Genomic DNA, 237,048 nt, shown 5'->3' on the forward strand with positions numbered 1-237,048 from the left:
CTAATTGAATGAAAAGTAGTAGCCTCTCTTCTCATGAGCATGCATTTCCTGCATTTAAGATGATCACTGACCGCTGCCTTGGCGTATTTTAGTTACTACTTTTTATACCCAATCGTATCCACTTGACGCGTTATTAATTGTTTGTTTTTTTTTCTTTTCATCCCTGCGCTTCTCTTCGTTCGTTTGTAAGGGAGTCGCTGGTCGTCGACTTTCAGAGTTTCTTGTCTGTAAGATTGACAAAAAATTGTTGCGTTATATTTAATGGAATGACAGTTCGTCCGAGTAGTAGTATTAGAGCGACAATTTCTTTTGTAAAGAAAAGCGAGACTCTTGTGCTTGGTGACAATCAAATGAGAAAAAAAAAGTATTAGTCGATAACAAGCGGCTCTGAGACAAGCATAATGCAACTCTTATATTTAAACGCATAAGGCGGATGGAAAAAGGAAGTAGGGAAAGAAAGTTGAACCCCCCAGTATTACGCGCTCGTTCGACGTTTACTAAACTCTCTAGGCCCCTTTTGTTTCTATAATGCGCGACATTATTATTTTTTTGTATGTCTCATCAATATTAACTAATGCTATTACTTAGTATTTAATGAATTCAAGAGAAAGAGAATGAACGATCGTACGAATACTATTACTTTAATTTTTTTTAACGAGAATACATTGACTTAACGTGAATTTCTTGTCTTAACGAGATCGACGACGAAGCTCATCTTGTGTACGATCCTCTTCCTCGACATCCGTTGTGTTTTTTTTTTCTCTCAACTAATTCTATTAATATTTTTTTTGTAATGACTATTAGAAACACTTTTATTATGATTTTATAGTAGTTCTGTAGTCAAATAGTAGTAACAAATTGTACATCTTCACACGTAAGAGTTTATATATTTTCTCCTACGCCTTATTAATTTGTCTGTTATCTAGGATTTTCCTCTCTTTGTTCGATTTTGTGTTTTATTTTTAGTTTTTCTCATTTTTTTTCCGTTCATGTTTCTCAATGATTTTTGTTTTTTTGCCCAAAGTAGTAGATATACTAAAGTAATAATTAAAAACGAAATGAAATGACGACCAATGTCTGTCACTTGCATCTAGGCAAAAGTGGTCCCTTTTAGTTGTTCGAAATTATCTCACGCTCGCGCGTGCGCACACAAGTATTAACTACACGACAGTAAGATTCCTTTTCTTAGTTTTTTTTACTTATCGTACGATTACTATCACTATTGTTGGATGAATCACGCGGTGACTTGCACGCGCATGTGTTTTTTTTTCCTTTTATTAACACCGCTAATTATTTACTTACTCGTAACTACTTACTCATTTATCCACACACCAACTACTACAGCCCGTATGGTTTTTCTTGTAACTAAGAACTGAAGCGTCACTGCCCGCAGCCCTCCGAACTCGCGGGACTCGTTCGACAAAGTATCTCTCTTTTTCGTCGGCTCGCTCGATCGACGCGTTTACCATGTACTTATCCGCGCACACAGTTGGCGAATTCTTTTCTTGGACTTACAAACGCGTGCGCGCATACGCTCTCGATCGAGCCAGGCGAACAAAGTCGAGAAACTCGAGAGAGAGAAGAATCCCGAACAAGTCCCGTCGTCTACACGAAAATCAAAAAAGTATTTGCTCGTAAGTTTAGGTCTAGATCTCGCAGAGCTCTGAGCATACATTATAACGAGACTTTTCCTTCTCTTTCCTTTTTTGTATACAGTGGTAGATAAGATTTCGCCGAACTGATTTAACTCTTTGTACTATTATTATTTAACCATCGCGTGTTTCATATACTGTAGAAATAATAGAAAAAACACAAAAACGTGGCGAGTGCACAAAAAAATTTTCTCGAGAGCAGAACAAATAGTGTAATTGTCGTTGAGTAGTTAGTCGCGCAGTTTATGGATATAACGAGGAAATTTTGTATTTTTTATTGATTATGGTTATACTTCTTGTAAAAGAGAACGGGTAAAAGAAGAAAAAAGAAAGAATAGAAGCTCTTATCTTCAAACACCGACCAATCGATTGTACGATGGATTTTCCGATGTCGCGTTGTAAAGTCTCTTTCATATTTTTCCGTTCCGTAGATATACCTACATATACTTGAGAATGTAGAAAGAAAGAAAAATCAAACAATTCATTCCAGTCCTGCCGACTTCACGAACAAGCATACATACACAAAAAGCACACATATATAAGGTATATTTTTTTACTTGTCTGTTTCTTCTCGAAACCCCTCGCGAATCCCAATTTTTGTTTACGTGTATACTATTTAGTTGAATGCGCATGTCTGTGTTATGTTATAAATGAAAGTACAGAGAAGGGCGAGTTTCGAGAGAATCACATACGTATTTAAAATAAAAGAAAATTTGCGATAGAACAAGATTTCGATGAAAGTGCGACAGAGACAACGCGACACGTGTAATTGAAAAAAAAGGGAAAATGAACGCGAAACAGTACTGTCTCTCTTTTGTATGGTTTGTTATGTTATTATTTTAATTGATACAACCCAATTGTTCTTAATTTAATTGTAAAGCGTATTTTTGTTTGTTTTTTAGTTATTTTTTTGTTGTAAAATGCTTTTTAATAATATTTTCAGTTCACATTACTTCACCGACTGTGTTTTTATTTGGTTTTCTCTGCCTTATTACTTATATTTTGTATTTCACTATTTTTCTGCCTGCATCCTCTTGTTTGCCTCACACCATGTCCTTTAACCCTTTGAGTTCCTACATAATGGCTTGATAAAAGAGAAACGAAACCATCATGTCTTTAAAGAAAGAAGCAAATACTGAATCTCGGCAGTCAACGAACGAAAAAAGCCACATTCCACAGAGAACAGAAGCAGTTATTGTGGCCTCTCGAGATCGCGGCGCGATGTGCATACAATAAAATGATGACGATGAGATTGAGAAAACATCCTTCGTCCTATTAGCGAGAGCGAAATAAGAAAAGAGAAAAAGGTAAAAACATCGCATCTACACATTCCAGGTTCTATATAGTGATCGACGAGTAGCTGTGTTTTTCTATGTAAGCGTAAACAAATAATAATTAACGATATTCAAGCGAATTTTTAAACTAATTAATATTAATGAATGTAGCGATAGACTCTGGCGTCGTACGTGTTGATTTTCAAGCCGGGTGCGTATAACGACGAACGAGACTGTTTTTCACCCACGATTGTTACGCAAGCGAATCCAGTCCTCGCGGAAATTCCAAGGCGTCCTCCGATCAAGCACATCAAAAAAATTGTTTAGCGATGAAACGAAAACTATTTTAATTACTGGTAGATATGGGCGAAGAAAATGAATGAACTAGCAGATGACGATATAACTTTTATAATAAAAAGAAACGGAAGGCATGGACGATAAGGAATTTCGGCGTGGAGCAAAATCGCGAAACGCCGAGGGAGGACTGCGTTTCCAGCGAATCCGAGAAGGAAGGAAAAACGAGCGTTGCTTTTCATTTGGGGCTTGACTCCGAGCGCAGGCGAGTTTCGTTAAAACGAGAAAAAGCTTTTACTTTCACATATCACGGCTGCACACCTACATACAAGACGGAAACTCCCTGCGGGGGAGGATGACGATGCTGTGACACGCCGGAAGCGCAATCCACCTCGGATTTCGACGCACGCAACATTTTACGCTCGAAGGCCATTCGCGCATTTCACATATCAATTGTTAAAGGGCGAAGTACTTTCGTGGCCGACGCGAGGGGGAAAACAGTTCTCGGCGCAGTCGAAGGCAAAGACGCGACCGTCACGAGTGAGTATTAATCGAGGCAACAAACAAAAAACCAAGTCGTGATACGAATTGCTAGTCGTGCGATTTTATTATTAGACGAGCGAAGTGGGAGGAAGGAGAATAACGGTGTATTAACTTCGAAGCACTCACGTAATTAATGTATACACATGTAATTTTTAAGGATGATGATGACTAACAACAACAACAACAACAACAACAACTGGTCGCTGGTGGGAAGAAGATGAAGAGAAAAAAACGTACGCTCGGCTATTAACGATTACTGGTTATTATAAAAGTTGAGAAAAAAAAACAAGTTTTTAGGGTTTAGCGTTTGGATAGATGATTCATATATTTTTGTACGTTCGCCAATTGCGCGCGCTAAAAGAGAGATGAAAAAAAAAAAAAAAGAAAAAAGCAATTTTCGGAAGCGAGCGCTCAACGTTTTTTTCTCTTCGCGCGTCTTGACGACGATCGAGACTGGGGGAAAAAAATAATGCACACTATTCTTCCCGGGCCCAATTCTAACGTTAAACATTGTGAAAGCAAAGAAAAAAATGGCGAAAGGGAAGGAGTATTCGCATAGTTGATTACTATTTTTAATTATTATTAACATTAATAATACTTCGTACATTGTAATGTTGCATGCCTAGTTAACGTATTAAACAGTTAAGAGCGAGATAATAAGAAACAAGCCAAACAAACAAAGAAAATTGAAAGAAATCGCGGGCAGTCGGGGCTCTCGCGGCGGAATTAATTCTCAGGTGTTAAGGCTCTTAGTAGGTGTTAAGGAACAGACAAACCTCTTCGCTTATATCGCGAATAATCGTACTTGTTAATTTTCTATTAGTCGCGTGAGGTCGCGAGAGACTTGCGCGAGCACACACGTACCACGAGTCCAGAGAAGAGCAAAAGGAAAGCAAGAGAGCTTGGTCGCAATCGACGATCCGATACAATGCAGACGGAGACGCCGTTTCCGACGGGTAACTCGCAAGCGGTCAATGAGGGTTCCGCCCGTAAACGAGCGCACTCGCAGTCGCGAACGAGCACACACGACATCGAATCTTCTACTCCGACGACAAGAAGAAGAAAAAAAAAAAGGAACAAGCGAGTGAAGCGAATTTGTTGAAGCATCGAGCGCGCGCTTAGCAGCGGGTTTAGAAAATAAAAGTTGAACGCGAGGGTGCACTTGTTTTTTCCGGTAAGACTGACAAATCACACTGAACTTGGAACGGCGCCAGCCGCCCTCCACCCCGTCAATCAAACTCGATGGTATAGGCGATATTTTTCTCCGCGGCAGGACGGAAAGACGTACGAGAGAGACATGGGAGAAAAGCGGTCCGTCCATGGATGCGACTACACAAAAAGAAAGAGCATAATGAAAGAGAGGAGAGAGAGAGAGAGAGAGAGAGAGAGAGAGAGAGATAGAGAGATAGAGACGAGGAGCTGTTTGCAAGGATGGTATAATTCTTTTTTCGCTGTTTATCTCGTCCCGTGTTATAGGACGCCGTTATTGTATATCACACACATGTTGTTGCACAAAAAAATCTCATTTTAAACAAGGAGTTTTCTCGTCGTCAATGTATTTAACAAAAACGAGATGAGGCGCTACAGGTAAAAAAAACATAACGAGACGACAATATTAACCGAAAAAACCCTCGCGAGACTCGCTGTTAAACATACCAAAAAAAACACGTTGACGAGGTGAGGTAATCCCACAGTAAGTGTGTAAAAATAATTAAAAAAAAAACATTGGGTGTTAAAAACAAAAAAACATTAATGGTATAAAACTTTGTAGAGTTTAGGAGTTTTTTCGCTCGCACGTTGAAAATACTGAGGGCGCGGTATGTCGTTTTTTCGTACGTGTATAAAAAAACTAATAAATAAATAAATAATCGTTTTTTCGTGAAAAAAAAATGAAGCAACCAAGAGTCATTTTACTGAAAGTAAAACAAAGCAAACAGAAAAAAATGCTAAAAAACAGTAAAAAATATTAATAAACACACAGTAGCCTGAAGTTTAGAGACGTCGAGTGTTTTTTCGTCGGCCATTTCGTGGTGCCGCCCGCCATCTTGTTATTAAATTTTAAGTGTATACTTATATACATCAACATATTATTATATATAACGATTGAATGTCTAGTCATGGCCTCTTGAAGAACAAAAACTTTGCTACTTTATATTGTGTATGACAAGGGATACACATAAAATGATACATATTTAAAACTTACAAAACAATACAAACTAATTACTTAATATAATTACGATAGTCAGTAGGCGTAATCGGTATAAATGATGTATTCGAATATATCATCTTAACCATTTTTCTTATTATTAATTAATTATTAAGGTTTTATCATGACTATTTATCGTAATTGATTATGATTTTTTTTGTATTCGATGAAAAAAAGCATGGAAAGTGAACATTATTGTTTATGGTCGAGTTGCATTATAGTCCTACGAAATATTGCAAATTTTATCGCCAAAGTCACTATATATTAACTATTATCATTCGACAATTTATTATCATTATTATTATTATTGTCATTGCTATTATCATTATTGACATTATTATTAACATTATTGCGAGCTCTATTTTCATTGAGAGAGTGAGAGAGAGGAACGAATGCGATTGAAAGTGAGAATATAAGAAAAGAAGGAAAAAAAAGAAGCGAGATACGCGAAGTTACATTTAAATAATTTATTTTTTATTACCGATGTAAGCATTGTCGTGATTTGTTCCGTCAAAAACCTAATTCATATCTAATTGCTAACTTTGTATACATGTATTGAAATATTTATTATTATTGATAGCGTTTATTATTATTATTACTATTATCTACTATTATTATTATTGCGTGATGTACGCGAGGTACACGATAACATTATTATGTAAGATTAAGCAAGTTTGGTGCAGAAAAGCAACAGAAAAAAGAAAAAGACGAAGTAGAGCCGCAAGCGGACTTGAAACACAAAAAAAAACAAATTGAAAAAAAAGCGTGCGCGTTGTTTGATGAGTTTTGCATTCGAGGTGGAAAAGCAAAGCGGAGGAAAGTGCGTTTTTCAATTTCGGAGCAGCGCGCGCGCAATTTCCCCCCCCCCTGAAATTTTCACGCGCGAAGAGCGACGACGTTGCGCGTACAGGTGGAATTTCGCGCGCGACAGGAAGGCACGGATTGGCGAGGCTAATTGCGCGCGCGGCCGTAGCACAAGAAAGCCGTGGGAACGCGATCGATTGGTCGAGGCACGGCGCGCGAAGGAGAACGAGAGAGAACGAGCACCAACTCACACACCTCCGCCACTGTTTTCGCACTGGACGAATAATACCGATGTAAGTTTTATTTTTGTAAGCGAGAAACTCTTGTGGAGAACAATAAACTCAAGTTTTTTGCAGCAACTCCTCATTTTCATTTTTTTTTGTTTCCATTCATTGCTTTCTTGATCGTTCATTTATTTGTCGCATGCATACACCATGTATATCATATTACGCACCACACCTTTTCATCGCAAATCAGCGCTTCAACTACATAGTATTTATATCTTTTTTCTGCTTGGACGAAAACAATGAATAATACAGTAAATCCTGATGGAGTACGGCAGATAGAGATGTAACCACTTTTTTTTCTAGAAGCTAGTGGAAAAGACTCACGAAAGTATCGTGCGCGAGCATTTGGATTGCGGGCACGTGTCGCGACACACAACTATATATTTAAAAAAAGTATATATAAATAAATATATCTTCATGTCAATTACTTTAGGGAACATCACCAATGAAACAAATAACGGAAACATGCGCGTCGTTCACGCGCGACATGCATACCGATGAATTGATGAAAAGGGACTATAAAACTTGGAACAACCTCGAGACGTCTTTCGCGAGAGGCTGGTTTCTGCTGATACAATACAACTTAATCTTAGGGAGACGAACCAGACGCACTTTTCTCATCGGGCAAAATAATGAACTCGATATATATATGCACACAGCGAAAACTGCTCGTCGCTGCGCGGCCTCTGCACACGCATTCTTTCCTCGCACTTTTCCGATCGGCGCTGACTTCGGAACGCACAACGAGCGAAAGGCAGGGCGAGACTCGACACATTTTTACCCGTGGACCAACGGATAGAACGAGGGGCCCGTCGGCGAGCAGAGGACGAGCGTCGACGCGGCGAAAGCTTTCTCCGGCGTTTCCCGTCGAAGGCGCGTTCGCTCGGGCGACTTTTTGCAGCGTCGCTCTTTTCCACGCCCAGCGTGGAGCGTAGAGACGATCGAGCTGCAGGTCAATTCGCAGGGACGAAGTCGTCGGCGCGAGCCGCGATCGCGCCGTTCGATTGGCCCTGGCTTCGCGTCCCGACTCGATATTCGCGCGGCCGCGCGCCGTTACGCGCTCGGAATTTTCCCAGAGCGACCGAGTTATGCGCAGCGGCCGTGAAATCACGAGAGGTCGTTTGCTCGCTCGCTCGCTCGCTCTCCTCGTCGCGCATTTGCGTCTTGCTTCCTGCCCGCTCCGGAGCTTTCTCGCGCACGCCGTTGTCGTTTGAGTTTCTCGTTTTCGAACGGATTCCAAAAGAGAGAGAGAGAATGAGAACCCGCGCGGTCATCTTGCCGCAAATCGCACGATCGCTCGGGAAATCTCCAGAGCGGTCTTTTGTTGATCGATCCGGAGCAATCTCGCAAGCAAGATTGCCGCAGAGATATAGCCGAGAGATTCTTTTCTTTTTTCTTTTCATTTCTCGCGCGCGGCGTCACGGCTACTTCCTGCGATGCATCTCGCGCGGTAAAAAAGGCGGAGTCGCGCGCGTCGCCCCGAGAGAGTTCAAGAGCGCAGGAGTGACGCGCGAGCGCGAGCTGCGAAACGAGGAAGCGCGCGAACGAGCGTGTAGCGGAGCATTTACGAGGCGAAAGGGCCTTCCTCCATTGTCCGGACCCACCGAGCGAGACGAGCGCGTGCGCGCTTTTTACGAAAAGAAACTCGAAGGAGGAAGAAAAATAATCACGAGCCAGAGAGGAGAGAGAGAGAGAGAAGCCTCTTTTTTGGTCTCAGCGAAAAAGAAACACGGACTGATGGTTATTCGGAGTGTGTAAGCGTATATGTACGTACGCATATTATTCTTGTATAGGAATCGTAAGGTAACACATATATATTCGTACTTTTTAATCGGGAGGATAGAAGGCGGATTAAACGGAAAAGAAGAGGGCAGAAAAATAAGCCGGTCGTGTCTCTCGCATCCTTGTCGCTGAAAAATAAGCGAAGTTGGGAGTTCGAAAAAAAGAAAAACAATCTATTTTCTTCATTTTTATACGCTGCGTTTGTTGAGAAAATGAGCTCTGAATTTTTTTAAATGAATCTTTAATTATTTCGATAAGCATACATTGTTGGCGAAATATACACGTGTACGTATGTATATTCGGCATAATATATTTTATCTTTCTTACTGCAATGTCTTGGTAGGTTCGCGCGCGTATTTTGTTCACTTAAAAAAATTCGAGAGTGACAACGAGGAATAAAAAGAAAAAAAAACTAAATGCTTTTTTTTCGTTCAAAACGAAAAAAAGACCTGTTAATTATTGCGTAAGGTGGCCGGGAAAGGAGAGCGCGGACACGACCGATTTCATTGCTCTACGGCGTCGTTTGATCTTTGAGATTCTGCACCCTTAGAACACACGATCCACACAGACAGCAACACAACGTACACGTAGGCACGCACATAAAGTGAATAAAAACCAATGTTAAACGTGAAACGGACTGTGATCATTGCAATCGTTTTCTACTCTCACGCAGGCTGAATTATCAACCGGACAAATGAGACACTACTTGTTGCTTGTATCGAAAAAAAAAAAAAAAAAATAATCCACCGACTTAAGAAAAAAATCCCCTTTATATTGTTAAAGTTTGAACGAAGACTATTCTCAGGATTACATGATATTCAACTGCACATCGATACACTTACATGCGCTTACAGTCACACACACAAATAGAAGAACAGGTGAAAAAAGGGAACGCGTACAAAGACGAGCACAATGGTTAAAAAACTATGCAAGTTCATATAGAGACGATGTATGTAGCACTGACCGGAAAGAGGGAGAATTGGAGAGCCGAGAAAGTATAGAGGATAATAACGAGAGGGAGGACGTGAAAAATTACTCTTAAGATATTTATCGTATATGCTCAAATTGTTGGCCTGTTTTTTCTTTTTTTTCCTTTTTTTGCTAACCTTTTCTTTTTCTACGACTATACTCGTAATTATAATTGAAAATAACTGAAACTACTACAATAATTATTTCCAGGGCTTTGCATTCTCCTAGAAAAAAAAAGTTCGTCGTGTTCTATCCATTCGCACCTGCGAAATCAAATACTGTTATATAACGACACATTTTATATTTACTTACGATGGTTGATCATCTCAATCGAAGCTGTTGTTAACTTAGAGAAGACACTTCTTGTAATCGCCACTCGAATCTTTTTCATACTTGATATATAAAGAATTTAGAATTAGTTGAGTATTTTATAAGTGAAAATGAATACAATCAACGAAAGAAAAAAAGAAAATGAATAATACTGTTTAATTAAAAAATCTATAAGAGTTGTTGAGAGTAATGATACTTTGTCTTTAAAATTTAAAAAAAGAATGGAAAAATCTTTCCTGTTAATCCATTGTCTAATGCATAAATTTTGTTATTTGAACATAGACGAGGAAATAGTTTGCAGCCATTTCTCATGACTAAAAAAAATATACAAGCGAAATAAGATAATATTTTTCTTAAGGAGTATAATGGAATAAATAATATTTTACTACGAGTAAGAGGTTAATGAAATTTTAATCGCCTTCGAAAATATTTTTCTTCACAATTAATATTAACTTGGATAAAGGCTTATTTTTCTTAAGAGTAAACACTGTTTAATGAATACTTATATATAATATACACTGTTATATTAAAAGAAAAATGTATACACAATTTTAAGGATAAAAAAAGTGATAAAAAAGCTGATTCTGTTTCAAGACTATAAAAGAAAAAGAAATCAAAGGAAAAATTGCAACTGTTTCAGAGAGTAATTTTGTTCAATCTTTACGATAAATTTTTTAAAATCTTCGCAGGTGCGAAACACACGAACTCGCTTTTACCACGTAACTTACGTACGTAATATCCTATTTTTTTTTCACCAATATACTCTTTTTTTCGATTTCTCTCGTCAAGTAGCTTAGACGCGCAAGCAAGACGGAGAATGATTGAAGCTCAAGACGATAGCGCAGCTAAATAAGCTAATATACGATTAATTCATTAACCAATAAAAGGAAAATAAACAATAAACGACGATAATATATTTAGAGAAAAAAATCCGTGTCGAGCTATGGTCTACTTTAAAGTTTAACGTTGCGTACGTGTGATGATCGCGGAAGTGAGTTTTTTCTCGTGTATTACGTGTGAATGTGAAGATATAATACAAAGTGAGGATGAGCCCTTGTAAACGATAATAATGCTGTAACAATGTTATCAACGACTTATCGCACGTAATCCGTTAATGTCGTCTTTGTAGGTAGGCTTTTTTCTTCGAGTCGGATGAGGTAAAAACCAATTAAATCAAAAAATGATGAAGAGAACTGTAACTGAACACCAAAACTGTAATAATATTTTAAAAAGAAAAGAAAAAAAAACGCCTGTTGACGATTTAATCCGCATGTTTCTACAAGCTAAAGCATTGAAAAAAAAAATAATAAGTGAAAGGTAAACCTACTTATCGGTGTCCGTATTTAAACGAGTTGATGATTAATAAAAATTAAAAAAAAGTTGCGTATCGCTATGGAAAAAAAGAGGGAGGGAGCGCAGAGGGAAAGGGGTTTTCGTTAATTCGCGAGTTGCGACTTTCGACGCGTTAATTGTTGTTCGATGCAAATTTATTTTTTACGACACTTTTTTCCGCTTGTTCGCAGTTATTTGCACGCGCGCAGTTTTTTGACGGACCTACTACCGTGTTAATGTTTGCACAATGCTAAATTGAATGGGAAATAAGCGAGATGGTAGTTTGTTATTAAATAATGAAAATAAAAAATGATAAAAAATGATGAAAAATAGACGAACGCAAAATTGCACTTGTTTAAGTGGCGTTGGAAAGTTGATTAACGGACAAACTTAGCCCTCGGACAATTTTTTCGATATTTTAAGCTTTGATGGCCATCGCACACAATATAAGATATATTATACACACAATTAATTATATATACCGATATCATTACATATACGATGGACGGCGATGGGTGAGGAAATTTTTCTACTTGTGGCGTAGCTGTACGTACATACATAAGAGCAAAAATAACGGCTGATTGTTGTTTCTCGGATAAACAAACACAATACGTCAGGATTCTATCAAATAACCACACTTCCATACATAATAATATTATTATATACATACATATATACGATATATATGCTGTGTCAGTTGTGTAAAGAAAAAGTGTATTTTCAATATTGACAGTCTTACCAAGTCTCAAACTATTTCTACTGAAACACGTACAAAGATTAAAACAATATTCAATTGATTTACACCATGTTAAAACATACTTTACTTTTAAGCTTCTCTACACAAAAAAAAACAATAAGAGAAAAACAAGTGAAAAGAAAAAATACGAGACAAGCATTATACGAAAAAAAAATCATTGCAAAATGTTTTTAAAATATGTGTTGAATATTTTAAATATTGTGAAGACATTTTTTAAACAATAAAAAGTATTTCAAACAAAATATTACCACACTATTCTGACTTTTACTTTACTTTTTCTACGATTCCCTTGTTTCTTTCTTCGTTTGTTTCGTAATTGTCATTTCATTTCTACCGACCATACTCTACTTTCGTTCAAGTAATTTGTGCCAAATAACAAGCAAACTCTTCTCCTCTTTTCGTTCCGACTAAGCATTTTCCATTTCATTCATTTCTATCTCAACAACCAAAGCTCAATGACACAAAATAAGAGAAAACAAGCTAGAAATCGCTCGATCCGCGATCGACAAGCAACAACACAGCGAAAGAAGCGAAATATCCTGGGCGGAGTCGGAGCCGTGCGCGAAAAAAAAAGGATGAGGCGTCGCGAGCAGCCGTCGTAATATCGCGAGCCGCCGATAAGCTGTCGCGCTATCGGATGGATCGATAACACGAGCTGCGGCTGTTGGCTCGTAGACGTAGCCGCCGTGTAGCCGCTCGGGGGGTCGTCTCGCGAGGCGCCCGCCAAATCGATCCGCCAAGCTCCGCGGCCGTTTCCCGCGAATTTCTCGCCACCGGCTCACCTTCTTCTCGCGAGAATAACACACCGTCTCCGTAGGCCAGCGGGACGCACAGAAACACCGGCAACTCGCACACATCAACAATTAAAGCCATCTCCGTAACAATCAATTATTGTAAAGTGAGAAAAGAACAAAGCAAAGAGACAAACGAGAGAGAATCGTTCCGTTAAGCTTTGCGCGTGTAACTCAGTTTGTAATTGTAAGTGTTAAAAAACGAGGCGTTTTGTTATCGGGTGATCGAATTTCTTTTTTCCAACACAGACATACGCTCACACACACGCATACTCACGCACACGTAAGGGAATGTACAAGTCGCCTGTATATTTGGCGACGTAAGCTCAGTGAGGATTTTTACATGTATCGTCACGTAGCCGTTAAGCACGCGCGCGTGGCTTGTTATGCGACTCGCTCCTTTCGCACGCGCTGTACAGAGCTTCGAAGCACCCTTTCTTCAGTCTCTCGTTAGTGTTTTTTTTTTTTTGTTATTCGTTTGGGATTACGTGTCTGTTGCGTAGGCGACGCTGTCCGAGGCAAGGCGTGGCGTGATACGGCGATCGCGCGACGAAAAGATGTGTAGCTTAGCAATAGTGCTCGTAGAACGTAGTCCAATCGTATAGAGCTGACGAAGCAACTAGCAGGTCACGGTCCACCGTTGAGTAGCGCATGGCGCGGAGAAGTTTCAGAAGAGGAAAAAAAAAGGAAACAAAAGGAAACGACAAAAATAAAAAAAAAATGGAATAATGTAAAAAGCACGTTTAAGGGCAGCAGCTGGTGTTAAACTGCGAAAATTATAGGCTTTCTTTACTGTGGTGTAAAAAAATTCTATTAAAGTTATCAACATCATTTCATCGTGTAGTACTCGATAAATGCTTTTATTTTCTTCTCTTTAGATTTCAAAATCTTACACCTTATTTTTCGAAAAAAAATAGTTTGCCACGCTTTTCCGAGCGTTGAAGTGAACGAAAATTATTTTTAATGTGATTGTTTTCTTACTTTAGATCGGAACTCCAGATTAAGTGAAGGATTTTTCGAAATATTCAATTTCACTGTTTTTATGACAACTTTTTCACGTTTATTTAAAAAAAAATGTCGAATAAATGTTACAAAAGTTGTTATAAAAATGGTGAAATTGACTATTTCGAAAAATCCCTTACTTAATCTGGAGTAATGATACTAAAGGAAGAAAAGGAGCCCTTTAAAAGTGATTTTCCTGGACTGTAACGTTCAGAAAAGCGTGGCAGATCACTTTTTCTTTCTAAAAATAAGGTGTCACGGTTGAGGAGACTTTCTAGAGCACCTAATTGAAATTTTTGAAGTTACAAAGAAGAAAATGAAAGCATTTACCGAGTACTACGCGATGATAAGTTCAATAGAATTTCTTTTACGCGTGAATAGAGAAAACTTATAACTTTGGCAGTTTGACAGCAGCTAGTCCCCTTGAGCGCGTGGTTGATTATCTCTCTGTCTGTATGTGTGCTCGTACGCGTAAGAATAGTCATGCACCCGCGCATTGTGCGACAGCCCCTTTCGCGCGTTACTCACATTCCCTCGTTTTCTTCGCATACGAGACAATAAAATTCCGCATGAAAGAGAAGCTTTCGCTCGGGATGGCTAAAATCAAAAGCATTCGACGCAATCAAAAATAGACAGAGAAAGGATGAAAACGGATAGGTTCGTATAGGCGCGCAGAGGCATCGAAGGAGATTAATTTGCGAGAGCGACGCACGAGGCCAAGAGAGTCGTGGATTTTTTCCTTTTCGGCAGAACGAGAAGCATCGATTCGACGAAGCTCGCGTTCGGGCATAGCTTCAAACTATATCGTATTGTAATAAGTGTACGTGTAAGCTACTTAAGGATTAATAAGTGTACGTGTAGACTAGACGCTACTTAAGGAATTTCGAGGATAAAAATAAGCTCGTTGTTTGCTCTGTGTATCATATCCCGCACTCGATGGTCGTTAATCTCATGCGCGTTGTTGAGCATTGTTAAACCAACAGAACTATCTACTACGAACTCGTACTAGCAGCACCCTCCCCCGAGAAAAGCGAGCGACCTCTGGCCTCGTTCGGAGCCTCGTTGCAGCTCGACTGGGCCGCGAAGAGGAGCGACGAAGACGAACGGCTACTTTTGCACCCCCTTGACGAGCCAGAGCGTCGCCGATGCGCCGCGCCAAGGAGAGGAGAGCCTCTCCATCGCGGCGCTGAAAATCCCCACCCTCTCTAAGACTGACTAAACTTTTTCTCCGATCGGGCCTGCCTTCGCGGTGCCCCGCGCACCTTCGCGACGACGAGTCGAGCCTCGAACCAAGACTTTCTCGCTCGCGCCCTTCTACGCGGAGGGGACGGGACATCGCTAGAACGGCGTCTCGTCGCGCTAGTTTGTAGACGAATTAAAGAAAAAAAAAAAAACAAAGCGTAGAATAAGCGCGTCATTCTCGTGATAATAATCCATTGATCTCTCATAGAAATGCCCATCGCTCTTTTTTCAACGCGACACACTCGTCGAACTTGTTCGAGCTACAGCAACGATATTAATCCACTTTCCAAACGAAAACCAAGTTGTTACTGTCCAAACTTACCATTATTCACACACTTCTTCGCGTATACACTCCAATAAGACACCTATGATAATGTTATTAACCCTCGCACTGATCTCGACATTGTTGTCCTCAGCAGCAGGTTGGCTCGTGTTCCAATTTAATTAAACAAAGCAAAGACGATTAATGAATATTATTCTGATATAAGCTTTTTTAAGAAGTGAGACGATTAAGGTTTAAGGCGAATTTACTGTTATCCGATTCAGCACCAAAAATAAAATAAACAACTTAATTAAATTTAAAGAAAATAAATGATAATAAAAAAAATGACAAAAAAATATCGTAGTGATACGCTCTCGACTTGTTGAAGCGTTTCTCCTTTTGTACGAAGGACATAAGAACGGTAGAGAGAACTTTTTGGGGGGGGAGGGAAATACACGTGGAGAATTGATTTTTGTACTCATGTCACAAGAACCAAAGTGGGACGCAGGTTATATTGAGATTTTTTCTCTCTCGGGTATATATAATATCTCCGGTTATAAAGCTTTAGGACTTTTTAGCTTAACGTACATAGTAGAATATATAGGTATATATATATATATATATATATATATATATTATAATGTGAGAGGAAACCGTGAGAGGTGAACATCAAACACTAATGATAGTCGTGTGTTATAAGAAAAATGAATTTTTAGACATTCCAGTGTAATAATGCGATTTAAAGGACAACAAAAAATTTTAAAAATAATGATTAATAACTCTAACTCTATTCTATCTCTATATTCTTCTACCGATTATATTTTTCTATTATATTTGTACGTTGAATTATAAACTCTAATCGACCAAAAAAGTGTCGGAAAAGTTCGCGGAAAATAAAAAAAAATCGAAAAACAAGTGCATAGCGACTAAATTATAATTTCGACTGTTTTTTTTTTCGTTTCACGTGACCAATAACAGCAACAAAACTGTTTATGAATATTAATAACTTTCTTGCACAAGTACTTGATCCAAGCTCAAATGATGTTTTGACGTGATTTCTCGCGTGACGAATTGCTGGATAACTTTTACAGGCTCAATAATCTCGAAACATACTGTTATATGTGAGATTGCATCAAGCAAATAAACACCATTCGATTCATCATGACAAAAATCATATTGAATTCCATATATATATCTTAATAACAAAGTTCTTTCGGCGATGGAAAAGAAAGTATAAGTGAACTTTTCCAAACATTCATTCCTAATCCGTTCTAAAAAAATCATTTCACAGCATCAAAAAAAGGACGAACGTAGATATATAAGTGGTTAACACGAGATCTTGAGAGTTGCAATTTAGTATGAAGTTAATAATAAAAAAAAAAGAAAATAAAGAAATTGGCTACTGATAAAATCATTAAAATGAATCATAATTGAAATCTGCAGCTCTCAACAAATCTCAATTGACGTTTGTTTGGTTTTTTATCGTCAGAAGTTTCTATTTTTCCATGTAATACCGTAAGGAACCTATCGTGCGTTGTATGTATTTACCGCTATTACCAATTATTATTGTAATTGCATAAGGATCGAGCGAGAGAACGCGAGAGGAGTGTGCGAGCGGCAAGCGTGAGAGTGTGAGCGAACTTTTTTCTTGTTATTGAACTAAGTGTGCCTAGTCAATAGAAATATATCGGGTCAATTTTAATATTACATACATGAATATTATATATTATTACGATCGTATTATTTAAGGATAAACGTAAGCCAAAGAAAGAATGCAAAAAAAGAACAACAAAAAAATAGAAAAAAAATGAAAGAAAAATTGGAAGTAACGAACAATTTGAATTGTAAACGACGCGACAATGATTGCGTTGCGTTGTACCGCGAAATGTTGGCCTGTGACTTATATTTGTAGCTGTATACAATAAATTCGCTTACGGACGTGAGCGACAAGATCGCAGGTCGCGGATGACTTTCCACGCGCGCAAGCTGTTCGAGGAAAACCAAGAGAGGGCCAATGTTATTGCTTTTGTCGGCGCTGCAATTAACGCCGACAAAGACGCGTAATAGCACAGACACGACACAAGGATATTTTTTCTACGTTACGAGCGAGCAAAAAAAAGACAACCCTTTTTCACGCGCTCGAACCAACGACATTGGCACCCTGTTACATTGTGAAAAAAAAAAAAAAAGGAAATCAAAGACGTGTTGGCGCGCGCCCGGCGATGACGAAGAGTGTTTGCCACTGTCATATCAAGGTTATGGTTTTATTATTAATGATGTAAGACCGGGGCTATTTATTTAGGATACGTAATAAATGGTCTGTTTTCATGTGTCACGGGCTACGCGTACTTGTACTATAATATCTATACAATAAAGTATTTTGTTTGCTTCACTCCGATCGTTACGTTTCGTTCCTCCGCAACCTGCTCAATTTCCTCTCTCACTCTGTGTCTTCTCTTATCCCGTATAATCAATTTTACTTACAACGATCGCTTTGTTCACTTAATTCCACATCGATTTCCATTAATCTTACTCTCGCCTCGAGTATTCACTACAATATTTTATTCCATTCCGCTGACTCCAATCTAATGCATTTATACGGATTTTTTTCAGCCCTTCCGTGTTCAATTACAGTTCATACGTTTTTTTTTTGTCATTTCATTTTACTATTTGAATTTCAATGGCGTCGAACAACCGAAGAAAATGTTTCTATTTTTACATTAATTGCATTTCTGGCATTAGCCACGAGAGAAAATAATTATTATTTATGCAAAGGACAACACCGAACTATTTAAAAAGATACAAGAACGGCCAAGAGAGCAAGGTGCAGTCCAGAGGTAAGTATAATATGTATCCCGGCAATTAAAGGAAAGCACCACGGCCGTCTTGTTGGTCTTTCAGGGCAGCCTCGTCAAACGAGAATAAGACTCGAGAACGAAGAGGAGATGAGAGCGAGATTCACTTGCTCTCTGGATTACGCGCTTCTCCGCTGCCAAAGAGCGAAGCGGTATAATTCCAAATAAAAAGACGACGTCAAAGCCTCGGTGAGTTTGAAATGGCGAAAGAGCGGTCGTGGCATTTTCTTCTTCGTTGGTTTTATTGTAGGAATAGATTTCTCGCGGACAATAATAAGCGGATAGTCCGTATGGTATTTTCGTACGAGCCCGTCTGACGAAAAATTCCAATCCGCTTCCTTATCTTCCCCGTGAGGAAAAAAAACAATATCTTTCACCCTTACATTTGATTTATGCATTCTTATAGCAGTTGGCTTTTTCGTGAAGCTTCTATTGAAATGTTATGGATGAGATATCTGAGAAAACTGCATTTCAAGCATTGAAAATGAAAAATGCTAACAGATTAACTATGACTAATTTGATGTAGTTCATAGTTCACGCAATAATGATGATTAATGAGATTCGATTATTACCAAACAAGGTTATTATCGATCAGTCTATAAAGTTTTATTAATATTAATATTCTCGACGTTAGACGGATTTTCTTCGTGAACTCGCTGTATAACTAACTTTCTTAGCTTGCTGCTTAACTAGTTCACTGTTGCATCAACGAAGCATGCTACTGATATGTATATACGTCGAGTATATTTAAAGTTTAGCGTTAAATTCTTACGTAACTAATTTTCTTTGTTTTCCTTAAGAAAGTGAAATTCAACGAGATTGAACTATTTAATGAATTCCTTGATCACCACTTGAACATTGATAAGCGAAAATACTGTAGACGGTAAGCTTCTAGATGATAGCGTTCTCAACTAGTTTCACATGTGTACGTGGCTACATCGTGTAACGAATGGAGATTCGTTAGGGCGCGCGCGCGTGTATCAAAGAGCGACCACGACAGAGAATAGAGGAGAGCGGCACGCGCCGAACAAGCAGTGCAGCTTTGGACGGCAAGAAGCGAGAGGCTGTATTTTTTGTCTTTGTATTCGGTATCCGATATCAATCGATCGTTTTCGTTTCATTGGCTTCTCTGCGCGGAAACCTTCTTCCACGGGGTTACTTTTCGTATGTCGCGAAAATGTCGAGTGCCGTGCCGTGGGCTGCTCGTCCGGGGGAGCGGACCAGACAGGAGTTTGTCGCCCGGGCCATCGGTCTCCTTGGCACTCGTCCAGCAGCAGGCTCCCGTGCCTACCTGCGCCCACTTTGCATCCTGAGCGGCGACGTCTAAACGAAGACAGGCACAAGCTATTTGTCCGGCAGGCGAGCTTCGTTTGTTTTGCGTGTGGCATCAACAAGTGCGATCTCTTGCCGTTGTCTTGCCGAAGGATGCCATAAAACATCTCGCCTCTCTCGATTATTTCGTATCGCGTTTAATAGCTGTCTACGTTAGCGCTCTACCACTTCTCGCTCGCGGTAAGAACCCATAATCAAATTCAATTAATTTGTCGTTTTTAGCAACAGTTCACCAAGCACGATAGCAGTAACTCGGGCTTGGCAGCTAGCGGCATTAAGCGATTTATTCGTTTGATCCACCGTTACAATCGATATCCCGTCGCGACTGCCGAATCGACTCGCTAAGCCAAAAAATCTCTGAAAGTGTAATGAGCCATCCCTTAAAAGCAATAAAAAATTGACAAGCAGCTGTGTAGCCAACCCTCTTCAACGTTCGAAAAGCGCGCAGCTGACTGAGTATCGAGGCAAGCAGCAAATCAATCGTCCACGAACACACCACCCCGAAATTCCACTTTCTCTCTCTCTCTCTCTCTCTCTTGAAAAAAGCGACTCCCCAGAAGAGCAGCAGAAAAAAGTTACCCCCGTTGGCTTAGCGTAACTCGAGAAGAAAGAAGAAAGCTCGCACACTAATTTTATTCATCCACCGTGCGCGGCCAAAGAGAAAAAAGAGAGAGTAGCGAGAGATAAGAGGATAGCAGGTTCGATTTTCTTCTCGCGCCCTCGTACACCAGTGATTAATCAGCTAGAGAGAGAGAGAGAGAGAGAGAGAGAGAGAGAGAGAGAGAGAGAGAGAGAGAGAGAGAGAGAGAGAGAGAGAGAGAGAGAGAGGAGAGAGAGAGAGAGAGAGAGAGAGAGAGAGCTGTTCAGGGAAGGGTGAGTTAGTCTCTCGGGTCAATGGCACGTAGTCGTTGGGGGGATGTGTATTACGTGCGTGGTGGCTCCGCTGTTTATTGCCGGCAGGGATTATAGCCTGGTGAGCAGTTTGTTGATTGTGAAAGCATCGAGAGGTAACGCGCCAGCGGCCTTGCTCTGGGTTATAGTTCCGGGGTTATTGGTCGACGCCGAAAAAAAAATTTTCGGTTAGATTGATTTTTCGGATGTCTCTTGTTTTTTTTTTTCATAGAGACACACCTCGGCTGCCTGTTATTTTTTGTTACTTTACGTTCCGTTTTTAACGATCCGACTTATGGAATGGTACACGACCGTAACGAAAAATAGCATCACAAGCAATTAAACTGATAAACTTGTATCTATCGCGTAATTCTTCATTACTTATATTATTTACAATATGAACTATCTCTCTTTCATACTCGTGAAATTCAATTCCACTTACGATTCCGAAGGTCCGAGCGAGTCTCTGACGACGGGGACACAAGTGACATAGCCATATGTCCAGTGGACAGCAATATACCCGCAGCAGATTGACGAAGCACCGCGCGCCCATATCCAAGCGAAGACGCGCGGCGAGGATGCGCGAGCTCATAATCGAAGCGTCCCCCGCGAATGGATGCACTTGGGCCGTATCAATCGTGCGCCGAGCTGCGCGCACGGTTAACGCCCTTTGTGATCGCGATATCGCGCACCGGTTCGCGTGTCTGAACGCACGCCGAGCTGCGCTACTGACGCGCGACCAAACCTTCTTCCTCGATGCCGTTCGCGAAACTCGAGCTTCGAAGCCGGCAAGGCACACGATCGTTGAGTTTACTCATTCGACTCGCTCACGAGCTGCTGTCTCCGCGATCGCCGGGCATTTTCCTTTGCCAGGTGATACTTTTATGGGAATCGGACGATGCACGTCGATGTTTGAGTAGAGATAAAAGTAATCGCGTAGCTGCCTACCTTTACGACGATCGCGTAAATAACGGTTAATAACGCGAGCATTTAGAGGGAGAGAGATAATAGTAAAACACCCAGTCGCAAAAGTGAATACTGTCAAATGGTGGCAACAATTGTTCTCCCGCGGGGTCCAGCGGGACGCGCCGAAGAGAGTTGGCTAGTGCGCGGAAGGAAAGGTTGAACGGGAACCGCGGGCGCGATAAGTGGAGGCCACCTCTTGATTCCGAGCGTCAGCAAGCTTTCTAATTTTCAGACGACGCGATTAAGTATTCAGTGCTGTCCGTTGTCTGACAATTTATATAGCTCGCTCGCTCGCGACGATAATCCAGCGCAGTCCCGGCTCGCCGTAATCAAATATTTGTCGCTTGCAGCTTATCTCTCTCTCGCTCTCTCTCTCTCTGCTTGCAAGCTCGCGACAGTGAGCAAGCTTTATCACACAGGCACTCGCTCTACCTCGTTTCTCCTGGAAATTTAGCGAGTTCGTTAGCGAACGATCGTGTTTTCGAGGCTGAGGATATAATTCGTCGTCGAGCTAAATTTTCTTTTCTTTTTTCTTTTGCCTTCTCCTGAACTTCTGCTGGATTTTGAGAAAAAGTTACGCCGAATTGGAGTAGAACTGGAAATACTTTATGCTGCTGGTATATCGCCTGGAGGTCGACGACCGCCTCTCGCTACAAATGGTTATGCACTAATAGAACTGCGTTCAGTTGACAAACTGATCTAGCTTTTTCAAGCAACGACCATATCGGATTTATTATTAGGCGCAAACGATATTGATCGTGGGTACAAAAATTGAGCGCCATCTGAGCGTCGTCCGGAGCATGGCAGGAACGAGGTTCGAGTCGGATGCCTCCGCTCAACTCGATCGACGCAAAAAAAGAGCACTCGAGAGAGGGGCGGCGTAAAACACAAAGGGCTAGACTAAAATCATTAATGACAATGCAGAGCTCGATGAATAATCGAGTAGCAATTGCATATCGCGCGCAGAGCCTGGGGCTGGCGGACTTTCAATCGACAAAAATCATTTTGAGCGAAAGACTCTCCGCACTCGAGTGAGTAAGAGAGAGAGAGAGAGAGAGAGAGAGAGAGAGGGAATCAAGTGGTGGGCGCGTTAAATAACTCCGCCTCGGGGATCACTCGCTCCCCTTCGCCTCGAGGGCCGCTCGTCCCTCCTCGCGATATCATTCCCGGTCACGTGCGTTGCGCCGGCATACGCACGGTCGAGATCTCTCGCGAGAAATCGCGCGGACACAATCAAAGCCGAGGCAGCGCGAGCGCCGATGGACCGAGAGCTGCGATAAAGCGCTCGAGCTCGCCGATGCGCCATTGTCGGCGAATTGCCTCGGCGGACAAGTGGAAGTCGCGCTGGACGTGAAGTCTCACTCGGCGCCCGAGAGCCCGCGCCCGGCTCGGCCCTCGGCCCACGCGGCTATCAATCATGCTCGGCGTTCACCTGCCACGCCGCGCTCCCTCGCCCCGGCCCCTTGGCCCGCTTCCGCGAGGCTTGGCGCGGGACGCGCGCCCGGCCGTCGCCCGCGTTCGACGAGCTGCGCCGAGCAACTTGTTCTCATCGCGGGAGCGGCGCTGCGTGCTTTGCCGGATTCGCGCGCGCGCGTGCAATTTCGCACGAAAAGGAAAGCAAACGCTACTCTCCACGAACGCGACGAGCAATGCTGCAACGTCGAACCAAAGAAAACGTCACGATGGAGCGTGCGGCATCGAATCGTCGAGAATCACTGCAAGTTCTCTTGCTCTCTCTCTCTCTCTCTCTCTCTCTCTCTCTCTCTCTCTCTCTCTCTCTCTCTCTCTCTCTCTCTCTCTCTCGACTGCTGCCGATGCCATGGAAACTCTGCCGCGAAGGGACAGCAGATATAACGGATCGATGAGACGTGTGTTGTTGGCAAAAGTTTACAGCGCGACGTTATATTACGCCACTGCGGCGCAGCTCTCTAACGACGCCTCTCTAACTTCATTTTCTCTTTCTCCTCTTTTTTTCCCGAGTGCGCGTTTCAGGAAACGAGTCGCATTGAAATGCATGAGCTCGAAGTACTCTGACTCTTTGACGGGCTCGAGAGCGAAGAAGAGAGAGAGAGAGAGAGAGAGAGACAGACAGACAGAGTTTATCCTCTTTTTTTTTATTGCGAGATTGTAAACTTTTACGCGTGACTACGCTCCACACCGATGAATAAAGTTATACATACTCGTTAGCCATATGCACTGCGAGGGTGTTTTTACAGATTATAACAGCCTTTTTTCCGATTGAATACGTCAAGCTTGTCTTCCCTTCTTTTCATGGCTTGATGCGAAAATTATTTCATTCTCACTTTAGAGCTTATACACGTTTGTGAGCGTTACGATGAATTTGCCACATTTTAGAATTCTAGCTTTTTAATTTAAATTCTATAAAAGTGAAAGGTGAGAAATTGAATTTACGAATTCTCGAAATGAAATTTGCGAGCGTCATTCTCGAAATACGCATTTTGAAAAAAAGAAATTGACTTTTGATTATATTTCAATTATGAATTGAAAAGCGAACAGCGAAAGCCTTTTTTCACGCTATTACTTGTTGGCTTTCAATTGTTTCACAAAGGCAACGTTGAAACGATGTGTTTACGTTATTATGCAGTCATTTGTATTAATATGAAATGCAATCATTCATTTCAAATTCGAAATTTGTCTAGACATCAAATACTTCGGTAAGTACTCGGAACTTACGTTCGTTAAAAACGTCGTAAGCTTAAATATGTACCATTTCATTAACGCTCGCCAGCCTCAAAAGGAGAAGACTACGCTGCCTCTGCTCACTTAAACCTTAGTAGGTGTAATACTCGAGCGCCAAGTCGAAGAAAAAAGATGAAACGCGCGAGCGTCAAGGCAGCAGTCGTCGTTGATTTCTTTCCCATGACGCGTCCTTGCGCTACTGAACCTTCTCTGATTCACCCGGTGGGCTCGTCACCTACGCGCACGCTGAATCACTCGCTAATACCTGTCGAGGCGCGTTCCGCAAAAAAGAAAAATATTGATGAAACGAGGAATGCTAGTGGCGTGTAACCGTGACCTATTAGGAGGAAAAAGACTTGCATTCTTGCGGGCGATGTGGCACGAAATTTGACTAAAAATGCGGGGGTCGTCATTGAGACTACGACCGCTGAGATGTTTGTTTGATAGTTATCGCGCTGCTTTTACAAAGATACCCGAGATACCGTTTTTCCTTTCCTTGGACGCAGTATTCCTGAAATATCTGATTGAATTCAAAATGTTAGAGTTAATTTAAATTTCACGATTACGCAACATTGTGAGGAAAAATTATAACGTACCAGAAAGTATTAATGCTAATAATTTAAAATCAATTGAATACAAAATAAATACGTTATGCGCCAACACGTCCCATTTCTTAAAAATGAATTGAAATGAAATGCACGATTGTGAAGCAATCAAGCAAATAACAAGTTTCGGTAAAAAGACAAAAAAAAATATACAAGAAGCTTACGTTCTCTTGGTAAAGAAAAAGTATCCTTGTGAAGAAAATAAGGGTAGGAAAAGAAATCAGCATCGATAATATCTGAAAAGCTTGAAAATCTACGGCAAAATGAAAAATCTCGTCAGATATTTTTATGCACGTATCTACTCGAAAAATATTTGCTGTGAATTCACCGTAAAATATTCACGCTTGAAGTGTTCACGTTGCTCGAAATAGAACAACAAGCGCGGCGAAGCAAGAGGGAGAGAAGGGTATTGTAACTGAAGAAATAAAACCAAGGTGAATAGTATTTTCACGACAAGAATGAAAGAAAAATTTTTCGAATCAGGTAGGTATACACACACGCATACACGTATATGGTTTGGTGCGTCACCAGGGAAATCAGAATGCATCGTAACTCAAGCGTGGCTTACACACGATGTGTGATTTTTCAGAACAATACGCGTTACTATTGTTTGCCGCACCTGCGTCTCTTCAAATGAACATTACTGCTGCTATTGAATTAATTTTTAATCAACTCTGAATTGATGAAGCAAATTCAGGATCATATTCACAGGCTTTATTTAAGCGATTATTCGTAACAAAACTTGATAGTCATACACGATATAGCTTGCATTCTTCTCTCTTCGTAACTTAATCATTACGTACAGTACTATGACCTTCATAAATAAGAGTAATAATTATAATATAACAATGTTATTTACATCAAGTTGTCGAAGAAATTCATTTGTATCTAAATTATATCTCTTTTTAAAGGATTTCTAAATCACAATGACGTATATCTGGATATTTTTTCTGTAACAATCAAAGTAATTTATTAGCCATATGCGAAAATTGCATAATTTATCCACGCGGACTTCATTACCTTGAGTTTCAATTCTATTCGATCGATTTCCCCGCCAAGCATATCGACAATATTCTCGCCGTGCTTTAATAGAAATGCTTCAAGTTCGTCAATATTTTGCATGGCTTTGACATCCTAATTTGTGCAAATAAATAAAAAACTCGTTGATATCGATTCAAACTTATTCATGGAAGAAAATTAAAGTAAATCTTACTTCAAGCATCGTATTAAGATCATGCTTGTCCAAATAAGACCTTGTAAGCTCTCGTCCGTCAAAGTCCAGTTCTGCTTTATATCTCACTAGACTGTTGCCCATATCAATACCTTTGACGTCATGGATCGCTCTTACCTAAATAATCGAATAGTAATCATATTTTGCGTAGTTCCAATAATTTATGCGTATTACTATGCGTATTACTAATTACTCTTACCATAATATCAGACTCTAATTCGGCATTAATTTTGTCAAGGTATTCTTGCGGTATGCTCTGACCAACCAAAGCAGCTACATTTGTGTAAATGATGAACGATGCTACACCACCAAGAAGACCCCCGACGAGCAGGGAACCTACAGCGTCAAATATTGGACTACCCAAATAAGAAGTCAATCCCATGCAACCTGCTGCGGCCATAACTCCTAATACCTATATGTAAAAATTAATTAATTACCCAATAAAGTATCGTTTAAATAAATGTTATTTCAATGTTAAATTAAATTAAAACATACAGCGGCAAAATCTTCCATCAAAACAACGTTGACAGATGGATCATGGCCAGTCATGACATACTCTTTAAAAGTTTTTTTTTTCTCCATTGCCCCCTTCTTGATTGAATTGATTGCAACTAACAGTGTCGCACCTTCAGATACCAAAGAGCCACCAAGTATAAAGTAAGCCCAGTAAAAAGATTCTACTGGCTCTGGAAATAAAATCCCATGGATTCCATGGTAAACAGACAAACCTGTTCCCACACAGAAAATACCGACGCCCGATATTAGTGAAGAAACATATTTCATGTTTGTATAACCGTAAGGGTGATCGGGGTCTGGAGTCTACGAAAATATTTAGTTGTTAATCATATTTTTTTAAAGGAACAAGCAGTATATTGGCAAGCAGTATACCTGAACAGATTTGTGTATTCCATATGCTAAAATCAATTGATTAAAAGTATCTGCAGCTGAGTGAATACATTCTGAGAACATACTGTGTGATCCTGTGTGAATCCAGGCAAAAAGTTTGAAAAGAAAATTACTTCCGTTTCTGCAAATGAAAAACTTTTTCAATAAAACATAGTTAAATTATGAATATATTTTTCTGATGCATAAACTTACATCACAACAGCTGTCAAAACCACTTTACCTGATCTACCAAAGAGCCCTTCTTTCTCAACAGATTGTGCTTGACTACCAACTTCTCTTCTGTAATCACGTAATCGTTTTTTGACAGTAAATACATCTGAAATGCAAAATAAAAAAAATACATTGCAAAATGATACTTAAAAATTTATTACAAGTATAATTGAACTCACTTTGTTGATAAGTTTTACGTTCAAGTTCCTTTTTTATCAATTCTTTTAGCATTAATTCTCGTGATCCCCAAACTTCCAAAGCTCTGAAAGCAGCATATCCTCATTTCATTCAATCATACCCTGCAAAAAACAAAGTTTTATATCTATTATAAAAAACCCTTACTTTGCTTCTACATCTCTCCTCCAATATACTGTGATTGGTGGCTCAAATTCATAAGGAGACCTTCTCTTCGTTTTTGGCAAATTATCCAAATCAGATTGTTTCAGTAAAAAATCAGACATCGCTCTGATTGGAGTAATAAAATTTCGTTCCAGTGATGATGCTGTTAAGTCTACTCGCATTTTTTTCTTTGGAGCTGAGTAAATAAAATTTACATTAATTTCCAATAGAATAGCATTGATTCTTGAAAATAAAAAAATTATTAACGTTTTTTCACCACTGCTTCTTCAATTGGTGCTTTCTTTTCTTCTTTTTTTGACTTTTCCTTTGTAATGATTTTGACATCTTGTTTTACATCATCAGTTCTAGTAGCAGGAGCTGCAGCTTCAACATTTAGTACACGCTCTTTCAATTTTCCTAAATTTTCCACTTTTAATTCAACTACTCTTTGTGTAACATCAGCATCTTGTTTCTGTTCTGTTTTATTTAAAACTGCTTTGTCTTCTTTTTGAGACTTGGTTTTGGTATTGTTAAAGACCAATCTTGAGCTTGTATAGATCCACCTTGTATCAACATGTTTATTGTGGCAAACTTTTGAAGTACTTGATATCAAATGAATAAATTTTTGTCTTATAAAAGTACTTTTATGCCTTTTAGCAAATCCTACTTGTAAAATGTAAAATTTTCCAGTATGACAGCTACTTACACTCCGTTGAATAAAACTCAAAAGACTGTAAGAGCGATGAAGCATTTTCAACAACTTACTTTTCTCTGAAAGCGTAAAAATATTTTATAAGTAATATAGTCTAGAACGGATGCAAATTCGAAGTGTTAAATAGATGTCATCATTAAAATTTATTATACTTTACATAACCTAGAAACATATTTTAAGATTGCAAGGATAGAACGTATGTTTTTATTTTAAATGAAAATACATACTATCTGTAAATTATTACACAAAGCCTTTTTACGTAAATATAATATGGACTTTCCAGTATTTATTTAAAAAGTTAAAGTTAATGCAAATCGGCGTATCTACTGAACTTTACCTCATTTAATTTCTTCGTGGAGCATTATTAATTAAAGAATAGATTATCTATTTTTTGTCAAATTATCACTGTAAATAATACTAGTAAACCTAGAACAAATATAAAATTTCGCTTTATTAACCAGAAATCATGTTAAATACAATTATTCGTATTGTCAATAAAACAGACTTTGACCTTCGAACTACCAGCTGATTGTAAACTATGTATTTTCTCATAGATGTCTCTGCAATGTTGCGAAAGTGTTAAAATTATGTAAATTAAAAAAAATTAAAAACAATTGTTATTAAACTTTCTTTTAATTATTTATTATATTGAAATCGTAAAAAATTTTATAACGAGACAAATGGTTTTTTCAAAAAACAGTCAATTAAATTTCATTTTTATTTCATATTTTCTTGGCAGTTACATAATAATAAATTTTGTTATATATAATAATATAAATATATTTGTGCTTGAAATATATTTGATGTAATAAGATAGTGTGAGCAATCGTTTTTAAATAATCTTGGAACTCTCGAAGACAGTAACTTGTACAAAATAAACAAAAACAATATTTTAATTCGTGTTTATCAAACCGCATTGGAAAACTAGATTTTATTATACGCAATAATGATGTACAAATTTAACATTTATATTTTTTCTTCAGAAAATAGCATGAACTTCTACGTATTAAAAATCGTATAAATATAATTGGCGTGTTCTATAAACACTTTCTTGATTTCGAATTCATTTTAAATATCACTTAAACGTCATATTTACAAGTTGGATTTTTTATACATAGATAATTTTAAAGCTTAGTAGTTGGTTAATGCATTATAATTTCAACTCGATATAAAAAAATAAGTCTATTGACTCTGCCTATTTCATATCGAATCCCTTCTTTTCGATCAACACTGTCATGAGATTTCGTAGTTGTTTCAATTCGTTTACAATGACATTATTCCGAGCCTCATCGTGTTTACGCTGAATTTCAAATTGTTTCTCCATCCACATGTGATGTTTCTCTTGCAGGAATTCATCGTTTTTCATCATTGTTTGTACAGCATCCCTACAAAATGACCGTCAAAAGGAATATCTAAGAAAATAATGTAAAGAAAAAATACTCACTTGATAGTATCAGAAATTTTCAACTCTATATTCCTACTTAGTTTCTTTGAAACGCCAGTCTCACTATCAAATTGATGCATATCATAATCATCTTTCGACAAAACTTTCTCGGTTATCATCTTCAAGATATCAGTTCGGTCGATTGGTGGTGAGCTCATACCAGAACTTACAGAGTTGGCGGTATTAACGTTGAGTGGTTCTATATGAGCAGTAATATGATTAACTTGATTCTTGTTTGGCTCATTAGCGACAATCAGCCGTACAAACTTTGTGTTAATAACATTTCGGGACGATGGATCCATGGAATCGACAGGTTTCAAAAGAAACTTATTTTTACCCGGGATTCTTTCATCTTCAACAATCCTCGGCTTTTTAAGCAATGGTTGCACTTCTTCATCTAGCGATGAAGCACGCCTTTAAAAGAAGAATTATTAAAAAAAATTCTCTCAAATATTTAATTTTCTAATTAAATATGAAAGGTAAATTAAGTATACTTGGTTGTCGCAACAGAAGACGACCGACTATCAGCATCTTCAGGTTCAATAGAGTGGTGGTACCTGTAAAGCTTTGAATAATCTGGCTCCTTGTTGACAGCTGTCACTTCTTGATCTAAGGCAATGTCATCAATGATTGGCGGTATCTTATCCTCTAACGACGTATTCTTCGATTCCGAAAAAATAGTATCTGGTATCACAGGATTTATTTCAATTTTCGTATCGCTACTGTTAGGAAGGGTCGCGAGAAATGTATCTTCAATTACTTGTTCTTGTTCCTTGTTAGAAACTCCACTCAGGCTGAAGTTCAAAGTTGACGATGCACTGATGCCACAATCATTATCATCTAAAACAATATCAGTCTTGAAAATCATTAAACTTGCAAATTATATAATAACAATTTGTTGAAACTTACCAATAATACTTTCAACAGGAAACCAATTGTCAAGGCATTTGTTATTTGGAATGACAGTAACTTTGTCATTTAATTGGCTTTCGCCAGAAGAGTTTGCGAACTTGGTATTGGTATAACTATGGTCGGAGAATTTTGATTCATACAAATCGAGATTCTCTGTTAGTAAATTTTGTATAAACTCGTACCTTTCGTCGGATACAGAAGTGTGGAAAATATCATGCAATTCATTATAAAATGGACACTCAAAAATATCTTTCTCCGAACTATCATCTAAATTGCACTTCATGTATGAATTTTTTAGCAAAGCCAACTTATGTTTGATCTGTTCAATAGTCTTTCTATACCCAGATTCCTTTAGGACGCTTCTTAATCTTTGCAGTTTTTCATATTCTAGACTATTGTTCAACTTGGACTTGGATGTCATTTCTCTAACAGTCCTCAAAAGAAGTTTCACTTCAACTTTAGTCCAATAAACAGCTGAAAATGACGATTTGATCAATTTTTTATAAAAATAACAAGCAAAATAAAAGATTGCATGAAACAAACCTTTGCTTTCTTCTAGAGTTGAATCATTTATACTATCACCAAAGCTAAGATAATCTTGAGTATTTGTTTGAGAATTTAGAATTGGATCCAAATCTTCAGCAAATTGGTGCTCAAAAAGTTTTTTATAAACGGTATAAAAATGAAATTGTTCAATAGCATCTCCATCTGCATAATGTCTATGCACATTGAGAAAATTGGTTTTCAGTTCTTTTAATTTTTCCATAATTTGCTGAGTAGTCCTGGAGTACCCATTTTCTACCAAACTATTTCTCAATTTGTCAGCAGCTTTAATGGTATTCTTGTAAGCTTCTTCAGCAATGTTAAGATCCTTTATCAAAGTCAAAAGGACAATGGTCTCTTCTACAGACCAAATATTATCAGTCTTTTGGGAAGACCGTTTTAATCGGCACTTCCTATATTCCTTGTTCCAAAATAATTCCAAACTGGGAAGAAACATGCAGTCTCGAGGATTCTCATTCCTATCACACGCAACTTTATAATTTACGTACATCGTCCTTAAATTAATCAGTGCATTTTTAACTTGTTCAGCATTTCTCTTATGGCCAGAACTCTGCATGGACTCAGCGATCATTTTGATGGCCATAGGAGAGAAAAAAGTAAGAGTTAATTCAGTTTTCAGTTTCATAGCTTTAATAGCATTGAGCATCTTTTGGACTTCATTCTTCTGCCAGCCTATATTATCATTAGGGAACTTTATTAAGTAATCATCAGAGCTATCTGTTTCATAAATGTCATCCTCAACATCATTGGCAGTATTATTAATCTTGCTGTAAATATCATGAAGTTCTTTGTAAAAAGGGCACTCCTTGGTGTGGCCATATGGATTAGATATCTTCTGCTGCTGATAATTCAAATAATTTTTTCTTAATGTCATGAGTTTTTGGGTTATTTGTCTATCAGTTCGATGATAGCCTTTCTTGAGCATTAATTCACTTAGAATATTGGACATTCTAGTCATTGAGTACCTGTTAACTAAATTATTCTCTTTGATCAACTGGAGCATGTACAATGTCTCATCTTGATCCCAACGTTGCTTTTTCTTACTGTCTTCTTTAAGATCATAATCCACAGTCATGTTACCAATATCAGTTGGTTCCAGCATCCCAAAATCATTCATGCCAATTAGTGGTATGTTTACCATTTGTACTATTCCTAAAAAAAGTTAATAATGAAATAATAAATTACCTTGGTACAGGTTGTCATCGCGAAAATGTATCGTAAATGAAGGAACAATTGTGATTTAAGCCAGTTTCACTTGTGGACGCACAACTACACATGCAAACGCACGACATAAGGGAAAAAAACAAATAGGTAGCGCGGCCGCATGCTTTCCTCGACATGTCACGCATAACATTATAAACAATCGGGTGTTGCTTTTTTGCAAGCAACAATTAATTATTGCTTAATACTTACTGGTCAGCGGTTTTTGACCGCTTTTCCGTCTAGGACGTTAACGTTAATTATAATGACACTCCCGTAATGAAAAAGTGGCGTCTGACGCTGCGGATATGCGGACGATGTTTCGCGCATGGAAACAACGACTGACGGACCCGCTACACTTGCACGATATTCTATCAGCGTGAGCAGCGCGAGGCGTGTAAATCGAGAATTTTTGGCGCGCGAGAGACGAGGAAAGAGAGAGGAGAAAAAGAGAGCACCTCCGTTATGCTTGTACACTGCATTGAATTGAATGGTGTTTTTATTGGCTTCATAGATTTATACATCGCCATGATACATTTGTACACTGCACTTACCAAGACCTTGCTGGCTCCACCTCTCGCCGAAATCATATTGTTGCGCAAATGTTAGGGCATCGTTTCGAAATTACGCCGCGAAAAGCATTTTTTCTTTTACATGCGCTTCTTGGGAAAACGTTGCGTAGACATTACAATTTTGAATTCGTAAGTATAAAATTAGATATCTTTTCATCACTTTTCGTGCCTGACATACTAAGTTTGTACGAATATCGCGTTAAAAGTGAAAATTGAAGCAGTTGAATCGTTTTGCCGAGAAATTTATCAGGATGACAATTGCAGGTACAATTTTTCAAATTCTTGATCTTCAACTTTTTTTATTGCCGAAATAATTAATACAGATCTGAATGCAGACCCTAATGTGAATCTGCATATTTCACACAAAAGACTATCGCTAACGGCCGTGACACGAGTGTGAACAGTCAAATTCCCACTCCAAACAGAACGGGCGATTGCACATACACGCACGTAAAAGTAAATGTAAACAAATCGTTGAAGGAGAATCGAAAGAGAGTTCGGTTGGGGGCATTTATGCTAACTTGATTTTCTTATTCATGTAATAATTTTAGCATGCTCATGAAAGGGAAAGAAAACATGTTTTTTTTTCAAAATTTCGACGGTTCGTCAAGATCAAATGCAACGGTCGCGTGTTCCACGAATTCGCTGTAAGTTGATTCCTTGCTTTTCAAATGTATGTAAGTGCATTGGTCGAATAAATCGAGTGTATTTAAAAAAGATAATTGCTTTTAAACGGTCGAGTCCAATGTTAAAAGATGATGGTTGAGTTGATTTCAGGTCGAAACCAAATTTGAATATTGACGATACTGTCGTAAAAAGTGTAGATAAGTCTAATCTAAATACTGACTGCACTTCTATTGAAAGTAAATCTGATAATAAAACATCTATATTTGTTTTTGGGAAAAAGAATGAGAAAAATAACTCTGATTTAAATACTTCTGAAGGCTTCAATTTCGTTTTTTGCAGTAATTGCGTTGGTCCAAGTATTAATTATAATTTATAACAATAATAATATTTCTTATGAACTACTAATTGACACATGTAATTAAAAAAAATTTTTTTTTTATTTGAGGTTCTTGCAATTCTAACACAGACTCAAACATTGGTGAATCATCAAGAGTCAAGTATAATTTCTCCAATTTGTTTGATAATAAAAAAAAAATGGAACCAAAGTTAGAAAATGAAATTAAAGCACAATTAGATTTGGACAATAATGAGACTTCCATTGACAACCCAAAAGAAAATTTTATAAAAGATAAGGAATCAAATAATCAGGATCAAAGTATAGATGAAAATTCTTCGAACAGAGAAGTTGTGAAAATTATAGTGAAAGAATTCAAGAATGTGATTAGTAGTTTTATAAATGAAAGAATTGAGGGTGAGAAAAAATTTGCACAGGTAGAAGCTAGAATAACAATTCTTGAAGAACAAGTACAAAATTTGAGGACTACAGTTCCAAAAGAAAGGTTTATAAAGAAAATATTTAAAATGAATATAAATTTTATGTGGAAAAGGTTTATTACTTGTTATTGTTTTACAGTTCATCAATCAGCTTAGCTAATAATAATGACACAGCAAAGTCAATTACAAATTCAGCATCTCAGCAGCCTTTGTGTCAATCACCAGTACTTTTTTCGCATCAAACACTTTTACCTTTAGTACCATCACCAGCTGAATCTTCTACACTTCAAAATAGTGCTTTTGGATCTACAAGTTCATTATTTGGTTCAAGTAGTACTCCTTTTATTAATGGTACTTCAACTGGTACTTCAACTAATACATTCAGCTCTGCAGCAAGCTCTGTTCTTGATAATAGCAATACTACTTCATCTAATTTGGTTGTTGGATCATCAGCTTTCGATCCTACTATGGCTACTAAAATTCCAGGAGGTAGTCAATTATTTGGCATTTCTACTCAAACTGCAAAGCAGACTGGGAAGAGTATGGCCTGTGAACGTAAGAAAGTTCACAAACTTTTTTCCCATGAAGCAGTGACTGACTTTTTAAATGGTAATTAGTTTTTGTCAGTCATAATGTGTTACTTTATACTAATTATTTTTTAACCAATGGTAAAATGAATACAATAAATTATATTTAATATTATTTCAGCTCAAAAAGAATCTAGTATGAACGATTTTTCAACAAGAGCCAATAATGAAAAAACGTAAGATTAAGCTTTTAGTAGTCTGAAATTAATATCTTAAATATACAAAATGTATGTGAAAAACTTTATTTTAGTTTTAAAAAAGTAGCCAATGAACAGAATAATTTAGAACTAAAACAAGATGTGCCAAACAAAGAAGCATTTGAATTACACCTTCAAAGAACCATTCAAATGAGTGTTAAGAAAGCTATGGAAGAATATTGGGAACATTTGAAATCTAATACTTCTGAAAGTAATATTAAGAAATTTAATTCTGGAAACATGTTTTAATACCCTTACACATTTTTGAAGTTTGAAATAGTTTTCCTAAAATCAATAGAAAAATAAAATGAAAATGACTTGACATTTGAACAAAAATATTTTAAACTTTCAAACTTTCTACTTTTTAAATTAATTACAGTATTATTATATATTAGTTGAAAACAGTTTCATTACCGTCATTATTTTATATTGTCATGTATAGATCTAATAATAATTTATTCATACTATAATTTATTTTAAGATAATTACTTGATTTGCATTTTTCTACGTTTTGTATCCATTTTTAAAGTATTAAAAATTTCAATCTGAAATGTATATTTAATTTTAATAAATTTTCTAGACAAATTTATTGTATATTTTTATTATATTATCAATGTTATAAATTTCAAAACGAAAACTTGCATTTTGCTCAAAGTTTAAATTATATTGAAAAGGGTGGGGATTCCGCGTATATATATAGCGCTTGTTTAACCTCAAAATGTACAAAACACAACGTAAAAATATTCTTAAAAATGGCTGTAAGTAATAGTGTAAAACAATCATTAAAATATTTAATGGGGAAATGTGTGCCTTCACTAAAAACAAATGCGGCAAAAATAGGAATTCCTAGATATGAGTATGATGAAAATTTACACATGGTATGATGTGTTTCAATAAACTATTTATAATTTATTTAAAAGGTGACACGACTGATATTGTACATTAATTATTTTATTTAATTTTCAGTATTTTAAAAAACATGATTTTGTATATGCTCATGACCCACAAAAAATTTGCAAAACTGGAGATATGGTTTTGATACAAAGTTTACCAGAAAAAATGACACGACTCATTCAACACAAGGTAGGAGCAGCTTCCATTTTGACATAATTATTATACTTTAATATTTCTTGAATTCTCCAATTTCAAAATTTTAGTTCATTAAAAACTGAATGATTAATATAAGTTGAAATATAATATTCATTAGGCATGTTATAAAGTTCATTATCAATGACATTCATGTAAAAACAAAAACAAATATAATTGTTATACTTTTTTAAAATTAATTGTTTAAATTAATTAACAGGTCATTGAAGTTATATTCCCACTTGGAGATATAACTGATCCAATAACAGGTAAAAAGGTTGTTGCTGGACAATATCGAGAAAAAATCAAAGAGGTTAATGAAATGTTTGGAAAATCAGAAAAAGGTTTTGATTATGATAAGGCACCATCCAGAGGTTCTTTGGAAGACACACGAGATTTCACTCATAGACCTATGTTCCAAAAGTATCACGATGACCCAAATGACCCTCAACCATATCATGTTTAAATAAATATATTGTAGATAAATTTTATTATAAAATGTTTTATTGTTAATAGGTAAAATATCAAATTTCATTTTTATACACACTTTTAGTGTAGTAAACTTCAATAAATAAGTGTTTAGTCAAATGTTTTGTGAATATTTGACAACGTGACCTCAATTCAAGTGTGAATCCAAAATATTTTGTTTATATCTTTAAATATATTTCATTTTTGTATTTGCGTCACAAATGAACTATAAAGAAGCTATTTATCTGTTTTATTATATTTATTAAAATAAGCTAAATTATTAATTTTTTCTCTTTGCAATAATGAAACTTAAGACTAAATAAATATTTTAATCGTTGTTTTTGTACATTTTTGACAGATAAATAACATTCTTGGGAAATGTAATAATCTTTAATGTTCGTATCATTTAATGAATAATCTTACACTTGAATAATAAATACCAATGTATAGTATTTACAATGATCTTAATAACTTCAAGCTAACTACAATTTTTACTCAAAGGGAAAAAAATTACAAAATTATGTCACTATTGAAACTTATGCTCTTTGAAACAATGATAATCATTAAGAAACATTATTTTTCTTTACACATAACTGAAGTTCGGATAACTTAAATAATCAGAAATTTTACAAATAACTAAATAAAAAACCTATAGTTGTTCACAGTTTGAAAAAGAAAACGTTTTAACAGACCTCATATAAAAAAGTAAAGTTTTATAGTTCTCCCGTTACACTCAAAGTCTACCACAACACTGTTTACTCCGACATAAATTCCCTTTCGAGAGCAGCGCCCATAGCATTCCATTCACGCTCATCTTCCATATCTTCAGCTTCAAGATTTTCAACCGAATCTTGCGAGTTATCACCTAGATCAAGATCATCGGGTAAACCCTCGCCCCGACGAAATCGAGTCACTGGATCGTCTTCATCCTCATCTTCTGCGAAACAGCGCTGTCTTTTCCTCTCATTTTCCCCTGAACTACTGCTTTCTTCGTCACTGTCGCTCTTCCGTTTTTTGGATTTCAGAGACTCATCATAAATTTCATCATCTAAAATATACATACATTTAAAGCATTAAAATTTTACAAGTTCATATTTAAATATATTCTGAATATTATCCTTTCTTACAGCCGTAAACATCATTGGAATCCGAGTCAATTTCTCTTTTATGACTCATTTCTTCATGATTATCATCATCATCATCATCATCATCATCATCATCATCATCATCATCATCATCGTCATCATCATCGTCGTCGTCGTCGCCATCACCATAAATATCATCGAGATCGAGATCAGACATATCTTCTTCTACTTCTTTATCCATCTTATCAATTTCTTCTTGTGTGAAGGTCATTAGTGGATTTATACTATTAGCGAAATTATCTTCTATCTTTAGAGCATCTTCTTCTATGTGCTCGGGGGTGCTGCAGTGTGCTGGCGGCTTCCTGAATTCGCGAGCCTACGGTTACTCAATTATGGTTTGTGTGCATTAAACGAAAATAAACAAAAGGAACCAAAAACTTTCAGTAGATTATTTATTCATGAATGAAAACAGAAAATAACTTGAATAAATGATTCGATAACAAGGAAAATAAAAATTAGATGAATAGTATGTACAATAATTCTCAGACTTACCTTGTGCATAGGTACTTCTTTCAGTGGGTACAAGCGTTCGTCAACGTGTTCCCATCTTTCTGCACAAGTCCAAAGCCAATCAGGATTAACTATACAAATGTTTCCCTTCTTTTTTGCCTCTCTTACTTTGACTGTTCCAGGTTGAATGGCAACTAAATGTGTTGTTTTGTCCGTAAGATCCTAATATACCATTGAACGTAAACTCTGTTCATTGCAACTCTTTATTTATTGTAAGTCAGAATAATAGACAGTACCTGCGACACTTTTGCTCCGAATGCTCTGGCTACTTTATAAGCGCGACTTTGATGAATTTTTAGATTGTTTGGTATAAGACCACTAAAAGTCAAAGTTAATTCTTTCAAAACTTTCGACTTCACTCTTGGTATTATTTCTCTAAGAGTTTTCGCCCTTGCATCTGCCTCTGATGAATTGTAAAATTCTAAGTGTATCCTTTTTAAGATATCTTCTAAATATAATAAATAATCATCATGATCTTCTTTATGGAAAAGCTGTGACTCCTCCTGTTCAGTTTCTTTCTTTATGCTTTTTCCATCAACTACTTCATTTTTAATTTCACAACTACTAGAATTTTCTGAGCTATAATTAGGTTGATTATTCTGTTTACTAGTCTCTGGATTAGACTCATCATTACTTTCATTTTTGCTTATCGATGTTTTGTCAATTGTTTCATTGAACTTTTTTACATCCACTTCTTTTTCAGTACTTTTATCTCTATCAATAGCTTTTTCTTTATATTTATCACTGATATTTTCAGAGACTTCATCTGATCTATTTAATGCATCAGATTCTTCTTTCAAAGTTTGTGGAACAGGATCATCATGTTTTCCCAAACCCGGAGGTGAATGTATGTCTCCAGTATGCAAGAAAAAATGATAAGGTTTTACTTGAACTAAGTTTGCACAGCCTTGCCATACATCATCTCGGTCATCAATAATGCAAACCATATCAACTCCACAAGGAAACAACGCTCTGTAAACAGAAATTATATTAAAAATAAATTATAAATAATGACTTATTGGTACATACTTCAAATTAGCAGTTTTTGATTGAGGATCAAAACATTCATCTCTGGATAATATCCGATGTGAGAACAGTTTTCCATCTTCATCAAGAAGTGAAGCTACTTTATGAGCATACTGCCTTGCACCAAAAGTACAAATGTGCAATTCATATAACTTGCTTATTTCTGCCAAAAAATTTTTTGTATGAGGCCTCAATCTTGTATGATACCAAGGTGAATGTGGCCCATAAAGTTGATAGTGATAGACATCCTAAAAATACATTTCTATTATAGAAATATTCTCTTAGGATTCAATCACAATTTTTTGAAAGTTATTAAAAATATTTATAATAACCTCAATATTAGCTGGTATGTTATCATTTGTAGTATGAACAATAGTTTGATCAAGATCTACCAACAATACTAGCTGTTTGTCCTTCAACAACCTTTCTTTATCTTCTCGACCAATCTTTTCTGCTAATTCAGCTGTAACTTTGAGTTCTGGAACACTGTGAACCATAGGCACAGTGGCCTGTGATACCGATGACATATTTGGATTTGTTGCAAATTCTTCTCTCAAATCAGCTCCACACTCAGCACACAGATCTTTCATTACTGTTGGATGAGTACACCCTTTCATAATGGCAACTGGTTGACTGAAGAACAAATTTTTATGAGATAAATACAAGGAATTTTAACAGTACATAAAGACACTAATATTTACTTATGGTTAATGAAATGAATTACATTTTGTTCAATGTTAAGCTTCTATAAATGTAGTTAAATTTCATAACGTTAGTGTATAACTGTTTATAAGTATGTTTTAATTGAATACAAAGGAAAATTAGACATTGAATAGCAATTAATTACTATCACTGTTTAAAATGAGCAGAACAGAAGTTTTCATTTGACCAATACAATAAGTCTCAATCAATAATCTACCTCGCGCTTTTAAAGCAAAAATTACTGACATAAATAAAGAAGCCCCGCTAAAAAAGGGGAAAGCAAAACAAACAATGGAGCAAATCTTCATGTGAGGTTAGAACGGCATTAATTCCAATTTTTTAACTCACCCGGGATAAACGACCTCATTATCTTTGACAAGAAGTTTAACTAAGCGTCCAAATTGTGGTGCCTTGAGCTTTTTCTCGACGTCACCTGTATCGACATCCTGGTAGAGCATTAAAATCCTACCGGCAGTAACTGTTGTTCCTGCGGATACTTTCCACTTTTTCACTCTTAATGGCTCATCTTCATAAGGAAAAGTCACCTCGATGTTCGCCATTGTGACGATTACAATGTACTCCCGGTAATTTGGTGAAATAAGCCAGAGTTGTTGAACTGTATTTTTTTCTTTTGCGCGGGAGAGCCCAAATGTAAACACGCACACGCGCTCTGCAGGCTCTGAGCCTCTGGTTCTGCTCTGCCTGGCGCGGCTAACGGTTCGATGATTCGATCCTAAAGTATTGAGTAATAATAAGTACAGCGACGCGCGCAATTGCTATTTCGTTAATGGATGAGCGCAAGAATAATAGGAGTTAGAACCGCTAAAATGGTTCTCAGATTTTTAGAAAAATTGTTGTACGTTGTCTAATGGTCTCATATCACTGCAAATTTTTTTCTTGATTTGTCAAGAAGAAATGTGCAACATTTTTTTTCTTCTGAATTAAAAAAATGTCTGTTTACTGAATTATTCATTGGATAAATTTTCATTATCAAAACCAAAGATTCTAATTTACCTCATTATCCACCTTGCTATCATTTGTAATTACTCATTTTCTTATTTTATATAAATTTAATAATTAGGATGCCTGGAGTGGCGGGAAAGTGGAGAACCAGTAGATAATTTAGACCACCGCTCCCAACTTTAGATACCGACTGATTCCAGTTTAAAAAATGAGGCTCTGGTTGGCTCTCTCCACTTCAGATAAGATCTAAGGGCCGGAAAACCATACGGTATTTTCTTACAGTCCTCTGTTTCGCTCTGTTCAAATTCTGTACTTGTGACAGCAAAAACAATCTGGCAACAGTGTTGTGATATATGACATGTAAACACAGTTATATATATATATATATAGATAAATTATTGTTTAGTTTAATTATATATTTAATATTAGTAAAAATATTGTCCATCAATAAATATACCATGCGATATATCTGCTTCAAACATTTTGATAATTACAATATTTACATTGTTTAAAAATAAATGCAATTAAAAATATTAAATATATTATTAATATTATTAATAATTTATATACGATATAAATTCAACTATGTTTACATATCTCATAGGCCCTCGTCATGTAGCGCATACGCGCGCGTACGAGGGCGTACAAACACGTATGTACATACATACAAATCGCTAAAAATTTTGATAGTGCCAACAATAGAAAGTTACTACTATTTCTCGCATGCCCCAAACGAACACACTTACTCCCGGAACAAACGTATCATAACGCTATATTATTGAAGGTTATGATACGTTTGTTCCGGGAGTAAGTGTGTTCGTTTGGGGCATGCGAGAAATAGTAGTAACTTTCTATTGTTGGCACTATCAAAATTTTTAGCGATTTGTACGCGTTTGCACACCCTCGTACGCGCGCATATGTGGCGAGGGTCATATAAACACTGTTGCCAGATTATTTTTAATCACTGCAAATACAGAATTGGAAATTGGAACAGTGCTAAACTGAAGGAGTGTGGACAAAATACAGCCCGGTTTTCTGACCTGTGGAACTTATCTTCATACATATATAAATACATAGTGTTTATCACTGAGTGTATATAGTGAAACACTAAGTGTATAAATAATTATAAATAATTGTATTTCATGCACATCAAATTAATGATTGTTAAGAATATTTTGGATCGAGATTAACACATTATTATGGATGTAAACTTCAAACATAACCTGTTGATATTTTTGATATTTTTATTTGTACATTTTGAAATGAGCTTATTTTTAAAAAGTTATGCAGCTCACAAACATTTGCTTCAATTTTTCAATAAATATTAGAAATAGGTTAGTGTTTAATGTCAAGAGACAGTTTTCAAGAGATGCTAAACAATTAGACTTCCAAGAAATAACAACAATGAAAGTGCTGCATGTTGCTGAAAAAAATGATGCTGCCAAAAACATCTCAGCACATTTGTCCAGAAACACTTCTCGAAGAGTAAATAGCATTCAAGAATAACCTCTGTTTATCAATTTCAACGGTTATTGTAATTATTTCACTTTGATTCCAGAGAGAGGGCATCTCAAAGTTCAACAAGATTTATGAATGGGAAGCTCTGTTATTTAATCAGAATTGCAAGATGATTATGACCTCTGTTTCTGGTCACTTATTAACGTATGAATTTACTGGTGCTTATCGCAAATGGTACGGATGTCCTCCACTTAGTTTGTTTGATGCTCCAGTTGTAAAGCAATGTATTGAAGAATCTTCAGAGAAAATCAAGAGAACTTTGGAAAGAGAAGTGAAAACTTGTGGTGCTTTGATTATCTGGACTGATTGTGACAGAGAAGGTGAAAATATAGGCTTTGAAATTATCAAAGTTTGTCAAGCTGTTAAACCTAGCATTAATATCTACAGGTAACATTTCAAAACTTGTAATCAGAGCCTAAATTTTAAGTTATGTTTTGATACTCCACTTTTTTTTCAGGGCAAAATTCTCTGAAATTACGCAAATTTCAGTTGACAGAGCACTTCGCAATTTAGAACAACCAGATCAAAGACAGAGTGATGCTGTTGATGTAAGAAGTGAACTAGATTTAAGGATAGGTAAGTACATTTAATTTTTATTTTATTATTTGTGTATTTATAAAGTAGTTCTTTTATTTAAAAATAGGTGCAGCATTTACAAGGTTTCAAACATTGAGACTGCGGAAAAAATTTCCCCAGAATTTAGCAGATATGTTAATAAGTTATGGACCATGCCAATTCCCAACACTAGGTTTTGTAGTAGAAAGGTTTTTAGCTATTGAAAGATTTCAACCAGAGCCTTACTGGAAGCTTAAAGTAATTCATGAACAAAATGATCTTGCTGTTGAATTCAGGTATGTCATAATTTAAATTAAATGCTCATTAGGAAAAGAAATAGTTTAATGTATAAAACTGTTTTTCCATATAGATGGGCACGAAATAGGCTTTTTGAAAAGCTGCCTTGTGAAGTATTTTTGGATATTTGTCAAGAAAATCCACAAGCAACAGTAGAGAAAGTATCCAATAAACCAAAGAGCAAATGGAGACCATTGCCTTTAGATACCATAGTAAATTTCAATTTATATCATTAGCTTATGTCTATTTAATTATATAATAAAAAATAATTTCTAGGAATTGGAAAAACAAGGCTCACGCAAGTTGCGGTTAAGTGCTAAACAAACGATGCAGATTGCCGAAAAACTCTATACCCAAGGCTTTATCAGTTATCCACGTACTGAAACGAATATATTTCCTAAAGAAATGAATTTAACAACATTGGTCACCCAGCAATCAAATTGTAATGCTCCTTGGAGCATTTTCGCTCAACGAATTCTCGAGGAGGGTATCAGTCCGAGGCAAGGCAAGAAAAGTGATCAAGCTCACCCGCCTATTCATCCCACCAAGTATGCTGATTCGTTGCAGGGTAACTTATTTATATTTAAATAAATATTTACTTAGTACCTAAAGTATCATGTATGTTTGTCAATAATGTTTGTTAATTGTATAGGTGACGAAGCGCGTGTTTACGAATTTGTAGTACGACATTTTTTGGCCTGCATTTCAAAGAACGCTGAGGGTTTTGAAACCCTTGTAGAAATTGACATAGCCGGTGAGAAGTTTGCGACAACTGGTCTCCAGATCATTGCAAAGAATTACCTCGAAGTATACATCTATGAGAAATGGAATGCCAAAGAAATTCACATTTACGAAATGGGTCAAACTTTCATTCCTACTTCTATTGAAATGGTCGAAGAGACAACATCTGCACCGAATCTTCTTACCGAAGCTGATCTCATAGCTTTAATGGACAAACATGGCATTGGTACCGATGCTACCCATGCCGAACATATTGAGACTATAAAATCGAGACATTATGTTGGACTGAGGGATAATAAGTATCTGATTCCTGGGAAGCTTGGTATTGGTCTTGTTATGGGCTACGACAGGATGGGTTTCCATATGTCGAAACCTAATTTAAGAGCCGAGCTTGAAAGTGACTTGAAACTGTAAGTGTTATTGTATTCAATGTATTGAATGATTATTGTTATTTATTTAATTTTTATTTATTACTATTTCTTATTATTTATTTTATTGTATCCGTCGATTCTCATAATGAGGATCTTCCAATAACCAATTTGCATTTAATAATCAGAATCTGTGAAGGACAAAAACAGCCAGACGAAGTTCGCCAGCGGACAATCAACAAGTATCGCGAAGTTTTCCGCGAGGCTCTCGTCCGAGCGAATATGATCGACGAGGCATTAGCTGAGTATCTTAATGAACGTCCAGTCGAAGTTGCGGAAGAGGAAATATCAGTCCCAGATGAAAATGAGCCTATTCTGAAGTGCCCAAAATGCAACTCAAATATGGTTATCAAGACTAAAAGGCAAAACAATGGGAAATACATTGGCTGCATGGGATATCCTACGTGTAACAATGTTATTTGGCTACCAGAAACCGTCGAAAAAATTGAAGTTCTGGATGAGCGATGTTCTACAGTGAGTGAAATGTACTTATTTATGCAATTTCAATGCTTATGAAAATTTTCTTCATGAAAATTTTTCTTCCTAGTGCCCTGAAAATGTGTTAAAAAAAATTCGAGTAAAGCTAACGCGCAATGCTTTTTCGGTACTGGGTACATCATATGAGGCGTGTATAGGTGGCTGTGATGCAATGTTTAACGATTGCATGAATATTAGAAGAAATTCAGTACGACGACCAAACGCGGGTGATGACGGTTATGATAGCAATTCATCATCGAGTTCTAGTCGATCACAACAACGAAACCAGTCAACTAACCGAAATCAAACTTCATCAAACGGAAATAATGCAGGAAACCAATCGAATCAGAACTTTGGAGGTAATCGAAATAACGATGCATCATGGAACAACAATAGGAACCAATCGAACCGAAATAATGATACATCGTGGAATAGTAGTGGATACCATAGTAACAATCAAAGCCGATCGAATAATACGTGGAATCAAAGCTCAACCTCGACCTCTAATACTATTGTCACTGACGGAGCCAATAATTACAACTGGGCCAATGACAACAGCGGTGAGATTGTGTGCAATTGCCATGAACCAGCTAAGATACTGACCGTACGAAAAGAAGGACCCAATCAAGGTAAAATTGCGAATAAATTTCCTCGTTATTTATAGATTAAATTGACGTTAAATTGTTACAGGACGAACGTTCTATAAATGTGCCAAACCATCAAATCAAAGCTGCAACTTTTTCCTTTGGGGTACTGAGTCGGATGCAGCAGGTTCCAGTTCAGCAATACTAAGACCTGCCGCCAGTAACTGGAATCAGAATCAGAATAATAGGCAAAATTTTACTAACAATAGGCAGAATAATCAGAGCTCGACCAATATTTCTGGAAACTGGGACGACGACGCCGACGGCTGGCACAACGAGAACGAGGTCACATGTAATTGTGGACAGTCGGCGAAAAAGTAAGTTTATTTTTATATTTTATTCTACGATGTATAAAGAAGCTATTAAAAACAATATTGCTAGGAATAGTTCTTTTCGTATAAGTTCGCGAATAACGAATTGATTGTTAGTAGAAAACTATGAATCAATATAATTTTTCCTTTTTGTTATTCTCTGAATATGTCGCATTAAATTTATAAATAACTTTTAGGTTAACAGTTCACAAAGAAGGACCAAACAAGGGTCGACAGTTCTACAGTTGTCCTCAAGGCCCAAATTCCCCTTGTAACTTCTTTCAGTGGGCTGATGGAAACACTGGCGGTGGTGGTGGGCGTGGAAGGGGTGGTAGTAGTAGTTGGAATAACGGACAAGGAGGTGGAGATGCTGGAGGTGGTTACAGTAGAGGAGATAACAGCAACTGGGGTGGACCACCAGCTCGTGGTCGTGGAAGAGGACGAGGCGGTAGTGCAGGCACTGCTCCGAAGCGACCGAAAGCTTCAGCTGGAGGTGGAACTTCTAAACGCAAATGTGGAATTTGTGGTGTTGAAGGTAAATATACTTGATAATGCATTGGACGAATTTGAAAGTTAACGTAAATTATCTCTGTTGCAGGTCACACTAAACGAACGTGTCCTCAGAATAACTAAAGATGAACTATTCATTTGTTATTTCTCAATTGCAAATGAAAGAACCATCAGATTATTTATATTGTGATTAGACTACAAGTGCCTAATTAAAATAAGAGAAGCTTTTGTACTTTTATAAAAAAATAATTTATTTGTTTAGCATGTAAATACAATTAGAATCAAAACTCGTAGAAGTTTTCATTTCATTCAGATATTGAAGATCATTGTGATATAAAGAAAAGAGAACTAATTCTAAAATTAAATTTTTTTGATATGAACAATCATCATAGAATTATCGACTCTGGTATATATTTTTTAATTAAAACCGGTTGTCACTCGTTTGCCCGTATACAGTTTACTCCGTAACTTTTCCAATTCCTCTCTGTTCAGATTCGCCTCTGCCGTTGCTTGTGTCAACTAGAAGAATAAATACTTATTATATTCTGTAAGCTAGTGTATTAGTTTTTTTGTTCAACATTGATTCGTACATTTCGTAAGTATATTTGTAAAATTATTTATTAATTACCATATCTAATACAACTTCAAATTTTATTTTCAAGAGATGATTCTCTTCTTCTAGCCTTTTCACTTCCTTTTTTAGTTTCTCATTTTCCTTGTATGTGCCACCGGCTTTACCCGACTCTAAATATTATATATTTTTTAAATTATCTAAGGTATCTAAGGTAATAAAAAACAAAGAAAGAAAAAATGTTTTACCAGGAACCCATAATCCTCCATCAAATACAGCTTGTTGATCTCCAAGGCAAATTCGAATTTCTCCAATATTAGGACCAAGCTCTTTTTCAATCCTTTTTGGGCTTAAGTCTTTACTAGCTAGTGATATTGTTGCCTTTCTTGTTGGTGTTTTTTTTGGAGAAAATGTCGGCTTATTTAGCCAATTTGGCATCTTAATCATTTTTCTGAATTAGTTTGCTTGTAATCTGAGAAACGAAAAACTGAAATAAATATTTACTACTTCTTACATTTTTTAAATTACAAAAAAGTAAATGTTATAGTTTGTATTAAATATGTAACATTGTTATGGCTATTGCATTTTAAGTAATATTACTAGATTAACTAAACAAATAAGTTGGTAATTCGTTTTTCTAAACTTAAACTTTCACTGTTCTAACAAAACTGTAAAGTATTTCTAGTTGTATCATGAAAAACAATGCGCATGTTATTTAATTAATTTAACTTATCAACACCAAAAAAAATCTAAAATTAATTTGAAATGCTTGAAAAATTCTAAGTAGAATTGTGCATTTACTTTTTAGCTCAAATACGATAACTATCACTATTTCACTGTACCAATAGCCGTATAAACAAACGTCAACAGCGGAGAAATTAACAAGCCCCAACAAAACGGAGCAGAAGCGTCGACTGCTTTGTTTACGATATTGGAGTTGTTAAGTAACCTCATGGTGACAGTTTTCTTTGCTTATCGCGTTTAACTCGTAGCGCTAGCATCGCTGTTCGCAGAGATATGTTTTTTCTCGTATAGGTATACATAGTTTTAGTAAGGCAGCTCGCAGCAGTAGAGCAGCACTGGCAGCAGCAGTTGGCGATTGCAGTTTATGTGGACAGTCGTATCCCGCAAGCAACGTTTTCTCTCCCATTGTCGTGTTTCTTACATTCGGGAGTATATCCGAATCCACGCATCATTATTGTGGTTGTGTAAATTCGCGCGTAGAATAGTGCGTGGAAGAAAGTTGCCTTTGTGTTGCGTGGACTCGTGCTGGGGAGAAATTTGTTTAGATTATTTTTAAAATAACGACCAACGACGAGCTGGCAGTTCCCGTTTGTGCTGTCTTCTCTGGGAACATGATTGTTTCTTAGCTGCATCAGCGTGTTCTCTTCGTTTAGTATCTACATTTGTCTCGAGATAAATTTCCAATCTCGTGCTGCTCTGACTGTGCATGTGCTTAATTGTCTCATTATTGACAGACTTTCTAGTGCTTAAAGAATGATCATTGCTGGAATGCTTGCTTAAAACTTGAAAAAGGTAATTTTTTTATTGTTCATTCTTTGCCATTGTTGCTCATACAGTGGTGCTTAAAACTTGCTTTGCTGTTTCATAGCATTTTGAATATTCAAAACAATAATTTGAATAACAGCTGTGATGAGCTTTTTGTAATTGATGCATTACGTACTGTATTTCTTTCTGTAACTTCATAAAAACAGTCAATGTTCTTTTTTCAAAAGTAGATTTATCATTGAACAAGCTCAATTTATCGATTGTATGAGTTAATACTGATAAATAAAACACATTCAAATAAACATATAATAAACCATTTTCAAAATAAAAATTGCTCCAATTACTAATTACGGAATTTGATATACTGAAAATGATGTTTTCTATACATTTTTTTCAAATCTAGTGGCCCTCATACCTTAATATGATTAAAATTAATACTTTGTACCTTTTATCAGTCCTATAGACATACATATGTAGCATGACCTATCAAATCTTAGAAATAATAAGCAATGAGTATGAAAGAATTGTTATGAAAGAATAGTAATGAATCTGATATGCCTTTATGCATCAATTAGATAAATACCAAGTATTAATTAAATCAGATATTTAACTTGAAATGAAATAAAATTTTTTTCTGTAATCCGTTTTTATAGCTTCATTCATGAATATTACTAACGCTATATATAGAAGTAAATACTTGTAGTGTATTTAGAATATTTATATTTGCTCATTAGGTGCACTGGATTAGTAGATAGACGCAGCTTCTTTTTTGCTGTGCAAACATTTCTATAATGTTTTCGTCAGGTCTTGGCTGTAACTTGTCGTTTCCTAGCTGCCTTGGTTATACTCAAGAGAGTGAAGAGTTACTTCCCAGAATGGCACGTGAACCTATCACACTCAATGTTTATGATATGGTAAAAATACTCAATTTTATTACATATATTTATAATTTATTATGATACATTCATAATTTATTATGATAAATTCATAATTTGTTATTAAAAATTTCTTTTAGTAAGTTCTAATCTTATTTCAGTATTGGATCAATGAGTATACAACTCCAATGGGATTAGGAGTTTTCCACTCTGGTGTTGAAATTTATGGAACTGGTATGTTTATTTGATATTATCTTAATTTTACTAATCAACTACTTTTTGCAGTGGGACACAAATCAATTTAATTTAAAACAGTTTTTTCTTATTGGAGGGTTAGAAGATTTACTATGTATGAGTCATAGCTGACTACATTGAAATTGATGAATCATTCATGTTCTCACGAATTCTTATTGTTTTAATTGTATTCTGAAAATAAAGTAAAATTAACAGTAAAGTAATTGAATTCTTGTATTTGACAATTGTGTGATTACAAATTTTGATAAAACATCAGTAACTTTAAGTGTAGTCATTAATAATTGTAATTATAGAATATGCATATGGGGGCCATGCACTTCCAATGACTGGGATATTTGAGATACTTCCAAGAACTGCTGAAGAATTAGGAGAACAATTTAGATTTAGGTAAGTAAGAATTACAGGTGAGTATGTGAGAAACCGAATTTTTTGAGTTTATTCTTAATGGTTTTGTTTTTCTGATGGTTTGCAGACAATCAATTCACATTGGCTACACGGACTTTACCGAGGAAGACGTGGCTCGAATAATCAACGAGTTGGGCAAAGATTTCAGAGGCGATCGTTACCACTTAATGAACAAGAACTGCAATCACTTTAGCGGCCAATTTATCAATGTATATTTACCGCAGATCTTTAACACGTGAGAAAAAAGAAAATTTATGTACTAAAGTAATATCACTTTACAGATTCTATGCAACCAAGAAATTCCAGCTTGGGTAAATCGCCTTGCCTACTTCAGCTCGTGCGTACCGTTCCTACAGCGTTGTCTGCCAAAAGCATGGCTAACACCAGTAGCCTTGCAGCATTCATTGAGTACAGTAAGCAATCACGAGAGTACATCGCCATCAAATACGTCATTATAATATCAGGAGCAGCGTCATCGACGCTACCAAGGTGGCGATGATGACGACGCGACGGCTCAAGCTTCTGCCAGCAGGGATCAGAGCTTTTGAGTGAATGTATGTAAAGTGGCTATACAAGTGGCAGTAAGTTACTACCTATCACCGGTTAGATTGCGTTGTTTATAAAATATACGCGTTTATTACGGTGTACGAATTAATTTTACCCATTTGTTGTCAGGCTCAAATTTTATATGTGCATTTAAATGTAAAAATATTTGATTAATTTGTCTCTCGTTGTTTGTATGTGTATGGCTTAATTGATAATTTAGTCGCTAGTGCAGTGTTTATGTAGTTTTTTATTAAAGCCAGTGTCGCGTATTATTGATTGAGGTCCTTGAATGTTTAACAAACAGTTAAAGAGGGAAATCGAATAATACAACAAAAAAATAAGTAACTTACTGCCATTTGATTTTTTTTACGTATATAAATAAAAGAAAAACGCCAACAGTTCGAGAAGGCATTAGAGATCTTAAATTACGAGTGAGTGATTTATGAGTAAAATTTAGAGAAATTTGCCTTCCTTGTAACGTTACTCTTATACATTTAGACAATGAAGCGAGTAAAGGATATAAATATATACATATATGAATTTATAAATATTGCAATCAATTCGTTGGAAATATGCAATTTCACAGTTATAACAGTTAATGAGTAGCGATTTATGAAAAATAAAAAGTGTTGCCTAAAAAATCAAATTTTTATAAAGAGACTGATTAAAAAAAACAAAAAAAAACCAGTTTACTTACCAGACAACATGAACGTGCAATTGCCAATACGATACTGTCGAGTCCTAATTCACAAATAGGTATAAATAATTCAGATTTGTAAGATAACGTTACCAATCTACTTATTTGTTTATACTTCCGTAATTTTTTACTTATAAATACGTATAAATACGTACAAATATTTATGAATCCTAATTCTTTATTCGACTTTGAATGTAAATAAATGAATTTCAGTGTTGACCATGGTTTTCTATAAATTGAAAAAATTGCAGTACGTGTAAAAAAATCAATATTCTCAACTTAATTTCCTACAGCAGAATTATTTTTGGTAAACAAAAGTACTGTAGAAAAAATTCTGTGATGAAACCTTCAATAATTGCTTGGCAAAATTACTGTAACACCATCATATATGAGATTCAATGTTTCTATGTACGTTAACTATAATTGCCCATCCTGTCGTATCGATCGATTTGAAAAATTAATTACAAAGTGCATGTCTCAGTGTCGCGATAGCTGCCACTACATTGATTATCAATTTACCACAGCACTAACGCTACTCCTGTTGCATGATGACTCGCATTTAGAATATTATTTTAGAATAATTACTATCGAGAAATGTGTAGGTAAATGGACATTTTTTTACTTATCGTTCTACATAGTTCATATAACCAAAGTTATGCGAGGCGAAATTATAATAAAAAAGAAGTAATATGTCGTTGGTGATGCTATAATTGTTATGAGAGAGGGAGGGGGAAAAGCTTAGTAATGTATATTAAGTACAATCATGTCACCGAGTAGTCGACTCAAGTTCAGCATTTTCTAAGTACTTATATTTATATATTTCTTCAACGCTTGTTATTTACCGCTCGAGAAAAGATATATACTTAGGAAATGCCAAAGTCGATTTCTTTTTCTTGCTCCGAATTCGTTTATGCTAATCGAGGCAACTGCAATTTTATATGAAATTGCTTTAGAAAGACTCAAGTCACGAAGTGTTATTTTATATATATATACATCCATCTCTTTTATTGACCAATTTAATTTGTAATTTTATATAGAAAACAAACAGAAAAGCCAACGATGAATGAATTATACGCTTACTTTGCTTTTAACTCTAGAGCACAGATATGAGATGCCGATAATGTCATTGTTGACTTGTCGAGCGAAGTACAATTTATTGCACTTACACACAGCTATGTACGTACTGTTCGTTGTTCTCGAACGTTGGAAAATATATTAATAGAACACAGAATTAGACTCGTCGAAGGGATGAATTTTTATACTCTAATTTCTTACTTTCTTCACATAAATATGTAGTATTTTTCGTCGCTTCTTTAGAATCTCAATCCTGAGATACATAAATATGTAAGTGAATTTACGTTGAAACTTTTAAGTAAACATAAATTAAATAAATAGAAAAATTGTTAAAATCATAGTTAAAGCAATTAATGTTCAATATAAAAGTTAGTTATCTGCCTTCATAATGTTGCAACTTATGCTCAGTATTAACAAACAAAATGAACAAAATTCAATTAGTGATGTAACAAATTTTGATTCAGTATGAACGTTTCGGTTTCAGTTTCTCACTATACGCACGCACAGGAAAGAAAAATCAGATTTTAGCGACTAACTGAGTACTATATGATATATATTTATCTGAACTTTTGTTTTCTTACTGCATTGTATAAATGCATATATTTGCATTCGACGAGTGATGATGAAATAAAGTATAAGGCATGAGTTTTTTATTAAATTTAAAGTATACTTTTATTATATTGACCGTTCCTACCAATTGATCCATGATTTTTAGATGATCGGATGTGGAAAAAGTATGTAGGTAATGAAATGAAATCACAGTCGAATTTAAGAGAAATCAACTCTGTTTTTTATTATTCCAGCTAATTTTCTTTATAATCAGTTCAGATACATTGTTACAGTTCTTGCAAATGCGATTACAAGACATTATAAATGAAGCTCTATGTAGATTTTTTTTCTGTCGTACTGCGACATTTCGAAAGCGTATCATCGGTCTACGGTAAAATTAAATAATATATATTATTGAAAACATTACACGCGCTCATTGTCGATTCAATTTTTCAGTTGTAATAAATGCAAAATTGACCTGATTGACTATAACGTTTCTCTTACGTGTCTTTTTCCTTTTGCTGTTCGCTTACTTTGGAAATAAGTCCTTTGAAATTCTTTTAATAAATATACACGCCAACAATGCACGGGTTATCATAAATAAAACTTTTTTTATATCTCGTATTCTATTGTTGTTTTATTGCATTAATCAATAAGGTAAGTCTATAGGATAATAAAACTACTAGAAATTTATACAAAAAAAAACGGAGGGATGTAAAATAATATATAATAAAAGCACAAGTTTCTGAGTATAGTATTGTAAGGTAAACAAATGATTTTCGAAGCGCAAGAGAAAATCATCGAAATGACACTCGTGTATGTGCAGCTTGATTGTGAAACGTAAGGGGAGATAAGAAATTATTACAATAATATATTATGTGTACTAGTTTTTACAGTGAATCATAAATAATTATTATCATATAAGTATTCTGCAACATCGTATCTTCGGAGGGGGAAAGAGAATCTAATAAAATGAAGTAATGTAACTTGTTCGCCTATCTACCTTCTCCTGAGACACAGACAAGGACGATATCCCGAAGGTCATTAAACGATAATACGTCTAAAACGCACTTATGTATAAAAAGTATACAAAGTTTCTAAAAGTTATTACAAGGTACTAAAATTTGTACAAAAAGTGATTTGTTTATTCCCTTTTTATTCTTTTTCCTTTAGTTTATAAATCACCAGAAGGATAAACGTTTTTTTTTGTTTTTTCCGTGTAAACCGCATGTTTATATGTTTCCGTTAGTTAAGCAATATATTGACTTTTCAGTATATTGACGCGATACACTGCGATAACAATTTTTTTCTATGACACGTGTTAATATGCTTTTTTTGATTTTTAGAACCCTTTCATGTAGTAACAATTATTATGGAAGATAGATCGGCTAGTACTCGAGGGCGAGTACTCGATAAAGTGACATTCTTATTTCGAGTTTGCTAATATATCATATACGCATATAACCAATAATAATTTGTGAATAGTTACTTTTAAACCTTTGTTTCTTTATTTATTATGCTTAATTAATGCCGATGGCTAATACAGTATACTACTTCTTTCTTCGTTTCCCAGTTTACATCAAAATTTTTTCTTTACATTATTCATAATTTTCTACGTCGTATGTAGCTTATTGAAAAGAAAAACATTTTTTAGAAATAGTACATATAAAAAATAAGGCAACAAATATGTACACGATAAAACATCCTTCTGTTTATTATACCAAACGTACATGTTTTGGTAAGGTTTTTGTGTATAAAAAACTAGACAAAAAGCCGGTATAAATAACTTAAAAGTACTTTAGAACACAGGCAGAATGTTGGTAATTAAATTACCAATAAATTTTCATAATTTTCTTGTCGCATTAGTCATTTTTTTCTTTTTAAAATCTATAGTCTATAAGAAGCTTATCCTAAATGATCACACAATAATTAAAGTGCCTGTGTTTGATAACCGCTTGTTTCTGAACATACATGGATTTTAAATTTCCTTGGTTACAAAAATCGTAGACAATTTAAAAAATGATTATGCAATCTTATCACTTGTGTATTTCTTTCATTGCGCGGAAAGAAGAGAAACAATGAAAATAGCATAATTTCTATATGATGAAATCTCTTATGTCATGTATATCCCGCATGAATTTTCATAGTAAACATTGCACAATGTGTAAACTAAAAATATATTTGTATAATACATACGACGTATGCGAGATTATTATTCTTAATAAATTTGGACCAGCGTTACGACCAAAAAGTTGGTTATTTATACTTATTTTGTATCTATAAAAACAGAAAAGTTTGTCAATCATGCACATCATGAACAATACTCGTCATCGAAACTTCGTCGACGTCGATTAAAATACATTATCGGCCGTCTTGGACTAATTTATTCTTTCATATCTTGCTGAATAGATTAAGTAATTTTTTTTTGTTTATTGCTAAGTAATTTGACAGAGATTTTCCCTACATTTTCACCCTCGTTTCATTTCATAAATATATCAGATTCTCAATGATTAATAAGTCCTCGTTCTTACATAGAGCACACGCAAGTAAAGTAAAAATAAATTATTTGAAAAAACGAGGAGGAGGTAATGACAATTAATATTAATACAATATTTGCATCTATTAATATTCCGCAATCCCTTAATAAATATAAGCTTATATACAATTCATTCTCGAGACAGACAATAAATCTTTAAAATTTACTCTCTTATACGTATAATTAAAAACTTTACATTCGAGCGCCAAAGAAGAGAATAAGAAATAAAAAAATTATAGAATTGATCATTGCAACCATTGTCATTATCTAAAGCTCGGAGAAAAACTATTTATAAGGTAAATAATACTATCTGCATTAAACATGAAAAATCTTCATGATTTTCCATCGGTACGTCTGGTATATATATAATCTATTTCTATATAATGCACTAAAAGTAGAAAAAAATAATCTTTAAGGTGATAGACAGCGCAATGTATTTTTATACTATGCATACCTTAGTTGCTTTTTTTCTTTCTTTACACTCTTGCCATCTTCATCCATGATGAACGCAATAATTAATTAGCGAGCAGAAATGAAACAATAAAATTTACAAAAAGAAAATGCCGCTATGTTTGCGGGTGAGCGAAGCCAGTCTCACGATACTTTTTTAAATTTTTATAATAATTATAATATTCACTTGTCAAAAGATTATAGAAAAAATGTTACGCTGCTACAAGTGTATGTATATATAATATTTGTATAATCCTCGCGTTGTTGCCCCTACGAATTTGAGAAAAAAGCCGTGTAACTGCTTGGGTACCGTGTATATATATGTGTGTATATATATATATATATATATATATATATATACACATACACACATAGGCAATATAATAAAAATCTCGGTCGCACGCGCGTATATGTAGCTACTACAACATTACATCTCTTTCTCTTCTTCTGTAATCGTGTTCTCTAATTAAAAATCTGTATCAAGACTGTACATATAAGTTCAAAAAATTCTTATGGTAACTTCGTCGGGTAAAACGGTTCTTGTGTATATAACGCATATAATCCTCGAGGAAAATGTTACCAACGGCTACAAACATTGAGTTCACTTGATTTCCTTTTTTCTCTCTATGTACGCATGCATACATAAAATGTTTCTTTCATGGAGGGCAGGGTCTCATGCTATATAGTGTTTTTTTAGGAATCGTAAGATGATGATCCATGGTCATGCGCAGGGCTGGGTGGCGTCGATGGATTTGAGCTGTTGTTGGAGGCTATCGAGTGTCGCGGACTGCCTCCCGATACGTGCTCCTATTGTTTGAAATATCGATCGATCAGAAGGTTTTAATTTTGCGTACGCGTATGTGTGTATGTGTGTGCGTGAGTAGGATGTGGATTATTCAAAAATATAGTTGGTAACAGATACTTTGACAAGGTGAAATTAGAAACTTCTACGCGTTTATACGTCGTTAAATAAAGTTAATCAAGACTAGAATTACATATGATTTCTTACCTTATCTTGTAACGAAGCAATGCTGCCTAGAGAATGGGGCGTATGCGAGCGCATGTGTATAGAGGACGACTCTGAGTCAACTTGATCCACGGGAGTACGTGGCAACGACGGCGGTGTAGCAGTTGGTCGTGGTGGGGCTGGTCCTCTTCTTGAAGACGATGTTGAACCTGATAAACGGTAAACGGCGTTGATACATTGGAGCGTATTTACTTTGGAAATTATAAATTAAGTTATAAATATACCGTTGTGAGGCGAGAAACCAGAATTTCTAGGCATATGTGAACTCAGTCGTCGGGTATCAGAAGGCGGATGCCTGGGCGGCAGTGGTGCTGGCTTGTTTGGAGGCTGTACTGGTACACTGTAAAGCTGCAATAATTCATTCTTATAACACAATATTAGATTTTCTATGAAAAATGGTTAATCAGAAATTACGTACTCGTTGTGTGTTGCTGTAAATATGTTGGCTAGAATGTGATCCTAAGTATTGTTGATCGGCTGTTTCCAGAGTCGTTGGCAAGTCTAATAATCTTTGAACCTATGATTGAAAAAGAATATTAAGTATGGAACCCATGCAATATAAGGTTTTACATATAGATGAATTTATGATTATAATACTTACTTGAATACCATTTCCAGGGCCCATATGGGTAATGTGATTAAAATTAGTCGGAGCAGATATCATTTTAGAACGACGATCAGTTGGGCGAATAGCACGATTATTCTCGCGCAGCGAGAATCTTCTTCGAGGTCTTGACATTGATCTGCCACTTTGATCTAATGATCCCAGATTCAATACTTCCCCTGAAATCGGAAAAAAATTTATGATACTCATTTTCATACATTTATATTTAGGAAAGAAAAATATTTACGTTGTTGCATTTTGCTCAAATAAATAACATGTGGCATATCGTTAATGATACATGTTGTAAGCGATCCCGTCGTATTTAGTGGTTTGGCTTTCTTCACGTTAAGTGTTTGGAACCATTCACCATTCTCGCAGTCAAATACATCAATGTGCGTATCGGTGTACACCAATAAATAGCCTTCACAGTAACCTGTGAAGAGGATTCATTAAGTTTCTGATTTTATTGTAAAAATAATTTGGTAGCTATAAATAAAAATGATTATACTTACTGACTGCATTAGGATACGCGGTGTACATGATTTCTCTATCACGACTTTTTCTGCCCTGACTATCTACGTATACAGCTAAAGAATAAAATGCTAGCAGATATTCTCCGGACTTTTTCAATTCAATACACCTGAACGCATCGAGAGCATTGAAAGTTAGCAAGTTCAAGAGTGCATTTTCTGGATGAACCAAAGCTGTGATAGTTAAAGAAAAAATCAATAAATTATATAATTTATATATAAGTATTTGCAATAATCATTATTAAGTTACGGACATATTGGATGGTGGTCTCCTAAAATACTGTATATTGAGAATCCTGATGGATACCCAACGCAAAGGCGCCCTTCTCCTAAGACTTGCAACGTTTGTGCATGGCAGGGCAACATTAGTTCACGTATGCGTTTGTGCCGAGCTTTTGTCCGCGTTATTTCGTATATTATAACTTGCGAAGCATTCTAAAACGAAAAAGAATCACATAATATTAAATTAAAGTAATTCTAAATTGATGGTTCATTATTAAATAATGCCTAACCTGTTTCTTAATAGCCACACATAGGCAATAAATATTAGGATCTTTGCGCATTTTTCCTGTAGTAAGCGTGATGCATCCCTTGGTCTCTGCGACTTTAATCCACTCAACCTCGTCGCCATCCAAGGCTCGAACCGGCACAAGACGTACGTGCCGTTGCTTACCACTAAGTACGACTATCAACTGCTCTTCCGTTACGTATTCCAGCTGATATATCTTCTTACCCTCGCCAACTCTTGCGATTTCTACGAGTCAATTGAACAAGCCATTCGATCAGAACAAAACAAGCAATGAGAAAAAATATAGCTTTCGAGAAAATACTTACCACTACGATCTAAATCTAAACAAAACAGGCCTTCTTCGGTGCCAATGACTAGACGATCTGGATCAATGATAGATCCTGACAATACGTTTTTAACGACAATAAGGGACAGTGTGTTGTCCAGCAACTCTTTCGCGCGGAATACCTTCGTTAATAAGAGAAACAAGATTCATGTTATTGATTTAATAGATTAATGGTATTCGGTTATTCAATATTAAACATGGTATTAAAAACAAATAAGATAATTACAGTATTACTAGGGAGATTATTCCTTTTCAATATTCGATGTAGTTCGCTCAAGGCCACTACCCATTTAGCTTTTTCACTCTCGGTATCGGCAAGCATTAACGTGTGATTCCGCAAACCAGGTGGTTCCAACAAAGATGTTGTTATCTAGTATACAAATCATTTTATAAGAGCGATTACTTTCAAAGGTAAACTACACTATGTTTTTTAATCGAAATTGTAAAATTTTCGTAAAATAAGATTTCAAAATACTGCAATAGAATCTTTGATGAACTCGAAAAAAACGTTTATTAATATAATGAAAATTGAACATTTTGTGTAGTGTACCCTTAAGCGTTAATTTTTACAAAATTAATCGGACGTTATTTAATTTTTAGATATTTAATTAAACAAGATAACTTAATTATCATCACTCGTAGCGTTATTTGGCTGTTTTATTTTTATTATTTTGTTGTTGCTCTGTTACGAATTAATAAACAAACTCATCAGTATAATTATATTATCAATACAAGAAGATACCGTACTGTCTTAATAATTAAAATTGATAAGTTGATAATATTAGTAAAGCAAGAAACATTCATTTACGGTATCTTCTTAAAGATCTATCAATTTGTATCATTAAAAAAAGCACACACTAACATATTGGCACACTCACCCTAAATATACAAGGAATATCCTTTTTGGTGGCATGAATGACATCGGAGTCGCGTACAGAACTGACGCTAAACTCTTCGTCGCGCATGTCGAGTACCTGGGACACGTAGACCGATGGCATGGAGTTCCGGTCGGATAGGTCGTAGAGGAACAACTTGAAGTCGCACACTACCACGAATTGGCGCACCCAACCCTTTTTCACACCACCCATCTTAGGTACTTTGACGTAACCTTCATATGCCGTACCGATTCCGCGTGTTGGATCAATTCCTAGCGGTCGTTTCGCTGAAACGAGGTTAAAAGCAAATGAATATAAAGTTACACGTGCAGTAAGAAAAAAGCTGATATGCGAGCTACTCACTTTGATCATGAGGAACAGGACAGACGGAGGGCACTTTCTCACAGCACTGTACGTGGCAAGCAAAGCCGCAGACCTCACAGACGACACCCTGCCTGATCACACCAACCATGAGGGAAGTGCAGTGATTGCATTTGGTCGGCTGAGAGAAGGTGCGTACGAGGAACTGATGGGCCTTTGGCTTTGGTTGAAGATTCGCCGTCACGTGGCTCTGCGATATTGCTGACGACTTGTTCAGCAGCTCATGGGACAGTGGAGAAGTTGGATCCTGCAAATGTTCGGGACATTTTAGCATCTTTGCTTTGAAGGTAACGAATCTTGATTGTTAGAAATAAAATGATACTTACGATGCTAAGTTCGGATAGGTTGCTCTTGCTGCTGGTGATGCTCGGTGCTCGGTTGTCCTCAATATCACCCTCGACGCTGTCGACGCTGCCGTGTCGGGCGTTACTCGCGGTCTCTTTGAGAAAGTGCTCGAGATACGACATTTGCGAGGTTGGTCGTTCCAGAACTGAAAAATTCACAAATCACTCACATTAATAAATACGACCACGTTGACTTGTCTTTTGTAGCGCGCATCTCACAAAGTCGCTGTTAGGCAGAAAGAAACAAATAAAAAAGTCCTTATTGTGGACTGTAAGAGAAAAAAAAAAAGAGGCAGTCAAAGAAGAGAGAGTTATACATGATATAGGCACATGGGTCATCACTCTGCTCAAAAGTAAAAAAAATATATCCTTCGATTGTCGTCGCAACTATGGCGCTAACGCAAACATCACACTCTCACTCGGAGAAAGAGAGAGTATTCTGGTTCTGTCATGTGGGAAGCACAGCATCCTACATTGTCTAACGAAGAACAACACTGCACCCAACGCATTTTCCCGTAATCTGTGGGTCTTATCAGTGCCGGTGTATTTGTATACGCACGTCGCAACTGTGCTTTGCAAGTAATAACAAGAGAGCGAGCTCGAGAGTCAATGGAGTCAATCAATTATCTTCGACAGAGCTATGTTTCAGTAATTACGCGCGAGTGCTTTGGTACATCGCGATGATTAGTGGTCAAGCGAAAATTTCCACACGCAGTCGCAAACTTGCATGCAGCACACACACACGAGCGCAAGTCATCGCAAACAACTCTCCCCAAGAAAATCCACGCAACTTTAAGGATGCTTCACATGTCGTGTGTTTATATTGGCAAGGCAAATTTATAGTACGGTATTTTTATTCATTAAGGTCGTTATACGAATTGTATCGCACGAGATGCGAGAGCGGCTCGTGTTCATTTGGGGTTCGGTGTACTGAAAACATAGCGCTGCACCAAAAAATGCTTTTTTTCTTCTTTCATTTTTTTTTTCATTCTCTACTATAACTGAGATGTATGTCTCTGCTCTCGTCAACCTGTGATTTTTTATAATTCGAACAAAATATTATTAGTTTTTCTCGGACTCGCGTAAATGAGAAAAATAAAAACTTCGAGAAATACAAACAAAATTAAAACTGTCACGCAATTTTTGCAATATCTAAAATCTGTCGAGTTGTTCGAACAACGCGACAAAAGTAAGAGGGAACGCGTACGAACAGAACAAAAAATGAAAATAAAACTCTTTGTTATTCACAGGCTGACACTGGATCACCCGAAATGCGAAAGTGAGCGAAACAGAGACACATAGGAGATATCACCACAGCCGGGGATGATACCATCACGATCAATTACCGGGGCATCGGCCCATATGAGTGGTAGCTTTGGCGACGGTTGCGGCAGCGGCGGCGGCATCATCAACAAGAGCAAGCCTAGCTAATGGATGTGTGTGACGCATTACAGTTGCGACTCGGCCTTGGACGACGAGGACGCGTCTTGGTCGCTGCTCCCGACGATGCTGCTGCTGCTGACGTTGCTGTACTGATGATGATGATGATGATGATGATGATGCTGGTGGTTGTAGCTGTTTGCCGATGATGGCGGCGACTGTCACAAATACAGTTTGATGATGAGCAACAAGAGGCCCCAGACGCAGCCGGTTACGCCGATAAATAGAGGCACTTTGCAGTCTAGAAACATCAGAATGGCACAACGCAAATACCGCTTTATCGTTCTTTGCTTTTCAGAGTCGGTCGGCAGCAGGCTTCTTTCGCTCTTTCTCTCTCAGCTTCCATTTTTCCCCTACGCGTACATCACACTCTCTTTCATGGGCATTTTTTTATTCATTTCGTTGGTTTTTGCTTTTTTCGGGGGGATACTCTCGCATGGCGATGATGGTGATGGTGACGAGTATTCGTTTCAGCAGCACGCGATTACTGTCCATCGAGTATACGTCTGTTTTCATTGTACTTTTTTAGTGGATGCGTCATTGTACTTTTTTAGTGGAATTATTATTTAGCATTAATCAACGAAGGATGAAGTTGATTAACCGTAAATAGGCAAGCTGGTTAAATTGAAATATACCCTGCACGATTTACGAAACTTCTAGAAATTACAACACGCTTCAAATTACTCTTTTATAGCCAATTAGTCAAGCGACAAAAGTCTGAGCAATTTTCCTTTTTAAAGATTATATTACAAAATAAATTTTGACGATTGCAACCTCACATACTTTGCTCTGTTGCTCCATGAATACAACGATATACAACGCTAATTATTCGGATTCGGAATGGAATGTGCATGTCGGGCGTCCATCTCTTAAATGTACATGCTTGACCCTATAAATCAACGTTCACTTGTTGTTTTCTTTTTTCCTTTACAAATTCTTTTTTTTAGTGAGTGAGATGATGACGTATGATTCGTTAAGGTGATGATACTCAACTGATACTCAACGGCATATGCCTACCAAAGAGTCTTCGTAAAATAGCTAGAAAAGTTCTTAAAGATGAAGTTGTGGTTGTTTTTATAAAAGAAATTTTATTAATTCAGTCTTATCACAGATAGATATATAGAAGCAGTAAAAAGATGTACACATGCGCGATTTTTACGTTACGAAAGTAAAAAAATAAAAAGAAAAGTTAAAGAGTTATCATTTTAAGGGAAGTCAAAAGTTACATTTTTGAATAATACTTGGTTTAATAATTTATAAAAAAAATAGCAGCCAATTGAGCAATCAATTTGCGAAACTTCCGCCTTCCCTTAAACGCATACAATAACGATAAGACGGTGAGCGGAAGAACAAGTGTATTCTCCGTGTAATATAAAGTGCAAGATTACTACACAATACAGTGATGGAAAACTGGTTCATTAAGGTAAAATTCGTATAGGTATTTGCCAAGCACAGTTGGTGATCGACAACCATCTGTGAAAAATATTAGAATAGAAGAAAGACCGGAAAGAAGGATGTAAGAGAAAATTAAAAAATATAAAAAAAGTGCAAAGTAAGAAAGAGTGTCTACAATAAGTTTCTAAACAACCCATGGCACAGATTATAGTTTTTACATACTACAAAAACAGCGTGAATAATTGCAACCTGTACAACTACTATGGACATGATTTTTCCGTAAGATTGGGCTTGAACTATGATGGAAGGAGTTTCATCGCCGCTACTACTTGCAATTGCTTGGTACTTACAGCCGTCGCCGGAATCTAGCCGGCTTTGCAGATCTTTTATTTGAATCTCCTTGCGCTTCATCTCGTGCGACATCGAGTCCAATCGTTGACGGAAATCACGTAGTTCCCTAAATGACATGCATTTGCGTCATTAGCTATTATCCAAACTAATATGTGAGTTTTTATAACTCTGCGCTTACTTTTGTGCCGCAATAAGATCCGAACGCGTCTTCGTCAGTTCTTCCGAAATCGCTTGCTTCGCTTGGATTTCACTTTGCAATGAACTCTGTAAATTAAGCAGCTCCATCTTGTCAAGTTTCTGCGACCGTCTGTTACGCCAGTTTTTGTCTGTGATAGTCGAGCCACCTCCAACACCACCAGGACCTCCCGTGTGTTTCAAGAATTCGAGCTCCTCAGTCATTTTTGTCGCCAGAGCCTTGAAAAATAATAATTATCTTAGCCTTTTTTTTTATTATTAATCGAGGAATATAATTCTGTATAATGGAAAACAAGTTTCACCTGTAAATAGCCTCTTGCATCTTTTTCATCGGATACCCACTGAATAATCTCGGTGATCTGAGCCTCCCACTGCGCAATAGCCTCCTTCTTATTTCTAAGTTCTTCGTATTCATCTTCGAGTTGACGCCTCTCGCTTTGTATCCTGTTAACACTATCCGTAACAGAGTTCAGTTCAAGCATGAGTTTCTTATTTTCTTCGATGATCATCATTTTTTCGCGCTCATGTCTACGATTCAATTCGTTGATCGTCTCTTCGCTATCCGTGAGATTTTCCAACCTCGCGTTCTCAAGCTTTTCCTTCGTCAACTGCACTTCGCGTTCAAGTAACTCACGTCTCGTCTCAGCCTCGAGTAGCTGTTCTTGCAGCCCACGAATCTCTAAGTTGAAACGACTCTGTTGTTGATTAAGATTCTCGTTATATTGCACCTCGAGATTTTCTACTTCCGACTTTAGACGATTGATTTCTTGGGTAGCAAGTGCGTGATTCGTGCTTGTATCATTGCTGCTTTGCCGTTGCCTAATTTTTTCTGTTTCCTCTTGCATTTGTTTACAGTACTCTTCGCTTCTCTCGCGCAATTTACGTTCTTTGCTCGTTTCGGCCATGGCTTCTTCGATGCGACCCTCCAGTTCTCGACGGAGCTTCTCGGCTTTGCGAATGTCATGGCGCAAACTATCTACCTTCTGCATGACCACTTCAAGTTCTTCTTCCTTGTCACGTACTTGACGAGAAAGCTTTTGTTTTTGTTGGCGTAGCTCTGATAGTTTGTCCGTAACTTCCGTATATTCTTCCATAGCCAATTTTCTTTGCGTTAAAGCATCTTTTAGCTCTTTTTCCTGTAGCTTCAACCTTTCCAGAGCGTCAAGCTTGTCCTTTATTGCTTCATCTTTTTCGAGACGTAAAGTACGCACCAACTTTTCAAGTTCGCGTATTTTTGCCATGTCGCCGCTATCGATCGGGCGCAATTCCCTAGGCACCTCCAAAGATTTCAACTGAGATTCTAATTCTATTAAAGAATAATTGTATTAGTATATTGATATTTTAAAGTTCATGTATATTTTTAGAAGTTAATTATAGTGTTTCAAAATAAACATTTGAATTCTTATCGAAATAGTTACCGAGTTATATATAGCAAATTAGAATATCTGGTTATAAATAAAAGAACTGAGAATGCAATGCTACGTACCACAATTTCTTTTTGTAAGCGTATTGATTTCATCTTGGAGTTTTCTCGTTGCATTGTTCGAATCTGGTGATACAGTAGTCGGCGACGTATGACTAGCGGTCAACTGATTTTTTAGCTCAGCAATTGTTTGTGCCAACTGTGCATTCTCTTCTTCAAGCATCTTCAGGTTTTTGTCTTTTTGAGATTGCGATGAGAATGTGCTCAAGTCGGAAATGTAACTAAAGAACAAATAAGTGTGCATATCAATTTGCAATTGAAACATTGTTCACGTAGATAAAGAAACATTAATCAAGTGAACTAACCTTCCTTGCGTAAAACTAAAACCAACGAATGGAAGATGTAAGGCTGAAAATGCAGAATTAGCTGCCGGAGGCACCGCATCGGAACTTCGAACGTCATTATCGTCTACGTCGAAGTTGGACGTATCTGTTGGCGAGGAAACTTCGGGAATGTAAGGTGCTGTACTATCCCTTATAATGTCCCAACTGACTCCTTCGAACCAGGGATGTTTCTTCAAATATTAAACATAACATTAAAAATAATTAAGAATGTTATACTCAAACTATGTAACATACCTTAAAATCATCAATTCCATTTTGTCCTAATCTAAAATCAGAACTGCAAATAAGCTTTCGCATGAGGTCTTTAGCCTCTTCGGAAACTTCATAACAATCGTCCGTGGGGAAGTCAAAGCAATTCTATCAAGCGATAAAAAAACAAAACGTCAATTATTCAAACATTCAATGAGAATATATTAAGTAACAAACGCTTAACTTATAGATGAGCTCATACCTTATGATTCATAATTTTGCTATATGTTTCGACTAGAGATTCGGCATAGAATGGAGTCTCGCCGTAAAGCATTTCATACATACACACTCCTAAGGACCACCAATCGCACTCGGGACCGTATCTTCCTTGTCCATCTTCCATCGCCTAAAATAAAAGGACAAAAACTCCAGTTTATTTTCTTTCACAGAATTGATAGGAGAATAATTAACGCGTCGCTTACTCTAAGAATTTCGGGAGAAATATAATCGGGTGTGCCAACGGCAACGTTGCTCTGCACGGTACCGTCTTCAAAGAGTTTAAGGCAAGAGCCAAAGTCGGCGAGTCGAATATGGCCATTGGCGTCGAGTAGCACGTTGTCAGGCTTGATATCCCTGTGAACGTAGCGCAAGTCGTGAATTGAGCCAATAGCAAGCACCATCTCAGCAATGTAGAAGCGTGCCATATCCTCGGGCAGCCTATCTTCGAACTTGCTGAGTAAAGTTAACAAGTCACCACCGCAGTAGTAATCCATCACCAGGTACTTTAGAAAACAAAAACAGAAATAAACCATGAATTACGAGCCATACTTTATATGACCGTAACTTTCCATATTTTCAATGATATGCTCATGACAATGTAACTTTTCTTCCTTTACTAGCGACTGTGATTGAATTATCAATTTAGAGCATTTTGATTTTTTTGAATACGAAATGAACCTATTATTTTACACATTAATTTAAGTATCAATTAATCACGTCACGCACGGAGAAAGTGATAAGTCTCGCATCTGTTTTAATGGACATTATTTTGGAAAAAGAAATAACTCACCAGATTATTGTCATCCTGAAAGGCATAGTGAAGGTTGGTGATCCACCTACGATCGCCGTAGACGAGTACATCTCTCTCTTCACGGAAGCACGCCGTCTCCGCTCTCTTCAGCATTTCCCATTTGTTAAGTATTTTCATCGCAAATACTTTCTCGGAGCCGCGCATCCTTACGACGCACACTTCACCGAAAGCTCCTCGACCGATTACTTTCACTATCTCAAAATCTTCTCGTGCCAGCTGTAGACTCTTTATGCATGTTGCCACGGGTTTCACTGAAAATAGAAAAAACAATGTTATTTCTGTAAGTTATTATTTGCTGTTTTATTTTCGTTTGTCGATGCGTTTGCGTACTGTTTGCATCGCGAGTTGCTTGCGTTTTACATTGTGCAACTTTAGTAACGCTCTTGATTTCAGTTAACCGTGCACGAATTATTGCCAATTGAACGGTTTTCTAGGAGACAAAGCTAACGTATATCTGTATTGTTTATCCAGAAATACATTATGACTGACTGAGTGTTCTGATATTTTTTCGAACTTCGATTACGCATTTTTTTCCTTTATTTTATATATACATATATACATGCGTACAAATATAAATACACACAGACACACACACACACGCGCGCGCGCGCGGACACACACATAACGAAAGTTATATTCATAACTTGGTTATTCGAAAATATTGATTATTTTTGGATAACCAAAATTGTTAAACTATTCGAAAATTAAGAAGAGTTTGTTATCGAATTATTTTAAGAATTTGCCAGGAAAATTTCTGGAAATTTCAAAATTTTATAGTCTTCGTTCAAAATTACAACTATTTATAGTCATTACTTATTTTGCATGCTCATTCACTATACGTTCCACTTGCCTTACACTCGAGTACGCAAATTTATGTAAATAACGGTAACGAAGCTTCCGTAATTTTTCTGAAATCAACGTTATAAATCGTATCAACGTCTCTTCTTAAGAAAAAAGATCAGTTCTTTTATCTACATCAAAGTTAATTAATTAACACGATTAAAATTAATACTACGTTGAATAAAATCTGTTAGCAATTAAGAGCAAAAAATATCGATTTTGAAGTTTTTTCGGCAACCATTCTTTTAATAATTCGTTTTATCCACTGGATACTTTTTAACATCAACCTATTTATATAAAAGTCTCAAACTTTCGATATACAACAACATGTTTACTACAGCCGGAAAGACGTTAAAAGAAGTCAAACTAATTGGCGTAACATTAACAAAACTCACCGAACTCGATGAAATCCGAAACAGTCTTTTCGCGTCGTAGAGATGAGTTGCAGCATTCGTCGTACAAAACTAATAAAATGTCAATGAGCGTCTCAATAGAAAATGTGTGGCCCATCCTTCCACCCTGAACTGGCCCACCTACAAACAGGGCTTCTAACTGCCGCAGCCTTGACACCACACCTATTTGCAATAAAATAAATTATGAAATTCAGTGACTCTGAGGTTATTATTAAAAAAAATTTTGATAATCAGTGAGTTATTTCTGTAGAATTTGACATACCACATTAACATAAATAATTTTATCATGCATGGATAATACAAATTAATCCAAATTCAATTAATAATTACCATTGATTGCTAGTCCCTTAGGCATGATGTCAGGTGGTGGATTATTGTAGTGATGAATAGTACCTGCCATGATTATTGGTGGGTTGGATATACCCTCAACACGCTCCTTCAATGATACTTCTGTCATCTTTGTATATGATTCTAGAATACGGCTTCATCACTGACTTATAAAAATTCTAAAACACAACAGAAAAAACACCAACCTTTATTTATCTTTTTAATAAATATTCAATCACAAATAATATTTTGTTGCTCGCACAATAGACCTCACACGGGATTCTAAAAAATAGAAAAAGTAAACTTCAAATTTTTTGTTTAAAATAACAAATCCAAATTACAGACTTGATGTACTTCCAAATATCTGAAAATACCCAAGTCAAGACAGAGCTGTCTATTTTGAATTATTGAAAGGTATGTACGAAATCTTAGTGAATGGCCATCTAAAAATAACTGCTAGTCATCAAAAACTATAACGTATATCTGATTCTTTGTCATGAGTACGAAGGAAGCTAGATGAAAAGCAAAATGTCTCTAGTTTTATTTAATTTTAGCAGAATATGAAAATAGAATGGTTCACTGGCAGAACAAGATACAGGCAAGAACAAGAAAAAGTGTCTTTTGATCATTCTTTCTAAGAAACCCAGATACTTCATTTACAAAATTAACTTTCAACAAGTTCCTATACTAATTTCACAATCATAAATCTAAATGTGATGGTGGTGTTGAAGCACTGAAAGCAAAGCACACACACACACGCACGTAGATACACACACACACACACAGACTCTTGCGCATATCACGATATCACTTTTTCAATTTTTCTAACCGATGACTAACGACGAGTCCATAGATTTTTTCCTTCCTTTCTCTCTTTCACACTCGTGTGGCACACTATCACTTGACTATTTTTTCGAAACACATTCCTTATGCGATTAATTCCAATATTTATAAAGCACGGTATTCCCTATGGCAAATTGTAATCCCGTAAATTTCTCTCCGGTCTCTCTTGAGAGAGTCGAGAGAGCATTGTCTAGCCTGACCCCCCTGGCGAAGTGCCTTACATAAATAAGCATCCGCAGTACCGTGAGCTGCCAAGGCCAAAACCAATACTGCCTAGCTTATCTCTCTGGGCTGTCCAGTCTAAGGCCTGCTTACGTAACCTCACGTACGAAAGGCTGGGCACCAGCAGCAGCTCTGTGTGCCGCTCACAAATAAATATGTGCAGACTGCAAGCAGGGAGACAGAGACGCGCTAGTAAATAAAAAGTACAGAGAGCAGTAACACGCCAGCACGACGAAAATAGAGTACACACTCTCTCTCTCTCGCTCTTTCTCGCACAGACATACATACACACACGCGCGTACACTCGCACACAAGCTCACTGGTGCACACACACACACACATACATACCCACGGTCGAAACGCGCGAGGGGGCGTCGATCCTTGGGGTATGCCTATGTAATCGAGTGTATGCCTGTGTGTTTGCAAGCTATATGTGTGTAACGATACCTCCGGCGGTGGGCAATCAGCAGTACGTCGTCGAAGAAGTGCGCAAGCATTTGACAATTGGGAAGCTGGTGATGTTGCGGCTGCATCGCCGTCGGCGATGATCTTCCTGTGCGAGCTCTCCGCGCTGTTCGAGAACACACACTCACTCGCACACGAAAACGTTGCCGCTGAACGCTCCTACTACACCTCGTCGCTGCTCCTCGCTCTCGCTACTTCTGACTGATCCCCAGCCCACCCGACTGGCGCTGCGCTCTCGCTCGTTCGCGGACGAACTCTCGCTCCGCTCTCTGTGTGGGAGAAAATAAATATGGCATAGAGAGCCCGACGTTGTCCGCACACATGGGCCGAATCACCAATCGCTTTACTCCTCGCTCTTTCTCTCTATCTCGCTTCAGCTAGTGGCAATCTGTATATGCACTGCATCGCTTCGTCTTCCTCCCATCGTGGAGAGTTTAGTGTGTCGACTATGACGACGTGCGCTACTGCTTGCTTTGTTGCTTTTTTACATCAAGTGCATGACCGTCACACTACGCCACAGACTCATTGCGCCTTTCTCTCACTCTCTCTCTCTCTCTCTCTCTCTCTCTCTCTCTCTCTCACACTTTAGAAAAAAAATGAATTTTTTTTTGAGTGGCTGAAACAGAGATATTATGCCTTATGATAAGGAGTGTAAATTTTGATTTTAAAAAAGAAGCAATGAGCGTTCTAATTATACGATAAGACTGTTGACAATTGCAATTTCTGTGTGTTCGTTACCGATACTCTGCACACGAGACGCTGATACAAATGGTAACTCGCCAATTGCAATGTTTCGCGGTTTTTTGTATGCACATTTTACGAGAGTCTGTGAAAAGCACATGTGCTATTATTTTAGTTCATTATCAAATATTCTACACTGACTCCAAAGTAATTTCATTAGGAAAATATATGTTGAAGTATACTAATGAAAACTAACAGTAAAAAGTTAGTTGAGATCATAAAAGAATAAGCAGCTCATAAATGATTCCAGATTCAATAGTCACAATTCGGAGCTATAACGCAATGATGAATAATTCAAAAGAAAAAAACTTTTCCATCTCTATATAGATGTACGATATTGAGTCAAGGTCCAGTTTCTCTCTCGACTCGACAAAATCGATTGTCATTAGACGTACACCCGGAGCGAGACGAGATGTGTCGGTGAGTACAGGTAAGAAGGCGGCGCGGCGCGGACGAATCGCGCGCGCCGTAAATTATTCAAACGCGCGCCTTCCCTTTTCGTGCAGAAGGCGCCTCCGTTATCCTTGGAATTTCAATGTGAGACGTTTGTTACGAATTGCTCATACAGCTCTGCCCGCTGATATAAATTAGTTAATTGCGCTTGGTCGTCGTGCCATTTTTGGCTCTGATTCGACTAATTGAGCTGCGAGCTAGGAATTCGCCATTACACCTCGATCAATCCCTAGGTTTTGCGTCATTCCCGCAACTATTTTCGTTGAGTAATGTTATGTCAATGACTTTTAGTGCGCGCCAAGCGCTTCCTAGTTGCTTACCTCTGCATCGGTCAAGTAATCTATTGGATGGCGATAAATTGAAGACTTTTTTTAGCTTTCATCTTTGAACTTGCTTCTTGTATTTGTTTTGCGTACTTTAAAAATAAAGTAGCATTTTCCTGTAAATTTGTAATTCATAGGGTAGAGAATGTATGAAAATAAACGAATTTGCTGAATTTTTATGATCCTTTAGAACGTAAGAAAACAAATAAAAACGTCAAGAATACAGTCATCAATCTCTATTGCTGAATTCGTTGCGATTAACAAAGCAGCAAAATTAGCTACCAAATATCCTAATCAAAATGCAATTATTTTGACCGATTTTTTGAGTGCACTGCTATACCTAAAAACATTTGTCTTGATATTAAAACGAATTCTTTTATTCTTGAAATTAAACACGACATTCACTGCTTCCAGAATCTTGCTTCGAATAACAGGAGCACTCTACTCGTCTGGATTCCAGCGTACTCCGGCATTCCCCGAAATGACATAGCTGATAGCCTAACGAAATCTGCGACCGCTCTTACTGCTGATAGTAAGATACAAATACCTTTTACTGGTCTCAAAATGATTTTGCAAAGTGATGCTCGTAATAACACTTTCGATTTTCTTTGTGTGGATGAAACATTTCAAGGCAAACTCTACTTCAAACACTTTCATAATAATATCGCCAAAATGTGGTTCACGAAATCTAAACTCCTAAACAATGTTATTACTACTATCAGTTGCTGTAGGTCTGGCCATTACAATTTGAAGTCCTCTTTTTTCAAGATCGGTGAATGTAAAAAGTAACCATTTTTAATTGTAATTACGAGGTACAAGATTCTGTGGCAGTGCCTCAAGTTTTATAAGTAAATATCTAAATTTATTCTAAGTCTCAAATTCCTTAACATGTTTCTTCCACCTTCCAGTATACATTATTACTAAGTAATCTAAACGCCAAAATTGCTCGGATTTTATGTAAGTTTCTCGATGATTGTAATCTAGATATCTAGTTCAGACTAGTGTAATTTACTTGTATTTTCACTCATATTTTTCTCAGCAAAATAACCCTTCTTCTGGGTCGAAATTGATTAAATAAAACAAAATATAGGTTTGAATGGAAACGAGAAATTTCCTTTAGCATTAATATTCCACGCGTTTTTCCCAATAAAAAATTTAATTAGGTTTTTATAATTACATAGTATATCAATCTATCTGAATATGAGATAAGATAAGAGAAACATTACAATGGTAAATCTTTATTTTATAGTGAGATATAAAGAATGAAAAAGAATGGCGTTATGATGCATGATTACATTTATTGCGCATTCTGAAGTTTTTTTACAAGATTAACCAACAGTTTTTTACCGTAAGACACAATAAAACCAAGAAGACAAACGCCGTCGCAGAAGCGTAAATTCAAAAACTCGCGCCACAAGTCAAGCCTCTCGCGTGACCATCTGGCGATTGGTTAATAACCCACAGGTGTAGCAACTCCCTCTGTACTGAGAGCACATTGGCTGTTACTCCAACAACACAGGTGTAACAATCGCCTCTGTTTTTCTATATACACATTAGGGCGAGGGAGAGAGGTGTCAACTCTCTCCTCCGTTAGCGTGGGCGAAGTCGAAAGAGTACGCGCACTCGCGCGTGTGTGTATGTGTATGTGTGTGAGGGAGAGAGAGAGAGAGAGAAAGAGGAGGCAAGCGCGGAACGGTAATAGCTTGAGGCAACGAACGTGACGAAGAAGAGTATCTGCATGCAGCACCACAGCGGCACAAGATGGTCGCCGTAGCGGCAGTCTAAGGTTAGTGCGGACGTGGCCGCCCGCGGCAGTTGTTGCGTTCGCTGGTTCTGCTCTCGCCTCTTCTTTCTCTTTACCACCTTTCCGTCTACTTCTCTGCTTCTCTTTTTCTCGAAAATTGTCCGAACTGCTGTCTCCGACCCTCCGCCCGCGCACGCGCCTCAATCTGGCAACAAGTGGCTTCTTTCAGTTTAATCTTCTATTTTTGTTGTTGTTTGTGCTTTATTTCTACTCTCACATCGAAATATCATCTGTGCCTATGTGGTGAATGTGCTATTCTCAGAGTGCTTCGGAAAGAAAAAAAACCTGTTACCTGTAGGGTTTATTTTTTCGTAACCTCTAGCTGTAGCACTCTTGCCGTGGCAAACGTTAACTTTGTTAGAACCCATTGCAGGTGCGACTCGCGATTCTTAGGAGCAGACGCAGAAGACGTGGAGAAAAAATAAGATAGCAGCAGTAACATGGACAAACGTAAAGAGCAGGGACTCGCTCCGTTTTCCTCCGGTGAGTACACACATTCCATTATACATACAAAGAAAGCTATCGCGCAGCGATATATATTGTTTATAACGGATGTTCACCGCGCTCCTAAACATTGCCATGGCAATTGTACCGCGCGTCGCTGCTTTCTTTTTACGCGATGCCAGACGCTAGCGTGCTTATCAAATCAATTCGAACTCTACGCGATACGATAACGTGATATTTACAAACAGCTCGTTCAGCCGAACAATTAAAACCCATAAGTCCCGCTGATAAACTTCCGTGTGTGCGAAGGAGCAAAAAATGTATATAACAAACCAGTAGCGTTATCTGGCTATCGGCAGGCAATCGATGAGCCGCGGTCGGCTTTTTTTGTATTTGTCTCGGCTAATCGTTATCTCATTTAACCGGTGCAAATATATATATAGAAGCGGGCTTTTTTTCGGGGCTTCCCGGCTTTTATTTCGAGATCACGATAGCGACCCTATTGTGAGCACAACGATAATGCCTAACAATTAGGAGCGGGTTGGGGATGCTTATCGGTTTTATTCGCGCGTTGTTGAGGGACGACATATTTCTTCGTGGTTGACGAGGATCCAAACATCTTTTCGCGTGGTTTAGTGAATGGACGTGATTGTAATCGAGATGTGCATTGAATGATTTAAAATCCACTTATGAGAAAAAACAGTTTTGATTGTCAGCCGTGACGATACCTGTTTTAGTGCGAGGGTAAAAAATAGACGACGATTTTGAAGCTGCACGACTGGGCATCGTGAGCAAGATGACGCAATGTTTTCATTTTGAATTTAATTATTCATGCGAGCAACCGTGGAAAAGGGAAGAAAGAAGATTTTTTATTTTCGACGTCATGTCGTACGCATCCTTCGGCACAATCATTGCTGCGATTCGTTGAAACCGAGAACTACCTCGACAAAACTATTTTGTTAAAAAATTGATTATTCATAACGATGACACGAGCTTCGTAAACATTTATAGCTTGATTTTTTCATGCTCTTCGAATGGTCGTGAAATGAGCGGACAACGTGAAAAAAAAAAAACATTAACAACTTTTGCGCGCATGAAAAATTTATTACCGTCAGCAACACGTACGCGTGAAAACTTTTTTTATTTTTGCAACGTTGGCTAAAAACTTTTTAACTCGACGATTGCACGTAGATTAAAACTTTGCTGGATAGATAATTTTCCATTCAACACTGCACGTCGATTTTCTTTTTTAATAGAGTCGTTGAAGTTTACGCCGTTTTTTTTGTCGGGATTAGAGCCAAGTTGTCCCATCAAAATTCGCGCGACAATTTATTTAGGTCGCGTTTTAGGGCAACGCGAAAAGCGAAGGCAAAAGAGAACCTTTCTCTCGCGTCGGTAGTTGCATTATGTACGAAGGTAAAAACAGAAATAGTGGCGGCTGCATTGAATTACTGACAAAGCGGAGCTACGGAAAAGGATTGCTTTGTTTCGCGTTTTCGCCTGCCCCTTTCTTTCTTTTTTTTCTCTTTTTTTTTCCTTCAAATTGCTTATATTTTCGCTCGCTCGTGTTGCTCTCTCGAGCGCGGTTAATTACGCTGGGTTTATTGATTAAATGTTTAACGTTGAAAGAGCGTTTGCAACTTGGCGATTGAAGTCTCAAGCGCGTGCAATTTCATTTTACGGATTTCTAGCGTAGCGTTTACGCTTCGGCGAACCGGGCGGTTTGACCTTTCGGAAAAAATCTTGACATCCTTTGTTTGCGCAGACGGGCCATTACGCAGTGACAATTTGCATCTCGAGCAATAGGAAAACGCAGGCAGCTTCTCGAGGGGAAAAAGCTTCTTTTTTCTTTTTTTCTCTCTTTCTTTCGAGCCATTGTCTGGCCTACATAGCAGCGCGCACGCGTTGCTGCAAAGATGCGTGCGGCCGCGAAAAATTAAAGCGCGCGAGAAGATCGAAAGAGCATGACGGTCCACATTGCATGTGTGCCGCGAGTCGACCTGCGCTTGGTATACTCGCTCTATAAAATTCTCGCTACGAGAGTGCCAAGATTTTCGGAATGGTTGGCACAGGTGTCGGCGTTCTTGCTTATCTTTATTGCTGTTAAGTATAGCGTTGGTGAGATTGCGTAAGCGCACTGAAAATCGCTCTACATTCTCGCCGCCGATGATTATCTCTCTCGGCGACTTTTTTCATGTTTGAAGAAGGTCGCTTTTGTAGACTTGAAACCAATCGAAAACCGTGTCACGTCCCCGGGGATCGCTGCAAAAGGTGTAGGGCTGTATTATCTCGGCAAACGTTAATCGCGCGGGCGAGAACAAAGGCAGACGGAACTTGCGGCGGAGTTCGCGATCGGCGTTACACGACGACAGAGTTCGGCGCGATCGATTGTTATTCCGCGAGAGCGAGCTGCTTCCGGAGAATGCCCCGCGGAGGATCGCGTACGTCGCAAGGAGGAACCGTTGACTCTTCGGTGCACGGGACGATCAGTCAGCTGAAGGAGAGCGCAAGCCCCTCGCTCTTCTGCCGACAGAAAGATTGGCCAGATCCAGAGAATCCGGCTGTCGATAGGCTGCGCTTATTAATACATCTGCGCGCACGCACGGGAAGAAGCCTCCTCGGTCCGTGGTCACGCCGCGAGGCTCGCGTGCGCGCGCACGTGCGTGCGCTCGGCCGTGGCAGGCTCGCGCGTGTGGGAGAGAGAGAGAGAGAGAGAGAGAAAGGGAGCGCGCGCGCGCAGGCAAGCGGCGCGAGCAACAGTGTGCCAGAGCTTGCAGCAGTGGACGGTGAAGCTGCGATGGGGGTAGTTGCGTCGGCGGCTTGAACGTACCGCTGCGTGTTGTGCCAGAGTGCGCGCGTGCTCGTTTATGGACCTGCTCTGCGCTGTGCTCGTCGCATCCGGCTGCCGAGGAGGGCCAGCAGGTCGGTCACGCCACGAGCGCACGCGAGGCGCCCCAGCCGCCTCTGCCGTGCATCCCCGACTATTGATTCTCGCGCGGGCGCGCGATGTAAATAATAGAGACTCGCTGCGTGTACGTGTATCGCTGTCCGGGCAACTCCCTCCCTCCCATTCCCCCTCTTCGTTTGTCTTTTCCTTTCTTCGAACTTCGGCACAACCTGCACACCTTGGCGTTCGCCCCCGGCCCTCCCGACGCCCTCGTTCTTTATTGCTCGCTCGCACGAACGTTTCACGCCAAACGCGCCGCTTGAATAACGAGCTTCGCTCGTCCCTTCGTCGACACGTGCTACCACTTCTGCGCCCGCATCGCCGTTAGTTTTTCTCCCTCGCGATTCGGTCATGGCAATCGCTCAAACATCGATCTGGCTTGCGAGTCCGCGAGAGACAGTTAATGATCGGTCCAATTTTCGCGACGCAAGGTTCTCGCGCGATGGGGTGGGGGATGGAGGGCGGCGGGTTGGCGGTAAAAAAAGGCCGCGTGTCACGGACATCACCTTGGCACGCAGCGCGCGGCGGATAGATCGAAGGGATGCTGCCGCGAGCCGGATAAAGTCGGACCGACGTGCACCGAGCGCGACGAGCACGCCGACGATCGAGTTGTTGCTCGTCCTCGCGACTCCCGGCGGCTGATTGTCGCACGACGGGGCGGAGCGCTTTTTCGCGCGGGTGCACGGTCCGTCGCATCAGTGCGCTACGCAGACAGAAGAGTTGCGCGCTCGTCGCGGGTCCACGCCTCGAGAATCGTCTCCGGCAAAAGCAAAACGAACACTATCGATCAACGCGCGAGAAAGAGTACGCCCGCTTGTTCGACGTTCTGCCCCCCCCCCCCCCCCCCCCCCCCCCCCCCCCTCTGCCCCTCCCGCATCTGCTCTGCCGTTAAAGCTTCTCGCACGTGTATCTTGCACCCGATCAGGTAGTCTCTCCACGATAAATCCTGGGGCGCGCACGAAAACACAAGCGCGGGCGCTGCAGCCTATTTCGGTCGAGATTTTTTCGGCGCGCGTCAGTTCGCGTAAAGTCGACCTTGGCTGTGCTTGAACGTGTGACGCGCGCATGTCATAGTGGTCGTAGTAGCGGAGGAGGATGCGGCATTTTTAGGAAATTGATTTTCTTTTTTTTTTTTTTTTCTTTTTTTCCCTTTGCCTCCCACGCGCGCAATTTAGTCGGCTCGATGTGGGTCAAGCTCAAGTGTATGAACGCGCGAGCTCCGGCTGCCGAGCTTTCATCTCGGCTGAGTGTCGATTAGGTATTTGTTGTGCTCTCGTTTCTTTAGTGGGTAAGAGGGAAACACGGCCTTATTCTCCCATATGTGTATGTACACGCGCACGTGTGCGTGCTCTTGCTTGCTACTTGTTCTTCCTTCTTTCCCTTTTGTTAGAAGAGACCAGACTAAAGATGAGCCTGTTATTGTTCTTTCTTCTACGTTTATCGAGCAAGCTCGTGGTTTTTTACGAGCCGTTTTGGTTAATTAATTAATAAAAAGGAAAAAATGCTGGAAAAAAAGGTTATTAATAATTTTTCCATTCGCGTGTTTACAAAAAAAATAATAAAAAAATTTTTCGCCGATTAGTGAACGAAGCTTTTTTTTCAGGGGAAATGATCAGCTGAAGCAATGTTATGCGTCCGCTCTTGTTTTGTGTAGAATCGTATTTTTAGAATTGGTAAAAGAGCCGAGTGAATCATTCGCGCGTCTGAGTTCAACAACATTTAAATCTCCATTGACATGCCTCGAATAATTATATCTCCCCGTCGATACATCATCGGGCGCAGCTCTTTCTCGGAATAAAGTTTCGTTGGGAAATCGAAATGGACTTCCATCCGCAAAGTAAGACAGGGAGAGACGTCAGCGCAGCGTGACGGCACTGATAATGCGTCGTCTTTCACGCTGACGGCGCGTTAAGAAAAGGCGAATAGCCCCACCGAAGGAAAGCCGTATGCACGGCCGGAAGCATCCGCACCGGAAACGGCGCTTGCGCATATTTATATATACTTCTACCCCCCTCTCTCTCCCTATCTTGTGTATGTCCTTTACCTCGCAGTTCATCTCGGATTGTTTTCTCAAGAGAGCTAACGTAGGTGTAGTCTAATCATATGCAATCAGGTCGACATTGTATTGAGAACTTTTGGAGTCTTAATATTGCAACCAAGAGTTATATTTCACAGAAGAAAAAATCGCTTATATCGTATCAATAACCCAATATCTGAAATTTACTGCGCTTCGTCAATATGTATGTAGGTCAGGTGTAAAATTGCTCTACTAATTGCGTTTGCACTCCAGCGAACCCAATATATGCATGCTTTCTCTCTCTCTCTTTCTCTATAATATCAATTGGGTTGGTTTATTAAAAAAATAAAAATAAAAAAAAAAAGTAAACAGATTTTTTTCTTCTAGCTGCTTGAGAGAAAATGAATGTTTGATTGCTGCTTGAAGCGAGAGACAAAAGCAGGGCAAGCCATGCATACCGGATCATAGTTTTCGCACCGAGGGAAAAGGTGATGGATCTGACCTAGTTCTCTCTCTCCTCTCTCTCTCTCTCTCTCTCTCTCTCCTCTCTCCTCTCTCTCTCTCTCCTCTCTCTCCTCTCTCTCTCTCTCTCTCTCTCTCTCTCTCTCTCTCCTCTCTCTCTCCTCTCTCTCTCCTCTCTCTCTCTCTCTCCTCTCTCTCTCTCTCTCTCTCTCTCTCTCTCTCGCTGTCCCTCTCGATCACTCGGCTTTCGAGAGAGCGCGCAATCACGTAGAGGCCAATGTAGTTGCGACAAGCTCCAAAGGGTGTTGAAGGCGGACTACACGCAGAGTAACGCGAGTTTCGTAACTGCGTTGGGCACATTTACGCATGTACGTGTAAAGCGGGAAGAGAGGAGGAAATCGATTCGGGAATCGCTATCTCGCGAACGTCGCGTTTCAGAATCGACGAAGGCATCGCGCGGAAAAGCTCCCTTGGCGCACGACAATCGTCTTAAAAAAATAAAAGCGCGCGATAGAGAAGGGAATGGGAGTCCCTTGAGGCGTGGAGCTTGCCGCGACGAAAAAATCAATGAGAGGCTAAAAATAATGCGATGGCTTCGCGAAATCTGCTGCTTCCAGACGAGTGTCCAAACAGCGGCGAGGACAGCGATGAGGATGTAATAACGGACTACCTGGGCTGCTCCTCCGCGCAACCGGAGTGCGCCGCTATCGGCGTCGCTGGCGACGATACCAAAGACTCGCAGCACCAACAGCAGACGAACGACAAACCGATGGACAACAGCGCCGGCGGCGCGACGGCAACGATGGCCGATCAGGCACCGCCGCAACAGCAGCAAGTGCCAGCTGCCAATCCTCTCGTGCCCATCATCAGCGTGACGCCGCACTCGCCCGGCGTAGCGCGGCATTATCCCGTACTTGGTGAGTCGGCAAACTTTGCTTGTCCCTTGTTGGCCAAAGAGTTTACTCCGTATCTCTCTCTATCTATCAACCTCTTATTTAACCAACGCCGTTTTCCCGGCGCATCCTTCGAGCACGCCTCTTGGACGAGGTGGGCGCATCGCGTCGCAAAGGTACTTCGACGACGTGCCTTTGCGACGCGAGACTGTCTCGGCTCCGCGGCATTTCCGATGCGATGGACGCGACTTGTCTGCGCCGAACGAAAGGCGGCGTAAAAGTAACGCTTTGTTTATGAATAAATAGTAAGCACCGAACGAATCTGCGTCGCTTCAAAATAAATTTTAGCATCGATCGCCGACAGTTGACGAGAAAATTGCACGGAAGCGCTGGAAAAATGTATTCCCATTTCACAGAGGACCCGCTGCGTCATCTGCACGAGATCCACGACAAGATCAATCAGATGCGCGATCTGACGTTGGTTCTTGGGAACCGTGGAGATCACCTGCAACGTTTCAGCACTTCATGCCCGTCGCTGTGCCCGCTTATCTCGATTGACGGCGTCATACAGACTGGCGCGAGCGCTGCTGCTCAGCATCCTCATCCGCATCAGCATCAGCATCATCATCATGGCGAGCAAGACGGCTCGGATCCCGATCTGCTCACCAACTGCTCGACCAACAGCTCGCCCACGCACTATCATCCCACGCCAGGACACCAACAAGTCAGCCAGATTTTACAAGGAATCGACAGGCGAAAAAGCTGGACTGGCCTTGAAGACTCCAGGCAGCAAAGACGTGGTAGTGATCAGAATCACCTGCAGGCGCAGAATATTGTGAGTCGATACTCTCAGCTAAGAATAATTCTTTTAAAAGCGCGTTCGAAATACCTCCGACGAAAATCTCCCGCCGGAATTCCAATCAAGCTCCGTTAATTGGAGTTGAAAAGAGACAAAAAAATTAGCACATCACATTTCAGCCCTCCGTGCAGTCTATAAATAAAAAATCACGAAAGAAATAGGTTAATACACGGTGAGAGAGAGAGTGTGTGTGTGTATGTGTGTGTGTGTGCATGTGTGCGCGTGTCTAAAAATTGAAACTATCCTTTTTAGAAAAAGGCTGTTTCCATTTGCAAACCAGTTCATTTCTGAGGTAATTAAAAGACTACGGCGTGGGAATAAAAGTCTGCAGCTCACAATATAAATTACAGTGGAATTAAGATTTTTATTTCACTCACGTTAAGTCATTTTTTTCTTTTTTTTAACAAACGACGTATTCTATTGCAAAATACAGCTTGCAATCTGTAAGATTGTTTATTCATAAACAATTTTAATTATTTTATCAACTAAACTTTTTTTTTAAATAATTGGATGCAAAGTAGCACACATATTGATTTCCAATAAAATTTTGCAGCGACAAAGGAGTATAAGTCTGAGCAGCCTCGACAGCGACATGGACCTCGAGCTTGATGGTAAAACTCGTACGAGAGACCAAAGTGGTAAACCTAGGACATCAGTTTCACAATCAAGCACGCATTCCCTCAACGAAGCTGACTTTGTTCAAGTATGTATCATTCGCATTTTGATTTCTAAGTCACGCGACTTTCCAATTAATTTTCAACCGTAAATGGATGTTTTCGTTCTTTTTTCAGGGTGAATTCAAAAAGGTTGCGGTGAAACGTGGTGGTCAAAGGTTGGGTGAAAACGTGGGCCTGATGCCAGGAGTGACGGGTTCTCGTTTACCATTTCAAAAGTCAGTGTCAACACCGTCGATAGTTATTCCACCACCTGGTCAAAATCTCACGGATACAGGCTCATGTGGTGCCCCGTCGTTATCTGCGTGAGTGGGTTTTATGTCAAACTAAATTGCTTGTTTGTATAGGTTGCTTGTTGATTTGCAAAGGACTACGACAGCAATTTCTTGAGCGCTTTGCAGATCAACTCTTGCAAAGTTTAGATAACGAGCACACGAATACACCAAACATTAAGTATACACGTACTGATTTGACTTCTGAGAATCGATATTGTCACAGTTTTCTATTTAGACTGAGTGAGTTCTATATCTTTTGTACACCGCGCGCATACGTCACGGAGTTGATCCATGTTGCACTTGACGTTTTGACATTGATGGACGAGTTTATTCGCTTCTCAATCGGAAATAATTATATGTTTCATGCATCGATAAGTCATATATGTTGATCGAAGAAAGAAGGATCAACCCGTGTCGCCGTGCACGCGACAATGCACGAAGCAGTAAAAATTAAAAAATAATTAGCAGCACTAGCACACACGTTAAGAAATTCAGTTTTGCACTTTTATTTTTCATATATCTTAGCAAATAGCGCAAACGTAGTCTCTATTATGGCATGGCATTTTTTATTAAAAATTAGATTAAGGATAGCGTAATATTTTCTTTCATCAATTAATAATCAAAAACAGACTATTTTTCTTATAACAATGTAACATCAAGATGATAAAGGCAAGTTTTAGAGAGATTTTCCTTCTTTTATATATTTCTTGCACTCTTTTATTAACTGCTCGAAAAACACACACATACACGCACACACACACGCACACACAACAAACGGAAAAAATCTAAGTTGATATGCACGAAATAAACGAAAAAAAAAATACACGTACACACAACAGCAGTCGGCATGAAAAGGGTAGTGGAAGTGAGACCGAGACGGACGATCTCCACATGCAGCACGGAAACGAGTTTCACGAAGACTTGATGAGAGAGGGCACGCCGAGCACTCAGGCATCCCTCGACGAGCTCTTAACCGAGTGAGTACTCGATGTGTGGTGATTGTGTGTCAGTCAGTCTGAACCTCTCTAACAACAAGTCTGATATATATACAACACGTGCGCATGTATACATGTGTTCTATTACTCGACGCCCCCTCCCCACCAACCAACCATATCATCATTTACCACTACCATCATTTCTCCCGGCCGCCGACAGAGGTGTATAAACTTCGTACAGGGCTTTCGTTTGACTCTTATCTTCTTTAACAGCATGTTCCTCGTTGCTCCGATAATGCACACACTATACCAATAATTGCTCGTGGCTAACGCATAATATAATACCAATATTGGAACGGTTAGTATAAAAAATAAAACTTTCTGTTATCGTAGCTATCTAATTTCAATAATTGACTTTTTTTCTGTCTCATTCTAATTTTCTACTCGTTTTTGGCACCTTTTTCTTCTTTCTCTTTCGTACACGTTTTGTCGTTTTGTTGTATACGGCTTTCGCAGCTGAACACGCACGCGCATTATAGTTTACTGAATATGTGTATGTGTAGGAATGTCATTTTAAGTAGTAAATTGAATTACTTGCCTGCGCGGTGCGAAAACCTCTGTAGTTCTCAATGCTCTTTTCTGATTTTCAGCACGGCGTACGAGGATCGTCACTCGGAGAAGACCAAGCGAAAACGTGGCTCGCTGTTTTCACGCAAAAAAAAGGTTTGTCGGAGCATTCGTAAAGATAAGGCGCCGTGAGCGCGCGCATTCGGATTCGAGGAGCCACCGCGAGCGAACGAACGTTCGGTGGTCTTGCGACTCACGTTGTACGTGTTTGCAGGACAAGAGCGGCAAGAAGCCAGCTCAGCCGCACACCTGGGCGCAGATCAACGTCTCGTCGCAAGGCAACAACACCTGCGACTTTTGCATGAAATCTTTCGCCAACAAGCCGGCGCTGCATTGTGAGAGTACGTAGCCAAATTCGAGTGTGGTGCGCGAACGTGATTTCACGCGCGAAAGGTACATATATTAAAATGTGAATTGTTTATCGGTGCGCAGATTGCGGAGCAATAATCCACCAGAGCCAAGCGTGTAAAGATCACTACCAACAGGAATGCAAGCAGTCGAAACCACCGAGCAAGTCGTCCTTCAAGTCGCTGTCCAGTGTCTCGATATCGTCGAGCAGCAGCATCGTCAAGCGCGGCTCGACTGTTTCACTACCTCTGCCCGCGTCGATGAGTGGAAGGTAAGCTTTACTTTCTTATCTCGCGGTCTCTCTCTCTCTTTCTCTCTCTCTCTATCTCTCTATCTCTTGCTCTTTCTCTCTCTTTTTCTCTCGTCCCAATCTCCTGTTACGCATTATGGCCTCTTCGTCTTATTACTTTTTTTATCACTACGATGTGAGCATGGACAGACATTCCAATCAATTTCTTATATTGGTGCAAATGAAGTGTCTGACATGCGATCACGAATTTTTAAGATCAAATTATTTCCAGATTATATATAAGAGACGAATATTTCTATGTTTCATACGCAGTTTTTTTTCGCTTAGGCTGGCTCGGAAGCTTATTTGTTTAAAATGATTTGGCTACTTTAGCAAGGATAAACTTAGAGCGTCCAATTTTTTTGTCATATATACTGTTATCGTTCTTTCTTTTTTCATTACTTGTTATGTTTGGTTTTCTTTCTTTCCTTTATAACGGATGTTATGATCAATGGTGCTTATACATATGAGTTGAAGTTAATATTATCGGAACGACATGCACATCAATTATAGTTTTGTTTTTGATTTTTTGTTTTATTTAATTTATCTAATTGAAAATACTGCATAAGAGGGGCTTGAATTTTTTTGTTTCTGATAAGTGTCTGCTCAATTCAGTTGATATTCACATGACTTTTATACTGATATATTATTATCAAATTACGTAGCGATTATTTTTAGTCAAAAAATCGTGATCTGCTTTGCCAGTATAGATTAGTTTATATCTTACTCCAGTGATTTACTGCTGATAAACGACAGATAATAACCACAAAATTTATGACAATCAGGAAAATTGGACTTAGCAGCTTTTGCTACTCGAATAACGCTCCAATTTTACTGAGCTGCAGAACATTAATGACGAAACAGGCGAGCAAGACTGCGATTAAAAATAACAACAATGTCTTTATAATTCGCAATCTTGCCCAAATAACAATCAGCAATACAGACTGAAATATTCTTTCAAAAATACGTAGATTATTATATTAGCACGATATACACAAAGAAACTGCTAACAATGATATCACGACTCAAGTGAACAAAAGTCGAGAAACATTAATTCTGATATACCTGTTCTTGGCACCAATGAAGTTTACAAGTTTCTTCATCAAATATGACCGTGACGTAACTACTGTTACGCTTTGACCGTCTTCTTTCACAAACAAATTTTACTTTGATAGTAAACTTTAATTGCTAACTGAGAACAGGCCATACGACGCAAAAAAAGTGGCAACTGACGGGCTAATGCGATGTGTGCTTTTTCTCTCTCTCCTGTATTAAAAAAAAATCTCCCTCCCGTGGGGTTCGTGTAAAAGGGATAATAACAACAAGAAAGCGGTGACAAGCTACAGTCCTTGGCGGCGAGTTGCCACCAAGCTTGGAGTCAAGTAAGTCCTCAAAACTCTGCCCGAAAAAAAAAGAAATTCAGAAAAAAAACATTCTTTTTGAAGACCAGTTGTGTCTCTTTTATCTCCCTATTGTATATTTCTAAATATTTCTTTAAACGATCTAACATTTTACCAATCATACATTTGCATATCTATTTTGTTTTGTTTTCATCGTTACCTATATTTCTCTACTCTTATTTTTGTACATATACATGTGTTCTTCTCATTGTTAATCCCTGTACAGACTTTTTTTCTCTGTTGTCGTTATCTCTCGAAAGTAATTGTGTTCTTTTACTGCAAGTATTATAGCATTGGAATTTTGTGAAAAAATGTTGTAAATAGTGAATGGATTTTCTTTTTTCTTCAGTATTCTTGTAAAAATAAAGGTGCAATATATAAAATTTTTCAAATTATCACTTTACTTTTCCGTTTTGTTAACTACATTTTCGCCCTTAGAGTGTCTTTGATCAAACACACTAGATTTAACATTGATTTCTTCATCCATTGTGTTGTATTATACATCATCTGTGATAAAAAAAAAATAAGAAACAACTGGAAGTGAAACAGCCTGTATACACTTTACATTATGTAATTTTCACTGGACACTATTACGGCCTGATAATTAAATTGACATGTATTTGCTTGATCTTATCCTGCATTGCCTGTGCTTCTGAAAGGCTTGCTTTTAACTACGTTTGCTATCTATAAATATTGCAATCTGTCAGTTATCAAACACATCAATTGTTCAAATGATATTTGTAAGGGAATAACGAGTGTATTTAATGTCGGATAGATTGAGATTCCCATACAAATTGTCGATGTTCTTTTGACGGGTAAAAAAGGCGATCTTTTCATCTGTCTTCTCGACTCTCCTCGCCAACTCATCTCCTTTGTTCATAGCGGTGGCGAATCGATACACGACGCTGCTGCTGTCTCTGTTTCATCGTTTGTCGATCACCGCTCTCTTTCTGTCTTTATATGTCTATACAGATAACTCTTATTCTATTCTTTCACTTTTGTTGTCCTCCGCTAACATCTATATACATATACGGCTACCCCGCATTCAATCAAAGATTTTCTGAAAAAAATTTCTCTCCTTCACTCTCTACCCTGCATTTATCGCTCGCTTATTTTTAATCTTTGTATGTTATGTTTCTCTTTCTCTCTCTCTTTCTTTATCTGTCTTTTTTGACTATTCTTATATGCGTATACTTAAAGCTTCTCTTTAGCATCTTAGATCCGAATGCTGCCCAACACTTTTTTTTCACGTAGACGTTTTCGCTACGTTCCTTTTTTTCTGTTTTACATTTGTTCTCTTCTTTGCTCTAATTGTTGTATGTCGTTTTTACCAAAAAGTGGTACTCGTTATTTTGGTTTGCCTCGAGTTCTCTCTTTTCTCTCTATCTCTCTCTCTCTCACTCTCTCTCTCTCTCTAGATACGGGCGACATTTTCACTGAGAATTGTCATTTTTAACGGAATGCATGTCGCTTTTTCAGTCAAACGATCAATGAGGAAAGGGATGGCGGCGAACACAAAGACATTCCTAGGTATGCTTTTTTACCTTCCTTTACGCCCACTTGCAACATTTATTTTTGTGCACTTTCAAAGAATAAAGCTATTCGGTTTCTCGTTTCTGCAAATTATACGTGCTTCAACTGTTTTGATTTACCGAAAAAATTTCAAATGAGAAATCAATTTTACTAGTTGATTCGCATTTCGGTTAAAGTAAAAATGAAAAACTCATAACTTGCGATCACTAATGACAATTTTTCGCGAAACAATAGCGGCCAAGAGGAGTTCGAATTCGACGACTCGCATCAGTTTAACTTGGAAGAGTTCGATCGCGAGCATCCAGAATTGGGCCTTGGTTTCGAGGAACCGGAAACATGGGGTTCGGCCACGGGACTCAAGAAGCTTGTCAGCAAAAACGACCAAACGGGCAAGAAACATGACGAAGCCAAGCGCCAGGAGCACATTTACGAGTTTATACTCACCGAGAAACACCATTGCCTGGTGCTTGTTGCTATGCAGCGAATCTTCGTCGAGGGCCTCCAACGTTATTTCAACTTTAGCTCGTCGGTCCTCGATCGTATGTTTCCCAAGTTGCAGAGTCTCATGAACATTCACTTTGAGTTTTTGAGGAAGTTACGGCAAAGACAACGCGAGAACGTCGTTGTAGATACTATTGCGGATATTTTGATCGAGCAATTCAGTGGTGAGAATTCGAGTAACATGAAGAATGCATACGGTGAGTTTTGCAGTAGACACAGAGATGCCGTCGAGGTTTACAAGCATCATCAGCAAACCGATATGAGATTTGCTCGTTTCGTACGCCACTGTCAGGTATGCATGTCGCTTTTAATATTTCACGTATTACAGATTTACGTATGAACTTTGTTCCTCTTGCAGAATAATCCCCTGCTCAAGAAAAAAGGCGTACACGAGTGCATAACGTTTGTTACCCAGCGAGTAACAAAGTATCCATTGCTAATAGAGGCTCTGATCAAGACTGGAGTAACCAGTGAAGAAACTGATAATCTCTGCAAAGCCCTGAATCTCGTTAAAGATATCCTGAACGAAGTTAACGCTTGCGTTGCCGATAAGGAACGTACCGACAGAAAACTCGACATCTATCACAAGTATATTTGTGTTTACCTTTGAAAAAAGAAAACCTTTTTTGTCATTTCTTATAAATATTTATATTATAGGATCGATCCAAAATCTTATGCATGGTATCGAGGTCAAAAGTTCAAAAAATCCGACATTCTCGCGTCAAATCGTAACCTCAAGTTCGACGGCCAAGCTGTACTAATGCCAAATCGTGCTGGCAAAACAACAAGCAACAAGCCTGGCACTGAAGTCACCGTTGTTATTCTCACGGACGTACTATTCTTCCTCGCTGGCGATCAGAAGTACGTGTTCTTTTCGCCTGACAATAAGGTGCCCAGTATTGTCTCGCTGTCCAAGCTGCTCGTCCGAGAAATTGCGGGTACCGAAAAACGGTCCGAAAATCGGGGCATCTATCTCATTAGTAGCAATCCTAATGATCCGGAAATGTTTGAACTCAAGGTATATCTAATTTTCTATTAGTTTCTTTCACAACTCTTCTACTTAATTGTGTTTCTTGGTTACAGTTAAAGGAACCTCGCGACAAAAATACGTGGATCAAAGATATCAGAGCTGCTGTAGAAGCGTGTCCGCAGGAGCCTGACGCTGAAAACAATTTTATCGACAATAATTTTGCCAACGAGATTCGAGACGCGCGTTCCCTGTCGTTGTCGAAGTTGTCTTCCATCGATAAAATTAAACATGCCAAAGAAACTCATATTCAAAATTTAATCGGTAATAACAACATTTACAAAGTTATTTAGTTTTTTGTCATAGTTTTTCTGGTCACGTGAATCAAAAAATAATTAGAAAAATTCTACCGTTTTTTTATTATATACTATATTTAAATGATGTCTATGGAAAATATTTGTAATAGGCAGTTGAAAATAAAAGATCTAACTAAATGTAATTAAAAAAAATGTGACAATGTACAGTTATTAATGAGTGTACATATTTATTTCACAGAACAACTAAGAAAGAATGATGAGGGTTACATTGCTTTGTTTGAAGAAAAGTATAACATATACGTGGATCTAAACAAAGCATACGGTATTCCCACAGATCACGAGAATGACGCCCACAAGATGGATAAGGATGGTAGGGTTAATATAGAACCCTCAAGATACATGTATGGCAATATGGTAAAAACTGCGCTGATAACGAAGGATGTAAATATCGTTCTAATAATTCGAATAAAGTATGATAATAATTAAACTATACGGATTGTTTTACATTCAATTGCAGGCGTTAGATGCTTACCGTGAAATATCGGCATTCACAAATCTAATGTGGTCCGATATAGCAGGTGTACCCCTCTCGAGAAGTCTTAGTTCTGCTGGCGAAAGACATAGCGATGCTTACGTGCCACCTTCCCTTGCCGTTCCAAGGAGAGCTGAAACTTTTGCTGGATTCGACCATAATAAGGTATATTTTTTTCAAAAAAATCGTATTATCCTTTCTATAATATATCAATTTTTATTAAAATTTGATATTCGTTAAAAAGGAACGTTACCCGTGTCGAGATTCCATGCCATTGAACAGCTTAGCTATGTCTACAAAATCGAAGAGCGACGAAGTGACGGTTGGTGAGGCTGCCGGTGAGACCAAAGATGAAGATGAAACTGATCAGAAGGAGAAGCACGATATTCAAGTTCAATTGACACACAACGTTCACACACTAATAGATATCATTAACAGTCAGAATACGATTATAGAGAACATGCGTGCTCAACTATGTGAGTTTTTAAGAGAGGTTTGATTTTCAATGGAGAATTAAAAAATTTATATCATATTTTTTTCAAAACTGCAGCTGGTATCAAAGATGGCAATATAAGTAAATTGAACCACCGGCCTAACTCAACCCACCAGCTAGAAGAATTACGAAACTTACAAGATCAACTGAGTCGTGAACGTGCTGAATTTCGCGCTCATCAACAGCAAGAACGAACCCGGATGGATGAAGAACGCGCTGAGTTAAAAAGGTTACGAGCGAATCTCGCGAATGACCAGGAAGATGTGGCAAATCAACGCGAACAGTTGTATCGCAAGCTGGAGTATCTCGAAAAACTTAAGCAAAGTGTGTCGAATCCAGTTGTACCGGTAGTAGCACACATACCCAGTAGCGGTAGCAGTGAGACAAGTCAGACTTCGAGGAAAAAATCGCAAACAGATGAGAAGGGCATGATTCCGCAGAATCTTTTCAGTACGACCAATCAACAAAAAGTTCAACAGCTACCTGTTAAGCAGCAGTTGCCGCTCAAACTCGCTAGTGGAAATAATAATAGTAATTCCAGGTTGGTTTTTATTTGAACTCTTACTGATTTTACTTATACATAGAAAGTTATTTCAATATTTCAGTGTGACTATAGAGTTTTAACTATTTATTTTAGCAAAAACAAGATTTTCAGTTGAGCTGAAATAACGTTTCATTTACTATTTCGATCGTAATTAAAAATTACTGTTAGTATTTTGTAAGTCAATCAATATTAAATATTGTTTTATGGTCAATGTTATTGTTAACAGATTTCTATAATTTTGATTGATATTTTTCTCACGTCAATTAAATAATGATTTTAAATTATGCTTTCGTTTAAGAAATAACAGAAATTGAAAAGTATGTTAGTGTTTGACAATTATTAAAATTTTACTAATGTTCTTATTATAATCAAGTAATAATACCTAAAATTGGTACCAACATTTAATATTAATATTCAATATCACATACTATTGATGCTTGCCAGCTTTGAAACACTAATCAAAACACTGTGAAAGATCAAAAACTGATATTCGTAATTTACAGGAGCAGTATTATGAGCAACAACAGTCCAGATCGCCACTCTCGTACAGGCAGTAGTCCAGCGATGGTAGGCAGTTCGTCGGCATTGTCATCGCCCGAATTGGGTACAAGTAGCAACGGCTCAAGTTCGCTGAGTCACTTTTCCATGTCTAATCGTTCGCTACGAAATACTCGTATTCCCGAGCCTTACCCTCGAAGACACCATGTGCAACAACAACAAGCAACACCTCCGCCTCAACAACAGCAGCAGCAACAACAGAAGACGGATGAACCATTAGAGGAACAAGTACTGTTTTTGTGACGTATCTTGCGCTTCGGCAGAAAACATTTTAATCGGTCAACTCGAGGCTCCACAGGCGGTACTAACACTCCCAATGTCACACCAACGAGATCAAGTGTCTCAGGTGGTCAGGAGGAAACTCAACAGACACCGCGCAGTAGAGTAAAATCCTTCTGATTGTCGAATTTGCGTAGACAAAAATCCGAGTAAACGCGCCAGAGTTATGCTTTTTTGTACATTTGTAAAAAAAAACAAACAAATAACTATCCGACCGACGTTCGTTGTTCGATGGTAGATACGTATAATCCTGTACATACGTCAGATTAAATTCTTAACAGTGCTGTTAATTATATATATATCCCTTACCTCTTTTTTCGCCACCCGCTCCTCCCTCGAATTTATATATATACATACGTACGTAAACAAAAAGGTGTTTGTAGAAAAAATTTCGATGAACGAATTCGATGCTGTATTAATGTAGCGATTTATTCTTAAACGTGAATGATATTTTTTGCAAATAAGAACTATTCACACGAGTATTAACGAAATACAAAGGCAATAACAGTGGACAGATGATTTCCTAAGTGAAGTCGGTTAGATTTTTTCAAAACAATTTTAGTAGAGTAAAACTGAAGTGTGAAGCTTCAAAGTATTAGTGGCCAACTTAAAAAGTTAATAGGGGCCGTCGTTGTTGATACTTCGCTTGTTATTACACGATATAAAATTAACATATAAAAGCTGACTGACAGTTCTGGGTAATGTCGTTTTAGACAGTCTTTTAAGCAAAAAATGTACACTCACGTAATATAAACAATGTACATGAAAAAACACACTTATTACTCTTTGGTGATGATCGCAGGTACAATGTTAAATGCGATAATATGTATGGATATACATACACAGTATATTTTCGTTTTGTATGATTGTAAAATGAATTAGTGTAGCATACATGCAATTTGTTTCCGGAAGATTATGTTACTTTCTCTCTGTCATAAAAAAATGAATAAGCCTTTAACTGCCAATTTGAGATGATTATTTCATTCTTTTTCTGTAGACTATGTCATGTTCGCATAAGTCGAAGGCGAAATATGTAAAAATGTGAATAGTGTGAAATATTTAAGGGCCTAATGCGTATTTTATATATAATCACATTACAATTATCGACATTGTTATACAAACCAAATTTAGTATTGGATATGTAATGATTAAAAAACACTCTTTAAAATTTGTTATTTACTATACGATTTTATTATTCGATTTTTAGGTGCATTAAAAAATTCAAGATGTATTATTTTTACATCAAAATGTAAAGATTACATCTCGCCCAATAAAACGACATATGCACAATAGAAGATTTAGTTTAAACTTTCGGCCGGGTAGTTATTTTTTAAAATTTTTTGTAATATATAAGTAGTGGCCTTAAAAAATAATTTGATTGTTAAGTGAAAAAATGTATAAACAAATAAGAAACAGTTTTTTTTAAGTACTACATTAAATAATAAATTTTCATTTATGAAAGATAATCTTGTCGATAACTACTCTATGCGCTTTAGAATTTCTCTTTGTTATGATGTAAAAGTTCCGTTACTTGTACTTTTTACGACTGTTCAATGCATTTATAAAAACGCAAAAATCTAAACATACTTTTTACACGATAAATACATTATCGCATTAGTCCTTCGATGATAGTTAAGAACTAATTTATAGTCGGTTGTCGGAGGCGTAAAGCCAAAAATATAGGAAAGATTGCGCGATTCATTATTAATCATTTGCATCGACATTTCCGCATACTATGTACTTAATTGACCGCGGCAACCTTCCACTAAATTATGAGAATTTATTTCTCGGTAATTTGTATATATAATTTAATTTAATGTTACACAATGTATTCAGTAGCATTTAATTCAATTACCTGCGACAGGAACGTTGTATACTTGTTTTGAGTATACACGTACTTATACAAGTACGAAAGAATGGCTATGACTCATCGCACGTCTGTAAATGTAATGTTGAAGCAGAGCTGTATTATTTTCCTTATACGATGATATTTAAAGAGACATGTTATATTTACTCTGTATAACTGAAAAAAAATTAAAAAGAGGAAAAATGTAAAATGAAAAAATGTGTGCCAATTGATGGAAAGCGATACTTTAAGAAAAAAAATTTTATGTTTTTTAAGTAAATATTCTACTATATAATGTATACAAACAATATATATTCTGCAATGCAATATAGCTTAATGCTGATCGGGAAAAAATGCTGATTTACACATTGGTCCTTTACTTTAAACTCATCCACTGCCACTCTCTCATTACTTTCATAATTTCGAAAAATCCAGATACCACCACCTGTTGTATCGAGCTATTCATTGTGAAAGAGAAATCGTTATTAAATTAACTCTTTATTATTGCTCAGTACTTGAAATGCATTATCATTTTTTATTTCATTCTCACTTTGTCAACACACTGTCGACGTAATTTCTTACAAGTATTATCGAGGGAAGATAAATTAAACGAAACAATATACAAATAGTATTCTTAATGGGTATAGCTTCATCAAGAAAAGCGAGAATAAAAGTTGTCTTTCTGTACAGACATAATGTGAGACAAATCAATCTATCGAATAAGATACATATAGTTGTATAAGGTGCACATACGAGTGCAATAGGGTCAAATCAATTTTTTGTCAATCAACACGGCGTGTGCGATGCTAAATGAACTAACGAAAACATAGGATCTATTGTAATTGTAAGGTAAATACTTGATATGTAGAATGATATTTCTCAATCAATCACAATGACAATAGACTATAACTAATTCCAAGTAAAAAGGGAGTTAGCGAATATAAACGGAAAAAACACCTATAATTGTTACGTGTATACGTGTGTATACACACACACATGAGCGCGCGCGCGTAGAGCAAAAAGAAGAGATAACGAACAAAACCTTTTCGACGCTGCGTGCGCAAGAACTCGATTTACGCAGCCTTGAGAAAGCAAGCGTACTTCAAATCTCGTCTCCCACACGTCGTCTCGAAAAATTAAGTTACATACACGTGTGAGGAAGTGATCGGAACCTCGTGTAGCCTCTTCACTCGCGGTCTGCCCGGGCGCCAATATCCACACGAGCCTCCAACTACTCTCTCACGCTAGTATCAAAATGTACTATGTTGTTACTGCATCATTGCGCGTGCATCGGTGATAATGCATTTAATCGTTGTCTGACGATAATGCATGAAAAAACTCAGTTTTTAAATCCTTCGGGAAAACGAAGTCCTGTTCGATTATTCGTCACAATATACAAATATGAATCATAACGCTTAATTCGTTCTATTAGAATCGAGCATTAGTGTGCTACCACAAGCTTTTGTAAAATGAAAAATGTTTTCTATTTGTTGATCAGTGCACTGTCAAGTAATCGCTAGATTTGAAAAAACTCTGATAATAAATAATATCAATTCTTCGAACTGCTATAGTTAGCGAAAAGAACAAATAAATACTCTTTTTGTGTATTTCGATGAAAATGAAAGTAAATACGTAGTAGATACTTGGGGAAAAATTGTTTAACTTTTGTAAGTGAAGTTTCATGAAGTGTTGAAAGAGTCTTTTTTAAATTGATAATCACACACGCTGTTATGTAATTTATACATATAGAACAGGACTTTCTTTTTGACTTGTAATTATATACGTAACGTTCGAATCAAGTATTACTTATTTTCAAATCGTCATTCGTGATAATTATTCCTGTAATCACACGACAATTGCAGAAGTTTTTTTTAAATATAACATATAATATACTAACATCAACTTATCGCATACTTTGCTATTCGACGTAAAGTGAAAAAAGGAAAAAATGTAATTAGTATCTTTCATCTGTTTGAAATAACTCCAAAAAGTTCGAATTCTTGAAATACTTATAACTACTTGTTAACTATGGCCTATAATAGTCTTCTAATGTAAGGTTTCACGATGTAAACAGTTGAATAAAAATGAAACAACTTTGTCCCTCTCGATTTTGTTTTCGAGAGCAAAGTAATATTTTTTTCCCAAATGAAACACTGCTTATATTTTTTCCAAAGGACTGTTCGATAAGAGACCAAAACTGGGATCTTGTACCTTTAGTCTCACGGGTGATGCTCATAAAGAACTATTTTTATACATTATACTCTGTAAATTTTTTCAATCTACATGAGATAAAAATACGTAATTGTGATAACTGACTGTACTGTTCTTTTTTTCTCAGTGGTTTGGTAAAATAGTACTACTGTTTTTTGAGATTTTTATTCTGTCATTTTTTATACTTTTTCGTCTTTTCCAAACATGTCAATAAGTCCATTTACAAATTACGATTCGCACATCTTCATTGAAGCGCAAAACTGCAGTTGTTTAGACTTGTTTCAATATGTAATGTCAATAATAACTACTAGTATAATGTGAAGCATATTGTACTAAGTTATATATCGATTTTCAAATAACTTATTACAATCTTATTCTACTTTGAACTGATCTTTCACAGACTGATGACAGCGCATTTGAATTTTATTTAAATTATTATAGTATATTTTAAGTATCGTGATATTTACAAATAATTTAAAGAAATATTTAGTTGTAATTAGTAAAGCATAATGAATGACAGATAATAAATCTCGAAAATAATATATCCCTTTCATTACTGGTGAGAGTAATTCCTGATTCGGTGCAAAGATTCGGTATTATTTTTTCTGGTAATAAAATCAGCTAGAATTAGCGAAAAAAAATTTCACGTAGTTAAATTTATTCGAGTCTTGTTAGCATTTCGTTCACTGTTGCAAGTCGGTACCGAATTACGCATCGTCAAATACAATAAAAAAGAAAAAAAAAATAATAAAAAAATGATGTAACTAATCTGCGTCATGCTATACGTATATATTTTTTGGAAATATTACAAAAATAAAAAGCAAATGCCTTTTTTAAAAAACTTTATCCTTGTTGACTCTTGTATGATTGAAAAAATAGATATACTCGGTGAAAATTTTATGAGAATCAATGTGAGTAATGTTAATTGCCTCGAAGCCTCTGTAAGCATTAAGTCTGTTACGTACTTTGTACGATCGATCGTGAGAATCAAGATATATATACTCGGTACTTTTTTCCTTCCTTTCCTAGTAGACTTTGAAAAATATATATGATGAAACTAAAAAATAATAATGATATACTTTCTCCGTCATCCGTTGAAATAATGATCAACTTGCATTCCATTCTACACTTGTAATACATGCTACGTTTTCGATTGTTATGTCATACATTGTTCAGTAAAACTAGCCACGTAAGACACAAAAAATATAATACTTATTTATTATAAATGTAAATAAAAAAAACTGTTATTGTAATAAAGAAAACTATAAAAGGGTAATATACGAAAAAAGCGAATTATGTGTAAAGTGTGTTTTCATTTAATGTCCCTTTTTCAATTAAATAAATCGGCTTTTCGATCACATTATAATGACATCCTCTAACATTACAACATGAGTAAGAATTTGATTGTGAGACTTGATCAAATAGAACGTTATAAAATATATTTCTAATATCTTTATTTGTATAGATTATACAAAATTACATGCTCACAATGTGGGCGCACCATCACAATATTTACATGTGACTATAAAATTATTTACATGTTCATATTTCAAGTCTTATATATTTTTTTAATCTTTTACATTTCAAATAGCATATGATAAGCCTATTAAGTACCTATAAATTTTACATTAAAAATTGTTTTGGAAACTTATTAATGTGAAACTTAGTAGCACTTTAGAAATTATTAATCATTTTTTATGAAATTGAGCTTATTGTAATGACTATTATGAAAACGTAACATACAATATTAAAAATAGCATACAGTATCAAAGTAAGTCTAGATAAAAAAATTGTACTTTATATTTCTCAAAATTCAAGTCATTCTGATATACTTTATCGCTGATTTCATTAATAATCTGTGAAACTTTAATTTTACATCGAAATGATCTTCAAAAGACCTTGTGTAATTAACATATAAATCGGTAAATATAAAATCGACAATAAACTAATTCTAAAAAAATATTTCAACTATGGTTAAAAATGTCTTCAAAAATGGATTTTTTTCCTTCATTCATAAATGTTATTTATAATATAAAATATTAAAATATATTTGGTTTGCGGTACATATTTTAAAAATTTACAATTTCATACTACTTTACACACGATTGAACAGTATCAAATTAGGAACTTCTTAGATTAGAAAACATAATGAATTTGTCATCATTTTATTTATATATCAAAATACTTCCCGCACACTTTAAAGATGCTCATTCTTATAAAATATAGTTGTAATTTACGTTACATGATTATTTGTGGCTCTGTTACAGAGCTAGAAATGCTTTTATGTGGTAATACTTGTCCTCCGTTTATGTACAGCTCGTCTTTGACAATCACATCTTCTCCAAGAACAGTTGTATTTTCCATTCTTACCCAGCGCCCAACTATACTTTTCCACCCAACAATACATCTGAAAAAGCGTTTATTAGAAGTTCATGATTGAAAATTCACAAATTCAATTTAATTCTATTATGCATATACAGTCTAATGCACATACTTATCAAGCCAAGAGTGTTCACGGATAATAGCATCTCTTAAGATAGTAGTTCGTTTAACACAGCATCCATCAGAAAGTGTAACTCCAGGACCAATAGTAACATTTGGTCCAATTCTACAATCCTTTCCTATTTTAGCTGTAGGGTCAATTAAAACATTTCCCACCACTCCTGGTCCATTGTATAATTTTTCTGGTGATTTTTCTTGAAGAGATTCTAAATACATGCCCATTCCTGAGAATTATACATTATTTAGTAATAATTATTTGTCTATGCAACATTTCCCTGAATGTAAGCTTTAGAAAACAAACCCGTGAGAAAATCTTTGGGTTGGCCCACATCCATCCAGTAACCTGATAATTCCATAGCGTACAATTGGCCTTCTTCTGCCATTGCTGGAAAAACTTCCTTTTCAATACTCATAGGACGTAATTCTATTCTTTTTAAAACGTTTGGATTCAGTATATACATGCCTACAAATATTTCACATATGTAAAAGTTTTTAATACTCTGAACAAGTAAATTTCATAATAAATTCCTACCAGCATTGATCTTATTAGAAACGTATTCCACTGGTTTTTCAATGAAACTGTTAATTTGACCATTGTCGTTGCAAACTACAACACCATATTTAGATGGCTCTTCCACTTTCGTCACCACAATTGTGCCTTCCTTTCCATGATTTTTGTGAAATTGTAATAATTGCTTGAAAGGAAAATCACATATGATGTCAGAGTTGAGAACAAAAAATGGACTATCATCGGATGATAGAATTTCTCTTGCTAATGCTAATGGACCAGCTGTTCCTAGTGGTTGAGATTCATGAGAAAATATCAACTTGACTCCTAAACTTTTGGCTTTTTCAGTGAGCTCATCTTCCATCTGTTGAGCTCTGTACGATACGGCTAATATCACTTCTGTCACATTGATTTGTACCTTGAAATTGAATTGTTTAATGAACAATAAAAAAATAAAATTGTTAACAATTTAATAAAAAGAAAATTTTTATGAGAACTTACCAATGCTTCAATTTGGTGAAACAACATTGGTTTATTAGCAAATTCAACTAATGGTTTTGCTCGACTGAGAGTCAATGGGCGCAATCTGGTTCCATAACCTCCCACAAGTATAAGAGCACGCATGGTATTAGGCTTTTTTCTTTTCTCATGCATAGCAATCCAAAGCCCTTTTATTAAAATTCAATTAATTTACAAAAACCGTATTTTATAATTTTGTATATGCAAGCATCAAAACGATTCCGTAAGCAGACGAACAGATCTCACAAGAGTATAAATATAGTAGAAACGATTTACACTACAAATGTAATATTAACATCAATAAAAAATATATATCCTGTAGTAATTAGCTGTTTTTGGAAGCTATTAGTAGGCTTGAATGATAATATTAGATGCACTTGACGCAAAGGCAATACACTCAAGTTACTCAAGCTGCCACGTATTTACTAACCGCGCGGTCAAGCAGACGAATTTCATATTTTCACTGAGGCGAAGTACCAAAAACCAATAAAGTGTCACCATATAAGTCACAAACACTTTCAATATATAAATATATATTAATTTTTTTTAATTCTTTTCTCATTTTTTCTTTATTGAAATATGAAATACAAGAATATCAATTGCAGAACCACTCACACTATTTTCAGTGAATTTCTAACGTTATCAAAATAATTGCCGTGATAATAAAAAGTAAACAAATTATCTGTTTATAATTTATACTATTAGACACGTCAGACTTTTGCAAGGGAGTATTATAAAAATAACAATCGAAGCTAGACGACTTCAAAAACTCCTTTTTCTATAATTTTCAATTTTAATCGAACTAATAACCGGTTGATCGATAAAGATTCAAATTGTTATAGGGCTTGAGTAGACTGTAGGTTGATGTATTAAAATTATTTTGAAAGACCACACAAGCTTGACAATTAACAGAAGACGGGCAGCTACTGGTGTTATACTTGAGGTAACAACTCCAATAATTGATTTCTATATCAGTGGTTGTTCTCGTGTGTTTGCAAACATTATTGCATGAAACAACTTTGTAACTTGTTGGAGTTGATTAGATGGGTAAGGTATAGTCTTTCTCAAATCGATTTTCCGTACATATATGTATTTGTTGTCAAAATAGATTTTATATTTCTGTGATATTCAACTTTTAAGGATGCTATACTTTACTGCAATGCGAAAAAGCGTCAATAGTTAAATGTAAATAAGCGTACACAATATAAAATCACTCCATCACTATGTGAATCATTTACAATATTTTTTTGTGAATTTTATAAACACTTTTTATGTTAACTAATATAAATAATTCGTTGAGAATCAATGAACATAATCAAGACAAATCAAAGGTAATTTGCACGTAAAATGTATTTTAATTAAATTAATTTAGTTTTTTCATAAAATAGCATTCAATCATTTATAAAATATTATTCAAAGTCCTATAAATAATTACAATTTCATGCGGGTTTAGTACGGCTTAGTCCGATGATTTTTGTCATTACGACTTTTCTCCGCTCCAATTTTTGAGGGCCGCTTGTTACTTGTATTTCTGTGGATTAGGGGTGGCTCTGTTTGTCTCCAAATATTTAGGATACCAGCTTCGCCGCCAGTGACTAAACAACCACTCTGTGGAATAAATTAAATTTTAGCAATGTTGAAAAACGATTAACATGAAATTGTATCTATCATCTGTATAAGTTAATTTATTCTTAGTGGCAATATTTGCAAGCTCATTCCCAGAGGTAATGTACACATACCAATATAAAGCAGTAAGTGTTTTCGAAATCTTATAAAAAAAACAATTGGATATTACCTTTTCATGTAACCAGCTATCTCGAACCAATTGCTTATTTCCCGTTACATTATAATATAGCTCTAATTCATTTTTACCAAAACTAAGACATTGAAGAAACTCTCTGAAAAATAGTTTTGTCATCGTGTTAATTTTTATATTTGCTATTTGTAATTATGGATTTTCTATTCTATTTGATATAATTAATTCTCACCCTTTTGTTGAGCTCAAACCAGCAAGCAAATAAGGATTACCAAAGGTACTTGGGGCATGTATCCTTACCAAATAACAACTGTCTGGATCATCATTCTGTAGAAGAAATGTAAACAAAATTTATCAACAGTCCTAAATAATTGTTGCTCTTGATAAAAAGTATTTTTTACCTCTTCTAAAGGAAGATGATTTCTTTCATATTTGTTATAAGGTTCTGCATCTTCACAATTCCAAAGTTGAAGTTCATGAGTATGTGTAGTACACCACAAGTGGTCATTTGCAAGCCAACCTATTCGATCCTACAATTAAAAAGTCAGAATTAAGAAATTTTACTTTTAATTTTCATTACAGATCAATGCAGTAGTAAAGTATCTTACAACAGAGGATTCTGTATTTAAAGAGTAAGTCAAAGCAGCATCTTCTGTTGTTTGTGAAAGGTCAAAGACATTGATGAGACCGTCAGTACTACCAGATGCTAGGACATCCCTTTTAGTAGAATGAAATGCTAATGTCGTAATATCGTCCATATGTGACTCCCAATAACCACCTAACAAGCTATTTTTACCATTAAGCTTAGAGTTGCTATATCTAATATCCCAAAAGAGTATAAAAGCATCACCACCAATATGTTCAGTTCCACCTGCTATAAGCCTTTCATCGCAACTTATATCAAAACTGGCAAGGGGTTTGAGTTTTTCTTCTGAGTTATCTGTAAATAGTAAATAGAATACAAGTACATAAGTCATCTTATAATTGAAAATTAATGCACCTTGCAAAGTTAAAAAAAAAAATATTTACCTCTAAATTCTGCAACAACCTTCCCTTTGGCTCGCAAGTCACAGGCAGTAACATTACCATCATTGTAGGCAGTGTAAATTATATTTCGCGATGTAGGACTAAATTTAATACCTATAATGGGAGACTCATTGTGCTTGAGTGTAGCATTTTTGGTGATTTGCTCCCCAGCTGTGTATACTATACAGGAATGATCAGATAAAGCAGTGGCTAACCTGAATTCTGGATCATTACTGCAAAAATAACAAGCAATCGGCATTTGCTGCTATCATGCTTATATCATGAACATTCAATTGTTTACATACGTCTGAGTGCCACAGACGGATAGAATGTAGTTCTGGTTGTCCTTCGTTACAGTCTCCTCGATAGACACTACAAATTCTCCTTTGTACTGGTTTCCTCGGTTCTTATCTGGACCCTTTCGCCCATTTTCGACGCTCAGTCTCTTCAGCGACTCCACGATCTTCGCCATCCTTTACCGTGTGCTTTGTTTTTACATCTAAATACGTCGCAATCCGCAGAGATTGAATATGCAATTTTCTTTTTTAACCTCAACAACACGTGCATTTGCGCATGTAGTCCCAAAATTACACACCTACAAGTTAGTGACAGGTGCAATTTTTTTCACGGCAAGTATTTTTGACAATTTTATGGAAACTCATCAATTTTAAAAACTTAAATAATTTTTTTATAAACGTAATTCTTAAACACTTTCTCAAACCTTAAACACTTGTCGCTCACCGGTTGTTTTTATTGCTGATACGTATTGCGTCAAATGCGTGCTTTTATTAATACTATACTGGTCTCGCATCTCGCTTCTCAATGGTCTCTTAATTTCAGCCTTACGTGTTGGTAGCATTGCTTTTTTAAAGATTTGGACGTTACATTGTTACAAGTGTGAGTAGCAACATGGATGTTTACAAACGGTTTGGCTGAAAGTTTTCGTTGTGCCTATTTAGAATCATTTATTTTGATTATTTGAAAAAAGAGTTCGTGAAATGTCATTCAACAGGCGAAGGTGGTCGAACGAATTGCTTGATTCACTAATGGATTTTCAGAGTGAGTGCCGGAAATGACACTGTTTTTACGTTTGATTTATGAGTTTTGTCTTGATACTCATATTGAAAGTACATATTTGATTTTACTTCACTAATTGCCGTTAAAAACATTTACTCATAATTGCTATTTTACTTTTTCTTAATAATTTTGTTTGTCTGAGTACCCTTATACTGCTTCTTATATACAACTTCTTTTGTCAATAAATTTTATTTATTTTAGATAAAACTTCTTCAGAATTGAATGATTCTATGAACAAGGATAAAGAACAAGTATCTCCTGCAGATTTATTGAATGATAGATGTAGATGTTTAGATACAGAAAGTTTGGAAACTTCATCTTATAGACAAGTTGGAGATTTCAATTTCTTGAAGAATGATGAGAAAACAGATTGTGATAAAAAAAATGTTTATTCATATTTAAACAACAAGGTTGTAGAGAATATTAGTGTTAGTTCAGAGGAAACTGCCAATTTTTTTTCCTGTGATTCAAGTAATAATCAAAATACAATAGATACTCAATCTATCAAAAGTCAATCCACTCAGTACTCTTGTGAAATTTTCCATGAAGCTATAACATTTCATCATGAAAACATTATGAAGAACAATGAGAATCCAGGTAGTCAGTCTAATGAATCAAGTCAGATCGATAACATAATCTTAAAAGATGAAGTCACTACTGTAAAGAACCATTCTAGCACAAATTTAATGTTATTTGATAACGAAGGTAAGAAGTATGTCTTTTTAAGAATTATTGTAAAAAAAAAAGAATATTTATAAATATAATGATAACATTTTAATTTCTGACTTTTTAAACTAGAAAAATCTCGAACTACTATTATATCTTATGATCTATTCTTTAGCTTTGAAATATTCAGATTGTTATGTTATTTTAATGTATAAAAAATTATACTTAAAAGTATTTGGATGATCTGTAACTACTCATTAATATATTAATATTATTTAATAAGTGAATAAACTATTATCATATAATGATTTATATAATTAAATCTATGATTTTCAGGTGATATGACTAAGAGATTTTTCTCATCTCCAGTAGAATTCCCAAACCTGTGTAAAGAACAAATTGGAGAGGTGACTCAGCCTGATATATGGGATGCTTTACAAGAACTTGATCAAATTCTTTCACCATTTGGAGAAGAAGAAACTATTGCAAAAGAAAAGCAACCCACTCCTAATCTTCTGAGTAGACTGTCTCGGAAGTTCAAGAAAACACCTTCAAGATTCACTGAAAAATTGATATCAATACTTGAAGATTCAGTTATCTCCACTGAATCTCCAACTAAGCACAATGTAGCAAACAATTCTGGAATTAGCTTGCATCGAATGACTGGGGAATTCAGAAAACTCTGTAAATTCATTGAGGATGAGTCAATGCCTGAATTGGTTCCATCAATGGCAAATACCACTGCTTTATATACTGAGAAGACAGAAACATCAGAGAGTGATAAAGCTCTGGAAAATCATACTTTAGAAACTCCAAGAAATACAATCAGGTATATTCAAGATACACCAACACATAAATCCACACCACAAGCTTTAAGGGCACTTTTAACTCCAAAGAGCAAAGTCATATCGCGGAATCAAACTCCAATTAAACAGTTCACGCCGAGTGCGGATAAGTCTTTTGAATACTGGGAAAAAATTTGTAACATAATGTGTGACCCTAATAGCGCAGAAAAAATTAAAAGAAAAACTCCTCTCATTCAAGAAGGTGCAAAGCGTAGCATGGATGAGATGCTTACGATATGCGAACGTCAGATGGCTTCGTTAGACAATACTACAATAGACATTAGAACTTCAGAGCCTTGCAAAAAAACTGACAGCGAGATAAAGCTAAAGATCCTTCAAACGCCAAGATCAAAATCAGTTTCTAAAACATATGAAAGCTGTGGGAAAAACGTAAAGTCATTGTACAAGAAAAATGAAGTTGATAAAACTGATGGTAAACTAGATGAAAAGATAATTATACAAGTAGCTGGTAAAGAAGAAAATGTGGAAAAAGAAAAACCGATAAATCTTGACGATACTATCGATGATACCGTCATCATGACCGATTCAGACAATACATCAAGTGATTCGAGCTTTTTAAAAAGAAGAATGTTAAAATTAAACGACCAAGATTCCTTCAAAATTGACTCGAAGGATACAAGTGTTAATGAACAGAATTCCTATGATGGTCACGAACCTCTTAAAAAAGAGAAATCAGAGGAACAAAAGTTATTTGAAAATGATTTCAAGTTGATTTCTTATAGCCCTCAAGACACGCAGTCAAAAACGCAATCAGAACTGTCGTATGACCCCGACGATCCAGACTGCTCGCTCATAGCTGAATTGGCCTTGAGACGTCAGAGGTGTCTTGAAACTGCCAAGTTGATGATGGAGATAGACCAAGAAGATCCCATGACAAGTGACCAAGACAAGACATGTCTAGAAACGTTGTACAAGCTGGGTATACAAGATAAGACATTTGCTGAAGTTGAAGAGGACACCAAATTTCTTAATACGCTTAACGAGTGTCTCGAGTACAGAAATTATTTTAGTGAAAAGAAAAAGCCCATTATTAAGGCGTTACAGAAGTTCGATACTCCTGAGGAAATGAAGAAAAAGACCACCTCTATAATTCGCTCTCAGAGTCAAATGATTACGAAAAAACCAGCAGTTAAATCGACTTTGCAGAGGGCCAATTCAAACAAAACTTTGTATAATAGCAAGATGACACCAAGACTTGCCTCCAGTATCGCAGCTTCAAAAGTAACTCCGAGAATCACTAAAACCTCCTCAAATCTAAGAGCAATGCCGAGAACCTCAGCGACTACACCCAGCAGCTCGGCGATAGCACCAAGAGTTTCGGCGACAACGTCAAAAGTCCCATCAATAATTCAAAGAACCACGTCTACGACTACACCAAGAATAATGAATACGACACCCCGACCTATGCCGAGATCAACATCCAAAATAACTCCGCAGGTGACTAAGAGAACTTTGTATCCACAAACTGAGCAGAGCAAACTAGCACACAAGTTACCGATAAAGACGCCTCAGTCGTTGCAGAAGCCGATATTGAGACGACCAATTTTTAGATTGTCAGCGAATACTACTCAGAAACTTACACCACCATCAGAACTGAAACCATGTGCTTCTAAGGTAGTTGAAAAATCAACACCATCATCAGAATTGAAGTCAGACACTGCTAGGTTAGCTGAAAAATTACTATCGCCGCCGCCAACGGAAATTATTACTTCAAAACCTACACCAAAACGAGTAGCAGATCTCAAGAGTCCCACTAAAGTTACCACCTCGCCACCAATCACACCTCGACCTCGATTCTTCCTTTCGCCTGGAAAAAGCCCTAATAATGTAATTTTGGGAAGAAAAAAACCTGCATCATATTTTTCGGAAAAGGCTCCCAAAATACCTCTCACTCCACACAACTTCAATCGTGATATTAAATCACCCATTGGTTTATATATAAATAGTATTGATAATGACTTAATTAAAAATATACATGCAAAGACGAACGATCGCCTGCTGACGCCTGTGTCGTATGGAGAAAATGGCAAAAGTCCTCGGCTCAAAATTAGGCTTGCGTCAAAGGAGAATCAGGTTTATTTTTATTTTATGTAATTTTCAAACATGTCATCTTTTATGATTATTGAAAATTTTAAAAATTGAATTTTGTTTCAAGTCCCCACCTGTTTGCAACGAGAATATTGTGCTGCCAACGGTTCGATATCAGTCAGCCAAAAACATTTTCTTGGTAAGAAAAATAAATTATCTTCAATAATTATTACGTGTAACTTCAATACTGAATAGAACGTATTTTTCTTTGCATAGATTGATAATAAATCAAGCTATTCACCGAGCTCAATTACGCCAAACTCGAAAACAAAGAAATTGCTGGAATCTGTTGAGAATACCATTATTATTCGTCATGAAGGTATACATTGGTTTTATATTATTTCTAAAACAGCTACTAAAAGAAGTTCGTATCATCTTGTTCATTGCAGGTCGAATTTGCGAGCCTAATCAAAAAACAAATTACGATGATGTCGAAACGTCCATTCGCGTTCGGAAAGTGGCTGAAAAAACTACGCCTCTACGAAGAAAAGTTATGGAATGAAAAAAATATATCTTATAGATTTTTATTATATAGTTTAATTAATATCATAAAGTAGTGAGAGGATAATTTGAAAAACTAATATTTTCACGTCAAATAAGCTTTTAATAACATTTATTGTCATTTATCAAACAAAAAGCTATATGTATAAATATTTTGTTCCTAATTATGAAATTCTTTTGACCGTAGCATCCACGCAAATTTTTTAATTGTACATGAACTTATATAAATTATAATATTTATAGCAAAATAACTCGCTCTTTGGGCTATAAATTGCTCAAATAAATAAAAATTTTATAAAATTCAACTCTCATTTGAAAAATAAAAACCTTTCGAAATTGTCAGAATCATACTATTTATACTGGATGGTTTTGATTAATATCATAGAAAATTAAGTTTTTTTATTCGAGCATTTACAAACTCTCGGAAATGAAGTACGTTTATATTGTTTTATGAACTTACCAAGATGAAGAAGAAATCGACGAAAAGCTTATTAAAACTTGTTCTCTTACCTTTCAATTATAAAATGTTGAATTTTTCTGCATCACCAGCTGGAAAGCGATATCTTTAGCATCCCAATCCGGGCGCAACGTACTGCGATGCCGGTCATGGGTAGAAAGTGTTTCATACATGCGCAACTGGGCCTTTTTCAGCTCTCGGTTGCGCCTCGAGTAAACATGCGTCGTTGCGCACGTGGCGCGAAACACTTTCTAACCTTAACAGGAATGCAGAAATTACGCCCGGATTTCGGTGAAAAAAGCCAAACACTTTCCTTTCGGGTCGTCTCTTGGGGTCTGCGAAAAAATTGCATATGCTACATGGTAGCAACAAGGGCTGTGCCCTTGTCTTTGCCTCAAGTGGTGGCTTACCGTGGCAGAAATGGTCTACTTTAGTTACCGCTTAGCGTAACTTCCCGTTCCTCATCAGTATTTTTACGTCTACAAAATAGCTGTCCTCATGCAACAAGAGGATTCCTCATACCGCTAGAGGAGTACAACCATGTATCGGTATGAGATGCTTTGCCAATTTTAATAAAAATTAAAATGTTCTCTGTTCTGTACTGCATCTACAGTTTTTTTCTCTTTTCTTTCGCATGTACGTTTGGCATATCTCTTAAACAAGTTCAACCGAGGGGGGTGTGCTTATTTGAAAGGGTACACTATTAAGTTAGTCTTACTTTATTATCGGCTTGATTGACTTAATTGATAAATAACTTTGGAAGTTAGTGCAAAAAATTTTGAAGTCGGTTTTTACGAAAATCATTTGTATAATGAGTACTACTTTTGAAATTGTAATTTGAGGTTTTTTAAAAATGTCAGACAAATATGATTTTTCTATTAATATCAACACAGTAAGTATAATAATTTTGGTTCATTGACTTCATTTATTTGATAGATAAGGTACATTAATTTAGTTCAAAGTGCGTCATCATGCAAATCAACCAAAATATTACATCAAAACATACACCAGTAATGTATTGCTTTGATTTACAGAGTCGCAGTACGCAGTGTAGGCAGTTGTCTCTCTTGCCTTCTATAACTATTAGACACCACCAAATCCTTCAATACAAACAAATATCCAAGTAACGTCGAACCTTAGTTCCACAGTCACAGTCGTCAACTTATCTCCGTAAGGTTTAACGTGAGTATTACGTGTTGCGGCTTATTTTAGGACTTTTCACTCTTATATTCAGGAACTTGGTGAGTAATCATAGAAATTTTATTGGCGAATCAGAATTCAATCAATATTGTATTGATTGACACTTAAAATTATAATTAATAGTTTTATAGTTATGTCAACTCAAATAATTATACCGTTGCATCTTCAATTATAATTTTATCAAAGGACCAAAATTATACGCGATGGAATTAGTGATTTGTCAAGTAAAAGTCGGTTTAGTAAATATTTTATTTGCGAATACATTGATATTTGTAATAAATATTATTCTAAAATACAAGGAAGACGCAGACGTTTAAACTTTACGTTAATTCGTTTATTGTGCGGGCGAATTGTTAGGGATTGTTTGAGCGTCGTAAAGAAAATCGCGTGCACTCTTCGTTGTCACTTTACGGAAAACTTGCAATGAATTTATCGCAAAAATAAAGATTTGTAATCGTATTGAATATAACACATTAATTTTATTAAATTTATACCGCATATTAAAGTTCTCGGACCAGGTAAAGGATTCAGTTTTAAACAATTCATTGCGAGTTTTGTCGACTTTCCTCGGGAACAAAGTGACTATCCGAGTTTTCCAGACTCGCTTTCACTTTCTTTTATTAATAAAAAGCATTACTTAGAGTTTCGTGACGATAGGTGAATTTGTTGTGTAGGAAAGTTAACAATGCGACAGTGTTAGCAGTATTTGTCATAATTTTGGCAATTCGATTTCCTTCAAAATAACTTCACCAATCGTCACAGAACTTTAAAATCAACAAATTAAATACGAGCGAGTCCGGAAAAATATCTAATTTTTCATAAAATTTGTAAAAGCTTGCGAGTAAAGTTGGAATATGCCAGAAGTTTTTTTCGCTTCGATCTATTTTTTGGACCATAATATTTGGTTAACAGGAAGAAGATCCGCGTGGAATCGAAGTGAATCTTCATAAAATGAGTCAAGAGATTAAAGATGAGCTTACCCCTCCCATGACTCCGTTAGTCTCACCAGCCTCGCCGATTGTTCATTCGGCTCCCTCGAGATTTGCGTTCATCGATGAAAATCTTCGGATAGAAGACATAGAGAATATCTTCGCGGACGTAAGTATACACGGTGCAATAACTAACATTTACTGTCCATACTAGTTTATATAATTGCATATCACGTTTTTTACAGGATAGTAGTTCCGCAGCCTTCGACAATATCAAAGTAGAATCGCCGATCGCAGACATTGACCAGCTGACTAAAGTCGTCAGCTTTGATGGTTTGATCGACGTATCTACCGTCTCTAAACCAGAATCTGTGGCCGATGAGAATAAGAACGTGGCTGATGAGAATAAGAACGTGGCCGATGAGAATAAGAACGTGGCCGATGAGAATAAGAACGTGGCCGATACAGTCGACCCCAAAACTTTAGTTGGCGATGTCGTTCAGGAAGATATTGTGAATGGTGACAAAGTTATCGAGGACAAAAATGCTGAACAGCCAAATGACAATAATGATTGCGAGCCGGAAGATAACTGCGATGGCACCAGAAAAAAAACTTTTCCAAATTAAGAATGACAATTTTTGCTGGCAATTGATGTTGATTCTTGACGACACTACTTTTAGTAGTAGAACATCTTATGTTCTTTCACGATTTTAATGTGTTCATGCATTTTTTTTCGTTCAATTTTGATTGTTTATTGTCAGCATTTTGCATTTTAATGTGGCCTGTGCTTGGTTTTAGTCTAATTTTAACGACGTACTTTCGTCCCGAATAATTGTAACGAATATATCAATAATTGAATAAATTAGCGCTATTACACCAACGTTGATGAATGTTTTATCCCCCTCTCTTGTAAAGGTTATTTTTTATTATTATTAATAACTGATCGCCATTTAATCTTATTAACGTGATACTCATTTAAATGCCCAGCAATTTTAATATGCAGGTATCGACCACTTAATCGATGTTGTTTAAACTTGGCAGCCTTGTTTGTACCACTTTTAAGGTGGACTTATGAATTAGCCCAAAAGTTAATAACAACTGACAAAGATGGGAATAAATTTTGTTGAAAATACGCGGAGAGACTGGATTCAGCCGGTAACAAAGAGCGAAGAGTGAGAAAAACGAACGGAGATGAAAGTGCGAGCGAGAGAAATCTCGTCTGAGGAGAGCCGAACGCGGCATGCGCGGGTGCGAGTACAGGTGCGCGCGAGTGCGCGCTAAAAGTCGCTCGCTATGATACCCACAAAAGCCACGGAAAACGTCACCTCGTTTGTACTCAAAGATTCGCGAGCGAGCTACGAAGTTCTGTGTCTTGAATTTGGAGCGAAGCCGTGGATGGCTGGGTCTATGACGCGTGACGTTTGTTGCGACGTTTACGGCGCGTGATGCGCTCTGAAATGTTGCGTGCTCGTTCGTTCCCAACGCGTTACTCGCCGCCGCGTCCTCGGCTGGGTTGCAGCACTTGCACGGGCACAGCAAAATCCTCCGGGCTCGATCTCCGAATAGCGATGACGCACAAGGGCGCTCCCCCCCCCCCCCTGCGTTTCTATGTGCTTTCCCGAAAGTCTGCGACCTTAGTGACGTCACCGGATCCCTCTTGAACCGCGTATAAATCTCAATTATAAAGCGCAGGAAAGTTCAAATCCTTTATCAATTTTCAACTCAACAAAAACCAATGCGACATTTTTCTCAAAGCACCATAGTTCCGATTTCAAGATCTTTCATTAGGTTGTGTGAACTTTTCTATAGCTTTTATAATCACGGTCTTCAATTGCAAGTCTTCGCACGTAATATAATGAAAGTTCACTATCATTATTAGAATAGAATATTAGGCCGCTATCTTTATTAGAAACGGAATTATTGAGTATAAAAGCAAATTCCGGTTTTCATTTCTTCAATCGGCAATAAATTTTGAACTAATGTTTCGACTGGAAAATTGGTTATCACGTATAGACAATATAGAAATGTTCATCTGCACGTGCCAAGAGAAGAAACGGTTGAGTTTTGTACCACGGTGTCAATGTCTGCATGTTGAAACAGTCATATCATAACGCGATTCATTGTTATGAGTCACCGAAGGCGTTTCAAGCTGGCATCAACGACTTCTGTCGCCCCAACTCTTCTCGTCGATTGGACGTAGCGGCAATCGAGCAAGTCGTCGTCATTACGAACAACTTGGATGGGACGGGTCCAGTGAAAATCAGCGTCCACGAAAAGTCATCTCGAAACAAGGGCCGCGGGCGCACCGAGGAAGGGCTCGCGATCGTCGATCGAGAAAGCGCGGGGCAACCAAATCAGTCGTCACGGAGCTGACGTACATAGAAGAGGCGCATCCTTTGCACACGGCACGCGAGCGAGTCTGCACATGGCACTCGCTCTGCACACGCTTGGCCGTGCCGCGCCGGGGATAAATTCAAATGCGCGGCTCGTTCCCGACAAGTTCGACTTCGGATGAACCACGGGGAACCAGTTGGAATCTGACTTACCTACTCAACTTGGAAGGATGGAGAGCAAGAAGGAATGTGAGTATACGCTTTCATTGTTGCGCCGCTGGCATCGCTTCAATATCGACGTCGCACGCGCTCATCGCGACGGACGAGCGGATTTTCTTGCTTCTCGCTCGCGGAGAAAGTTGCGCGCTATTTTGGATTTGGCGAACGGCTGCTTGCCGAACAGGCCGCCTCGTCAATCAGCCGTAAGAACTTGCATACAGTTCGAATTTTAAAAATGCAGCGACAGCAGTGGCGGCGCTTTCGCGGCAATGCCACATTGAAGTTACGTTGCGCCGCCCTTCGACCAGAATGCCGCTCTCACTCGGACTTGAAATGAACGACGCGGGAGGGGTATTTTTTTTTTAATAAAAGTCGGAATTTGACTGCCGAGCGCGCGACGCCTCTTGCTTCCATCAGATCTATACGATAAATACGCTCGCTCGGATGGATGTCGTTGACCCTTATGCGGTTGCCGCGAAATTGTGCGCTCGTTCGAACGATGTACTCGAGGTGCATTCCAAAGAGAAAAAAAACCGAAAACGAATGCTTCGAAACCTATCGTTGAAAGGAACATTTGTTACGTAAGCACAGAGGAATTAAATTTTGACACGGCAGCTCATCGTTCGTAGAGATAAGCCGCTAGGCGAATACCATAGCAGCTATCTAAAAGGCGTGGTCCCTTATTTTTTCACGGTATCGATAAAAATACTTACGTAAACACATACAATTGTATAGAAAGAAAGAAGTGTCATTGTAAAGCTCGTATCCATCGATATAATGAGAGTGTTCTTTCGATGTGCGATACTTTGCGTCTAATAGTCCGTTCATGAGCAACTCTCGTGTACAGTTATCACTTGATTTCGTGAATTATCGATCGAAATACGTTCACCTTCGAAGGTATCTCTTATCAGTTGACTTTTACGATCGTCGACGTACAATGATGCAATGCCGACGATATGCTCCGAGGCGCTCGACTTGAAAGAAACGATCATCGAGTCTCGTTCCGTTTCAGGCAGCTGCACCGACTGCAAGTGCTGCGTCGATTGCGGCACTGGGAATTGCAAGTGCGGCGACAAATGCCAGTGCTGCGATTGTTGCGTCGGTGAGTTGAACTTCGTCGCCGCGAATGTTATAATGCTTTTGTTCCGAAGCTCGCCACCTATCTGCTCACCGCGACGCGCGAAACAAAGATCTCTGATGCTCGTACGGGTGATCAGTAGCGCTTCGTAGCTCGGTCTCAGCCGAGTATATCTCGGTAAGCATGAACAACTGACGGTAACGCAAGGTATATTTCGGTCGCAGGCAAAGCCGAAGCCAAGTGCTGCGCGAAGAGCAAGGCCAGCGGAGGTAAGGGCTGCGTTTGCTGCGAGAAGTGCAATTGCTGCGACGCTTGCGGAGGTGGGTATGGGTACCCTCGGCAATCCGGCCACGATCGGTATTTCGATAAGCGCTAATTCGAGATCTCGGTGCTTTCGTTCCGGCAGACGGGTCGGGGGCTTGCAAGTGCGGCGACGCGTGCAAGTGCTGCTGCTGCTGCCCCAAGCCGAAGCCGGACGCCCACGGTGCCGACGGCTGCAAGGATTCATGCGCGTGCTGCGACGCTTGCGGCAGTAAGTACAATGACGTTCCTCGGCCTCGGCTGCGTTCGCGCGTCGACCGACCGACTGACCGACGAACCTTCTAGCCGCGAGTGCCTGCAAGTGCGCGGGCAAGTGCGAGTGCTGCGAGTGCTGCAGCGTGAAGGTGATCGGCGACAGGGCCAGCAAGGTCGTCAAGTGTTGCTGCTCCGGGTCATTCGAGGCCGGCTCTTGCTGCGTTATCGTGAAGCTGCCCAAGTCCAGCGCGCGCAAGTGTCGCGCAGCGTCCGGGGCCAAAGACCGATGCTGCTGCGCCGAGAAAGAGGGCCGAGCTTGCGAGTGCTGCACCGCTTGCGGAGGTAATGTCGCGATTTTCAAATGCCCGTCGCGGCCGTCGAGAAGCTACTCCACGCGGTACGCTTGTCACACAGACGAGAGCAAGGCGTGCAAGTGCGAGGGGCCGTGCAAGTGTTGCTGCTGCTGCTGCGCCGCGCCGAAGGCTTGCGGCTGCGACAAGCCAACTGGTGACTGCAAGTGTTGCGCCGCGTGCGCCGGTGAGCTTTCCGTCTCCGGAAGATCATCATCCTTGAGTGCGCGCTTTTCCGAACGCTGCTCTCGTTTTTCAGATAAGAGTCGACAATGCCAGTGCAAAGGCCAATGCAAGTGCTGCGCCTCTTGTCAGCCAGAGGGAGCTAAGCGGGACGGCTGCTGTTGCAAGAAAGACGGCAAAGATTGCAAGTGCTGCGGTGCATGCGGAGGTAAGTCTAAGCTCCGTCCCCAATGCAATGAAACGTGTTTGCTTTGATGCCGTAAAGCCAAATGCTCGTATATCCTTTTTTCGATTGCAGACGAGTCTAAGGACTGCAAGTGCGAAGGAGAATGCAAATGTTGCTCTTGCTGCGCCGGCAAAGGACAGGGTGGCTGCAAATGCTGTGCAGCCTGCGGAGGTAACTGCGACCCATTACGATGTAGCGCGCTTTCCTCGCTCTAGCTCGGCCATCTCAAACGCCAACCTCCTTTCAGACAAATCGAAAGCGTGCGAGTGCGTGGCCGAATGTAGATGCTGCTCCGGATGCCGGAAGGACGAGCTCGCAGTTGGTGCCCCGTGTCGTGTCACAGTTGAGACTACCAAAGCTGGCACCACCGTCAAGTGCTACTGCGGCCCTTCCAAGTTCGCTGGCAAAGGATGCTGCGTCGTGGTTGACTTGACCGAATCGGGCGACGGATGCACGTGCTGTGCTGCTTGTGGAGGTAAAAATGGCGCTTCGAACCCAAATTCAAGCTGAATCTTTGTTGGAAAAAGTAACGCTGTTCGATATTGTTGTTTCAGATAAATCCAAGGTGTGTAAGTGCGAGGGAGGCTGTAAATGCTGCTCCAACTGTTCCGACAAAAAGAAATCCGATGCAGCTACCAAATCTAGCTCTGGATGTTGAATGGCGCAGTAGTATTCCATAGACTTATTCGCACAAGCATTCCTTTTATTTACTATTTTACTTGATTTTTTCATTGTATTTTAATTTTACTTATTAGAGGTGGTTGGGTGTATCATTATTGAAATAAAGTATATAAGACTGTAATCTTATCGTTAATTCATTTCTTCAAAACAAAAAACACAAAAAAAAGTAAAAAAAAAAACAAACCAGAAATTATTTATAAAAATCTTGAAATACGTTATTTTTTTCCGAGACAGTCGTTTCGAAATAAGCTCAACATCCAAAAACCACGAGACCATGAAAATAATGAAAGACAATACGCTCGCTAGAAAAAAAAGTGTCTACGCTCGGCTGTCTTTTTTTTATAATAGCACGCGAACACTGTACGTTCCGAATTCAACGCTCCCGTTGCTTCGCTGGCCTTGCCGTGGCTTTCCTTCTTCACCGCAGTCCTGCGTCTTTACTCGTGTTTGCTTGAATATGTTTTAACACGTTCGTTTGAAATGAAATACATTTTGCGCGCTAAGATTGTCCGAAACAGTTGCTCTCAGCGATGGCGCAAAGTGAAATTTGGTAGATCCAATTTTGGCATTCGCGTTTTGTAGAAGCGACTGAACATCGACAACGTTGAAATATCGTTACAATAATTTAAACAATTTTTTTTTTTAATTTTGTAAGTACAAAACGCCACTTTCTTTACTCCTCTACTTGCAACTGACCCATTAAATTTTCCATTAAATAAATTAAATGTGCTCGCATTTTTTTCAAATATTCCCGAAAAATCGACGGCGAGTCCTTTATAGCTACACGCAAAGCCTCGCAAAAAAAGCGTAAGTACGACGAGGCCGGATAAGAGAAACCTGCGAGTCTCGCGGATGTATGGAAGAGGGGGACGATCGATAAATTGGCGAGCGACGCAGTGCCAAGCCGAGTTCACCGTCAGCTGTCGTGCAAGCAGCATCGAATCGCAAGCTTTATTAAATTACTTATTCGACAACCGAAAAACATCAACATGCCGAAGCCAGATTGCGACAAGTGCACCGGTGAGTATATTTTTGATTAGTTTCAGTAATGGCGTGATGTTGCTGCGACGCCAACCGAGGGTGTGTGGAATGTAGGACAGTGTATTTTTTTAATTTGTTTGTTAAGGAAGGTGAATGACATAAATAGGAAACTTTCGTAGGTAGATTTTAATTCGTCAGTTTTCCATTGAGTAATTTGGTATTTTAATAGTTTGATTCAATGAAAATTGGATTTAATAATGCCGAGGAAGGTGCGATAGAACATCCTACGTATACCGTATATAGAGTGCGCGATACAGAACCTTCCTGATTATTACGCATTTGGAATTTGCCGGATCGTTTTGCTGCACGCTTTGGTATTTTTATTGAAATTGCAATGGAACTCGGTCAAATTTACTTGCAGGGTATTCATCAGAATAGTTGAATGATAAATGATAAAAGAACAATTTATATTAGAGGCATAAATTGAAACTCATCGACTGAAAGAATATTCGATAAGATACGACGTAAAATCCGGTTAAGAAATTTCGTGTGAACCCGATTGTTTGGTGTTTATAAACAAATTGCGCTTTCAAAGATTTATCTCTTATTTAGGATGAGACTATATTTTCATGTCACAAGTCAACTTTATGATTGCAAGTTCTTAACGAATGAAGATAAAATTTTAAAGGAGATACTAAAATCTAGTCATTAAAAGTCACTCGTTTGTTATTTTCGAACTGTGTGCATATTAAACTCGGAGTTTGCTTATTATCGACAATAAAATGTAAATTTGACTGTAACTTTAATTAGAAAGTAGCCATTTACATATAAATTTATCGATTACTTTTATATACTCGTCGAAAGATGGTGCAGCGTTTCTAATGAAACGATGCAAACGCATATTTTCGCAGCAAAAGTAAGCCTTCCGAGACTTTCTCACGGATGCTATTGCACTCGTGTCGCCCCATCAATCAAAACCTCGCGATACAGACGCTCAGCAAAACGAATTCGATTAAACCGGCCTTCAAGGCTGACGCGTCGACAAGTAGCTCGGATGTACTCGAAAGAAGCCGCGAGAAGACACTCGTAGAAACGAAATCGCCGCTGAAAAGCTGAACCAAGTGAGAAACGAGAACTTGCGATTTTTTTAATCATCGGCTCTTCAATTCTCTTTACATCAGCGCATGTATTACGGTTGTAACGAGATCTTGCCGGATGCGGTAGTTTTCCTTACAAGATTAAATTTCATTATCTTCTTCTTTTTAATTTGCGGATGATTAGTCGTTGCGCACACTGCGATGCATCAGGCGTAAGTGGTAAATAATCATGGCTAGAGGTTATTTTCACTGCTATGTCGCAATTGATATTCTTTCATATTCGAGCGTTTCATTATAGATTTAAATTGCAGTCATTTAGTTTTTATTGCCGCGTAAAATTGATCAATTACCCGCAGCAAATGAGCGGAAGGCAATGCATACAATATTTCAATTATCGTCAACTCTGATAGAGCGTGATTGAAACGCAACATCCAGCGACGTTCGAAGGAAGTTATTTACAAAGGTTGCTTCCATTTTCGCAGACAAATGCCAGGACTGCAAGTGCGGAGACAACTGCAAGTGCAGCTCGGGAGGCAGCTGCGGAGGTAAATAAATCGCTCATCAGAGCAATAGTTAACGATAACTCTGTGGCAATCGGCGCAAATGGACGATAGCTATAACAATAAAGTCTTGCGAATGAATATTCAAAAAGAGTTCCATCTAAGCCGAGCCGGAAGCAGTGCACTGACTTGAGAGAGGCAGAGGCGAGTCCTCTTCCTTTTGTCCCGTTGCGCAGTCAACGGCCGCTAGTGGCACGGAGAGATGCCTGTACTCGCGCTCGTGACTATCGTTAACTATCCATAAGATGAGCGAGCCTTTTCCTTTCTCGTCGCCGTGGCAAAAACTTTGTTAGCTCTGTGCGCTTCGAGCGACTTGACTGCTCGGAGAAACTTTTATGAACCACAATTGTCGAGCACTGCTCGTGTCGCTTTCGTTCTTACGGGATTTATTACTCCTAGCTTTTCCTCGACCGACTGATTTCGAGTGGAATATTTTAACTTCAGCTTAGTCATTTTCAAATTTTTATTTATACTTTGAATATTATGCTGAGCTAACGAGATGTTCTGTTTTCGTTTTCTTAGATAAATGCGGCTGCAAGTCTGGCGGGCAGTGCAAGTGCGATCCATGCCATTGCAAGTGATGATCCGAAGACGTTACTCTTCGCTAATGTGCACTATTACTTCAATTCCTACAACACTATCGATTAATCTCAGTCACAACAATTTTTTTCTATTCTTTTCGCGAAAGCACGTCTCAAAATGCATTACATGCTCTCTATACCTATATACAACAGACTATACTGCACATCAGCTGTTGAAGTGTTTGTTTTGCCATTGAAATGTTGAATTAATAAACCTGTATTGAACATCAATTGTTTAGTGTACTTATTCAATTTTCATTAGAAACTAGTTATTATTTTTATATACTTTTGTAATTACTTTTCTGTTTTTAAAAAGCTGATACTCATTTGTTATACTCCAAAAAAAATGCATTGAAAGTATTGTTGAAAATATAAGATTGGTTCGTACAGCTGGTATTTGATCAATCTACTTGTATACAAGTTTAATCAATATCCTAATTAAAATAAAATACTAGCTAATTCTAATTTAATGCAAAATTTCTTACAACAAATGTATTTATATTCTGTTAAATTTATTACATTTCCTTTGTTTGACAGGAAAAAAGTAAGACTAGTTATTGGTGAATAAAATTCTCTTAAAACTATACAAGAAATTGAGAAAAATGTACGAAATATAAGAATAAATTTGTTATATTCGCTAAGAATAAAAATAATTAATTAAAAGTTAAGATAGAAATAAGAACTCATAAAAATAATTTAACAGTTGCAATTACTGTTTGAAATTTCGTGTCATGTTGCCAACATGAGCGCACATCAATTTCTTTCACTGCGCATGCGCATAAGGACTTGCCGGGAATCCACTGTGCTAGAAACAACGGTAAACTATCCTACACCGTGATTGTAAGCGCGAAATCGTGATTCGTGTTTGATCCGGCGAGCGACTCGAGTTGTATGTACAAGGGCAGATTTATATTGGAAATTTCTTTCTTCGTTTGGTGAATAAATGGTGAGTGATTCTTTGTTACAATAAATAACTCTGGTTCAAGTATGGTTAAGGTATACGTGAGATGAATAGATCGCGAAATTCTACGAGTGGTTATGTGTAAAAAGACCGATCAAAAAATCATGGCGATTTCTTCGCGAGTTCTCTTTGTCTACTTGTTTCAACCGAGACTTTTAGAGTTCAACGAAATTTTGCATCAATTCTTATTGACTTAATTTGATCGATCAATTAATGAAGCAGTAGATATTCGATCTAGAGACAAATCATGACCGGTTAAATTCTATTTTTCTCGCATTTTTCGTTTGGAAGGAATACGGACATTTCTAAGAATCGCAATTTCGTCTTTCTCCGCTGAACAAAGGATGGCGTCGGCCACTTTAATACAACCGATCTAACGATAAGCTGACATAGAATATTTTGTATTTATTACAATTTTCTTATGTGATGATTGGCTTTCACGATTGATGACAGTTGTTTTCTTATTTGAAAAATGTATTAAGGTAAACGAACAGTTTTGATGAATTTTGTTTAGAATGTGATCTTTATGGGTGGGGGTAAAATTCAATTGCCTAAACATGAAATTTTCAGTAGCATACGCCGTTTAGGCAAATTGATAATTGATTAAGATAAGATATATCATAATATTACTTTTAAGCTTTCATTTGTGATACTTTTTAAAAATTATTAATTTTATCAAAGTATTTCAAAAATCAATGCATAATATGTTTTATTAATAATGTCACTATTTAGAGAATATATACTTGCAAAATGTTCCTGCATATGAATACTGTAAGTCAATTTATTTTTTTTTACAAAGTGGTGGTATTAAATGTATTAAAATACAATTTTATTTTGATTGAAATTGTCTTAATATCAGTTCTGTTATTTGAAAGTATTTATGTTTACAGTTCAAATATGTTATGGATTTTGAAATGAATTTTTTCTTTTCTGAGCATTTAAATTTTCAATTATTTTTTTATAAAATATATAATACTGTTGATTGAATATTATACTTTGCAAAACATCAAGGAAAGTATGCGAACACAGCTTTGATTCTTATTTCATAGAATTATTTAGCACAATAAACAATTTCAGATTTATAATACTGTAGTGATATATTATACTGATCTTGAATCTGATATTTTTTTGATCATTATTTATTGTTATTGTAATTTTGACTATAATTATAATATCAAATGTGTTAGATTCAATCTGTTTTAAATCTGCATGACATTTCTATGGTTGCACACAAAAATACCATGTCAAGCTTGCACTTAAGGGTTTGTACCGGTAGCTAGCAAGTTCATTATGTATTTCTAACTAGCAAGGTAAGTTTCAGGCTGACAAATGTCAGAAATCTGTGTTATCGATTCTGGCTATACAACTGCTAACAAAGGTTTATCTTTCGTTGTTACATAAACACTGACTTTTGAAGTGTTTTGATTAAATTTTATGAATTTAAAAATAATATTTTGGAAGTTCATGTAGTACATGTTGTTGATGTTTTTGAAATAAGTAAACAAAAAAAAGTATTGAATGCTGAAATGTAGCAATTAATGATAGTACTTTTGGTTTACTTTAATTAGCGTACTAAAATATTAATGATTAACACATCATTCAAAGTTTTTAATTTATAATGAACTGTAATATTTATTATAATAAACAAAATTTTGATGAAAATATATCAATAGTAATGTAAGATGTAATTAATTATGTATCATTTGAAATTATACTTTGAAATCACTTATATTGCAATTAAATTAATGACTCGTAGATAACAATTTAATGCTAATTAATTGAAGCAACGACCGCGTGTAGTTTATGTTATAATAAAACTTCATAGTTCAAATGTCAACACCACTGTGCGTTCTATGTAGAAGTGTTCTGAATTTAGAAAATAAATTAATCATGATTAATTTTTTGAATTTTACATTATTAATTAAAAAAATAATTTACAATTGTATTGAGTAATAGAATGAGTGATTAATAGCTGAAATTTGTCAATAAATGTAGTTGGTACATTTTTGCAGATTTCCAAAAGGATGAAATTCTGTATTCGATTTAATACAGTTTTATCCTTTTTATAAAGGGTATACCAGAGAGATGGTCTCGTATTATAATTTTCATTGAAGCATAACATAGAGAGTAATTTGCAAGAGAATTAAAGTTGGCTTTTGTTTTTTTTAAATAAATCCTGAGTGGCACAAGTATTACATATTAGGCCTACAATAATGTTCAAACTGTTTTGTGATTAATTAATTTGATGGATGATTAGGGGGTTCAATATATTCCCATGGTAATTCTTTGCAACATTCTTTGCAACTTTATTGTTCAACAATATTATTCAGAATTAACTTAATTTTTAAAAGTATTTTAACTGAAAAACTTGGCTTTACAGCTTTCTCATATATTTAGTCAGTCTATAGTCTCAGCTACTTGTTTGCAATGCGCGTACGTTACACGCTTGTTACCGTGAGTATTGGTGGTAAAGGGAATAGATTAGCACAGCTTCGTGCAACTTGAGTTTGCGCATATTTTATGGTGCGCACCTAACGCAGACTTTTATCCGTGCTAAATCTTTGGTGAAACGTTGAACTTTGACGTTACGGCGTGTTTTAGGTATTTATTTTCATGAAACGGTTGATTGACGTAGTTCGATGTGTAGTTATATTTTAGTAAATGTGAATGATTGCGCGGTGATAAACTTTTTGTATAAAAACAAACTTATAATGGATGACTGATTTTATATGCACCCTTTGAAAGAACGCTCGTAAATTATGCATAATGAACATCTCGGACCGTAAAGATATCAGATCAGGTTTTATCTCCGAGATATGACATAACAGAGCCTTTTAATTATTTCTTCAGTGTCATTTCTTCGCTTTTCCTTTATTTTCTTTTACACGCAGAAAACATAAAAAAGTCAAACAACTCGAAATGAACTTTCTTATTATCGCCGAGAGTTCCCACGAAGTGCAAAAACACCGAGAAAAGAAGACTGAGAATGCTTGTTGAATGACCTGAGGTGGGGTGGCAAGACCGAGAAAACTGTTTAAAGATTGAACAAGGTCTGAAAGGGGAAAAGGCTAACGATACTTTAGCTTGGCCTTTAAAAACTATGTTTTCATTTCAAGCGATTATTTAAATGAAGATTTTATTGTTTCTACTATTCTTTTTTTTGTATCAGTAGCTGCTTTTCTAATGTAAAATAAAACAAGTTTTTCAATAAATGCGGCTGTGTTTCATTACTTAGTTTTATTTTAAATTTTTAAATTTTTTAACCACTGATTCCGTTAAACGCGCGTCGCACACTCATTTCTTGTTTATATCGTTAATATGCAGTCTGATGCTTGAATTGAATTAAAATTGTTACGGGGTAAATTAAAAACTCTCAAATGCACTACAGATATAAAATAAGACTGAGTTGAATGCTTGACATCTGTCGATATTAATAATTATTCGGTTACGTTGATTATTACTTCCTCATAGAGGAAGCTTTTTTTATGATCTTAATCTTTTTATAGGATATCTCTATATTAATAAATATATTATTTTAACCAAAATACTATAAATCAGTTTGAGCTAATTCGGTACTGTTATTTTTCCAAAATTTTCATTTTCAACAATCAATATAACTATTCATATACTTAACTATCACTATAACATAACTATCATTTTTTAACATACTTAGTATAGTAAAACAGCGTAAGATATTAATACACGCTGATTCACGCCATATTACTGTACAAAATAATTTGTGCGTATAATAAAACCGTCACGTCTCCAGCAAATTAGTCTAGGTTATTAAAGTATCCGCGCCCATTCATAAGATCATTCAAGATATTAAATGCCGGTAACAAATAAGTTATTTCTAAGCAATGATTATTTGTCTATTAATTTAAATTAGAAAATTTTCTTTAAGAAATAAAAATAGTAATCTGCTCTAACAAATTAATTTTAAGTCTTAATATGTGTTTAGAATGCATAATTCAATACATTAGCATCAAGACGGATTATTGTAAAAAAAAAATGAATTTTCGCTTACTTTTTATTTTCTTCTAATATTTTGTTGTAATAAATATTCAGTTATTTATCGAATAAAAAAAAGAATCTCTCCAGCGGGGAATCGAACCCCGGTCTCCCGCGTGACAGGCGGGGATACTAACCACTATACTACTGAAGATTCGTGACGACTATGATGTTTGGAACAGTTTTCAACTTTGCTTTCATATAATTCATGGTTACTTAGTTCAAGAGATTATAGGTAAACCATTGGAAGTTTTATTCAGTCGAATATTGTATTCTTCCATAGTTTTTGTATTTTAATTATGTAATTCGGTAAAAAATCATACACGTTAAGATTGAAAAACTTATGTAAGACTCGCATAAGTATGATAGCGAAGCGTATATGATTAAAAATATTGCAGAACATTATAAAAGTGATCGATATTACGCTTGTTATTGCATAATATGAATTGATATTGTCATAGCAATAACTAAAACTGGAATGTTTACACGTATGCGATAGCCAGAAGCGTGCGCATGCGCAAGAATACGTTTTGCGCCTCGTCTATTTGAAAACAGCTCAGATGATTTCCTAAGAGCTTTAACTCATACAAAAACGTTCTGATAACGGGGAAACAATAATCTATCTAACTTTTACCGGATGGTAAAATGCTATCCCATAGAATTATCCTTTATTACATAAATTTATTAGAAAAGAAATTTTCTGTGTATGTCAATCTTGAGTACACGATACTGCGACTGAACGCCAAAAGCAAAGAAACTTTCATTCTGCACATTACAAAGAATTCCGTTGAGAGGCTGCTTGGCTGCCTGCGTTCCATAAGAAAGTGTGAGCAAAGATTGGAGAGTGTCTTAGAAGAGTGTGCGAGGCAAGTGGATCGTTAGCGCGCCACGCGTCTCGGCCATTGTCTCTGGAGGGCTGTCCTAATGTTAGTTTATTGTTACCCTCTGCCCGCTGGCCAAGGGACAATCATTTCTTACTCTCTCGCCTCTTGCATATTTAAGTCGCGCCTCCCATTAGGCCAGTCGCTCTGCAAAAATGAGTCTTCTTGCGTCTTTGCTGTCCCTCCTCCAATGCGCTCTGCGCTGCATTTGTTTTCTTATTTTCCTCGAGCAGTTTTCCGAGGGGATTGCCTTCGAGGGAAAAAGCGCGAGTTTTACTTTACAACTTCTTACAAGTTCGCTTTAACTGATCCTTTTAAAGCGTTGGCGATTCGTTTCTCGTTTACGTTCGTTGTCCAAACAATTGCAGTGCTTGGGCATAAAAGAAAAGTGGTTATTTTTAAGAACAGGGAATAATGCTTTGTTAAGTCATTTTCCCGAGTCACGCAATTCAAGTTTTTTAAGGAAAAAGTATGCCGTAGAAGAGTATTTTTAAGCACCTAAGTAAAATAACAACTAAAAATGAGCTTTTTCAAAAAATCTTTTTCGATGAAATTACCTTTGCTCGTGTACAGGTAAGGTCAACGTTTTACGAATTTGTGTGGATTTTTTTAACTTCAAGCCAATAATCGGATTCCATTTACCAATAATAATAAAACAAGAAAATTATTGTTCAACAGTGCCAAGCTGCAAGAGGAACGGCGTAGGTATCGCAGATTGGAGTTCGTTAAACTTTTCATCGTTTCATTATTCGCAGACTTGCCTAACGACTCCCACGGGACGTCGCGTCTTGCCTTGTGCTCCTAGGCCGATTACGCGACTGGTAGTAGTCAAAGGGTTGCCCACTTTACAGTTTTCCTTGTTTGTCTTTGTATTCTCTTGTTTGCTGCTCGAGTGCAAACAACTTCCGACGTAAAATTAATGAAATGGAATTTTTTCTTTGCCGGAATGATAGTTTTTCCGACGAGTTGTTTATTGCCAGACATCCCACATTAGAAAAAGTGTGGACTCGGGATATTTCTCGACAGACTTGCATGATATACTTGTTCGATGGAACGATATATCAAGATTCATCCACTGTCCAGCAAAAGTCGTTAGATAGAAGTCCATAATTGCTCATTGCTCTATCGCGGCGGTACTCCAGAGGAGAGTCGGAAGTTTTTCGCGCGCCATTCACCCAGTTCATCGAATTACACGCGCTCTCGCGCGGCGCAACGGCTGCGGAGGCGCCGCGGTGGCGTCGTCGGCCGTAACCGTAAATTCTTAATCCGAATCGGCGCGTAAAACTGAAAGTTAAGCAAGTTCGGCGGGTCTTTCGGGTCGAAAGACGTCGCGCGGAGGAGAGCAGGGGGCATTAGCCGTAACAATGCTGCCGCCGCCTACCGCTCTCCCGTAAGTTCTTACGGTAACGATGCTGTAACGGCGAGCGCGCAATTCCTCGCGATAAAGTTAGCCGAACGATTGGACCCGCCAAGAATTAAACTTGCCGGGAGGGCTTGCGTTTGTTCTCGCCGCCACGCCGCGGGACTAACCCCTTCTTGACGCCGCCGTGAATTCGTCGAATAAGAATTGCAATTGCCTCCCTCCTCCATTCTCTCTCTTTGTGCAACTCTTTGCTGTGTTACCTCGAATCTTCTCTTTTAATTGAGATGTCTGTATGACGAGAATTCTCTTTGTTTTCAAGTAGACGTGGTTAGCGAATTTTGCTATCTATTCTCAGAGCAGTTGCATTTGTTGACTTATGCCGCGCTCATAGTTTTTGTACAATGTGCTGCAAAGTCATCCGCTATATCAAAAGCTTATTGTCAAATTAACAAGTCGCATCAGTACGGTGAATGTGTTACATTTCATATTTCTTACAACAATATTTTACTTATTATTCCGAGGGCATCGTTGAAGTAAATAGAAAATTCTTATGATAAAATAAATTTTTAATTCTAGTCAGTTGTTTAGGTACAACGGATCAATATCTTTCCTCGAATTTTCATCGCAAAGGGTTAAATATTTAGAAACGAATCCGACAAAATAATTACCAGGGATTACCTGGCTGCATCAGTCAAAACGTAACAAAAGGTTCGGTATTCACTTGCTGCCGCCCCCCGCCCGAGCATTGAGAAGCCACAATCGTGGTGTGGGAAGCGCGATCCGCAATTCCGTAAATGGGGCTGTTTGAACCTCGAAACAAAAGATGTAATAATTCTACTCCGCTTTCCACCTCAGCCTTTACTTCACCCCTTTCCCTCGCAGTGCGTTTCTCTTCTTCCGTTATCTCTCTCTCTCTCTCTCTCTCTCTCTCTCTCTCTCTCTCTCCTCTCTCTCTCTCTCTCTCTCTCTCTCTCTCTCTCTCTCTCTCTCTCTCTCTCTCTCTCTCTCTCTCTCTCTCTCTCTCTCTCTCCTCTCTCTCTCTCTCTCCTCTCTCTCTCCCTCTCTCTCTCTCTCTCTCTCTCTCTCTCTCTCTCGTTGTCGCAGATTTGATGTTTTTATCTTGAATCTGTTAGTCTGTCTGCTTCATTCTTCAGATTCCGATTTCGAAACGCGGAAAAATGTATTATTATTTTTTTCTTCGCCGAACGGTCGTCATTGTTGGCAAAATGATTGAAACAACCCGAATGATACCGTGCGTCGTGTCGCTTTAAAACCTTGGCGAACGAAAGTGTATAGGAGTCAATAGCCGCGGTATGAATGAGCATCACATTGATAAATGGATTCTCATGGCTCATAATGAATTCATAGAATAAAATCTCCGCGGGGGGCGGGGAGGGAAACGTCAAGAGCTCGCGCCACGGCGGCCAAAAGGGAGTCGGCGGCATTGTAAACATTTTAATTAAAGCCCACGCAAGATATTTAATTTCGAATAATTAATGGTTCAACGGCAGCTTCCGAAATTTCCCTTGCCCCATCCGTACCTCTCTGTGTCTTTGTCGCCAGGACGGAAAGTCGCTTAGCGCGCTCTCTTTTTCTATCTCGATTATCCTTAATTTCATTACGGCGATTCAGCGTTATTTTCGTGCTTTGCTCGAATAATTTGATTAATTATACTTTCGCGCTCGTTCAAGATTCAACGCGATCGCGGGGGGAGCCTCTATTTTATTCCGGGTCGAGCCGCGGAAAAATTTTATTTCGGTATATATCGATTACGTTTGGAGGCGAGCCAACCGAGCGAAACAGTTATTCAATCGGCTCTCAATTACCTCTAGGGAAATGTCAATGCAGCGCAGACTGACAGTCGTGTATCGCGGGACTCGCTTAAACGTTTGACGTGACGCAAGCGAGCGTCACGGAGAGATAAAAGAAGGACTCGTCGACGTGGAAAACTGAAAAGCGGTCGCCACGACGCTCGCCTACACGAATGAAAAGGACTGGGCACGGCGACGCGATGCTCGATTTGCGCACGGCCTTGGCAGTTCTCCCGAAAACAGAAGGGAAGGAGGTCGCGGTTCTTGCGCGTGGCGCCACCTCCGAGGAGTGAGACAATGGGCTCACCGGATTCAATAAAACCGCAACAATGAGGGAGAAAATACCGAGGCAAGAGAAAGGTACGAGCACAGAAGAAAAGGGGGCGACTGCTGCATCTCGTCGCCAGGGTGATTTGAATGAAGAGATAGAAGACAATGAGAGAAAGTGAGGAGGAGGAAAGGAGGAGGAAAGGAGAATTGGCGCGCGCGTGCGAGAGAGAGAGAGAGAGAGAGAATGAGAGAGAAACAAACGTCGAATCGAATTAGCACTGAACACAGGGGGTGGTTCGGCTGTTTGTGTAATTATATTTACAAGTGGTGCCCCTCGCAAAACAAAGACTCGACCAAGAATGCTCAATTCATTGGGCTTATTATTGCGCGCGCACGGGAGAATGTCGGCCAGCGACGTTCGCCGCTCGCGCGTTCCCTCTACTTTTGTGCGCGCCCGTTGAAAGATGTTTTCCGAGCGGTGATGAAGAGCGGAACGATGATATTTCTGATTTATTGACGTTTGTACGGGTTGTCAAATGAACACCCGGGGAAACGGCGTCGGCCACTTTCTCGTTTTTTCGCGCTCTCGTCAAGGGCTTCCTGTATATCACTTTTTTCCGTTTTAATTTCTGAAGCCACGCAAGAGCGCAAACTCGTTCGCTCGTGTACCGTTTCGCGTTTTCGCCGCACGTGCGCAGGAGCATTTGAAAAACTGAAAACGTATTCTAATCTTGTAAATTTCGAATAAAATTGTCGCCTACTGAAACTTATTCGCATGTATTTCACGTTAGACCGGCTTCTTAGTAGGAAACCCTTCAAGCGAAACGGTACAAAGCGAAATGAAAAGATAACTCGAATGCTTTGACTACCTGCAAGATACATGGAAGCGTGCGCCGGTGTGTGTGCGTGTGCGTGTGCGTGTGCGTGTGTGCGCGTGTGCGCGTGCACGGGAGCAGAGCAGGGATGCGAGGGCCACTCTTCTGCCGCTGTCGTGTAATATCGCCGTGTATTATGACATTTTTGCCTCAAAGTCTCGGGGATGTGCATTGAAAGAGAAGTGACCGGTCAAAAGGACACGCGATGATATCGAATTTTCACGGTGGCGCACTGTCTATATTAGACTGCTATACTGCTTTCTCCCTTTGTTGCGCGAAATTTCTCAGTTTTGCTCGCGCATTTTCATTTGCCGCTTGCTCACCGGGCCAACGTTGACGTATTTTTTTTATTCGCTTGGCCACCGTTGCCCGTCTTCCAAGCGTGAAACTCTTCTTTTTGTTCATTACGGTTTGATTCGAATTTTTTGCAGGCCCCCCCTTTGATGCTCGCCACGACAAATTTCATTCGCGAGTATGGAACGCGAGGAGAGCACATTTACGTTACGCCAAAATCAGCAGCGTAACGGCTCATTCAATTATACAGTTTATGAAAGCACATACCGCCGCGCGCTACTGACGACCGTCTGCTGCACTCATAAAAGTCCGGGTGGACCATTCTTTTCCTTTCTTTACCTCCTCGTTATTTAATTATCAAAGGTTTTTATATCCTCACTACAACATATAAATTCCGCTTCTCTTTGTGAATTTTTAATTTTTTTGTTTAATGCCATTTGCAGGACCACGAAGAAAAAGACTTGAATGGCAACTTCGTGCTACGCTTCTTTTATGGATGTCTGCACCATATCGAGCACTTTACGTTTTAGTTTTGGCAATCGTAAAACTTGTATTTTACTCTGCCAAAAAGTATGTCAATGTAAAGTTTGATAGCCGCTGTGAAATTTATATTTCTTCGCCAGATGCTTCGTGTTTTTATCGAGATTGTAATTTCCGTTAGTCGAAACCCTGAAGAAAAAAAGAATTGAACAACCAAACACTCTGACAAAACATCGATCCAACAGTCCAACATAAATACACAGCTAAAAGCCAGCTTATCCGGCAGTTTTTAATCGGTCGTTAAACTTTTCATGGGCTGGGCGAGCTGCAGTTCGTGAAAAGGGTTTCCCTCGATTCTTTTCTTTCTTTTCTATACCGTCAAGTAGCCGTAAACGTCCAGTGTGCGCGTGCTGGCGCGAGAAGAGAAAGTCAGTTGACTCCTTGGCGATCGCAGAAAATATAATATCCGCGCTAAGGTTTTTAATAAACCGAGAGTCGGGTAATCAAGACGGGCGTTAAAAAAGCTTTGTTGTTTTAACGGTGGCATTTTACGCGCGCTTAAATCACACTTCGTAAGCTTTAGCGACGACTGTACTCCTTTTCGAGTGCTGCTGCTGCTGCTGCTACTGCTGCTGCTGCTGCATGCGTCGTCAAAGCGGAAGGGCAGAAAAAAAGTGGAGGGTGAAAGAGGGCGTTAAAGTTGAGCGCGAGGGCTCGCGACGGTAAGAGGAAATTGTTTTGTTGTGCGCGATTGTCGTCGTCGTCGTCGTCGTCGTGTGGCTGAAGTGGACAAAGCGCGTTATGGCGCATGAAAAAACTTCAGCTGCAGAGAGAGATAAAAAGTTGAGAAATATCACATGTAAAGATATATATTCAAAACAGTTATTTCGGTACACACTTTTTTCTGAGACAACTGTTTCATTTCTGCGAATGGTACAAGTGTTTATTACGACCTTTGTCAGGTTTAGATTTTCAGATAAGGAAAAAGTCTGATATTTGGACCGGACTTGGAGAAGACATAAAAAAAGGAAAGCACAAAAGGGAAAAATGGACCCCGACTGTGAGACTATTAGCGACAAGGTCAGTTATTATTAGTTATTTGGGACATCAGTTATTTTTATTGTATTTTTGATACAATTTACTAAGTTATCATTAGAACGATATATTTTCATAACATTAGCTTTTTTGAGTTAAAATCTAAAAAAACAATACAATTTTTCTTCTTTACGGCACTTGCAATTAAAGTTGCAAAATTTGAATAATTTTCAAATTTATAATTTATTTATTACAGCTTTGATGGATTCATAATTCGCAGATTCAAGTTCATTTTAAAATTTGTGAAGTTGTGTTTGAATTTTGTTCCACAGTCCAGCGCATTGTATCATACAGACACTTGACTTATTATTATAACCTTCTCATTTATGAGCTACTATTTCATATAATCTTCAGTGAGTAAGATATTGTTACATTTCTTGTGAGTTGAACTTTTGTTACATAAATATATCAGTTAGAATTTTATTACACGTCTGTCTTAGTTAGATTTTTGTCCAACTGATTTTCATGAACAAGACGGATCGATATATTGAAAATATTAATGATATTTTTTAGTGTATAGACCCTTAATTCTATTCCTAATTGCAAGTTGTTAGAAAAAATTCGAAAGAAATATGGATTATTTTTATAATTCTAAAAAAATATCCTTGTGCGTAATTAGCTTGATAAATATTTCAGTTTCCGCGCGTCTGTTTTCTCCCCGCTGACCCTAAAAACAAAGACATTAAAATTCTCGGTTGGTCTCTCCAGCAACCCAGTGAAAAAAAAAAGAGAAACTTGAGAGAGAGGGAGAGAGAGAGTGAGAGAGAAGAATGAATCTGACCGTAAAACAAAAATGAGCAATGCAATAGAAAAAAGCAAACGCAGAATTCTCGCTTCGCGAACAAAAACGGGGTGTGGGTGTGTGGGTTTCGCAAGCAAAAAGATGGAGGGTCCGAGCGCTTAGCGCATATCTCCACGTAAGGGATGAGAGAGAAGTAATATATAGAAATATTTTCACAAGAGTCGTACGAACGGAAAACAAAAACGCTAGGAAAAAAAAAGTTTCGGCCAGTCTTCTCCCTCTTTCCTTGGGCCGTCGTGTTGTCTGCCATCGTATTATTTCAGTCGGCGTGCATATTTCCGCAAATAAATTTAACGAAAACAATTTTTAGCGCTTTTAATTAATCGTCAAGTGTGCGGCGATGCCTCCGGCGCCACGGCGATATTTTTCTTTGCTACGCGAAAGCCACGTTGGAGAGGGTGTGACTCATGATGATATATACACGTATAAGTAGAATTAGGCGCGAAATAAAAGTTAAACTCGCGCTGGGAGAAGGGAGATATCTTTCGCGTTTCCACGTGTGTAAGCCCGAAGGAGATATACCTATTTATTCGCACGGGGAGACATTTTTAAGCCTCGTATTTTAGTTTTGTGTCATTTAGGAATTAACATTAATGTACTTGATATTTTGAGTTTGAAAGAACTTTTCTATATTTATTGGTTTATTATCTACGCAGTATTAAGTTTGATTCATAACTACTTTTCTCAATTTTTCTTTTGAATGAATCGAGTATGAAATAATGTTTGAAATTAAAAACAATCTAATTGTAGGAGCCGTTCGTCGATTACGTATAATTAGGCATGAAACGCCAGCCAGCTTGACTTGAAAACGAGCGTGTCTGCATTAAGGTGCGCCATACCAGAGTTTAATCGGGCTCATAAATAACGTTTTATCGAAGTGGCCCCACCGCTGCTGCCAGACCACTAATTGCCGATGATTATGGACAGTTCTCTGTTTTCTTTTTTCATTTCGCTGAATAAAAGCGTGGAAAAATAGGGGCTGCGTTTCCATACGAACGAGTTGATTTACTCGTCGAATGATGCTTTTGGCCGAATGACTCCGACACTGCCGCAAGCTGCTGCTACTCGTTATTTCGTTTTATTCCGGTACGTTTCATTCATTTTTTTCCCTCTGTTCCTCTCTGATTTGCGTGTTTTTTTTCATCCACCCGTCACTCGCATTTTTTTTTCAGAGGTCGCATTGCCGCTAAATCATCGGTGTCATTTTGCTCGGCCAAGCGCAAGTGGCGATTTAATCACATTACAATCGTTCGAGTGAATTTTTGATATGGTCGAAAAAAAAGTTGGCTAAACAAAAGAAAAGTTTTGCTATGGTGATTTTGGATTTTAAAGATCGAATCGTCATCGCACGGTTGGTCTTTTATATTGATCGATGTTTGAATGATAGGAAAAATGTGCTCGTGCTTATCGAGGTTGTTAATTGAAGTGCGTTTTTTTCACTCTTTGATGAGTTTCAAATATTTTTTTAACAAAGATTTAAAATAAATACGAGGAACATACGCGAAGTTAATAAAACAGTAAAACATTTTGAGAGAGAGAGAGAGAAATTCAAAGTCAGCGAAAAGCTCACAACAGGCCATAATGCAGCTTTATCTTGCGAAAAGACGGCGTCGGCGGCCGAGTTGGGCGGTATCGCGTTCTCCCTTGAATACACAATAAGACTCGTGCGCCAGCAGCAGCAGCAGTATTGCTCGAGAGCTCCTTGTAAAACACAAAGGGCCGCGTGTATGATTGGTAAATTATTGAGGCCCTTTCCCCAATCACGTAGCGACCTTAAATATTACAAAGTAGGCGATAGAGGTGTGTTATATCGACGCGCGAACGCCTGAATTTACAAATGCCGATGGAATATCTTATGGCCGTTCGATGTGCTGCTTCTTGCACTCTTTCTTTTTCTTTTCTTATTCTGAATTATAGACTGATTGAATTGCTAGGCGTGCGATCTATCGATAGCTTCAACTCCCACATCATCATTTAATCTTCCAATACGAATGGAGAGAATTCTGAATATGAATTTATAATGTGTTATGATTTGATAGAGTCGAAACAATCTATATTATTTTTCTTTTTTTTACCTTAAATCATCTACCAATTTGTAGATTTTCTAGCGGTAAAGATAATCAAATTAACTACTGCAAATCAAAGTGCATGACATAATAAAACGAGATAACCTTTATATATTAATTTTATGTTTTTCACCGATGCCTCATGATGACGTATGGAACGTAAATGTTTTTGGCACATCTTGTTGAAAAAAACTATTTACGGACGGTAAGGTTGAATAAACAAAACAGTTTACGTATTAACATCGAAATAATTTAATTCTTACACTTTTATAGTTCATAATAATTTTCCATGATAAAAACATTTTGATACAATAATCCTACTGCAACACATGATTTTTCATCGCATAGTTAAATTGCTCAGTCAACGATAATAACGGGCTCGATTACGAAATAAACGTGTATAATACATATTTTAATCTTACTGAATAATCTATCTTGTCGCTGGAATAAAAAAACTACAGAACTTACTTTTTTATCACTATAGCGTAGATGAGCTTGAACGTGACGTGGGTTATTAAATTTTATTAAGTACGATTAAACATTAGGAACGTTCGTGCGTATACTCGTTCAGCAATACAGAGGAAGCATTTTTAGTAAGTTTACAAATTTATACTCATCGTACCGTCGAGACACAAAGCACAAAACATTTTCACTTTTCGGGAATGCCTTACGTATTACACCAGATATGCTATATCAGATTTGCCGAATGGAAAAATTCAACTACGAATATACAAAACTATGGTACAAGTCACGATAACAACTTAAATGTATTTGACGAGATATTGTAATTTTTTTACTCTATACAAGTATCTATTTTTTACGTATAAATATTAATTTCTAAAACTTGGATTAATCCGTCCTTTTGGCTTGAATTTATATCGTAATATTCAACTCCTTTATTTTTCATTTTCAAAATTTATCAGACGCAATCACAGGTGTGTAACTTAACTGGAAAAGCATAAAAAACATGCCATACGCTAAACGCATTCAAAATCTCTGGCCGATCGCGCAGCGAGAAATAAAGCATCCCCGAAAGAGCGAAACTTTAGGGCATAACTCAGTCTTGTTATCTGACTCGCAAATAAGGCGAGACCGAGAGAGAAAGCGCGGCACAAAAGTTCGCGACATCAATCTGGCCTTTTTCCGGACGCCGAGATTCGAAGTTGAAACAATGCTCGGTCGACCCTACACAGAACTCTTTACTGACGTATGAGCCCCATGGGGGAGTTTCGCCTGCTATGCACCGGCACACGTTGATTCCATCTTTCAGTCTTGTCGAGGCTAGCCTTGCTTTATTTCAATTTTTTTAGCGGTGTCCTTTCGTTTGAATGCGTTTATCGATTGTTGACCAACATGGCGGAGCGCGCGCCGCAACTAACCATCCTAATGTTCATTGTCAATGGAACTCAGTCTCGCGCTTTCGCAAAGATAGAAGCGGGTATTTTTTTCCTTGAGTGAAAACCCAATCTAACGATGCATTTATTTTGTAAAAACACTGCAATTAAGAAAGAAATGTGTCTGTGCTTTGTATTCAGTACAATATTCGAGAATTATCTAAAGAGCACCAAAGTTTTCCTTTTTTTTTCCTTTTTTTTTCTTTTTTCAGATCGACGACTAAACTTCTACTCGGGTATCTATCTACAGAGAGATTTACGTGCATAAAGTTTACTCGGTCTACTTTAGCGGACGAAAATTACTCTTGTACAATCTATCCTCTAAGTCGCTTTCGCTGAATATTTTTTTCTTTTTTTTACAAAAAGCATGTACTTTTCGAGACTTCTCGTGCGATTGTCAGCGATTAATAATGCCCAAATCTTACGCAGTTTTCATGGTGAAACTGCTGGGTTGACACAGCCCGCGGTAGTGTATGATGTAAAGAACGAAGTATATTTAACGCGATCGACGAAATTAGGACTCTCGAAAAGTACGCGGATTTTGATATCGCTAATAAAAGAATCTGGCGCTCGTCCTTTGGCTCGTTCGTCGGGTCAGTCTGCTTTACTTGGTCTGTCATTTGGCCTCGTAGCCGGACGGCTGCGGGGCACCGATGCCGTTGAGTACAGGCAGCGATCCGAGGGCAGCACTGTGGCCACTGGAAGAGGTTGGTACCGGGTAGCCGTTGTGGCCGCCTGGCGTCGTGTCTATTCCTACGCCGCCGTTCGCTTGCCGTTGTGGTCCGCTCGTCGGCACCGTCTGTAATCACGCGCAAAGTCAAATATTTAGCGACAGAACTGGAGAGTCGACTTTTTGAAAACTGTGACGCGGGAAAGTTGGATCTGATTTGTGGGAAATGTGACCTATCGATGGGCGAGGGAATGCTCTAAAAATATAATTTGGCCGCTAAAACTTCGGCTTAAAATTGATGGATATATTTGGTAAATTGGAGTAAAATAATAAATCGGTGGAAAGGTGTGCGCCAAGATATAATATAGTCAGTTCGTTTAGCTATGTGAGCTCTGATTGGATTATTTTACATTATCGAGCGCCACAGAGAGAGAGAGAGAGAGAGAGAGAGAGAGAGAGAGAGAGAGAGGAGACTCGTAAAATATTCAAAATTAGATTCTCGTTAAGCGGGCGGTCGCTGCGTGCCGCTCTCCATATAATTTCCATGCAAAAATTAAAAAGTTAAAATAGCAACACTTCTGCGCGCGCCGCCGCCACCGCGCTTTTAATCTGCTGAATACATACAAGGGCGGAATATAAATTTGGCGCGGGCCGATTATGCAAAATACTTTTTGCCGGTCTCTACGCCGTGCTTTTACAATCGACCTTGGGCGCTGAATTTACTTGTTTCGCGCGATGTTGAAAAGAATTACACTTGGCTTCCGCCGTTCGGCCAAGAGCAACTTACCATCGTACCTCGCGAGCGTCTCTCTCCACTGGAAAATGATAAAGAAGAAAGTTCGTTGAAGCCCAGCTACTTCAGCTTGTTCACAGCTGCTAATAATAATGAATCAAGCTGGCTACGAGTCGGCAACTCCATTGGGGCGAGCTAATTTGCGAGTTCGATCGTTCGGTCGTTGAAAACTGGCGGAATTTATTATTCACAGCAGCAGCAGTGGGAAGAAGTCGCGTAGCGTAAGTTCGTCATCCGATTCACTTTCCGTTTAACGCCTCTTCTTCTAAGAAAAGGAGAACTTAAGGTCCCCGCGCGAACGAACTTGTAACTCTGCCGACGGATCTCCGCGCCACTTTCGAAGTCATATTTATGTTGAGTTCGTGCGAGCACGAGGGGCGAAATTCCGACGAGAGCGAAATAGGAAAGAGGAGGAGCAGCTCAATGTCTGTACAAGTCTGCTTGTGGGTCAAGTCTGCTTTTCATTTATAAATTGATTATTGATTGGAAAAAAAATCAGCAGCTGCGTTTAAACCCTCAAGACTTTTAAACGGATTATAAGTCGACTGGATAGAGTCATTCAAGAAAGAATCCGCTCAAAGAGAAAATCGAGCCGCGAGTGTTTTTTGCCTATAAATCGATTGGCTACATCCGCTGCATTCTTAAGCGAATTGAGAGTGGAAAAGCGCGCCGAAGCGCGAGGAATTAAGACAAGGAGAAGAGGGCAAAGACAGCCGCTACTTCGGCAAAACTTTAAACTTAAGAACTCGAATCCTCTCGCTCACCGAAGAGAGAAAGGTGTTAAATAATACAGGCTTAAAATTCGCCGTACGTTCGTGCGCAACTTTCCTCAAAAGCTCCTGTATAAATTTATTCTAGTGAAGATGGCTTCGAGTTCTCTGTGCTCAATTACCACTAATTTTGGTATTTTGCAGAGTGGCCTTCAAAATTGCTTTTCTTATCTTTCTGACACGTTAACATTTTGCTTCGTTATCATTTTATTTTCAAAAGCATCACTGATGGTTGAATTTACTTTTACTTTTTATCGCTAGGTGACAACATTTTCATTACGGTGGAAATTATTATTTTTCTATAATGCAGTTCCACTATAAATTTCTACAGATATACAAGCTAATCAATATTTATGCTCAAGTAAATATTAATCATTGCGTAAGTACATCAGAAACACTAATAAACGGATTATTTAAAAAAATTACTCGGACACAATACCAATTTATTCAGTACAGTAATGTCTTCTGAAAAAAAAATTTTTTAAATGCAACTTTTGAAAATGAACTTGAATTACAAGAATAAATAATTGAACAATGGGAGTTTAATATTATGTTTAAATTTTTTTTCTGGAAAAATTATTAAAGTCAAGGAGTTAAAATTGATTCGCAGTATCTTTATAGTACGAACTTAGCAATTCTTATAAAAATTGTAATGTCTTTTGTAAGACCATTCATTATTTTGTATATTTATGTGTACATGTACATAAATTTAATTGTAATCATTAGATCAATAATGGACAAAAAGCGGTTCTTTTCTTTTTGAAATTTGTGTCTTAGAGAATCATTAGAATGGTGTTTTGAAACGTTTTTTACTTTATGCCAATTTTTTAGTTTTATTTTACGTAGCCAGATGGAATAATTTTTACTGCAATGAAAATTGTCAATTGTCGATACTTATAATGCTTGTATTGCGTACATTTATTTGAACATAGCATGGACTTTACTACCTTTTTTAGCTCAAATACATTGTAGAATAAAATAACGAAAATGTTAAAATTATGTTCTGTTTCAGATCAGATTATAATCAAATAATCGGAAATAAACGAAGGTTGTAATATTCAGTTACTGAAGAACTTCTTATCCTGAAGAAAGGTAAGATTTTTCATTAAACTTTGGCATTGTTACTAATCTCATAATTACGAAGCGTTTTATGAAAACGAACGTTTGAATTTGAAGCGACAATCCCTCATTCGAAGCGTCCAGCCGCAGGTTCAAAAGCCACCCCATAAATCCCTGAGCTTGCTAGTGGGCTCTGGCAATCGTAGATAAAAGTCGAATAAGTCATAGACTTAAACTCTCTCTCTGTGTCTGTCTCTCTTTTTCTCTCTGTCTCGCTCACGGATTCCTTAATTACACGACACGCAGAAAAGGGGTTCCATTCTCTCGCTCGTTCGCCGACGGATGATAAAGCGTTGAGCTTTACTACTGCTGCTGGCCAACTGGCCATCCGTCATTTTTTATCTCGCGGTTAATTATACTGATTATACCTGCGCCTCTTCATTAATTATTTCTAACAAATGGCTCTTCTTTCGCTTTTTTCTGTTCTTCTTTCGCGCGATATTTTAATTAACTTGGCTCGGATTCATTTGTTTTGATTAAGATGTAATTTAATGTTGACGCGCGGAGCACCGTTTATTTGCTTTTTCAACAAAATCGAAATGATTTGGTAAACGGTCGAGTGCAAGCACGATTCTTCACACCCGTAATTACCGTGGCGAATTGCCCTCTCCATTGTTCCTTTCGAAAAATCGACCCTCGGAGGTTAATTGAGTTAGCGCGCGCGCGCGCACGAGGAAAAACTGGCCCTTTAGAAAAACTGTCGAAAAGGCGTTTCTCGCTCGACATCAATCGTGCCCGCAATGCCCTCGACCATTGGGGGCTACTTTTTCAAGTTACGACTCCGCGCTGCTCTCAACGAAGTGGCGATTCTCGCGAGCCAGCCCCTATCCCAGCAACTTGAATGGACTCGGCTTTTATTCCTCGAGAATTGTTATGGAAAGCGCTCGAGAAAGCATTTATTGTTACTATTGTTAGGTGATAATGCCGGGCGAGAGAGCTGATCGATTGTTACGATTCAAAAATTGTAGCTCTGATCGCGAGCGAAAGCGATAGGCGACTCCATTGGGTCGCAAAGACCAAGTCATTTGATTAAACGCCCAAAAGATTATTAAATGCTCCAACGATGTCATTACTTGTTGTGCAAGCCCTTAGCCGAGCAAGTCTATCAGCAATGAATGCCCTTATCAATTTCGCGCACAATGCGATCGCGAATACGTACCCGCTCGCGCAGAGTCGATACCCGATAGCCATTTCACCGCCATCAATTCTCACCATACTACACACCTACGCTTTTACGCTTTTACCGCTGAATCGCGTGTCGTTTGCTCGTCGGAAGCGGCAGGTGTTCGTTCGGCTTGCTGCTAAAATTAGCAGCGGAGCCTCGCAGGTGTGCTGCTGCTGCTGCTTCCCAAGAAAAGAGGAAATCGAGCGAGACGTTGTTAGGAGGGCTTTTCCTGCCGAGCGCAATTCATCTCGAGTGAATTAACGTGGAGTTTCAAATAACAGAAAACAAAAGTCATTATGACGGCTGTGTCAGAGATCGCAGAAGGGAGGGAAGTTACAAAGAATAAGAAAAAGAAACAACGGACTACTAGTTGTTGGATTAAGTGTGGGTTTCCTTAGCTAACGAGGACGTGCTGTAGCATGGGACAGCGTGCTAATCGAGAGAGAAACGTGTTCGACATTAACTGTCTGTCCCTGACGTGCTATTGATAGGTCGTTTACTCTTTACTTTGGTGTTGCAAGGACAATCCAAAGCTATATCGCGCTTTGTTGCCCTATAGGACGGATTTTAATTAACAGATAATTGTCTTGGATGGCTCAATTTACTCCAAATGAGTTACGTGGTTTGTGTAAAATCATTTGCGTAATCTAACTTGCTCGTTATCGATCACCTTAACGGTGCAATAAATGGAAATCAAGCCCGCATAGCTTGAAGCAAGCAAAGAAAAAGAACGAGTCGTGAATGCCAGAAAAGATAAGCCGGTCGGGCCATTAGGTAACTCGATATATCTCAACAATCGCACACAATAAATCCACGACTGCTCAATTGCACCTCGAGCATATATCACTCACGCAAAGGCCATTAACACGTATGTGTGTCTGCGCGCGCGCACGCGTTCACCTCACGGCTTACGGCAGGGGCGCGTGCAAGCACAATGTGCTCCTTAATGAGCGTATCATGCCAGATGAAGCGAGTGCGTGTGGTAAAGTTATGAGATCTCGACGTTTACGCCACGTGAAAACTTCATGAAGGGTGGAAGGTACATACACATTTCGTTTGAGACGCTCAACGTTTCGTTTGTGTATATAATGTAAGGAACTTTGTATGGAGCTTGTAGAAAAGCACTTGGCTACTATCTTACGTTTAGATGGACAACAATTGAAATTAATCGATGTAATAACAAATAACTGCATGGTGCGTTATTTGTTTTTTTTTTAATTTTTTTTTAAACGTATTTTTATTTTTATTTTTTTTGGTTAGAGAAAATGACAATAAGTACATTGTTTTTAGGTTCAGATTAGGCATTTCACTATGAGAGAAGATGATATATTAAGCAATTTAAATAAGTACTTTGGTTATGAGGCTTTTCGACCTGGACAGTTGCCTATCATTCTCAAAATTCTCGAGAAAAGAGATGTGATTGTTTGTAAAGAAGCTGGCTTTGGAAAATCATTATGTTTTCAGTTGCCTGGTATAATGAGAGAAGGACTTGTCGTGGTTTTCAGCAGTTTGCCATCACGTATAGAACGAAAATGTCAGGAATTATCATCAAAAAAAGTAATTATACTTGCTCATGAATAACGACACATTTTTACGATGATTAACTTGGGAAGTTTTTATCATTCGTTTTGCAGCTAAACTGTGCCTACTTGAACAAAATTATGTGTAATAATCAATCGATTTCTCAAGACCTTAGAAATGTTATAGAGAGTAAGAATAAATTTTGGGATGATTTACGATCTATCAGAACTTCAGGCCTCAAATTTCTATATGTAACTCTCAGTCATTTCAAAAATTCAACTAAATTGAGAGAGGTACTAGAAGATATTTATAGGAAAAATATGTTGCAAGCTATAGTCATCGATGACATTAATTATACTTACCAATGGCTTTCCTCGTTCAAACGTGATTATTCAAAATTAGGTTTACTTAGAGAAATATATCCGAATACCGCTTTTTTGTGTTTCATTGGGCCTACGAGTCAAGATAAGTTTTTCATAGTGAAAGATACCCTACATCTCAAAAACCCATACATGTAAGTGGCTAAATTTGCATTTTCTTTGTATATATTGTGCAAATGATAATCCATATCATTATAGGCTCAACGAGCCTTCTACGATGATCAACCTTTCTTATCAGGTAATGTACATGGATGAAAGCATACCCACTTTAAAATTGATTCAGTTTATAAAGGAATCTTATCATGGAAAGTCTGGGATAATATATTGTTTCAATAAGGATGATTGCCAAACATTAGTTGAAAATCTGAAAATAAATGATATTTCAAGTATACTTTACACATGTGAATTAACAGACAAGCAAAAGGATTGGATAAAATACAGAAACGCAGACGGGGTAAATCATCTTTTACTATGTTAAAATTTAAAAATGAAACGTATTTTTCCAAATGAATAAGTTAAATTTAATGATCACTCTGTCTGCCTCCAGATAGTGATAGTTTGTCTTTCTGGATTACCTGTAGATTTGAGCTTAATAAAAATTGATTTCACCGTGCATATGCGCATACCCATTGCCTTAGATATTTACATTGAAGAAACTAGTAAAGTAGGAAAATATGGCACTGAAAGAAATAATATCGTGCTCTATAGTAAAACTGATTCACAATATCATCTTAACTTGATGACTAATCCCTTCAAAGAAAAAATATCTAAAGCTATAGATATTGAAATAAAAAGTTTACTGTTAGATGAATTGAGAGTTTATAGACAGGAATTGTTTGAAGTGATTTTATTCGCAGAAAATCAGTCGATATGTCGTCAAGTATTAGTGCTAAAGTATTTAAACGACGAAAACGTAGTTGAACCTTGCGGAATATGTGACGTGTGTCTTGTTATGACAGAGTCTTTTGTCATTGATATGTCATATTCCTTGAAAAAGATATTGATGGCTATATGGGTTATCAATAGATCTCAAAATGGTGTTAAAAGCGATAACTTTATTTTTGCTGGCATCACGTTTCTTATAGATGTATTATTAGGACGTATGGGCGAATCGATGAAAATCTTTACAGGTCAATTATCTGATAATTGGATTTTCGGATTATTCGGTTCGTGGGATTCAAACATATTGTATATACTGATTATTGTTCTATTAATACAAAAGTTTGCGTCAGTTAATCTTGTAGCCAACGATGAGTTTGCCGTTCATCAAAATTTAGTCATTACTAATAAAGGTAAACAATTTGTCGAAACAACACACGAGGTAATTATTTTTTGGGTGAATATAGAATTTTAGTGATCAATTTCACGTTTATTCAATTGAATAATTATGATTTTTTCAGTTTGGTATTCCATTTTCATGCAAAGATGTGAAGATCACTAAATGGTTTGATATAAATTGGGTCGAAAATCAATTTATAAAAGATTTAAAAACAATTATAACTTATTATTACAAAAGTTATAATCTTGAGCACGATTATTATTTCCACAATTACTGTATCCATTTGATTTCTATGGTGCAAAATACAGAAGAAGTAACACTAACAAAGCTTAAAAAATATAAGTTTCAGCCTGATGAAAATCAATTACACGGATACGACCGTGACTTGTTTATTAGTTGCTTAATGTATCATCGCATCCTCACAAGTAACATCATGCATTAATTTAACTGAATATCATTTTTGATATATTTAAAAATGAAAAAAATTTATGCTTAACAGTTTATTTTAAAAAACATGTCTTTTAGGCTTAAAGAATGGAGTTGGGAACAATAAAGCAACGTAAAAAACAGCATCGTGCGGAACATAACAATTACGTATTACAATCTCTGAAGGGATTTAACGACGATGAAGTACAGTACCAAAAACTCATGAATTCACGATATAATTATATGAAAAAAGTATGTTATGATGTTGATTTGAATCCACTATGCAAGTTAATAATAATTTGATAATTCTAGTGTTCATCGCCAGCTGCTGAGATCGGTATTCACTTAATCGATGCTATAAGTATAGAAGATTCATCGACGAGAGCTGAACCAGTTGCGAAGTCTGTTTTGAGTCAAGAAACATTCAAAAGTTCAGAAAAAAAAATTGATAGAAATTTTGAAGTTATCAATGTCAGTGATTATAGAACATATGACGATGCTGTCAAAAATAGACACAGAAATACAGAACGAAAGATTGTTGCACGAACGGAGATGAAGAACAATGAAGTTTAGTTTACTATCATTTTGTTCCAACAATCTGATTGATTTTTGAACGTTTTACGTTAGTTTTTAGTTATTATTTGACTACTTGTTTTATTTGATCAGACAGTATGAATTATCTAGGACAATCAGATATTGTATAGTCGCAAACACAATATTTGTCAAAGTAGTTGAAAAAGAGAATTAAAAATCTGCGAGATGGGGATCAGCTTTATGTATTGGAAGTTTCTTTTACTTTTCTGAAAAAAATATTTCTATTAGTGTAAGAATGTAGTGCAGTCACCATATCACATGCTGATATCTGTATCTAAAAGTGATTTTATACCTTGAAATTTTTAATGCTTTAATTTGAATTGTTATCCTATCCAAATGTTGTCTCAGATATTGTGACTCTAACGATCGACAGTGAATATACTGCATTTTTGAAAAATCCGACTGTGTCTTGAGATTATAAATGGAAATTCATTGCAAAGCTCCATTGATCCTCTTACAGCCAACGCCGCTGATCCCCAAGTGACATTATCATATTGTCCTTGTCATCGTCTATGTTGCCGAGGGAAAGAATCCGTTGGATAATGATCGAGTAACTCGCTTTTCCGTATTCTCTTGTGGGCGGTGTATGTTTGTCGGCAATATAGGCATGGTATCGCATTATCGAAAATAACATAATATCGTGCATAATATAGATAGCAGTTTATTTTTATTGTGTATTTATCAGATTGCAAATGAAGAAACCATGGACATTTACTTTCTTTTTCATTTGCTTAATGTGATTGGTTTTTTCGTAAACGAGATTTACATACACGCTCACAGTTCGTCGAAACCGTGTTAAATTCAAAACAATTTCATTATCGTTACGAAGAATCCAGTTTAATTTACAATATTTCAGAATAATGAAATGAATTTCCATGATTCAAAACTGATCGTGAGTTTTATTATCGAGCAAAAAAAAGCTCGATTGATTGTTACGTTAATTCGCTAGCGAAACGTGTCACTCCTCTTTCTCTCTCTGCTTCACGGTACTTCCAGGTCTTTATGTGTATACTACTAAATACACTACGGCAAGAAAATTACCTATCAATGAAGCTAATCGGTTTTCCTGACTGACGGAACACGTGTGAGTATTTATGTTTCTCCGATACATAAGGAGAGGGGGGAATAAAAACGCTTACAATTTTCTCTTTTATAGAGATGTAATAGCTTGATAAATGAGTCACTCTTGTTCCGCGGAGCTTCAAATTTGACTTTTTTTTTCTAGAGAAGAGCGTGACAAGCTTCTTGGGTACTTTTGAAGGCCAGCGTCAAGAGCGAGGGATCTCGTCGGGCTTAGGGTAATAGATGCCCGGCAACATTAGCATGCCGTTGCGCGATTATTGGCATTAAAGCCCCCGACGGCAATGACGTGCCCTTTTCGCAGGAGACTGCGCGTCATTTATAACGGCCGATCTCCGTGAGAACGTCTCTCTGTGTTTGTATAATCTAGCGTGACAAATATTTGTCGTTAAAAAGCAGCGAAACAATCGTATTCTCCGCCGGCTAGGCAAGTTGGCGAATAACAAAGTAGCTCAACTGCGCGACTGACGCTTAACACGACCGATATTAATTAAGCCAAGACAAACACGCACTTCGCTCGAGGAAACGCCGTGCCGTCGCGCGTTCGACGAAGGGGTTAATGTACACACACGAAGGTAGAGAGAGAGAGAGAGAGACCTTTAATGCATTTGCATATCGTAAGTAGAGCGCGCCAGCAACGCGCTCGCGATACTATCGTCTCGCTTACTTCGCATTCGAGCCGAACAGGAAGTTTTTTTTTTCTTTCCGTCGCTCAGGCAAGTAGGGAAAGTAATTTGTGCGACACGATCGGTCACAATCGATTCTTTATTTCGATCATTGGAACATTATCTCGGAGCTTGTTGATTGGTCGGTCGGGAATAAAAAAAGAGAAAAAATCCCAGCACGTCCTTGCGGAGTACGATGCAAAGTTGGCTCGCGCGCGCGCGGGGGGTAGTATCGCGTTGTGAAGCTCATGGTCGCCGGTTTAATCGCGGGCTGTCGGTAAATAATGCAGGCGCGCTGGCGCGCGCTCGCACGTACACACACGTTGCCAATTTGCGGCTTCTGGCGCCGCAACTAACCTGGCACGCGAGTAGTAAGGGGATTCCGGCGAGCGAGCGGGAGAATCGCATTTGCCTGCGTGTGCGAAATCGTTTAACCTCATGCGGAAAGTCACTGTACATGTGAGTCACTGCACTCTTGATGCGATCTCTTTCTTTCTCTCACCACCGCAAGCTGTAAATTAATACGCTGCTTCGTTGCTACTTTTTCTCTGTTCTTTTTTTTCTATTTTTTTTTTTTTTTTTTTTTTTTGAAAAATTGCCAGGTCTCTGCTCGCCAGATGGAAGGGAGATTAGACACCTGGTTTTCCGTGTTTCGCGCGAGCAATTTAAATTCCTGCTCGCTGATTCTGATCTCGTAGATGCTCGCCCATTCATTGATTTGTTTTTTTTTTTCCGCGCTCCTCGAGGCCTCGATGATAATGAGCTCTCGCAAACCGAGTGCCACGGTATAAACTGAAAAAAGTGGCGCGCGAACGAACGAAACGGCTGGCGATGCTGCGCGCGGCACTCTCCCTCACTCCGGTCTCGACGGGATTGCCCGGTATTTTCCGATAAAGCCTTCGGCAGCGGTAGCGAGCAAAGCAGCCGCGGTCTATGCGCGGATCGTTAAGGCACGCGACAACAACACACCGAGGCGGTGGCTCGGCTTTAAAGCGCGCGCGGCCGAGCTTAATTAATAAGGACACGCGATATCCCTACCCTGTCCTCCTAAGACTCTAGTCTGTTCTCCTCGAAGGAAGAGAGCCTCGGGGGAGTCCTTTGTTGTCGTGAAGGGGTCAGACTTCTGCTACCACTTTGCCTTAAGGGGTTAACGTCGCCTTATATCCCAACGGGGATCCTCTTGCGCGCGCGCGCGCGCCCGCGTGCACATCTATCTTTATCGCCGCGAAGATCCCGTAATCTCTGCCACGGCATTCAAAAGCTGCGGGAATCGCAATCGTGTCGAGAGTACGTCGTTTTCCTCTTGAATACATGCTCTTTAATGAAAGAAAAATACGGCTTCGAGTCGTGACACGTCGTCAGTGGCCATTCAATCGGCAATACGAAAGTTGCGTCACGACTCGAAGAAGCTTAGCTAATTGCCTGAGATAGGTAATATTTAAACAATCGTTGAATCGAATTTTGGCTCTCATTTGTCTTGTTCAATTCCTTTGTTTAAATCGTACCTGTGGCTGTAGGTTATTCACCTGTCGTTTGATCGCCGAGTGCAGAGCCATGTTTGCGAACACCAGTCGCTCCTCGTAGTCGTACTCGCAGAGAATTTTGTTGTCGCACAGGTAGAAGCGATCGCCCACGCAAAATCTGCAACAGGAGAGAGAGAGAGGGTGGTCGATGATTCGCAAACGAGCTAATAAATGCAAAATTCGGCTTCAGCCGAGCGAAGGCGTGCTAATTCCGTTTAGGCTCTCGGTGCCAAGGGGAATCGCGAGAAAATAAAAGAGAAACAAGCCGTTTCGGAGAGCACGGCTTCGGCCCCTCTGCTCGCGCAAACTGCAGAGACTTGGGAAGTTCTTTAGATGCAAATTCGACGAGCGACTCCCACGACACTCCGGAATACTCTTCTTCTCTCTGCCGCTTGTTCGCCAGAAGCTTAATCGGCTTGCGATAATTTCATGCTTTAATTGAGGCTGCTCATTGCCTACTGCGACTTTACTGTCCAAAGTTTTACCGTTCTTCGGGCCGTCGGGTTCTTTTCCCGTAGCGACGCTGCCGTTCGTTGCTCGAGCGAACGTCTGCGCGGGCGTTATTTTTAGAGATCGCTGCGCGCGGATGTGCGTGCAAAATTCTATTCGGAATTGCGAATTTAGAAGGCGACACCGCGGGCACGGAAGCGAATGATGCGGCGGCGCCGTGTGCCAAGCGCGCGAGCCAAGGGGCGAAGTACGTGCGCGGATTACGATATTGCCGCCGCGCGAGGCAACACATCCGCGCGGCCCTTCCTCTTTTTACAGGCGCGCAACATCCGCGGCGCCCTTAAAACCGTGGCGTGCTCTCTCCTTATTGCCGATCGTTCCCCGGTGAACCTCGCGCCGGACGAGAGTCCGACGGCCAGTTATTGGAAATGATGCAAATCACGTTTTTTAGTCGCGCTCTCTTCATTTTTATGCCTCGACGCTTGGCCCGCCGGCGCGTTCTCTTCGCGGTCGTCGGTTGGGATTCGCGGCATGCCCTGCAGACATCACTCTGTCGGCGTAGGCTTTGCAGCGAGAGAGAACGATAGGCGTGTTCGGGCGATTTGTCTTGCCGACGACTTTTTAAAAAGCTCGGGATTTCGGCGCCCACGCTTGAAATCTCAATCGGTCGGGCGGCGGCCTCCTTGGCCTCTTTTATTATGAATAATTCGTCGCTCGACCGGCGCGCAGCATCTCCATTGTAACTTCAAGTATCGCTTCGGAAATGTTGCACGTCCATCGCGCGAGGTTCGCGCGAGCTTGAGACGCGCTGCCGATATCTCGTTTAGCGCATCGTGAAATATTTATTCAAAAGACGGAAGGAAGAAAAAAACGGAAAGGAAGAAACGAAAAAGGGAACGGAAGAGATCCTCGGGACGGCAATGGTGAATAATAAAAGCGTATGCGCGTGTTTGGATTGTCTCGCGCTCGCACGCGAGTGCTTTATTCCGGCGCTTATGCTAATGCAGACGTGATTTTTTTCAGCACCTCGCCACCTGCGCCGCCGCGCGTACTAAACATTTACGGTCGCGAGTGGGACGAAGAAGGGAAAAAAACGAACGAACGAGGGGGGGAGAGTGGATTATTTCGCGTGCACGTGCCGCGATTTGCAGTGTCCGGTCAAACCACTGCCGCCACCGCCGCCGCGGGATTTTTATGTTTTTCTGATTGTCCGAGTTTGAGGCTGTAAAAGAAGCTGATGTTACGGTGGTTCCCCTCTTTTTTTTTTTTTTTTTTCATTTTTAGTATTCGGAGGGGGTGAAGCCGAATATTCACGTAACATGGTATTTCGTTTTCGATTGACTGTTTTGCGAAAAAAGAAAACGAAAAAACCAAGAGGTCAGAGATATCATCAGCTTATTTCACAAATAATCAGCATTAACGTGGGACGCTTTCCCGCGCATTATCTGGTAAAAGAGCAGCATTCAGCGTCGTAAATACAATCAGGCCCCGAAGCCAGAACATGCGCGCTTATCGTCCCTGAAGGAGAGAGAGAAAGAGAGAGAGAGAGGAAAAAATCATAATGTCATTTACGCGGTCGCGTAGCATTTTTACGGCGCTCGATCGTCGCTCTCGGCAAAGATCGATATTCCTCGTTTATTTTTTTTCTGCGCGTTGTACGGCAGGGTACTTATCGTAGTCCGTTATGAGGGCACATTGGCTTTTACGAGAGCGAGAGACAGAGAAAAGGGCTGCCTGTGAATTTCCAAGGATTCCTCTCTCGTTTGTAATGTTCGCGCTATGCGAATTGCAAGTGAGAAAGAGAGAGAGAAACGTGAGTCTGGAAAACATCGGTGCGAAATGTTACGAGGTTTTAATATAAGAGAATTTGAATGATAAGCGTCTTCGGAACAAAATTTATTTTGCGTTTGTTCGGCGCTCGTAACTAAAATAAAATTTAACTTTTTCGACGCCTGTATCTGAACAATAAAATCAAAGTTGGAAAAAGAAAAAAAAATTAATTGGTTTGGTTGAAAAATCCGCCATGCAATTTTTGCATAAAAGTTACTCAAACACTAAGAATTTGCGAACCGCGTACAATTTCTTGTCGCGGTGTCCGCAACCAGAAACAGAGGCGACGGCGTGCTTGAGCGTGAGATGAAAGCACTCAATCAGAGCAAGTTATTTTTTGCCTCGCGCGTATTAGCGCTCATAATTCAGGTATTGAAGCTAGTCTGGTGGTGCGGCTAATTTGCGCGCGCTCAATTTGCATCGCGCAGCGAGAGACACAATGCCACTCAAGATTCTCTGTGTTTGTCAGCCACGGCGTAACTCTCGAGGAGTCTAACGCGTTTAGCCGACGAGACTCGAAGCCCTAATCAGATCTCTCCCGGCGACGGCAGCAGCCCCGAGCAAGATGGATAAGAGAGACGCCGCCAACGGGAGCGGGAGGATGCTAAGTGTGCAAGTTAATGGAGTCAAGACGTCAAGCCTCGCGAGCGAGCGAACGAGCGAGAGAGAGAGAGAGAGAGAGAATGCCGCGCGGTACGTTAATGTGTCGCGCGCGAGCGACTGATTTGAAAGAATCAAAACACCGCGAGCGACTCGGCAAACGCGCGCGAACGCCGTGACACGGCTGACGGAGGCCGGATAGAGATTTACTTATTTACGAGGTCTGCCACGCGCGTACGTGCAAACACTCGCGCGCGGCTATGTCGCTTGGCCCTCGAGCTGCCGTCCTCGCCGACTGCCATGCGCCAATTTCCATTTGGCGAGACGAGCGGCGTGACGTTCGATCTCGCTTTCTTCGCCGGCCGACGGCTCCAGCATTCGTGCCGATGATTTAATCGATAAAACGTCAGCGTCACAGAAAGAGAAATTAGCCCGAGACGTTTTTCCCCGTTGTCGATATGCAAACTCGATTGAAATTCCGCCGCTTGACTGCCCCGGATTTTATCGGATTACGTTTCGTTGATTTCGCGACGGCGATGCGCGGCTTTCTTATGCATCAGCTTCTGACAATCCGCCAGCCAAGTCAGACATGCAAAAAGACGGTTGGATTGATATACCCAAAAGTTTATGAATTGTTTAGGCGAATCTTCAAGCGACGGGGATATTGTATCAAGTCGATATAATGCTGCACGATTGATGGACTCGTGACTCAGGCAGCTGAGGCATCTTTATTTAGAAATAGGAATATAAAATGACTAACCGACATTTTCCGAAGCGCCTTATTGCCGGTTTCTTTCGTGGTAAAGTATTGCTTGAAATTGAAATTTTATTGCCTGATGTGGTATTCAATATTGTCAGCCTGTTGTGTTACCTGTTGTATAATTATTACGTCCATTTCGGAAGACAACGCGCGCCGCGTTGCGCCCGATCGAAAATACTTACGAGAAGAGTAATTTACCAGCGAAATATTAATGCGCTCGTCGGACTAAAACAGGTAAATTTTACGTATTTCTCGAGGCCTCTACGTCTCTCAGGTTAGAATTTCCGTTTTTATCGACTTGGATGTTCAAACGATAACTTGATTATCGACGCTAAAAATAAATAACGACAGAAGTTAAAATGCTTGCGACTTCAATTCTGCAAGCAAACGAAGAAATAGTTCGTCACGATGCAATGGTGAGGCTGCGCGCAATCATAGCCACGCGACACACATCGAAATGCCATATCAACCGTTTATCGAAAGCCTCGTCTCCCTCTGAAGATCTGTCACAGCTCCTTGTCAAACGGTCCGTCGCGGGTTTCAAATGTCGGGAGCGCTTTGTGTTTCTCTAACGGCTGCTCCGTGAGAATCTTAGTGTTAATTACTCGGGCGGCTGTCGCAAGTTCGCTATCGGCGCCGAGTTAATTCGATCGGGAGTCGACGGTGTAAGACGACGACGACGACGACGTCGACGTCGACGTCGACGTTGAGGGAAGCCTTGGTATCTCCTCGAGACGCGCGTCGCGCACGAGCGATCCCGATTGTCACGGAATTGAACTGTGGAAGCGGCAGGGCAGCAGGAGTAATCGAGGGCCGGAAAGCAAAGGGGTACGATTCACTCGGTGCTCGTGCGCTTTTCACGCGTAACTGGGCCCCCATTGGATTGCCGTTGCCAAAGTATTTGGTCAAAGGGATCGCGCTTGCTACGAAATGGCGAAAACCTCCAAGCGAGCGAGCCTCGCGAACGCGTCGTAGATATAGACGTTGACACGGGCAAATGGCCAGACGAAGAAAGAGATTCCCTGAGAAAGGCAGCAGCGGAGTTGTAGCCGTAGATGACGAGCAATCGCATCAAAGATTATTTCCGCCAATAAAGTGGAGTTTTGCCGCAGTCTCTTACTCTCTTACTCTTCGCGCGGGCGAGAAAGAGAAAACGAAGGGAAGCAAGAAGAGTGGGCAATAAATCGCAGTCGCCCGAAGCACAGGCACTTATATCAAAGCTACTTTTTTTCCCAGTCCTCGGTCTCTTTTTTCCTCTCGTCTCGCTAAAGTTGAACACGCGAATTGTTTAATCGCACTCTGCATAATCCTCCCGCTGCGACTGCTGCTGCTGGTATCGGGGTCGCACCAGCCAACAGAGTTTGCCTTGTAAAGTCCGGTGGTTAGCCGAGTGCCTAGACATACGTTGGGAGGAGCGAACGCCCAAGGGATTAAGTATGACTTAGTAGCTAAGTTTCCGTCATTAGCTTACTCTCTCTCTCTCTCTCTCTCTGTACTTGGTCAAGTAAGTTACTTGCTGCTTTCGCTGTGAGGCATAGAATGCCAGAAGATAATAGATGAGGATTTTTCAAGAAATCTAAATACCATGAGTTGTGTTTATTTGGTCGATAACTGAAGAGTGATTCTTCTCGACAAGGTAAGCCAAATTTACCAATACTTAAAAAAATACTTAGTTCAATCTTTAGCTGCACGACGTTCCGCATCCTAAGAGCCAAGCATGCACGCGCGCGAGAATCCCTACATTAGCTTTCGAAGTAAAGTGGTATGAATGAACCTTAGCTCGCCGTTGGACCTTTACTGGCGGGCATTGTCGGGCGACTTGGTGTACGATAGGGAGCGAAGTTTGATACTCCCCGCGTATTAGCTTACCGCCTGCTCGCGATATATATATACATATATGTATATGTAGAGAGAGAGAGAGAGAGAAGTCCTTAACCGAGATTAGAATTATTTTAATGAGGATTTATGCGGTCTACCCACCCGACTTCGCGTGTTGTTCATATTGCTCTCTCATGACATTCCGCAGCTTTTAATCATTCAAAAAGGCTTCTCTCGATGAAAGATCACCGAGAGAGTTTGTTTTGATCGCCGTTGATGGTATTTGCATAAAAGAGGAGGAAAGGATTTCTGCGCAAAAGGGGCTCCGCATGCAATTACGAGGCTTATCGGTATAATACCTCAGGACGATTTCTCTTCTTCGTCCTCCGCACGGACGCTTGATACGGGGGCTGCTAGGTCGAGCATGAAACTTCGCGTCGGACGAACCTCGTTCGTCTACATTTTTTTGTTTTTATTTTTGTTTTTTTTCTCGACAATTCACGGGTTACACGTTGCCGATTTGCTTTTTACAACAGTTACGAGTACATCGATCGATGGAGTTTCGGCTCTTCCGTCAGATCGAGCCAGTCTCTCGCAGGCGCGTGTGTAATTCAAAGTTTGCAGGCTCTGTTGTGCTGTAGGCCGCAGTCTAATTAGCGCATCTTGTAGCGGAAGTTGTAGAGCTTCTGCCAGCTATCCGCGAAAACTCGTGTACGAACGCGCGGCCCGCGCTCGGAAAACTGATTCGTGCTGTATTAGAGCTGATTAGCTGACGACGTTAGGAAATTTACGCTGGCAAGCAGTTTTGATTTGGTCGAGTAAGACAGATTGTCGCCCGTCGTCTGCCGTTCTGCGTAGGCCCTACATGGATAGGCCGTTCGACTTCCCCCTCCGAGACTGTTGGAAACGTAATAACTACCTTGCCTTACCTGACTTTGATCTTACAAACGTGTACGATGCACCTTTTAACGAATTCGACGTAGCTCGAAGAATAACAAAATACAGATGATATAAATTTAAAGGGAAAAGAAATAACAAAGTTGAAAACAATCAGATATGCTATCAGCAATTTCGTCGCATTATAACGAGGTTATCGCGTCACCTACAATCAAGTTAGTCTATAAATTGAAAGTCTCGTAGCGCAGAAAATGCTCTCCTCGCGCGGTGCCGTCAGTCGCGATTATCTTTGAACCCTCTCTCTCTCTCTCTCTCATTCTCTCGACGGCAAGTAACAGAGCGTACACTCTCCTCGTCACCCTCGAGCCTAACGAACTAAAGAATAACTTGGCGTGCTCGTTTTCTCTCTCTCTCTCTCTCTTATCTGTAAGAGAGAGAGAGAGAGAGAGAGAGAATGCAGGGGTGGGGAGGCAAAGTTGAAATTGATGCACTGGACGTCGAGGGCCACTTGGGCGCAAAACTTCGGGAGAAACGAAACGCGCCTAAGAGAAAGATCGGCTTTCAACGAAGTTCCTGCCGTGCTCTGGCACGCACCGAGCAAACTTGACGCCTTGTTCTCTTCTTCTTTCCCTGCCGCTGCTACTTCTGCTGTGTGTCGCGCGGAGTTATGAAAGTTTTTACGTGTGCGTGGAACAACATGTTAGCGCGAGGGACGGTTATAGTTTCCCGTTTTTTACTTTCTCTCTCTCGCTCTTTTCTTGCGGCGATGTATCATTGTGTCGATTTCTGGAGTGCGAAGCGTTTAAATTGAAAAGAAGTTTAGGTTTACGACCGATAACATGTCGGGCAGTGCCTCAAATTGAATGCAAGCGAAAATAGTCGATTTTTTCTTATTATAAATCGAGTTCTCAATATTTGGCGTAGTATCATCCCACCTTCTCTTCAAAAAAGACAAAATCGATAATCAAATATTTATCAGAAATAATTCGTCACAAGGGTAGTTATTGTCAACAAACCGTTCAACGAATTTCAATAAAAATCGATGTAGGTATAAAAAAATACACTTGTTCTCAGTTACCAAAATGTCCGTGTGAAATCCTTGGCAAACGTTAGAAAAAACAACGCACATACACGTATATATACACGTAACTTTCCCTCATCTCTTGGCGTACAAAAGAAACGCAGTAAAAGCAAAAAAAGCAGCTCACGCGAGTGTCGTTCCGACGTCAGGCTCGTTAAGGCAAACAGTCTCGTTGTTGGAGAGTTTTGCACAGCTCATCACAGAAGGGAAGGAAGGATATAGGCGAAGAAGATGCCCAAGGGCTAGCCACTTCAGAGCCAGTGGCTGCAGCCTCCCTCTGTCTTTCTCTCTCTGTCTTTCTCTCTCTCTCTCTCTCTCTCTCTCACGGAGCAAAGAGTCTCCAAAGTCCCAAGGGTGAAATGGCTCATTCGGTGCCCGTAGATAACCATAGATTAATGGCTTTGAGCTATACTCGCGGCGTCTTTTCTGATTTATCGTTTATTGAGAAATATGGTACGGAGATTCTTATACACTTCTTTCTCTTTTTCGTTGTCGTCGTCGTCGTACCAGATTAACCCCATTCGATGATGGTGTCGATTGCCGTGCGATAAATTTACTGCTTATTGCAACTGCTACTACTTCCGGATGATCGAGTGTGTGGATCGGCTGTTTTCTTCGCTCGCGTCGCGTCCTTGTCCTTTGTCGAGATTATTATTATTGATGGCGGCAAGAAAATGGGGACGCAGATTATTATGTCTGAGATGTAATCTTAATCGAATCGTTCAAAATATCTGACGCGTGTGTGGCTTATAGTAATCTCCGTTCGGACGAAAAAGCAAGGAATTAGTCACACCTCAGACGCAGAAAGCATTAGTTTCTGCTCGTTGCTGGCAGAAACAGAGAGTCCTTAATACGATTTCGGGACAAACTCGCGTGGAAACGCCAAGTTTACGGTACAGAAGTAAGAAGCTCCTAGTACAATGGATAATATCTGCAGCTGCAGGAAATTCATCCAGAACTATTATCAGCCAAATGTGTAGTCGACAGCACACCACCTTTCCATTGACTGATAAGAGATTCGTTGATTCCAACTGTTTCTCGTTCTCTCGTCATCGTTTGACAATGAGAGTCAGCAGTGATATTACCGTGTATTTTTTTAAATCGCAAATCCTCTGTATATTTATCCAGACAGAGCAGACGTATTATCGACGTTTTGCATGCCGTTTAATGAACATAATTTTTCTCGCAAATCCCGTATGCACACGTGGTGGGTTCGTGACAGGAGGCCGAAAGCGCTGATTATAAATTGCGTTCGCGGACTAAACTCGCCGTTGCACGAGGAGAGCGAGAGCGAGAGAGAGAGAGAGGCGTGACCGATAAATTGGCATTTTATTATTGCTCATAACGTGCAGAAATTATTATCCTCGGCTACGCCCGCATAATTTCGCCATATGCTCGTGCCACCCCTTTGGATTATGTACTTTAATTTTCATTCCGCATTTTGCCATTAAAATGCTTTCTTCGTTTTTTGCCGTAAACGAACGTTTGTAATATGCGCAAAGCAAATGATTGACGATGGTTCGCGATAATGATGGAAGGTGTAACGGGAACCTCACACGCGCAACCTGAAAATCAGTTCGACCACCATTTCATAGTGTGGATAGTGTGTTTACTTCGAAATGGCGGACAAATTGACGATTCGTAGCGCAGCATTAGCGGTATTTCAACGAAATTTGGAACGCAACGAATGCGAGCCTTAACGATTGTTTATCGGTGAAAAATTAACGGTCGACTTGTTAGAGCCATTGTCGATGAGTGTGAGGGCAGGCCGGCTTTTGCGTTGCATCGCGTAGGGAGTAGGTAATTATTATTTTATCGACGTCAGGCTCGAACGCCCCTATACTGCGAAAGGCTTTATTTATAGTCGATAGCTCCTCTGTGTGTATATGTATGCGTGTGTGCTTGCGAGCTTTAAAGCGATCTCATGAAAATGCCGCGTTGTAACACGCACAGACGTGTATATATATATATATATATATGCTTTCGCGTCCGTTATGCGGTTTATTATGAAGAGGAAAAAAAATATTGAGAGAGAGAGAGAAATACGAGGTATGCCGGCTGGACGTAACGGCTATTTTCCATTCTATTGCTCGCGCGCTTGCAACGTTAAATTCAGCGTGGTAAAAATACGTGCGTTATGGGTTTTGATTCGACGAGAGAGAGAGAGAGAGAGAGGGAGGGAGGGAGGGAGGGAGGGAGAGAAAGAGAGATTTAGTCGCATATTGGGCGATTAATTACTTGGAGTGTTTATCGCTTTCATTTGCTCTCGTCGCTTTAACTTGGTTATTTTTTCTTTTATTCGTTAAATTTCGTTGGTGCCCACATCAGCTGTGTAGTAATTTTAGGTATTAGGCTTGCGACGCGTTATGTCGCGAAAAGTACGCTCAAGTTTGTCATTCGAGCTTGGCCGTTAATTAATGACGATCATCGAGCGTGTTTATCCGTAGGATCAAGCTCGTCTGCGTTGGTCGCGCGAGCGCGAAGGCGACGAGTCATGTGAAATGATGGCGTAGCAGTGCCACACGCCTCCCTCGAAAAGCCGAGAGCTAGGTCGTGTACGGGACAAGCGTATGATGATTACACAGTGGAAACGACGTCATACGTCATTGAGTTACGATACTGCATTGTTAGCATTATACCGTACGTTCCACCGTGCATAACGACGGGGGAGGGTGGGTTGGGATCACTAATGGTCCTTCGACGCTTCACAGCCATGCCGTAAGCTTTTTCGCGACGATTAAATTATTCAGACAAATGTCGTATGATCGATACGCGGATACGATAGTTGCTGGAGGATTTGTCGGCGAGAGGACCGCTCCACGTGGACGATTCTTTTTTTGCTTTGAAGCGGTTCCAGACAGCCGATGGAAAATTTAAATGGTTTCCGTTTCTCTTTTTGGGTATTACGATGACTGCCTGAATGATTCAAACATTCGTGGATTATTTAACGTTTTACTGTAGGATTTATTGATTTTGTTAAGTAACGCGAATTCAAACGGTATCGAGGATCGAGAGAGCAGGCTTCCCGCTGCTCGGGGTTACGTAGGATAAGCCAGGGTACCAAAAAATTGACAGAATCGCGCGTCTCACCGCCCAAACTCGAACGTCAAACTCACGAAAGTCATCGTGAATGGACTCGCGCCAAAACTGATTCGGGCCTGTCGGACATGCTCAAATCTCCGTGCAGTGGACGCCGGGGGCGAGCGAACGAAACGCACGGCGCGCGCGTGTTCTGCGCGGCTGTGTAACGTGACGATAATGCCGCGTGAAATTGCATTAGTTTGGCCGCTCGCGATATTTACAACGAGAGCGAGTATGCTCACGCGGCCTCACGCTTGGTGTGCGCACAACGCGCGCCACGGCTTTTATCAGGAACGAACGCTCTCTCTCTCTCTCTCTCTCGTGACTAATTTCGTGGATGTGTCTGCGTGCATGTTTGCCCGATTTAATCCGCCGCTGCGCGCTTGACGGGAATTGATGCACCGCTAATTATTCCGACCTATGATTTTGTTTAACGGCCTCTGTTTTTCTTCATTTCGTTGATTTTCAGCAAGATTATCTGTTTTATTCGTCTGAATAGTGAAATGACGGTTATGTAAGAATTAAACGATAGCCGTCTGACCAAAATCTCTTATGACTACTTGAACCTATTCATCAAGCAATGACTTGATCATTCCGTATAAATTAAATGGGGAATTATCAAATCGTTGTCTCGTTGGGAATTAAAAAATTGATTTCAATGAAACTACATAACGGACTTTTGGTAGTACGGTAACGGGGGGGGGCTGGTAATTAGCGGTGTATATGCATAAATCATTGGGTGTGGTGCTCAAAATACGTATGTACACGCCAAACTGCACGCACACACTCGACTCGCGTGCTCCATTCTCATTGCGCGCTGCACCCTCAAGCTCATTTTCCGTCCTGTTGTCTAAGCGTTGGTGTATACCGGTTCGGTCGTTTTAGTCCATTTCACTTCTGTGGTTCTCCTGGACTTTAGAGTCAAGTCGCAGACACGAATATCTCGGACAACTACTCGGCCCTTCCAATATTTAAAATGCGATATTCATGACTTGTTTCCCATCGAACTGTAAGCTTTTGTAATGAAAATATCTTGGCTGCTTCTCCCTATCTACTTATTAATTTTTGTTATTATTATTTTGTTTTATTATTCTTTTTTATTATTCTTTTATTATTTTTTATATTAGTTATTAGTTATTATTCTTTTTTATATTTCGTTTTTCTCTTTTTCTTTTCTTTTATTGTGTTACTTTTTTATTTTTTATTTTACTGTTTTTCTATTATATTGTTTTGTCGACTTTTGGATATAGTTTATAGCTATTCCGTTTATTTTTTTCTTCTCACTATTGTCGTTTTATTAATTATTTATACTTCTTTATGTTTATATTATATATTTTATTATTATATTTATATGTATCTTGATATGGGTTTATGCCCGTTTAATAAATTAAAAAAAAAAAAAAAAAAAAAAAAAAAAAAAGCGCACACAAATTTATGTTTCGACGTTTTAATCGAACTGCTTGGTAGGATAATTTGGCAAGAGTTACTGTTTAGTCCCGAATAAGTGGTATACACGTACGATACATAAGATTTTTTGTTCCTTTAAGAATCATCATGGCAAGCAGAGATGGTAGAAAGGGATCCTTCGAGCGGAGCGCCTCCAATGAAAAACATGAGAACGGCGATGTTGCGAAAACAGTTAATTCGAATTTTGAGCAAGACGAGCTAGCCAAATGGAAGGCGTTCAAAGATAACGAGCTCCGCCTCGAAGTAACAGCGCTGGAAGCAGCGAGAAAATTTATCTCGTCTGACGATGAAAATATGCTGGCGAGAGACGGTGCCTTCAGAGAATTCGTTAGTGCGTTGGTGTATCTTGTGTGCGAAAGATTATACTATTTTTGAGACGAACCCAGAGACTCCAATAAGGCACGTGGCGAGACTGAGGCACGAACGTGGTTCGCGCAGTCCGTTCGTCTACTGTCAACCTTGCGCAAGGACACCTACATATTGCTTTATAAATATTTGCCCTTGAGTGGCTCGGCGTATATCGTAGTTTTGTCGAACTTTGTGCTTTTCGATACGAACGCCGTTTAAACCGAACGTTATTTTGTGGCGCTTTCTGTGTAATAAATCTTGGATAACCATAAAAGATTGGCGATTGATAACCTGCGTACATGAGCTACTGCGTCCATATTTGATGCCTTACGTAATTGTCTGAAATTGGTCGATGAGTAATTTGGAGGACGATTCGAATAAAGAACGACAGTTCGTTGCGACGACGATGGGCAATGGACTTTCTCGCAGGGCCCGATGGCGTTTCAATGCTGCACGCAGCGGCAGGACTCGTACGGGTGACTGCTCGGAGAGAGAATAACTGTCGTGCGAAGCGCGCGATGGCTTAATCTAACCAATTTCGGCCATAGGCTTAGGGCTTACTGCTCGCTAAAGTTGAGCTTAGCGCTTCTCCGGAGCAGCTTAAAGCTTCTCCGCGCCAAGGCCGTCCTCGATTATAAGCGCGGCGGCGGTTCAATACGTTGCCGAGCGAGTCGGACTCGTTGGCACGTCGATTCAGGCCGCTCGGAGTAGCGGGAGATCGCTGCCGCGAAAAGTGCCGAGCGCCACTCGACGATCTCGCCAAGCTTCGAAAGTCCCGGCCCTCGGCAGCGAAAGCGAGCCGCGCCGTTGTCCGCGCTGACAAAGCGACCGCTCGATCGCCGCCACTTGCTTTGAGCAATGGCTATTTAGGCCGTCGCATTTCGCTCTTCCGCTCGGCCATTGATCGTTGATTAAGTCGCGGCTCTCGCTGCTATCGCCCTGCGACTCGTCCCGTGACAAAATTCGCAACTGTATAAGCGCTTCGTAATATTCCAAAGCTATACTCTGCCTCCTCCCTCCCTTGCGCGCACTGTATAATCCGGCCAGCAGCAGCAGCAGCAGCAGCAGCAGCAGCAGCAAAGCCCTTTTGATTCCGGATGCCTCGATTATCTCCATCCGGCAGAGATCCGACGGAGCGAGGTGTTCCTCCTTAAGTCGAACGAGTTTTCGAGCTTAACTCGCGCTTGTTGTGAATAAGTAAGCGAAGTGTTGCAAAGTTGGACGCGCGCTCGCTTGGCTTGCCTTCAATTAAATTGTTATGCGCCGCGGAAAGGGTTTTCGGCAAAGTCTCCAGCCTGGATTCGCGCAGCCGCTGCCGTCTGAATATTTCAGCGATGAGCGTGCGCTAATGGCAATAAATTTGCCACAGCAAAACTTTATAATTTTGCGTTTGCGCTATTTTTCTCTTCATGATTAACATTGTTTTTCATAGAACGCGTGACATTTTTGGCTTTTTATTTCAGATTCGATTTGTGGTCCAAGTTCGGATGTCCACTAATTGCGTGGCTTGGAGGTGTGGATATTGTAAGTACAGAAAAAAAAAATTATCTTGTTTCATTAATTTTATAAAAATGTATAAAAGTTTAAACAATTGAACTACTGTCGTAATTTCATTTGAAAAACTTGGACATTGTAATTTGGGAAGATATGCGTATTGGCCCTGTGGGTACGTGTTGATGAAACACCTTTTTCTATTTCTTTATTTTTAACTCTTTTATTAAAGTTTTACGCACGTCGTCAATAGATCATTATCACATGATCTTGAATTAATAACAATAACAATATGTGCTACGACTTGCGTACAACTCGCAGAGAAGTGGCTGCTTATATATTATGTAATATTTAAAGCTACCGTGACATGAGTGAAAAATGAATAAGCCATTAATGCTGGATATTTAAAATTTAAACTTTTAAAATTATCAAAATCATGATGGTAGTTATTTGTTGAATTAAACTGTGAAGAAATAGGAAAAATATCTTTCTTTTTATCAGCGTTAGATCGACCGACCAGCAATCCCTCATCGACTCGTGCATTTTTCGGCGTAAAAAAAATAAAAATTAACAGTCTGCGCTGTTCAAAAAGAAAACGAATCTTACGGGCGTCAAAAAGTAAGCAGAACACCCGACAAAATCCCAAAGTTGCCGTAAAGAGTAGCAGCTTGAGAGATACATCCAGCGCGCTTAAGGAGAGCATAATTGACGGAAGGCGCGAGACATCTGGTGAAAAGAGAAGTTTTCGAAGTGTGGTGGCGGGGGGAGTGGGGAGGGGGGGGGGCAGCGAAAACTATGCGAGCGACGTGCGTTCCTCGCCCGAGGGGCTAAAAGCGCACGTCAGATGCAAATCATCTCCGGCTAATTTCTCGGAAAACTCGCGAATCCTCGACAACTTCCAGCGCTACGCGCGTATATGTATTAGTTACATCCATCCGCCTGCTGCTCAATCTCTCGCCTCCCTTCCTTCGTAATCCAGTTAATGCCGACTTGCGCTCGCTTCGGCGTGCCCAACTCGGCCTGTCACTCGTGGCCTCGCGCCAGCGCTGTGCTGCGCTGTGTCTCATCGTCGTCGGCGCGTCCGTCGCGGGCGCTCTTTCTCTCTTGGGTAGCCCGTCGCCGATCGCAGTCGGTGGGCCCGCGCTGCGAAGCGAGGCGCCAATTTCGAGAAGGGCAGTCACGGGCGTCGCGATCGAGAGCTCGGCTCGTAAAGCGAGGAGAAAAGCTCGCTCGCTCGGCCCCGCGTGGCCGGAAACGGACGCAGTCGCGCGAGACGGGCTCACGCGAGCCCATAAAACGCACACGCACGCGCGCGCGCGCCCGGCTCGCCGCTTTTTTTCACGCGCGCGCCAGCTGGTCTTTAAAGCTTCTCCCGAGCTCTCCACCTCGCCGGGATTCTTTGCGATTACTGTGATTACTTTTTCCTCGACGCTCGATCGCCGTAATTTCACGTCGGGGACAAAATATTACGCCGTGCGGCCTGAGCCTAACGCGCTGTAAATTTATTCGAGGGCTGCCGTCTAGTTGCTCTCTAAATTGAAGCTAGGCTTTCTTTTACGATTATAATGAAATTTAGTTTATGGATTCGGCATGAGCAGAACTTGTCGGCGTACGACTCAGTGCCAATTAAAAGGATGGAAGGTCCTAGCGAATTGACTCGTGTTAAGATTAAAGCGATATTCGGCCCGCGAGGTCCTGCACGTTTGAAAACTGAAAATTCGTACGATAACCTTTATTCATAAGGAATGCTCAATAAACTCTTGCAACTCGCCTGCACCGTATGCGAGCTAGCCCTTTACGAGCGAAAAAGAAAGGGAAAAAAACGAAGGTAAGCATCACGCGTTATGCAAAGTCCAAGAACAAAAGGCACGAAACTACCGAGAAGGCTATGGGGAAGGGCTCGAGATAAGGACTTTGGCCAGCGCCGCTAAAGTTCCGTTGAACGGCACGTACACGTACCTCGACGCGGCATTACAATGCGCTCGCTCGCGTCTCCGACAGAACAGAGCGGCTGCCAGTCCGAGAGAGCTCCTTCGGAATTCTCGCTGTATCGTACACGGATTGAATTTCTGATGGAGGGGGATGGGGGGGGAGAAGAAACTGACTGAGGCCGTGTTGGAATTTCCACGCTGTGTGAAGTTTCTGCGACGGCGTCTCGTGCCAGATTCGCGCCTTCAATTATTGTTTTGTCATCTCGATCAAGCGAGTGTCTACGCGAGATTTTTTTTTTTTTTTTTTTTTTTTTTTTTTTTTTTCTTTTTTTCAGTAAACGAAACGGAAGAAAGCGTGCGTCGTAAAAATTCAAAGTGAGCGTAAGCAGGTACCCGCGCGCGTACGAGAAAGGGTTGGCAGCACGACGGCGACGGTGTGTCCCGTTAAAAGCGCGTGTGTGCGAGTCTCTCGAGGGGCTTGTAACTAAATTGGCGGCGGTATATTACCGGTTAGGCGTCCGCATTTAATTTGAATATAATCGCGAGTGCGCGATCGCTCCTCGCGAACTGCCGCTGGTCAATGAAAAGAAAAAAAAAACAAAATAGAAAAGAAATATAAACGGGCGAAGGAGACACTTTATCTTTTTTTTTTCTTTTTTGGAAATCTTAATTCTGCAGTTTATAATGCATGCGAAGCATGGCGAAACTTGAATCAGTCAAGTGGCCTTAACGAAGGGATTCGAGCTGTTCCGCCACGAAATGATTGAGTAGATGCGAGAGACGAGCATAAGCCGTCTTGACTTACGATCTACTTACGACGAAGAAACCTCCTTTTGTTCGCGCGAAATCCTCGCTCGGCTTCGACACAATTCAAGCTTCAGCCCCGAAACTTGGTTCGCCAGCCTGCATTGTTTCCCGTTATTGTACCCGAGCGAGAGGCAATAATGCTACTTATAACCGTTGACTGAGCTGGTCGTCAAAGATACGCGCGGCGACCGCGAGATAAAAGTGTGAATAAGGCGAGGCCGTAAATTACCTGTGGTTACATTGCTGGCACGCGAAGCACTCGAGGTGATAAACATTCGACTTGGCGCGCATCACCATCTCGAACGCTGGAATGATTTTGCTGCAGGCAGCGCAGTGACCGGTGCTTCCGAATAATCTGCAAATGATAAATTCACTCGTGGCATTATCTCCAATGATGATTTGACGCGACTCGACGCCAACGTTTTCGTACATTGCTTGGCGAGATTCAGGTAGGCGTTGTTAGAGGATGCATTTTTCTTGATTGAGGCCGTCGCGTCCCGTCGCGCCGTCAGTCGCGTTTCGCTTGAAAACAAGAAAAAAAAAAGCTGCCCATCGATCGCAGCGAATCGCAACGATCGACGAACAGTCGGGGCGAAAACCCGTGGCTGCTACTAATTCGTAACCAAACGAGTGTGCAAATCGAATTTTACAGATGAGTTTCTCTTATTGAATAGCGCGTGCACGATAGTCCTCTCTGTGTCTCCCTCCCGCCGACACTCGTCGCCGCACGCCGCGCAAACAAACTCCCGGGGCAAATATAAGCCACGCCGAAGAGCGAGAGAGCGAGAGAGAGATTACCCGGGGGAGTGGCGCCGCGCAGGTGCTGCTGGTGGCCCATTCGAACGCCAAGGGCTTTATTAATGGCCCAATATTTGACGACGATATTAGCGTGTCCGAGGCGGAAAGAAGTGTTTGCTCGGGCGCCCTCCGCCCTCCCGCCCCTTCGATGTCTTTTTTTTTTTGTTCCTCGCTCGACTCTTCGAGCGCTAATTTGTCGGGAAAACGCGAGCGAGCGTTTGTGCGGCCCGCGCTCGCGATGCCCAATTGGCGAGCGTTCAAAGTCACATCGCATTTTTAACACTCGGATCGCGGATGGATTTAATCCAGTTGGAAGGCCAAGACTCATCGACGGGGGCAATTACCTCAAGTAATCGCGTTTGCAGAGAATGAGATTAGCTTTGGTGTAACACGACGAGCCGACCTCGCCGAGTCTGCAGTCGCAGCAGCCGCACTTCAAGCAGTCCTCGTGCCAGAACATGTCGAGCGCCTGCAGCATGTACCTGCAAAACGCATCAAGAGTAGCTTAGACGGGCGAAGGCCAGCGGCCGGGGGTACCTCTGAGAATATACCTCTCGGTTATCGGCTTGCGACATCCCGCGCACTCGTGCTGCCGGGTTCCGCTCCTGCTGGACTCCGACTTGCTAACGTCCATCGTCATTTTTTGATCCCGAGCGAGCTTCGTTCACCTGGCAGTGCGAGCAGACAAAAAGAGAAAAGCAAACAAACGCTCGATTATTCGTCCGTTCGGGCAAGTTTCAGCAGCAGCTGTCGCGCGACGTGGGGACAGCGGGAGCGGAGGCTTGTCTATGAGTAATTAGAGTTACGGTTTGAGAATTTAACCGCGGTTTAGTGCCATCTGTGTCCGGCCACCGAGCTCTGCGGGGGCGTTTTGTCTCTCTCTCTCTCTCTCTCTCTCTCTCTCTCTCTCTCTCCTCTATCTGTCTTTGTCTCACGCGAAAGCGCGCCTGGTCAGAGTTTAGAATCGAATTAGTTTGCCAAAGCCTCCCACCCCCAACCCGCTGCTAGGGCTACTGTGCTACTGCAGTCCGTCGCAGCTTGCAGAATTTTTTTTACAGGGATCTTTGCGCTTTTTGCTTTTGTTTCGGACGGGCTTAATGTTTATCGATTTGCATCGGATTCCCATGGTCATTACTTTAAATTGACGATCTGATCAAGCCAATTCTCATTGCAGAGATTGTGAACATTTTATTTATTTATTGTTAAATCTTTTAGTGGAACCCATTTGATTTTAAAACGAGCTACTTGCAATGAACGAGATTCGAGTCGCCTCGTTTACCGGTTCGCGTATGAATTGTACAACCGATAGGCAGATAAAAGAAAACCTATTCGAACACCTTAATTCGCGGATCAAAGGAAAAGCTCGCGTGGCTCCCTCGCCCAACACCGAGAAGTTCGAACCGCAAGAAGATATTAGCGTGCCAGTGATATTGTGTCCAGGGAGTTGGCTGCGCGGCGAAGCGAGGACATATTGAAAACCGCATAAACTTTGCTCGTAGCTCGCGAGCGTGATGCTGCGAGTGGAAGCCTGCGCGCGCGCAAAGGCTAAGCGACTTTGTTGCCAAGTATGCCGTGGACACTCGGCTCGCTCTCCGCAGGGCGGCCGCGCTCGTAGAAATTAAAGTCGCCTTATCGACCGAGGACCGCGCAATTGCCGATAGATTCGGACTTCGAGGCCTCGTACTCGTAATGGGTCAGCGTCCGAGCGGACGATTCTTTCGAAAGCGAGCGTTCGCTGGCCCACGCCTCTGCGGCCGTGGAATATCGGCGCGTGGACCACTGCATTCCAAGCAGTCTTGCGCGCATTCCCGTGGCCGAGCTTGTATCCGTGATGCTCCCTGAGCGTTTGAACCTTCGTTTCTTGAATGATTCACTTTCGTTATGATCGAAACCGACGTTTTGCGATGCCGAAATGCCTGTGGCGCGCGCGCGCGCGCAAGTTTGTTTTCCAAGCCTCGCGTGGGTCAGCCGCAAGACTACCCCGGTCACATACTTTCCGCGAGTTGGTTCGCGGCTGCTTTGTTTCCGGCTCGGCGCTCGCCAGTTTAATTCGCTAATGTAACTTTTTTGAAAATTATGCTCGGCTGGCAAGCGTAGTTCGAAAGAGGACCGTCGAAGTACATTGTTTATGTTTCATCACTTTACCACGAGACAGCGGGAGTAGCAAACTTAGCAGACCGTCTGCACATCGGTGTCGTCATCGGCTCATTGGTCCGCGACCGTGCCGCGCGGAGAGAGAGGGAGAGAGAGAGAGAGAGAGAGAGAGAGAGAAGTAGCCTCACGTGCCTGATCCTCAAAGCGAAGATAATTCGATTAGGTCGTCCTCTCTCTCGCTCACTCTCCGATCATAGGCTTGCAACGAAACCAACCCCCTCGTTGACTGCTCGTTTCCCCCCTTTATGCCGCTATGTAGGCTTTATCAAACGTTAAGTCAATTAGCTTCTCGAGGACTTGTTTTTTCTTCGCCTAGATGATGCTTCATTAAGCTGCCTTCCAAGCATGTCTTTTGTACATTGTTTTTTAAGTGTACAACTGAGCGATGCGGTTAATCACTTTGTGATTGCGGAGTACTTTGAAATTGATTTACGCCGGAGTGTGGTGGAGTTTGATTTTCAGTGGTCAGCGTTACGTTAGCGATCTTCTCTCTCCCTCTCTCTCTCTCCCTCTATCTCAACTCCATCGAGATGAAAAACGAAAGCTTCGATGATGGCTTGTTCGTGCCTGGCGCAGGAGACCTGAATAAGAGCGATTTATCGATGGAGCTCGAAGCTCGAGAATGAACGATGAAGTAACGCACGATTCGTGTGCCTAAATGGTCGCTCACGGGCCCTATGAATCCCTAGTTTTCTGGCCAGAGATAAATTGAAAAGCGCGCGGCGCCGAAAGTTTTTCAGGCATGCAACTTGATAAATGATCGTCGGCGGTGGTAGCGGCTTGAGCAAGATTATCTCGATCGTTTTCGCGGAACACTGCCCCCGTAGAATCGGTTCGATCGAGCGTGAACCGTGCACGCACACACACACAAAGCGGATCGCTAACCGAGCCCCACTGTATTCTCCGCGTCTGGCCGCAAAGACACGTCACTGTCAAGGAGTCTATCGGTGCTTCATCTCCTCGCTTTGGGAGCATTCGTAACCGGCCTCGCGGCACTGTACTTGATTTTTGTGAAAGTTTCGCGGGCGCACTTGCCGATCGCTGGGCGTCTCTCGTCGATGTTAAGGAAGAAATGTCTCTCGCAGAGCGTTGGACAATCGTTGCCCGTGGAATTATCGCACGGTCTCGCCTCCCCTCCCTTGTCCCTGGCACGGTAGTCTCGCTCGAGCGCGTACATCCCTCGATAGAAATCGGAATTTCGTTGGTTAATATTTACCGCACTAATCAATACGATATTGTATTTGCAACAATATCAATTGTGCCACGCACGCGAACTGACAGAACCGTTCTCTCCCCTTGCCTTCCTAATTAACCTAATTGCAATATTGCGCACGCGCGCAAACTTACTAGTTTACATTTGCGATAATCCAGCAAGCATATAATATTGATTACAATGTGTGTGTGCACGGGCTTGTGTAATGTTATACCATATTTAATTTTCCGAAAATACGCGCTTCTTCCAGTAATACACGAGCGAATCAATGAATCATTTATAATCAATTCATCGAGGCAATGTAATGCGCGCTTTCCTCTAGCTTCTCTCTCTCTCTCTCTCTCTCTCTCTCTCTCTGTATATATCTCGTTCTCTCTCGATTTAATGATCATTATAATGTAAAACTTCGCTCGTGTGCGCACGCATCAAATTTCAAATAATAATTTAATATTTCGAATAATTCTGTACAGCAGCTGCCGTTCCGTTGCGCCCCTTTGATTTATTGATGTATCGAGGAAAATTATTATTGCTTTTCACCGCGCGATTGTGAAAAATTTCTCCTCATAAACGAACTGGGCTCCACGGCATTGACAGCGAAGTATTGGCTTGGTATAATACAGTGTGATGCTTTTTTTTTATAAACTTTAACTTTTTTCCATTGCTCGAATGATCGATCGGATTATGGCTCGCGTCAATGAAATTTATAGGAAGAGGAAAGAAGTTTGACGGAGCGAGAGGGTTGACAAGCAAACAACAGATGACCTTACCTGAAGAGTACGAATGACGATTGAAACACACGAGTGGAAAGCCGCGAGAAGGCCTAGAGAGTGTCCCGAAGGGAGGAAAGGAAAAGCGAGGCGGCAGCACGAGGACGAAGAGAGCAGCACACTTGCGAGGAGAGAGAGACGCGTGGCTGGCACACGCGCGACGACGAGGGTGAGGGCAACCGCGCCGCTTGAGCGAAGGACGATGCGAGACTCGTCGCGTGGGTTTGTTGCCGCGAGAGCGCAAGCTCGGCAGAGTCGCGAAAAGTCTTGTGCTTGCGCGATGCACCTCGGCGCAGCTCTACCAAGGCTCCGCCTACCGAAAGCTCTCTGACCGCACAGGTCACACCCTCGCCCCCACCCCACCGATCGCGCCCGCGCGAGAGGTGCGACAGAGACACCGCTCGCTCTTTCTCTCTCGCTCTGGCTGTACACACCTGCGCGCACCGTCAGCTTCCAGCATTGGAATTCTGATCCTCTGAGGCATCTGATAAGCTTGCCAGACGATCGTTCAGATTTCTTTTGGCTTTGCACTTTCTTAACTTTGCAGCGCCACTTCTAGATGCCTCTTAATTATATATATATTCGTCTTAAATGCCATAGCTTTAGATAGAAATACGTAGAATAAATTGTCGTTGCTACTACTATTCATTTTCAATAGAAAGATATAAAGTAAGAATGTCGAAAGTTGGTAGTGAGTAGGGACGCATGCGAGCGTTAAATGATCACGCTGTATTCAAGAGTTAAGAACAAATGCTAGAACTAAAAGAAGATAACTCGACAACTGCCGTAGAAATTCGTTAATAACTAACGTGATACCGAATTGTTTCGTTCACTTAACGGAGCTTCAATTTTTTCTCGGCCCATTCATTCCAACATCATCAAAGGGACCATAAGCGACGCGACCATCATATTTCCCGTGCACAACAAAAACCATAAATTCCCATTAGAGCGTCCTTATCAGCGTAGCCCGTTTTCTCGTATTCCCGGCTAATTGACCAGCTAATTTCACGTTGGCAGCCGTAGCAGCGGAGGCGCGGGAAATTCAAAGACTCAACGCGCCGACGACTACTTCGCTGCCCCAAACGTGCTTTCCATTTCAGCGGCTTTTGTCCTTAATTCTATGCCAGTTTCCGTTATCTCGCAAAAGGGGAACGAACGGCGATGCGTATGCAAAATCCCGTACCACGCTGGAGACATGGCCAAGCGCAAAGTTGCCAAAGCTGCTGCTGCTGCTGCTGCTGGGAGAGAAAAGGAGTAAAAAAATCGCGACGGCTCGTCTGATCTGGAGGAAAGGGAATGCGGAGAAAGGACATAATGTGTGTCCCGTTACTTTTGTTCAAGTTTCCTTTGAAGTAGTCAGTAGATGTAAATTTCGCTAAACCATATATTTTTTTATGGCCTCGTGTAGCTGATTATGCGAGATCTCAAATTAATGTGAAAGACGATTTAAATATACTCGGTATTCCTTTGTATTGTCTCAAAAGTGTTCTCCAGTAAGATGGCTCTGTTAAAATTACGTAAAGCGCAATTACGTTAATTATAAGAGTACGTAAATCTGCAAGATTTGTAACTCAGCGGCGGAGGAGGAAGGGGGGTAGCTAAAAGTAGAGGGTGAAATCCGCAAGGCCCGCGCGGTGCGCGCGTGACGTGTACGATAAAAGAAGAGGAAAGACATGGCGAGCGAAAGAGAGAGAGAAAGAGAGAGCGAATAGTCGGTCCATTAATTAGCAGCAGAGCGCATTAAGCCCGGCATTAATATACTCAGGGCCAGTGTTTTGTTTTATCCCGCAGGAAGGAAAGGTGGTGTGGTGTAATCCTCCTCCTCGCCTTATCCCCCCTGGGGACTGTTTAAATTCTGCAAATCGCCCATCCTCCTGCTCCTCCTCCTCTCTGTCTCATATCAACGACGACGACGACGACGATGACAACGACATTGTTCCCTCTCTTTCCTTGCTCTGCAAAAGGTTTGTACATTCCTGAGGAAGCGCCACTTTGAATCGCAAATTCCCGGGGATTTCTGATAACGAGCTCTCTTAGCGACGACCAGCCTCTATTGGAGATTTCGGATACGCCGGGAGCAGCAGCGAGAGAAAACGGATTAGGCTGCCTGCGACGTTGAATATGGAGGAGGTACAATTTTTCGGAATCAGTGACGGATGACCGGATATCGGATCGACGTTTATTACGCTTTCTCTTTTTGTCGAGTACATTACGAGTGTAGCCGTCTACTTTTTCGTCGACGCGACGACTCAATGAGACGAAGCTCGCTTTAAAAATAAGCGCCAACGGTCCAAATCACAGGACATATAGTTGTTCGCAGCCCGTGCGAGCGGTAGGCCACGAGGAGAGGGCAAAAAGTCCTTAAATCAGGAATCCTCGCCCAAATAAATTAGGCAGCTTCCGCGAGCGAGCAATTATCCAGGAAATAAGACTTAAAAATGGCCAAGTCCCGTTAGCATTATCAGCTGGCCGCGCTCGCTCCAAGATTAAGCGAGCGGCGGCCTTTCTCTCTCTCTCTCTCTCTCTCTCTCCTCTCCCAGTTTCAGCTCTCATTCGGAATGCTAATGTCTAATTACGCGGCGGCGGTACGGTATGTGCGCGCGCGTACGTGCGCGCGGGGAGGGCGGCATAACACGTCAAGTTTTTGCTCTCGCGCGAGAGAGCTTAAAACGTCCCTTAAATTAGCCTCCGCGCGAGCATTAGCGGCGGCAACTCGAGATTTATTTCATGCGAAATATTTGCCCCTTTTGCGCGTTAAATTACATTCGCGTTGTACGCGCACGCTTCCTGCTTGTTGTTCTTGCCGCCGCGAGTGTGCCCCTTTTTGCAGCCGCCCTTTTTGGCTCATTAGAGGCTTTGCCTTTCGCGTGCATTGTTCTCGCGCGCACGATTGAAATGCTCGCCTGCCGCCGCCTCCCTCCGGCGGTGGTGCGGCCTCTTTAATTGCCGGCAGCCGCGTGCAGGTCTAATCGAAACGCTCGATGTCGATCTTAACGGGGAGCTTAGCTGCTAGCTGCGTCCTTAGCTACGACTGCACTCGATGACAGTTTGCGCGAGCGAGGCCGTGACCGTGGGAAGGATCAACCGAGCGCGTAACGCGCTAAAGGGAAGTGGCCTCCTTTGAAAAATGTTCATTTACTCGTCAACTTGCGCGCGCGACCAGATTAAAGTTAAGGCAAACGTGCTCATCCTCGTTTTTAGCTGCAGCAGTGGGCGGCTAATGAAATTCCGGTCAGGTCGCTGGATTCTTTCGCCAGGTGAACGCGCGCAACGAGCCACCCTGCCCGTTTGCGTTTCGCCGCCTTTCGAGAGATAGCAGAGGACGGCGAGCGAGCAAGCAAAAGCTAGCACACGAAAAAATAGAGTGCCAGATAGAGACGCGAGGCAGTCGAGAATGAAAACGAATATGACTTTATCGCTGCCTTGACGACAGTCTTGAGGAATGTTTTCTTTTTTCTCGAAAAGTGAGGAGATACGGTGCAGCTCCCTCCAAATTTCTCCATATCATCGTTACAGCTTTCGGAAGAACAAGACTAGAGAATAATTCAAATTGCTGAAGCAATGCTGAAATAGATAGCTTTTGGAGTTGCGTTTGAAATACTTCGAGCGAGCTTCAAGTTTGTGCCGTCGGTCCTCAAGAGCTTCCCTCGGCACAAGCTCACCTTGAAAATAATTCCACGAGAGAGCGCTATCTTGAAAAACAAGCGCGGAAGCTTTCGTGAAAAAATAGACAAGTGGACAGTCAGCGCCAGGCTATCCTCGGAAGTCGAGGGGCGGCGGGGGCGGGGGGTGTACGCGCTTGAAATAGGGGTGGTGTGCAGTCAGATTACGGCTAAGCTATGCTCGTACGTGCTCGCTCGGAAGTTGGACCCGCATTGCCCTTTCTCTCTCTCTCTCTCTCTCTCTTTCTCTCTTTTTTCCTCTCTCCCGTGTGCGCGAAATATATTTATTGTTGTTTGCTCAACGTATATTCTACCCCCACACACGCGCGCGCACGAGCCCGAGCAAAACGTGAATATCGGGAGGTGCGCGCGCGCGCGTTCCCGTGCATAACGCACTGCGCGCGGACGCAGAATAAATACATTGATGGACATTGGGTAAAGCGAAGAAGGCTTTTATTTTTTTGTTGACAATGATATTTGTTACTTTCTCGAAAAGACGGCGGTTATGGGACATAGGTGGATTTACATGGCAGTCATGTTTCTGCATAATACGCTGACGTTATTGATATCGTCAGCGTCGGAGCGATTTCGACTAGTGAAAAACAAAGCGCTACATATTTCACGCTCGAAGAGGCAAATGCATTCAATTTTGTAAAACGTATTTATCGCGGCTCGATTGTACACATGTGTGTGTGTGTGTGTGTGTGTGTGTGTGTGTGTGTGTGTGTGTGTGTGTGTGTGTGTGTGTGTGTGTGTGTGTGTGTGTGTGTGTGTGTGTGTGTGTGCGTGCGTGCGTGCGTGCGAGCGCGTTCACAAGCAAAACAAATAGCGGCAAGAAAAAAAAAAGAAAAGTTAAAGCCCATTGCGTCCATTCATCTTTCGCGTGCACGAAATCAGCCCTTTACCTCCTCCCACGCGCAGCATCCTGCCCACGCGCGCTCAGCTCTTATCTGAATTCCGTGTGGCGCGGAGAGGTCGGGGTGGGGGGTAGAGCGATTAACGCAGTGATTCGTTTTGCTCGCGTTTTTGTGCCTGGCGTCTCCACGGAAAAACTCCTCCAGCCAAACTTTTATCTTTAGGATTAAAGTATTTGGCGTGCATGCGGGCTTGATTGGCTAATTTGTAAGTGTCGCCAGCACACACGAGGCCAACTTGACAATCGATCCCCATGCAGCGAGTTAATCGCTCGAAAGTTTCTCGTGCAAGCCGCTTGTTTTTCTCAACGACGACGGGGGTAGGCGGGGGGGGGGGGGGGGGATTGATTGGAACGGATTTTGTTGTCGTTGCGGGAACTGAACTTTCTCTCCCGAGGCAGATTATAGATTAGCCGAGAATAATGAAAGTCCGGGAGCTTGCGCGGAAGACGCCACGGTTTGAATTTCAAGCGCGGCCTGCTTCGAGCGGGAGGCGGCGTGCGTGCGGGCACGATCGGGCGCCACATCCCTCAGCTGACCGCAAGTCTGACGAGAGAAAGCTTGAACCCCTCTCTCGAATGCTGCTGCTGCTGCTGCTGCTGCTGACCGCCATGTAAATCAGTCCGATGGTCGGTCGACCCGTCCGGCCCGCACATTAACTTTCTCGTTGGCCGCGGAGTGTGTCTTAGTTCTTTCCCTTGCTGTCTGGCTGCGCGTTTTTTTTTTCCGAGTCAACTAGGTCAATCGGCGGTTCGAAAGTACGAGAATCAATGCTCGAAGTTTGATTGGCACGACAGACGGCGGACGGCATTGACGAGACCGTCGCGTGAAAAGGGCTGCGAGTGCGCGCGCGCGCGCGTGCATTTTGCGCGTCCGGCTCTTCTCCCGTAACCAATTGGCGCGGCTTTTCCTCGCGCGACAATGCAGCCTGGTCGGCAAGATAAGAGGCGCATTCACGTTGTCAACGGGCCGCGAACGCGTGCAGGCAAAGTTTTTATCTCGAGCGCACGTGCGCGGCACTTGATTTTTTTTTTTTTTTTTTTTTTTTTTTTTTTATTTTCGTGGCCGTCGACGGGACAGAGGGGGAAGAGGTTCTGCGCGCCCGCATTGTTTCTCGCCGAGGGATTATGCGCGCGCATTTAATTCGCGCGCGTTTCAGCCGGATTGCAATTGTCGGCCCTGTGCAGTCGAAACTGATTGAAATAGTTGTTGCGCCGCTTTGTCGAAATTGTTAAGCGCGGCCTCGCCGCCCCCTCCCCCCGCCCCTTATTCCTCGAACGGATTTTAATAATGATTTAATTAGCATTCCGCGGCTCCCGTAACTCTCCGTCGAGGACGCGCGCTCGGGACGCCGCCGCCGCGACAGTCGAATTTCCATATTGCGCGCGCGCGCGGCGTCCTAAGCAAAGGCTGAGCAAGCAGCCTATCGCGCGTCCGGATGGCGAATTCGCGCGGCACATAATTATCGCGCGCCCCGCGGGAATGCACGCGTGTGCCGAGAGAGAGCCCTTCGTCAGCAATGGTCATTCGACGCGCTATCGGCTCGCGCCCAGGCCGAGCCCTCTCTCTCCGGCCCATTACGCAGCTCTTCGCCCATAACGCCGCGACTGTTTGATGCGCATCCTCTCTCTCTCTCTGTCTCTCCTCCCGCCTATCCTCCGGCAGCGTCACGGCCGACTTGATGCGCTGCGTGTGTTTAATTCCGAGCGGCAATGGTCCGCAACTGCGACTGCAAGCCTTTGGCTCTCTCGGAGAGCCACGAAGGTTCCTCGGCGCTGGCGCATAACTCCTCGAGGCTTTCGCGCGCGCGGGAGAATAGCAGGCGCGCACTTAATCGGAGTGGTGCTCGGTTAAAGCTCCATTCGTTGACAGCAGCGCCGGGGAGAGAGACGTCACGGGCCGAAGGCGGCGACGCCCTTCTGATATATCGCGAGAGAGCGGGAAAAGAAAAGGGCGCGGAAGCGTCTTGGAAAGCCTCGCTGAGAGCGCGCGAGCGCGGCTGTCGACTTTCCCAAGTACTTGTTGATTCTTTTCGCGGCAAAGTCCCTTCGTCTCTTCTCCTTCGCCTCGACGCGAGCGTTGCTGCGGATCGCCACGCTATAGGTGCGTGGCCTGTCTGGCGATAGCTTGACCTTGGCAAGGCTTCTATTCCAGTCGCCGTTCTCGTCGCGAGGCGGTCCATTCGCGCGCCACCGGGAAATCTAGTCTATCAGGGCTAAGCAGCCCTGTTGAATATTCACAAGCGAAATTTCCAGTGACCGGGCGCAGGTATTTACTTGCATCTTTGAAGCTCGGGCCGCGGCGAGGATCCGTTTGATATCCGAGCAAACCCGCGCACGCATCGCGGCCGCTGGCTCGGCTGATATCCATAATGTAAGGCTCGTTGAGCCTGGAGGAGCCCCGTTTAAATCAACGGCTGCTTCACTTAATCATGACTGCTGCCCCGGCGCCCGGCGGTTCAGGCATCTCGCGGGCAAATTTAGTGGAGAACCACCGGCGGCCCCGAGCAGCCTCGCGGCCGCCACCTTCAAGCTTCGCTGACCACTGAATTCTCAACGTTGCGTCCTGTATATCTGCGCGATTGCACGTCTGCGTACGCCCGTGCTCTGCCGATGCGGTTTTCCATTTATGTTTTCCAGTTGGGTTTCCCATTTGGGTTTTTCGAGTAAACAATTGTGCGGTGCCATTGGTCAACGGTCTTTGATTGCGGGACAAAACTATTCACACGGTATTTTTCGACTTTTCAATTTTCTAAGATATCACCAATTATAATTCGACGCCAATGTATTGCAGTATCTTTTACTGCGCAGAGATACCGCGGTAAAAGGTCTATAAAAATTCTAAGATGAACCGCGGTTTGGTTACCGGATTCGGCAAGCAAAATGTAACAACTAAAATATAAAAGAGAAAACCGTAAATAATAAGGCGAAAACATGAAAAAGTGACAAAAAAGCAAGAAAAAGAAAGAGAAAAAAGAATAGAAAAGAAATTCTGGCCGCGCACGTGTGTGCTTTTCAGTGTTTATTCAGAACGTCATAAATCCAATGTGTTCCTTACACTTTTCCCTCTACCGCCGCATACTCGCACGCGACATTATACCCCCTCGACGAGCAAACTCATATGTGCTCACCTAAGCTATTGTCTCTCTCTTTTCTTTTTTTTTGCTTTCTTTCTTCGTTTTCTCGGTAACTATCAGTATAATAAAACCATTAGAGTGATCCTCTTCGTGCGAGCATTCGAAGAGCATAAATATCCTTAGAGGAGGAGAGGATATGATATCCCCACAGTCATAGCTAAATCTCGACTATATACACTTATAAATCTGGGAGCAGAAGCTACACGCCAACTAAGAATAAGAGTTCCCGTTCTGCAACGATTGTATGTATTTTTCTCCCTCGGTGCGTTGGCGGGCATCGGCGCAAAATTTAGCTTCGTATTATTTTTCCGCGCGTCGTTACCACAACGATGCAAAAATAATAATGCTGAGTCAGAGATTTTGCCTTTGGATTGAAAATTCATTTATTCGGGGAAGCAAAAGGCCTTTCGTACACACAAAAAAAAGAAAGAAAAAAGAAAAAAAAAGAAAAGAAAGAGAAAAAGCGATCGGAAGCTCGCTTACTAAAACTCGCGGTTCTTTTTCAATTTCGTATTTCCGTGAACCTTTTGAGTCCACTTTCTCCCCACGCGACAGGAAAGGTAAGAGAAAAAAACAGAAGTTTGGTCCAGGAAGCGACTTAATAACCCGTTAAATGGGCTTGCCATCAATAATTCATCCGCTACGTGCGACCTCCATAAAAAGGAGGCGATCGCCAAAGCGAGCGCGCTCATCCCAACTCAAATAAAAGCGTAGGCGCGTGGACTTAGACGGCGATAAATGTGGAAACAAGTGCAACTGCGACCGCGCTCCAGCCGAGGGTGAATATCGTCAGCGGCGGGGAGAGGGGGAGGGGCTGAATATAAATAGTAAAAGAACTTTATCGGCGGTAAAATGTGGATTTATGCGCGATTATCATTTTGAATAATAATCCGCTTGAAAAGTTGGTGTGACGTTTAACGAAATTTTTTGTACGTTGCAGGACACTGCCGCAAGGGCAGTTTGGGAATTAGCCGTAGTCTTGACTCTCTTCCGAGCTTTCAGCGTGCCGATAAAGACACAGCCACTTGTTCGATTGCTCTCGCATCTTCGTCCACGTCCGAGCAGCAGAAGGTAAGTCATTGCAATGATGAACAATCAAAAGTAGACTAATTTCGCTTGGTTTTTCTGGCAAATCATCCGCAATAAGGCTTCGTTCCAATCGAATTTTGCTATCGTCATCAATGCACGCTGCTCCGACGTAGTTCACGGCCACAAAGCCCCTCGCTGCCCCCCCCCCCCCGCACTCGTCTCAACGTACCGCCGCTTGAGTCAAACTCGACAATCAAGGCATGCCTGCGTGGGTGATTTGGCGTCAATGACGTCGTATCCCTTTATGAGGCTGACGCGTTTGCGCGCGCTCCCTTTTGCAAAAACTAGCCGCTAAAGGTTATGTCGCGTACAGAGAGCAGCTTATCGCTCGCCTCGCGCTACATTAAGCACGGACGCCGCCGAGAGAAAGAGACGGATAGAGAGATTATCTTGTCGTATTCAATATTCCGATGAAAACGCGACGCTGCGGCGGCGGAGAGATGATAAATCGGTTGCTTGCCTCTTTTCATCGAGCGAATGCCTTTTTTGTTGCCCTGATCGTTGCTCCGTGTACTTTTTTTTTCTTCCCGAGGTAGGATTGTTGTAAGCGAATATTGAGTTGGCCGCTGTGAGATTACTTTCGACCGCGTGTGTATCCGACGGGCAAGATTAACTCAGGCTTTGGGATTATTTATTTCGCGGGTGAGCTATCTATTAAAAAAGCAGAGGGTGCAAAACGTTGCACGCGATTCAATTGTAAACGCAGGAGTTGTACTTTAGCGTAGCCGAAACTGCACTCGGCGTTAAAGAGAAACGGAAAATCATGGAAAAGTGGCATTAGCGCAAAGCCCATTTTCGTAAAGCGCGCACAAGTAACTATATAAGACAGTAAAGTTCGTCGTCTAGTCACGGGCTTAGGCGCAGTTATGCTAATCCCACCTTATTAATAAGGACTTTGCCGGAGTGGAGATCGTTGTTTTACGAAAACGTTGACTAACCCTTCGCTAAGTCCTTCGATCCCGATCCCTTCTCCGACCTTCTTTTCTCTGCGATGTCGCACGCTCGAGTCTCCAGTTTCGGCCTTGCAAACTAAGTGAGATATTCCATATAATCGTTTTAAACCCCTCCGCTTCCCTTCTCCCGCAATTTGCTGAGCTCTGCCGCATTGCCTCTGAAACTTGGCCTTTTATTTTTTTTCCTTTTTCATTTTTGTTTTTTCTTTTTCCAAATCGCTTTGCCGAAAATTATCGTCGTGTCACGCAGCATGCAGCACGACATGTATGACGGTGCGTTCAATCGTTGGGAAAGTAATCTTGCCACGCCCCGGCAGCAAGCACGAAAGACAAAAGACGTTAAATGCTTCCCCATCAAAATATCGCGCCCTGCCAATCGCCAGTACTAAAATCACAACAAACGAAAAAAGCGATGAAAACAAGTGTCGAGGGAGCAAGAACAAAAAAATTGCAACCGAACAAAGGCGATTGTGGAGCTTGCATTTTTTCCACTGTGACGTGTCCGCAGATAAAAGAATGCTCGGTAGCTTTTATTAGCTATCGTTCAGCGTTTTCGCGCCGTTTTTTTCTTTTTTTTGTTTTTTTTTTTTTTTATCAAGGTCTCTGCTGGGTGACACGACCTTTCAGATTCAGGGATAGAGATTGCACTGAGGACTACTGTGAATGCATTCACGTTGCATTTGTGCCGTGTGGTTTGACGGGTCTCGAGTGGATTGTCCAATAAGAGGCTGTGGCGTTGTTTTGATAAGGCTTCAATAGAAGTGACGTCGAGTTGACGAGTTTCAAGTCTAGGTTGTAAAATTTTCGTGGCGTTGCATAGTTGGATTTTCTAGCCGTGTTCTTTCGAAAAATATGTCGTTTTTGTTGTTACATCTCAATAAAAGTTGACATAGCAATAGAATTTAGTGCAAACAATTTTCACCTAAGGTATGTTAATATTTTTCAATATATCGTAGGTAAATGTTCGTATTCCGTTAAATTGTAGGCGATTGTTATTTAAATACTATCTCTGGTCGTATTCGATGTTCTTCTGAGAGAGCTTTCGGAACTCTATCAAAACGTCTTTATTTTTAGTATTCTACATCGTCGTACGTGGCGGTACACATTTAATTAGATACATGTAATGTCATGTAAATCATTGAAATACAAACTCGCTAGACACAAAGAAATGAACAGTACCATTTCTTTCTTATTGTAAGATCGAAGACGCTCAAACTAAAATAATGATTGAAGATAATTTTCCAAATCTTCATACGAAATCAAACGAATTACACGACATTTCCCGAAAATAAGTACGAATCTCTCGTCGACTGCGAGATATCAAAAAGCATACCAATGCTCCATTGCCATCTAAATGAGCAGCACCCGTAAAAGTGATTTTAACCAACTGAAGAGCTCATTCTCGAGTTGAGAGAACCGGTGCTTACACTTTTTCCCTATCAGACGTAAAAAATCGTTCTCTTTCGGTGACATCGGAAAACATTAAGAAGCACAAGCCAACGACATTACGGAGGCATGCGCGACTGCGGAGACGACTACGATGAAGGGCGCACTCGAGGCATCAGATATTACGGGTGCCGACGGCATATCCTGCAAATGGGGGTGTCAGCGGCATCAAGCTTGTATTGTGGAGCTTCAATGCCACGGAAACTAACCCCCTTCGTGTACCCCTCACATTTGTGCCACAATGTGTGATCCCCTTTTTTTAAGTTTGACTTTACAATTTTTTTTTTGTGAATCTATTGAGTAATAAATTATCAAAGTCGAATTTGAGTAAACCGAGAAATGAAGTTTGCCGTATTATTGCATTTGTGGCCTAAATAAAAATTGCAATCGATGTTAAATCGTGAAACCAAACCTTCGGACCAAGTATTCAGATTCAAGTAAGGAAAAATACGCGACACTGAACCATTTACAAAATATTTCTTTAAAATGACGTATGCCGTAAAGCTTGGTACAACAGAGTGTTTTCTTCGAAAAGAACCAATCAAGTATATCAAACTCTTCCGTTCCTAAGTCAAATAATCCAAAGATAAATCGGATCGTTCTAATAATATGATGGTTATCAATGTATTGAAGGGCCAAAGGATAGGATAAGGGTGTCGAGTGAGAGAACAGTGGCTGAATTAGTCGCGATGGTATAACGGGGTGAGAGAGAGGCTGGAATAGCGTCGATATCGGCTCTCACTCCGCGGCGTTATCGGTCGTTTCCGGTTCACCGGTTCCGCAAGATGGCGCCGGTTGCATGCTGCATATGTGCGCTCGTTTCCAGTGATTTAAATGGGGCTCCCGTTAAAAAAAATGCCTTGCTCTCCTCTCTGTCATTTGTATCGGTTCGCGTGACGATGATAGAAGTTCTACAGCAGGGGGCTTTTGGCGCGACTGTTAAATCGTCGTCCTACATCCGACGATTACTCTTGTGTGATTTCTCTCTCGCTCTCTCTCCCACTCTTTCTCTCTCTCTCTCTCCTCTTTGATTGAAACGGTGAAATGTAAAAAAGTAAACCATTGCAGTGGAAGCCTGGAGATAGAATATTCCATTTAGCGAAAATTCGTTTTTTTGCCATCATCTGCAATTCGTTTCGAGATATAATATCATCCCTCTCCATCTTTTTTTCCTTCTGCCTCGTTGTCTACGCTCGTGTAAGCTCTCTCTAAAAAAAAAAAAAATATTCTTCCATTGCAGCTGCATGAAAAATTCAGGACTCCACCTTGCGCAAATCCCGCGAAATACTTCCCGGCTTTTCGTGTTATGGCTTTCTTTTTGTTTTCTAAACGCCGAGTAAAATGACTACGGCTTTACGGAGGAGTCGCTATAATTTGACAAAATTGTTTGCTTAATATTGAAGAAAAGTATAATTGGCGAGAGCTCTTAAAGAAGAAAACTTGCTCTTTTCCTTCGGAAGCTAAAAGCAAAGTAAGCGCACGTCGGCCACAACTGACCCGCAGCGTGAAATTATTAAGTGTCCGTAACGCTTGCATTCACTTAATCCTGGTAGTCGAACGAATATATCGCCTGTGCGGCAACCTATCTCCAAGCCGATCAATCACAAGCTCGCTCTCTCTCTCTCTCTCTCTCTCTCGCACGCGCTCTCAAGTCTCAAACCCCACATGGGCGTACGTATACACTCACGCATCCTATATGTACCCCGAAGCTCGCCGTATACGCTGTTATTCACACCGAGTCATATATCATTCCGTTATCATCGACTCTTTATATGCGGTTGCTCGCTCCATTTTACCTACGTCCCGCCGCTAAACACTCCAGCTTTTATTTATCTTTTCGTTTTTTCCTTCTTTTTTCCCGCCATTGCGATTACTTTTACAGCGCGATTGATGCTCGCAACGGCTGAACGCTCTCTCAACGAAGTGCCGTAAAACCCAATGAAGCGTTGATTCATTATTGATCTTCGTTAATGCTCGCACAATTCGATTATGCCGAAGCGATCGCCGATTCAATTAGCTAAGAGGATCGTTAAAAAAAATGCGTCTGCTTCCTGTCCTCCGCTGTTTCTATGTTCCGCTCGCCCGACGCGCTCGTAAAATTTTAATGCAAGCGCGCGCCACACACACACACACACAGACACACTTGAAAGTAAAAAGCGCGTAACTCGGTTAGCGCGAATTTTTCGGCGGCGGGGCGAAGCAGCTCGCAATCAGCGAAACAATACACATTCGCACGCGAGATCGTAAAGTGCAAAGCCAAGCATTACACTTGGCAGCGGCGCGCGCTTTTCTGCGACTGTATAATCGGGGGCCGGGCCGAGTTATACACGCGCACTATCGCCGCTGTGCATCTCTCTCTCTCTCTCTCTCTCTCTCTCTTACTCGCGCGCGCCGACTGCCGTTTGCGGCCTGGAAATAGCCCTTCGTGACTCGTTAACCGGAAGTTATGCGAGTTCGCTAAAGTAAATAAGTCGAAGCCACGACGCTGTAAATTACCCGCTCGCGCCGACGAGCGCGTGTGTGGGCGTGCGTGCGGCTTTCAGCGATTTTTCGTTTGCTTCTCTTCGAGGGGGATGCGTTCGAATGGTTTTCGATCCAGACGCGAACATGATCGGCGCGCTAGGTTTCTCGCCAGCAGTGCCGATTAGTCTTTTCGTCGCGACACGCATCGCCTGCCGCGGGAACTTGGCCGCGAGTCAAGTACCGCTTCACTCGTAGGAAGTCGATTTCGCCGCGGCGATGATCAGTCAGCGCTAATTCGATCGTCAATCGTCCGAGCGCAGTTGGGGCGTAAAAAATGTACGCAACTGAGGGAGAGAGAGAGAGATTCGCTTTTAAACGAGCGGCTATTTATGAGCGGGCGAACGGCACACGCGTGGACGTGCGTGTCGGCGAACGCTTAGCCGCGCGGCGCAGGGAGCAAACGAAACGAGCTAATTTCAGTGGTCAAGCCGGCCTGGTAAATAATGCACTGGCCTGTTATTGCCGAACGATACTCCGCGTCGGCCCCGCTTGCAGCCTGGCTCTCGTATTTATTTAGCCCTTGTTAAGGGCCAAGATGAATCGCCGCCGCAGCGCGGTCACGAATCGCACACACACACAGACGGCCGACGAACGCGGACGCGCTTCGATTGTTTGGCCAAGAGGGACATAAAATCGTGTGGCGTCGATTCGTACGCCAGACCCGCGCCACTTGTTTGCATCGCTATCTCGAAGTATTGGCTGTTTTGCCGTCTCCCCTCTCTCTTTCCTGTGGTCCCGACGAAGCGTGCAAGCCGCACGATTCGACTGTAATAACCGCGGGTGGCTGCTTGACGAATTATTCAGTCGCTGCCGCGCGGCTGCTCTCTGGATTAAAGCAAGATGACCGCGCGTGGAAAAGCCTCGAATTGCAATGCTGCTCCGCGGCTTTCCTTTGATTTAAGCTGCTGCTGCTGCTGCTGCTGCTGCTGCTGCTGCTGCTGCTGCTGCTGCTGCTGCTGCTGCTGCTGCTGCTGCTGCTGCTGCTGCTGCCGCCGCCGCCGCCGCCGCCACCGCCACCCCGATACTTTATTCAACGAGGCTTTCGCTCCTCAATTTTTCAACCGTGTCGTCGTCTTTTTTTTCCTTTTTCCGACGTGGATTGGACAGATGAAAAACAAAGGTTTCAACTAAACGAGGTACATCTCGGATTTTTAAATCGAGACTCGCAAGGGCATCGCATTAAATTCCCAAAAGCATCATCCGCGGATGTGGAAATTTCGCTGATATTGTTAGCGAGCGACGTCTTTCATTATACGATAGCGACATTAGCGAGAGTGGATACTCGTTATTAATTCAGGCGCATCTGATTTCCGCTCTCGTCCTCTCTCTCTCTCTCTCTCTCTCTCTCTCTCTCTCTCTCCCTCACTCTCTCACTCTCTCTCTCCTTGCGTGGCGCTAATTCAATTAACCTGACGCGTTATATTTCCTTCGCCGGAGACGTCACACGGAGTCTATCTGTGGTTGTGCAATTGGATGGAATATTGCACTGTACGATTTCAATTATTCGCGGAATTAGGACACACCTCCATTCGATGAGATTTTCGACCGGATAATTGGATTAGCGACTGGATCTCTCGGGTTAATTACGAAGATTGCACTTTTCGCCGGATTAGATTTGTGGAATGAAGAATTGTCAAGCTCCTCGCGTGTGAGGAGCGACGGAGGCGATAACGATAGAAGGGCTTCGCGCGCACGAACGTCTTAACTGCCAGATATTCGTCATAATAGAAGAGAGAGAGAGAGAGAGAGAGAGAGAGAGAGAGAGAGAGAGAGAGAGAGAGAGAGAGAGAGAGAGAGAGAGAGAGAGCGAGGCACAAAAGACAAGCTACGGTAACTCCTCGTTTGCGCGCAGCCCAGCTTTTGTTTCGCGAGATAGTGCCCGAGCTGTACATCAAAGTTTATGGCTGGGGGCAACGGCCATTGCCGCGAGAGAATGAATCTCAATCGCCCGAGACGTCGCGCCCGGATGCGTCTTTCTTACGTGAAATCATGTACGAGTAGTCGCGCGTGATTTTTGAGTTGGCGGGCGATGTCGACAATTGGCTTCTATTCGCTGATTTCGGGTGGAAAAATTGTCACGTCGGACCCAATCCAAAATATTCGCTCAACGATCTTTGCTTCGAATTTTCAGGCGACGTTAGTTCTACTTGTATTTGGAAATCCCAAAAATTAAATTCATCTCGATGGCACGAATAAAAGTATGTATTCCGAGTGGCCATTATTGTTTATGAAAACACGGATGTGCGCGTGGTCGCGCGCACGAGCGATTTATTATTACCGTTAGACGCGGCAAACTTAATATTCGCGAGGCATATTCCAGATCGTTGACTCAACTTAAATTGCAAAGTTCGGAGTAATTTAATCGTTATCCCAACAGCGGCGCGGCGGAGTACAAGCGCAGCACAACACGTGTTAAAGCCGAAGCGCGGCATCGCCCGGCTCCCTTGGTAGTAAGCATAGACTGGCCGCTGGCCAGAGAGCGAGCCTCTTCGTAATTTCGTCTCACGTAATCGGACCCTTATAATTGTCCGCCCGAGAAATCCGAAAGCTGCCCCGCGGGGCTTCGCCCATGTCGTCGTACACGGCAACGCATGCACAACCTCCAGTTTAATGTGTCATTTTTAATCGACCGCAGGGGCTAATGGCCAATTCCACGTCTCTCTCTCTCTCTCTCTTTCCCTCCCCGGCATTAATGCCGTTAGTCGACTTGCGTTTTTGAGGTTACGGGGAGTCGCGCGTTAATTGGATTGTTACCTCGGTGATAAGTGGCGCGAGATGGCAGATTAGTGGCTGGCCTACGATCTCTCTCCTCCCGCTACGCCAGTCCTTTAGCTCTATTCCACGCTCTACCCTGGATGAGCTTCTGCTTCCCAAGATTGACTCCACCTTGTCGCTAACCTCAAATATATCAAATTAGTCTTGATATTTCCTTTTTTCTTTTCTTTTCTTTTCTCTTCCTTTTTTCCTTTTTTCTTTTTTTCATGAATTAACAGAGGAGATAAAGCACATCATTCCAAAAGCGAAAATCGCTCTCTCGTGAACTCGCTCGAAACAAAACGCGCAGGAAAAATATTTGTCGCCTCGAGCAATTTTACGACGAGCGATTTTCAATACTTGAGCAATAAGCGATTGCCGCACAAAGAGGAGAGCGAGAGAGAACTAATGGTATTTAGCATAAATGTAAAATAAGCCGCGGCGAGGTTATAAATCGTATTCCCATTAGAGCCCGGCAGCAGCACTAAAGAAAGTCCGGCACATTTGAATACAGTTGGATTAAAAATTAAATATTACCGTTGCGTGCGTCCAAAAAAAGGAAGGCAAGCAGCGATTAGGGTGAAAGTAAAGAGTGAGAGAGAGAGAGAGAGAGAGAGAGAGAGAGAGAGAGAGAGAGAGAGAGAGAGAGAGAGAGAGAGAGAGAGAGAGAGAGAGAGAGAGAGAGAGAGAGAGAGAGAGGAAAAAAATAAGTGAACGACCAGTTGGAAATTACGGTGGCAAGTTTGGCGGAATACATGCGTTCAAATTCTCAAGTATTCCCATTTATCATTTCATCGCTCTGTGTCACATATTTATTTTACACTTTTTGATTTTCCTTCGAAACTCGATTGATTCAACTTAATCTAAGGGAAAAAGCAATTTGTTAATAGTCGAAAACATGCCAGACACACGAGCGCAATCAAACGTAAATAAAAAAAAAAAACAACAAATATCTTGTCAAAGTTTTATCGTGCGCCACTATGAAATCGCAATCAATAACGCCGACGGCAGCGAGGAGCATATGTGTATATAAAAGTGAGAATTTCCCTGTCAACGAGAAATCGAATTCGATACGTTACGCAAACGGCGCGGCGGCGCGCTCTCGAAAATCTGGTATCAACTTTTCAAAGTTTTCGGCGCTTGCATTTTTCTCTCTTTGGCCGCCCCTCCTCCCTGCCGCTCGCGCGAGTGCGCGCGGGCATTTTTCAAATAAAAGTACATTCTTTTTACTCCCGTTTCACACGCAGATGCGTCGAGAGCTGCTGCAGCAGCGCCATTTAGATCAAAGCTGTATATTTTCCCAAATATTTGTTTCGGTCGATCATTCGCGCGTCGTGTATTCTTTGTTTTTCTTTCTACGCGGGAGCGCCGCCGTTACTGTTGTTATTGCTGTTGTTGTTGCTGCTGCTGCTGTTGCTGCTGCTGCCGTTGTTGTTTTTCGCGCGGAACGATGAATTCCGAAACCATTCGGAAAATTGCTAGGAATCCCGTTAACGAGTATAAGAGAGAGGGCAACTTGACACGAGTGCAGTTGGCGCACTGGCGGCGCTTGAAAACCCGGTATCAAGCTTTCAAAGCGCAACTGCGTCCTGGCTACTGCATTTTTCCATTTAAAGCTCGAATGCCGCGCGCTTGCCTTACCGGACCATGCAAAAGAGCAACGAGAAGACCGATAATGAAGGCTGACCGCAAGCCCATAACTCGGACAAATGTGTCGCTGGCTTATCCTCGTGGCGAAGAAGAAGAAAATGACGCAATCCGTAACGGTTAGCTGCGAGATTTGTGGAATGATTTTTTTTCTTCTTTTTTTTTTTTTTTTTCTCGGACGGTCGAGTCCATTTTAGCCCCGGCTTTGCCGGCGGCGAAGAAGATGATCATTCGTCCGAAGCTGAAGACTTTTGTTTTCATTTTTCTCCGAAACGTCGGCCAATGGCCCAGTGACATTTGTCTCTCGCGCGATTGCCATGAGGATTTGCAGGACATAAATATGATTTGTTTCGACTGGAGTACGAGTGAAAATAACGATTTGGATTTTCTCTCGACGTAATTGAGAAAAATCATCTCTGATGTTTGTTTCATTTTGATTGCAGCGCGCCAAACTGCACCTACATCAAACAAATGAAAAAGTAAACAAAAAGTTTCTCTCGTGCCAATTTACTAAGAGGCAAAACAAACATCGTTTTTCGAGTCATCAAAACGTTTGCCAAAAGGTACAAACGTGTATACGCAAAGAGGGAGAGAGAGAGGAGAGAGAGAGAGAGAGAGAGAGAGAGAGAGAGAGGAGTAGTTGGTTTGTCCCGAGGGTGTGATCAGTGGTAACTAAACTTGTAAATCTCGCGAGCCTCGCGCGCGCGCGCGTCGGGGCCATAAGCTTTTCTCTTCCCCATTCCAACTGACCAGAACGCATTCGTCTGTCTTACGCGCGGCGAGGGAGAGGAGGGACGCGCCTCGAGATGTGCCACCTCTGTCCGGCTGACGTTCGCTCTGCGCGAGATTATCGATCACGGCTTTCTTGCTGCTTCTTCACTTTCATTATTCAGTTCCCACGGAGGATCGGTTATCGAATTTTTAGCGTTTTCCGAGTTTATCGCCGGATCGGTCACGGAGAATGATTCGCAATGGTTTTAGTCTCCTGAAACTTGTATTTTACTAAATCATTTATCGCTCGTAAATTGAGTGGCGCGTTCAAAGATTCGCTGGATGTAATATCGACCCAATTGTAGCACTAATAAATTTCAAGTTCATGCGGGGTAGGAGCGCAGGTAGGAAAACAAAATCTATTTTTTGACTTTTTGAAATTGCAAGCGTAAAATTTATTTTTAGAATTTTTTAAAGGGATCTTTTTTATATAGCACGATAATAAATTATATTACTCATATAAATATAGCTTTTCCTTAAATATCCCGTTTTGCTAATTATATTAATTAATAATAAAAAAAAATGCATAACAAAGTGCAATCAGGTTACAAATTTTTCTGATTTACAAGTTAATTGGATGCATACTTTCTCAAAATAAACATAATGATTAGCAATAATTCATTAATAAAATACACGTATCGTTGGTTCATCAACGGACCACAAAAGCGATTAATTTTCGTGTATTAAAATTCAAAATATTTAAGCCCCGTGAATATCATTCTATTTCCATGATATTAGTGCTAGAAAACAATATCCTATTTCAAAATTAACCAAGTGCACAAGGTAGAATGAGAAAGTTAATTAAGTTAAACGTATAGTAATGCATTTCGTAGTTCACGAGACCTAATCCACTTTGCCTACCATTGAAAACTTACGGCCGATGATTGGAATTATCTGTTCGTTATTTAGCTGGAAATTTAACACATGTGTCATTTTCTTCAGATTCGTCGTTATTCGAAACAAATCTTCTTGGTCAACCTTACTTGGTTGCTTTGTCAACTAGCTTCAGGTTTGGCCAACGACTTGTAATACTTTCACCAGTTGAATTAAATAAATTTGCAGTTGGCGTCTCGTCGCGTTTGCCGACTGTCTGTCTGTAAACATTCCCAATGAAAGCGTCTATAAACCAGCCCGACATCCCATTCACAGAAGGAAGGGTGGCCGAAGAAGTCATCAGCGCGTTTTTCGCGCAATCTCCGGTCGTCGCGCCATTTCGTAGTCCTTCTCGCTCTTTCTCGCACACGTAGATGTGAAGCCAAAAGACGACAAACATTGAGAGAGAGGGAGAGAGAGAGAAAGAGAGAGAGAGTGAGAGAGAGAGAGAAAGAGAGAGAGAGAGAGAGAGAGAGAGAGAGAGAGAGAGAGAGAGAGAGAGAGAGGTGAAATGGCGTCCGGTGGTGGTATAATGGGAAAATTTGCGTAAACGGCGCGGTCGTTAAAACGGACGCTCGTGCCCGCGCGTGAGTGTGTGTGCGCGCGCGCGCGAAGGGGGTTTGCTGCCGGTGGCTATAACTCGCGGGTAATACCAACCTAACCGTGTCGCGCAGCCATGATTATAACGCTGCCAATTAGTCAAGCCGGCTTAGGATGCCACTCCGAGCAGCAGCAGCGGCACGAGGGACAAGCCTCGTTTAACGCCGATACTCCAACTTTGCTAATGTTACGACCATCGCCTCTCTCTCTCTTTATTTTCATCCTCATGACTCCTCTCGTACCTTCCTCTTTTTTTCTTTGTAGCTTTGCCTGGTCGCGCGTGAGAGCTAATGGGAAGGTCCGAGTGATTTTAAAGCTTTTTAAAAAATGAGGGGTTGTCTTAACGAATAGGGCACAGGCCTTCAATGTTTAATCGCGTATGTAGTATTATGTGACTGCTTATACGTATTATTTTATGTAACAAGGGAGCTTATGTTTGTTATCTATATGTTATGTCTTGTGAGTTGTAATCTATACGTAAAATGTTTGATTGCAATAAAGGTCAATTATAAAATAAAGTTTCTCTTTGCGATCGTTTAAATTTCTAACATTCCTAAAAGTCACGTTATCGAAGATGTAAAAAGAGGTGGTTGAATTATATGATATTTTGGTTGACGCTGAGATATAGACGTGGCTTCGAGCCAACAGTCGGTTGAACACTTGAAATTTCATAACAAGAGCTATCAGCCTCGGTGAAAAAAATCGACCGATGATAGCGGGAAAAATTGTCGAGCGCGAAAGTCGGGCAAAACAATATCAAATGAAGGGTTGATAGGTAGGCAGCCCATTGCACTCGCCGTAGGCTGGCTGCGTCGGCTAGAGTGCAGAACTTTCGTAATTATTCAGTTCTCAATTGCGCGCAATGTCGCGGCAACATGTGCTCGCGCGAGCCGTTCTCGGCTGCCGGGAGGAGACCGAAACAAAAAAAAAAATCCCAGAATTAATGCGCCGCCTATTAATTACGTTTACGAGTCCAAATTGTGCCTGTCTACCGGTGTAATTCGCAGCCGTCGTCTCGGCCCGGCAATTCCTCCGACAATTAGCGATTTCATTGAATTCGCCAATAAGCAAGGCGAGATTCGCTCGCGATTATCCCATTGTTTCCATTGAAAACAAGGACAGGAGCGCGTTCGCGATAAGAAGCGGGGAAGAAAAAAAATTCATTTTACCACGTGGGCAGCCGATCTCTCCGTCTCTCTCTCCCTCACTCGCGGCCATTTAGCCTTATCTACTCTTTCGCTCGAGTCCCGGCCATTTTTAATTCAACGGAAGAAGAGAGCTAGCGCTGCTTTTTTTTCTTTTGTTTATTTGCACGTCTCACTTGTTCTTTTGCACGCAGGGAGACTCGCTGGCATGTCAGTTTACTTGACGAGTATTTCACATCTCTTTCCGCGTCTGGCGTTTTTGCTATGATGTTAGTAGAGAGCTTATCATTTGTTTATTTTGAAGCTGTGGGTGCGCGGGAGTCGGTTTTGATTTGTGATTGACTTGACTTATCTGACGTTTTTGTAATGCAAGAATCCTATATTTTTATTTACGCAATCTGCTGCACGAGCGCTTTTTCTTTCGATTGCTGCAGCAATTATTTCTGCACTGCGCTTCGGTGTATTCATTTTTCACCAACTCACGGAAAATCATAACAATTGCTAACATTATTTAAATGAATTGCACCATAAATTAATTATATTACTACAAAGTCCATTGAGATCTTCGTTCGTTTTTTATCTTGAAATAACAAGGTTGCGAATACAAATGTTTATTGTTTACGCAATTTAAAGTTGTATTTTTCGGAATGAAAATCTTCCTTAATTAGATGTAAAAGAAGAAGTCCCCAAGTGGCGTTTTACAACGACGAAACATCGTCAACAACAGTAAAACACCCGAATCGCAAATAATCCATCATCGAAATCCGATAACTCAGGCGCGCATTGGATATTATTAGTAAACCAAAAACGGTATGATCGCACATACAGAAGCGCCATTAAAACGACAAATTCATCATCGGCGCGCGCATTGTGCACACAAGAGTCGCTTATCGCTCGTCCGGCTCTAAAAGAGGCTCGATGTAAATCAAAGCGGTTTGCTCTCGCGCTGATTCGATTTCGCAGCCGCACGCACACACGCACACGCTCACGGCCGCCCACCCACGCGCGATTGCAAAGTACAGGTTGGCCCACTACTACTCGTCCGTAACCAAGCGATACAGCCGGCCGCTTTATTAATCCCCCTTAGTAATAAATCAGAGCGAGAGGATCAATTTTGCCCCGAGTGCGGCGCTAATGATTTTTTAAAGTGCAGCTTGATTTCTCGCTTCCCTGCTCTGCCTGCTCGTCAAGTTCCGAGCGTCTCTGCGCGTTCCGCGAAATAATGACGGCCGTAGCGTGTCGACAGAAAAATGTTGTCCATCCGACAGTCAATTGTTTTAATTGGAATGAAAGCCGTTGGAATGATTTACAATTAAATTACGTCGCTCGCGGCGCAAAATTAAACAAACCATCAATTAGAGCGGATGCTGATCAGAACGATGAACCGATGCCATTCGACATCGCCTCTGAGCAGAGGGAACAATCGGCAGCGGCATCGAACAATTTATCCGGCATTAGGGTAATCAGTATGGAGCGTTATTTGACTATGGCCGCGCACTGCAGTTGGCAATTGCTCATCGCGGGGAGAAAGAGAGCCGAGGCTGCATCCGCCAGGGATAAACGAGTCGGTTTGGGGCGCAGCGATAGAAGTTGATTGGTGGCAGAAGAGGCAATCAGATATAAATTCGCGCGGCCGATCGCACCGCGAGCATTTGTTATCCGTTATCGCGCGGACCAATACGTTTCGCCTCGCTCTCTCTCTCTCTCTCTCCGGCTCGCTCTGCTTATCGAGTCAGAGCGAAACGCTTTTGCGCGCATGCTTTCGAATATGCGGCGAAAATGAAGTTTTTCGGGCGCCCGATTATTTGCCGGATCGATGGCTTTACGAGCTCTCCCCCGCCGCGCCAGTGCTCGGTAATCAGCGGGCTATTTGTTTTGTTTTTTTAGTATTCCGTCTCTACCTATACAATTGGCAGGCGCCAATTGAGCATGTTCCGCTGATTTGTACTTGGTTTTTGTTTGCTCGCCCATCGCGTCGCCGGGTGCGGTCATCGATGTTCATCACGTAACTTTTCATTTGCTGTTTTCATGTGAAATCATCGTCTGTCCTAATTTTATCATTGAATGTTAGCCACAGTTTAAAAAGTTATGTATATTTATAATAGTATATTATCCTTCTAGTCCATAGAAAGCTTTGCATGATGAAAAATGTTTTCAGTAGTTTCCAAATACACTTTGCTGTTTATTTGTTGCAGTTGTAGGACAAAGCCTAGTCTTCTATACATATTTCTGTACTTATCCGCCAAGGTGTAACTTGGCTCCCATTCTAGTGCAACTGAAATTCCGCTTTTACTCAATCATTCAAATGTTCCAGGTTCGCAGACTGTGCAATTGTTATCAATTCGTCTAGCTTCGCCGATGAAATTCAGGCTCGTATCAAAAAACTTATCTTATGAAATTCTGACCCACTTCATGAACATGAATTTTTTATTGTAGGCCGGAGTCGTATTTGCGTGGAAGGTTTGTGAAAGCTCTGACTACCACGCTAATCTGAGCTGGTCGATCGTCCAAGAGAATTAGCGTAGTATTGAAAACTTGATATAGAAATTTGTAGCAATGGACGGTAGAAAGCCGTTTACTTTCGATAAACAACAGTTAAGATATATGAGAAAAGGGCTGAACTACTTGGCAAAATCATTGCTAAAAAGAGAGCTTTGCAAGGTGAGCGACAATTATGGGACGCTGCTGCACCATGCAGCCTACAACGGTAATCTTTGGTTCATCGAGAATTTGATCAGACTAGGAAGCGACGTGAATGCCCTGAATCGGGAAGGCAAAACGCCACTCATGATAGCTTTGGAAAGAAACGCGACTTGGGTTGTGAAGAATTTGCTGGCAGTCGGCGCCAACATGCACATAGAAAACCCGGAGGGGAAAAGTTCACTGCAGCTACTATTTTCCATCAATAGATTATCCGACACGATGCTTCATCACTTTTTTCCGGTAGTACGGAAAGAAGCTGCTTCCGAGGAGGATTTCGCTCGGAGATTATTCCTTGCTGGTTGCCAGCCGTATCACGCCGTGCATTTGAACAACCACGCTGTAATAGATTTTTTGTTGGAGTACGGAATCGACGTGGATTCTCCAACTTTTACTGGTAAAACAGCACTGATGATCGCGGCTCTAATAAAAAACTTTGCCATGGTCAGTATGCTGTTAGATAGAGGCGCGGATGTCAACGCAGTCGACGAACGCGGCCAAAACGCACTGTTTTACTGTCAGAAACCCAATTCTTCACCGTGTTGTAGATTTTCGGCCGGAAGTGAAATTATTATGCAGCTACTGCTAGAACGCGGCGCTGATGTCAACGCTCAACATCGCATATCCGGCGAAACTCTTTTGTACATCGTTTATAAAAACAAGGCGGAGATCGTAGATTCAAAAGCTCAGCGGGAACTGGATACCTGGGCTGAACTGCTTATTCTGCGCAATGCTTACCCTCTAAACTCATTTAGAAGCATGGACAAGACAATACTCGAACACGCCTATCACAATGCAAACACGTTTCGGACAAAATTATTGATTGCTCATGTATCCATGCTGCAGTCACTTGGTAAGCGTGTCATAGAATCGCTGATGAACTCGACGGTCGAGGAGTTTTATAAGAAGTTTCCTGAATTCGGTAAATATCACAATGTTTGCCAGAAAATGCTCAAGATACCGGTTTTCGAATCACAAAAGCTACTCGATTTGCTAACTACAAGTGAAAAGATGTTAAAAGTATACCTACGGGATGAGGACTTTCTTCCCAAGTTGAGGCAGTTTTATAATGAGTATAAATTGGGGTCGCATTGTCCGTTGTATTACAAGAAATTGGAAGAACGAGTCGGCATAGCTTCTCGTTCGTTAAAACTCGAAAATAAGGCAATGCTCATGCTTTTGAAGATTATGCACAAATATTTCTGCTATGATGTTGCAAATAATATAATGGGCTATTTGAATAAATGTGATATGGAGTGTTTGAGTCAAATCGAAGATTGATTTGACATTTCGCAAATTCGATTCACTCTCAAAGATAGATTAGACTAACGATTTATTCATAAATAATTTGTAGTTATATAATATAATTCAACAACTGACTTACTTCGGTATTAAATAAATATTGAATATGTTGCCACATATCTTTTTATGTCTATTGTATTTGCATGTTGTGCCAGCGTATTATAAAATTATTTGGATAAAACTTGTAATACGATAATGGAGAAATACAATTTTCCGTACGATACTACGTAATATTAAGGATCGTAACTATATATATATATCTAATTTTTCTAATTATTGACAAATGTTGTGTACATTAATGCTGTACAATTATTAATCTGATTAAAATCATGTATTTTTAAATAAATTCATTTTATTGATCTCAATAAATCTTCTCCATCAAATCCTTCTCATTTCAAATCAATAGCACTATGAAAAAGTCAGATTCCAAAAAATCAAATTTATTTTGTAAATGAGTGTGTAATGAATGTATATAATTTTATACTGTATAATTGTAGTTTGAATCGAAAATAAACTCTTTTTCGAAAAGTCTTTGTCATCGTACCCAATGACATGGATTTGAAATAGAATTGAAAAAGAAGAGAGAAAAGTCATGTCTGAAAAATCAAATCATCCGTTCACACGCGAGTGACGCGCAACTAAAATCGAAATTGATTTAACCCGCTGGTCCCGGCACACGAATTCATCTGCGCTTCTTTAATCGGTCGCTACATACGCGCGCAGAGTCTGCAATCGACGATACGTCATGGAAATTGGCGTGTTCGCTCAACTCTACCGCTCTGCGTGTGTGTGTGCGCACGCGCGCACGTGTGTGTTGGTTAACGATACAGGGCGAGTGATCGTTAGCCGTTCTCGCCCACGCACACATGCACATGTACTGGCATCGATTATATGCTCAATTAATTCGCGACTGTGCGAGAGAGAAAGCGCCCCTCTGTGCTGCTGCTGCTGCATTGTGTCCAACGTATCGAGATCGATGATTCCACGTCTCTACTCTGCGCTACCGCTCTTCATCCTTTTGACTTGGCCCCTTTTTTTATCCTCTGTCTCTCTTTCTCTCTCTCCCTCTCTCTCTCTCTCTCTGCTCGAGCACTTTTTCATGTGGTGCGGCCACTTGTTCAGTTACTCTCTAATTATTCGATTTCGTTTTGCCAGAGATTTAGTGCAGTTCATTGGATTATTCGTTCTTTGTAAACTTTTTTTCCTCATTTTGTTTGACTTTTCCTAAAGTTCGACGTATTCAAGTGATTTGACGTTCATCTAATCAACAAAATGACAAATAAGAATAACTGATTTTAATGTATATATTTCGTTTTGAAAAATTAAATATATTTATTGTAAAATACAATTGAAATTATCGATAGTTACCAAAGACTTTTTTAAATAATAATTAATAATACATGGATAAACAATTCGCATCTTCGAAAATCCTTTATAATATATTTATGCAAAAATCACACTTTAAGATTACATGATATTCTATCAAAATTATACACATAAAAAGCTTTTTTTTTCAATTAATAAAATAAACTTTCGATATTTCAACTACATCTTTTATGCAAAAATTTCACAATTTGCATTTATTTGAAAAACTTGCCGTAAAACTTGCTGATTTGGCTTCACTTCCTTCTCACGTCATATCACCACTTCAATTCGTGGCCGACAAAGCGAATAGATCAGTAATGTCAACAGCATTCGGACTAACCATATTTTGAAACCCTGGTGTCTGTTTGATTTCCTTGGCATTGTCACGGAAGAATCCCATCAGGTATACGTTTGCAATCTCGAAGCCTCGTGTTTACCTGACTATACCAAATAATCGCTGGCATTGAAAATACTCGAGCGCTTGATCATCGCGTCCTTGCACAAATCTTTCTACTCGTTCACCGCGTATTTATTCACGTGCCCGAACATTTCGGGAGCCGACTCGTCTAAATTGATTATTTTGCGATCGAGATCAGCTGTAACGACGATAACTCTGTCCTCGTTTATCCGATTTATCCTGGTCGAACTGCAACCCGAACACCAAGCTTCGCGCGGCTAAAAGAGCTCTATGTGCATGAAAGCACTTGCCGCTAGCAATTAGTTTTACGTTGGAACTAACGAACTAACACGTACAAGTAGCGAGTTAGGATCTTCCGAGTCGTATTCTTCCTAGGATTTATGAAGTAAGTGCCCAATTTACGTAATCGTGTTAAGGATCGCGGTAGCAAATTGGGTTTCCAAGATTTTTAAACAACACTTTATCGTGACTTCACCCTCTTGACTGATGTAAAAGTGAAAGTAACTGTTGCTGTCGATGAGCAAGTCTCGCCTGGTGAATTTCTGAATGCTCCGAATTCGGCTGTCGGTTGCTGATTTCTCGAAATCACACTCTGAACTGTGCAAGTATATCGACAAGTACCGCTTGCACCTGCGATAGCTGCCATTGGTATACAACCGTATTCGGCACTCGGCCGTGCTATTGTCGGATATCAAAGTGGTAAAACACGGCGACCAAATCGATTCTTCGAGCTTCGAAAGTGGCTAACCACTCGCCTAGCTGTAGTGTTCCGACTTCGGCTGCCATCGCTTCCTGATCGAATGCCGTGCAACTCAGATCCAACCGATTCAAGCATTCGATGAGCGCAATTGCTCGCTACCTATATCTTTCACGGCGAAAAACTCCCGATCAATTATTTTGCTCGTTATCAGCGAGCTCACCCCTTTTCAGACAAACAAATTCATCTATAGATAAGTGTGAGCCTAGCTATCATTCGTTTGATGTCAGCTGATATTCACCCGAGTTTGTTATTAGTGAGTGCGCAAAGAATTCAGCAAGAATCTTTAATAACGATAATCCAAATGAACCTCCAGCGAAATCCTATATCGCGCGGCTTTTCGAAAAAGAAAAATCGATGAGTCGAGAGCGGCGAGTACGCGCACATATCGAGTAATTCAATCATGGAAAACAGATCAAAGTGGAAATGGAGCATAGGCATATCGCCGTTTATGAAGGGTCCGGGATTTTGGATTTGAAGGGCAGTTCAGCCGAGGGAGAGAGAGAGAGAGAGAGAGATAAGGGGTTATAGGCTCTCGCGCGAGCAATTAGCGAGCCGTCAGCAGCACAGCGGCTGACATGGGCCAAATGCGCGCCAGCGAGCGAGCGAACCGTGCGCGCGCGCGCGCATTCGCGCGTGTGTGCGCGCGCTTCGCTCAACTGACGCGCGCACGCGGCCACTTACTAATTATAATGTATATACCGCTGCTACTGCCCAGTTGCTTTATACTGCAGGCTTCGCGCGATTATACAGCTCTCTCTCTCTCTCGCTCTCACCGAGATGCTGCGATCGTTCTACGCTTGGCTTTCCACGCTTCGGATAATTGTAATACTGACCATGACGTTACGACGAGACTCGTTAGTTGGTTGTTGGTTATGAAAAAATACGAATGTTTGAAACTGGATGGCCGTGTCAGGAATGTCACCGATGCGCGATCGACTTGACGTCCTTTTCCAGCGACGTCACTTTCCACTCGTAAGCGTTTCTATAAATATCCGTTAAAGTCCGTTTTTCTATTCACTATTCAGGTATTAAAATTTTAATCTCAGCCGAGATTTCGAATTGTTTCGCATGAATGAGCGCAACGGCAGTCGGAAAAAGCAGACTCGCTTCGTTCGCCGGCTCATTCGAGGGACAAACGGAGAGGATGAATGCCGCGCACGAGCCATTAGTCGTCCGTTTCGTAACTTAAAGCCGCGGCTAAAAAGCTGCGGAGCGCAGATAGGCAATGAAGCTAAACGGGCGGCGGGCTGGCGCGCGCGCGTAAATATCCGTCAGCGGCACGCAGCGAAAGGGTGGCTGCTTCTGCCGCCGGAGCGAGATCGAGAGCGGGGTAATGAATGCAATTATAATTTTAATTTCGAAGGTATTTAATAAAGGAGGGTGCACGCGCGTCGCTGATACATCGCAATCCGCTCTCCCACTCGCAACACGCGCACGCCGACTAATTAGCAATTACGGCCGTTTCGATTCCAGCTCGAGTGACAAGCTTCGTGCGAGAGAGAGAGAGAAGGGGTCGTCGCTTTCATCCGTTCCCTTTCTTTGTCCGTCTCGCTTTATGCCTACTTGATCCGCTCTGTCTCTCTCTTTCTCTCTCTCTCGCTTTAGGATGCTTTATTAATTTCCTGCCGCAATTCCCAGTCGGCGATATGTACGTGCATTGAAGCTTCGCCTAATTTTCGCGAAAAATCGTTGCTGCCGTTCGTCGCGCGGGGCAGCTTTTCTTTTCGGACGTCGAGTGACGGGCAAATCGCGTTGGGACTTTGCGCGAGCGACAGAATCGCAAAACGCGAATGACGCGAAATAATTAGGGAGCCGCGTCACGTCGATTAAATCAGCAAGGAAATTCATTTATCCGCATCGCGTTTCATTACCTGCCACGCAGACGACAGAACGTAGCCATTATGGCCGATTTGCGGGCCGCGCGTGATTCGATTACTGCGCCTCGCTGCAACGAAATTTGTCCGGATCAAATGTTCAAAGGTTATATGGCCCTCTCGCTTTGTATTGCGACGGCGTGCAGGCCAAAGGGTTGGGAAACAGGCCTATTGATTTGCTACTGGAGTCACGTTTCGTTAATCAACATGCCGACATTAAGCGAGTAAAAAGAAAAGGAAAAAAGGAATGCGAAGGGTAAATTAATTTTGTATTTTGAGTTCTTGCGAGATGGACTCGCGCGCACGCAGGAACTCATTTCCCTCGGCAAATGATTCCCGCAATTTTCAAATCGAATCCCATCACGACGAGGAAATGCAAAAAGCGAATCGGGCGTCTTGTGGCCGCGTCGTGCTCAGCTTGCCAGCCGGATATTACCCACAAATTCGTTTCGCCCTGTATTGCAGCCAATAGTCAGACTTGAGATTGACGTCTTGTATATAGAGACTGTCATGGTCAAGAAAAATTAATGCTCGATTTTCATTACGATTCGGTATTTTTCACCAAAACGTTTGTCGAGTATTATTCGACATTATCACTGCAAATTTTTTTATATATATAATAGTAATGTGAGTTTTATTGTCTAATTTTTGAAAATATTGCAGACACTTGTATAGTGTTACCACTCATTAGTCATTTATAAAAGAAACGTTTTGTTTATATTGTCTAGATATTAGACAATGTTATGAGTTTTTAATTTAAAATAATACAAAAATTACAGTCATGAAAATCGTGGTCAACTCGAATTTTATTTCTCTTCTAGCGATAAGCCCGTAATGATGCTACCAATAGAATATTCAAAAAAACAAAAGATAGATTCACATAATAATACAAGTTGGGACCAAAGTAATCCTGATTCATTATTAAACGATTGCTTAAAAATAGTTTTGCCTTATCTATCTATCGTGGAAAGAATAAAAATTCAAAGAGGTAATTTGTGTTGTCTTTTATTTACATGTAAACTAAGCTTTTCTTAAAAATATAATGATTCTTTTCCAGTTTGCAAATCCTGGCAAAAAATTAGTAAATCGCGGTGCTATGGCATGCATCACCTTGAAATTAATGATTATTTATTTGGTAAAAACCCTGAAGAGAAATCTCCCGACGTCAAAATTCACATCCTAAACCAGATATTTTCATTGTGTGGATGTGATTTGAAATCTGTACATCTTAATGCTTCCATATTAACTTCGGACATCTGTAGATTGGAATGCTTGAAGCTTCTGAAAAAATTTTGTCCGTATCTTCGATCCATAGAGTTCATGTTTATCGACAGCGATATCGCAAGTTTTCTTATATTCAATTTCACCAATCTCAAATCTCTTGCTATCACATTTTGCTATAAAAATTGCGAGTTACAGCTATCTGGATATTTCCAAAGTAACCGGAATCTTACTTCCTTCTCCGTTGAACGTAATGATCATTTAACGGGAACTTGTTTTTTGAGCCTTCCAGAGTCTCTTGAAAATTTAAGCGTAAAATCATGCAGAAGCATAACCCATGAAAATATTGCCGCAGTAAGTACTGTTTTAGAATCTCATCTAAGTTATTTATATTTTTGTACGTATAAGTTATTTATATTTTCATTTCAACATTACATTTAGGCTCTGCAAAAACTTAAGAAATTGAAAACTTTGACGCTCGCTGGAAATTTGCATTTCATCGAAAGAGTAAATATAATATTAAACGGTATTCCATTGAATTCTACAATCGAAAAATTAGATTTGACGTATGCCGCCGTAAGACGCGTTAAGAAATTCTTAGATGTCTTGAACTTTGAAAGTTTATCCAACCTTAAAGTATTAAAATTAGACGGAGGTTTACTCTGTAATAATAATACTTTGATTACCATTGCATGGTATTGCAAAAAATTGACAGATGTATCATTTTCAGGTAAATATATTGTTCTTCGTTTCATATTCAGATTCATTAGTGTGAAAGTGAATATAATTTAATGATACATCATGATCTACCTAGAAAACAATCTCAAATATCATTTAAACTGACTTTGAATTCCATTATCTAATTTTAAATTTTATCGTATAGATATTGTTATTTGAATAGTTATTTTAGTATTTTAGTTGTTTTGTTAATGAATACCTTTTTCTCTTACGTAGCTCATTCTTTATCATGCTTTCAGATTGTGAACAGTTAAGTGATCGTGGATTAGAAATTTTCATTATGTCGTTAAGTCTGGAATCATTATTTATTTCCTCTTTAAAAATTAAAAGTGTAGAGTACATGTCATCATTAAAATTTGTGACGATCCAACGCTGTCCTTTATTGAAAGGAAAGACTTTTTGGTCCTTGATAAGAAACTCACGAAGTCTCACGAGATTAAGGATTTTGATGTGCAGAACTATTACTGCAAATTTTCTGATTGACTTGGCCACGAAGGCTCACGTGCGCAATGAACTTCTGGAAGTGCAATATAAGGACGTCTATCATTTTATTAAAGTTAAGATTACAGATTCACGTGTATATGTACTTCAAAATATTAACAAGTGTATATTTTAATAGTTTGATGGAAAACTGATGTTCTTGATTTGTAAAGTTTTTATTATTGATTTATTGATTGGTATAACGTGAGCTATTTTATTATTTTTTTCAATAAGTCGTTACCAAAGATAAAAAACGATATCGAATAAACTTTAATTTAAATATACATTTTTATTCACTGATAGAATCAACTAGATGTACATTTACATCGTATAGATTTCTATGATGAACAAATTATTTCTAAATGTATTCATCCAGTCTTCATTTTAAAACTTAACACTAAAGTGTAAAATAAACTTGATCGTTTAGAATATTCATTTTTTTAATTTCATTTAAGAACAGCACAGAATTTTCATACCAAAATTTAACTAAATCTAAACTTAATCAATTTACATTATAGTGTTCACTTGAAATAATAATTATATTTTTTAAATACCCGTTCAATAATTTAATAAACCTTTCACTATTAATAATCAAGTCTATTTCATAATTATGTTTTCGTAAACTCTTATAATTCTTTTCATTATTCTAACAAAATAAGTTTTACATTCTCAACTCATTCATTAATGTTCTAATTCATTAAAAAATTACAGTAATAGATAGATAAGCAATTTTAATATTTGTAAATACTATACATTCATTTCGATTATTGCGCACGTTCATGTACCTTAATACGTGGATAAAATGACCGATGAGTTTATTTATCTTTTACACAAACAAACGAGGAAAGGACAATCAATAGAGCGCGTAAGCTAGATTCCAAATTCTAGTACAGCTTTCACAATTGATGTGTAATGATGAAAGTTACAGATAGAGAGAAGTACAAAGTTATATTAAAATTTATGAATTTTATGAATTAAGTGTCAATAGCTTCATTGGTTTATCGGTAATTGTAAATTTGGTTTTATAATTTTTATTGCATATCAAAACTCCGATTATAAATATTCTAGACTTCAACTAGAAAACGTCAACCGAATGCTGAATCGATGTAACTGTTTTGTTTTCTTACTAATTTATAAATTTTACGTCAACAATCGATATATCATCTTAGAATAAATTAAAATATATACGATAAGTTGAGCATCTATTGTATTTTGGAAAAAAGTTACCGTAAAATAATCAATAGTGAAATGTAAAAATTTAGAATTACCAGAAATGTATTTATTACAACTTGACTCGCACCTATATTACAAACCCATTGCAATGCATAAAGTTGACTTGTCTATATTCATAGTTGATAGGTTTATTGAATGGGTAAGTATTAAAATTGTTTTTTTCACGTGTATTTTGTCCCACTTTTTTTATTTATTTATTTTAATTTTAAACTAAATTGTATTAAAATTCAAGTTTCTTTCCTTTATAGGTATTATATTTCGAAAATTGTTCGACGATAGATCATTAACTAAATTGATCTGGCGACGTAATGTTTATTGAAAAAAAAACACAATATTCCAGCATATACCAATAGAATTAACATTAAAAATTCAAGACGTAAATTGCTACTAAGTGAATTAAACTACGAAAATATTAAGGTCATGTAATATCCAAAATATCAACAATCTTTGAGTACCTACTGTAAAAGAAATCATATTATTTTATGATATGAAAAATGAAACATATGTCCTTCACAAGAACATATGTCATCTTCTTATAAATAAAACAGGCATAAATATAATTGACAGTTAATTTATAATGGACATTGAAAGAATTGAAACTTCATGTGTTTCATGCATTATGGGTAAAGTTTTTTTTTTTGCTATTCTTAATCGTTGACGTTTTTAAGCTGTATAAAGTTAACCATATAAAGTTAACCATATAAAGTTAACCAATGATATTTTTGTATCCATTATGCAAACGGAAATCTAAGATATAATTAGAATTACATACAAAGCAAAACGTTCGTCGAACAGTCGATATTTATCTTGTATTACATAAATCCAAAATTGAAAATTGATGGAAAGAATAGTTCAGGGTAATAGCCACAGTTTTTCTTCATATTTTATCAAAAGATGTACAGCCTTTATATGAAAGTGTTGTATACAACAGTTTGCTCAACTTAGACTAATTACAATTTTCTACTTTCGATGATTTACACAGATTTAATAAATTAAAAGAAAAATATTCGAATTAGTTCGGTAGAATGATTCCTTTTACAATAAGACGCGTCTTATATTGTATGTATCTCACTTCAAGACACTTCTTTCAGTTTATTATTTAAGGTTAGAATATTAATCTCTATCCTATTTTTTCTTTTTCTACTAGTATTTCTAACAGCTGCTACACCTTGCGCTATCATATGGGATAAGATTATAAATTGCAATTTAATAAAAATTCGTGGATCAACCTTTCAAATTCACGAGAACTTCGCTGTTAATAGCTTAAATTTTGGCGTAGTTTTGTACTCCAAGTTAAACCGTTTTGCGTTATATCTATATAACTATTGAACAGCTATATCTATATAACTAATTTGATTTTTTTAAATAATATTGACGTGAGTAAAACGTCAATATCATTTCTTAGAATAACATGTTTTGCTAAATTATTTGAATTTTTCATTTTGATAATATCTGTTTTGATACACAATAAAATTAAATAAAAAATTACAAGGAAAAATTTTAAGGTATCAACTATCTGTATATCTATCATGGGTCGTCGTAAGAAACCAAATCAAGGTAGCGAAGTTACTGATGATCGGGAATCTTCTATTTTCGAACTAACCATTGATTTTGTTCGGTAGAAATTTTTTATTTATATATAACAAAGAAACAAAGAATTTATATTCACATATTAATTTCGGCATTTAATTATACATATTGCAATTATATATTAAATGTGTGTGTGTGTGTGTGTGTGTGTGTGCGCGCGCGCGCGTGTGTGTGTGTGTAAAATGCATATGACCTTTTGAGTATAATATTTCTACTTGAAAAAATCATAGTCAAAGTATCTACATGTACACATGTCTATGTTTATATTTTCGAATAGCAGTTTAAATGTTAATCGTCACAAAAGTATTTTGTTTATATGTCTTAGCAATAACGAAATAAGTTGACATTCTTTAATCAATAAATGTTATTGTAATCCATCCTTAATACTGTTATGTTTTTGTTGACAAGAAAATATAATAAAATCGAGGCTAATAACAGTGCATAGTAGTATTCGAAAACATGCAATTACAATTCTAAGAAGGTCCTAATCTACTTAGGCCTTTAAAGGCGCTGAAACTATAAATTTCGTATTGAAAATTGGTGCAAGTCTGAAGAGATTAACACTGTTACCTAAAATATTATTAGTGAGAGATGATGGCGAAGCCAAACGTTAAATTGGCGGTAATGTACTTCAGTGGGTACTGACCGTACGTTGACGCAACATCAATGCGTAGTTTCGCCTGATTTATTGAATTACATGTGAGTGAGTCTTTATTGTCAAATTTCTGCTTCAATTTTTTCATGTTTTGGGTGTCGGCTGTTCGTATGCTACGCATTAATGTCCGTATTTCATCGCGATATGAGTAGTTTATGAATTTTCAGGAAATATATATTATTGTTTATTTAAGAAGACTTTATTCAGTACGAACAGTAGTATAACCTGTACTTTGTTTACCTAAAATTTAATCGATAACTGTAAATTAACGCGACTACATTTTATTATTAATTAAAGATTATTAAGATTTGAAAACATCCTTTGAAATATATAACAAATATGATACATCATTCTTTTAACGATTGCCTCATGATCTTATAAGATTAGTATATTTTCAGAATAATTGACAACATGAAGCGTCCAAAGCGTATGAGCAATCGTATCAGAAAAATCGCAAAGAAAGAACCATCAATCTTCTGGTTAAACGAGGACTGCCTGCGTCACATTATAAAATTTTTAACGGTCAGGGATAGAATAAGGCTATCAGGAGGTACACTATATGGAGAAAATCAAGTTAATAAATAATTAGACAACAATGTTACAAGTATTTAATGACATAATATGTACGTTTTCTTACAGTTTGCAAGAGGTTGCAGTCTCTCGTTATGTTAACATGGTCTGATATCAAATCATTGAGAATCAGTTTTAACGTGAGAAGAGATCGTGATAAGATGAAATACACCTTACCGCTTTTAAAATTAGTACTTGGCCATTGTGGCCCTTTTCTTAAGGATCTAACGCTTGGTTCTTGGCGAGAAAAAGGTTACACCAGTCCAGTTATGTCATACATAACGAAATCATGCCCAAACTTGATTTCATTAAATTTAAAAGGTGTAAAACTTCATGTAAAATCAGCCGAAATTCTTGCGCAGACATACAGCAAACTCACACACCTTACCCTAGGATGGTGTCAACAAGCATGCACTCACGCAATATCAAAGCTTTTTCAAGCTAACAAAGAACTCAAATTAATCGAGTTCATTGAATGTTATCATCTAGAAAGCAGTTGTTTTTCAAAACTTCATGCAGAATCCATTGAGTCAATCACTTTCGGTCGAAAATGCAATTTCGAAGTAAGTGAAGTTATCAATGTAAGTTCATTTTTTTTTCAAACATATAGAAAGATGGAATTTTGCGATAGTTTCCAGCATCTACCAATATATTAATAGTCATTGAAAAAATTATATCGCATAAAATATTATTCAATTTTTAGGATATCGAAAAGTTTATAAACTTAAAGACTATTTACGTTGAACGAAATGGCCTATTCATCGATGGTATAAATGAATTATTAGGAGAATTACCTAAAAAGACAAATCTAGAGAATTTAATAGTAGATGCAAGCTGCAATTATTCGGAAGAGTTTGTACCTTTATCAAATATCATTTATTATACCAACCTTCGAAAAGTAACGCTAACTTATCGTATAGCATATGATGAATTACTCGTTGCTATTGCAAAGCATTGCAAGAATTTAACATATATAAAATTAGCAAGTACGTGTCGTTTTTCGTTCATGTTGCTCTGAGTTATTAATATTATCATCAATATTACTATTTCATTTGTTGCTATCTTTGTTTGAAAATTGACAATTCAAAAATGTCTTGTACTTTCGTTCTTATTGTGTTATTTATTATTCAATTTACAGATTCACCTGCAGTAACTGATCTTGGATTATCAACTTTGATTTCTTCATTAAACATTGAAGAACTCTGTATTGATAATCTATGCGAGATTTCCTCTAGCTTTTTTGCATATGTACATATGCCTTCATTGAAGATTTTTCAGTCCTTCAATAATCCACACTGGAATAATGAAAGCTTTAGGAATCTAATGTCTGCTGCAGATAATTTGATACAAATACAAATTAAGAACAATCAAGTGAATTATAATGCGTTGATCAACGATGCAACACAGTATTCATTAAATCGAGGAAATGAGACATTTCTGAAATTGCTCTTAGAAGTTGAGGACCAGGTTCCTCCAACGGGCAGAATTGCACCATACTTATTGGTTGAGTTAATAAGAACTCGCCATTCTGCATCTGATGAAGATTCTGATTAAAACGTGGATTATAAGTACATTTTATGGTAGTTTAGTATCTGGAATTAGAATTTCATCTATTTTTTTCAATATTTTGACTAACAATGTATCGCCTTAGAACTAAAACTAAAAATGAAAATCGAAATCCAACTGCATTTTTTAAATATTTGAGTGATGGATATACTGAGTCCACAATAAGCTGTATATGACTACGTGATTGTATTTTAGAAATCTACAAGGAATTGTACGTCTTATTATAAAAGAAAATGGAAAAATTATTACTAGATTCCTACCAATTTTTATATTTTGGTATGAAAAAGTAATTTTAGTAATACTGGTATCGCTACATATTGAATTTGTAATAAGATTGATAAGTAATATGTAGATCATAACAATTTTTTATGTATGTCTTTGTATTCTTACAAGTAGATAATGTAAGAAGTTAACTATATCAGTAGCCAATTTTCAATTGTTTTTAATTACATAAGCTTTTGGAATAAAATACGTTAAACAAATTTTATGCATTGATTTTGTGGCGAAGACTTTCTTTACACAGTAACAATCTTGGTCGTAACTATAAAACTAAACATTTAAATTTAATATTAAAATTGACATCTTGGATAAATTTTATTAAGTATTATACTGACAATTGTGAGTTGGATTAGCATTACCTTTTACCTCTCATGTAATATATTTATATTATAATCATTTCTAATATAGATATACACATGCGAAAAAGACAATCAGATCTGAGAACACAGCGGAAAATCGCCATAAATTGTTCCGGAAAAATGATAGGAAAATTACGCGTTTTTAGTAAGAATAGAAAAACTAATGAACAATTTCGCGTAACTTTGTTTTCATAAACAGTATTTCCGTAAGATTTTTTTTCTGTTCCCCCAAAAATAAATACATTTAATCATTAGAAAAAATTATGCATAATTGCTTTGTCCAATCAAAATATTGTAATCTTAAGTTACAAGATAAACATTATTTTTTATTGCAATAATACATGTACCCGATAAATCAGTAGGTAATAAAGTCAACAATGGATGTACCTATAGAGGTGGGTTATTTATCCATATAACCAGTAATGTTAAGTACTCAGAGATTTTTCTGAGTCAGAAAAATTTCCCACAGAAATGTTGGCACTGCCCGGACATTCAGGACCTGCGAAGTTAAAAATCTAAATTATTTTCGAGGATTGAGCATCGATGGCCTTAAATGGCTATTTTTTACCAAATTGTGGAGGTACAACTTGCCGAAATAAGCCTTTGATCTAATCTTGTTTGGTGTGATTGATGCTCAAGCATCAAAAGTAATTCGAATTTTGAAGTTCGCGGGTTACAAATGAATGACAGGGCAGAGTAGATCTATGTGACCGACTGATTCATTAACAAATATTTCAATGAATTTTTATGGGATAGAAAAATTGCATTCAATTTTTGCTAACGATTCACTTGTTAATAAAAATTAAATTTAAAGAATACGTAAATTCAATTTTTACTGATTAGGAAGTGTTGGACATTCGAAATTCTTGTTATTGACAAAAACTAAATTGCGTGAATGTATTAATGATTTTTTCTATCATTGCTTATCGTGCGTAGTTTTTCTATAATTTTTTCGGATCGATTTGCATTTTCCGTCGAATTCATTCATCACATCTGATCAGTTTTCTCTTACATTCAGGTATGTATTTATAAATTATCCAACGTTACTGATGCGCGGTCAGTCTCATCGCTACCATACAGTTATAATAATAGGATTGGTAATACAAATTAACTGGCATTTTATAAAGAGAATGCGCATGTTACTTGATGTATATTGCAAACGCCTACAATAATTTGCACTAACATAAAACTCAAGCGAATGATATTTAAGAACCATATGACGAATAATTTTCTTAAAACTGCATCAATCGAATTGAAATATTTTTCTGATAAAAGATTATAGCATCAACTTTTCACTCCGTTTATAGGAATATCACGAAGTCATGTGTAAAATGAAGAAACAAATGACTAAATTTCGAAGGAGTATAAGATTTGTGAGACTACCGATTTATGGCTACATCTACTCACACGCAACTCTAACTCTTAGATTTTTAATCATTCTGTTACATTTGGCATTTTTTAAATTACAATGAAAATCAATTTGAATAAGAAATAACTTACACGTTGGTAAAATTATAATCACACTGTAGTCTTCACAGCGGATTATCTTCAAACCGCATAGTGTTTATAAATACAGGTTTGATATTACGGTTAGCGTCATTAATCAGTCACAATAATAGTATCGAAATTGTATTAACGCTCAACGTAATGAACATAATTTTGTAAGACTAAAAAATAATAATGATTTTTAGATAAACTGCGTTCACAAAATTGAAATCATTAATGCTTTTTCTGAAAAAATGCATAATTCATTTATAAGGTCTTTTTATTTTAAGCAATATAGCAAGAAAACAATCATGAATGATCTGAAAATTTGCATATATACAGCATTTGTTGCTAGTAATTTTAAGATTACTCACATGAAACCATCCGGTTACCGTGATAGTCCATTTTCTATTGGCATTAAATACGAGACCATGATCATTTTCATACACACTGTCATTTGGTTCTGGAGCAGGTTCAGCGCACTTAGAACTATAACGGTTGAGGGTTAAATAATCGACAGTAGTTCTAATATTTTAGATAATTTGACACAACAAAGTGGATAAAATTACTAATATCATAATCATCGTTACTTCATATAATTTATTCATTTTGTTGAAAGTCGAGAAAGTCTCGATTGAGGTAATTCCTAGTATTCACTTTTTCATTAATTTTTTTTCACAATAGCTGGCTAATCATCTTATTTTGAAAAAAATGGATGTTCGTACATACCAAATTTAAATTGAAAAGCTATATCACCAGATTCAGTGTTATTTTCTTGTTTAGAAAAAAGTATGGTGTATCTATAGTAATACTAATTTTCCCATTCTGTTGAAATCTGAATTTCTTGTCATAAATGTCATGAGCGTGAGAATGAGCTTCTAAAATGTTTGCAGAGATACTCTGCCTTCTTTTTTAATTCTATATAAAAAAAGTGTATTAAAAACTGTTTTGAAAAAACATTAATACGTGCTTTTCTTAACAGGTAGTCAAACCAATTCATTTATTAATTTTGTTGTAATAATTCATACCTTGCACCGTCTTTGCAAACGACATTCGCATAATCAGTTGGAAGTATCCAGCTGATAGAAAAGTGATAATAGTCCATCTGGAAGCATAAAATGTAGAATCGACAAATTCTTGACTTGAACAAAAGGTTTTTCTACTCACGTCAATATTTTTAAGTATTTGAACATCTTTATTATATCTATGATAAGAATTACAAGAATGACGTCACCATTTGATTCATCGGCAATAAATCGGGTCTACCATGAGTTCATCGTTCTCACACGTTCTTACCTTTATCTGTAAATATAAAGCACTTCAAATTGAGTGTTCAATTCATTATTGGAAGCTTAAACTATTTTATCACATTTTACCACTGATATTCCAGGTTACCTCGAGTTGGTATGAGGAAGTGTCGGAACATAACATTAGAAATTCATTAGGAAACGATACCAATTTTTGAATAAATTTGTAAACACAGTTGCAAACAATTAGTTGTATCATTGTTTAAAAAGTCACATCTTTTTCAGACATATGGTAATCGATTTCTGTAGTGTGGGTGTAGAGATACAACAGAAATCTTTACCTCAGATGTAATGTAATTATATTTATAAGAAATATAAAACAAACCATTCTCGCTAATAAACATGTACTTGTATGGATTTAAAAAAAATGGAACTGATAATATTAGAGAAATAAAATATCATGACTTTTTAAGAATAACGACTAGAAGCACAAATACATTGCTCCCATAATTGGACTGTAATATTTAATTCTTCCAACGAACACAAGCAAGTTATCTTTGTTTGGTACTGCTTTATCATATGAGTCTCTTCTAAATTACGTGAATTCGCCGTTTCACAAAATTTAAGCAATGCCATTTCCTGCGTTGCTCTCAGTACTCCGTTTCAAAACTCGCGCGAAATTGTTCTCGCAAGCAACTCGCAATAAATTCAACGATATAACGCTCGAGCTCGGAAGCTGCGATTTTGCAAAAGAAATCCATCGATTCGCCGATGACTGATGACTGCTTCTCGAACGGCTATCGCGTGCGGGGGTCAGCGGGAGATTTAATTAACGCAAATGCCCAGCGATCGCTCACCCCTCTTGGGGTTATTAAGCACTCGAGCACTCTAGCAGCGTCGACCAGAGAGCAACGGGAGGAAAAAAAAAATTAAACGATAGGTGCGGCATCGAGGCGAGTTGTTTTTCCTTTTTTCTCTTTTTTTTTTGCTCGCTTCGAAAGGGTTTTGCCCGGGATTAAAGGATTCAGTTTTTAGATTGATGTCGGTGCGCCAGATGCCCGCTGCCGCATGCTTTTTTTTTTTGTTTTCATTGTGCCCCAGCGGAATAGATCGCGCGAGCCGAATTTCGTCGTCTGATGGAAGAAAAGGAAGAGAATGAGACGAGCTCGGGAGTGGCGCGACAAAAGCGAACGCTCGCCGTCAAAAGGCGATTAAAGCGGCCACCGCAATTCCATCGTAAGTAAGAAGTCGGCGATGGAGTCCTTGGGAAATTACGCATTCGATAAAGCCGCGCGATATCGTCGGCTAATTCGCTGCAGACTGCTCAAATAAAAGTCTCTCTCCGACTTTAACGTCTTTCCGATTCGAGGCAAACTTTGCTTGCGCCCCCTGCCACGCGAAGCGCGTCGTCCCGTATAATCGACTTTGCGAAACAATTCTATAATCCTTTGAAACGCAATTAAGGGCTTACTCTCTTTCTCTCTCTGCCGCGAGTCCAAATAAGTTTGGCCGCGCGTAATCGCTCGTGAAAAATGCTCGTGGAATTACAGCGCGGGCAACGAGAGCCGAATCGAATCAGTCGAATTCCGATGCGTGTGTTATTACGAGTTCGAGAGGGCTCGGCCCCTCGCTGCGCATAAGACTGCCAATTAGCGTTTACCCCCCCCCCCCCCCCCCCCGGTCGCCGCACGCGTGCACTTGATTGTTGATCGATGCACACTGCGCCGGCGAGAGCATCGCAGCGCGCTCGTGAATTCGTTTTGGCTGCGCAAATCGCGGGCAAAGTTCGCGCTCACGCGGGATTCCGCTGGCGCGAGATTAATGAAGGCGCGTCGAAGGGAGAGCAAACAAGCAGGCCAAAACCGATATCTATCCGAGCGAGACTTATCTCATTTATTACCGGCGCGTCTCTCGTCGATCGCGCGCCGCGGCGTCGGGCGTCTCCCTCGTCGTCATCGGTTATTTTACAACCTCGGCTGTGAGATAAGGTAGCGTATAACGTCTTTGTTTTCGCCGCCGCGAATGCCCTCCCCGTGTGCCTCCGCGCTCCTCTTTTCTTTCTCTCTGTCTCGCGAGTCAAAGCACTTCCGAGCCCGGCAGAATTAAGCTTGTTTTCCAGTTTATAAAAGCCGAGGGGAAGGTTATTGAATTAAGTGGAATTGGCTAGGAGCCGCGGTGCTTTCCTTTTTTCTGCTCGGTTCCACGTGCGCGAGGAAGGAGAAACAATTCAGCGAGCCGCAATAAACGATCATCCGACGCTAGATTCCAATTTCCTTATCTCGGGCGTGCGGCGCACCGAGGCGGACCGCGCCTTCGAATTGCCGCCGTAACAAATGTCTGTCTCCGCTCCGCGGCTGAAAGAAGAGCGGCGGCGCGCGCGTAAAGAGATTCCAGTTTTCTGATAGCGATTTACGTTGCACTCAATTCGCCCGAGCCCTTATCGGCAGAGCAGTTTTGCCGAATGACAAACTTGAGAAAGTTCGGCGCGCGGCGAGGCGCCGCCACTCCAGATAATGCCGTTCGCGCTGCGCGACTACTCTTCGCCAAAGTTCCAAAGTGTACGCGTAATTGTCGCTGCAGCGTCGTCGCGCGAGAGGCTTGCGGCATCGGCGCGAGAAACCAGAAGAAAGGCTCGACAAGCGAGCCACGAGTCGAAGAAGCCTGCGGGAGCCCCCTCTGCATGCGCTCGTCGCAGTGGGAGCGTCCTCGGCCGGCCGTGTGTACGCGGCGGCGCGGCCAAGCGACGAGATAAGGCTTGGGCATAAACGTCCGGCCGATAAGGGCAGTTTGCACCCTCGTTGTGGACAGTTAGCCTTGAATGAGACGTGGCCCATTGTGCGACGCCGCTACCGCTCTCGTTCGCCGACAAAAGCCCCGTCGCAGCCGCAAGTGATTCTCTCTCGACTTGCGAGAATATGCCTCTCTCTCTTTCTCTCTTTGAGAGCCTTTTCGCGTCTTTTTGTTCCGCTTTGCTGCGCTTTGATCACTGATTTTACGGTTGTTTGTTTGCTCGGAATTTCAATGCGGAGATTCGGAACTTCTAGTACACGGTTTCTCAGCGGACGCGACTGTTAAAAATCAAATTACTACCACGCGCGCTCATCCCGACAGAAACGACATTAATATCGAACGGGCTGGCGCATTATTCCATCGCTATCGAAGCATCGCTCGCCACCTTTTGCAATGGCGGAGCCCGAAAAGACAACTATCCCGCGTTCGCCTAACGGAAAAAAGGACCGACGGACATTAATTCTGTGGACACTGCCGCGCGTCCAAATGCATAAATCCCAACGACAAAGGAGGCGCGAGAGCGAGCGCCGCTCTAAATTCCGCTTTATCGCGCGCCTGCGATTCGACGCTAATGCGCGCCAAAGAGAAAGAGAGAGAGAGAGAGAGAGAGAGAGAGAGAGAGAGAGAGAGAGAGAGAGAGAGAGAGAAAAAGAGAATCCGAGCGATTTGTAATGCGCGCGCTCTCCCATCGTAATTCCATCTTCCAAGAGTCGTTAGCCAGGCGAAAAAGGAGGAAAAACGACACGCGCGGGAGAGAAAGAGCTCCGAGCGCGCGGGCGGAGCTATTGACCGGCCGACCCTTGAGGAGATAACGCCTTTTACGTTTTGCCGGCGCTATCTCACGCTAAACGCTACCGCGCCGCTTCCTCTTTTCCTACAAAGTATACCAGCAGCTTTATTGGACTCCGATTCTCTCGATGGGCCTCGTACGTCTCTGCCTCGTGCTCTCTCGGTGAGTGCGCTCCACCGTCAATCACTCAATTAGCCGGTCGCGTGCTCGAAACTGCAACTGCGTGGTTCGAGTGCGTCGAAGACGAGGCCCATCGCCTAACACGATGATTCCGGAGAGGTGCGCGTATCGTCGTGCGCAGGCGCGATCGAAGGCTCGCTTCTCTCTGCCGTCGCAAGTACCTCGAGATCGTTTCGCTCGAAACGCGTTCAGGCGAGACAAAGAGTAGGCGCGAGAAAGCCAACGAGGCGGAAGCTCTTTCCTTTGCGGCTCTCGTTTGATTCCTCGCACAACGAAACGCGGCACTCTCGGCAATAGCAGCGGCGGCGGCGGCGGCGGCGACGGCATCAACAACAATCTCCAAAGCATTAGCGCGAGGCAGCATCGCCAGCAGCGGCGCGCGGCATACTTCGGGAGCAAAGATATGCCATAAACAGCCGGTAGTAATGAAATCAGAAGGCAGTGCGCGCAGACACGACACCTCCTTCGTACAGTTTCCCCGTCGCGAGTGTATATAGTGGATGCCTCGCGGCGCTTAGGTGCTTGCGGTAAATCTAATAACGCCCAAGTAATGTTGTTAACTCCCTCGCGCGCGCGTGTGTGCACTCGCCCGTCTACGTGCATTCTGCTTTGTCTGAAATCTTTTCCGGCTCGCCATTCTTTCCTCCCGAAATCATTTCTCGTTGCTTCTCTCCGTGATACCCTCCTTACTTTTCGTTATTTCTCTTTTTTTTTCGCTGCTCGCTGAGACTTTTGAGTTACGTGGCTTCCGAGCGATCAGTTTTCCTCCTTGTTCGACGCGTCACTCGATATTTTAATTATCTGAAATAATATTTGTATGGAGATGTTATTTGATTCGCGTGAGTTTTGCGAGGATCGCGCTCGATGTACATCATTTCGTGGGTAAATGTAATCGTTCCAATTGGGCTTCACTCATTGACGTACTAATGGGAATTCGATCAAAAGTCAATGTAAAACGAAAGATATAATTAGCGAATCCGATAGAATGTTTGATTTTATTCAATTATGCGTTGAAAATTCCTCGACAGGATCGGAATCACTTTGGATTGCAAAAGCTGTATAGAATTCCGTTGCGAATCGAGTAATCGATATCAGTTGATTTGCAAAATGAAAAAAAAAATAACGCCAATCTTTATTTCGCACTAAATAATCACTTCCGCCGCAGGAAGAACGTTAAAAAATCACATATTTACAGAGCTAAAAGAGAGAGAGAGAGAATTTACCGTGGTAAACTCATGATCGCTTAACGCGCAATTGCACAATCGCACGCGGCCGAAAAAACAGCGGCTCGCTCGTCGCGTTTTTCCCTCTCTCGGATTCGTTTATTCGCCGCGGCTACAACGGATCCCCGGGCTCCGCGAATAATTTAATCGCTCGTCTCTCTCTCTTTCTCTCTCTCTCTCGCGCGCGCGCGCGCTTGGAATTGGTGTCAATTTCGCGGGCAGCGCTGAAAGATTAATCGCCAAATGAGAGCTCGCCACTCGATTAATTTGCGCTTTTTTTACATCTCTCTCTCGGCCTGCTCCTGCCGTTTATCGCGCTTGACTCGCTTTTTATCGCTTCGCCTGACGCGTTTTCGCATTTCCGGCGCGGCAAGGGCCAACGTTGATTCGCCGAATGAAATTTATTAACGGTTGTTGTTGTCGTTCTTGCTTTTCCTACTACAGCTTGATGTAGTCACGGAATAACCGAGCTGCTTATCGACTACCGTATTTATTTGTGTAATAAGTGAAAAATCGGGATTCTCGAATTACTAAAAAAATACGTGAATTGCTTATTACTCGAGTTCCGACGCAATGGAAACAAACGAAGTATCGAAACATGCTTTCAATCTTCATCATCGGCTGTCGTCGCGCTTCTATGAAAGATTTATGCGATACTGTGCCTTTTATACTTTAGGGAAGCATAAAACTTGCTAATTATTTAGCCACCTGGTAATGCGAACCACCAACTAAATCATTTTTGCCTTGAAAAAAGAGCACGGACTTATTTCTCAGATAGAATCGGGACGAAAGAAGATCCGCAAACTGGATAAGCACTGCAGCGAAAAAATTGGTATCTCGCGAGGAGCGCGGTCCTTCCAGCGAGCTCGCGGGCGCCCCGGTTAACTTCTTATCGCGAGCGTCGCGCGACTATACGTACGTACGTCTCAACTACAGCGAGCCCGCGCGTACATGCATATGCATGCAGGATAGGTATGAGGGCGCTGATACACGCACGCGGCATGGCAGTGGGTCCCGTGTAAGCTCACGCTAGAACAAATTTGCAGCGGCTAATTCGGAGCGGGAGAGGCCGCTCGCGCGTACCAAGTTGTGTTGAACTTTTCGCAGCTCGCGGGTTTGGGGGCGGGCATAGTTTGCCGAGCTTTCGCCCAAACAGAGACAGAGGCTTCTCGCTAGCGATGTCTGTAACGCGATTATTATGTGCTCGAGCAAGAGTATGCCAAAATTGCGTTGTGTTGGGTGTTTTTTTTGTGTTTGTTTTATACTGTTGAATCGCGCCAGTCCTCCGATGGTATGCCATTCGAGTGAGAGTCGACAAAGTCATTTTTAAATAAATGCTTTCTGATAGTGAAAAAAGACATTTCACATACAATATTATTTATTTCAATACTATTATTTTAACAATATTTTTTTGTTTCCTTAAAATACAATGTGTTTACAGAGTGTTTGACAGATGTAAATAAGTTACCTATACACAATGCTAATATAGCCAAATAAAATAAATGAAAATACAAGTTACGAGATTCCAGGTATATAAGTTGCTAAAATCGCATATAACAATATACACATAAATAAAGTAAATATCTTCCTATAATTTTCTCTACATTTCAGTTCTCTCAATTACATCTATATCAATGAGGATGTCCGTACTATCTTGAAACCTTCTCTTTGATAATTTTATTCTGCTAGGCTGTTTAATGTTTACATTTCTCATTCTCGTATCAAAGTTTTAAAAATTTCACTGGCCACATATTAATAACTTTTCTGGGCGAAGATTTTATTAACAACAGACATGATTATTTTGTGTCTAGTTTTTCTTTCCGATCTGGTATTTTTATTAGTAGGTTATTATAATTTTCTTTGATCGCTTCTAATAAGAAGTGCTATGTTATTGTTAAAAGGATCATTAAATTCTTTGTTTACTTTTGTGTCATATTTGTATTAACTTATTTTGTATTTTCAAAATAGTAAATTGTTCCTTTTATGTCCAAGAATTAACTCATTTGCAATATACGTATACCATATATCAAGTTTTTTTAAGAATAAAGTTTTTTGGGTATTAATAGCGATAAATGGTTCAGTCCCAGCCAATTATTGACTTCAGTTAAGTAATAATTTTCTTAAGAAAATGAGGTAATAGTTCATTTTAGTTTCGCTTTTCTGTCAAGTATCATCAGCATAAAACACCGTCCAATTATGTGGAAAAATCCTAAGTAAATCATTGATATATACTATGAATAATAATGACCAAACTAAAAGTCGATCGTGTGGTACTCAAAGCTTCGATCACTATTTAAGTTGTGATTAGCTAGCTGACGAACCTATTATTTGTGTCCTCTAATTCCATATCTATCTAGGCTTTTCAATGAAATCTCATGATCAACTGTGTCAAAGATCTTGACTAGATCTAGGAATACAACCAATTCTCCATCATTGATATTATCAATACTATCATTTCATTTGCAACATACGCGAGGGTGTCTTTGGTTCCCGCGTTTATCCTAAAACCAAATGGTTTGTCTGGTGCTATACATAGTAAACAGAGAATGCCGCCTTACCGTAGAACCTCGACGCACAGGTGTAGCGTCAAACACCTGTGCTTAATTTCGTCGTCCATGAAAATAACTGCGATTGGTGGTAGGAGGAAAAGTTGTTCCGACAGAAATGCGCCAGAAGTACCGCCAGTATCATCAGACACGGGGCAACGCTACACTCGCGCGCATGGAAAGCCATCAGCGCGGAGGCGCAGATCACAAGCGCGCGCACACACAAATACGCAGATGCAATGCCAATCAGTTACATCAGTGCCGCGCCGTGCTTGCCTTGCTTGTGCACACAGCGAGTCCCGGGTAATTAATAGCAAACCCATATAAATTAGAGACGCGCCCGCGCGGTAGTAGTGGCAGCGGTAGCCGAGTAGACGGTCGCGTGATCCCCGCGTTTACATACAAACAACGAGAGAGACGCGCGCAGACACACGACGCATGAATAAGTTAAAATACGTAACTGGCCGCTCGTGCAAACGCGCGCCGATCGTTGGCTCGGCAAAACAAGCATTATTTTCGTTCATCTCCGCTCGAATCGCGAAGCGTTCGATATCGCGCGACGCTCGCTGGTGACCGCTCCGAGGGCGCGGCGATCGTGGTCCGCCTGGGAATTCGGCCCGGTCGGCTCGTAATGAGCGCCCGCGACGACCAAAGTCGGCGATTATTACAGTATTCTCTCGCATCCCTCCGGGCGTGTACGCAATCGGCGAGAGATTTGCGCGCGTCCTCCGGGCCGAAGCGATGCCGAGCGTTTTTTTCAATCTGCGCGCGGCGAGTTGGACCTCCCCTGGAAACGTCGTTGATTCGCTTAATCGATCATCGCAGCGCCGGGCGTCGGACACCCCGGCGAGGCGAAACAAAACGCCCGGAGAGAGCGAGAGCGAGAGCGAGAGAAAGCCGTTCGGTTCACGCAACGCTTGCGATAGCGATTGCGCGCGAAATGACGAAAATTCCTCGCGAGCGCTCTTTTGCTCTCGTGCGCGCGCGGCCAGCCGACGGGTTAATTGTTCCCGCCTCGCCCGCGTACGCGCGTGTGTTTTCCTTTCTCGTGCCGCGCGCGCGCTAGTCGAGATACTTCTACTGCATATATATATATATATATATATATACACATATAAATATATGTGTATATGCCTCACCCGTAAATTCAGGACGACGATCCGTGTCGGCCAATCTAAATAAGCACGAGTGTCATACATCACGGGAATCGGATTCCATCCTGTGTGCGAATTTCGAACCACTCTAATCCGCCGATAGCGCGCGAGCACGTTCGAGTGCAAAATCAGCCGTAACCTCTCTCTCCCTTTTCGTTACTCTCTCTCTCTCTCTCTCTCTCGCTCTCTCATCCCCTCTATTTTCTCTCTCTCGCTCTCTATTAGCTCGAGTGGCCGGCTATGAATTTCTTGCTTAAAGTGCCGTTTTTGCCCTTTTAGTCTTTTTCGAACGCTTCCATGGGGCAGTTTATATAGTCACTGGGTGTTCTGCACCGATTTTGCACTCGATACGGATGACTCAGCCGAACGAAAAAATAGCTTAGTGAATAGTTTACGTTACCAAATAGCCGAGGAACAAGTTTTGTGCTTTCTGAAAGTATCAAAAACGTGTTGTGTAAATTTATGAAGGGACTGCGACGATAGCTGACAGCAAACGGAGTTCATTTCGCTTCTGAATGCTGTCAATTCATTGCACGTGAAGCGGTATTAGATCTAGTAAATAACAAGCAAATCGTAAAAACTTGCCCCCGAAGGGATCAAACGAAAAAATCTCGATGGACAATCGCTGAAAACCTTCCAACGATCTTACTCAATATTTTCCACGTCTCATTGTGGACTCGTTACGCAAAGTAAACACACAACGTTTAGCTTGCAACAGCACGAACTCTCGAAATTTCCTCCCCTATGGCTGCACGTTGCCAGAGTACGCGCATACGCGTCATAGCACGGGGGAGGGGGGAGCGAGTCGACATTCTCCGCTGGCGTTGGGCTGCTACAGCTCATCTTTCCGTCTTCGGCTCTCGGCGACTCTTGGACGTCACGCATTACTGGCATTCTCGACTATCTGCCGGTATGTCCGCGGCAGGAACTATGCAGATATGCAGTCGGTCTACGCTTGCGCTGCAGCATCATTAGGCTAGCCGCCAGACGCTTTTCCGCTCTACTGTATTATCTCCCTCTTGTTTGTGAAATTTCTCGCGTGCCGCCGCAACTCCCCCTCCCCTTGCCGCCGCCGTACGCGCGATTCACCGGTGGACGCGCGTTTCTTATATTTCGCGCCCGCGAAATCGATAATTGTCGCGAGTAGCGCGGCTCGACGTGCGGTCGGACGGGCGCCGTGCGCATGAAAGGCCTGACGTTTGAAATAAGTGGTCACTCTCGGAACGCCGCCAGACAGCTAGACAATTGTCCAACTTCGGAACCGATAAGAAAAATTCCCGCCGGGCGCACACAGGCGCGCAGCAGCAAAACGAGCTCGCCGCGTGTCTCTGTCCCCTTTTCTGCCACCCTCCCAAAGTTCGCCGGCGCTATTTATCGCCGCCCCGCTTCACTTTCTCTGTGTGCTCGCGTGTGTTTGTACGCGGGCGTATGGCCTCCGGCGAATTCCTTTTGCAGCTGCTCTCTCTCTCTCTCGCTCCTTTTTTTCTGCGCGCACGCTGATTTATCGTCCGTCGCGCTTTCCGCGCGGATTTTCGCTCTTTGCCGCGTGGATGCTTTCTTTTTTCTTAATTGGCTGGTGGTAAATGCTCGGGTTTTATATTTTTATTTTTGTTCACGAGCATTCTGATTTTTCGGGATAAAATTGGTCCTCGGAGCAAGTCAAAAAACAATTTCAGCTTCGTAGAAAAATCGCATTATCCTCGGGTCTTTTTCGTCCTAATAAAGTTACAGGGAATCGCTTGGAGGCTTTTGAAGTGGTTCGCTTTCGTTCATCTCTCCGTCCCTCGACAAAAGATAAAAGAAGGACCAACTGTTGAACGTCGAACAGCGCTCTGTGATAAGTAGCCCGAGGGTTCGCAGCGCCGGAATAAACGCGAATCGACTCTTGTAAGAGACTCGCTTTGAATACGTCACTCTCTCACTCTTTCTCTTGCTTTATGCTACTCGAGTTTTTTTTTTTTTCGTTCCGAAGGGCGAAGAATTATTTTTCTCCGTTCGACAATGCAGATTTTAGTAGGTGATTGCAATTTGTATCTAGCAAATGGCCGATGAATTTCCTTGATTTTGTAATACGTTCTGCAATTTCTTTCTGCGATTGTTGCTGATCTTTCTATACTTTTTTTCTCTTACATAAAAAGAAAGGTACTAAAAAGAAAAGAAAATCCCCTCAGCATATGATTATATTAAAAATAAAAAAAAACTAAAGTTCCTTCAACGCATTTAAAATTTAATTTAACTAAAGTATTGTTTCATTAAGAGTATAGTTAAAAATTAAGCTTTTATAATTTTTCGTTCGGATATTCGCTTTTTTTAAAGCTCAGGTAGGCTCGTTCGTTGGCGAATCACAGCACACAACCAAGTGAATTTTTTCAGCACCAAAATCCCACCTAGCGTTGATTCGATCGAGAGGTAGAGGAGCGCTCGTAACAGAGGGAATGTTGATCGCCTTGTCGCGGGCGAGCGACTGCAGCTCCGCGCTCTCGCCGTCATGTAGCATTGCGTCGACGCGTTGGCAGCGTCGAGCCATTGGCCACGGGGCGGCGACGCTGTTCCGGGCGTGGTCACGATTTGGCCAGTCGCGCGGAGGGCTGAGGTTCGTCCCTCCGTGAACCTCCGAAAGCAGAGCGACAAAGACAGAGAGAAAGAGAGAGAGAGAGAGAGAGAGAGAGAGAGAGAGAGGAATTTTTTAGTCTTAACTCTTTGCTACGGCGATTACGTCCGAAAGAAACGACGTGCCGAGAAAGACGTTCACTGGCTATTGTTCGCGATGTTTGGAATTGTTTTGCAGACGATGAGATTGTTGGATTGTTTGCTTGCGCGCTCTCCTCTTTTTTTTCGGGGAAGGTTGAAATTAATTTTCAGAGTTTCTCGGGGAATTTCTCGTTTCGAGGATATTACAGCGAAAAAATTCTAGGAAGAATTACGCAAATATTGCTTATAAAAGTGTAAAAATTCGGTAAAGATAAAAAAAAATTTTTTACAAGCGTCACTGTTATTGTTATATTCCAATGCAAATAATTAAATTGCAACTGCAGCCAATGAAATTTATTTTCTTTTGTGCACAAGTCTGTCTTTTGGAAAAATATGATGATTCTCGTAATATTTGGACTATTTCATTCAAAGTCCGATGGCGAAGAGTATACAACCTTTACTTATTCAGCGACTGAATTGAGGTAGCGTCAGTAACTTTAATGAAGTGATTAATACATCATTAAAAAAGGTAACAAGATATATCTCCACCTCTCCAACTGCGCGGCAGAATCGTCAGCTGAATCGTCAGACTATCTGCATTGTATGCTTTTGAAATCGAGCGATCATTAACCAGTAGTACAACAATACATGTCAGCCCGTTGCAAAAGGATGTCTTCTTCATGAATCGAATTTGATCGGTCAATTAACGAGCTTACAACATCCCCCCATTGTTTTCTCAACAACGGCGTCAATATTAAATCTCCCTCATTGTTCTTCGTGTACACGTTCCAATGTACATATCTTATGTATGTGTGTGTGTATGTGCGTATGCGAGCGTGTATGTGTACGAAAACGCGTTTTTTTTCATTTGGCAAAGATAAACAATAATATATACGCCGCGCAAAGATGAAACGAAATGTTCTGACATTCCGTGAACGCAGATAACCAATGACAGGCGAAAGGGTGGAGGGGGGGGGGGGCAACAAAGCTTCGGCGTGGGTGCAGTTTTAATGAAAATCTGATAATACGCGCAAGCAGAGCGAGCCTGGCCAATGATTGGATGTAATAATGCCTTTCCTACGATTCGCGCGAGACTCGGCGTGTTATTAACCGGGATTTAATTACGCGCGCGAGGCAATTACAAGGCGAAACCGGCCAAAGCGCCGCAGAGTGCTGTAGCGAGGCGCAACGATGATTTGACGACTGGCAGGCGCAGGGAAGGAAAAAAAAAAATTGGATCGCGGATGCGTTCGTTGGATTTTGATGGCTGATTGCGCGCGATGATGAAATCCCGCTTGGGGGTGGCTTTGACTAATAATAATGCCGCTGCGTTATTACTTGCGTTTATCCTGTGTTTGGCTGAAACGGCCAAATTTTGCCATTTCATTACTCGCAAGTACCATACGTATATTACGCGCGCTGTGCCGTGGTTGCATTCAATTCCAGTATTTTGTTGGTACTGCTGGTGAAATTTGGATTAATAGAGAACGTATTACAATAATCTTTACTATTTTGTTAACAATTTTTGGCGCTATCTAATACAGTTAATATACCGATGGTGGCGCTGATACGTTTGTTGTTTTTCGGAGTTGCGGTGAGCTGCTCAGGATGTCACATGTGACACGACACAGAGTTTGCGCGACCACATGCGACAAGAACTTTGTCATTATGCCCTTAAGGCGCAATTCCGATTGGTAATAGAGAAGTTTTCTCGGAATAAGGGTTTATGGTGTTTGTGGAGATTAGAGATGTATCCTGAAAGTTCATTGGAGAAATGCAAGTCATGTGTCGCTATATTTACGCTTCGTTAAATCTAGGAGATGGTTGATTAGAGCCGAATACAGCATCACCGTGCCACTAGAAGAAAAAAATATATATAGTGGTATCAATTATTCTCGGGAAAACAATTGATTTGGTTAGAACAAAGTTCACATCGTGAGAAATTACAAGCCTATTTAGACATTGTGGTAGAGATAACAGCGTGATATGTGAAAAAATCGTACGATGAAAAAGTCATCGACATTGATTCAGATATACTTCAAGGTGTTGACGTAACGATTAATGTTGACGATGAAATTTTTAAAGTGCACAAAAACATCTCGAGGTCCCACAGCCGAGTGTTGGCGTCGATGCTGAGTTGCGCGGCAGAAGAAAAGAATGAAAATAGCATTTCAATCAGTGACATTAAGCACACAGTTATGAAACAACTTATGTTTGAATTTTCGATGACGTAGCCGAAGAACTTCTATGCGCTGCTGAAAAATACGCTATTAAAGGTCTTCGGAAAGTCAGTGAAAATTTTACTTTAAAAATCTATCGCTTCACAACGTCCTCGATGTCATTAGCAGCGGAGAGCGATATAATTCACACGAACTGAAGAAAAGGGCTGTTTGTTTCTCAAATTGACATATGAATGATTTTTTCAATACAGAAAAAGTAGGAAATATTTGCTAGCTCACGATCGGTATTAACTGAAGTAATAAAAAAACGGTTGATCCACCCACAAGCGGCAGGCTGTGTAAATGTTCCGTAGAGAAACGTTTTTCATAAAGATAATAACAGTACTACTATCGATTCTATAACAATATATGCAGCGAGAGCGAGGCAAGAATCAATTGCAGAGGTTTTGGATGAACCAAATCGCGAGGACCAATTATAAGCAATGGCGGATATGTATAGGACGGGAAACTGATTTTCTGACGATTCAGCCTTGATCCGCAACTAATCGCGGAGGTCCCGCGCGCCCGCATTATCGATCGCGATGCCTCCTAATCCTTCGGCAACGATTGGCTGCGCAAATCTATTGTCCATTGCGGTGAGCCGCTAACGCTCTGCAGCTGATCGTCTACGTTCAGTTTCCGTTACGACCTATAAAATCATTAGGCACCAAGCAGAAGCGCGTGCCCGGCGTAATAAGGTAGCCAATCAAAATTCAGCGGACTCGCGCTAATTCACGGAAACGCCGCTCTGAACGAGCGGTCCGCGCGCAAATTTACACCCCGAATATGAACGGCCGATGAGGGCGCGCATCGCGTAATTATTTACGATCGGCGAGCTCGCGAATGCCACTGCCAACAAGAGAAACAAACTAAGCGAACGAACAAATGAATAAATAAAAATGACGAGAATAAAGGGGAGCGAGGGCGAGGCAGTGCGCGTATAGATCGTTTGCCGTGCACGTACGCGTACGCGACGAGGCGTGCGCGCGCGCGCGCGCTGCACCGCGTGCATAGCTCCTGTATATTACACGGCCAATTATCGCAGCTAATCCCAGCCATAAATATCCTCGCGTTTTCCCTTCTCTCGCCGCCACCGCCGCCGCTGCCGCCGCCGTTACCGCCACCGCCGCCCCGTGTTTAGCCGTTAATCGCTCAATTAAATCGGATTAACCGCGCCAGCCAGAGGCTTTTGCAATTTGCGAAAAATCCTATGGCGTTTCGGCGAAAAGGCAGGTACGATGATAAAGAATCGACTGGTTTTCCATTAGGCGATCATTAGGCGATCAGTTTCGGGTAGCCGCTCGACGGATTTTTCGCCACCGACAGTTCGGGTTTCGAGGCTGAGGAGCGCGTCGCGCGCGTGCCAACCAATATCGTCTTGTCCATTATGAAATACACGCGCCTCGTTGATAGCAGGCGTCAGCTCCGAGAGCCATCCTTCGGCTTATTATAGCTGGCGCATCGACTCATCGCCGAAATAACGGCGGACGCGCGCGCGTTCTCCATTAGTTTGGTCGGAAATTAGCGTCGAGTTTACAGCGCACTATTTCTCATCGCTCGACGTCCGCTCTAATTAAACTCAAACAGCGCGCCATTAACCAAAGTAATGGCTGCAAAGCGGACACAGCATCGCGCGCTCGCCTATGTGCGCGAAATTCAATCTTCACTCGGCTGCCGGCGCGACGAGGCTCTTTGATAAGCGGGCGAAAAGCGCGCCGAGGCCTTTCGCCGGGTCGATTTTTCAGAATACGCGCACAGGCCGAGATAACGCGAGCGTGCGGGACAGAGCGTCAGCTTGTGTAACTATCGGTAATTAATCAGAATCACGCCGCCGCCGCCGCCGCCGACACCGCCGCTGGTCGGCAGTTAACCAGTGACGTCACGCCCGTGGCGACATCTGGCTCGGCCACTCGGACTCGCTCTCGTCAAAATGACCTCACTCTCCCGCGCGCGGCTGCTATTTACCCTTTCGCTCGAGGCCAGCTTTACGAGGCAGCAGACCCGACGCTACTACGCTACTCGCTTTCTCTCCGCACACACCCGAATTAATTCGCCGTTTGACACGTACCTCCGCTGCTGCCGACCCTCGCCCCTTTTGCTTAGATATGCTCTTGTTAGCTGCTCCTGCTGCTGTCCGGTGGTCTTTTTCTTTCTTTTCGAAACTTAACGGCCGGCCGTTTGGCATCTTCGCACGCACGCGCGGAAACGATTATCGAAAAAACGAACGGCATCGATATCCGATTTCCTTATTTCGACGGCAAACTTTTCCGATTAATGTGTTATCAAGCTCGCACTCGGGCGTCTCTCAAGATAAACGACGTGTCATCGAATATTAATACTCGTATTCCACGAAATAATTAAAAGCATTACCAATGCAATAGGATTTCATTCCACAACACGGAAACGTCAATCTGCGACTGTCGCGGCACTCGTTGAATTTCAACCAGTTACAGTTTGTCGACTGCATTAATCCTCGTGCGTGCGTGTGCGTGCGTTCTAAAAACAGGGTCATTCGGATTGTATTTTGGCTCGGCTGACCGAACGCGCTCGTCACCACTGCGCGAGATCTTGAACGATCAAACGAGGAACGGCCAGGGGGAAGGGGGTAAGAACGAAAAAGTTTAATCCCGGGAAAAGTAATTTTTTGGCTCGCGAGAGACTTGAAGGCCTTGAGGGACGCATTGCGGCGCGCGGTATAATCTTCGCCAGACGAGATATTACATTTGAATAAACGTCGGCGCCGATAAAGCGCTCTCGCCACTCTCCGGGGAATCGTTCGCTAATATCGATCACTGCGTCATTAAACCCCCGAAATACCGCGATATCAAGGCTTCGATATGTCGCTTATGTGTTTTGCGCATTTTTAATTGATACAGACCGTAGTTATCTGGCTTCTGGCGTGTGCATTAACATAACATTTACAAATTTTCAAATAACTTTATTTACTTGCATTTTCGATGAATGGCCATATTTTTGCAATCATCAATTATTTCAACGCGAACGGGAAGTCATTCATCTCGCATTCTCTTGATTGGAAAATTATTCTTTTTCTTTTTATTTCAATAGAGTGCAGCTCGCACGAGGGATCCCATCATTTATTCTATTTAAATTCGGATCAGTGCATTTTGATGGATTTGTCGACCAATGCTGTCTGTGGATTTTTCCCTTTTTTTCAGCTCTATCTCCCATGACTGTTTTCCGGGGGTATTGTTTCGCAAGCTGTGACACTACCGAGTCATTTGCGAGAATTTCAGTCGCAAAATGCTCACATTGAAAAATTCAATTTTTGTTTCTCATTGAGTAGCAAGCTACTGACTGTTGAATGCTAAAGTGCAATAGCTAAAAAGATGATTTTTATTATGCAGAGGCATTGTTAAATTTTGCTTTAAAAAATCAAGTACTAAATGGAAAACAACTATGTTAACGCCACAAAGCTCGGCAATTCTTTCTAGTTAATAACGTGTTCAATAATTGTATAAAAATTCAACTAAAATGTGTACCCTGAAGTGAATTGTAAAATCTCGAGTATTGCGTTAAATTATTCGAGCTCTGTACGAGTTTTAGTATCATTTCTCAAAGTAAAATGAGTAGAAAATGTCGCACATTTTGGCATCGATAAGAACGCTAACGATGATAATTGAGCATCGCGAGTCGCGTAGGCAGCGCGACAAAGGGAAGTACTTGACGAGATCGCACAGGCCTAGTTAATCGCAAAATGTACCGGACTACTCGGTTGCGTTGCAAAGGTGATAGGTGGGTGGGTGCGGTCTTCAAAAAGTTTTCGAAACACTCGAGCCAAACTGTTTCCGCGCGCGCCTTTCCAATTTCTTAAAGAGCCGCGACAATTTATGTGAGTCGTGTTCATAAACTTACGCCGTCGCGCACCACCCACACCCCCTTCCCTTCTCTCACCGGGGTTTCCCCCTTTCTTTCTTTCTTTCTGCCCTCTTTATTTCCAATTGGCCTCTTACGCTTTTGTTCTCTGCCCTCTGTCTTCTCTTTCTTCTCTGCTTACCATTCGAAGGCGCCAGTATTTTCTAGTTCCGCGGACGGCAATCTTCTTTGAGGGCGAAAATAAGTATTCGATTAAAACCTGCAGAAAGCGAACGAGCGACGATGAACGATAAATCAACGGACTTTCTTGGAGTATCGCCTCGAAATGTAGACCGCGAGATAAACGTTGCCAATGCATTCGGAAACGATTAAAGGGCCGTCTATCATCGCCGAGGCATACATTTCCATTCTCTTTAAGTTTCTTTGGTGCGTGAAGCGGTGGCGAAAGGCTGTAGGCGCGGTGGTGCCGCAAAGTTGCCTGCGATACACTTATTAGCTTTTCCAGCGCGTAAAACTTTAGTAATATCCCGCGACGGTTTACACACGTGTGCCAGGAAAACCCAGACCCCTTCCTCTTCCTTCTTCTGTCGATGATGGAGAGCGAGTGTGGAATGAGAAAATCCATTTTTTACTGCCCCCTTCTTATACTTTGTAATAATCTGTGCTTTTGCATCGTCCTTGTTCATTCGTTCGTCAATTGTTTTCCCTTTCACTTGTTTCTCATTTCGATTGGTCACTGATTGTTGCTCTGTGCAATTCCGATCGATGAAAACTACAAAGACGACGGGGGCAACGTTAATTGATGCAACGCGAGAATCTTGCTTTACGCGTAGATCGCGTTAAAACGAGTTGTGCCTTGCCGGCTGTTCAACCGTTCGCGCGTTCGCCATCGACGAGTGACGACAATAGCTAAGGAGAAAAGTAGGTCCCGCCGGGGCTTATTCGCTTGCGTTAATTCACGTGGAGCGGGAACAGACCGTATCTCGCGGCTTTTCCCGTCGGCGAAGCGAAGCGCGAGAGGCAGAGGCAGCGGCCTGCGGCATCGATCGCGACTGGCAATCGATGATCGCAGCGAGGGGGCGTGCAGGTCTCGTCTTAATTCGCGGAGAGCGAGCTTCTCGGCGGAGAAGGCGCGCGAAATTGATCCGCGCGGCGAGCGCGCTGGCGGGCCGCGGCGGAGGAGGCGCTTTGCCGGGCGGCCGTGGCGTGGCAGCACGTGTGTCGCGCGCGTCCCTGAAAAACGCGCCAAGCGCCGCTGCCGAGGAGGCAGGCCCGCGGCCTCGTCCCCCGATGGCCGAGCGGCTCGCTCGACCGGAGCCGGCCCACCCCCTCGAGCATCGCCGAGAGAGAGAGAGAGAGAGAGAGAGAGAGAGAGAGAGAGAGAGTCTGGTCGTGGACCAGACGCAGACAGGGATGCTCGCGAGCGCTAATTTGCCGCCGGAGCGCTAATGAATCTCTATAGATTAACTTAATTAAACATGAGAGGACGGCCGCGTTAATTATTGCGCCGTGGACGCGCTCGCCGCTGCGCTGTTGTATAACCCCTTCGGAGACGGAGAAAGGCTGCAAACGCGGCGCTTCGTCGTCTAATTGAGACGCGTCTGCAGTCGCTGATTAGTCGCGCTCGCCGAACGGGCTTTGCCTCCTCGCCCTCGCCGAGATTAGACAATTATTTTACGAGGTCGTCGTGAAAAATATCTCCGCTATGCGCAGCTGCGCGCGGACTCGAACGGCCGGCGGAATTCGTTGCCGAAGTTGCCGTGCAGGCCAGTCGATCGAGCTGAAAAACGAAGACGAGGCCTCGAACGACAAGTGCTCGAAGCGGCGCTCACAAAGCTGCCGAAAATCTCGTCTACTCTCCAATAAACAAAATTAATTAAGGCGCCGCTGCTCTCGAATTAAAAGCCCGAATTGTCCCATAGACTCGGCGAAAACTTTGCGCGCCGGCGGAGCGGAGGGAGGGGGGCGGCAATGAAAGGAGCTTCCTCTCCAAGTGGCACACTTTTCGCTCTTTTTTCATTCTTTTTTTTTCTTTATTTCAGCTCTCGTCCCAATTAAAATTCAACGCCCACAAATGCCTCGAGTAATTGGCCGGGGGTCTCTTTAAAGGCAGCTGCAAAATTGCCCGGAAAAGGACTCGTCCGAGAGCCCTGTCACGCACGCGCGAATCGTTCCTCGAACGCAGATTTAAAATCCCGCTAATTACCACCCCTTTCACAAGAAAAAAAGAGGGATCCCTCTCTCTCTCTCTCTCTCTCGAAAGTGGCACAATGAGTGAGCAGAAGGAGAGAAAGAGAGAGAGAGAGAGGAGCGAAACTGGAAAACAATAATCGATCTGTGACGCATTGGTAAAAGGCACGCATGCGTTACGCAGTTAGAGTGAGTCGAGTTATTAAATATACGTCCGATGTATGATCGAATAACCCAATTAGCGTCGAGTGGCAAGTACGCAGCCGAGCGACCCCTTCTAGCCGTATAATGGAATTTCCAAGTTCGGCCCGCCAGCAACAGCGGCGGCTGTGTGTGCGCGCACGTCGAGTGACTTTTCGATCCGTCGATCATCTCCCCTCCCTCGCGGCGTCCTGCGCCAGCCCGTGTAACCGTGTAATGGATATCGGCCACTTTGTAACTTCTGTTTTTGAGCGTCCTTTGAATTTTGCACTCAATTTTGCATCGCCGCACGTAATCGCACTACTCGGGCAGAGATGGTTTTGTTGCAAGACAAATTGTCGATGCCCGATTCGAGTATACGGGGCTACGTCGTTGAAACTGTCGTGGCGTGCGTTTTGTTTATCGAAGCGCCGCTGATTGCCGGGCGCGCTACTCGTCCATTTTCCAAACGCAATTCACCGTTGGCGAGGTGTTTACAAAAAACTCATGCTAGACGGTGCTATTGAGCTCGAACGAAAGAAGCGCCATCCGCTCGTGAATACACGAACTTGCTCAAAAGTCAATTGCGTTCAACGTGAGCCCAGACGAAGCGCAATTTCACGATCGTCATCGAATTTTGCGCATCCCAGCGTATATCGATCGAACAGCCACGCTAACGTCGATCAGAGCTGTCGGTCGCCGCCTGTGATTCGTGAGAAAAGCATGCGCCGCGCGTACTTTCGTCGCGTCAGTTTCAACTGCACTCCCTCGATTGCGAGGCTACGGCCGAGCAGGCATTTTCAAACGAAATTCCTCGTGAGATAACGTAGCCACGTGGAGCAGCCGAGGAGGAGCCGTGCGCCCGACAAGTGCCTGCTAATTAATACCCCCTAATTGCTAGCGAGGCCGCGCAGAGACGAGCGTCGCACGCGCCACCGCCGAGACAGCTCTGTCGCGGATGCTTGCGACATGGCGATTGATACGCTTGCCGCCTCGTTTGCCATTGCGCGCTGTCGGTTGTTTTTTTTGTTTCTTGTTACTGATGGACTCTACGAATACTTTTGTGCCGCTAGCGAGCGTATTAGAATTTTTTTTTTGTTACGTTGATTCATTCGTTTATTGTTTTTGGCGTAATACATCGTTCACGCATCGGATAAAAGAATGACTGTATGAAAACATGTATTATTACACGTTAACGGCTTATAGGGGATCTCAGTCGGCGCATTTTTCAAAATTCGACTTTGATGAAGTTGCCTTGCAGACCCCTTTACGGCAAAAGTTGGACGGCAATTGCTCATAAATTATCGGCTCCCTCAAAAATCCAAGGTGCCCGCCTAATTGCCCGAAGAACGCACGAACGAGGCGAAGTCGAGAATGGAGGATTTCGATCAGGTTGCAATGCAGAAATAAGCATTAATCACGGATCTTCGTAGCGTCGGAAAAACGTGTAGCGCGACAGCGAGTTTTGGGGAGCAGCTCGCGCGTACATTATGATATAAACGCGCAGTCTGGGTACACGCAATTTGCGCTCACGCGCAACGCTATTCGGGTATATGGGCCGGTTAACGAGTGCGGTTAACCAACAGTGGGAGAGGGAGGGGAACGGAGGCTGCTGCTGCGGGGGCCGGAAAGGCGCCAAGCTCTCTCTATCTCTCTCTCTCTGATATATACGTGTACGTGCGCGCGTGTGGCTGCGCGTGCAGCGTGTCTGAGCATATGTCGCCAGTCACTACTAGCTATTCGTCCTCTACCTCTCACCTGCTGATGCCACCGCTGCGTCGCTCCCGACCGGAGATCGTTTTTGCACTTCCAAATGCAAAAGTGAACGGCACGCGTCACCCAATTAATTACGCAAATGCAAAGTGAAATCGAGCCAATGGATGCTCGTCAAAAGTATTTTCAGCGAGAGCCGCTTCGGGCCCATTGGTGCTCAAAACCAACAGCGAAAGCCAACGATCGGATTCAACCGTCGCTCGCAGCCTCATTCCTATAAAAATCGCACGCCGACTTGAAAATTCAATTACCCTGAGGTGAGCCCCTCCAGCGCTCGGAGCAGCGAGCTAGCGAGCGAGCATCTCATTATTTCCCTTAATCAAACACTTTAACGCCTCGACTCTCAATTTCCTTGGCGTACGTAAACTGCTGCCGCCGCCGCCACCGCCGCCGCTGCTGCTGCTGCTCCTGCTGCTCGGCACGGCGGCAGTGTGTACACAGCGCAAAAAGGCTTCGAGAGTGTATAAGCACCGAGAGAGAGAGAGAGAGGGAACTCGCGCCGGCGAAGAAAACGATTATCGACATTCATCCTCGCGTGCGCGCAACCTTCTTGCTCGCTCGCGCTGGCTTTTCGCAGTCAATAGCGAAAATTCGATTAACGTCACGCGAGTCGCGCATCCCACCGCGCGATCAAATCTTTTGTCGTCGGCATCGCCACCTCGCTCGCTGTTTATTGTTTCTCGCGCAGTCGAGGACAAACGAGCGATTCGGAAGCTTTCGGAAAGCCTACCGCGCCGCTTGCCCGCTCGCCTATGCCCACCGGCGCCGCATCTCCGAGGAGCGAGAGGCAGAGAGGGAAGTTGGACACTCGCGGACCGCGGATATAGCGGAAGAGTGCTCTTCGCGAAGCAGCCACGCGCGCCGATAAGACACACGCGCAAGAGACACTTAGCGCGCGGGCAATCCCCGCAACTAGCATTTTCCTCGACGTAAATTTTCAAGAAAAAGCGAGCCAGAGGGTTGACGCGAGCGTATATTATTAACATGTAATTGAATGGGGGGAGCTGTAAGCCATTTTGCGAAGTCGCGTGCGCGCCGCAAGTTAATTAAGAGACTCTAATGAAGCAGCCGCTCGCGAGAGCGAGTGCGCGCAGCCCGCAAACGACGTCGACGCGCGCCGAACTACTTCACCGGAGCTCGCTAGCTTATGCTTTTCCGTGCTGTGCTGTGTACCCTGCGAAGGCTTTCGCTCGACGTCGAGAAGACTCGTTTTTTTCATTTAAATTGATAATCCATTCTTTTTCTTCCTTTTCGATTGTTTACTTTTGTTTTCTTTTGTTTTCATTCCATAATACCGATTTGTTCCAAGCTCCGAAAAAATTATTCGGACGGGCTGGGACGATATGTTTTTCCGCTGCTCCCAGCCGCACTCGCTCGAAAAAATCACATAGGCGGAAGATATTTATGTGCCACTGATTCCTCGTTTGTTTTAAGAAAGCGCACTCCATCTGTCGCAGCTTAGGGTCAATGAACATTAATTGTCGAAAGCGAACTTTGCCAACAGACAGAGCGCAGGCCAATTAGAAACAGCCAATGCAACAACGAGACAAACGCGGCGAGGCTCATTGTAGCGCTGCCTCGCCGAGCAAGTACTATGCGATCCGCCAATTAATTCGGATTCAATGCGCGTGCGACACTCCCCCTCTTAAATTGGCGCCGGGCGACAAAAGCGCGAGGCCCGCGATTTTTATTTTAATTGCGACGATTAGCGCGCGCGCGAGCCAAGATAACCTTTTATTGCTTTAATTAATTTTCATCCTCAGCCAGCGGTGGCCTTCCTCCCTCCGCAACGCGCGCGGCTAATTGTATTATTCGCCGATATTGACGCGGCGAATAACCGCCCTTTTTGCCTTCGCTCTCCTCGTCTGCCTCCGTTCTTCGCGATTAGGTATAGATTTTGCGGGCCGATGCCTTTGAACAGCGGCGACTCGGCGCAATGAGGCCTTCCCGCCCCGCCGCCGCGACGCATTGTCGACGAATTAATTAACTGACGGTGATTAGCTCCGGAGGGCTCGCCTCGCCTCACTGTGACTCCAAAGAGTCAGGATTTGATCGCGAGCGAATCAAACGCATCGCAACTTGAAGCGCTAATCTTGGAAGCGAATCAAGCTGCCTAACACGAGTAAGCTTCCCGCTTTTGATCGTTCAATTCGTCGCCTCCTCTTGCGTCACGCGCTATCCTCGAAAGCGCAACGCTCGCGCTTCAACCTAATACGCTGGCAAGCTTTATACGGCCTCGTCTCAATCCATTTCTACACGTTGGCTAGCAGAGAGAGAGGGAGAGAGAGAGAGAGAGATGTTAAAATTTTTATCGTCGTCATACGTCGCTAGTTGTCCCCTGGCGACCGAGAATACGACCCATAAACCGAATCATTTGTAATAAGGAATTGGAGAATCACGAATTGCCGCTTTTCTATGCATAAAGTCACGTCTGTCCGCGGTTCGCGACCTCGTTCCACGTTTGGCTTGGGAATTATTTGTCGAGCATATCTTGGCCACGTGAATAAATAAAGTAGCTGGTACACGGGCTTTTAGACTGACAATGGAGGCGACGTGACGTCAACGCGTTGGAAACAAAGAGTTGAGTCTTTAGACGGGAGGCGGCAGGGGGGGATAGAATAAGTAAACGCTGAAGGAGTGGGTACAGTGAATAGCTCGAATGCCTGCTGCCGCTGCTAATTAGTTGTATAAAGGCGTTCTCTCGTATTTCGCAAAAGCTTATACTGTTAATTAACATACCTTGTGACGGGTCTTCGGGAAGCTGCGCCTGTTGGCCTGCCGCCCCGCTTCTTCCCTCGGCGAGCGTCCCGAGAGGATATATAACCTCCTCCTCGGCCGCTTCCGTTGGGCTTCGCACTTGGACGAGAATTCTCTTGGAGCCTCTTCTTTCGCATACCGCGCTGAGAATCTCGATTATTTTCGCCTTTTGCCGAAGATAACTCGCGACACGCTGAAAATCCGAGTAAGCTGCTCCTCGGCGGCAGTAAACATGTCGAACGATCCATTCGCGAGTGTACGGCCGAGAGGGGCGGCCCCGTAGATGAAGACTCGAAGCGAAGCAAATCAAAACACCGTTAAAGCAATACGACCTCGCAAAGCGTTACTTGCTCATTCCTCATCCCCGCGCTGACTGGCGCTAGCGCGCACGACAAAGCCAGATAAAATACGATCGCGCGACGAGGAGCAGAAGGAAAAAAGGAAAAAGGAAAATCATCGCGAGCTTCGCAGCAACGCCACGCGGCGAATCGCTCACTTAAGGGGGCGATATAACAGCCCGACGACGATCGAGGGAACAGGCTAAACGGCTCGAGTCGTTGCCTCAAGCGTCGCTCCGTACGACCGTCTAACATGCCGGTTTACTATCTCAAATCTTATTATTTCCAACTGCGCTTTGGGATGTACTCGCGCGAAATGGAGCCCAACACGGGTTAAATCCGATTAAAAACTCGCCGATTCTCTCTCTCTCTCTCTCTCTCTCCTTCCCGTCCGACGAGTCGACGCTGTAAATTTCGCGCTTTGCCTCGTGTTTGGCAAAGGGATATTTTTTTTTCTCGCCGACTTTGCGCTGCCACTCGCGCCCGTATGTAGCGACGTATGCTGCCTCCGCGACGGCGAAAATTACGGCGCTTAGCGACGATTTACACCTGCTGCGACGACAAATACGAGCGAACGATTTCTCCCGCTCGCTGCTCTCGTGATTTACGAGTCGCGAGTCGAAAAAGATTTCGGTTATTTGTTCGTTGCCCTCCTTGTCGCGAGCCGCGCGATCGAGGCAATGTTTTAGCACGCTCGGGCCGGGGGGCAAGTTTGTCGAAGAAAAGCAGCCGACTATGTCCAAGTTTTCGGGCTGGTTAGCATTGAAAAAGTGGCGGGCGCCAGAGTTGCGCGCTCGAGGACAGACAATCCGACCAGACTGCGCTCGCACATAACGTCGCCGGGGCACCGATCCCCGGTGACTCGCCGAGCCTAAGCGTCCTTCAAGACTTTGTACCGGCATAATTTCCGAGCGAGGCGCTCGAGAGAAGCCAACAATTGAATGGTAGAGAGCTGCACGGGCGAATAAAAGCCGGAGATAAGCAAGCCGCGAAGCGGGATCTCGCTGGTCTATCTGGACTTTTATTCGGAGGGCTGTATATAGTCGGCGCCGTAACGAGATCTTAACTCGACGCTGGTGTCATAAACGCCAGACGCAGAAGCTTGCATCCTTACTCCCCGTAACAATGAGCCGCCCGCGACGACGACGCCGACGCTTTACTGCACCTAAGAGCCCTCCGCGCTCTCTCCCGGATTATCCGGCCTGCGATTGCTCAAACATGAGCCGCGAGCCTTGCACCCCCCCGCCCCCTTGGATCGCGCGGCTATTGGCCGCGCGTCGATCAAAGAATCAATGCGCGAGCTCGCTCGATTGAAATCCGTTCTATAAGCCTCCCGCGTAGCGTCGTGTTACAATTAATTAGCGTCGCGCGGGCGCCTATCCTAAACATCGTGCCGCTGTAATTACAATCGAAGCGCAGCAATTCATTAGGCGGGCTAATTGTATACAGCGAGGAGGCTTTGCCGGCAAGATTATGACGTGCGCGCAAATGAAAATTGCTCGGCGGAAGCGCGCTCTGTGTTTCGTAATTGATCCCGATTCGTATAAATCTGCGCTAATTTTCTTAAGCTCGCGCGCATCGAGCCTGAAGGCTTAAAGCCTGAGTTATGGCGGATTAGAGCGTCAATTTGGCTCTCGAGTCAAGGATCAGGTGCGCGTATGTGTCCTGCTCCCTTGCTGCAGCTACGGGTGTCAGCTCGTGCCGAGCCCACGAGCCAACTAGTCGAAGCTGATTGAAAAACTCGCGTCCCTTCGTTCGCTAACGACGGGTCCAACGAGTCCTCGAGCGTCGTATTAGACCTGTTCGGCGTACTCGAGTTGTCGGCGACTTTCAAACATTTCGAAATGTATTTTTACGACGATGAAAACCATTTTTTTCATCAAGACGAGGCTACCTCTAGAGGGAAGCACTAGTTTTATCACCCATCGAAATTCCATAAAGAAAAAAAAACGAATGATTATCTCGTCGGCAACAAAGTATAATTCGCCCGAGTGAGAGAGAGAACAAACAGTAGCACACGCGAATCGGACGTGCGCACGTCGTAAACGTGTCCAGGATAGCTTTGGCTTCGGCGCGCGGAAAGTATAAATCCGCAAAAATATCGAGAGATTAGCGCGCTCTGGGCAGCGACGCCAGGCGCTTCTATACTCGTAACAATAATTTGTCGTTATCAAATATAACGAAGACCCGTCGCTCGTTTCGATTTTCCTCTGTATGTGCTGCTCTTTTCTCCTCGTACATTTTTCGCTGCTGTTTTTTCCTCTTTCCAGCAGCTTTCCGTTTGCGTTTTTTTTTTGTTCCACTCTTGTTCCCTGTTTTACGACTAGTATAGGCTATCGCGGAACCGAATATAATGGTAGGCTATAGGATTGTGCACGTACGTGCACAATGACAATTTATTGTATAACTGTTTTTCCGAGACTGCGCGGCATAATTCTATCAGGTGACGTTTGCTCTGAATGTTTTAATTCAATCATAGCGTATTTTTCTTTCCAGTAGCTTCCTTGTTTTGACGATGACAACTTAATTATTCGCCTATTACAATTGTAAGATACGCTGAAGGATCTTGACCACTCAATTCGATCTTTTATAATCTCGTTGAAATTCACGAAACTAGGTGTCAGATCGAACGTTGAAGCTTGTTAAAAAAATTTACATCAAGACTTACAAATGTACATTTTCAATATAAATCGAAATTATAGAAAGATTCGCCGTATCAAATAATCTATTGTTTGCTTTGCTTTTTCGGTTCAGAACTGTAAATTCATTTCTAAAACTCAATACTACGCAACAGAACAAAAAAAAATAAATAAAGAAAGAAACAATCCGAGTGTCCATATTTGCCGGACCATTAGTCCGGACTT

At 40.6% G+C, this 237,048-nt stretch overlaps 19 protein-coding genes, 1 long non-coding RNA gene and 1 other non-coding gene across 64 annotated transcripts in view; 12 read left to right on the forward strand and 9 right to left on the reverse strand.

Annotated features, from left to right (window-relative positions):
• LOC131673418 (brain tumor protein) overlaps positions 1 to 2,981 on the forward strand; it is a 7,231-nt gene extending 4,250 nt beyond the window's left edge. Inside the window, exon 1 of the mRNA XM_058951382.1 lies at positions 1 to 2,981. This exon is cut by the window's left edge and continues 4,250 nt beyond it. The gene's annotated coding sequence lies outside the window, so the exon portion shown is untranslated.
• Positions 2,982 to 25,569: 22,588 nt separating this feature from the next.
• Positions 25,570 to 28,767, reverse strand: LOC131673421 (proton-coupled zinc antiporter SLC30A9, mitochondrial). Its single transcript, XM_058951387.1, has 11 exons — positions 28,612 to 28,767; positions 27,830 to 28,333; positions 27,566 to 27,758; positions 27,403 to 27,485; positions 27,206 to 27,329; positions 26,996 to 27,134; positions 26,603 to 26,926; positions 26,307 to 26,519; positions 26,090 to 26,224; positions 25,897 to 26,010; positions 25,570 to 25,826 (listed from the first exon to the last, which is right to left on the reverse strand). The coding sequence occupies exons 2-11, from the start codon at positions 28,311 to 28,313 to the stop codon at positions 25,782 to 25,784; spliced, it is 1,854 nt and encodes a 617-aa protein (XP_058807370.1). The 5' UTR covers positions 28,314 to 28,333; positions 28,612 to 28,767; the 3' UTR covers positions 25,570 to 25,781.
• A 234-nt stretch (positions 28,768 to 29,001) lies between these two features.
• On the reverse strand, positions 29,002 to 33,067 carry LOC131673420 (uncharacterized). Of its 3 annotated transcripts, none has more exons than XM_058951384.1 (6): positions 32,949 to 33,067; positions 31,174 to 32,346; positions 30,628 to 31,104; positions 30,213 to 30,558; positions 29,719 to 30,132; positions 29,002 to 29,659 (listed from the first exon to the last, which is right to left on the reverse strand). In XM_058951384.1, the coding sequence occupies exons 2-6, from the start codon at positions 32,333 to 32,335 to the stop codon at positions 29,470 to 29,472; spliced, it is 2,589 nt and encodes an 862-aa protein (XP_058807367.1). In that variant the 5' UTR covers positions 32,336 to 32,346; positions 32,949 to 33,067; the 3' UTR covers positions 29,002 to 29,469. The 3 variants fall into 3 exon arrangements, with proteins under 3 accessions (XP_058807367.1, XP_058807369.1, XP_058807366.1); XM_058951386.1 differs by lacking the exon at positions 32,949 to 33,067 and adding an exon at positions 32,608 to 32,934 and having other exon boundaries at positions 30,628 to 31,086; XM_058951383.1 differs by lacking the exon at positions 32,949 to 33,067 and adding an exon at positions 32,608 to 32,934.
• LOC131673422 (uncharacterized) lies at positions 32,965 to 35,659 on the forward strand. 8 transcript variants are annotated; one of them, XM_058951388.1, is made up of 8 exons: positions 33,183 to 33,230; positions 33,290 to 33,422; positions 33,518 to 33,613; positions 33,744 to 33,949; positions 34,039 to 34,432; positions 34,507 to 34,976; positions 35,076 to 35,130; positions 35,205 to 35,659. In XM_058951388.1, exons 3-8 carry the CDS (start codon positions 33,519 to 33,521, stop codon positions 35,398 to 35,400), a joined length of 1,416 nt encoding a protein of 471 aa, XP_058807371.1. In that variant the 5' UTR covers positions 33,183 to 33,230; positions 33,290 to 33,422; position 33,518; the 3' UTR covers positions 35,401 to 35,659. The 8 variants fall into 8 exon arrangements, with proteins under 8 accessions (XP_058807372.1, XP_058807378.1, XP_058807376.1 ...); XM_058951392.1 differs by lacking the exon at positions 33,744 to 33,949 and having other exon boundaries at positions 33,181 to 33,230; XM_058951391.1 differs by having other exon boundaries at positions 33,290 to 33,643.
• Positions 35,660 to 35,869: 210 nt separating this feature from the next.
• On the forward strand, positions 35,870 to 36,858 carry LOC131673416 (small ribosomal subunit protein uS17m). The gene is made up of 3 exons (XM_058951381.1): positions 35,870 to 36,029; positions 36,118 to 36,234; positions 36,458 to 36,858. Exons 1-3 carry the CDS (start codon positions 35,904 to 35,906, stop codon positions 36,701 to 36,703), a joined length of 489 nt encoding a protein of 162 aa, XP_058807364.1. The 5' UTR covers positions 35,870 to 35,903; the 3' UTR covers positions 36,704 to 36,858.
• A 223-nt stretch (positions 36,859 to 37,081) lies between these two features.
• On the reverse strand, positions 37,082 to 40,766 carry LOC131673415 (RNA polymerase II subunit A C-terminal domain phosphatase). The gene is made up of 7 exons (XM_058951380.1): positions 40,437 to 40,766; positions 39,719 to 40,019; positions 39,390 to 39,634; positions 38,597 to 39,332; positions 38,343 to 38,522; positions 37,833 to 38,166; positions 37,082 to 37,753 (listed from the first exon to the last, which is right to left on the reverse strand). The coding sequence occupies exons 1-7, from the start codon at positions 40,646 to 40,648 to the stop codon at positions 37,461 to 37,463; spliced, it is 2,301 nt and encodes a 766-aa protein (XP_058807363.1). The 5' UTR covers positions 40,649 to 40,766; the 3' UTR covers positions 37,082 to 37,460.
• Positions 40,767 to 42,082: 1,316 nt separating this feature from the next.
• LOC131673413 (DNA topoisomerase 3-alpha) lies at positions 42,083 to 46,753 on the forward strand. Its single transcript, XM_058951376.1, has 12 exons — positions 42,083 to 42,536; positions 42,610 to 42,956; positions 43,027 to 43,145; positions 43,213 to 43,420; positions 43,495 to 43,633; positions 43,698 to 43,989; positions 44,074 to 44,572; positions 44,719 to 45,064; positions 45,138 to 45,696; positions 45,758 to 46,028; positions 46,220 to 46,557; positions 46,621 to 46,753. The coding sequence occupies exons 1-12, from the start codon at positions 42,336 to 42,338 to the stop codon at positions 46,653 to 46,655; spliced, it is 3,354 nt and encodes a 1,117-aa protein (XP_058807359.1). The 5' UTR covers positions 42,083 to 42,335; the 3' UTR covers positions 46,656 to 46,753.
• Positions 46,754 to 46,920: 167 nt separating this feature from the next.
• On the reverse strand, positions 46,921 to 48,040 carry LOC131673414 (protein chibby homolog 1). Of its 3 annotated transcripts, none has more exons than XM_058951378.1 (4): positions 47,946 to 48,040; positions 47,352 to 47,575; positions 47,161 to 47,276; positions 46,921 to 47,051 (listed from the first exon to the last, which is right to left on the reverse strand). In XM_058951378.1, exons 2-4 carry the CDS (start codon positions 47,548 to 47,550, stop codon positions 46,950 to 46,952), a joined length of 417 nt encoding a protein of 138 aa, XP_058807361.1. In that variant the 5' UTR covers positions 47,551 to 47,575; positions 47,946 to 48,040; the 3' UTR covers positions 46,921 to 46,949. The 3 variants fall into 3 exon arrangements, with proteins under 3 accessions (XP_058807361.1, XP_058807360.1, XP_058807362.1); XM_058951377.1 differs by having other exon boundaries at positions 47,905 to 48,031; XM_058951379.1 differs by having other exon boundaries at positions 47,352 to 47,590; positions 47,905 to 47,961.
• A 133-nt stretch (positions 48,041 to 48,173) lies between these two features.
• On the forward strand, positions 48,174 to 56,261 carry LOC131673431 (deubiquitinase DESI2). Of its 4 annotated transcripts, none has more exons than XM_058951420.1 (6): positions 48,174 to 48,639; positions 49,347 to 49,526; positions 49,649 to 49,721; positions 50,036 to 50,129; positions 50,215 to 50,356; positions 50,429 to 56,261. In XM_058951420.1, the coding sequence occupies exons 2-6, from the start codon at positions 49,404 to 49,406 to the stop codon at positions 50,603 to 50,605; spliced, it is 609 nt and encodes a 202-aa protein (XP_058807403.1). In that variant the 5' UTR covers positions 48,174 to 48,639; positions 49,347 to 49,403; the 3' UTR covers positions 50,606 to 56,261. The 4 variants fall into 4 exon arrangements, with proteins under 4 accessions (XP_058807403.1, XP_058807405.1, XP_058807404.1 ...); XM_058951422.1 differs by having other exon boundaries at positions 49,417 to 49,526; XM_058951421.1 differs by having other exon boundaries at positions 48,174 to 48,494.
• Positions 56,262 to 56,367: 106 nt separating this feature from the next.
• Positions 56,368 to 70,495, reverse strand: LOC131673429 (serine/threonine-protein kinase Genghis Khan). Of its 5 annotated transcripts, none has more exons than XM_058951407.1 (27): positions 70,194 to 70,495; positions 68,685 to 68,860; positions 68,337 to 68,516; positions 67,081 to 67,352; positions 66,494 to 66,793; positions 66,274 to 66,417; positions 66,057 to 66,179; positions 65,784 to 65,992; positions 65,482 to 65,699; positions 64,298 to 65,301; positions 63,979 to 64,214; positions 63,800 to 63,906; positions 61,961 to 62,212; positions 60,597 to 60,760; positions 60,253 to 60,517; positions 59,893 to 60,176; positions 59,241 to 59,384; positions 58,995 to 59,136; positions 58,673 to 58,914; positions 58,415 to 58,595; positions 58,143 to 58,334; positions 57,878 to 58,063; positions 57,628 to 57,809; positions 57,445 to 57,543; positions 57,251 to 57,374; positions 57,009 to 57,175; positions 56,368 to 56,806 (listed from the first exon to the last, which is right to left on the reverse strand). In XM_058951407.1, exons 2-27 carry the CDS (start codon positions 68,809 to 68,811, stop codon positions 56,693 to 56,695), a joined length of 5,658 nt encoding a protein of 1,885 aa, XP_058807390.1. In that variant the 5' UTR covers positions 68,812 to 68,860; positions 70,194 to 70,495; the 3' UTR covers positions 56,368 to 56,692. The 5 variants fall into 5 exon arrangements, with proteins under 5 accessions (XP_058807390.1, XP_058807392.1, XP_058807393.1 ...); XM_058951409.1 differs by having other exon boundaries at positions 70,095 to 70,495; XM_058951410.1 differs by lacking the exon at positions 70,194 to 70,495 and adding an exon at positions 69,767 to 69,954.
• Positions 70,496 to 73,046: 2,551 nt separating this feature from the next.
• LOC131673430 (rho guanine nucleotide exchange factor 2) lies at positions 73,047 to 96,766 on the forward strand. Of its 9 annotated transcripts, XM_058951415.1 has the most exons (22): positions 73,493 to 73,514; positions 73,795 to 73,826; positions 73,906 to 74,015; positions 80,020 to 80,319; positions 80,712 to 81,130; positions 81,708 to 81,857; positions 81,946 to 82,133; positions 82,943 to 83,080; positions 83,689 to 83,761; positions 83,880 to 84,006; positions 84,098 to 84,284; positions 85,613 to 85,684; positions 87,182 to 87,232; positions 87,470 to 88,028; positions 88,095 to 88,324; positions 88,394 to 88,754; positions 88,820 to 89,027; positions 89,259 to 89,461; positions 89,538 to 89,717; positions 89,797 to 90,028; positions 90,103 to 90,586; positions 91,093 to 96,766. In XM_058951415.1, exons 3-22 carry the CDS (start codon positions 73,973 to 73,975, stop codon positions 91,388 to 91,390), a joined length of 4,503 nt encoding a protein of 1,500 aa, XP_058807398.1. In that variant the 5' UTR covers positions 73,493 to 73,514; positions 73,795 to 73,826; positions 73,906 to 73,972; the 3' UTR covers positions 91,391 to 96,766. The 9 variants fall into 9 exon arrangements, 8 of the variants coding, with proteins under 8 accessions (XP_058807399.1, XP_058807397.1, XP_058807398.1 ...); XM_058951416.1 differs by lacking the exon at positions 73,795 to 73,826 and having other exon boundaries at positions 73,047 to 73,514; positions 73,894 to 74,015; XM_058951414.1 differs by lacking the exon at positions 73,795 to 73,826 and having other exon boundaries at positions 73,047 to 73,514.
• Positions 96,767 to 96,940: 174 nt separating this feature from the next.
• Positions 96,941 to 99,446, reverse strand: LOC131673426 (mannose-1-phosphate guanyltransferase beta). The gene is made up of 5 exons (XM_058951402.1): positions 98,995 to 99,446; positions 98,518 to 98,911; positions 98,287 to 98,448; positions 97,978 to 98,209; positions 96,941 to 97,890 (listed from the first exon to the last, which is right to left on the reverse strand). Exons 1-5 carry the CDS (start codon positions 99,145 to 99,147, stop codon positions 97,722 to 97,724), a joined length of 1,110 nt encoding a protein of 369 aa, XP_058807385.1. The 5' UTR covers positions 99,148 to 99,446; the 3' UTR covers positions 96,941 to 97,721.
• Positions 99,447 to 100,080: 634 nt separating this feature from the next.
• LOC131673425 (WD repeat-containing protein 89) lies at positions 100,081 to 107,614 on the reverse strand. Of its 2 annotated transcripts, XM_058951400.1 has the most exons (9): positions 107,503 to 107,614; positions 102,536 to 102,726; positions 102,100 to 102,389; positions 101,798 to 102,027; positions 101,377 to 101,708; positions 101,170 to 101,298; positions 101,001 to 101,095; positions 100,808 to 100,910; positions 100,081 to 100,620 (listed from the first exon to the last, which is right to left on the reverse strand). In XM_058951400.1, exons 3-9 carry the CDS (start codon positions 102,264 to 102,266, stop codon positions 100,462 to 100,464), a joined length of 1,215 nt encoding a protein of 404 aa, XP_058807383.1. In that variant the 5' UTR covers positions 102,267 to 102,389; positions 102,536 to 102,726; positions 107,503 to 107,614; the 3' UTR covers positions 100,081 to 100,461. The 2 variants fall into 2 exon arrangements, with proteins under 2 accessions (XP_058807383.1, XP_058807384.1); XM_058951401.1 differs by lacking the exon at positions 107,503 to 107,614 and having other exon boundaries at positions 102,516 to 102,583.
• LOC131673424 (uncharacterized) lies at positions 102,716 to 107,199 on the forward strand. The gene is made up of 6 exons (XM_058951399.1): positions 102,716 to 102,853; positions 103,073 to 103,576; positions 103,874 to 106,476; positions 106,559 to 106,630; positions 106,708 to 106,810; positions 106,881 to 107,199. The coding sequence occupies exons 1-6, from the start codon at positions 102,793 to 102,795 to the stop codon at positions 106,991 to 106,993; spliced, it is 3,456 nt and encodes a 1,151-aa protein (XP_058807382.1). The 5' UTR covers positions 102,716 to 102,792; the 3' UTR covers positions 106,994 to 107,199.
• Positions 107,615 to 107,847: 233 nt separating the features above from the next.
• Positions 107,848 to 110,452, forward strand: LOC131673428 (M protein, serotype 6-like). Of its 2 annotated transcripts, none has more exons than XM_058951406.1 (4): positions 107,848 to 107,997; positions 108,484 to 108,631; positions 109,562 to 109,747; positions 109,824 to 110,452. In XM_058951406.1, the coding sequence occupies exons 3-4, from the start codon at positions 109,601 to 109,603 to the stop codon at positions 110,202 to 110,204; spliced, it is 528 nt and encodes a 175-aa protein (XP_058807389.1). In that variant the 5' UTR covers positions 107,848 to 107,997; positions 108,484 to 108,631; positions 109,562 to 109,600; the 3' UTR covers positions 110,205 to 110,452. The 2 variants fall into 2 exon arrangements, with proteins under 2 accessions (XP_058807389.1, XP_058807388.1); XM_058951405.1 differs by having other exon boundaries at positions 107,850 to 107,997; positions 108,484 to 108,690.
• Positions 110,453 to 112,007: 1,555 nt separating this feature from the next.
• On the forward strand, positions 112,008 to 115,277 carry LOC131673427 (keratin-associated protein 5-1-like). 2 transcript variants are annotated; one of them, XM_058951403.1, is made up of 10 exons: positions 112,015 to 112,160; positions 113,143 to 113,232; positions 113,433 to 113,528; positions 113,615 to 113,740; positions 113,815 to 114,066; positions 114,139 to 114,261; positions 114,334 to 114,465; positions 114,556 to 114,654; positions 114,731 to 114,958; positions 115,038 to 115,277. In XM_058951403.1, exons 1-10 carry the CDS (start codon positions 112,142 to 112,144, stop codon positions 115,139 to 115,141), a joined length of 1,269 nt encoding a protein of 422 aa, XP_058807386.1. In that variant the 5' UTR covers positions 112,015 to 112,141; the 3' UTR covers positions 115,142 to 115,277. The 2 variants fall into 2 exon arrangements, with proteins under 2 accessions (XP_058807387.1, XP_058807386.1); XM_058951404.1 differs by lacking the exon at positions 113,143 to 113,232 and having other exon boundaries at positions 112,008 to 112,160.
• A 760-nt stretch (positions 115,278 to 116,037) lies between these two features.
• On the forward strand, positions 116,038 to 118,614 carry LOC131673419 (uncharacterized). The gene is made up of 3 exons (XR_009302709.1): positions 116,038 to 116,184; positions 117,725 to 117,787; positions 118,325 to 118,614. It is a non-coding gene; the product is annotated as an uncharacterized LOC131673419 (long non-coding RNA).
• Positions 118,615 to 119,188: 574 nt separating this feature from the next.
• LOC131673432 (ATP-dependent DNA helicase RecQ-like) lies at positions 119,189 to 201,000 on the forward strand. Of its 12 annotated transcripts, none has more exons than XM_058951424.1 (9): positions 119,189 to 119,329; positions 137,932 to 138,011; positions 140,494 to 140,760; positions 140,817 to 141,238; positions 141,303 to 141,558; positions 141,652 to 142,425; positions 142,505 to 142,808; positions 142,909 to 143,061; positions 143,122 to 144,203. In XM_058951424.1, exons 3-8 carry the CDS (start codon positions 140,515 to 140,517, stop codon positions 142,944 to 142,946), a joined length of 2,040 nt encoding a protein of 679 aa, XP_058807407.1. In that variant the 5' UTR covers positions 119,189 to 119,329; positions 137,932 to 138,011; positions 140,494 to 140,514; the 3' UTR covers positions 142,947 to 143,061; positions 143,122 to 144,203. The 12 variants fall into 12 exon arrangements, 11 of the variants coding, with proteins under 11 accessions (XP_058807407.1, XP_058807410.1, XP_058807416.1 ...); XM_058951427.1 differs by having other exon boundaries at positions 140,838 to 141,238; XM_058951426.1 differs by having other exon boundaries at positions 119,255 to 119,329; positions 137,937 to 138,011.
• On the reverse strand, positions 123,438 to 123,509 carry Trnad-guc (transfer RNA aspartic acid (anticodon GUC)). The gene has a single exon. It is a non-coding gene; the product is annotated as a tRNA-Asp (tRNA).
• On the reverse strand, positions 133,531 to 168,404 carry LOC131673433 (LIM domain only protein 3-like). Of its 2 annotated transcripts, none has more exons than XM_058951435.1 (6): positions 168,165 to 168,404; positions 164,582 to 164,698; positions 164,375 to 164,512; positions 163,462 to 163,587; positions 146,654 to 146,789; positions 133,531 to 135,485 (listed from the first exon to the last, which is right to left on the reverse strand). In XM_058951435.1, exons 2-6 carry the CDS (start codon positions 164,668 to 164,670, stop codon positions 135,303 to 135,305), a joined length of 672 nt encoding a protein of 223 aa, XP_058807418.1. In that variant the 5' UTR covers positions 164,671 to 164,698; positions 168,165 to 168,404; the 3' UTR covers positions 133,531 to 135,302. The 2 variants fall into 2 exon arrangements, with proteins under 2 accessions (XP_058807418.1, XP_058807419.1); XM_058951436.1 differs by having other exon boundaries at positions 146,675 to 146,789; positions 168,165 to 168,403.
• A 2,922-nt stretch (positions 201,001 to 203,922) lies between the features above and the next one.
• On the forward strand, positions 203,923 to 206,631 carry LOC131673423 (F-box and leucine-rich repeat protein 13-like). Of its 3 annotated transcripts, none has more exons than XM_058951398.1 (5): positions 203,923 to 204,057; positions 204,412 to 204,586; positions 204,653 to 205,164; positions 205,287 to 205,569; positions 205,722 to 206,631. In XM_058951398.1, the coding sequence occupies exons 3-5, from the start codon at positions 204,679 to 204,681 to the stop codon at positions 206,135 to 206,137; spliced, it is 1,185 nt and encodes a 394-aa protein (XP_058807381.1). In that variant the 5' UTR covers positions 203,923 to 204,057; positions 204,412 to 204,586; positions 204,653 to 204,678; the 3' UTR covers positions 206,138 to 206,631. The 3 variants fall into 3 exon arrangements, with proteins under 3 accessions (XP_058807381.1, XP_058807379.1, XP_058807380.1); XM_058951396.1 differs by having other exon boundaries at positions 204,412 to 204,563; XM_058951397.1 differs by having other exon boundaries at positions 203,993 to 204,057; positions 204,401 to 204,563.
• The last annotated feature ends 30,417 nt before the right edge of the window (positions 206,632 to 237,048 follow it).

This window comes from Phymastichus coffea, unplaced genomic scaffold (assembly GCF_024137745.1).
Source record: "Phymastichus coffea isolate CEN01 unplaced genomic scaffold, Cenicafe_Pcof_1.1 PCOF00177, whole genome shotgun sequence".
Taxonomy (NCBI): Eukaryota; Metazoa; Arthropoda; class Insecta; order Hymenoptera; family Eulophidae; genus Phymastichus; species Phymastichus coffea.

What these genes read in the sequence shown, in the direction of transcription:
- LOC131673421 (XM_058951387.1), bottom strand. Translation starts at nt 28,313, where the DNA reads ATGCTTCATCGCTCTTACAGTCTTTTGAGTTTTATTCAACGGAGTGTA. An exon ending in GTTTTGACAGCTGTTGTGAT is followed by an intron (nt 27,135 to 27,205) that starts GTAAGTTTATGC and finishes TTTCATTTGCAG; the next exon opens with AAACGGAAGTAATTTTCTTT. An exon ending in AATTAGAGTCTGATATTATG is followed by an intron (nt 26,225 to 26,306) that starts GTAAGAGTAATT and finishes TCGATTATTTAG; the next exon opens with GTAAGAGCGATCCATGACGT.
- LOC131673420 (XM_058951384.1), bottom strand. Translation starts at nt 32,335, where the DNA reads ATGGTAAACATACCACTAATTGGCATGAATGATTTTGGGATGCTGGAA. An exon ending in TCTTCTGTTGCGACAACCAA is followed by an intron (nt 30,133 to 30,212) that starts GTATACTTAATT and finishes CTTCTTTTAAAG; the next exon opens with GCGTGCTTCATCGCTAGATG. An exon ending in AAAATTTCTGATACTATCAA is followed by an intron (nt 29,660 to 29,718) that starts GTGAGTATTTTT and finishes GTCATTTTGTAG; the next exon opens with GGATGCTGTACAAACAATGA.
- LOC131673422 (XM_058951388.1), top strand. Translation starts at nt 33,519, where the DNA reads ATGCTCATGAAAGGGAAAGAAAACATGTTTTTTTTTCAAAATTTCGAC. An exon ending in GCGTGTTCCACGAATTCGCT is followed by an intron (nt 33,614 to 33,743) that starts GTAAGTTGATTC and finishes AGTTGATTTCAG; the next exon opens with GTCGAAACCAAATTTGAATA. An exon ending in CAGTAATTGCGTTGGTCCAA is followed by an intron (nt 33,950 to 34,038) that starts GTATTAATTATA and finishes TTTTTATTTGAG; the next exon opens with GTTCTTGCAATTCTAACACA.
- LOC131673416 (XM_058951381.1), top strand. Translation starts at nt 35,904, where the DNA reads ATGGCTGTAAGTAATAGTGTAAAACAATCATTAAAATATTTAATGGGG. An exon ending in ATGATGAAAATTTACACATG is followed by an intron (nt 36,030 to 36,117) that starts GTATGATGTGTT and finishes TTTAATTTTCAG; the next exon opens with TATTTTAAAAAACATGATTT. An exon ending in CACGACTCATTCAACACAAG is followed by an intron (nt 36,235 to 36,457) that starts GTAGGAGCAGCT and finishes ATTAATTAACAG; the next exon opens with GTCATTGAAGTTATATTCCC.
- LOC131673415 (XM_058951380.1), bottom strand. Translation starts at nt 40,648, where the DNA reads ATGGCGAACATCGAGGTGACTTTTCCTTATGAAGATGAGCCATTAAGA. An exon ending in ACATACCAGCTAATATTGAG is followed by an intron (nt 39,635 to 39,718) that starts GTTATTATAAAT and finishes ATGTATTTTTAG; the next exon opens with GATGTCTATCACTATCAACT. An exon ending in AAGAAGTACCTATGCACAAG is followed by an intron (nt 38,167 to 38,342) that starts GTAAGTCTGAGA and finishes GAGTAACCGTAG; the next exon opens with GCTCGCGAATTCAGGAAGCC.
- LOC131673413 (XM_058951376.1), top strand. Translation starts at nt 42,336, where the DNA reads ATGCAGCTCACAAACATTTGCTTCAATTTTTCAATAAATATTAGAAAT. An exon ending in CCTAGCATTAATATCTACAG is followed by an intron (nt 42,957 to 43,026) that starts GTAACATTTCAA and finishes CTTTTTTTTCAG; the next exon opens with GGCAAAATTCTCTGAAATTA. An exon ending in GTATGCTGATTCGTTGCAGG is followed by an intron (nt 43,990 to 44,073) that starts GTAACTTATTTA and finishes TTAATTGTATAG; the next exon opens with GTGACGAAGCGCGTGTTTAC.
- LOC131673414 (XM_058951378.1), bottom strand. Translation starts at nt 47,550, where the DNA reads ATGATTAAGATGCCAAATTGGCTAAATAAGCCGACATTTTCTCCAAAA. An exon ending in TGGAGGATTATGGGTTCCTG is followed by an intron (nt 47,277 to 47,351) that starts GTAAAACATTTT and finishes TATAATATTTAG; the next exon opens with AGTCGGGTAAAGCCGGTGGC. An exon ending in TTGAAGTTGTATTAGATATG is followed by an intron (nt 47,052 to 47,160) that starts GTAATTAATAAA and finishes TTATTCTTCTAG; the next exon opens with TTGACACAAGCAACGGCAGA.
- LOC131673431 (XM_058951420.1), top strand. Translation starts at nt 49,404, where the DNA reads ATGTTTTCGTCAGGTCTTGGCTGTAACTTGTCGTTTCCTAGCTGCCTT. An exon ending in CACTCAATGTTTATGATATG is followed by an intron (nt 49,527 to 49,648) that starts GTAAAAATACTC and finishes ATCTTATTTCAG; the next exon opens with TATTGGATCAATGAGTATAC. An exon ending in TTAGCGGCCAATTTATCAAT is followed by an intron (nt 50,357 to 50,428) that starts GTATATTTACCG and finishes ATCACTTTACAG; the next exon opens with ATTCTATGCAACCAAGAAAT.
- LOC131673429 (XM_058951407.1), bottom strand. Translation starts at nt 68,811, where the DNA reads ATGACAGAAGTATCATTGAAGGAGCGTGTTGAGGGTATATCCAACCCA. An exon ending in TTTAGTTTTACGCAAGGAAG is followed by an intron (nt 65,700 to 65,783) that starts GTTAGTTCACTT and finishes TTTGTTCTTTAG; the next exon opens with TTACATTTCCGACTTGAGCA. An exon ending in TCATATGGGCCGATGCCCCG is followed by an intron (nt 60,761 to 61,960) that starts GTAATTGATCGT and finishes TGAATTTTTCAG; the next exon opens with TTCTGGAACGACCAACCTCG.
- LOC131673430 (XM_058951412.1), top strand. Translation starts at nt 76,844, where the DNA reads ATGGACCTGCTCTGCGCTGTGCTCGTCGCATCCGGCTGCCGAGGAGGG. An exon ending in GGTGCCCCGTCGTTATCTGC is followed by an intron (nt 82,134 to 82,942) that starts GTGAGTGGGTTT and finishes TACACACAACAG; the next exon opens with CAGTCGGCATGAAAAGGGTA. An exon ending in GCCGGCGCTGCATTGTGAGA is followed by an intron (nt 84,007 to 84,097) that starts GTACGTAGCCAA and finishes ATCGGTGCGCAG; the next exon opens with ATTGCGGAGCAATAATCCAC.
- LOC131673426 (XM_058951402.1), bottom strand. Translation starts at nt 99,147, where the DNA reads ATGCATGAGAAAAGAAAAAAGCCTAATACCATGCGTGCTCTTATACTT. An exon ending in TTCTAATAAGATCAATGCTG is followed by an intron (nt 98,449 to 98,517) that starts GTAGGAATTTAT and finishes AAATATTTGTAG; the next exon opens with GCATGTATATACTGAATCCA. An exon ending in GAACACTCTTGGCTTGATAA is followed by an intron (nt 97,891 to 97,977) that starts GTATGTGCATTA and finishes ACGCTTTTTCAG; the next exon opens with ATGTATTGTTGGGTGGAAAA.
- LOC131673425 (XM_058951400.1), bottom strand. Translation starts at nt 102,266, where the DNA reads ATGGCGAAGATCGTGGAGTCGCTGAAGAGACTGAGCGTCGAAAATGGG. An exon ending in TAAATACAGAATCCTCTGTT is followed by an intron (nt 101,299 to 101,376) that starts GTAAGATACTTT and finishes TTTTAATTGTAG; the next exon opens with GATCGAATAGGTTGGCTTGC. An exon ending in ATAGCTGGTTACATGAAAAG is followed by an intron (nt 100,621 to 100,807) that starts GTAATATCCAAT and finishes TTTATTCCACAG; the next exon opens with AGTGGTTGTTTAGTCACTGG.
- LOC131673424 (XM_058951399.1), top strand. Translation starts at nt 102,793, where the DNA reads ATGTCATTCAACAGGCGAAGGTGGTCGAACGAATTGCTTGATTCACTA. An exon ending in AATGTTATTTGATAACGAAG is followed by an intron (nt 103,577 to 103,873) that starts GTAAGAAGTATG and finishes TATGATTTTCAG; the next exon opens with GTGATATGACTAAGAGATTT. An exon ending in CATTATTATTCGTCATGAAG is followed by an intron (nt 106,811 to 106,880) that starts GTATACATTGGT and finishes TGTTCATTGCAG; the next exon opens with GTCGAATTTGCGAGCCTAAT.
- LOC131673428 (XM_058951406.1), top strand. Translation starts at nt 109,601, where the DNA reads ATGAGTCAAGAGATTAAAGATGAGCTTACCCCTCCCATGACTCCGTTA. An exon ending in TAGAGAATATCTTCGCGGAC is followed by an intron (nt 109,748 to 109,823) that starts GTAAGTATACAC and finishes CGTTTTTTACAG; the next exon opens with GATAGTAGTTCCGCAGCCTT.
- LOC131673427 (XM_058951403.1), top strand. An exon ending in GTGCTGCGATTGTTGCGTCG is followed by an intron (nt 113,233 to 113,432) that starts GTGAGTTGAACT and finishes TTTCGGTCGCAG; the next exon opens with GCAAAGCCGAAGCCAAGTGC. An exon ending in GTGTTGCGCCGCGTGCGCCG is followed by an intron (nt 114,262 to 114,333) that starts GTGAGCTTTCCG and finishes CTCGTTTTTCAG; the next exon opens with ATAAGAGTCGACAATGCCAG.
- LOC131673432 (XM_058951424.1), top strand. Translation starts at nt 140,515, where the DNA reads ATGAGAGAAGATGATATATTAAGCAATTTAAATAAGTACTTTGGTTAT. An exon ending in TTGTCGAAACAACACACGAG is followed by an intron (nt 142,426 to 142,504) that starts GTAATTATTTTT and finishes TGATTTTTTCAG; the next exon opens with TTTGGTATTCCATTTTCATG. An exon ending in GTATCATCGCATCCTCACAA is followed by an intron (nt 142,809 to 142,908) that starts GTAACATCATGC and finishes CATGTCTTTTAG; the next exon opens with GCTTAAAGAATGGAGTTGGG.
- LOC131673433 (XM_058951435.1), bottom strand. Translation starts at nt 164,670, where the DNA reads ATGACGATGGACGTTAGCAAGTCGGAGTCCAGCAGGAGCGGAACCCGG. An exon ending in TGCAAACGCGATTACTTGAG is followed by an intron (nt 163,588 to 164,374) that starts GTAATTGCCCCC and finishes TATCATTTGCAG; the next exon opens with ATTATTCGGAAGCACCGGTC. An exon ending in TGAATAACCTACAGCCACAG is followed by an intron (nt 135,486 to 146,653) that starts GTACGATTTAAA and finishes GCGTGATTACAG; the next exon opens with ACGGTGCCGACGAGCGGACC.
- LOC131673423 (XM_058951396.1), top strand. Translation starts at nt 204,425, where the DNA reads ATGAAGCGTCCAAAGCGTATGAGCAATCGTATCAGAAAAATCGCAAAG. An exon ending in TAGAATAAGGCTATCAGGAG is followed by an intron (nt 204,564 to 204,652) that starts GTACACTATATG and finishes GTTTTCTTACAG; the next exon opens with TTTGCAAGAGGTTGCAGTCT. An exon ending in AACATATATAAAATTAGCAA is followed by an intron (nt 205,570 to 205,721) that starts GTACGTGTCGTT and finishes TTCAATTTACAG; the next exon opens with ATTCACCTGCAGTAACTGAT.